The sequence below is a fragment of the Podarcis filfolensis genome (assembly GCF_964270895.1).
Source record: "Podarcis filfolensis genome assembly, chromosome: 13".
Lineage (NCBI taxonomy): Eukaryota > Metazoa > Chordata > Lepidosauria > Squamata > Lacertidae > Podarcis > Podarcis filfolensis.
Window position 1 is genome coordinate 26386759 of NC_139615.1, and position 242244 is coordinate 26629002.

The window sequence follows — 242244 nt, forward strand, 5'->3', positions numbered from 1 at the left end:
GACATCTGAAGGCAGCCTTGTATAGGGAAGTTTTTAAAAAATGTTTCATGTTTTATTATGCTTTTACATATGTTGGAAGTGGCTGGGGAACCCAGTGAAATGGGCACAAGGAAACACATCTTCACACACCACATAATTAAAACTTTGAAATTTGCTTCCTGAACACAACTTAGCTCCACAATAGGGAACAACATGGGGGAGGGGGCTATTGCCCTCATTCCCTGCTTGTAATTCTCCTGTAGGCATCTGGTTGGTCACTTTGGGAAACAGGGGTGGACTTTGCAGGCCTTTGGTCTCATGCAACAGGACTCTTTGTATGTTTTAAAAGTGGCTTTGCTCAAAGGTGGCTCTAGGGGCGCATAACTTGTTTGGTGGCACCGGGTGCGGAGCTTCTGGGGTGCCGCAACCATGAAATTGTCGGCAGTGGGGGGCGTGGCGTTGTATTTTGGTGTCGCACAGCATGCCAATGAAAGTTGAGACACCAAAATTCGCCACTGCTCTGCTCCCAATTTTCCTGCATCAGCAATAGCCCCTGCTCCTCAGTGTGATTGCCCTGGAAGTTATAGTTCTAGCTGCTTCTTTTACCTGAGTCCATGGGTTGGAGCAGCTGCGGCATTTAAGTTATGTAAACGTGGCTTTGAATCCCATGTGATTATTGCCACTGATAATTTTGTAAAATTGATGCCACGGGAGCCAAGTGGTGTGCAAACCTTTTTAATACTATGCCATTCTTTCTGCAGCTGATCTCAAAATGGCTGCCATCCTAGGTTTCTGTTCTCTCCCAGTTCCATTTCCTTTCACACACGCATTCACAGCACACTTTGGTTTCCATTTATCATAAAGGGAGAACTCTGGCATCTGGTCACACTGGAAGAGGCATGAAGAATGAAAGAGCTATTTGCTGTTGATGAAAGTAGAAGAAGAGGAGGAGTTTGGATTTGATATCCCACCTTTCACTCCCTTTAAGGAGTCTCAAAGTGCCTAACATTCTCCTTTCCCTTCCTCCCCCACAGCAAACACTCTGTGAGGTGAGTGGGGCTGAGAGACTTCAGAGAAGTGTGACTGGCCCAAGGTCACCCAGCAGCTGCATGTGGAGGAGCGGAGACGCGAACCCGGTTCCCCAGATTACGAGACTACCGCTCTTAACCACTACACCACACTGGTACAGTGGTACCTCAGGTTACATACGCTTCAGGTTACAGACTCCGCCTACCCAGAAATAGTGCTTCAGGTTAAGAACTTTGCTTCAGGATGAGAGCAGAAATCAGGCTCTGGTGGCGTGGTGGCAGCAGGAGGCCCCATTAGCTTAAGTGGTGCTTCAGGTTAAGAACAGTTTCAGGTTAAGTATGGACCTCCAGAACGAATTAAGTACTTAACCTGAGGTACCACTGTAGCTGTAGAGCAGCGTTTCCAAAACTTGTCTCTCTGTTTTTGGACTACAACTCCCATCATCCCTAGCTAGCAGGACCAGTGGTCAGGGATGATAGGAATTGTAGTTCAAAACAGATACCCAAGTTTGGGAAACACAGCTATAGAGTATAAGGGGGCAGCAGACCTTGAAATTGAGGCTGATGGGAGTCCAGTATCATCTGGTGGGCCACAAGTTCTCCACCTTGCAGTGAGTAACTGTTAAAATAACTGTAGGAGTGTTTCAGGCAAAGAGGGAAACTGAAGGCCCTAGTAGGCTGTAACATTCAGATAACGTTCAGTGATTATTTCTAAGAGTGGATGAGCCTTTAAAGTGACTTGGGTTAGGCCTACTTACCTGCCTTGTGCTCAAGTATCTTTTGCAAAGAAAAAAATAGTAGCCAGTACATTAACTGGGTAGGCTTGCTTACTCAGAAGTAGGTGCCACTGAATTTACTCCCCAAATTAAGTGTGTGTACAATTGCAGTCTGGGTTTAAATATTCATACAACCATAAAGCAGCTCACTTCATGACCTTGGGCAAGTCTCTTAGCCTAACCTATTTCAGTGTGCTGTGAGGGATATATCTTTAGTTTATTGCCTTCGAGTGCCTTAGAAGCATTGATACAAATGTTGCCTTGCTGCCTGGATTAGTCTGAAGTTCTAATTTCAGGTACAGTATTTCAGAGATGCAACAGATTGCATTTGAGGAAGGCAATATCCAGGTCCACAGCTCTACTGGACCACAAAAAAGTGCAAAATAGAAATAGCAATTAGTATATCCACCAGGAATGAAAGATATGGTCAACTTGAACAGAGCAACCCATATAAACAGCCTCAAATCCTCTTTTCCCTGCAAGTTCTTTTTAATGTTCCAAGTAATGACATGAGAACAAAGGCTTTGTTTTTGCTCTTTATTATACAAAAGGAAAAAAAAGGAGGGGAGGGAGATCCACAGTTTTAAGTCTATTTAGACTTGAGGCTGAAGTTCTTGCCATGTTGGTGCAAATAGCAAAAACTTCTAAGGAAACCAAAAGCATCCTGAGCTTGCCAAGTCCCATTTAGTAATAGAAACCGAAATCCAGTACATTTTAATATTTTTTGGCATTTTAAAGTTTTTTTAAATCTACAAAAACACTTTAAATATTAGAAAAAAAATGATTCCTTTTTCACAAGAACTTCTATCTGGAATATCACATTTTGTCAACAGTGCAAAAATGCACTCAGTCCCACCTTCTTACAGTACAATCTGTCTCCCTCCCTAACCCCTGGTAACATTTTTTTTCTTTTTTAAAAAGACATCAGTACTGTAAGAAATTTACTTTAAAGAACAAGGTTTTTTTAAGGTTTTTTTTTTTTACTTAAAAAACACATCTACTAAAATACAACAGAGCTGGTACATTCAGCAAAATCAAACCAGGTGTTTCACTTTAGAAGGATGAGAGAGAGGATAGAGAGAAAAGGGGGAAGGAAGATTGACTGACGGAATCAGAAATAGAGTTCAGGAGCATCAGAGGGGTTGATGTGTGACAAATGTGCATGACTGAGCACATCCTATCAGAATTCAGACATGGCAATGAAAAGCAAAGTTAATGTGGAGAAATCTAGCTTGATGTGGCAATGGCTGAAGTGTTTTTTTCCGGTTTCTAGTGGGTAGGATCTGTTAAGAGACTTCCTGAACCTGATGCCCTCAAGTCAGTCCCAGTTTGCCAGGCCTTTGGAGAAGGCACCAAGGTAGGGAAGGCTCCATTAGAACAACAGAAAGTGTTGCATACACTGCCTGGTTATTGTATGCTATCCTTCTCCCCCTGCCACTGATATTTTGCGTAATTTACTTCTACGTGTGGCCACATTTGCTGCATCAGAACAAATGCCTCCATTCCACAAATGATAACCAACTTCCTTGAGGTGAGAAAAGTACATCTAAATGGATGCATCCTAGATTTTCATTGGGTCATCTCATTTCTGGCAAATTTCTGACAAACATCTTATGAGGTGACAAGGTTTTCCCTACCCCAGCAGAGACAAAATTGGGAAAGGCTTGAAAATTATATAAAAAGGGAGTCCAAAAATGTTAAGGTTTTGGTTCTCGCCTACCTCCACAAAAGATGTGCGCATGTGTGAATCAGAGTACACATTATACCAGCCACAAGTTCACTAAGAAATAACTCAACAGAAGAGGTGTTAACTGATTAAAATACACTTACCAAAGGCTCACTTAAAAGGGATGGAGTTTCAGCTTCCACTGCCTTCAAGGAAGGTGAGGCAATTACATGTAAAAACTCCACATGATTTGGGGATCCGTAGCCATGATGCCCCCTTAGCATGGTTCTGTATGGGCCCTCCCTGTGCAAAAGCATTTATTGGTAGCTTCCATGCAGTTCACGTAATGAGAAAAACTTAGCACCAAACGGGCAGAGGGCAAGGAGGAGGCAACAAGGTGTTACCTGAAACATACACAACTTGCCACACTTCTTCACAAGTCTAACCCGCCCCCCCATGTCAGGATTCTCTTGCAGAATGAGGTACAATGACAACCGAAAACAACTTCTAGCTTTGAGGAACACCTATTGGTTCTAAAGGAAGACTACACCCAACCTCACAATCTGGAGACAGTACTTACCCCCGTGCCGGGCTCCCTGTAGTTTGGTGCCTTGCTTGAAAGGCTCTTAACCCATGTGATAGCCTCTTCATTTGCATGGCAGTGAGGCTTCCCTCTTGATCAAAGATTACTGGCGTGGGAATTGTGCATATCAAGGGACCAGCACATGGGTGAAGAGCCATGTAAATGAGATGTTGGGTCAAGTACACCACTACATAGTAAGCATTTTAAAATGTAATACTTATCTTTTATACACCAGTTCAAGGTCAGTGACAGGTTGCAGGCAAGGATTTATAGAATAACCCGAAGAACTTCAGGAATGAGAATGTGTTGGTGATCATACAGACTTAAAAAGCAAACGCTGAACGGATTATTTACAATTTTGCATGTTGCCACTCTTTTCTTGTACTTCTTGTAAATGGTTATTTATCATCGTCATACAGCTCCGCTGTTGTTTAGCTTTAGGAAGACATTCAAATCTGAGTTACTGCCTCGCAGGGCTTAAGAGAGCAGCAGGGCCGCCATCACATTAGCAGTCCTACCAGGCACATGGGCTGGGGTCGAAGCCGGTGGCAGGCAAAATGCTATGCCAAGCTGGACCAGCATCAGACCCAGTGCTATCCACTGATGGCAGTGTGGCCGACTTGGCCCCTCCCTTGGAATGTCCCTTTTCAGTGGCAGCACTTCCACCTACCAATCCAAACCCCTGCCCCACCCAAAAGGGGTGGATGACACCCTACATCATTTAGTGATTCTTCCTGAGTGGCATTTCTATCAACTTCAAAGGTTTTAGTTTTGATTACATGTACTTAATAATATCTTTTCAAGTCTGCAAGATCTTTGGAGGTTTTTCAAGTGTACTGAATCCACAAAAAACTAATAACCGTTTGAATACTATTCAAGGGCACAAAAATACCCATTTTCATGTGTATTGTGCATTAATTGATTTCCTATGTTCTCAGGTAAGTTTCTTTTTCCCTGAAGAGCTTTTGCTCTAAATGATCTGGTGTTATTCAGTAAATCCCTGCTTGGATGTGTTACTGGTATTTTATACCAAGCCAGAAAAGCCAAAGGGCTATTGAGATTGACCGCTTGTCCAAAGACAACATACTTCTGTTGCTTTGCCTCCAAGAGTTCAACCCAAAGCAACCCAGACCAATATGTACCTAAAACATAAACAAACAAACAAAACAGACAGAGGAAAATCTTGACTTGTCCGAACTATTCCCACAACAACTGCATGCACACAAAAACACACTCCCATACGTGATGGTGCACTTCTCTTCATAAACAAGACTGATGTGCTTTGCAATATGTCAATGCTCATGGAAGTAAGTTGTTCATCCCAATGAAAGTACAGTGGAAAACTGATTCTCACTTGCACTTCTCAAGGTATGTTATGGGAACGTTTGCATGTTATTCAGTCAAGTCATTCCCATAATGCAAAATACTCTTTCCTAAATTAATACGGCCACCAAGAGCCACTCAAGATTTCAATGGAGCCAGATTTACACAGGTTCCAGTGGTGCCTGTAATCAGGTGTATGTAAGTTTAATATCAATCCTGTGGCTAGTTTTGACAGTTTGCTACCCAAGATGACGTGGGTGTTTTTTTAAAAAAAACTAGAAATGCTAGCAAAGGGTAGGGAAAGTTCCAATGCTTGAAACCTGTAGGTCCTCCCAAGGCATTTTGCAATAGTGGGAGACTTTTGTATTTATTTGAGTTGCTGGTTCAAAATAAGATTATTTAGCAATTGGACTCTTCCCAGTGATGGAACGGATGTACAGCACACTTCCAAAGGGCAACTGTGGGGCCAAGATGCTCAAAGAGAAGGAATACATTTGGTACAGCAAGACATTGCATGAGACAGTGAACTGAGAAAAGCAGACTAAATGAGAAATACTGCCGTTAAGATTTTTTTATCCTGTAAATCGGATTTGACTAACCTGTGGCTTTCCCAATGTAGTTGGATTCCAACTCCCATCAACCCCAGCCAGCATGGCCAACGATCAGGGATGATGAGAGCTGTGGTCCAGCATCTGGAAGGGTCTTCAGTGCCCTTTGTAACTGCCTCTCTCGACTGCATTCTCAAATGGTCCAGCTACCCTCCAGGGGAGTATCTGCAGTGCTAGAAGCCAAGTCTTTCTTTAGAAGACCATGTTTCCTTCATGAGGTTTCCAGACTTACCCAAAAGAGATCGGCAAAGCACAAGCCATGTATTCAATTTCCACAAGGGGGGAGGGATAAAGAGAGTGTGTGTGTACTTTTTCTGGTGGGTATGCTTAAAAATAAAAATCCAAAGTATATTTCAAGGGGAAACAATGAATTCTGTAAACTACAATGCATTTGAAATTTGCTTTGCAAAATTCTCATTTTGCTTGTCAACAGAAGACACGGTGCTATGAAGGGCACTGAAGAACCAAGATATAGTACAGAACCAGCTTGCAGGCCAAATTGGGGCTACAAGCCACTAGTCGCAGGATCTGACCTTAAAAATGAGAAATTCCTTGTCATATTATTAGAGCAGGTAATCGTCCAAAGAATGTAAAAATAAAGGCTAGTCAGGGATGCATGCTCTCATAAACTAAATTATGTTTTGCATGTAAAATATTAAAGAAACGGAAGGACAGGAAACACAGATGGGAAGAAGCAAAAGGAGCCTTGCCTAAATACCACCTGTCCAATTAGATAGCAAGATGCAACATACCAGCTTGTTTTTCTGAGAAAATTACCAATGCCAATTTAATTTGTACTGATCTAGTTTGGACATTATGTTAAACTGTGTATCAACATTCTGCGAACAAGTCTCAGGCTCATGCATCCGCCCCCTTCCTCTTTCTTCCACTGTGAGATTAGAAACTCTCTTCTCTGTTTGCAATAAACCATGGTTTAATATTATGGCAAATCTTAACTATGGTTTAGGGAAACAAGCCAGGATCACAGACCATGATTTCCAATTGTGGCTTGTTTCCGTAAAGCAAAGTTAAACCAGTTTGTCCACATTTGGACACAAGAAGTAACCATGGTTAATTAAATAAGGAAACAAATGTTTCTGATCTCTTCACAGCAAGGGGAAAGCTTACACGTCCAAGGCTTGCTCAAGTAGAGCTAACACACATCTTAGTTTTACATCCAAACAAGGTAATACTTTCTTGCTCTTTTTTCAGGCTGGAACTAACATTACAGGAGACACATTCCCTTGGAAGCAGCAGCCATGTAGTTCTGGCCCTTCCTTTTGCCCAGTAATGTCTAGTCATACAAAGTGTTTCTTGAAATCACCAAGCTGCAAATTTCCCTGCCCCTTTAGTTACTCCTGGGAGAATGGGTAGGGGAATTTGTGGCATGGTGATGTTTTGTATGATCGGGCATCTTACAAGGGAAAAGGAGGTGTGGTTGCTGCTTTTTCTTTTTTTTACAACCACCACTACCTGACCCCCAAATAGCATGTCTACTAGCTCTGATGCCATTTACAGGGCAAACACAAAGTTGGTACTGGAGTTTCCTTTCCTTTTCTATTCCCCACAGAAGAGGCTAAGAAATATGCTTCTTGGTGGCTGGAATAATTCTCTTCTTGGCATCATTCCTCTGCCCGAAGTTGAATGAACACATGCAGCCTGAATAAAACCAAGGCATGCTAGGGGGCCAGGGGAATCTATGTGCCTCTTATATACAAACCCCATCCACTCCCAAGATCCCAGCCTCTGCATAAGGGTAAGAGACATATGACGTACTCAATCTCAAAGATGGGATAATTTAGTTGTAAAAAAGATGGTTGTCTCACTTTGTTTATAAAACATTTTTTTTGTTTTTTTGAAAAAAAAGAAGCTTAATGACACAGAGGATCCCACCCACAACCAACCTCCCGCTTCCAAAGACAGTCAAACAAAATGCCCCATTTTGGTACAATTATTGGTCACTTCATTGTAAAAAAAAATATATATATTAACAACAACAACAACCCAAAGGGGTCTGGCCACTACTGTCTTTGTTTAAATGCTGGTCAGAAAAACGACAGAAAAAGTCCACCTCCTGCAAAATAAAGTCAGAAACCTTGGAGCTCCCAAAATTCTCTTCTCCTGTGACAGCATACCAGTCAGATATTCTCTCTGCAAAAGAAATCCTTTTCTTCAGTTCCTTTTCTATTCCCTGACCCTTGCCATGCACTCACGTGAAATATACCCTCCCATCCCGTTTCCTTCAGCAGGAAACGTTTGCTGGATATCCAGTTCATCACAGGAAATAACTAAGTGCAGCTGTGGCCATTTTGTTCTCTTTCGTCAAGGTGTAAAATTTCAAGACTGTACAAGATTGTCCACTTTGAGGAGAGGTGGGTCACACTGGCAAAGTCCAGAACCTTCCATGGCTCGTGCTCTCTGGAACCCATCTCTCCCTGGCTGTTTGCTAAGGGGGTGGGGAAATCTCTCATTGCCATGTTGGTTTTTTGTTTTTTTAAAAAAAGAATTTGTACAAAGTCCAAAGCTGGTGGATAGAATTGGGGGTGGGCGAGGGGGGGGTAGATATGTGAGGGGGGAGGAAATAAAAAGGGGCCTGTATTTTGCCAGGACCCTGCCCACCTCAACAAAAAGGGGGGGAACCCCCAGAGAGATTCAGGAGGGGGGGAGGAATAAGAGAGGAGTATAGAATAAAAATTCTCTCCCCACACCACCGCCACAAAAAAAAACCCCTCCGCTGGTTGTCAGCTATTTTCTACCCCCCTGCTCCCCTCACACACAACCACACACAGTTAAATACAATGTGAGGTATGCGAGGAGAGGAAGATAATTAAACCACAGTGATTTCCTTCCTCCCTTTCCTCCCCATCCTAGCTCTCCAGCTGTAGATGTTACTTTTATCCGGAAAAACAAAACCGAATAGAGTACAGCAAGAAAGGCGGCTGGAGAAAGGGGATGGTTCAATTGGAGTCCGAATCAGAAGAATCTCCTGAGGAGGACGAGGAACTGCTGCTGCCCTCAGATTCATTGTCATCATCGTCATCGTCGTCCTCTTCATCATCCTCTTCTTCATTCTGGTGAGGGAAGAGGCAAGATATGAAGTTATGTCTAGTGTGGGTACCCAAGGTGATGCTGAGGGACTGCAGAATGTGGCAGGGGTGCAGAATTCAGTTTACGGGGAAATGCAAAATTTATTTATTTATAGAATAAAAGTGCCTTGTTCTTATGGTTTCAAAGATATATGCTTGAAGACCTGTCGCTCCCACCTACTGAAATGCAGAAGCCAAGGAGGGAAATGAGCATGTTTTCCAGTGGCTAGGTCTTTCAGTGCCTTACACACCTGCCCCCATCCTCCACAACTAGTAGAAACCAGAATGATGCAGGACAGTAGAAGCGGTCAAATAAAATTATGCGAAATGAGAGATCTGTTCAGCTTGTGTCATTTATACAGGTTACAGAATCCAGCGTTTTCTTGGTACAGAACTTAGATCGCTTTGACAGAAAATGTATATATGTATTTACAGCGCCTCCTTGACTAGCGCTTTTGTTCCTTCATATGCAAGGTGCTGGGCTTGCATTCATCTGTACCTCTCACCATCTGTCCTGGGAGCCTTGCTATCTACCTCTGTTTTGGGTGGGACCAAGGGGGGATGGATGCTAGGGTTGCACTTTAAAAGAGGAAAAGCCTTCTAGTTATATTCAGGGGCACTGCACTTTTGAACTTGTGAAAAGCCCAGCTGTTGGGGATAGCCCCCACTGCTTAATAAGCACAGTTAAGCAGTCACTGAAACACGCAGCCCCGACAATCAGTTTTGCAGAACAGGTGTGAGCAAGAGGTAGTGTATATAGAGAAGTGTACAGACACCCGCACACTCACCTCATCCCCGTCTTCGCTCTCCTCTTCACTACTTGAATCAGAGGAATCCCCTCCCTCCTCAGAGGAGTCAGCATTGTCGTCGTCCTCCTCCTCTTCCTCTTCATCGTCATCATCGTCGTCGTCATCATCATCATCCTCATCCTCAGATTCCTGCAAACCACACAGGATTTAACAGAGACATGGGAGAGGTAGACTGAAAACACCAGCAACACACCTAGAGCTCAACAGATGGCATTCACCTTTATACACCCAAGAGTCCACAGTAAGAACCCCAAGTGGCCAAACATATCCCTATTTCTCAAAATGTGCCTTCTTGCATGTGGATGAAATGTGAAGATGCTCACCAGGGTGGCACAGGCATGGTTCAGGGCCTTAAATGAAACTGAATGCACTAAAGCTGTGCCAGAAATTACAAAAGAGGGTAAAATATATGCCCCTTCTGCCCCAATATTCTGTTAAAAGAAAGCCAGCTCAACAACCCAAAGTTCTCACTATAGAAAATTAACTGCTGCACCACTGGTTTATTTTTAATGAAATGCTCAAGAGCTCCAGGATTTTTACATTTGCAACTTCAAGCATGCCCACTTAAGGAAAGTGGAGAAGACCAAAATGAAAGAAAGAAAAGAAAAGGGGTCTGAAGAGCAAACAGCTCTGCAGCTATCAGCACCTGAAGTGCACCAGAAAACCTCTCCCCACCCAAACATCATCTTCATGAGACTAATAATTTTAAAAATCCGTCCCACAAGTTGTCATGCGAATCAACTGATGCTCATGGAAGCAAAGTTACTTGCGCCCCTTAGCTACAGAGGGGAGAAAAAACTACATTCCCTATAATGGGGTTGTTGAGCTTTACTTGGCAAAGCTGTTGAGCTAAAAATGATGTTTTTGAGCTATTTTTAAAGTTAATCGGCAAAAAAAGACACTGCCAACATGGGTTGCCATACGTCCGGATTTCCCTGGAAATTTTAGCGATTTACAGCCAGACACTGCTTCTGACTGCAGTATTCTGGCTACGTCTGGGAAATTCTGGACGTATGGCAACCCTACCATATAACTAACTATAGGGAGACTGCATCTCTCCTTCCCAGTGGAAGATCAGTGGCCCCCAGCCATCAGATCCATCACCTGTATAGAATTTGGCTCCCTCCCCTGTTAGAAATAAGAAGCAAGCAAGCAAGGACTTTTACAATAATTTGCAATGCATTACCAGACCAGTTCAGAAAGAAAGCAGAGTTCCTGGGGTCAGTTATAACACTTTCAAAATGGCTTCATTAAATCAGCCAAAGGCAAACCTTGAAACAAGCTTCCCTGGAGTATTCCATTGCGGGAAACAGCAGCATGATGAAGAGGAAGAAGTGTTAAAGCACTTACTGACTTGGACTGCACCGAGGGCTTCATCTTAGGATTTGGGCCTCGCATCTTCCCCATGTTCTTGCGTTTCTGTTGAGATACAAGTGGGAGGGGGCAGTGTTAGAAAGAGGGGGGGAGGAGTCAACATTTATTTATTTCATAAAATTTATAAAATTTATTTTCATAAAATTTATATACTGCTTGACTGTAAAAAAGAAAGAACCCTCAAAGCAGTTTGCAAAAAGAATAAAACAATAAAATTATTGCTAAAAGTAATTAACAACAATTTAGAACTCTCAAAAAATTAAAATCAGCAACTAAAAACAGATTAAAACATACACCAATGTTCTTGGTATCTGGTAGGCTTGCCTAAACAAAAATGTTTTTAGCAGGTGCCAAATACAGTACAGTACAGTGAAAGTGCCTGCATGATGTCAATAAGCAGGGAGTTCCAAAGTGTCGGTGCTGCCACACTAAAAGATTTCTATAAATGTAAAATGGGTTTATTATTATGTGGCACCCAAGACAGCACCAGTGGCAAGGAAAACACTTGCATTCTTTTCAGCAAGCTAGTATCTAGCCTGCCCCTTCCCCAATCCTCCATTTCTAGCAAAAATCAAATGTGCCCCTAACAAACTATCTAGTTCTTGTGGCACTAGATTCTGAAGACTTGATGCCAAAAATGTTAAAACAAGCAGCAGGAGGAAAATACAAAGGCAACTTAAGCTTTTTCTACTCAAGAGTTCTTATAACATCCTGGAAATCTATCCTATTATTAAATCAAAATGTACCAATTCAATAACCATAAATACCCTGTTTAATTCAGAGCAGCTTTCAAACAGTAACTGGTACACTTTTATCTGATGCACGTCCTGCTGGAATAGATATCGTTTTTCAGTCAGAGGGCCACATTTCCTTCTGGGAATGCCATCGGTAGGAGCCAGAGGCAAGTGGACAGAACAATGAACGTAATGTTTACATTTGTACAGTAGGCTGGTTTCTACACTCGCATACCTATCTCCACCTTCCATACAGACAAAAATGAAGCTTTTTCCTTGGGGGGGGGGGAACAAAGGTTCCTTGTTTCTGACCTAACCAGAGTTACAGAACATGGAACCCTAGACTTCAGGCATGAAGAGATTCCCTTCCTTTCACTTCCAAGCTATACTGTATTTCAGAAGTCAAGTTGAAAAAATACCCCTGCCAGTCCCCTCCAAACACTTGCAAGACACCTACGTTGGAGGTATGTTCCTTGTACACAGCTCTCTCCTGTGGCGACAAACTCTGCAGAGAAGACAGAAAGGGGAGGAGTGAGAAGCCAAGATTAAGCATGTTATGGAGGTAATTCAAAACATGGGGAGTGGGAGAAGATGGATTGATTATAGTCCCTACATAAAGCAACCAGATTATAATTACCACAGATGAATCATTCCTTGCCAGCACTTTAATATGACACTTCTTGCAAGCCCCTGGCTGTACTTCAATGAGTTCTGCCCTATGAACAATTATTCCCATTTTACAGGCAGGGAATGGAGGGCTGATAATGCTAAAAGCCTAAGCAGATGCTGTCAGGGTAGAGGAAGTTTGATTTGGGTTGCAGAGAAAAAACAGAACAAAACCTCAGACAAGGTATACGAACATGCGAGAGCACTGTGTGGCAGGATGATCCATGAGGCCAGAGGACAGATGAGAGGTGGGGAAAGCTCGCACAGTGTCTAGGACGCTTATGTTGCTGATAGGAACTGGGGATGAGCAGAATTTCATACAGATTGAAAGTCTTTGGTTGCAGAACAAGAGTCAAATGTCAATATGGCTTGACTTGGAAGGCTTTCACACGGATGCTTCACTGCTAACACTCTGATCTTCTCAAGGAGCTGCTACCTGTTCTTGTGCCTTCCCCCAACTGACAGCTCACCTTGAGCCACATATCCAGGTGTACTTTGTACTGTTTCTGCTGCTCTTCAGCCAACTTCTTGTACTGTTCCTTTTGGCTCTGAGAGATGCGCTGCCAGCGGCTTCCAATCTCCACCATCCGCTCCTTCAGAGGAAGATGGTTAAGTTCACCATTTGAAAGCAGCTCCTGAGAAAACTTCTGATACCCGTTCCTGGTGAGGACACAAAAGAGAGAAGTTACAGGTGAATGGGCAGGAGGAAGAAAGACAGCAGGACTGATGGCAGGATCTATTTAATATACTGGAAAACTCAGTGGTATGGGTTCACATGCATTGCTAAACCATGGTTTCAGAGGCAGAAAGGAGCAGCCGGAACCTCCCCACTGCCCTGAAGGGTTTCCAAACAAACTTTGATTTGTTTGGAAACTCACCAGTTTGTTTTACATTCTTATCACCATTTCATAAGAAATGGTAAGTCAGATTTTGTGGAAAGTGGAATGCAGCTCTGCAAAATCCTCCTCCCAGTCACATGGAAGGAGGGAAAAGGTATATTTAGACAAAGGCTCCTTCTTGCTCATGAACATAACCATAGTTGAGTATGCAAACACAGGCACTCTCTTCTGGATGCCACCCTGCGCTCCACAGGGAACAGATCTTTTCCGTGGTAGCCACAGAACTCAAATGGCATCAACTGTTTTTTTCTCTTGGCTCTTGGCTCCATTCAGAAACTTCACTTATCTTTTGGAGAATTAAGCCTTTTTAGAAGTTATTCTGTTGCTGCTGTTTGGTTTTGGTGCATCAGTTTTAAATAGGATCTTGGGCTTCCAGAAATGTTAATTGTGCTTCAGTTACGTATGGCGAACTTTTTATTTTATTTTATTTACAGTATTTATAGATTGCCTTTGAAGCTGACTTAACTTCAGGAAGGCCACTGATTCCTCACCACTGTGCGTTTGTAAGCCATAACCACAACTCAGAACACAAAACATATAAGCACACACATACAACCCTGCTTTTTTTTTTTAATCCAATGGCAATACTCACATGGGGGGTTTCTTCGGCTCACCCTGGAATTTCATCTTCTTGGAGGAATTTGTTGTGCATGGTGGCGCCCTCATCTCACTCAGTTCTCGCTGCAGAACAAAATAAAGAAGAAACAGAATTACAAAGCTGAGAAGCCTGGTCCAGCTCAATGAAAAATGTCAGAAAAATTTAAAAGGCTGCCCCGCCCTCCTATTTCATGCAGATGCCTAAGCCTTCAATTAGGCAAACATTGGACATTTGCTAGCTTTCCTCAACAACCCAGAAAACTACACACAGGGTAGGCAAACCAAGAAGAAATTGAGTGCCCTGCTCCTTCTCTGAGCCCAGTATAGAACCAAGCAGGCTGCTACAAGAAGAATGGAGTTGTCTGTCTCTCTTCTGCTAGCTCCTGGCAGGCTAGTAACTTTCTTGTCTCATTTACAAGGCTGCAGAAATCTGGAGCAGAAACCAATGGATCCCACTCCTGAGCTGTAAAACAGAGGAGCTGTGCATACAAGTTGCTAGAGAAAATTAATTAAAATTTAGAACTCTGGCAATCCAGATTCTGAGCCAAGAAAAGACAAGAGAATGTATGTAATCTGTGTAATTATGCATAATCTTATTCTACCATTTCACTTGCAGGAAGCGCAAGCCACTTACATTTAAGCATATCTCCATACAGCCAGAAACTGGCTGGTTTTTTGGAAGCTGATATTCTGTGCCCAGTAAGTACCACACACAGGACTGTTTTTCTGCATTCCTGTGGAAACTGTGCACACGCACACACTCGATGCAATGCAATCGCACTGAAGTGAAAAATACTAGGTGGGGTGGGGTTTTTTTTTTAAAAAAGACTGACCAACCTCATATCGTTTCTGATCTTCTGCTGCCTTCTTGATCCACATCAGCTTCTCCTTCTTCTCCATGTTGTTCCAAGTGGCTTCCATGGCTTTTAGTGCTTTCCCTCGGTCATTCTGAAGCAGAAGGAAAGCTGCTACTATATACTGTCATGGACTCCATAAAAGTGCAGAGCTCAGACAACTCCCCAGTTTGAGCCCACTACTTCTATCCTAACTTCATGCCAACTACCACCTGAAAAAGGCAGGTTGCTTACCCGGTAACCCGCGTTCTATGCTGGTCATCTCATGAGTTCTGCAGCATGCAAATCAGGGACCAGAACTCATGCCCTTTCCCCACAAGGGAAGACTTGCACGCCTTTGGCTCATGCTATCATCCCTCAAATTACAGTTGATCAATTCAATGGCAATAATAACACCAGCCCTATTTACAGCCACAGTTCCCATTAGCACAGCTCATCTGATTTGACATTCTTCCTCCTGACACCCACCAGATGGGAGCTGCCCCTTGTTCATCTCCTTCTTGAGTCTCTGAAGTAAATTCCAAGCTGGACACCACCTCCTCAGATGGCACTCCTCTCCAAGACATGTTGTCAGCGCCCCTCTCTGCAGACTCCTGCCTCTATTTTGGAGCAAGTCAAAGCTATACGACTCTCTGCTTTGTCACTCACATGTCTTGCTACTGACACACTGCAGGTCATTCCATTATGAAACTAGGCCTCTGCTGTCCCACTTTACCTTAAAGCGAGCAAGATAATCTCCAATGACACTCTGCTGCCAGATCTCCTCAGCTGTTTTTGGTGACTCAGGAAGTTTGCCGCGATCCTCCTTGTCGGAACCATGCTTCTTTTCTGTCTGAGCTTTCATGGCAGCCTCGCGAGCTTTGTACTTGGCCTAGAAAACAACACACATGGTCAAAATCTTTGCAAAACCCATTACTGATTGGTAAGAAACACAGAAAACCAGGCTGGCTGGGGAAAAAAAGTTAAGCACTGAAACTGTGTTTTGGAGAGTGTGTGGCTTAATGATGCAGTGGTTCTCCCCCACGTCTGTGACACAGATTTTGAGGAAGAAAGCTGTTAAACCGGAGGAACAGCAGGTTTTAAACCAAAGCATAATAATCAGTTATGGGCCAATCTATTAGCTTCTGGACACAAATTAAGGTGGTTAAAAAACTCTGAACAGCCTTGTGACCTGCACTTGCAGGAGGACAGCAGGAGCTCAATTTATGTGAGTCCCACTATAAGCCTGACCCAGCACTTTCGAAAAACATATAGAACAAAACATTGTATGTGTGTCCTTTTGAAAGACACCTGTATTTTATTTTTTTGTTCTGCATGAGTTGCAGGTTTTCATTTAAGGAAGTTTCTCTGTTAGTACATTAAAAACATGGCTAGCAAGCTATCTAACTGCTTTTATGAACAGCAACCAAATTTCTGCTATTTAATTATTTGCAAGATAAAAACAAACATTGCACTTTTGTTGTACCATAAGGTCATTTATCATTTTTTCTTTCCCCCATTAAAATCAGTTAATTATTCACAGCTTTCACCCAAAAAACATATTTCTGCCTTTAAAATTATCTCTTTTTTATAATGTGGGAGATGCAGTAAAATCAGCACAGAAACTAATATTTTTAAAGTGCTAAATTCAAGGAGTCTTGTGGATGTATACCTCTTTCTGTGCACAGATGTAATCTTAAAGACAGACATTATTAGAGCTGAAGATTTGAAGCTACACTCCCTAGAGCAGGTTTGACTAAGCTGTGGCACTCCAGATGTTGCTGGAACGGAACTTCCATTGGCCCCAGCGTGCATGGTCAATGGAAGGTCTAGTCCAGAAATAGCTGGAAGGCCAAAGGTTAATGACTCTGGCTTTAGAGCTTCAGATCTCTCACTCCTGAATGTGCCTTTCCAGTACTAGAAAACAGCTGCAGTGAGGTTTGAACATGTCAAGTATGGGCCTGGTACAGATGCAGAATAATGAAAAACAAAGCAACACAGATAACCTTTATGTATCTTTATGCAGATTAACAATATGAAAATAAGGTATACCCGGTAGTTTCAATGACAAATTTTGGTGGACAGTGCCAACTAGGAACATAAGGTTGAAGCAATCACAACTGAGGTACCCAATAATACAAATGTTCACCCAGGTTTTATGCATGTTTCTAGGCCTCAAGGTTACACCAACTCTCAGCCTAACCTATCTCACAAGGTTGTTGTGAGAAAAATATGGAAAGGTGAAGAGCCATGTATGCCACCTTGAGGCTCTTGGAAGAAAGGTAGACTATAAATGCAATAAAGGAATAAAACAAAGCAAATAAACCCAAATACATGATGTAATGCTATTCATGAAGGAAGGAGAACCTCCACCCCTGCTTTTTATTGGATTTTTGATCGGCTGCAAATCTGTGGTGACATTCTTTGGCATGTGGGTGGATGCTGCTCCGGCGTCCCACATGTTATGCCCACCACAGGAAAGTACTGCTTGATATCTAGTCATCTGTCACCACCCAAAGTTAGCCTTTTAAGGCATATACACAGCAACAACAAACCCCATCTCCCAGTGGCAACTACTTTCCCTGTCCACCAATGACCCATATTAAGGTGTCCAGCTAACTCCCACAAGGATCCCAAGACCCTCTTTCTCAGGCATCTAAACCAAGCCTCAAGACCTCTCCCATTTGACTCCATGTGTATTCACAGCTGTACTGGGAGGCAAATAGTACAAAAGAACGCAAAATGGTTTTTTTTTATTGCATCCACTCTCACGCTAAGGGAACGCACTGACAGAGTCTGGCTCCTTCCCCCTTCCCAAGCTGGTGAAAAAAAAATGAGCAGAGGTAACGCAAGATGGAATGGTAGGAGCGCCCAGACTGTTAACAGAGCTGCTTGGTGGCTTCTAGAGGGAACCGAAGGCTCGGGAATGTTCAGAACCTTCTGTGGGGTTTCTAGCAGATTTTGTTTCCTCTTCTTTCTTTTTTTTTAAGGGTGAGGGAGTGGGTCAAGATCCTGGTTTCATCCAAGTCAGGGGTAGTCAATGTGGTGCCCTCCAGATGTTGTCAGACTACCACTCCCATCATCCCTAACCCTTGGACATGCTGGTTGGGGCTGATGGGAACTGGGAGTCCAGGAACATATGAAAGGCGTCATGATGGCTACCTCTGATCTAAGTCAACATGGGGGGAAAACCATCCAGCTGACTTTTTGAGATACCCAGGAGTACATGTTTCCCCACACCTTCCCCCAAAAAAGATGGTTAAGGAGAATGTGCATTATTGATTCAACAACCTTTTTTTTCTCTGAAAGATCATTCCACATCCGCGCCAGCAGCCGGGTCAGTTCGCTCTCCGACAGTTCGGGTCGCTCCTCCTGCAGCTGCTTGCGTTTCTCCTCCGAGAAGATAAACATAGCAGAAACGGGCCGTTTGGGTTTCTCAGAACCTCCCTGTTAAAGAGCACAAAGGGACTCGTGGTTGTGGAATTTTGAGTTTGTATCTTTTTTTCTTTTTAAAAAGCGTTATGGAAAAAAGCAAATAATAATAAAAAGAGCAAAAACTGGGGAAGGTGGCCTTATTTTATGGGCTGCAAAGTATTCCTAGTAGATCAGCCAGCTAACACTTTAGTTGATTAATCAATGGGGGGAGGCAATTTTTACCAGCAAGATCAATTTTTAATTGGTGGAACTGCAAGTTAAAAGCATGTTTATCTTTTGAGGCTGTTTTGGTTCAGGTGCATTATTGTAATGAACAAAGGGAATTGGAAAGAAATAAAAAACGCGAAGATGGGTGTTTATATACAACAATGAGAATGGTAACTTATTATTTTACTGTCAATTATCTAACACTTCCTTCAGTATCTGACAAATATTGGACTTTTGGTCATAAGCAAATTTATTTTAATCAGATCAATCAGTTACTTGAACATAAGGCAGATGATTAAATCAATGAAATATTCTTTAAACCTGCTGACAGTTCTACTTATTATATACATATAGGGAGATAGCCAACATTAATTGTACTCTGGAGTAGACCCATTAAAATCAATATACTTAAAAGTCATTTCAGTCAATTTGATTTCAGTGGGCCCATCCCAAGTATGACTAATGTTGGATACCACACACACATAAGGAAACCTTCAAGAGGGATTAGTTTTTGTTCTCATTTTTACTATCAAATTTCCAAAGGAATCCCAGCAGCCATTTTCCATGAAGTCTTGAGGCTGGTTTAAAAGTAGATTTGCTCCACTGCTCTAAATGTAAAAAATGTATCCATACCCACAACGCATCCTGCTTGTTGCCCTAGCCTGTATGCGTCACTCACCTTGCTGGCATCTGGTGAAGTCTTTTTAGAGGCAGGGCTGGTGGCACCTTTCTTGTTTACTCCCAGCATCTTCTCCTCTCCCAGAACCCTCTGCTGTTCTTCTTCAGGTAAGCTCTGAATTTTGGAGGAAATGGCAAAATAACTAAATAAGGAGTTATGACTATTTTTCATTCTCTCTCTGCCTTTCCCCATATATCTAGTAGATTAATGTATATATAGTTTGGAAGCATCTTCAGGTAGTGCAGAACATGGCTGCCCACTTTCACCCAAGCAGCTTAAGATTTCCAGGAAATTAAGTCAGCAGCCTAGCATGGGCATTGGCTGCTTCATTCTCCTACCCACAAAAAAAATGTACTAGGAAGCTGCCTCTGAAAACCAACTGGCAGCTTAGTTCTCACAGAATGCATTATTCATTCTAGTGCAGAGAGAGACTTACAGACTATTCTAAAACAACTGTGCTGGCTATCAATTTGAAAGTCTAAGTGACCTGGGATCACAAGCAATTGAAGTCAGTGGCTTAATTCAGACATCATAAAGAAGTACTGTTAAATTAAGTTAACAGTTTTGGGTTGATGCCTGGATTAACACACCGTAAGTAGAGAAGCAACTCTAAACCACTGTTTAGATTTTAAATTGTTGTTAATGCAAACAGTGGTTTGGGGAAATGTTGAATAGAGACCGCTTCTCCTTTTATGAACCAATCCCGCTTCCACCAATTGACCAGCAATGGGGCATCCAGTCCTCTCAATGCAAGAGGCAATATATGATATGGAATGGAGCATGGCCTTCTGGGTTGAGACCTCATCACTACGGACTGCGTGACGCTGATCTTTCAGATTTAGACAAGAAAAGTTTACACAGAGGAACCTAAGACCAGTCCAAGTCAAATATTTCAAGGTCGAATAGGAGAGAATTTAGTGGACACTGAAACCAATGAGATTTAAAAGTGCTTAACCAACTGGATTGCACCCCACTGTCTTTTTAGACAAGGCTTTTAAAACAGTTATCAAGAACTGCAGAGTACACAGAAAGGCACTGCTATATGTTCACCCAGAATATGACCCTTCTTAATGCTCCCAGTCCCAATCACTCATACCAAAGTCCATTTTCTTAGCTGGTCCAAGCTGTATGTGTGAATGGGAAGGGTAACAGAAAAGAGCTGCTAAAAAACTTAGTAACACAGCTTGGCAGAATGCTGTGGCAAACTCACCTCCAGGAAACGCAAGAGCTCAATTTCATAATCTTTCTTTCTCTATAGGGGCAAAGTAGCAAAAAAGAGTCAGTTCCTGGTACGTGCCATGAATTTTGCCTCCTTCTGCTTCCCCTCCAGAGCTGCACCCTCCTCCAAACATCTGACTCCTGCCAATGCAGGTTTCTAAACATCAATATAGATATTTGGAATCAGAACCCTAATAGCCAGCATAAGTCAATATGACTTCATGAATAACTTTGAGAAACATGCTGTACCATTGGGGCCAGCAACTGGCAACCCAGAGCCAAACTCAGCCCACTGAGTCGTCCCTATGTGCCAACCTTAGAGGCTAAAGACGACTGTAGTGTCTGGGACAACAGGACTTGACAGAAGGGAGTAAGCAGTAGAGATGAACCTTAAAAACTGGCTTTCTGGCAAAGCAAATTGCTATCCAGGGGCAATGATGCTTTATTACTGATATAGGTGTGTGTGTGTGCATGTTAAGTGAGAGACACAGGACAGTGTTTCAGGGCTGTATGTGAATTCCTTAAATGGGAATATGGGCCCAAGGGAAAAGGATTCAACAGCAGATGTAATTTGAGCAGCTGCTGGAAATGGGAGGAAAGCAAAGCATTCTGGACGCTTTAAACACCGTGATTCTCAAAGGGTGTGGAGCTCTACACTGGTGTGGCAGGAAGATTCAAGGAACTAAAAAAAATATTTAAACATTTCAGTGTACAGTAGTATAGTATAGTATAAGAATATTTATTTGCAAGATATGGATAGCTATCTTTTCAAAATGAGAGCAAGAGCATCAAGTGTGTGGGAATGATTCATGTTAGCTGCATTTTTTAAATATTATATGGATGTCCCATGATCATATTACAAAGTAGTTGTGTTCTACGTTATAAATCTGCTAGGAGTTGTTTCTTTTTGTTTCCCATGAGCAATTTTTTATTTATTTTGGCATGAGCAATTTTTTATTCTGAAAGTGTGGCTCCACCATTTGCAGCTACTTCCTGGGGGTAGGAGGTGCTTCCAATGCCATTTCAGATTCATTACAGGAGCAGGGACATTTTCAACCTGCAACAGCAATGCTATTGCAAAATGGGAGAACAAACCAATACTCTGATGAGAGGAGGCTAATTGGGGAAATTGTAAATAGGACCTGGTAAGGGAGTCGGAAGATGACATGTAACATCAATGAAAGCAAACTATTCTGGCCTCTGTACTGTGTGTATTTTAAAGTATCTTTTAGGCTATTCAGTTTGGTATTTATTGACATAAAATTGTATCAATTATCACCTGCTTCTGTTTTTATTGTACCTGCTTTTGTCTTTTTATCTGGTTCATAGATGCATCTAAAGGATGCTTTTGAGCAGCTCTTGAAATCAGGGGTGATATGGGGCAGGGGTGGTATGACAATTAATGGATCGGACAATTTATGGGGAAGGGCAAGGAGTAATAGAGAACAACAGTTTTCTTTTGCCTTAGTGTCATTTGTAATAATTTCAGCGGTCCATCAGGGTGCTGCTTTTAAAATGCTAGTTCAGTTAATGGAAAAACTACCCCCCTTTGGAGCTTCTGGATCCTGATGTTTTCTCAATGTCTCTGGGAAATTTTCCTACTGATGTTGCTGGTGGTCTGGTCAATGCTCTGGTCTTTCTCCAATTTAGTGGAGATGACCCAGGTAATTGATACGGTTGCTTCTAGATGCCCCCGCTCAAACCACATAACTAATTCAGTTCCCTGGAAAATCTACATACAATGAACATAAAGAGTTTAAAAGTCATGAAGAATATTTGGGTGTCAGAGGTGGCTACTGCTTCTCTGAAGAGTGTGAGGTGCCCATACGGCCCTAAAGCAAACAGTAGTTCATCTATTCTTAACCAAACTTGAGAAGGATCCTGGCAATTTAAATAATTGGTACCCAGATGCTTAGGCATTAAATGTGCCATTTTTAGGAGAGGTGTTAAAAAGCATGAGGTGACCTATAAACTTCATATGGTTTTGGATGAAAGTGGCTACTTGGATCCATTCCAGTCTGAGTTCTAGGCCTGGTTTTGAGACTGTAAACCACCTTGGTCACCCAGGTGGCTGGCCTCATGGGTATGAGTGCAACCTTGTTGATTCTCCATAAATTCTTGATCACCTTTGATGCTATCAACTGAAATTTTTTTTATGGGCCCCATTTATAGGACCAGGAGGCACTGCTTTACTGCAGTTCTAGTCTTGCCTGGAGAAAGGCTTGTCAAAAGGTAGTGTTGGGAAACTACTGGTCCCTCAGGGCCTTTGGCTTATGAGGTGCCACAGAGATCTCACAAGTTATCAACATTAAACCACTGAGTGAGGTCATCCATTGGCTTGGGCTGAAGTGTTCACATTATGCAGATCACCCAGTCCTTTTGTTGCCATCCTCTGATCCTAAGGAGATGTAGAATTTCTGTACCAGAGTTTGAAGACAGCCCCAATTTAGATGAGGGTTGGAAAAGCTGAACCTTAATCCAAACAAGACAGAAGTACTGGTTGGGAAGTTTGTTGATCTGGGCAGAGGCTATGTCATCTTTTGGATTGGGTTGCACTCCCACAACTTTAGATACCCTTAAGGACCAAGTACACAACCTGCAAGTGCTTCTGAGTCCAGCATTATTATCCTTGCATTGGCTGATGTTGGTAGGCGGTAGCGCTTTTCACCAGCTACAGACCTACCTGGGGAAAGTGGGCCTGGCTTCAATTATCAATGCTTTAGTCACATTCAGCCTGGATTATTGCCATGATCTCTACATGGGGCTAACCTCAAAAGAAAATTCAGAAACTACAATCGGACCATACCACACCTATCCTACAACAACTGCATTGGTTATCAATTCATTCCCAGATTCAAGTTTAAATACTGGTAATAACCTTCAAAGCCCTAAACTGCCTGGAACCCATGTTATTCTGAGGACTGCCTTCACCCACATGAACCTGCCCAGGCTTTAAGATCAGCAACAGTAGTCCTGCTCTTCAGCCCATCATGAGCAAATATCAGATTGACAAGTAGCAGGAACAGGGGCTTCTTAATGGCACAATTGTGGAATTCTCTCCCCAAAGAAATTGGACGAGCTCCTTCCCTTTTGGTCGGTGCTTCTGGAAGGAAGGAAGGAAGCTTTCATTCTTCAGTTTTTACAGTGCTTTTGCTGATTTTTAATACTGTTGTGTATTTTTACTGCTTTATCTGATTTATATTTTTACTATACTATACTATACTATATTCTTGTTTAGTATATGGGCTGCCGAAGCGAGCACTACTATATTCTTGTTTTACAATATGTTTATTTCAATGTAAAGCTGCTCTGGAATATTGTCCACAGAATGTCAAATGAAGGGATCATTCAGATTCAAATGTAGGTTAAAATTGTCCCTGGAAAGCAATGCGAAGGGGGGGGGGGGGGAGAGGACGACACAGCAAGAACTCAAGGGAAGAAATCCTAGATTTGTTCCCCTCACCTAATGAAGGAGTATTAGTTGGAGGGTCAGAAAGTAAATTATTCAGTCAGCATACCCACATGCATACGTGTAAATAACTGCTTTCTCTACAAACTAGGGAAGGTCAAACCACACCTTCTTCATGTATCGTTTCTGAGTTCAAAAGATACAAGACAGTTTCACATTGATAGGAAAGAACTGGTTATCAGTAGCCCAACTAGAGGAAATCCTTTCCAGGCACAGAAACCACCTTAAGGGGATTTCTGTTGTCATCTATGGGTCACGCCCTTGAGTAGTCTTATTCATACAAATGCTAAAAAGGTCTGAGGAATCCCCCAGATTCCTTTGATGATGGGTAGAGGATTGAAGCCCCTAGAGAAGGAGCGGAGGAAGAGAGACAATTTTTCCAAATGGCAGCCTCTCCCCCAGGGCTAAGCTTCACATATGCACAACAGGCTTCTTAACCTTTTCCAAAGATCAAGACGAAGCAACTCTGCCATTTTGAACAAGGACTGGGGGACTGGGACTCAAGAGGGAAATGGGGTCCTGCCGCCTGTGAGATATAACTACCTCAGAAAAGGCCCTAGGTTAAGCAGCCAAATAGACAGGAGAATCCGCCATTATCTCACACTGTCACTGCTGAGGAGAGCCGAGCTGCTTAAAATGGCCGCCACAGCTTCAAGTAGTAAGGAACAGGCAGCAGCAGGCCCAAAGCCTGGACTATTGATAGAACCACTGTAACTGTCATATTAAAAATTTGAGGGGATTTTTGTGTGTCAGGAGAAGAGGAAGAAGTCTCCAAGTCTGGAGGTTTTGTGCTGGTACAGCTGGATAAAGCACAGGCAATTCTCCTCAACATTTGGCCACTTGAAGCTCTGGAAAAAACCCTCTCGTCCTTGTCCTTGCATGAACACCCTCCATCACATGCCTTAGCTTTCCCCCTCTCCAGACTCAAGAGCGGGAAATCTTTTCTGCCACCTAGCAAAGCTTGTTTTCTTGCCACGGATGCATCTCGGGTTGGAGGGAATTTTAAACAAGCGCAGCTACTGATGATTTAAACAGCAACTCATCAAGGCTAAGGGGAAATTGATTCTGAGGCAATTTGCGGTTGATAAATGCATTAGATCAATCAACGCCAGAAAACAACAGAGACAATCAATTAATCCCCGATAAATGGGAAACTTATGTAAACTGCCCTGAGTTGAGCCAGACTTCAGGTCTGCACGATCAACTTTGGGTTTGTTTGTTTGTTGCTTCTTTTGTAACAACTGAAGCCAGGTGCGAAAGGCGTAGAAATTAAAAGTATTCTGCACCCAGAGATTTAAATACAAAAACTGAGGTGAGCTCAGTCTTGCCACAGAAAAACCAACTCCTGGTTGCCTCTCCCCCCCACACCCCAGCAAAAAACAACAACCCCGATCTTCATTTCAGGACTACAATTTAGGGCAGGGATGGATTGATTTTCTTCCTGCCATTGTTAAGCTAGAAATTCCTGCAGATCTACTTCAAGCAACCCAGTAGCTCAGTAGCTCTCGATCTACCTTCTGACCAGCACTGAATTAAGCAACTGGACTCCCTTTCCCTCTCCAAATATTTCAGCCTCTGAGAGGAGCCAGAGCTCTAGGAAAAAACCCTCTGCTGCTGTGGAGCAGGCAGAACTGCAACCGGGTGGGGCTTCCTCCCACAGGAAGGAGGAAAAACTGCAAGGGCCGGCATGGCCGTGCCTGAGCAAACAGGCAGGAGGAGAAAAGTCTCCTCCACCGTTGAAGGGCATTTTTACTCTCCAAATTTCAGGGGTCTTCTGCTTGTTTGCAGAATTCATGGGAGTTTTGCTTCTCCACATCCAGGAAGAATTTCACACAGGGCCTGGGCTTGAGGATGGGTGGCAGACTGCATCCCCCTGCAAGTTACTAGAAAGCACCACCATTTAAAACAAACAAACAAACAAACAAACAAAAACAGGGAAGAAAAGCAGTCTGAATAAGACTGCAATTTCAGCCAAGTTATCTGTAAGACTGCAATTTCAGCCAAGTTATCTGAGGCAAGAGGAGTGGCAGTGACCAACTGATTTGCTTTTTAAAAAAACAAAACAAAAAACAACCACCCCAACCCATCACTGTGCTTGTTTTCTTGGTTACTTCAAAGGATAACAGACTTGATTTTCATACTCTGTTCAAACACTGGGGAAGATAGCATTTTGCTCGCACCCAGCAAATCAGAGAAACCAAATCTGTGGGTGACTTAAAAAACAAAACTCCACCCCCAAACTGAGGTAAATGAAATCCATTATCAGCAGCAGGGTATGCAGTAACAGCTGGAACCTGCCTGATATACAGAACCACTAAAGTCTACCCGTAATTTGTCTCTGGGCATTATTTTTAATCCTTTCCCTTTTTCGACACACCCTTTTTCGACGCCAGGCTCACCTGATCACACTTTTTGTGGTAGGCGTCTTTTTCCTTCTGGGAAAGGAGCTTCCACTGCTGACTGCAGAGCACCATCCGTTCTGTGCTTGGGACATCTTTCATGTTTGCCATCAGTTCAGCACAGTAAAGCGAGTAACTATTCCTAAAACAGCAATTTCCTTTTATATAGCACCAACCCATTAAGTTACCACTTGGGGAAATTTATGTAAACATAAGAATAAGCCACACAAAACTGCTGCCTGAAGTGCTTCTCCCACACTCTCATAACCCACCACCACCACACATTTTTTTTTTGGGGGGGGGTGTCTTAATTTCCACCTCCAACCCTTACTATGAATGCAGTAATGTGGATTATATGAATAAATAGGGGTTCAGTGGTGTCTACTGTACAAAGGTTAAGAGTCACATCTATTATGCTATCCACTTTTGCCTCACAGGTTCCCCATCCTGATTTTGATTTCTGGGTCTTATTCATGATGTTGGATTTTGAGCTCTAAAGCCATTATTATTATTCTTATTATTGGCTTGGGATTAAGATATGTAAGGACGTAATCAACAGAGAGAAAATACCCTCCTACACTTCCCTCAGGCCCACGCCTAGGGTTACCCCCTTTTTCTTACTCTGGACCTTCTCCCCCAGCCAATTCCCAAGGCAGTCTTGGTCATAAGTACACAAAAGTTACTATCCAAATAAAATGTCACAGCCCTCTTAAACATGGGTGTTGTGAAAGGAAGTGGTTGGGTGAGGAACACACACTGCTTCCAGTTTATGAAGTTTCCTGGTTTTGCCGGACAAATAGGCCTTTCAGCTCTTTCAGAATGCTTTTTTAATTCTCTCCCCATAACTTGGCTTTCTGCTGCAGGGGTGCAGTTTGTAAAAAACTAACCATGTCTACTTGGAAGTAAGTCCTATAGAATTCAATGGGGCTTACTCCCACATTAAGTGGGATTAGGAATGCACCCCAAATCAACAGATTAAATCTGCATAAATGTCCATAAACAGGAAAACAAGGGGGGAAACCCTACTGTTTTCTTTTTTAAAATTAATTGATATGTGTCATAGCAGGCATCATCTTAGAAAAGGCACCCCTCCTATTAGAGAGAAGTCTCCCTTGAGATGGCACCTGCCACTTACTGCTTTTCTATGTACCTGCATTAAAATAATCACTTATTTTTTTAAAAGAAGCTTAATCTGCTACCCAATTAAAATCAGGGTATTTTTCGCAGTCAGCCAAAAATGTTTGAAGAATTAACCTTAAATAAAAATCACTCCATGTAAAAAACCTAAGACTTCAGAGCAGGATTCTAGCCTTGCCTTCCCTTAAGCATTTTCTAAAGATGATAATTTTCTTCCAAGGCATGGTCTGAAGGTAGATGATGCAGACACTTTGCTGAAGGAGGTGTGGGGCAGGTCATTGCCTGGATGAGAGACTAAACTGGGAATTCCTTGTACCCTCCTTTGAGTTCCATGATGGAAGGAAAGTTAGATATAAACGTACCGAGCAAAAAAAATGTGTATGGGTTTTTTAAAATAAAAATGGAAGAGCGTTCAATCAAGTAAGGAGCAGCCTGCGTAACTATGCAACTTAAGAGAAATGAGCAAATCAGCTTATACAGTTCAAGCTGCTAGATTTCTCTTGGCACAGAATTTTAGTATCTTTTTAGTACAACCCTGAACATGAGACAACTCTGTGGCCTTGATCAAGAACCCAAAGTTTCTATAGAAAAAGGTATGTCAATGGATTTATTTATTTGATATCAGGATTCATATCCCAACAATTACACACTGCTTGGTGTGGCTTCCAACTATAAAAAATGACTAGAAAATACAATAGATATTGTGTGGAACTACAACATAAATGACATCCATTTAATACTTGACACATGGCAGGAAATCAAGAGAAAACCAGCAATGCAATGATATCTGAATTGGCTTTTGCATCAGGGTTTCAGGAAGCCTCCTCTGCTCTGAGGCTGTGGAACGCAGGAAAATACTTCTAGAAGAGTGAAGCAGTGGGGTGGATTCAAGAGCAGCCCAAGTACAAAAATGGTGAGCAGTTGTGTTTTCCTAGCACAAGACTCAGGAGGAGGGGACAACCCCAGAACAACCCCCTTGCCAGCAGCAGCACCTAACACCTACTGGAAGCAAAGGCTTCCCCACGAGGCAAGGCCTACTCCCAGGTATGAAGATGGGTAGCAGATCAGGAAAAAACACACAACTCAAGAGAGCTGCATGAAGGAAGATCCTGAAGAGGAACTCCTCAGCTAATCTCACAGGAAGCCTGCAAGTGATGGTGGTCATGGAGAAGTGTGGGAACTTGTCAATCTCCTTCCAATACCCTGAGCAACCAGCTGAGGCAGGCTGAAAGGAGAGTCCTACCAGGGTGTTTTTATGTGCATATGTGAGATGAACCACTTCCATCTCAATGTCGAACGTCAGGCAGGGACTCAAGGAAGCTGCCAATAGAAAGACTCCTTCCATCAAGTGAGGAGAGCATGGACACAAGAAGTGAGTGTCCAGTCTTGAGTAACTCAATAAATTTGTATCTCGTCTTCATTTAAGGAGTCAAGATGGCATGTGTCCCACCCCCATTTTAGCCTCACAGGAGTCCTGCGAAGAAGATTTTAAGTTTGCAGTGACTGGCCCATGCACTGTGAGCTTCATGTCTGAGCAGGGCTTTGAACCTGCATCCATCCCACTCTTAAGTCTAACGCATGGGCATCTTCCCACAACAAGCAGACATTGGGTGGATGGCAGATGTCGCCCTCCCACCTGGGTATATTTTTACTGGCATACAGTTCCAGCCCAATATGAATTACATTTACCAATGTGGAAATGCCCAAGTGCCCTCACAACTCCTCCCCAACTACCAAACCCAATTCTCAAGGGCACGGCAACTTACGGAGGCGGCTTGGTGGGTCGCCCATCAAACTTGTCCTTCAGCTGCCTCTCCGCTTTAGTCAGGGTGGAGCGAGGGGGCGCACCTTCCTCGAAGTTCATCTCTGGGTGCTTCTGGATATAATCCCGCATCACTTCCTGTGGGCAGAAAACACACGGGGCATTTAGCGTGACAGAGGCAGGCTGGTAGAATACCCTCCCTAGGCTCTGGGGTTGTGGACAGGGCAGGAGGGGGCCCGGCCTGTGCTACCCTGACCAGTTTTAAACATTTGGCAGAAGAAGCAGAGGAGGAGTTGCTTTGCAACTCCCTTCCGAGGGAGCGATGCCCAGAAGTCGGCTCTCGGAGCGCGGCTGGGTTTCTACAGCTGCGACAAGGCCGGGCTGAGCACAGGGGGGAGAAGATGGAGGGGAACTGTTGAGTGTTCCCTACCTCATACTCCTTCCGCTGCTCCAGAGCCTTATGAATCCATTTCAGCCTTTTTTTGTCCGAGAGCTGAGACCATTGCTTGCCCAACGAATCCTTCAGCTCCTTCGTGGTGGCCTGAAAAACCCAGGTGAGGAAGGGGAAATAATAATAGTAATAAAAAATAGGTAAAAATGAAAAAATAGGGGAGGAAGCAAAAGGGGATGGACTGCCCACCCTAATGGTACGGCAGTGAGCTAAGCTACACTTTTGGAAAGGCAAGTTAGAAAAAAAAAGTTTTCCTCAGGCTCCTTTAAAGGGAGCGAAAAAGCCCAATACACAGGAAATATATAAACCCACAATCTGTGGGTTTGCTTACTTGCTACATAAGAATCTGATATCTAGCATCAAACAAGGCAATCTGAGAATCTAAAATGTTTATTTTAAAATACTAAGAATATTTCTAGCCCTCATGGGCCATAGGTCTCATGTCCTTTTCCTCACTCTATTCCTGTTTCTGACCCAGAGGACCAAATATCCAGATATGAATTACAGCAGCAGAGAATACAAAGCTAAACAAACCGCATGCAAACATTACACACGAACACTAAGGACTGGATCAGATTTATTTAGCCTATCTGTCTCCAATATCAGCCCTCTAGATGCCTGCAGGCAAGCTGGAAAATGAGATTTCCTGTTTGTCCTCAAGCCACTGGCATTGGTGGTGTTTTGTCTCTGGCAACCCACTCTACTGCTAATAATATTATTATCTACAGAACCGCCTACAATTCTTTCAAAGCCATTTATGTCTATCAATCATCACCAACACTCTGTGGCAGTGAGTTCCAGAGTTTATTTTCTCATGATTTAAAACTGGATCACCCTAAATTCTTACCGGATCAGTTTCCTAAGCCTCTGTTTCATTAGAAAGGGGCTCCTCCATTTTCCTGATCATTTCACTTGCTATTTCCCCCCATCACTTCTCTAGCTCTCTCTGGAACAGGTAACACCAGCTTTCCTCAAACCTGGATTCTTTGGACTACAGCTCCCATCAGCCCAAGCCACCACAGCCAAGCTGGTGGGGGCTGATGAGAGCTGTAGTCCAAAGCACCTAGAGGGCATCACCTTGGGGAACTGCATTATATACTCAGCAGAATCAAGAGGCAAAGCTTTTTCTAGATTTTCAATGGGGGGAGGGATTGCATATTTGAAAACTTCCTCCTCCATTGTTGTTGTTGTTGTTATTTTAATACCCCTTCACGTAGGAAAACAGCATTGCTTACAAGGAACATTTCCTTCTAACATGTGGGTTGTGTGAAATGAAGGTTTAAAAAATAAAATTCAAAATATGATATCCCATCGGCGGCCCAAACAGACAAGTCTTTTGCCACTTGTTTCTGCTCCAGCTGTAAAGTGGTACTAACACAGTGGAGTACCCAGAAATAAAATTAGTCTGTGTATCAGTCTAAGAGCAAAATCTGGATTTATTGGGTACAGAATGCATATCCTTCCTTACATTCCTTCATTGTCCTCCTTTTTAAGAACACAGCTGTGTGTCATCGTTCTCCCCCCCCAAAAAAAATCCCCCCCTTTTCCTCCATCTCGTGGGCTCTTCTTATCCAAGTCTCTTACACCACCTACTTACATCAGGGCGCACTTTCAGGTAGATCTTCTTCTCATGAGTGTACCAGAGCTGTTGAGGAGTCTTGGGTTTCTCTGGGATATCAGACTTCTTGGCATTTTGAATGAGGTCGGGGTGGTCTTCCCTTCACAGAGCAAAAGTAACAGGGGGTGGGGACAAAATGGTAAGGCAGTGGCAGTACCAGAACCATATGAAACACAGAAACACATTATCCACTTCCTTTAAAGCCCCATTCATCATTCCCACCTCTCAAACACTGAAAGAAGCCGCTAATTTGATTCAGGCTCTTCTCATAAGAAGGTGCCCTTTCAGATGGAAATTATTCTACCTGCCTGAAGAATATATTCATTTGTGAATTTTGCCATTTGTTGACCCAGGTTTCCAGACAGGAAAGAAAAGAGGTTCCTACATTGCAGGATATGACCTTTTTAGTCCCTTATCACCAAAACAAAGCAGCTTTTTGCGGCAATGTTAACGTAAGTAAATTTTGGTACATGTCTGCAACTGAAATCCACAGCCACGCCTGACGTGCTAAAGGTGAAGCTATTGCTTAGATAACTCTTACCTAAATCTTGCCAAATTTCGCTGAAAATCTTGTTTCTCTCGCTGGAAGTCTTGGATGTACTTCATCTAGAAGACAAACCAAAAAAAAGGGGGGGGGAGGTGTTGAATACAGGTGAGACAGGAAAAGCTGACAAGTTTCCAAGAACAGCCACAACACTAAAACACTTCTAACACATGAAGCAGGAGAGGGCAGAACTGTGCAGCTCTTTGGGCCCTCCTCCATTCCTTGAGACCACCTCCTTCCTGCTACATTTAGAAGCTTAGACCCTCAGCAAGCCAAGGAAACACAACAAAGCCCTGTGGCATCTGCTAGTCTCTGGGAGCGGCATGAGCAGGCAAGTAGTGGCATGAGGGTTAAACAGGCAGGTGAACTGCCATCTTTGGGGAAACTGTTGCATGCTCTCAAGCCCCTCAGGAGACTAGGAGGGGTGGAGAAAGCGAACACAACCATTCACACAGACAGACATGCCTCTTGCTCTCTCTCTCTGGCCTCCATAGTGGAGAAGACACCTCACATCAGGCATGGGGTGCCTTTTACAGTCCAGGGGCCACATGCAAGTGGTGGGTAGGGCCAAAAGCAAAAGCGGGTGGGTCTATGGTTGTGACTTGCCTTGCAGTCGTGCAGAAGTCAAGAGGTTTCTACATACAATGCACACACCCCTCTCTCCATCCAGGCAAGCAAAGAGGCACTATTACAGCTCAAGGCCGCAAGTCAGCCAGGCAAAAGCATGTGTGTCAGGGTGCAATAGGAGCAGGGCCAGGGAAGGATGTGGCCTGGGGAAAAAGGGGCCGCCTACAGAGTGGCCCAAGGGCTCGATAAAGAGGAGGCATGAAGCCCGCCTCAGGGCCAGATGTTCCTGCACCCCTGCCATACATCATTCAAGGCTGGGAAACTGGAAGGTGCCAACAGGTAAGATGGCACCTAGGAACCCATTTTTGCTAAAAGAAACATCAAGCAGTACATGCGTTCCCTAAGCTAAAAACAGACACTTCAACCTCCCAATTAACCCACCTTGAATATGTAAAAGCGCAAGGTGGCATTCTTCAATAGCCCCATTCAGAGCTGACCTCCTAATGGACATGACTAACTTTGGGATCATTTATTTCATGGGACCAACTCTGAATAGGGCTTAGCTTACTACAACCCATAAGAGGTCGAAGTGAGTTCTGGGAGTAGTCATCCCAGAACGATGGCATCCTATAAAATGGGCTTTCGCAGTAAAGCAAATTCCATTTTCAAGGCCCTAAACATTTCCAGCCATTGCCGAACTGCAGCTGAAGGGAAGCATCAAAATGATGGGGGGGGGGGTCGGTCGTCATACATTTTGGCTTGGTTTCTGAACACTGCAAGGTAATTGAGGGAAGGGGCTTTTCCTTGCAGAAGGCCCTTTTGCATAAGACTCCCAAGAGCACCTTGCTGATGCTGCCTTCTGCAAAAGAAACCTTCCCCAACCCAGCACATTCCAGATGCTTTGGACTACAACTCCCATCAGTCCCAAGCTGGGAAAAGCTGGCCTGCAGAGAAAGGGGAACAAGCACTAGGATGCTCCCCACAGCACAGAGAGCTGCATCCCTGCAGATGCTCATATGCAGCACTTTCCACAGCCTCCATGTTCATTTGCTCACCTTCTTCTTTTCAGGGAGCTCCTTATACTTTTTGGATAGTATCTTGGTGAGATCCAGATTGCTCATTTCCGGGTGTAGCTTAGCATACTTTGCTCGCTTCTCCATGAAGAAACGGAAATATGGAGTCAAAGGTTTCTTGGGGAAGTCAGGATGCTTCTGAATAGGGACAGGAAAGGAAGCAACAAGGAAGGTTTATTGTTTCGAGCCTGCCTGGTCAGAAGTCCACAAAATGTGTTGCTGCTTTTAAATTAACATCACATGACTCTTTCTATTCCACGCCATCTCCATTTTGTTCTGTGTGTGCACATGCTCCCCCACTGTATTTTTTTGCGGGGGACACGGAGAGTCCCATCATTTTTGCTCCCTACTAACATAGGGCTGAATTGATCACTTGCAGGCAGCCCCATGGAACTACACCAAAGGGCAGTGAGAAGCAGGTTTCTTACCCCAAATCTAGTTAGTACTTTTCAGAAGCAAATCATTCCCATGTAACCCTGTACACACAGCAGCAAGACCTTCCCCCATAGCAAATGAGAAAAAAAATATGTTTCGGGTTTTTTCTCCCGCCCACAAACTCCACCCCAATCAGAAGGTGAAAAAAAAGAATTAAATCAGAATTAAAAGATGAGAAAAGGTTAATGAATTAGATCCACCATAATTGGCTAGTCATGGGCATGAGCTTAAAGGGGCAACAGTGGTTGTGAATGGAGACAGGGATTCTCCAGAGGGCAAGAGACTGAAACAAGTTGCAGACAGCAAGTCAATCAGGTGTTGTTTTTTAATTTTTTAAAAAAGCAAAAGGATTTTAGCATCCAGAGATAGCTTTTAGTGGCCCATTTCTTTCACCACTATTTTTCTTATTTATTTTAATGTTGTAAACCACTCGGTCCCTGCTTGAGGCAGATTAAATTCATTCACAAGGCAGGTCAGTGCATGTAAACTGTATCAGTGTTATTTACACAGCGTCATCTATGTACACAGTTTACAAAGAACAGGCCCCCTACCTCAAGTGGGGGCTGTCTAATAAAATAAATACGGAAACAGCCAAAGCAAGGAAGTGGAAGAATTCGCGACTATTTCAACAACACATACTTTGGCTTATTTGCAATAAAGGGAGTGGGGGAGAAAACAATGCAAAGGCTTTGGGGGAAAAGGCAAGTTAAGATTCCGTCTGTGTTAAGATGCCATTAAGAGGCCAAATATTAAGTCCCAAGATACTGCTTCTGCTCCCATACTGTTCCAAAGGTAGAGGCTGTATCTCAGGGGGAAATGCAGAAGGCCCCAGATTCAATCCCTGGCACCTCCAGCTTAAAGTGTCCAGTAGCAGCAGGGGAAGGGAAAGATCCTGCATCTGAACAAAAGCTGATGACCCATTAAGGCCTGTTAGGCCTTTAGGGCCCACCTGCCAATTACCCAGTGTCACAAGGAGGCAGGTAAACAGGCATCTGGGCTGGGCCAAAATGCAGGAGCTTGCGAAGAATTCTGGGTGGTGCTTTGAAGTCCCAACAATTGGCTGATTGTCGGGACTTCAAAGCACCACATAGAGCCATGCCGTGGCCATGTCACCTGACCTCACTGCAACACACAGGCAGAGCATCTATACACTGGAAGGGAGGAACTCCACCACCACACATGAGGTTGTGCTGAGAGCCATCTGGTGTGGAAGCATTTCCACCCTGAGCACCAATGACAGAAGGCATGGCTGCGATATGCAGTGGATCCTACAAGTCCCCCACCCAGCCACATAGTTGTAACACATGGCTGGTAAACACTTGGTTTTAGCTGAGATTCTTGCATTGCAGGGGGTTGGACTAGATGCCCCTTGGGTCCCTTCCAACTCTAAGATTCTATGTGAACGTCCTACTTCTCATGCAGAAGGGGGCTCAAGAGCAACAACTCCTCTCAAATGTGTCTTCTGATTTCACTGAATTTTATGGCTCCTGTTTGTGAGCTGCCTTAAACTTTTCTAAGGAAAAGCAGGGTATAAACATTTTTAAGAGAGGATGCATTATATAAGTTTAGGAACCAGGCAAAAATGTTCCTCCTCAACCAGTCCTCAGGTTGATTAATATTCTACAGTTTTTTAAAGGTGTCTGTGGGATGTTATTGTTTTGCTGTTTTGTTTTACTCATTTACTTGTTTCTGTATTTTATTGTGTGAACGGCCTGAGATCTTACGATGAAGGGTGGTATATAAATCTAAGAAATAAAAAATAAAAAGTTGGTATCTCTCAGTTACAGGTTTTTCTTAAACTGGATTTATAGTTTCTTTAATGCCTGGTTGACAGGGCCACGCCTGGGAACTGCAAGAAATACAGTTGCCATGGCTAAAATGCATGCGCAGGGCACCATGCCTGGGGTTCAAGCGCCCCCCCCATTTGTGCTTCCGTCCCATTTGTTCGAAAAGCAGATCTGAGAAATTCGATTTTCATTTTGTGACCTCCTAAAACAGGAAACACCCAAAGAAGAGAAAAGCACAGGTGTTGAAAAAACAGCTCTGACTGAAAACCAACAGTTCAAGCAACTGGCAGTGCTCCAAATAGGAACGACTCAGAAAAAGGGCGCCAAGGTGGAGTTTTTGTGTGTGTGTGTGTGTGTGTGTGTGTGTGTGTAAATCTTCCAAACGGCACCTCAGGCAGTCTTCAGAGTGCATGAGCACTCACGGAAGAACAACAGATACGGGCAACACAAAAGGGTAAATCTAAAATTGATGTTAGGCCCATACCTTTATTAAAGACCAACTAAATGTCACAAAAGAGCGTGAAATTTTTCTCCAGAACCCTTCATTAGGATAGATTGCAAACAAAGGAAGGGGAGGGGGATAGGGGGAAAGTGTTTTCTTCCCAGAAGCCCTTGGCAGCATTTGGTGCAACCTGAAATCTGCAGAGCTCCTAGAGAAAGCCTCATTTGGATGCCTGTAACTTCCACATTTCATCTTAAAAGCTGACTCCACGGATTCTACATCAACTCTCCCTACACACACATAATTCACTATCCTGATGAAGTGTTCTGAGGAACTCAAAAGCTTGCAGACTAATTTTGTGACATTTAGGTTGGCCTAACGAAGCTGAAAGGGCGTTCCAATTTTGTTTTACTCTACACCGTGGAATGATATGTAGGTCTGTCAGCTTTCTAACCTCTTCTAGCTCCTAAAACCTTGTGAGTAGACACAAGTTGGTGGTAATGCTTTTTCCTATGAAAGTTTCTTGCTCATTCCTGCCACTTAAAGCTGCTGTTAGAAAGAAACAAAAGCAGACCCAACCCATTTTTTTCCTGGTCAACAGGCAACCCTTTCAATACTCTACTTCCACCAAAAGTAGCCTGTTAACTAGAGCACTGCAATAGTAATAATAATAACAGTATAGATTTAATTCCATTAACATATAATTGCTTTTTAATTATTGTTTCCTGTACGTTTTCAGCTGCTCTTGTTTTTATATATAAGCTGCCTTGAGCCCCCTCAGGGGAAAAGGTGGGGTATTCTTCTTCTTCTCATGTTTTCTATCCAGTTTGGATTCTGGCCTTTTCATGGAATGAACCTCACTTCATCCTCTTTAGAAAACACTGGTTGAAAGAGAGAATATGACTTGTGGCAGCATGGGGAAAGAGAAGAGGGTCACCAAACACAATGCTCAGATTTTGCTCACAGTCACCTGCCCTCTTTCTGTACTTCGGCGAGGAACTGTGTCTTAAGCGGGACTCCTGAATGGAAGGAGGCAAGCCCAGAGCTGTAACCCCTGCAGAAATGCAAGTGTGCAGGGGTGAATTCTGCTGAATCTCTTCATCTGAGAGAGTACTGAATGATCTGGTGGCATCCAAGGCACAGGTGTGGCAAACATACCTGCCCCTCATCAGATGCTGCCTGGCTGAAGGGAAGACCAAAGCAGTAGATCATGCAGAGACAAAAGACCTATTCCAGCATGCACAGAAAGCTACAGCATGGAGCCAAAGCAGGGCTATCTGCCCTGGTCTTGCCTCTATCACCCACATACTAGAGGGGTATGCCTGCAGCAGGGCTCCCCTCAACAGATGTGCTCCCGTCACATGTGGCCATCCCTGTTCTCCCTCCCTACATTATTGCTGTTTGTGTGATTTGCATGCCCAAATTAATTCAAAGTGTTGGTGCTGACCTTTAAAGCCCTAAACAGCCTCGGCCCAGTATACCCAGTATACCTGAAGGAGAATCTCCACCCCCACCGCTCAGCCCGGACACTCGAGGTCCTCCTCCGAGGGTCTTCTGCTGGTTCCCCCACTGCGCAAAGTGAAGTTACAGGGAACCAGGCAGAGGGCCTTCTCGGTAGTGGCACCCTCCCTGTGGAATGGCCTCCCTTCAGATGTCAAGGAAACAAACAACTATCTGACTTTTAGAAGACATCCAAGTTTTTAAGGATTGATGTTTTTATTATGTTTTTAGGTATGTTGTAAGCTACCCAGAGTGGCTGGGGAAACCCAGCCAGATGGGCGAGGTATTAACTAATAAAATAAAATAAAAATAACAGGCTGCAGTGGGCAGGTTCCTGTTAAAGATGGCTGCTTTGAAGCTTCTAGCAACTTTGACTCATTCATGTATTACTACCTGCCTGCCCCCAGAGAGCTCCTTCCTGGCACATGCTTTGGGAGTGACTCATTCTCAGTTTTTCACATTCTTTGAAGTAATCTGGTTTTAAGCACTTTAATTCAGAGGGGAGGGGCAAGAGACAATACAATTGTGCTACCCTTCTGCACTCTTAAAAAGCGCTTTGCTGATTGTTAAAGGGATACGCATATCAACAACTGCAAATTGAAATGCATGTGTGTATACGTGTATGTGTATACGTGTGTGTGTGTGTGTGTGTGTGTGTAATGAGGATTGTTTATAGGACAGGTGTGTGACACTGGAAGCTGCACTATTCCACTATTTCTCCCCTATGGCAGAACCAGCTGCCATGGTGCCATCAGATGTTTTTGGACTACACTTTCCAACCTCCCCACCCAGCATGACCAATTATCAGGAATGATGGGAGCTGTAGTCCCATTTATCTGGAGGGCATCTTGGTACCCACCCCTGCCCTGTGGGATCTTGCATGGGGGTCAGCAATGTTAAGAAACACTGGCTGCCAAGCACTGCAGCACAGGAAAAAAGCAGGAAAGTTAACAGAGCAGCCAGCCAGATTCAGAAGGAGACGTTCTCTCGTGAGTCCTTCCCTCCACTGAGTCAACGCTTACCTTCAGCTTTTTGCCCTTGTATGGGTTTTTCACGTGCTCCTCAGCATCCATAATCAGTTCTGTCAGGGTTCGGAACTTCCTCACCTGCAGGAGCAACCAGCAAATGCAACCAGACAGGGGAGAGAACAGCATTGTAAACCATTTCCAGGGCTGCAAGTCTTTACTAGCACACCATAGCAACCACAACTGAATGACTGAACTTGTGAGCGGAACTGAGAGCTAAGGGCACCTTTACACAAATCCCCAATTATGAAGCCACCACCTTGCTGCAGCTAAGCATGTCTGAATTTGATCAGTATTTGGATGGGGGAACTACCTAAGTTCTTACATATCCTTTAATTCTCAAAGAAGGCATCTTAATGGAGTCTGTGGCAAAAAGCAAATTGACTTTGTTGCATTAGCAAGCAGGTGATTCATCAATAGTTCTAACAATCCCCTATGTGCCTGGGGCATCCATGGAGTGTCAAATGGGAAGGCAATTTGTTGCTTCTACGTTTCATACAGCACCTACCACACAGCTGCCACTAAACATACATTGGCTGCATTCGCGCATTATGCTAGTAACTACCTAAAATTAACTATGTCTGGGGTGTTGATTGTGGAGTGTATTCTCTCTGGGGAAGGTACCATGTTGCCTTTATGTTTTGTGCAATATCTAGCATACAGCTGCCAGGAAACATACAACAGCTGTGTTTGCACATTATGGTAATCCATGGTTAGTTTTAATCGTGGCTTGCTTAACCAACCATGAGTTATCTCACAGACGAGCAAGCAAACCATGTCAAAACTTAAGATTGTTCTCCAGCTGTTCTAGCCTAATCTCCCACAGCTTGGTGCATAACTAGGGCAAACAAACCATAGTTAAGCACGGCCATTTGTACTGGTCATAACACCAAAGCCACAATTAAAACAAGCCATGGCTCGCAGAAGCCAACAGCAAACCATGCTTCACTTTGTGGTTTGTTGCCAGCTAACCGACTGTGGTTAGTCTTCTGGGCTCAGCTCACACATTTGAACAAACTAGGGCCTGGTTTTATGTTTCAATAAGGCCATTAATAGCAAATTCCTGAGAACAGCTGTTCTAGCAAAAATAACAGAATCCTATAGCACCTTAGAGATTTTGCATTTTTATGCTTAGAAATGTAATAAATTTTAAGGGATTAAGCAGTATGTCAATGCCTAAGTTTATATTTGCATTAGTACATAGGGTGAAAGGATTTTACAGTGAACCCAAAAACACAGAATAGCAGTGAAAAGGAAACATTTCTATGCACAACTCAAATAAATACAAGATCAAATCAGTTGCTCATCAGTAACATTAACTAGTAATTATCGGTTTTAAGTTAGCAAGACAAGAAAGATAATATATTTAACACCTTAAAGCGGAACAATAAATTTCTGCAGCAAGAAAGACGTTCCTAAATGCCATCTGTCTTGACTTCAACCCTAACAAATTTTCTAATGCTGGGGTAAGCAAACTTCAGGCTTGTGGGATCTACTTTGTGTTATTTTACTAGCACCCCAAAGTCCACCAAGTGAAACCCAGTGTAAAATAGCCATTAGAATCAAGGAAGAGAGTACTTATGAACACATGCTTAGCCCAGGAATTTGTTTTTGGAATGTGAACTGAGTGTTACAGGGGGTTGGTTTTCCTAAAAAGCTTTTATTTATTTCAGCAGTCTAATTTGCGCTTTTCGTTGCTGTTGTTTTAATTACTGGGAGCTGGAAACTCTTGCTGGTCTGCTGCCAGAGATCTTGCCCAGATCTCTCTCTACCAGTATATCCCAATCTGTCTTCTGCCAGCCATGGTTCTTCAGCTTCCTGCTGCAGCCTCCCTTCAAAACTCTTTTCTTACTGAAGCACAACGACTTAATGGTCAAAAACAGGATCTCCTCGAGGACTGCCTTTGTAGTAGCGATAGTGGTTTCATTCATACCATCAACACATTCGACAGTGCAATCCTGAGATCAATGGGGCTTGCTCTCGGGTAAGTGGATCTAGGACTGCGGCCAAAATGTGACATGGATGTGGAGAGTTAATAAGAAGGCAGCCGGCCAGCCCTTTGCCTGCCCAGGCAAAGATGAAGGAGATAGAGAGGATGTAATTAAGAGGAGTGATCGGGCAGATGGGAACTGGCAGCAAGAGGCAGGTAGTTTTGGTGGTATGTGGATGGAGAGGGACTTGAAAGAGATGTGGGCATCTGATAAAAGAAGGGAGAGCTTTACGGGCAAGGCAGAAGACACAGAAGAACCAGGGAAGGAAGCAGCACTCCTGCCTTGCTATCACACTGGCAAAGTCTTAGGACCCAGCATTCAGATCAAGGCAGCACTGCAGCAGACCAGAGAGCCCAGAACAAAGAGAAGTGCCCCATCCTCATACTAAACGACATTTCATGTCACAGACCCATATCAAGTATAAAAAAGGCTACCTCATTGGAGATTTCATTCCACTTCATCTTGCACATCTCACTGGAAAAGTCCTTGAAGGCAACTTTGTCCCAGTCCAGGTGGGATTCGGTGGTTTTGAACTTGCTGCCGTCATTGGAGGGCAGATTGTTCTTCATGCACTCCAAGAGGGTGAGCATATCTTCCTGGGTCCAACGGTCTGCGGGAGGGGAGGGGAAACATATACTCTGTATATCATACATTACATTTGGCATACACTAAGGATACTAAGGTTCATCACCAAGTTGCTTTTAGCCAATGAAATCATCTGCTCAGCCTGCAATACTACATCCACTTACCTGGGAATAAGTCCTGTTGAATTCAATGCGCCTTATTACTAAGTCAACATATTGTTTAAATATAAAATTTAATTTAAAAACGTGCTTATTGCAATGTACAGCTCAATGTACAGCTCTTTTCAAGGATCCTAAAGAAAGCAACCTTTTATCTCCCTAATTAGACTATTTACCGTTTTGTACGCAAGAATCTAATTGCTCTTTTTCAAATTTGGGTTGTGTCAAAATTCGAGGGAGTATGAGGATGCTTATATAATGATGCACAGAGAGGCTACCTCCACCTCACCAAGCCTTAGATAGACTCTTCTTAGTATCTTGCTGAGGATTTAGAAGCATATATAAAATAACAGCAAAGCAATAGCCAACAGGGTTTCATGTTCATAGCAAAATAGTACCCATGGACTACAAATCCCAACATGCAAGTCTTAGCTTTGCCCATAAAGAGTTCAACAGCAACATATGCAAACATGAACCCTAAGGGTCTGGAAATTTCATGTTTAATCAACCTTCTGTCCACGACCAGGAAAAATCTCCAATATATTCTAAATTATATAATTAAAGTGGGAGGTGGGGAGGAGGCCCTGCATAGATGGTAAACATCATATTCTCAAGAAGAGACTAGGAATGCATGAACGAGGTAATAAAGTATTCTTGTATTTAAGCACTTAGCCTGATAGCCACAGACAACCAGAAACTGCCATCAGGCAAGTAACTAGGGTGGCAGAGGAGAGATGGACAGCTTTGCACCAAGTTGGCTGAAAAAGGAAAACTCCTTCCTGCATTCCCATCTGGCTAGAAATTCAGTAAGCTAATTCATGAGACTTCTATAAAGGATTTACTTTGTCCGGCAATCAATTTCTTTTTTTAAAATATGCAAACTAGAACAAGCTGCGGCTGGAATCCTGTTCTGCAAAATTTTCTGGCGCAGCCCAGCTGACCCTCCCAGGAGTTCCCACCTTCTCACCTTGGTTTTTGGGGGCCGTCATTTCTAAGTCAGTTGGGCTATCCGCTTCTCCGTTCATCCTCCACCTCTCGGACCCTAGGGTGACACCTCCTGGGTCTGCCCCTTCCAGCTCCCTCTCGCCCCCCTTCACGATGGCGTCAATCACTTTTCACCCTGAAAGCAGGAATGAACGGGAGTTACAGCCTCTGCTTTCCCGCTACTGCCCTTCTTAACAGCACCAGCACGTCCCCTCCAAAAACAGGTGGCTTGTTTGCACACAGAATAACAACTCCTGAACTTGAACCTGCAAGTTCAAGTGAGTTTTTTTTAAAAAAAGAAAGGAGTTTTGATAAAATCAAGGTCTCAACACATTTTCCTTTCACCCTTGGGTAAGTGATTATGTGAACAGTAACAGGATTATCTTCTCTGGTGGATGGAGGGGAAGGTTTCCTGTAGGCAGAGGAAACGGCGGGTGTCCAAAGACGGCCACAGGAACATTCTGGAATTCTCTTTCCCTAGAGAAAAGTTGGGCCCTGAATCTTATCATGGCCAACGGCAAGAGATAAGAACAGTCCTCCAGCAACATCTGTCTACCCCTTGACCTAGAGGATTGTAACAGCACATCTATTCATTGGCGTCAGTGCTGGATTTATGTATAAGATATAACTTGGGGCCCCACTCTCTTGCCCCCACAAAAAAATTAAAGAAAAAAACCTATTAATTGTATTTCAGTTCAACGATTACCTTGATAAATACATAATTGGTTATGTGCAAAGGGCTTTAGATACCAATTAGGTTGATAAATTATCAAATAGCTTTTATTCAACACAAAAAAAGCAACCATTTGTTGACAAAGGACAGCTGGACATATAAAGGGCCCCATTACCTTAGTAGCTTAGGGCCTCACCAAACCTAAATCCGGCTCTGATTGGCGTATAAATCTGGATTCAGAAAGGAATCCATTTCACAAATGCGGCTAAGTGTGCTAAAAGTTGGGTGTGTGTGTGGGGAATCTGCAAAGCTGAAGTAGGTCTCAGCGGGATCCTCTAAACAGAAAAGGCCTCCAACAGCACTAGGCATGGGAGGCCCCAAAGTGGGATCTATGTCACATAAAAGGGGAATGCAAAATGTTTGATAGTGGAATAAATCACAGGAGAGGGATTTTTTAGAGGGGCGGCATTACAGCCAGGGTAGTCTTGAGTTTAGAGTGTTGACGTGGACCGAGGATGCCAAGTTTGATTATCTACTCTGCCATAAAAGTCAAGTGAGTGATCTCGGGCCAGTTAGCAATTTATTTTAAAAATATGTAAAACAGGACAAGCTACGGTTGGAATCCTGTTCTGCAAAATTTTCTAGTGCAGCTCAGTTGATCCTTCCAGGAGTTCCACTTTCTCACCTTGATTTTTTCAGGGTGTGTGTGTGGTCATTTCTAAGTCAATGGGCCAGTTAGTAACTTTCCCCCTCAGTGTAACTTTCCTCACAGAGTTGATGCAAGGATAAAAACGAGGTAGCCTACACAGACAGCTATGAGGAAGGGCAAGAGCAAAAGGCAATAGTGGTTAAAAATGGGGAACAGGAGAATGAAGAGAAGGGGGTTACTTTGTTGAGTGTACAGGAGAAGAGAATGAGGGATATGGGCATTAAGTGAGTAGAGAATCCGTATTTTGTTTTGTTTTTAAGGGCAACTGGAACGCTAGTCCTCAAGAGCAAGGACAGGAAGTGTTATATAAGGGGAGCGACAGGGGGAGGAGATAGAATCGAAAGCCGAGAGACTTGATTGGGAGGAGGCAGAGATCCCCGGGATTCTGGTTGCAGGGAAGGCAAAAGAAACGATTCGTTTGGCCGAGAAGGAAGCGGGCGGGCGGGATCGGCTTCGAATCAAGCCCCAGGATCCCTGGCCCAGCGTGGGTGGGGAAGAGAGGCGGGCCTGCGGGGCGGGGTGGAGGAAGAGAGGCAGGCCGGGCGAGGGGGTGGGATCTGCGGGTGCCTCTTCTGCGCTCCCTCCCTCCCCTTCCATCTGCTCTTCCGAGGCCGCGCTAGCAGCAGCCAATCTCCGCCGCCGCCTCCCTGCAGCAGAAGAGCCGCAGCTGCTGCTGGTTGCTGCCCCCCTCCTCTCGCTCTTTGCCTGTCTCCAGGCAGGCGGGAGAGCCGAGCCGAGCCGTCGGAGCGGCTGCTGCAGCTGCCTCGCCTCCTCCCCCCGCCTCCGTCCTCTCCACACGCCCTGCGGGCGCCACCGAAGGAAAAATCTAGCCGCCGCCGCCGCCTCGTCTGCCCGATTCCTCTCCCGCCCACCCTCGCACACGTATTTTTTTTTTTAAACCCCGGGACGGGCTCCAGCCCTCTGGCCTTGAACCTCCCTTCCTCCCGAGGGCAAGGAGGAAGGAGGGCTCCACCGAAGCCTCGGTTCTTCGGCAGATCCAGCGCTCCACCGAGTTAGGTCGACCTTCCCGGGAGGAGGGAACTTTGGATCACCGGATCACCCGCTCCCGAGATTTCTTTTCCCCTCCCCGTTCTTCGCTTTGTTGGATTTCTACGGGATTGATTCAAGATCCAGCTCTCTTTCGACACACAACCCCATACGATTTCTCCGCTTTGTTAACAGAGATCACCCTCTTTCCCCGCTGGATCTTGGTTTCATAAATCCTCGAAGTGCGACCCAGTCCTTCCCTCTAACCAAATGCCTTTACTCAAATTTCTAACTCTCCCCCCTTTGTATCCCCAAACCGCTTTCCCGCTGCCCCAGATCCCCAGAGACCAGCCACTTGAGAAGGGTGGCTCTTCCCCGCCGTCGGGCAACGTGGTCGAGCAGGCGAGGCTGGCTCTCGCGTTTCCCCCGATTAACTCGCCTTCGATCCCGAGGAAACCGTGAGCAGCCGTCCCCAATCTGAAGGGCGAGGTTGTGGTTTCCCCCCAAATCCTGTACCCGCAGCGCGAAGCAACGGATCCCGCGCCGTCAGCCTCGGAACAGGCAGCGACCCCAAGCCCGGTGCGCGCGCGGAGAAAGGGGGCCGCCAGGCGAGTTGCGCGTCTCTTTTTCTCTCCGTCGGTCTCACCTCGTCGAGGCGGTTAAGAAGGCTGAGACAAGCCCGCCTCGTTGTGGCGGCGGCAGGCGCGAGTGGGGAGGAGCAGGAGCCGGAGAGCCGCTGCTGCAGCAGCCCCATCGGAGCCGCTGGTGGAAGGGGGGCGGGGAAGGCAGGCTGGCGGGAGGGAGAAATGAATGCCCGGCTGGGGGCGTCCAGGCAGAGCCGAGGGAGGGCAGCACGTCGTGGCTGTTGCTGCCGCTGCTTCTGCCGCCGCCGCCGCCACCGCCTCCACCAGCAGCAGCGCCCAGACCCCCGGGGAGCGCCTCCCCCTGCGCGCCTAGGGCGCACGGGAACTCGGCGGAGCCAAAGCCCGCTCACCCGATTCTCCACACTCGCTCCGCAGCGGGGGGCCCCCCGAAAAAAGCGTCTCGTCGGGGGAGAGCGAGAGGAAAAGAGGAGGGAGGGACGCCGAAGACCTCGCCTGCATGGACCCACCCTCCGGATGGCGGAGGAGCGCGCTGGCTGCAGCCGGTCGGAAAAGCAGCGCCGACCGAGCTCGCCAAAGGTCCCCAGCGCGCGGGGGGAAAGCGGGGAACAATACCCTTTCCGAAATAAAATCGAGCAGCGGCTTTGGGCTCTCGATTTCGTACAATGGCAAAGGCATGGGAGCAAAACTAGCGTGCGAGGACGGTGGAAAGAAAAGGGAAAATGAGTGCGTTCCCCCCGCCGTCCATTGGCTTCTCTCCCTCTGCAGGCAGCCAGAGAAAGGCGGCGGCGGCTTGCTTGTTTCCACCGCCTCGCCTTTCTTTCTAACCCGACCAGGGCCCCCTCGGTTCCAAAATAAGCCTAAACCATGGGCGGGGGAGAAAAAATAGGGGGATCGAGTCTCTGAACCCCCGGATTGTGCCGCCTGGTTATTTCTGCCCCTGCAGAGCGAGGATCGGCGTGCGAGAATCCGCCGCCGCCTGGCTTCTCTCTCGCCCTTCCATGGCCGAACGCGGCGGCCTCTTTCGCCTAAGCGACCGCGTGGAAGGCGGAAAGGGGCTCCGATCCGCTTCCCCCCCACCGATGCCCCGCTCGATGGAAAGGGGGCGCGCCCCCAAAACACGTTTTCCAAAAAACAAAACCTGTTCGGTTCTCAAATATGAATATATTTAAAAATAACACGTCTCCTCCACCCCCAAAAAATGTGTTGAAGCGGGAGGGGAAAAACCCCGAAATAATATTTTCTTTTTTTAAAAAGATGCACCCCGAAAAATGAGCGGAAGCCCCCATTTTTTCAGCCTTACCGAGGACCCAGGAGACGCAGGCAGAGGAGAGCAGTGACGGTGGCTGCTTCCTCCGAGCAGCGGCCGCCGCCTGCTTGTCTTCCTCCGCTGCCGGAGCTCGAGGAGGGAACAAAAGCGCCTCCCTCCAGCCCCAGATGGCGGAGCGCAGCGTCGGGTTAATGGCGAGCTCCACATGCGCTCGCACTGCCGCAAAGGCAGCCCCGGCTGGAGGCAGCGTCGCCTCGGATCGTGCCTGCTTTCCCCCCCTCCCCCTGATCCGTCCTTTACCCACCACCCACCCTCCTTTGCAACGGGGGGCTCCATGCCGGAGCTGATTCGAGGGGAGATTCGGAGCCCCCTTCTACGTCTGCAACCTACCTGCAGATCGGAAGGCTTTTGGAGGAAAGCTCCCCCTTTTTTTCCTCCCCCCCTCTTCTTTCCCGGGCTCGCTTTAGCTGGGAAGCGTTGGTTGAATGCACGCCAGCTCTGCAGCGCTGGCCCCGGGCGTGGACTCGCTCCAGTCCCCGCAGAGAGCTCGCACTTCCCCCGCCTCCATCGCTCTGCTTTTTTCTTCCAATCAGCCGGTCTCTTCGGCTCCCGGATCCTTAGGCAACCTCACAGCCTTTCTTCACAAGTCCCCACTTTTCCATCTGCTCCCTAAACGGGATTGCAAAAATGGAAGCATATTTATTTTTTTCCGGGGGTGGTGGTCCGATCTCTCTCTCTCGGATCTCACCAGGTTGTGGATCTAAGTGTCTCGGGGTGTGTGGAGAGAGAGTTCAGTGTGTGTGTATGTGCGTATGTTTTTATTGCTCTCTGCTTTTGCAACACTGTAGTCAAACGAGAAGAGGGAGGAGGGGAAAGGGAAAAAAGAAAAGAGAGGAGGGGAAAACCTTGCATTTGCCACAAATCCTCTTCGCTTGGCGCTTGTAAAACGATCACAAATCACACGCACTCGATTTTAATTCCTCCTGCGACCTCCCCTTTCTTTCCTCCCCCACCTTCAAACGATTGCATCAAGAGGGCGGGGAGGGGGGGACAGGGAAGCGATCCGAAATAAATTAAAAAATAAAAACTCGGAAGGAGCAGGAAATAGCTGCAGCGAAGGCACTAGATTATTTCTGAGAGCGGACATATTTTTGGCAACAAGCGGCTCCCCCCCCCCAGTAAAGGTGCCAGTTTCCCTGCCTTGTAAACAACGGGGAAGGGAGGGGAGGAGGAGTTTGTGACTCCCTGTTGGGTATTATTGACACTAATCTCGATGTTGTTTTCTAGCCGTTGCGTGGAAATGACACTCGTCTATAGATTTTTACAGTCAAATGCCAGGCTTCATATTTTTTTGTTCTCCCTCCCTCCGTCCCTCCCTCTCTTTCTCAATAATCTAATTTTTTCCAGCTCCACCTTTGTTGTTAAGGGCGTCATCTCCGGCTGCAGCCAATCACCTGCTTTCAGAGTTGCCTGTCAAATTAACGCCGATTCCAATACGCAAAAGCGACTTTTACAGACAGACCCGAATGCAATTAGGAGTTATGGGTTGGAGAGGCGGGGAAGGGGGCAGAGGGAGCTAATCAGCGCGCCCGCCCTCGCCTCCCCCCCCCCCCCGCGCAACCCGCGTTGAAAACGGGCCACCGCGGATGAGCGGCGCTCGTCTGTTCTCCGTGATGTTTTTCCAGTTGGAACCGGGAATAATTTCTCCGCTTCCCGGGATCTCTGGGATAGGGAGGCGTGTGCGTCACGTCTGCCTGTCTTTCATACAGAACATAGAAGTATGTTCTAATGAGGGGAACACGTTAACAGGTAATTTATATTATAAGGATAAGTTTTGGAATTTAAAAGGCAAAGCAAAACCCATTTTGAATCACGAGACCCATCCATTTGGACCCTTCGCTGTCCACCCTGAATCGTACTGCGTTTTGCTTTTACTTCCTCCATTTCCCCTAGCTGTTGGAAATGAGCAAGTGTGTGGAGATTTGAACATCTGTGCAGTAGCTTTTAAATATGTACCTGCACATTTATTGCAAACTAAATCCCAGTCAGTTCAAGGTAAACTTTCTGCCAAGTAAGGGGACACAGAACTGTAGATTTGGCCGACCCTAACCCCGCTGTACCTACTGTAAAAGGATGACAATGCAGTTTGCATATGTCTACTCAAGATACATGCTCCACTGAGTTCAATGGGGCTTACTCCCAGGTAAGTGTGGTAAATAATGTAATATATATGTTGCAAACCATTGTAACGAAGTACTTTTTTGAGATAGCAACTTTTGTGCATGGATCAAGTTTTATAGAGGGCACTAATCATATTTATGATAAATTTGTATTCATGCTTTTAATGTTTTTGTTATGTTTCCTAATATATATTTGGAAAAGCCCAACGTCATGGGAATACATACGTATTGATTGTCATGAGTGTGACAGTGAAGATAATAGAAAAGTAGAATTGTGCAGTTGAAAGGGACCCTGAGCATCATCTATTCCAACCCCCTGCAATGCGGGAATCTCCAATGCGGGGCTGGAACCCATGAATTTGAGATTAAGTCTCATGCTCTGCCCACTGGGAACTGAGCTGTCCCAGTGGCATAAGATATTGCTCCCATCTCCCTCCTCTGCGGCAAATCGTTTGGTTATCGTTGCTTTGAGAATATTCTGTTATGCTGCATTTTTGCCATTTTACGGAGAGCAGCCCATTTTTGCTTCTTGCTTAATTTGCTGCTAAATGTAAATTTTGTTGGGAGTGGGCTTGCTTCTTCTACCCTTGTCGCTTTACCACGTTGCAGATATGAACACACAGGCTGCCACGTGGGCATCCCTATAGTATACTATATAATACAGCATGGGTGAGGGAATGCTAGGCCGGGGACCAAATCTAACCCTCAGGCCTCTTCTATAGGCCACACCCATCACCATCCTACTTCCTACCTTCCTTGAATGTTCTTGCTTGACTGAAATGTGTCCATAAGCTCTGATAATGCATCTTGGCGGATTGGGTGGGGAATTGAGAGGGGTGTGTGCTGCATGTTCATAGAAACTATCCTGGTGTACAAAGGTAAATTTCACATCTCTGGCTCCTCACATTTTGGCCTCTGGTCCCACCTACAGCTGCCACATGGCTCTGGGCCATTTTCTCAGACAGGAGCAGGTCCCCGAGTTTTAAAAAAGCTCTGCACCCCAACTGTAAAATAGACAGTGATGGATTTTTCAACACTTTTTATACATAGCAATGAACATTCTGCTGCACTTATGTGTGGTGAAGTTTGCTGAGTGCTATCTATCACCACCATCCCTACTTCCATTGATGAGGCACTGCTCAGGGCCAGGGCAACATGTATTTATTTATTTTATTAACCTGTTTTTACATATACAGTGGTACCTCTGGTTACGTACTTAATTCGTTCCAGATGTCCGTTCTTAACCTGAAACTGTTCTTAACCTGAAGCACCACTTTAGCTAATGGGGGACTCCCGCTGCTGCCGCGCCGCCAGAGCACGATTTCTATTCTCATTCTGAAGCAAAGTTCTTAACCCGAGGTACTATTTCTGGGTTAGCAGAGTCTGTAACCTGAAGCGTATGTAAGCTGAAGCGTATGTAACCCGAGGTACCACTGTATAAGAAAACTTTTTTTAAAAAAAGTCCACATACAGGTAAACAAATACCTGTGTGGATGCTCATAATGGGCCTCAGGTTTCCTGAATTTAGGGAAGATGGGGAAGTACTAATTAAGGAGAGCCGACAGCAACACACACTGCAAATGCGCCCCATCAAGCTTTGCCCGCTAGTGTAGATGGCAATTGAGAGTGCTCAGGTGTGGATGGAAGTGGATTCAGAAAAGTCTGGTCTGTGCAACTCGTGCACATTTAGCAAGCCGGTTTGTATGCAGCCCTTTTGATAGTTTGCTTCCTACTGGGGACTCACATGACTGAATGTTCTCCCATACATAAACGTTAACTTGCATGTGATGGACTTAAACGTCGGTGGAAAAGCAAAGTCAGAAACTACCCTGCAGAATTTCTTTTATACGATGGAGCATTCAGTTCTTTGAGCCACACATCCCTTGCAGTCTGACATGGTGTGGCAGCCTAGACCCAAGCTTACCACCTCAAAGAGAACTAGGCTGTGGGGCAGAAGTTGGAGAAGCTGTGAGCCTCCAAAGGTTGTTAGATCACAACTTCCATCATTCCCAAGTCTAAGGCTGCCATTCTAGCCAGGGCACCACACTCCTTTTTCTTCCTTCAGTCTACCTGTACCACAACCTGTTTCCTTCAATGTACCTGCCACAGTGAACTGGACTGCTTTGACTGACTTCAGCTTGCCTCTTCAACCTCAATGATTTTGGCCTAGTTTTCACACAGGTGGCCAAGCTGTGCCTAGACTGTATCCCTTCAGGCGGAAGATGAAGGTTCATATGATCAAATCTCCTCTGTTTAAAAATACATAAATCCTTGCACCTAGAAAACTAGCAATTCAGGAATAAGGACAGGTGATAACTCTTCCTCTCTTTTAATTTTATGGGTGGAGGAAATGCTTTTGTCAGTATCATCAGTCTCCAAGACACACTTCTTTAGTGAGTCAACCACAGAACCTCTGTTCACACAAGAGCTGCAGTCCTCAACCCAAATCTCTCCACGGATGGCTGTGCATTCTAGGTATGCTTATTTTGTTTTGCACGGTGAATAAAGCAAAACCGTATGTTAATTCTTTAAAAGCCCTCCTCTTTGTGTCCTAGGGTGCCTCCAGATTATCTATATTTTTCTAGATGGATATAAAAGCATAAAGGAACTCTGTTTGTGCCTTTAAAGTGGATTAAAGCACTTTGTTGCCCCAGCGCAACAAAATACACTGTAAACAAACATCTTTGTGGTTTGGAAAGGGACAGGAAAATGCATTGAAAAGTGGGGGATGAAAGAATGATTAGGGGGAAGACCTGTTAAATCACCCTGCAAGCAAATCGGGATGAATGCTCATTTACTTCTAATCACCTGTAAACCAATCAACAAATAATGAAGACCAGACAGTCTAATTGCCACATAAGCTTTGCGCAATCAAATCAGGATGGATGCTGAATAAACAGGCCGTCCATAATAAATTTCTGCATAAAAGCTGTTCACCACACTTGTTCACCACCACAAGGTTGTAGAGTATATATTTGTTCAACTTCGGGACCCCCTCACCTGGAATCTGAAGTGGTACAGCCCTAACACAGTTTTTTGTCACCACAAAGTGAAAACTAGGCCTTAATCTCATCCCTTCAATCAGAGACATTAATCTGACTAACTCCATAGTTGCTTCCAGGATTAAGCCCCCTGCCCCTCACCCCACAGCATGGGGGATCCCCAACAACCTTAGTTGCCTCTCCCCTTGGATGCCAGTCCATCTGATTTGCTGAACTCATGACCAGGCTCATCGCTTTGGGGAATTGGCTGCAGCCTTGGCTGCTGGCTTAGCACTTAGCTTCCAGCACACCACCCCATAGCCCTCTAGGCCTTGTTTGGCCATAACAGAGCCACTACCGATCATATTAGAAGAGGCCTGTCCCTACAAAGATGTAAATCCTTCACCTTGAAGAGTGCTCATATGGACTTTAATAACAATGATATTTGACCGTATCCTGCCCCCCGACTCAGTGATTACCCGAAGACTAGTTTGAGGTTGAAAATACAATGAACAAGTTGCTGTTTTTCTTAAAAAAAGAAAGAAAAAGGTTTATTGCTTTTGTTAATTGTCGTTAAAATCAAGAAAACAATTGTAATACAATTGGCTGAATCAATCATATCTAAAGTCAATCGGAGAAAAATAACATAAAGGAAATGCAGCACACAGTTGCACGCAAAGCGCAGGTGAAATCCTGCATTTTTTTTTTTTAACCTAGCAAAGCAAAAAGCTATTAAAAATGAATTTTAATAAATTACAAAAGCTCATTATCACCAACTTAAAATGTGTACAACAACTAGAGATGCCAACTTTCTTCCTGAGAGGACTCCTGTGCCTTTAACACCTAGATTAAGTGGCAAATTTTTATTTTATTTTTTAAAAAATCAGCCAGTAAAGCTTGCCGTATCACTGCAATGCCATGCTGGAAAAAATGATCCATCTGTTGAGTTTCTGCCTGTCATGCAGCTGTTAAAGGCAAAGGAAACCTGCTAGACTACCCCCCCCTCCAAATGGCAACCCTAATTATAGCAGTGTGGCTTCAGGATACAATTACATAGCCCTTAGAGTTTATGTCTTTAATTAATGTAACGTGGAAATGTCGAACTTCAGCCGACACAAGCTGGTATGGTTAATTCTGTCAAGAAAGAGGGGTCTAGTCTCAAGATCCCCCTTCACACATGCACACACAGACACAACATTAATTAATTAATCGGTCTGTTCAATTTACCATTTTGCTCAGATTAAAAGCTGGAATGTGTTTCTTGATTTGTTCCCCCTGAGGCTGCATAAATAAAAGACAGAAACTCCAACCAATGGTTCATCTAATTTTTTGCCTTCTCAACAGTAGCCAGTTGGCTGCTTCTGGGAAACTCACAAGGCATGCCACAAATTGCCCTCCCTTGTAGTTTGCCCTCATTATCTAGTGGTATGCTATTGGTATATTGCCTCCAAAGATGGAGGTTCTCCTGATTTGTCGTGTCGAACATCCACTGATTGTCCTTGAATCATCAAATCCTTTTAATAATAATAATAATAAATAAAAACAACATAACCAGAGCTAGCGTCCATCACTACAGCTTGTGGCAATTAGTTCCATAAATTGGTTATGCAATAGGAAGAAGAAATGCTACCGTTTGTTTCTCTTAATCCTATTCCTAATTGAATTCATGCTAACCAACCCTTAATTTGAGCCCAGGGTTCAGTCCTGGTTTATGCAAAATAGCAACGACGGACAGAGCACTGCTGGGCATATTGCGACAGCTTTTTGCTTGCAGTGAATCACCACAGTAGCCCACGCATGCCTGGGATTTAGAAAAGTCAGGCTGCCCATTTTTAAAAAAAATTAAAATGTGGTACCAGATTTGTCTGGTCACTTTCTTTTGAGGAAGTAACCACTAAAAACACTATTTATGCTAGAACAGCTACTGCCAGCTCTGGATTCCTGTTTGTCACAACAAGTGAAGTTTTTTAATTATCCTAAATATATTGATGGATAGCATGACATGATTCGTACATTCGAGGGGAGATGATGGGGTTGTGCATCAGACCGGTGCAAAAGGGTCTGGATCATTTCAACAGACAGGTGTAGCACTTGTTAGCCGCGTGAGGTAGAATCAGGAGGAGGAAGCTACTTGCCTGAGAGCTTATCGTTAGCTATTTGACTTGGTGGTGGTGGCAGCATGTAGGAGCCAGATGAAGGTCAGTGAGGACATATACCTTGATTTAAGGCTGCTGGCTGTTTGAAGAGAAACAGCACCTAGCACACAGCTTTTAGGAGGAGAGTGGAGGATAGGGAACCCCATAAAGCAATGCATGAGATTAGCCATAAATCATTAAGCAGAGCTGTTATTGGCACATTCGTGCACCACTCAGACAGGTGCATATGAGAGTTATTGTAGCTATATGTGTATACTGTGAAAAAAATAAAACATGTACTCTGCAATAAGAATATATTCTGCAAATTTTAAATCTTGTTTGCAGGCATCTGCTCAGCTATGCTTCCCTGATACAGATTTTCATATATTTTGGTATGTGTTACCATGCAAGGCAGGGGAGGCAAAAGAGAAAGACAGGACCTGCTGGAAGAGATTTGCAAGCATTCCCTGTATCATGAGGACTAGAATTCCTTTAAAAATTAAAAAAGTTAAAGAGTCCCGGGACACCAGCCTGCAGAGGACAACAAATTCTGCACTTTAAACACACGCCCAGCCCTGGTTATCGTTCTCCATTAAGACAAGCTTATTTTTTGTAGCTAATTCATACTAAAGAGAGCATTTCTCTTAAAGTGGCCTTAATAAGAACATAAAAAGAGCTCTGCTGCCTGATCCAACCAAAAGCCTATGTGGTCCAGCATGCTGTTCTCACAGTGGCCAGCCAAGATGCCTGTAGGAAGCCCACAGCTAGACTCTCCTGCTATGGTGACTAATATTCAGAGGCACCAGCCTCTACTCCTGGTTGCCACCATGAGCCCTTGATAGCTTTTTCTTCCATGAAGAAGTAGCATGCTCTTACTTAACGGCAATGGATGCAAGCAAGGCAGAGCGGCACTAGGCAGAGACATTTCTTCTAGATGATGCCTTCCAGACTTTTTAGCACCATAGTTTTAGTCCAAGTGGGGCAGGCTAGGGGGGAATTGCAAAAAAGAGTTAAATCTGGGGGGCAGCTTTCCCTTGAACCTGTTTTTTTTGGGGTGTGTGTGATGGACTTCCCCACTGTGCCAGGACATACGGTAACTGATTTTGTTAACCCAACAGCCTTCTCGCTCAAGGAGCAGTCATGATCCTTCTCCGCAACTGGGTGGTTTTGCCATTCCTCCATATCACGTTTCTAATCTGAGGTGATGGTTGTTGCTTCTTTCCTTTGCCAGGATGTGGACTTTCTTCGCTGTTGTTTTTGTTCTGTGCCTCATTTGTGTGCTCAGAGTTTTCTGACCTAGCATCTCCCAGGTCCAAGAAAGAACATGTCACTTCTTCCCAGCTTCATTTGTGCATCTTGGTCCATTCTGACATTAGCTGTTTGACCCGTCTTGAGGATATAAATTGGATTTTCAGCATTTCTTTCCAAAACTTCATATCAATGTCAGTGGCAGAAGTACTTCCTGCCTTGGGAAGGCCGTGGGTGGGGCTTTCTGCACACAACGGATAATGCCTTACACACATGCATACACACTTGTGTGGAAACACACACACACACACACACACAGCAGTGGGGTGACAGGTAGTATAAAAAGTGGAGTCCATGGATGCCCTTCCCATCTCCTCACAATTCTTGCATAGCTTTGATTCCCCCTCGCCCCCAAGTACCTTCTGGGGGGGAAAATATATATTTTATAAATCTTTGTTAACATTTCACTACAGAACTACAGTGGCTGGTTGAAAAATATCTAAAGCATATGCTAGCTATTTAAATCCTACAGAATCCATGTTTTGTCAAACATGTTATTTACATCTATGGGGTATTTACCAGTATGCCACTTTTGTATACTGATAAACATACATAAGGGGAAAACGTTCTCCAGATTCTGGTTTTGTTTGGGGTTTTTTGCCTGGTGTTTTGGGGGAGGGCTCTAGATTCCTTATCTGTCATAAGGATGCAGCACACTGTGTGCTCAAAGAGGCATCTGGACTTCATCATAAACATCCCGGCCTTCTGTCTCATCAAAATCCACTTCAGCATCATCAGCATCCAACTAGAAGGAAATTTGAGGAGAGAGATACTGTTAGAGGTGGTCCAGCAAACAGAGCACTATTCTTGGATCTGAGAAACATGTCTTTCGCCTGTCAAGGATGGCTAGGTGGCCTTTGACAGTCATTACACATGAAGCTGTGTTATATATCCAAACAGGCCATTGGTCCAACTAGCCTAATACTGTCTGCTCTGACTGGCAGAGACTCTCCAAGGCCCCAGACAATGACTCCCTTTCCCTGCTGTGCTATCAAGACACAAGACATCTTGTGGTAGAGGATTCCACGGTTTAACTATGAGCTGTGTAGAGAAGTACTTCCTTTTGGATCTCCTGTATCTCAAACCCTTCCATCTCCTAGCTGTGCCATGCAGAGGAAGATCAGTAGTAATGGGCAAGCTCTCAGGGAGAGGTGGCCTGCCATTAAAAGGTAAAGGTAAAGGACCCCTGACAGTTAAGTCCAGTCGTGAATGACTTTGGGGTTGCGGCGCTCATCTCGCTTTACTGGCCGAGGGAGCCGACATTTGTCCGCAGACAGTTTTTCTGGGTCATGTGGCCAGCATGACTAAGCCGCTTCTGGCAAAGCCAGAGCAGTGCACAGAAACGCCGTTTACCTTCCTGCCGGAGTGGTACCTATTTATCCCCCCCCCCCCACTTCCCTCTCCATCGCGGGGATTTGAACCGCTGACCTTCCGATCGGCAAGCCCTAGGCTCAGTGGTTTAGACCACAGCGCCACCCGCGAATCTTCAATTTGAGGAACGCCTGTAGCATGTCTAAAGCACTCCACAGTTCCTTGGGACATGGTTTGAAAACCACCTCATAGAACAGAAATGGAGAACTTCCAGGCTTCCAAGACCTTCAGCCAGCATGGCCAGTGACCGGAAATGATGGGAGTTGGAGTCTCAGCACATCTTGAAAGCCATAGGTTCCCCCTCCCTGGCATGGACAACACCCATAGCATATATGTAAAGCAGATGGCTTCTCCTAAAGGATGCTCGGAACTGTAGTTTGTTAACAGTGCTGGCAGTGGTAGCTTTGTGAGGGGTAAACTACAGTTCCCAGGATTCTTTGGGGGAACAGTGTGCTTTAAATATATGGTGTGGATGTGACCTAATAGGGGGAAATCCAGGTTCTATAAACAAACATTTCCCACAGGGACCACTCTAAAAATCCCAAGCTGTTCCCCTGCTTCTTCCTATTTAGGCCACGCAGAGACCTGAATCTAAACCTCCTGTTGCTCAGTGAGCAGGAGGAGCCAAACGATACTTACATACTTGAGTTCAACATTGCTGAAGAAACATGGCAGCAGGTAGCGTCTCACAGGCACTGTAAGGATGAGGAGGAAAGGCAAGGCGAGGGAGGCTGGGGTGCTTTTCACTACCCACAGCAAGACCAGGCACAAAATCTGCGTGAAGGTGAAGAGGTGCATCCGCAAAGGCTTTACCTTTAAAGGAAGAAGACCCAAGAAACAGTCAGAGGTGCCAGCAGCCTACCTGTCTCCCGCCTGACAACCAAGGTCTGTAGACAGATAGAAAGCATGGTTCTCAGCCGACAGCTCTGTTGGTAGAGCATGAGACCCTCGTGGGTCTGAGCCCCACATTTCTCCACTGCAGGAGGTTGAACTAAATGATCCTCATGGTCCCTTCCAACTCTATGATTCTACAATTCATGAAGCCCAGTTAAACCACTGAAAGTTCAGAAGCAATCCTCCTGTCAAAATAAAATGGCCAAGTCATACCATTCAGTATGCCTCAACTTTTCTCTGTGTGTGCATCTTCCTATGAAGCTGCCAAGCACCCATTGAGGCCATTGAAACCGCCTAGCCTGTGATGGTTCACTCTGATTGGCCATGGACCTCCAAGGCCTCAGCACTGCTACCTAAGACCTCTTTAGCTGAAGAGACTGAACCTGGAAGTTTCTGTATTTGATGAACATGCTGTACCCCTGAGCTACAGCCCCACCTGGGGCTATTTCAGTGCATTTCTCTTTGCAACGAAGTTCTAAACTGGGATGGTGGGCCTTAATATTACTTGGAGGCCATCATCTGCCTCTTCTCGCCAGGAAATCTTCCTTCCCCCTTCTCCTGTATCACTGGGCAGCCATGTTGTCAGATGCACTCTTGTGCTTCGTTATGACTCCCATGTCTTCTGGTTCGGTTTGAAGGCACAGAAAACAGACTCCAGAACTAAGCCATGGTATCGATCCAAGCCTCCAGCTGGAGTTAAGCTGAAATCAGGCCCCCTTCCAACTCTATGATTCTTAAAATTTTAGGTTCAAGATCAGAGAATAGAATGGTCGATTGGGAAGGGGTGGGGAGGAGAACTAAAGAGGCTGCAGCTTTTCTGGAAACTATATTTTCTGCCACAAAAGTACTTCACATGCTCAGAGGCATCCTGAATACTTTTCAAGTTTCAGCTGGAGCCCTGACATTAACACACAGGGCCAGGTTCTACAACTGATCACCAGGTCTACTCAAGCCTTTTAGGTATATCCATGACTATCAGGGACCCCATATGAATGTTTCAAACAGTAGGGTTCCTTCCCTGTGGGGATTTATCTGTTTCGTCTACCACAGCTCTCCCTGAACCTCCAAGCACTACTTTTTCTGATCCCCCGGGCTTACTTTTCTAGCGTAAGGCACATCCGGGTAGTATTTGGGCGGCTTCAGCATGAGAAGGATTCGGTCGTAAAGCTGGATCCCATTTAGGGATGTCACCCCCATGTACAAGAAGATGCCGAAGAGCACGGAAAGTGGAATGAGCTTCAGGATGGGCTCCATGAAGATGGAAAGGCCTGCAGACGGGTAAAAAGCAATGGCACATGTTACTTAGGATGGCACGCCTTCAGCTGGAAGGTGACACCAATGGAGATCTCCTCCCCAAATGGAAGGCACACAAACAACAATCACCACCCAGCAAGCCAACTGTCCATCTGGCTCTCTGTTCTGTCTACCAAGAGTTACAAGTTAAGATACCACAGCAGAACTTGATGGCGATAATTAATCCCCTGTTCGTTATTTCCCCAGCATCTGGTTTTCAAGATGTCACCAAGCATGGGCGTTGCACCACTTCTTATCATGGCTAGTAGACCTAGTAGCCACCTCGATGGCTTTACCCAGTTCTTCTCAAAATAAACCTATTCTAGAGACTATCAGAACACGGCAATGAGATCCACGGGTGAATTAAGGATTTGTGAGAACAGGTATTTCCTCAAGGGCATTCATAAATCTGCTACCTATCAAGTCTAGCAGATTATTCATACTAGTTTGAAACTGAACCCATAATTTCCCCTCTTTCATCCAGCCTTTCCACGCCTCTTTCATACAAAGGTGGACAGTGCCAAGCTACAAGAGGAAGGGCAGAAACTGGGGGTGCGGATGCTTTCCCAGTGTCTGCCCCATTCATATATAACCACGGGGTAAACCTGTGGCCCTCCAAATATTCTTGGACTCCAAGGCCTATCAGCTCAAGCCAATATGTCCAGTATTGGGAGATGCAGTCCATGGGAGATGCAGTCCAACAACACATGCAGGGTCACAGGGTTCCCACGCCTGATGTATAAAACGAGTGATAAAGTTTTCGGTGAAAAGCAAGAGCTGGGTTGAGAGAAAAGTGCCTAAGTGGAAGCAAAGGAGTGCAGGGCAGTAAGGTGAGGGATGTTCAGCTCTTCTCATCTCTCTGCGCTCCTTTCAATGGGAAAATTAGACACCTTGCCGCACCCTGCTTTATGAGAGAACAGGGAAGAAATGGGAGCAAACATGCCTGCCCACAGCTATACAGCAGCTTAGGGCCATATAAGGATCACTTGGCAACTGCGTTGGTAACCTTGAGACTGGATAACTGCAACGCACTCAGTGTGGAGCTGCCGTTGGGCCTGGTCCGGAAGCCTCAGGCAGAATGTAGCAGTGACACTGTTGATGGGAACAGGCACCTGAGAGCATGTGGAACTTCTGCTGCCCATAAGCTACTGTGCCGGATTCAAGGCGTTGAAATAAAAAGCCCTGAACAACTTGGCTCCAGAAAAACCTAAGGAACCCCTGAGCTCTTTACATCACTGAGATCAACCAGAGGAACACTGTTACTTATTACTTGTGTTTCAGAGACCTGACAGGTGGTCAACTAGAAATCAGGCTTTTAGTGTCACCAATCCCATGCTAATGGAACACTTTTCCATCAGAGATTTGGGAAGCATCCTCATTTTTTTACTCTCAGGCATCTTTTGAAGATCTTTTTATGCAAACAGGCCTTTGCAACTGTTTAAATTTTTGTTAGCCACTCACCTTTTTTTTTTTACGTTAAAATTATTATTTATTAAATTGATATGCCACCCTTCATCTGAAGAGCACAATACTAAAAACCCAATAGTATTACAACACTAACAGCAGCAATATATAATCGTGTATCAGAGAGGTGCCTTCAGTATTGCCTAGTTGGTGTCTGTTCTTTCAACAGACCTCATAAAATATTTATCAGTAAACCTTTTTTGTCATTTATGAATTAGTTTTTATTAAAGATATTCTTGTGTTAGCCACTCACCGTAATAATTATCTGTATTTTTTTTTTTTTTTTAGATCGTATTCTACATTTCAACATTGTACACCTCCCTGATATTTCATGAGATGGCAGTATAAAAATACTTATTTTGTAAGTAAATAGTGTCTACTTTGATCCCTAAAGGTAAAGGTAAAGGTAAAGGTACCCCTGCCCGTACGGGCCAGTCTTGCCAGACTCTAGGGTTGTGCGCTCATCTCACTCTATAGGCCGGGAGCCAGCGCTGTCCGCAGACACTTCCGGGTCACGTGGCCAGCGTGACAAGCTGCATCTGGCGAGCCAGCGCAGCACACGGAACGCCATTTACCTTCCCGCTGGTAAGCGGTCCCTATTTATCTACTTGCACCCGGGGGTGCTTTCAAACTGCTAGGTTGGCAGGCGCTGGGACCGAACGATGGGAGCGCACCCCGCCGCGGGGATTTGAACCGCCGACCATGTGATCGGCAAGTCCTAGGCGCTGAGGTTTTACCCACAGCGCCACCCGCGTCCCTGCACTTTGATCCCTAGACACCCCCAAAATTGGAATCTGTATCAGAAGAACTCACCTACAAGAATGGCCACCAGCAAGCCAGTGATCCTTTGCTCCTTGACTTCCTGGACATGGGCCTTCTCCCCTGGGACTGTAGTCTTGGACATCACCGTCAGGGCATTAGCATGTGTGACAGTCCTCACTGTGGTGGCACTGAGCCAAGGTGCGCCGAAAAGGGGTGCGATACCCCCCAAGCCAACAATTAGAAGCAGGTCTAGATGGAAACCTGAACCCTTCACCAGCTTCCTTTCAGGTTTGCTCACAATCAGCCTGAGGAAGAATAAGAAGAAGGGGGCAGGGAGGAAATGAAGAAGAAAGTGGGTTGCGGGCAGCTAAATCCTACACAGAGAGTAGAACCACGGAAATTAATAGTTTACCCATGCCCATTATTTCTAATGGGTCAACTCTGGGTATGACTAGCATTGGATACAACCTAATATTTATTTGACATGATTCTATGACAGACTGGACATCCCAGCAACCGTGATATAACTAAGCATTGCTACCAGGTGACAACTCAAAGTGGCATCTGCGTACAGGGACATTGATAGGGGCTGGCTCAAATGTCCTAAGCTTTGGGTCTTTTATGCCAGTGAGACTTGTATTTGCCCAGAGGCACATACAACAGCTGGGTGGAGAGGGGAAGGTAGTGCATGCGTGTGTGAGAGAGTGATCCTGTTTTCTTTTTAACATGCCCATAAGAAGCATTTATTGCCAAAGCAATTCAGGTGGGATGGAGGTGTCCAATTCACATATAAGTATACTGGGTGTAGAAAATCACATTGGCATGCCATAGCTCAGAGTAAGCCCTCACAGCAGGAGACAAAGCTTGATTTTCTTCTCTGAGTTACGTTTGCAGCTATGCTTATAAATTAGCATATGCAAATGTTATTCAAATCTGTATTGGTGTCTGCTCTTTCAACAAACCTGATAAAATATTTATCAATAAACCTTTTTTGTTGTTTATGAGTTCGTTTTTATTAAAGAGACAGCTTTCCAGGTCATGTGGCCAGCATGACTAAACTGCTTCTGGCACAACGGAACACCGTGATGGAAGCCAGAGCGCACAGAAACGCCGTTTATCTTCCCACTGCAGCAGTACCTATTTATCTACTTGCACTGGCGTGCTTTCGAACTGCTGGGTTGGCAGGAGCTGGGACAGAGCAACGGGAGCTCACCCTGTCGTGGGGATTCAAACCGCTGACCTGATCGGCAAGCCCAAGAGGCTCCAGTGGTTTAGAGACCACAGCACCACCCGTGTCCCAAGTACCTAGCAACACCCTCACTGCAGTAGATACAAAACTTGACCCTTGTGGCTGCTTTTCTTTCCTATACACTCTCCAAATTCCTTACGTGGTGATCTGTGACTCCAAGAAGATGAGGATGAAGACCAAGAGGGCTGGCACAACGGAAGCGAGCGCCATCCACCAGGGAAACGCCCCATCTTTTCCAAGTGGATGAACAAACCAGCTCCGTGTTGGATGGGTGGTATCAAGGCCTTTGGGGACTTTCAGTTTCTGTGAGGAAACAAGCAAAATGAATACGGATGAACTCTAGTTCTGTTGGCCCCCAGTGCAGGAAGCGCCACATTATTTTAGGTTGACAACCCCAGACAGGAAAGTGAGCCAGTGCTCATTTTTTTCTGCTTGGAAAGGATATAAAAACCTGGAATCCACTGGACTTAGACAGAAGGAAGGAGAGGGTGTTACTGATAGTGACCAGCTACTCACCTGACTATAGGTGGTTTCAATAAAGTAGTCTACCAATGCCATGAGGAAGATGGCAATAGGGACACCAAAGTCACCAATCACACGGCGGATCTGTCAAAAAATAAGAAGTAAGAAAGAACCACATTAATTCAGCAATGTAGGGCTGGAGGTGAGAGGTGAATAAGACCAGCTGAATCTTTGGAAATGAGATAGAACAGAGGTTCTCAGCTACCAGGGCAGGCATCCACACTGACTCTGGAGACAAAGGAAATATAACTAATTCAGTTTTAAAAGTTTTGATCTGATTATGAGAAATATGACCTTCCCCTTCAAACATGCAAAGTGTGGAACTTAAAAAAAAGGGTAATACTGCCAGAGACTGTTTTTGTTGGGTGATTTACAGACCTCAATGTTGATAAGGGAATGTTTAGACTCAGCTTAAAAGGGGGACAAACTCAGAAACTGCACCAGCAACCCTTTAGTCATATATTGTGACTGATACACTGGGCTGTGCATATTCTGCAGTCAAAACAATTTCATACCACAGCTGCACCAAATTCTGCAAGTCATGTTAGGCTGTTCTGTCAGCATGCTTTTTATTTTGGTGCTTTTTATGTTCTGTAATGTGTTTTGATGTTATATATGGCCCTGGGATCATTTGATAAAGGGCAGTATATAAATTGAATTCATCATCGTCATCATCATTTTGCATTTTAAGCACATTTGCTTACATTGGTAAAATTTATGCTACTTCTTTGGTAGGCTACAGCACAATGTTATGCATTTTTAACTGGAAGTTAAATCTCACTGGGTTCCGTGGGGGAATTATCCCCATGTAAGTGTGCATAGTATTGTACCCTTAGTCACTGGAATGAAAGGGCTGTGGAGGAAACCCTGTCTGTTTCCTTGAAATCCTGCTTTTTCTCCTTTTTGGCTTCTGTGAAGTTATTGCCCATACACTTTTACATGTGCTTCTGAAGCATCAGAGCTCGGTTTTTACCAAAACAGGTTTTTAAGATGTTGAATTCTATGCCTAGTATAACTCCAAGGGCCTTCTGGCGGCGAGGCAAGAAGTGAGGTTAACAGGAAACCAGGCAGAGGACCTTCTCAGCAGTGACGGCCACCCTGTCAAACGCCCTCCATCAGATGTCAAGGAGATAAGTAACTATACAACCGTTAGAAGGCATCTGAAGGCAACCCTGGTTAGGGAAGTTTTTAATGTTTTATTATGTTTTTATATATGCTGGAAGCCACCCAGAGTGGCTGGGGGCAACCCAGTCAGATGGGTGGGGTACAAATAATAAAATGGTGATGATGATTAAAGAAAACTTAGTTGATGAGGCGATTAATGGATTAAACATGCATCAACTTCCTTATGAAAAAAAAGTATATTTTGGTTTTAGATGATGCACACATCTATTGCAGCAAGTATATTAGAAGAGGCTTTCCTTCTTATCTCTAATATCAGAAGCAATGCTTCTTAAAAGATAGCACCTGCCATATCTGCTTTTTATAAGTACTTGTGATAAAAATAACAACAAAAAATGTAAAATCTGCTTTCCAATCAGTTGGCACATTATAAATTGATTAATCTAATTGATGAAACATTGCAGCTCTGTTTATTACTTTTTAATACTTCAGGTACAATGTGGTAGGAATGCTAAGGAAGCCCCATTTATTCTAAACCAATTTGCTGACCAAAATACTTCTCCCAGTGTCTTGTTGCTTCAGTTTGAAGTCTGCCCTTTGCTATTTAAATCCAGTTGTAGGTTGGCCATTATACAGAGATAGAACGAACTTGTTAGTGCAGGCACAGACTTAAGCCGTCCCCTTCCAAAATCCCCTTAAGCCGTCCCCTTCCAAAATCCCCAAACATGCCAAAGTCCTACTTCACTCGTGCAATGTAGGATTTACCTTGCCAGGAAAGAAACTGCTGTTCTTGAATTGGCGCAAGAAAAAGGCGATGAAAAACGTTCCTGCCATGAGGATAAGGGCAAGCAGGGCTGTGTTGGGTACAGGATAGTCTGGATCCCCATTTAGAACAGTGTTGTTATAGGCTGGCTGCAGAGGGAATTTCTCAAAAATCTGTAAAAGGGAAGATGTGTTAGAATGTGGAATGGACAGTGGGAAGGACTTGAGACGCCATACAACACAGCCAACTAAAATTAGCACACGTGCCCACACCACCACCCAAATCATATTGTTACATGCAACAAAATAATTCCTACCCTTTCTCCCGCAGCACACAAGTAAGTCTTAGACCTGGTCTACGTATGAAGCAGAGGGAGGTGATAGAGTTGACTGCACCATTTTAGAATACAGGCAGTGGGGTACCATTTTGAATCCCCATCGTGTAAAAGAAAGAAAGAAGTGTCCCTCCACCTTCAGTCTGAAATCATACCGCGAATTCTGCTACCTCAGATCTCTAGCCCTTCGCTCCGCTGCAAACATAGATCAGGCCTAGTTTATGTTGTGAACCGCCCTGTGATCTTTGGATGAAGGGAGGCATACAAATTTAGTCAATAAAATAAGTAACAAATATATATTGTGCAGACCACAATGCTAACAGGGACTCAAGGTTGAAACCTCTGCCCCTGTTCTTAGGCCCTTGCCCCACATTTCTGCTGCTTATCCTTCAAACATCTGTCTCCAAAAGGCTCGTCTCCTATGCACTTAGTCCACCTAGTCTAATTTCTAAACATTTGCAAGAGCTCCATTTCATTCTCCCTTCTTCCTACATGATGTTTTCAATCTCTCCTTTCTTGCTTTTGCTCTTCAGTTTCTATGGAAACCATGTCATGACAGCCTCGCTTCCTGTGGCCAAATTGTTACCAGGGAGGGGCAGAGGGAGAGGAGGGGCTATCTATAGCAATTCTAGTGGATTTCAGAAGGTGGAGACTGTAGTAGGTGTCACCGTCATCGTAATATGTAGTTATGCATGGTCAAAGATTTGGGGGCAGTGGAGGGGGGCGGGGAACGGTGTAACAAGCTGAGACAAAAGGACACATCTCAGTAGTAGAAATGCAATAATACACAGGGAACATCAATTGAGATTAACAGAGCACATATTAATGTATGTGGGAGATACACTGTTCGCTTATGGACTTAGTGGGTGGCTTTGGATAAAGTCTTGTGCCTCCCTGTCTTGGTTTTTCCATCTGTAAAATGGGAATAAATGTGGCAGGGCTGGTTGCCACAGGGAACAAACACGCAAATGACTGTATATTTGCGATAAAAAAACCCTTGCAACTTTGGTTCAAAAAAAGCTTGTGGGGATAAGATCTAAGAACCTCGAAGTCCTGTCTCTTGCTCACCTGATGACCCAAAACAATGGGATGGAGAACACTGAGAAAGATGCTTGAGGTGCAAATGACTAACATGAAACACAGCTGCCGTTCTTCACATATTGCCTCCGAGACAATGGTTAATTAAAGAAGCAGCATGACACCATCAAGCTCTGAAATGGAGTGAGGCAGGCAGAAACCGAGCAAGCTGTGAGAGTTATAATGAACAATAACTGGTTTAATATCTTGGTTTCTGTTATATAGTTTTTAGTTTGACATCCATCTTGGAACCACTCCCAAAGGCCATAGGCATGCTCGGTTCCAATTTTTTCCTCAAGAAACACTTTTGGCCACTAGATGGCAGCTTCATAAACATATCTTACATTCTTACACGCATACCATGTGTCTTTAACAAAACATTGTAAGGAAGATGCTGTGTGTTCCTTGTAGCATACAGTTTGGGCCTGAGCTTCCCTGTGCTCCTTTGGGAGGAAGTAGTTTCCTCAGTCACAGAGCTAAAACTCCAAGCTCTGGACCATACAATTTACTGTTTCCAGGATTTTTTTTTGAGGGTAGTCGTGTGCTTTAACTGTATGGTGTGGTCTGCCTGAAGATAACATGAAAAGTCTGAAGACGGGTCATTTTTCATGCTCAGAACTCAAGACCAAGAGCCCAGCCACACTTCCATTTACCCTGTGATTTCTGGTCACAGAGCTGAAATTGACTGAGCGACATTAGGCATGGCCTTTTGGAATGGATGTCGGATGGCAAAGGGCCTTTTCAGGTGTAGGTAGTTTTGGCGTCAAGACTGCGATTTTGTGGCCTCGGGTGGCGGTTTCAGGCCTTGGGCAGAATCCTTTAGTCTATCTTCCTAAATGGGGGGGCGTGAAGCAGTGACTCACCCCCCCCCATGTGGTGGTGATCCCAGGGTTCCCCGTTAAAGGGGTCGTTTTGAGGGGAGGCATTGGCCATATGCCAAGAGGTTGTCATTGCTCTCCCCTGCAATGGCGGCGAAACGGGGGGCGGGTTTTCTGCCTGAACATATATTTTCCAGAGCCAGCCCAATCCCCACACATTCTAGATAACCCTGATGTCTCCCAGATCCCCGGCTGGGGACTGGGAAGGATAAATGCCCAATGCCTGAACCAAGGTCTCCCTACATCTGAAACCTAATAAAGTTGTGGCAATTTTAATCCCATAGCGCATTTTCTTGAGTCATTATTCTGCTTGGGGGTTGCCTGGGGTTAGGGGGACTCCGCCTATCCACGTAGTAGTAGTAGTAATAATAATAATAATAATAATAATAATAATAATAATAAAGTAATAATGCCTCTTGGACAAATGATAATGTGGATGGGCCCCAAATCTCTCAGGATCCAGCATTCAAGCACAAAGGAAGCCAAGCCACACATGAGACAATGGAAAATAGGTACTATGTACAGCTCAGTGCTCAAACACGGCCATGACGGACCAACTTTCAGCCCTGCCTCACAGGTCTTGAGGAACCCTGTGGCCATGAAGCAGCCTGTTCCTTGTGCCAGCAAAGCTGCTCCCTCACAAAAGCAAAGGAAGGGAGGGAGAATGAAATATAAGCCGTTACCTTGTAGAGTTTGAAGAAAGTCTCGTAGATGAAGATGAGGGAGATGAGGAAGGAGAAGATCTCCTGGGTGTAGCGGGAGATGTAACGTACCAGGAAGCTGCCCTCAAAAGCCACCACCACCAATACCAATATTATAAGCCAGAGGCCGATCCAGACTCTCCCCGGATGGTACGCAATCTCTAAACTCTTACAAAACTGTGTAGAGAGAAACGGGTGGGGTGCAGAGAGGAAAGCAACGGAGAAGCTAGTGAGATGTTGATGGTTCTTTCCCCCTCAGCTGAACTTGCTCTGGAATTAAACAGCTATCCAGAATGTAGAGTATTGGCCCTTCTTGTGATACACTACACGGGCCATGCTGAAATCTTATAGCCCGTTCCTCCTGTGAAACCTGCATAGACATTTATAGCCAGGTCTGTGTACAGTGGTACCTTGGGTTAAGTACTTAATTCATTCTGGAGGTCCGTTCTTAACCTGAAACTGTTCTTAACCTGAAGCACCACTTTAGCTAATGGGGCCTCCTGCTGCCGCCGCGCTGCCAGAGCACAATTTCTGTTCTCATCCTGAAGCAAAGTGCTTAACCTGAAGCACTATTTCTGGGTTAGCAGACTCTGTAACCTGAAGTGTATGTAACCTGAAGCATATGTAACCCGAGGTACCACTGTATAGTGCACAGGTGCTTCTGGTCACAACAAGCAAGCAGAGTTTGGTACATGTGAGGTTCAACATCTTAAGAATCTGAGCTTTGTTCTTTTAAAAGGAAGCAAGTTTCTACCATTTATGATAGGAATGTGAATGTTTTTAGACTCCCAGTTCCCATCCATCCCTGATCATTGGTCATGTTGGCTAAGAAGTCCAACAACATCTGGAGGGCAAGATGCTCCCCACCCCGTCTTAGGGTTATGGAAATATACCTGCAAACGCTCAGGCAGAATGGTTTTACTGGATCAAAAGCTGCCTAATCTAGCGTTCTGTCTCCATCTGTGATCAGCTAGAACCACCTGGAAAGTGGTTAGGGTTCTATGCTGTTCTTGGTAATGAGAGATATACTGCCTGCAAACATGGAAGTTCCATTTCATGGAACAGCTAATGACCATGAATAATAGAACTGTCCTCCATTTCGAATTTGCCTGTTTTAAAAGCAATGTAAGCTACTGTAATGGTCCTCACTACATCTTATGGTAACCATTGAATGGACAGGTGATCTCCATTGATTGGCAGGGTGGATCTGGGGACTGCATAAGTTTAAAGAAGCTTTTCAGTGTGTTGAAACAAGTAATCATTCAACAGGGATGTTATTTATAGCAGGATACCTACCCCATAAAAGGCTTCTTCAAAGACCAGAAGGGGGCCAGAAAAGCCAATCACAAGCAAAGGTTGAGCTCCAAGCAAGCAGAAGATGACGCCCTGGACTGCCGTGGAGATCAGAAGCTCAGATACTCCCATCTGCTTCTCAGTCTTCTCACCTGGAAGCAACAGCAGATTATAGGCAAGAAAGAAGAAACCTGGGGTGTTTCCTGCTTTAAGAAACTTAAGAGATCTAACTGGCACATCAGTAAGAGGGCTGAAAATTTTTGAACTGGAGATGGACAATGCTTCTTCTTAAGAGAAGTTTAACTTCTCAAGGCGCATCCTTATTTCTTTTGTCTTGCTGTTGATAAAACAGAACAAAAGCCTGCTTGTCGAAGCTGAAAGTGACATGAGTGGAGGCACACCATGAGCAAAAATCCCCAGCCTTAATTACTGTAATGAGTTTGGGGTTGTGGGTGGCCTTGATTTTCAGGGTCCCCTCCAATCCTGTGATTTTATAGCTGTAAGACAGGATTCTGCAAAAGAAACAACAACCAGGGAGGGGGTGACTGCTAAAATGGTCAAACTATTTTCCTTGCTAAGTAAATAACCAGGTCTATTAAGTATCTGCTTTGTAATGTAAGCTAGAGATCTTTCCGGAAGGTGTGCCAGAGTATATCTTTCTTATTCTTCCCCGATCCCCTGGCTGGAGGAGATGTCACCAAGGTCTCTTAGTTTACCAGCATCCAGCCATTAAAAGAATAAAATAAATGTCAAAAAATAAATTTCACATAGTTGAAGATCAGTAGCATAGGAGTGCCTGCGACCCAACATACAGATGTTTTTGTGCTTTAAATTGCTTTTATAACTATTTACTTTACATGTAAGCTACGTTGGAGCATTGCTTATGGGAATAGTGGTATAAAACTGTTCTATAAGCAAATCAGTCAGCAGGCAAGACATGGAAGTAGCCTCTAATAGGGTTTTTCTGGCATAATTTTCTAGCTGTTGTTCATGTGGCCAAGTCCCAGTGGCGTCACAAGGGGGGTGGATGGCGCCCCCCCGGTGCCATGTCTGTAGGAGTGACAAGAAGGCACCCCATGGGGTGCTCACCCCACCACCCCTGGGCGCAGCGCCGTGAGCAGCCATCGCACCACCACAGCCGCATGTGGAGGATCCTCCGTTTGTAGCTGCAGCAGCGAGCAGAGGATCCCACCACCATCTGTAGGGCGTTTGAGCGGCACCGGCGGCAAACCGCTACGTACAACGCATGCATGGTGTTGCATGCATGCGCTGTACGTAGCGACGCCGCACATGTGCTGTACATAGCGGTTTGCTGTCGGCACCGCCTGAGCGCTGTACGGATGGCGGTGGGATCCCTCCCTCGCCGCTACAGCCAGAGGATCCCTCTGCCGCTGCTGCAGCCACGAGCAGAGGATCCTACCACTGTCCGTATGGCGCTTAGGTGGTGCCAGTGGCAAACCACTACGTACAACACATGCCCGGTGTTTTATGCATGCGTTGTACGTAGCGGCGCAATGCGTGCGCAGCCGGTGGTTTGCCGCACCCTCGGTGTTGGTCAGCCTTTGTTCGCCCCTGCCATGCTCCACCTACATATGAGAAGGATGTGAAGAAAGCAAACAAACCATCATAGCCCAACCTGCTAGGAAACTTTATGTCATTCTACTTCCCGTCCTGTTTTGTCCAGCAGAAACTCAAGAGGGGAAGTGGTGCTGAGCTGCTGGGAACTCCAGTTTGATGCAATATTTCCCTCATTTTCATAACAATACTTCCCCACTGATAATCAGTTTGTGATTCCTTGTCAGGGCGCAGCGAGCAGCCCCAGCTCCCTTACCCAGAAGGCCTCCAAAGGTAATGGCAGGAGAAAGGGCAGCAAAGTAGATAAAGATGACGGCAGCCAGAGACTGAGCATTGAGAGCGTCCGTGATGTCACTGAGGTACTTGGGGTACCGGCGTTTTATGTCCCTCACCAGCCCTCCGAAAGGCCTGCCAGTCCTTCTCAAGGGGTCGTCATCATCCTTTTCTGGGGTCTTGAAGGCTCGGTCCTGCAATTCTTGCTCTGTATGAGACAGAAGAACACAGGGAATGACAAGGCTGAATGAATGAAGGGAAAAGAGGACTGATGTTTTACTGGGGGCCTCAAAAGGGCTGTAAGCCTCGTTTTTTGCGAACATAGGTTTTGCGTTATGTGGAGCTCATGAGTTTCATCCCAAATCTTGTGGGAAGCGCTTAAGGCAGCGGTGAGGAACCCCACAACAGGTCTCCACATTTGGACTGTGAGGAGGTTTGGCAAAGCTACACACACCTGCCCTACACCTGACATTATCTATGACATTAGGTGTGGGGCAGCTGCAGGGATGGAGGAAGAATTCTCTTTGGTTCTTGTTTAAAGCTGAATCCATCAAATTCAGGTTCCAAAGCAATGTGAGAACCAAAACATAGCCATCCTCTGAAATTCTCACTTACCTGAAATTTGCGATGCAGTTCTACAACCAAGCAATGTTTACAAAAATGCATACATCAAGGGAAAGTATGCATAAAAATGAGTATATTAGTAAAAATACTATTAAAAATGCACTCTATTAGCAGTTGTTTTAATGTGTACATTAGTCAAACCTGCATGCAAAATGACTTCTGAAAATCAATAAAAATACATGTATAAAAATATGTATGTTTCAAAGTGCTGCAAATGGTGCATTTGCTCCCACATGGCTTAATTTCAAACTGTTTGGGTGATAACAGGTCGCCTGATGTCATTGTAACATCAGGTGATTGAAAGCTGGGTGGCCCTGCTCACCTATCAAGCTTGGCTGGTGGGGGAGGTAAGAACATAGAGTTGTAGCCAACTAATTCCTGCTCAGAGTAGACCCCATGAAATTAGTGATCCTAACTTAGTAACTTTACATTAACGGGTCTACTGTGAGTGAGACTAACATTGGTGACAGCCCAAAGAGGCATGTGTCACTGAGCATGTTCATAGTGTTTTTCATCAGCGCTAATCTACTTAATATTTTAAACTCTATGTGATATACAAATATACAACATCTGAGAAGTACCATAGCTCAGGGAGAGCGCATCTGCTTAGCATGCAGAAGGGTCTAGGCTCAATCTTTGGCAACTCCAGGTAAGGCTAGGAGACCTGTCTGATATCCTGGAGGGCCACTTCCACTAAGGGCTCATCCAGACCCCTTTTTGGATCGCATTTCTAGGCTTTTAAAGTTTTATGCTTTATTATGTTTTTATATATGTTGGAAGCTGCCAAGAGTGAATGGGGTAACCCAGTCAGATGGGCAGGGTAAAATTATTATTATTACTATTTTTATTATTATTATTTGCAGGTCTGCACTTTGAATCTCCGTGTCCAAGTGTTTTGTTTTGCCCCGGTGCTTTCCCTATGAAAACCCTCTCTTTACCGCAGACAACAATTCCACTGAAAACCTGAGTTGCTGTTTGTTCCAATTCCGCGTCAAAGAGCAGGTTTTCCTGGGGAAAGCAGTGGAGGTGGGGGAGCGCTTGGACATGGACCAGGAAAGCACAAACCTGTGCTTAGAAAGTGAGGGGCAAAACGTAAGTATGGATGGGCCCTTAGTGGAAGCAATATTGAGCTAGATGAGAGAATCATCTGATTCAGCCTAAGGCAGCTTCCTAGGTTCCCTAGGTATGCTTGGTAGCGATCAGGCAAAGTTCCCTGCAGATCACCCCATAGTGATTCATACATACCAAGCTGTTTAGTGGGCTCTGTCCTCTCCTCCGGCCGGTACCTTTTTCGCAGGAGCTCCTTCTGCACTGGTAACAACGACTTAAGGAGCTTTTCACTTTGGATATGAGAGGGCGGGACGACGATGCAACAGTCCAGGTATGCATCCAGGCTCTTCAGCAAGTCTTGCCTACTTCCTGCCATGTAGGAGTCAAGGCGGAACACCTAGTCAGGGAAGAAGGAAAAACATGGAGACTCAGGGAGCCAAATGTTGTGCTTGGGAGGGTTTGTAAAAGGGGCAGTTCCTGGGGTGAATTTCCACAGGATCTTCCTGTGTCCAGAATGATGACATGGCTTGTGGCACATGGCCAGGTCCACATTGTTTAATTTAACATGCTACATTTAACACTTTTAGCTCCTGTTTTTCCAGAAGAGTTAAGTTAAGCTTGCAACATAAGTATGAGGTCCACCCTTTCCAGAGTGCTTCTGTCTACCATACTCAGGTGAATGAGCAGACGCAGGGAAATTCTAGATCATAAAACAGGGATGGGAAAAGCCTGTGGCCCTGATGTTGCTGGACTACCAGCCTCAGCAAGCATGGCAAAATGGTCAGAGGTGATGGAAAACAACACCTGGAAAGCAACAAGTTCCCCATGCCTAACCTAGACAATCCTTCCTTCCATGAAAGGAAATTCCAACTACAGTGGTGCCTCAGGTTAAGAACTTAATTTGTTCTGGAGGTCCGTTCTTAACCTGAAACTGTTCTTAACCTGAGGTACCACTTTAGCTAATGGGGCCTCCCGCTGCTGCCACTGCCGCGCGATTTCTGTTCTCATCCTGAGGTAAAGTTCTTAACCCGAGGTACTATTTCTGGGTTAGTGGAGTCAGTAACCTGAAGCGCCTGTAACCCGAGGTACCACTGTACTTTCTTGGGCAAGTTGAAGCCATGGAGGGTTCCAACTTACCCTTTCGGACATCATTGTTGAGATGGCTCTCCCAATCTCATGGTAGTAGTTGGCGTGAGGGGAATCTGGGCCCAGAACCACAAAAAGGAATCGGACAGGCACAGGAACCTCCAGAACGTAGTCCAGTTCTACAGCATCCTTCAAGCGCACAAAGGCTAGAGTGGGATGGTCCACAATGCTGGCACGGCCTGAAGGGAGGATGGATGGGTATGGGGCATCATTTAGGGGGCTTAGCACAGAAACAGAAAGAAAAAGAAACACAAACCATGTGCAGGAAAGGAAGGGATCCAGGCAGAGGCAAAGGGAGGTGGAATGGAAGAGAATAGGGACACGGGAAGAAAACGAGAGACAGTAAAGTGAGCAAAGTCTGCAAATGAGTTTGGCTAAGCCAGATAGAGAAGCGAAGCAGCGTCTTTGCCAGGGAGAAACATGGCTCCCCCTGACAAAACACACAAGACAAGCAAGAACCAGAACATACTTCCTTCCTCCCAAACTTGCTAGATTAGCATACATCTTGTAAAAGGAAGAAGTTATATTTTATCCCATGTTGGCTTGAATCAGGACTGGCTCTACCATTATGTAGGGTGGAGGGGCAAATTTGTGGCAATTTTAAACTCCAGCAAGTTGTCTGTTGTTGTTGTTGTTGTTGTTGTTGTTTTAAAAATTAATATATTTGTAGTAACCGTAGGGAGCATCTTTTTTGGATTTTCCATCTCAAACCCCAAAATGTCTAAGGCTATGCTGGACAGACATTATGAATCTGGTTAATATTTTTTTTGCAATTTTAAATTTGGTTAATTTTTTTATTTTAAAAAAAAGGAAGAGAAAAGAAAGGAAGAAGGAAGGTGGAGCTGGGAGCAGAGAAATGCTTTCGCTAGTCTTTTGTGGTTAAATAGGGTAGCTCTAACACAGACTACTGAGGCCCTGAGTCCCATTCAATGTTCCTTCGTTTCTCTTCCAATATCTGGAGACCTTTGAGAAAGGAGCCCTCCAGACATCCTGTTTATTAGGTATTCTTTATTATTTGTGTTCATGATGGTATCGGAGCAGTCACACAATCCATACTGCCCAACTTTTTCAGGTCAAAAACCAGGACATGCATCTTTCAAGATGTGCTCCTGGGTGAGTTACATGACCCGCATCATGATCTTGCCTCCCTAGTGCTTTTTTGGGGTGCAATCTCAGGTGATGCCCCCAAATGTGCATTGCTCGTGGTTGCACAAGATTGCAGCCCCCCCAAAGCACTTTTGGGGAGTGAGAGCGCAGAGCGAGAGCATGGCACCCAAAATGGCCGCCACGATCTCTCGTCATTGCACATGTTAAAAGTACTTACCAACCAGGACCAGTGTCGCTTCTGCATCAGGTGGGATCTTATCTGCCAGTGGCTTCTTAATACCACCGCTTGAGCCTTCCTGCAACAAGAGAAGCAAGCAGTTAACCTCCAAGGTCATGAGGCAGGTTGACACGGCCCAAGTTCATTTCACAGTATGCGCTCTGTTGCTGCCCTCAGAATGGGGGATTCTGAGAATACGATGTTTTCATTTTTATGAATGAATTAGAATTTTCAGTCATTTATTCCTCTGGTCTCAGCACATGAATGTCAACTCCAAATCTAACATGTATATATGAAGTTCTGCTTTGTTTGGTGGGGGTCTTGGGTTATTGTTGTTTTTAAATATTGTACTAGTTTTTCTTTAAAATAAATGCAAGTATTGACCATTGGAACAGAAATCTGCTTTCAGAATGCATATATATTTGCACTCACCCTTCCCTAAAACATGGCAACTTTTCCTTTTTGGGACTTGCGAATATATAATTAGAAAAAGGCTATGGAACTTCATTTTCAATATATGATTACAGCAGTGAGACGTTTATATGCACAAAGATGGAAAGACTCATAATTACCTACAATGGAGGAACTGTTGTCAAAATTATTGGATTTAGCTGATATGGCGAAGTTGCCATGTTAATAAGAGAAAAGTCATTGCCAACAATTACTAAAGATTGGAAACTTCTTATAGCCTTTTTGTGTGGAAAAGAAAATGCACTCATGACTTTTGGGTTTGAAGATGGAAGATAATTTGGTTTATAAAAAGTAGATTTGTTGGGTGTTATCTTGAAGTGGATGTGTTGAATAATTTTTATATATAGCTGACAGATATATATTCTTTCTTTTCCTTTTCCTCTTTTCTTCATCTGTCTTTCTATCTCTTTCTCTCTTTCCCTTCCTGGTCCGTCTTTTTATTTAGATTAGCTTTTTAGCTTTGATAAAAAATATATTTGATATCAATTTTTGTATTCCTATTTCCAAATTTTAATAAATTTTATTTTATTTTATTTTTTAAAAGGACAACTTTTGCAGATTCAGGCTGCAACTCTAAGTATACTTCGCAGGGAGAAAATCCCATTGAACTCAGTGGGGCTTACTTCTGAGTAAAGGTACTCTTATTAATCTGCATGCATTCTTCGGAGGACAGAGCATCAGTATCTTATGGTGCCAAACAGGCATACGAAATGAAAGGCTTTTGATTTACAAATGAACAGTAGGTTGTAAGTGCCCTTCTATACCTGAAGAGGGCTCCAAGGACTGATCACAAATTGGTCCCAGCCTTAACCCAGTGTGACTCCATTCTGGTTCAAGTCCCAGAGTTCCTGGAGTTGAGTTCACAAGATTGGTCTTCTCCATCTCCTAAACCCACTGACTGAAAGTTCTCTTACCTGCTCTGAGTCAGCAGGGAAGGTCTTCATCTCAATCTGGTGATATTCTTGCAGAAGCGGCTGTCCTGAGTCCTGGCCATCAGTTCTGTCCAGCCGCCCAGGCAGAAGAGTCCCCACTGAAGTAGACTCATCAGGGTGACTGGACAAAGGGGGAAATAAATGAGGGGAAGGGTAGGAACCAAGAAAGAAGGGCAGGGAGGGAAGGAGAAAAGTTTGATGTCTAGGACCTCGGACAAGCAAGCATCCAGTAAATAATTAAAATTAATAAATACTTTATTACTGGTTTCGTTCACAGGCAACTGATACATGTGAAACTATCAGAGGTTGGGAGGCAATATTCAGTAGGCTCAACACCCCACACAAGATGGGGCAGATGAGGCCCAGCCCTAGCTGGGAAAGGTATTGTCTCTGTAGTGTTGAGCTTCCAAACCCTCATAAATGATTGTGAGGATATTTCCCTGCCCCTTCTTCAAGCTCAGGAGGACGTCTGGGCAATGGTGGAGCTTCATGCTCCGGCATCAGGGGGCGGAGAGCAGGCGGGGGCGTGGCTCACTGCCTGTGGGGGCATGGTGCCCAGCGTGGGGGGGGCAGCCGCGATGGCACCCTGCCGTGATTGCGCTGCCGGGGGCGGTGCGCTCCCCCCGCACTCCTCTTCCTCCGCCAGTGCGTCTGGGGTTATCCGCAACACACTGCACTCTAGAGACTCTCTAAGTGGCACAAAAACCACATATGACATGGACACACTCCTGCACTCTGGCTGAATTTGGAGCCAGCAGGGAGGGAACGGGATCACCCCCTGACTTTGTGCTGTTCTTTGGAAGTGTACCTGTGCTGAAGGAGGAGAGTCCTTAAGACTAACTCTCGGTCATCCGGCTTGATCTTCCCTTCATGGATCATTTCATCAAGCATCTGATTGGCAATCCCAGCTAGGCTCTTCTCTTGCAGGTCTAGAAGAACAGTTCCTAGAAGAGTAGAAAGAAGGAACACACTGGCTGAAACCTGACAGTTCAGAAGATATGCCTGCTAAAATTTCAAAGGTACAAAGGAAGAGGATTTGGGAATCTTTCCAGATGACTATTCAGTTCCCCCAACAAATTGTTGTCACTCTTATTTCGGAAAATTCAGATTTTTCAGCAAGGTTATGCTCATGCTGTTGAATACAACATGGTCATTTGGAATTTTTATATCTTCTCCTTTGCAAGGACAAATAACGTAGAATCAGGATTTAGGCGAGAAGGAATTGGAAGTGATGGGTGTGTTTGCCTATGTGTTGTAGGCAAGCAGAGCTGCTCCTAAAAATGATTCCCTGTGCTCAACCTGAGGGCCAATTCATACATAAATGTTGCATTTCCTCAATGCCACAGAGTGACAACAGGCACACCTCACGGCAATTTCCCTCACCTTTGCTGAAAGCCCTGCGCACCTCCAGAAGGCTCTGGAAATTCAAATAGGAGAGGTGTGGTCTTCCCCAGTGCCCCATCTCCTCAAAATCCTCTTCCAGGTTGATCCAGTGAGAAGCCTCCATCCAGCGAAGCTCGTTGTTCCTGTCCATGACCAGTTCATGAAGTTCTACAAATGCCTGGGGAGTATAGCAAAGGGCCCTGCGATTATGGTGGCCACCTTTCCCCTTCCCCTTTCAGAGCTCTTTAGGGCAGATCTACACTCATGGTTCATAAGAAATGGTTTTTATAACATAGATTGACATATGTTTTTCGCTTGTAACGTGAATGATACGTTATTAAAACGTGACACCAGAGGGCGCTGCAGAGCAACCGGCAGTAGGGAAACTGCTTTTTGACAACACACACACAAAAAGGTAAGGAACGTTTTTAACTTACTAGTATGCCCTGTGACATTTTAGAATGATATATCTAATATTGTTCTAATAACATTAAAAAGGTCAGTGTAGATCCAGCCCAGGTCTCTTTAGCAGTAGCAAAAGAGGCAGAAATTCAACAAATCGGGGCCTCCCTTAAAGAGGACACATATTTTGGTGAGACCTGGACAACTGACACGGTTCAAGGGACCTATTTATGCCCATGCATGTGACCCAGAGCTTCCTCTTTCGGCCCGTGCATTCAGAACACCCGTCCACCTCTCCCTACTTTTAGGGCTTGTTGCGCTTGACCTTGCTATGCCGTCATGTGTCGTCTGTCGTTGTGATAGGGGCATGGCAGGAATTTTCCCCACTTGGCTGATTGGCTGTTGCCATTTGGGTTTCGCCTGCTGCGAAGCAAATTGTCACAATTTGTAAGGTTGCGGATAGGCTCTGGTTCAGGTTATAGGGATGGGAGAACGCTCTCGCCATCCCTATGCGAAGGATATTCCATTAAAGGAATCTGGGGACTCGATGGTTTGGTCAACCCTTGTGAAGGGGTTGTGCCCGTGCCTGAGTCCAGGGGGACATTTGGGTGGAGGAGTTGGCCATTCCCGGCTTTTCTCTTATCCAGATGTTCACCCTTGGCTGACCTATGCTGGAACCCTGGGTCAGCACTGCCTGCATGGCAGGGAGCTAGTCGAGCCAGAGCCTATGCAACCAGTCACTTTCTGTAATCAATAAAGTTGTCGCCTAAATTCTGCCAAAAACCAAACCAAAATTTGAGTCGTGTGTGAATTTATTTTAGGGGGGAGGTTTCTGGGTCTGAACACGCAAGTACAGAGACCGATAGTTTCACCTGTTGAATTTCTCCCTGCAATGAGCACATTAAAGACACAAGGAGCACTGCCAGAAAGAAAAGCTTCCTTGTTAGGGAGACAAGGTAAAATTCAAAGCTCTCCAGTCCCTAGGAACTTACCTCACGTGTGTTTCTGCGATAGGAGGGCGGTGGGGCAGCCCCCCCACTTCCTAATGCTTCCTCGGGTGAGGAGGCACCTGTCAACAAGAAAATATGTGTGTTTATTACTTTTGAATTCCACCCCTTCCCCAAATTCCTCCAAGAAGCTCCATGCAGCATGCATGAAATTTCCCAACTATATGCCCCCAACAACCATATGAAATAAAGTTAAGCTGGCAGATATGACACCCAGTAAGCTTCATTTTCTAGATCTTCCTTGTCCAGGTCCACAGCAATGTATCTACTGTCTTGCAGGGTCTCAATAGTTAATCAAGTCTCACTTTCTTGTGTGGCCCAGGTGAACTTCAGGTGTGTGACAGAAGGGGTTTTTTGTGTGTATATCCCTCAACTGGAATCAACTTTGTCCTTAGAATCAGGGTGGCATGCTGGCTAGATTGTTAAGACTACAACTGGAGAGGCCTAGGTTCAAATCTTCACTCAGCCATGTAGTTCCCTGTGTGGTCATTCTTCTCCCTCAGCCTAACCATCCAGAGCTCCCTGGAGGCATACTACTACTACCACTACTAATAATTTATTATTTATACCCCACCCATCTGGCTGAGCTTTCCCAGCCACTCTGGGCGGTTTCTAACAAAATATTAAAATACAGTAATACATCAAACATTAAAAGCTTCCCTAAACAGGGCTGCCTTCAGATGTCTTGTAAAAGTCTGGTAGTTGTTGTTCTCTTTGACATCTGGTGGGAAGGCGTTCCGCAGGGTGGGTGCCACTACCAAGAAGGCCCTCTGCCTGGTTCCCTGTAACTTGGCTTCTCACAATGAGAGAACCGCCAGAAGGCCCTCGGCACTGGACCTCAGTGTCTAGGTAAAACAATGGGGGTGGAGACGCTCCTTCAGAATGGAATAAAATGTGTGAATCTATGGTGCTCACTAGAGACAAGAGTTTCTAGAGGCCAGGTGGAAGTGGCTGATACATCAAGAATGTCCATTCCAGTTCACAAGTACCAAAAGGTAAAATGTATCCCCAGTGGGAAAGATATAACTCTGTGGTAGAGCATCTGCTTTGCATGCAGGAAATTTCAAATTTGAGCCTCAGCATCTCCAGGTAGGCCTGAAAACCTGGAGAGCTGCTGACAGGGTCATGGGTTCGAGTCTCACATTGGGTAAAAGATTCCTGCAGTGCAGGGGGTGGGACTAGATGACCCTTTTGGTCCCTTCCAACTCTACAATTCCACGATTCCACGAAACAGACAGTACTGAGCTAAATGGCAGCTTCCAAATGTTCAATCTCTTCAAAAAGGCAAAGACAGGGACAAAGTAGGGAACAGTTTTTGTGCCCCTGACAGGTACCAGAAAATCAGGACAATTGGTGCAAACCCAGTTTCTCGGAGTTCTCTTGCAATTTTTCACAGCTCCTTCTTTTTATTTCCAGTTCCCCTAATTCAAAGATTTGTCTAGCTGTTGTAAAGCCAACAGAATAGGCAATTGAAATCCCACTGTTTTCTTTTCTTCCTCCCACAATCAGAAGTCAGGACCTTCATTTCAAATGAGCGTAAAAGATAAGAGAGGTATTGTCCTCCTGCTGTCAATTTCTGGAAGTTTGTGCTCTCTATATATTGGCTGCTGCAACTGATCTTTGAGAAAGGTTCTAGAGGGGGTTGCCAGGATGCTGGGTTTGACCTGAAACTTCAGGATTTTAGCATCATTTTCCAAGTCTCAAAAAAATTGTAAAACCACAGGGTGAGAAGCCAAAATAAAGGCAGCAGGTAATTGCATAAAAGCTGCAGTGTTTCTGTTTTAGCCCTATGTCCACCAGGCTGTGAGATATCAGGCACAGACAGGCTCTCCTGTCTGCCCCCAAACAGGCACCACTAGGACCTGCTTCTATCTCACAAGGTTCCACTTCCTGATCTTCCAGGCGCTATCCAGGCAACCCTGCATTTCAGGATTGGAGACCAAACAGCAGCCCTTGTTTCTGACAATCTCTGCCATACCTTGAGTGGGCAAAAGGAGCCATTGTTTGGGGCTTTCATGCAGAGAAGAGTGTGGGAGGCAAGGAAAAAGGTGCCCCCAATCCCATGGCAGCTCTGACTTATGTATTTTAACATTTAGCACCTTAAAATGATACTACACCAAGAACACAATGTACATCTAAATTATGCAGAACTCAAAAAAGGGCTCCAAATCAAACTTTGGTGATTTGATGTGTATAAAAGCATGGAAGAGTGTCAGCAATTTAATAATAATAAAATATTTGGCATGCATAGATAGCTTCTGAGCTGCGGAGATCCTGATTCATAGCTTACTCTCTTAGCCATTAAACAACATCACCTCTTTATTTATTCACAACTTCGGCAAGTAGCAGAATTCTGGATGGCATACTAAATGACTTTCACCACCAAAAGGCAGTGAAGACCTTATCTTAAATTGATAAGTAGGAGTAGCCAGCATTTCCTGCCATGGTCATCCCATTTAGCATAAAGAAATAGCATATATATATAATTAATATTTTGAAAATTGGCATATTAACTCCATGGATTTTGCCATTTGCTTAATGAATTGGCATTCCGATTATTAAAATATAGAATAATATTTGCATGAGCCAAAAATAATATGTTGCATGAGCCATCAGCTACTAGACATTGGAAGAAAACGACAGGAAAGGCCATCATTTCTCAATATCTTGTTAGTGAGATTCCAAAGCAGCCTTCCTCCACCTGGTGCCCTCCAGGTGTTTGGACTTCAAACTCCCATCAGCCCTCACTGGCAGAGCTAATGGCAAGAGATGAAGGGAGTTGTAGTCTAAAACATTTGGAGGGCACCCGGTTGGGGAAGTCTGCTCCAGGAGCATTTGTCCAGGCCTGTTAGACTGCTGGGTTCAGTGGATCCTTGGTCAAGGGTCAGCAAACTTTTTCAGCAAGGGGCAGGTCCACTGTCCCTCAGACCTTGTGGGGGGGGGGGTCGGACTATATTTTGGAAAAAAAAATGAACAAAATCCTATGCCCCACAAATAACCCAGAGATGCATTTTAAATAAAAGGACACATTCTACTCATGTAAAAACACGCTGATTCCCAGACCGCCCGCAGGCCGGATTTAGAAGGCAATTGGGCCGGATCCGGCCTTTGGGCCATAGTTTGCCTACCCGTGGTCTGAAGCAAAAAAGCAATTACAGTCGTACCTCAGAAGTTGAACAGAATCCGTTCCGGAAGTCCGTTCGACTTCCAAAATGTTCGGCAACCACGGCGCAGCTTCCGATTGGATGCAGGAAGCCTCGGAAGTAGAAGCGGACTTCCGAGGTACGACTGTATTGCATTCCAAAGTCTACCCCTCTACCCCTATTCATTGGACCAAGTGCAGAATGAGATGTCACAGAGCTATATCTTCAAATGTGGGGGTGATTTCAAGCAAAAAAGTGTGTTCTGTGTGTGTGTGTGTGTGTTTGTGTGTAAGAGAGCAAAACAGAGAAATGGCAAAGCCATGAAGAGTTCAACACCTCCATGCACAATTTCTTCACTTTTAATGGCTTCCACATCACTCTTTGGTAGTGACTTGTGTTTCAAGACACAGACCTGCCACCGTCACATTTAGTTCCACACAAAGTTGGGACCAGCTAGTTCCAAGCTTCCCCATAGATCCAGACTATGGTGTCTGCCACAATCACAGAGGAGTTTGCATTGTGGATGGTTCCCATGAGGCAACAACAGGAGCCTCAAACAAGCAAGCCAAGCCACTTGCAAGGGAGGGAAATCAAACAAGAAAACCCCAGTGAGCGTCACCACCAGCCACTCTGATCTCTCAAATACCATCCTGATGCCTAATACAGATACCATTCAGGCTCTGAGGTTTAAGCAAAATCAACTTCTCCGAAGGGAAAGTATATTGGAATTTAAGTGCAGCCTCCCCTCCACAGAACTCTACCTGACTAAGAGTCTGGAACTGGATTTTCATTGTTGTATGTCAACTGCAATGTACAAATAGGCTGTGAATTCCCTACAAAAACCCCCCACACTCTTCAGGATTACACTACAAATTGTCAGTACCAAATATATTCCTCGCTGTTCAAGAAAGAATGTTGCCCTCTTTGCAAATCACAGATTGTGATGGTATCTCTACAACAAATTTTCCCTGTTTTGCCCACCACAATGAAGATTCAAACAGGGGGAGACTGATAACTCTGTATGTGCAACCCTGGTCTTAGCTGATGGCAAGGTTTTGCTCCAGCTCTCCTTTCAACGCCACAGCCCATTAAATGTAGGATATAAGAATAGATTAAACGTAGGGCATGAGAATAGATCACATTGTCCCTGAGTTGGCGCAGAGTAGTGCATTTATTTCAGCATGTCCCCCTGTGGAAAGTCTCTGTGGATCAGCGGAAACAGCTTCCAGATGAGAGGTTTGGCACTTCCAACATGGGAACAATCGCCTCCACATTCAAGACCAAGAGTGATGGTGCTGGTCCCCAGTGCTAGTCCCTTCAAACAATTCTGATTCTTTTCAGAAAGCCCTCACAACCCACATCCAAAGTTTCTTGCACACGTGTTCAACTTCTTCCACACAAAAATGCATTTAAAAGGTAATCTCTGGCCATGGTACTGATACTACCGCCATGCATACTGCCCCCACCAGCTTTATCCCACATACCCTAAAAGCAGGCACAGTCCACGGTCCGGCATCCAAAAGAAAAGAGCTCCTGGAGTTTTGACTCTATAAACCCCCCTTTTGGCAAGAGAGCAGGACACCTGGGCCCCACCCTCAGATTCCTGTCACAAGTGGTTTTTGTGTTCATAGTAAATTGAAAGCCACTCTAACTTTGCTGACAGTAAATAAAGGGGGCCTTGGGCTCCTATCTAGGTGAGGGGACCAGCCTGGAGGCTTTCAAGAGGTTGAGTTGTAAGAAGTGCTTCATTACCAAGCCATGGCAAGCCCTTCAAGTTCACTGTTAAGTCAGGACACTTTATTAATCACCAGGTGAAGTTCCCTGCTGGGTAAGGTCTTGGTATATAAGAGGAACAGAGCTGCAGCAGACAGCACTAAGCAATAAGATAAAGCAAGTAATATAGTGGTACCTCGGGTTACATACGCTTCAGGTTACATACACTTTAGGTTACAGACTCCGCTAACCCAGAAATAGTGCCTCGGGTTAAGAACTTTGCTTCAGGATGAGAACAGAAATTGTGCTCCAGCAGCGCGGCGGCAGCAGGAGGCCCCATTAGCTAAAGTGGTGCTTCAGGTTAAGAACAGTTTCAGGTTAAGAACGGACCTCCAGAATGAAGTAAGTACTTAACCGGAGGTACCACTGTAGTAAGATGCAGGATAAAATAGAAAGAATAAAAGCAGGCAAATGGGTGCAGTCGAATTCAGCACAACATCTAGGGATGGGTGAATCTATTTCCCCCCATCTTAAATTCAGTTCTTCACATTCCCACATGACTTGATTTTTTAAAAAAAAGTATTCATGAAAATTCACCAGTATTTTAGTGTGCATTTCTCCTAATATACACATTTTTGCATGCAATCTTCGCTAGTATAAATCATTTTTGCATGTTGTTTTCACTGATATATTCATCTACATGTACACATTGCTGGGCTGAAGAACTGCATTGCAAAATTCAGAGAAGGGCAAGTTTTCAAGGGTGGCTGGGTTTCTGTTCACACATTGCTTTGGTAAATGCCTGTTAGGTATGTTAGCCTTTCCGTGTGAACTGAATTTATCCCCCGTCCCTTATAGGGTTCCCATCTTCTTTAATTGTTACTGTGCTGAAACTGCGTCTGTTCCAGACTTTGGAGATTGCACTGCATGAGCACAGAAATCTGCATACGGGGTGCAGAATTGAGAACCCCGAGAACCTCAGCTGTCTTTCTTGCCTTCCATCTGCAAGTCTCTGGTCCTTAAAATGACAAAGTATGGCTTGAAAGTGCCTGGATGATGTCTAGCAACTTCTCGGAAAGCTCAGTTGTGGGGAGGGAACTGAGCAGGACCTCTAGGGGGGCAGCCTTCACTCAGGTGTGTAGCAACAAATGTTGTGGCAAGGGAGCCTAAGGCTGCGTGTGTGTGTGTAAATAATTGCATAGCAGCTAGAATCAAATTATAGACAACAATTAAAATTCAATATTATTTAATCTTACAAAAGTTAGAAACAAGTGCCTGGCCAAAGTGCCAGAGGAGGCACTTTACCAGTCACTGAGTGCCTTTGGAGAAGTAGGGGAACTTGCATTGAGCAAGCTGCAATCCTTGCGTTAGTGGATGGGTACCACCTACTGCCTTAAACACATCCAACCATCCTCTTTTGCTGCCCCCTGTGTCTGGTCTGGAGCTCCTTTCCAAACCACTACCTCCCTCCCACTTCAAATCCTGCCTCAAAACTCCTTAGATCTTTGATTTATCCCCCTTAGTCTTCATCCTGAACTGGAACTTCACTTTGTGTAACTGCGTTTGGACATATCTATTACGTCCACCATCCCTCCACCACCCATATTTCCATTGTTCAAAAAGAATTTCTCAGTTTGTTGTGGCAGCCGGCTGCACTTTGGGTCATGTTCACTCTGCAAACCTCCATTTGCACACTGATGGTGCTAAAAAAATTATGATGTTGAGAATGATGGAGTCAGGCAACTGCCTACACTGAAACAGTGTTGAAAGGTTCTTCATATCACTCACATTCATCCGTTCTCTCTCACACGCATACACACCAATAAACCAAAGAGCTGCTTTTAACCAACTGTAAACAGAAACAGCTCGCACTCAATGGCTTCTGTCTTCATTTCAAACAAAATCTTTATTTATCATCAATAGCAGAAGCATTCAAGGAGAAGCTGAAAGCAAACATCCTTGTGGGTTACTGATTGCCTGATAAGGAGAAAAAACTCACAGAGCAAAATGTAAGGTGGCTGCTGTCCGGTATGGACCAGCTTCCACAGGACGAGAAGCAGAGGTCATAGTCCCAGTTATAAAGCATCTCAGGTAACCTTTAGCCCAGATTGGCTCCCAGCCCAGCCTTCTGATTGGCTGGGGAGTGGTCCTATATCACATAAGGGCAACCCGCACACCATAATGTGGCCCTTGGCTGACTTCCATGTGGCCCACAGTTCCCTTCCCCTGGTCTTTGGCACTGATCACTCATCAACACTTGATCAAAAATTGGTGTGTACACTCCTCAGCTATTCCTTGCACCAATGAGATAGCCGTTGGGGGGGGCAAGGGGTGGGATTGCTGCAACACCGCTGTTCACCTGTTCCTTTTCCTCAGGTGATTGGTGCTGGACACAGCCAAGGACTGCAGTGATTGGCTGTCTCCTCAGATGTTCCCACTGCCAATCAGCTGGACCTATTTACCTCTCCAAGGTTCAGAAAGCATCAGTGTTAAACATTTTGCCAGGGACCTTGAGAGGGCATGATTCTGAGCAGAGACGCAAGAGAACTGGGAGGAGTGTTTAGCTGCAGAGGTCTGTAATTCTTTATACAGTGGGCATACCTACACCATATTGCCCTGCTCTTCCCCTTGTGGGATTCCTGATGTTTTTCAGTTATTTCCCCCATATACATACATACATCTGTAACTGTGGGGAAAGGAAGTCAGGAGGTGGGGTGTCACCATTTGGATTGGAAAAGTGGCTAGTGGTGAAAATGTTAAATATCTTTCGCTAATGTTCCTTCACTCTCCCAATGCCACTGTTTTTTTAAAAAAATTAAAAACACCCATCACAGCTTTCTTTCACATCTTCACATGTGATGTTTAATTTCTCTCTCTATGTATGTATGTATGTATGTATGTATGTGTGTGTATATATATATATATATATATGCAAGTTTCTAGCTGTCACAACTGCAAAGATAGGTTTCAAATCATATTGGCAATGCCTACAGAAATAACAGAAGCCAGAAGGGAACTTATAAGTAATTCTGTAACATGCATAGGTCTGCACTCATTTCCATAAATTATTTGTATGGTGCACTCAGACTGCAGAATTCTTTTAAAACTTTGGTGTGGATTTTTGACTATTTTTAAAAAAGCGTTCTTTACAATTATCTGTGAGGCTGAGATGATTTCTCTGCTAATTACCCAGGAATTTTGCACTCTTCCCCCTCACAATTCATTTCTGAAGATGCCACCTTAATTGTTTTGGACAGTTATACCAAACCTTTAAAGTCTTCAAAGCACTTCCCATACAATCCTTATGCTTAATTTTAATTGATTTTATGATGTATGTTCTATCCATATTGCTCGCTGCTTAGATTGAAGCTGCAGTATTCAACTGCACAGAATGTATGAAGAAGATAAGAAGGACCTGCTGGATCAGGCTAAAGAGCCATTTAGTTCAGCATCCTGTTCTCACAGTGGCCAACCAGATGCCTGTGGGAAACTGGCATGCACGAGAGCCCTCTCCCCTCCTGTAGTTCCCAGGAACTGGTATTCAGAAGTGTTACAGTGAAGTACATTAGTACTATTACCCCCATAGTGCAGATAGGAAACTGTGACCAAGGTCATACATCTTCCCCCAAAGAATCCTGGGAACTGTAGTTTGTTAAGGGTGCTGGGATTTGAGTTCTGTGAGGGGTAATCTACAGTTCCCAGAGTTCTTTGGGGGAAGCCACGTGCTTTCTTTTTAATTTTTTAATTTTTATTAGTTTTTAACATATCATTTTCAACAGTCATTTAACAGTAATTTCATATCTTATACAATTTTTAGACTTCCATCAATCACATCTGAAAAATTTCCAGTCTTTTTCACTTAATTTACATTTCTTAATTTCACTGTTACTTTTAATTATCTTAACTAATAACTCTCTTCATAACCTTCCTTGCAATAGTTCTGTGAGGGGTGATCTACAGTTCCCAGGGCTCTTTGGGGGAAGCCACGTGCTTTCGATATATGGTACGGGTGTTACACAATGTTAGCTTGCCTGAGGTCACTTAGTATGAGTTAGTTCATGGTAGAGGCAGATTTTTTATTTTTTTTAAAGGGGAACCCTGGTTTTGCAGCTCAATCTTTTAGCCCCTACACAACATCATCACTGCACTGAAAATGCCACTGCATGGCACTCACTTGGTCCATTGTCCTCACAGCTCTGAAAGTGTCCTGCCTTCCCTGAGGGGGATACCCTTTCCATCCTCCTTCTCCTACTCAGGTGATATGCTCTCCGGCGGTGACCAGGCCAGAAGGAACGACAGAAAGAGACACACACCATAAAGAGACGCTGGCAAGCGCTGACTTGGTGATCTGAAAGTACAGAAATGGGGGGTGGAGGTGGGAGGACAACATGGGCCCCTGGTTCCTTGACTAGGGTTTGTTTTGCAAAAATTACTCCACTGTCACAGCCAGGTAACACTCTGAAATGCTTTGGCGTGAACTAAGGGGATGCAGGGGACGCGGGTGGCACTGTGGGTTAAACCATAGAGCCTAGGACTTGCTGATCAGAAGGTTGGCGGTTTGAATCCCCGCGACGGGGTGAGCCTCCCGTTGCTCAGTCCCTGCTCCTGCCAACCTAGCAGTTCGAAAGCACATCAAAGTGCAAGTAGATAAATAGGTACCGCTCCAGTGGGAAGGTAAACAGCATTTCCGTGCGCTGCTCTGGTTCTCCAGAAGTGGCTTAGTCATGCTGGCCACATGACCCAGAAGCTGTACACCGGCTCCCTCGGCCAATAAAGCGAGATGAGCGCCGCAACCCCAGAATCGGTCACGACTGGACCTAATGGTCAGGGGTCCCTTTACCTTTACGTTTAAGGGGATGCAGACCCAGCAGTGTATGGGCAAAGTGTCATTAAGTCACGTTGAAGGTGATTACGGGGTTCATAATCTGGTTGCTTTCCTACAAGACTTCTTTTAGCATCATGCCTAGGTTGGAGAGTGCCTGCTTTTGGAGCTGACCTGCCTGCCTTCTTGAGGAAGGGGTAAAGAGCTGTGCAGGGCAGCATGAACTCTTACTCTAAATTCAGAAATGTCTGAAAGGAGACAGTACACAAACTGCTCAGCTCAGTCCCCTAGAGAACACAGGCTACATCCATACCATACATTTAGCACCCTTAAGGAATCCTGGGAACTGCAGTTGGTTAAGGGCGCTAGGAATTGTAGCCCCGTGAGGGTTAAACTACAGGCCCCCAATTCTTTGGGGGAAGCCAGTTGCTTCATAGAATCATACAGTTGTAGATCATCTAGTCCAACTCCCTCCTATGCAGGAATAGGCAGCTGTCCCATACGGGGATTGAACCTGCAACCTTGGTGTTATCCGCAGCATGCTCTAACCAACTGAGCTATCCAGGCTGACAATGTGCTTGAAACGTATGATGAGGATGTGACTCTGGGAGGAGGAGAAAAGTGCTATCCTTCATTCTTTGTATCGCACACCATTCCTGTTCCAAGACAACAGGTTGAGGAATGGGAAAACAGAGGATGCCAGAACTCAAGGCCATTGCTTGGAACACACAAACAGCAACCAGAAAATTGTAAGCAAGAGACATGGTCCAGCTCACAGGCACAACAGCTATCTGTTCAACCCAGGCAGCATTGGCACTTACTACTAAAAGATTAGCATTGCGTTTTTTGTGACTCTTGTTTTGCATAGTGCTTCCCATCATTTATTGCACTTTCTTTCACAATGACTTTAAGAGAGAGAAGCTTTTGATACTGGTCATTAATATTAAAAGCCTGAGAACTGTATTTTGTTACGGGCTGTATTTTTGTTAGTTCCCAGGATTCTTTGGGGGGAGGCCATGACTGTCCAAATATTAAATTTATTGTGTGGGTGGGAACAGAGGGATCTGAATGAAAACAAGGCCCTGACCATGTTTTGAAACCTTGGTATAAACTCTGTGATAGAAGAGTTTCTCTCTCCTGCATGGTCCCCATTCTGCCCTCTCCCACTGCTAGGGAAGAGGGATGTGAATAAGAACTAGGAATTAAGAAAGTGTGAATTAAGAAAGCCGAACATGGCATGCAAAATGTGCTGGGTTTTATGTATTTTCATGTATGGTTGTTCAGAATCACTTTATGACAAGGGTACGGGTTTCCAGCGAATGCCACAACCCAAATGCCAACATTGAATGCAATGCTAAGGCGTATGAAGTTCAGGAATGCTCCAATCCTCATGGATCATAAATCCAACATAGAAGACAACGTGTGGAATTGGGAATAGTGCACAGAAAGACCCTCTATATATACCAAGTCAGATCATTGGTCCATCTAGCTGACTGCCAAAATCAAACCATTGGTCCGCTCACATTGATTGGAAGTGGCTCTCCAAGGTTTCAAGAACTGGAGATTCCCAACCCGATCTGGAGGTGTCAGGAATCGAACCTGGGACCTTCTGCATGCAACGTACATTCACTGCTACAGACCTTCCTCACTTCCCCGCCCCCCTGTGTCTGCCACCGGAGACAGCTGCCTCCCTCCGCCCAATTCTAGGGCCACCTCTGCTCATCTGACCCAGGTTCTATTTGCACTGGGAAGGAAGCTGCCGAGAATGAGTCAAGAAGGCGCATTTGGGGTGAATCTGCACTGGTTAGAGCAAGTGAAAATTAGAGGGGAGGGAAATGGCAGGGACTGAACTTTGCTCATTTCTTGGAGGTAGAGATGCGCTGCAGCAGATCTTTCAGAGTTTGGGTACAGGAACATTTAGGCAGTTAGTAACAAGAAACACAGGCGAGACGAGCCAAGAGATCCTTTGCTTATCCACTGCTTCCACCTTGGGTCATTCTTCTTACAGCAAGTTCAGAGGTCAAACAGTAATTAGCAGTTGGTTCACCTGAAGTAGCATGCCTCCTTCATCCCTTCTCACCCCCCCACCCTGCCCCTTCTCAGTGCAGCACACTCTCCCCTCGACACCCATCTTTCTTTCAATCTAATATTACACATTAGATTGCTCACATGAGTCTGCCTTTAAGAATTGCTCCTCTTACAAATAGATGGGGTCTGTGTCTTGGGGGAGGGAGGGGAGCTGCTCTGGACTGGGACCCTGGCATGGAGCACAGGGGGACTTAACTCTTTGTCCCTGCTGCAGTTTTCCAGGGAATCTTTCCCATAATGATTTGCCTGCTGAGAAACCTCCCTGAGCATCTGCCATGGAGACCTTGTGTGTCGCTGCAGAGGACACTGAAATCCAGTGCACATTCCACACTCCATTGATGTAAAGAGCAAGGAACTGGCCAGGCAATTGTACTCTAGCTCTGCCATTGTCCTGGGTGAATTAGCCATGCTCAGTTAGGGAGGGCTGAATTTGATCATTTCTCTTTCTCTAACTTTCTCCTTTTCCCAACATTAAATTCAATTTGCCACATTTCTGCATCAGTTTGCAATTCCTCATGAATATTCACCAGCACCTTCGCACACATTTCTCCTAATACACACATTTTTCTATGCACTTTGGCGTAATGTGCACATTTTTGCAAGCAGTTTTTTTAAACCTAATGCATTTGTGCACCTTATTTTCATTAATATATGTAATTTGATGCACACTTCCCTCCTCCCAATATGTGCATTTTTGCACATTGGAGAACTGCATCGCGAAATTCAGAGAAGTGTGAATTTCAAATGATGATGGTGTTTTTTTCTATTTGCACATTGTTTCATGAACAATGCATTTGGTAGGTTCACATGAAAAGATGAACCAAAGCAAATTTCTTTCCACAATTCCTAGCTAGAATTTACCCAAGACACTCCCTAGGTAACAAACTGTAAGGAAAGAGAGGTGGTGGAAGCAAGCTCCTTTCCTGGGAAATTTGTCTTGTGTTTCGCTAATGATCTCCTTATTGAGGAGCTTCAATAAGCTTACAACAAAACTCCAAACATAGTTTGAAAACCCCAATACAATCTGAATTTCCTTGAATTAATTTAGATGTGAGGACACTGTAATTCAGCCCATGTGTTCCTTCCAAGCTGGAATGCCTGTCAAAGATGTGTGTGTTCCTATTTCCAGATTCCATCTAAGTCAGGCTTACTCAGGTACATCCTGAAACACTAAATTCTAGGTTGCTGTTTGCAAGGCTCCTGCAGTGTGATTTCTCACTTCATTGCTTGGCCCGTGAACATCTTGTTTCTCTTCTTCTTCAAGGGATTTGGATTACTCACCGCTTTCGGTTGCAAGCGACATGTTGGAATGTTTCACTGCAGGGTCGTCGTATCCTTCAATATCAATTTCCCTCTGAATGTCAGCTTCATAGTCCTGGCACGGGAGGAGGGGGAAGAAAAAGGAATAATCATTTAAATACTCTATAAAGCAGCTATCAAGTGTTCCAGATCACAAACCTCTGTGTTAGCCTAACAGGGGTAACCTGACATTCTTTGCACAAAGTTCAAGGCACTAGTCCTCATGTTTAAGCTTCATTCACAAGATTCTTATAGAAGTGCAGTCTTTGTTTTTGTTTTTCCCCACCTGCGTCTGAGCTGTCATTCCCTTTGGGCTTCCGTTCCCTCTTTCCGTGTACTTCTTGTTCTCTTCCTAACGCTCAGCCTGGAGGTAACATCCCCTGGTTGGCTGGATCTGCTGGAAATCCGAAAGGAAGATGAACAAGTTAGGAAGTTTAGGATCATGAACTGATAGATGTGGCTCTTTGTCCTAGAAGAGATAACTTAAGAGCAGATTGACTGCCCTGCTTTTTTCTTGGAAGAAAACAGAAGCCACCTTTGTCTATATGGTACCTAGAGACTCCCATGGCAATCGCTACAAGTCCCTACAGCCCCTCTGCCCGACAGCGAATATAACCAGCTGAATATAACCAACAGCAAACCATTTGAATCCTCTCTCTGGTTGCTTCAGATATAGCCATTTCCTTTGGAATTACCATCCTTTGTTTTCTCACTTTTTATGGAGCTTCCAGAAAATATAGGTCTCAGCCCATTGCATCCCACTGTTGGCTTCTGGTGTTTACCTAGACCTGATCTGGGGATAATAAAATGTAATAGCCCCATAACTTGCCTAATGCAGAAAGGCAAAGCGCAGTGGCTCTGTTGCCTTTAATTAAACACTTCCTGTTTGCAGGTTTATTCTATTTAGAATCCAGCCTCTCTGCTCCTGCTCCCATCACGCCCGCAGAATGCTGTTTTGTGGGGACTTACACCTGGATCAGGCTGCTTCAGCTTAGCTGGCTGAGCCAGAATCATAGAAACATAGAGTTGGAAGGGACTCTGAGGATCATCTAGTCCAACCCCCTGCAACGCAGGAATATGTAGCTGTCCCTTATGGAGACCTGAGATGGAGGGGCAAGTTATGCCAGTGTATGGATTTTATCTGTCCTGAATCTACCACCAATCAGTTTAACTGAATAACCTCAAGCTGCTTATATTAGAATATATTTCTATTTTAATGTTTTAACATTGTTTTACTGTATATTTTTTATTATGGGAATTTATTTTAGTATTTGTGTAGCTTGTTTTGAAACCAAACAATATACCGTATTTTTTGCTCTATAAGACTCACTTTTTCCCTTCTAAAAAGTAAGGGGAAATGTGTGTGCGTCTTATGGAGCGAATGCAGGCTGCGCAGCTATCCCAGAAGCCAGAACAGCAAGAGGGATCACTGCTTTCACTGCGCAGCGATCCCTCTTGTTGTTCTGGCTTCTGAGATTCAAAATATATTTTTTTTCTTGTTTTCCCCCTCCAAAAACTAGGTGCGTCTTATGGTCTGGTGCGTCTTATGGAGCGAAAAATACGATATATATAAAAACCTTGCATGATCGGAGGAAGAGAAAAAAATATTCATATGCTTCTTATCAAGCATCATTTTATAATCTTCCATGGTGTCCCATTCAGTCATCTAAAAAGACCCAAATGTGTCAACCTTTCCCCATAGAACAGGTGTCCAGCAGGCCCTGATCATATTTGTTAGACTTTTCTGCACCTTTTTCCAGTTCTACGATATCCTTTTTTTAGATGATTTGTTCAGAACTGTATAAGGCATTTCAAGTGCAGCTGCTTTGCAGATTTATCTGAAGACATATTAATCTCAACAACGCTAGCAGGTTAATTTTCAGTCCCTTTCCTAATAATCTCTAGCATGGGATTTGCTGTACCCCCCTAATCACCGTACACTGAGTTGAAATACATTTTCTGAAGCACTAGGAGGCGCTGTTCAGCAAAAGTTGCTGAGTCAGGGGGGCTGCCGGCGCCTAGCATACTAAAGGAATTGTCTCTGCTTAGTCACCTAGCCAGAGAATGCAAAAAGCCATTGCAAGAAACCAGTCTTTTCTTGATTCTGCACCCCCTTTGTGGTCCAATTTCCAATGGGGTAAAAGCAGGGGCTTTTCAGGGCCAAACTCATCTTCAGCATCTCAGCAAAGTCACTGTCTAGGAGAGCATAGAAGCTAGCAGGTTGAGCTACGAACTAAGAAGTCTTTGGTTCGAAAATTGGGAAACCAATATTTTTCCAACTTTCAGTTCCGTTCTCTACATGAAAATTCAAGGGCATTTCCTTGAGCCCTTTGTCTAATATACATTTTCATGTATGCAATTTTTGACTAAGATATTACTATATATTAATCTTAAAAAAACCATTTCCTGCCAACCCTTCACCATCCGATCAGGTTCAAGCAGTTTAAGAATACAATATTAAAAACTGTTTAAAACAGATTAGATGTATATACCTCAACCGAGGTAAAGAGATGTGTCTGCACAATGGCAGTGCCAGAAACACTATTTTTGGTGGCGGTGGCAGCGGCAGCAGCAGGAATTCCACAACTTCTGGACTATCACAGAGATTGCTCTCTCCTGTGCTGTTAGCCCCACCATTTATGAGGGTACAGCAGAACAGCCAAGAGGGAACTATGCAGAGGTCACAAAAATATATATTTTTACAAGCAATTTCACCATAATATGATGCATTTTGTACATTATTTTAACTATATTAGTGAAATTCCGCACCTTCCTCTAATGTGCATTCTTTGTTTGGAGAACTGCATCACAACATTCAGGGTGCAAATTTCAAAATGCAAGTTTCAAAGTTGCATTTTCATTCACTATTGGTTTGGAAAGTGCAAGTTGGGTAGGTTTGCATAAAAACGTGGATGCTGATGTATTTCTCCTGATCACTATTCAAACCTCAGGGACTTCTTATGCACACCCAAGCCCTATTCACCCTGCTGTACCAGCCAATCTATGAGGAAGGCAAGATATAATTCAAAGCAGGGCTCAGCAGGGCTTAGACCCAGAACCTGGTTTCTCTTGCCAGGAGTTCAGCCCTGGAATCACATGAAGCAATTTACTGAGTGTCTCTGGGCATGTGCAAAATCCTTGGTCCCATTGAGAAACTGCAATCATATCTAAGCTTTGGCCCCACCCCTGCAAAATTGGCTTCCAGTTTAGAGGGTCCCTGTGGCTTCCACATCAACTTGAGCAACCGCAGCTCTCATTTTAAGAAAAGAAGCTCTATAAGGAATGTTGCCCTGGTGATGCAAATTATCAACTTCCTCCCTCCCCCAATAAACCCCAGATAAATGCTAATCAATATGCACAAAGTGTTCCAGTCCACAATTTGAGCTTTTATGTAACACCTAATTTGGCTCTTTAAAAAAAAGAGCTTTGAGGGACTGCATATTAAGTTTATGGAGTTCTATGGTACCACACCTTAGATAAACTTTATCTTTTTCCTCCTGCACAAGCTGGGCTGAGCTCCTTATGCACCAGCTGATGGAGCTGCAAGAGCAATGCTGCAATGGACTAAGCTTCCTTGGGATGCTGCTACTGCAGAGACCCCCTTTATTGGCAAGTGTACAAAGGAAAGACTGAACAGGTGCATGTTGGGATGCTTTATAGGCACACGGTCCCATTTAAATACAAGGCATTGAATGTGATGGCCCACAGCGTATCGCCCAGCTCTGTGAGTCAAGCAATTCTCCTGTTTTCCCTCCACTTTCTAATTCCTAGATGCTCAGACTCCCTTCCACCCCTCCTTACACTGCCAAATCCTCATACAGAAGACCACCCCACACCTCACTCTTGATCCCTGCCCAACTGCTGCATTGGCAGGCTTTGCTACTTCTACCTTCAGCTAAAGCCAGCATGAGCAAGCAACAGTTCCTTCCTTCTACAGCTCTCAAGCATGCCCATATGGAAGTTTTTCACCTCGTTACCCTCGGTCAGTGATGGCCAAACTTGGCCCTCCAGCTGTTTTGGGACTACAATTCCCATCATCCCTGACCACTGGTCCTGTTAGCTAGGGATGGTGGAAGCTGTAGTCTCAAAACAGCTGGAGAGCCAAGTTTGTCCATCACTGCTCTCAGTCATCATGTCTCCATTTCCTTCTGCAATCTGGACTAATAGATGCTAAGAGATATCGAAAGTATGAATAGCTCAGTGTTAGAGCACCTGCTTGGCATGCAGAAGGGCCTGGGATCATTTCCAAATGTCTCTAGGTAGGGCTAGGAACATTCCCATCTGAAATCCTGGAGCACCAGCGCCAGCCAGTGTAGATCCGTTGGGGAAATGTTAGGCTTGGTAGAGAGGGGAGGCAGATGCAGCCTTCTCTATTTGACCCTCTAGAGTCAACCAGCCTTTCTCAGCCTTGGGTCCTTAGACGGTGCTGGACTACAACTCCCATCATTCCTATCCAACATGGCCAAAGGTCAGAGATGAAGGGAGTTGTAGCTCAAGAATATCTGGTGACCCGAGGTTGAGAAAAGCTGCTCTAGACTCTCCCCAGTCTTTAGTCACATGACTGGGATGTGTCTTTGAACTCAGATAATGCATCTTGGTTGCCTGCATGGAGGACAGAGAGGGGTATGCAGAGAAACTTACATTTGTTGCTCGGCCCATGTTTGCCTCTGGCTCCACCCACCTCTGGCATGTGGCCCTTGGAAAGTTGCACAGAGAGGAGGGTGGCCCTCAGGCCGAAAATGGTTCCCCACTGCTGGTGTAGACAATACTGAACTACATGAACCAATGGTCCAACTCAGCGTCAGGCAGCTTCCTATGCTGGAAACCAGCTGTGATCTATGGCAGATATCTCCAAAACATTTCTCTTCTACCTTTTATTCTTTTTTTTTTTAGAGAATCCATGACTTCAATCAGAATACGCCTATTGCAAAGCCTAGTCACTGGACAACTATGTCTCTATGGAACACCTATTATACGCAACAAGAGCACCAGGCAGTTCCATTTCCATCATCTGATAAAAAGGCACTGTACAACTGGTGAAGCCAAAAAGAGAAGCACAGCTAAAAAAGATCAGGCGTTGGAGCATGTTCCATGCAAATGTAGCTTTAGACACGGGCTAAAGCTGGGTTGCTGGAGGGACTACAACTCCTATCTCAGACCACTGACTGAGGCTCATGGGAGTTGGAGTCCAGTATCTATTACCACAGGTTCTATATCCATGATTTAAAGTCAGCTAGGGACGGAGAGAAATACATGGTGGTGCAGAGAAAGTGAAGAGACAAAAATCATCCAGCACCCCCAACCCCCCTCCAAAAAAAATAGATCACTGAGTAATCCAATGGATTTGATAAGCATTGGGTCCGGGACAAACTAAAGGAAGCATTTCTTTGCACAACACCCATTTCTTTAACTTCTGCAATGAATTCCAAAAACATTTGGAGATGACGACCATTTGCTTAGACAGGTTTTGCAAAAGGGAATATGAATTCACAGGGGATAAGTGTATCAATTATGAGAGGTTTTTTTAATTACAAACTTCCCAGAGTACTTTGGCCACAATGGATATATTCTGCCTCCTTTGTTGGAAGCTGCAGCCAGAGAAGGTGCTGTTGCACTAAGGTCTTCCTTTTGGGCTTCCCATAAATATCTGATTGGTCACTGTGAGAACAGGATGCTGGACTGTATGGGTCATTGGCCTTATTCAGCAGGGCTATTTTTATGTTCTTAATCTAGCCAGTCACTGTTCAGAGAGAGGGGGTTGACTAACAGTCTGATTCTATATGTGTCTCCTCAGAAATAAGCCCTACTGAGTACAGTGGGACTTACTCTGAGGTAGGCATGAATCTTAAACAGACCTTTGGTCGGATCCAGCAAGGCAATTTCATTATCCTCATAGGAAAGGATGAATAGGAAAGAGATGCTAACTTCTTACAAACTCCTTGTTTGTCCAAAAGTGACATTCATAGCTCTTAAACATTGACAACCTTCCATAAAGTATCTCAACATTTCATTACAGAAGGGTTTGTACACTGTGACCTCCACCCCTCCTTTTGAAGACTAGAGCGTTGAAAAGGATGCTGTCGACAGCTTGCAGACCCACACCAGAAACAAGGAGCTGCACATCGCAAAGAGGAAACCAACCAACTTTTGCAAGAACACAAAGCAGGTTCCTTTCTTGGCAGGAAAAGAAAAAAGCAGTAACCTGCAGCTACTTTCCTTAGAAAGAGAGAGAAGCAAAGGTGGGACATGCCTCAGAAGTCCAAGCAAAGACCAAACAGCTGGTGGAGAAAAATTGTTGGAGGCCCCTGAAACCTCCTTGAGATTTTTTTGGGGGAGCGGTGTATTTAGATTAAATGCTCTGAAGAAGGTATGGGGAACTACAACTTCCATCAGTCACAGCAAGCATGGCCAACTGGGATTTCTTTGTTGGCACCAAGCTTCTCAAAGGGTTCCTTGGCCCCTTCCAAGAGCAGCTTCTTCTCCCTCCTCTCACATTGCTCTCCCTTCCATGTCCTGCAAACTCCACCCTCAGCCCCCTCCATCCATAGGCTCCCTTGAAGAACCAACTTATTGTATAAGGTCACCTACCTGTATGCTTGCAGAGAGAGCTCGATGGGAAGGCAGAGAAGGTTCAAGCCAGGGGTCTTTCTGCTGCTCCGTGGAACCCCTCTCTCCTTAGCGGTTCCCTACAGCCTGCAACAGGCGGTAATGAGACGAGAGAGCTCTCCAGAGGAGCTTCAAAGTCCTGACTCATGGCTGCTGCTTTAATCTTGCCGGGCCACCTGGCATCAGGGGTGTTCCTGGTGGGTCTAGATGCAACTTTTTTTCCGAAGGACCAGTAAACAACATTATCTGGAGTTACCATGAGGTGCAACCTCCCTGCTACCCATCCGTGCTCTTGAACTTTGCTGGCTCGCCCCTCCCATCTCACCAGGACTGGTCTCACCAACATTAGAAAGGTCCCGTAAGTTTCGAGCGATTCCTAGCAAGGCCACCTCTTCTTCCTCAATGAGCGCTTGGTCCTCCTGGGTCACGTTGCCTTCTCAGCTTCGCATCCTCGAGATAAACTTGTTTACAGATCTCAAGGGGAATTCCTCTGCTGGGGGTGGAGGGGTGGGGGAAGAAGGGGGAACCCTCACAAACAGAGTCACTGGTGTTTTCCTTTTGGATTGATGCGGTTTTTTTCATTTAAAAAAAGTTTCTCGCGAGGATTCCCTCTTTTGGCTGGAGGCTGATGAGCACCGTTCACAGCTTTCAGCTGAAATGGCTGCTAGAAGAGGAAAGTAAAGATGAAAGCAAGGCAGGAACTGTATCTGTCTGGACCTTATTAACTTTGAATGAGTTCTCACGGGCGCATTTTACCTACCTGTACTTGAAATAATCAGAAGCAGTGCTCTACTTAGAAGCACATAGAGGTTGCATGTATGTCTGATGTATGCAAGGCCCCAGCTGTCTGGCAAAGCTTCAATTAAATGTAGAAGCACATATCCGTAACCAAAGCACAGGGCCTGGGGAAAAAGTAAAGCTCCATATATTAGAATGGTTTAATCAAGTTCTATGTAAATGGCTACAGTTCTGAATATTTTAGTGCACTTAGGGATGCTTGACGAATTCGAGTTAACGGTGCAAACTTGATCTGCGCCTCCCAGACCAATGCAATTATCCTTCGGACATCAGAGTCTCGGGTTTGAGCTTAAAAAGAACAGAAAAAAGTTTGTTTGTTTTTTCAGTCATTTTCATTCAGTGGCTACCAAAGCATTCACAACCATCAGACAGCAGTAATGCTGTAATAAAACATTACAACGAAACACCAGCAGAAAGTGTTTGAAAACCGTAAGTTTTCAGCTGTTGAAGGTGCTGAAGTACTGCGATTGGTGGCTAGAGAATGCTTGGGTGAAAAGGGGATCCTCTGATGGGTAGTAAAAGCACTCAGCTGTTGGTGCCGGCCTAATCTCTGAAGTGAAGCTCCTCCATAGGGTAGGTGTCACCACAAAGAAGGCCCATCACCACGTAGCTAACAAGATGGACTTCTGGTGGCCGTGACACAATCAACAAGGCTTTCCCCACAGATCCCAGTTAATTAATTAAATGTATTTTGTGATGGAATATATATACTATTTGAATAGTATTTTGTGCAAAATATTATGCAGGGGGTTTTTTATGCAAAAAAAGTTTGCAGACCAATGTGAAAATGAGATGAAAGGGATTTATGTACGAAATCATAGAATTGTAAAGTCTGTAAAGCCCCATTGCTGAGATGACTATGTTCAAAACCATGTGAGAGCAGCAGCAAAGAGGGAGAAAAGTGGGGTGACCAGATAAGGGAAGGGAGCACCTCACCCAGAGTCCACTCGCACCTGGCAGCACCTCAGCTGTCATGAGCCTCCTGTGCCTTGCAAAGGATTCTGGTAAATGTTCTTGGAAGCATGGTTCATTCAAGAAGGGAGTGGTCTGTCCTGTCCTGTAGAATCTCACACTCATCACACCCCTGTGCCTGCACATGTTGTTGTTGTTGTTGTTGTCAAATCTGTTATCCATCCTTCATCAGCAGGTCCCAGAACCGGTTACAGTTTAAAATCCAGAACTATAAACAGTTAAAGCATATTAAAGTCACAGGAATCATTACCATTACCTTTATTTTATTTTAATTATTTATATGCTGCCCATCTGACTGGGTTGCCCCAGTAACTCTGGGTGGCTTCCAACAGATATAAAAACTTAATAAAACATCAAACATTTAAAACTTCCCTGTACAGGAGTGCCTTGAGATGCCTTCTAAAGTTGTATAGCTCTTTATCTCCCTGACATCTGATGGAAGAGTGTTCCACAAGGTGGGTGCCACTACCAAGAAGGCCCTCTGCCTGGCTCCCTGTAACTTTGCAATGAGAGAAACATCAGAAGGCCCTCAGTGTCTGGACTGAATGACGGGGATGGAGACTCTCCTTCAGGTATACAAGGCTGAAGCCACTTAGGTGAGCCCTGAAAATACACATCAAAGGCCAGAGTTAAGAGGTGTGTCTTCAGCATCTGCTGAGTTGTGAAGAAGCCAGAAGTGCCTCTGCGGGGAGGGAGTTCTTCAACTTAGGGGCTGCTGCAAACACCTCCCTCTCTACAAGCCTTCTGGTTCTGGAACTACCAAGAGGCCCCGTCTGCTGATCTTAGTGTCTGGAGGGGTTCTGGAGGGAAGGAAGGAAGCAACCTTTCAGATATTTATTAGAAGATGAGTGGCAGGTGTAAGCACACTGCCTTTTAAGAAATCGTAGGGCCATACTAGATGAGACATGGGATAATCTTCGGCATCCCCCCATTCCCTGAAAAAAGAAAAGGTACCAGTGCTGTTTCATCACCCCTTCACTCTGGATCCTGTCAGGCCATACAGCCAGGTGAGGGGGCCAAAAATTTGTCATGTGTTGTTTTCTCAATCTGGACTGCCTATCCTATGCTGCTGTTCACCTGGCAGTGAATAATTATATTGGTACCCATACAATACTGGCATGTTTTACCTCAGACATACAACAGTTTCGTGGCGGTGGTGGGGAGGTTTCAATAAGGAAGACAGCAAGAAAGTAAGTAAGGAATAGCCTCTCTCTCCATAGCCGGTCCTATCATTAGCTGGATTAAGGCAGCCACCTCAGGCGGCAGATGCTGGGGATGGGTTCTGCTGCTGCTGAGGTGTTGGAAAACATAGGTCTACAGGCTACATGGCCTGCCTTTTGGGCTCTGATCTAGCTTGCTGTCCTTAGGTGTGGTGCAGGATGCTTCCCCATATGCAGTGCTGAGGTAAGATTCAGCTGCCAAAAGACTTGGTTTCTCTGTGTGGGATTGTGTGCGGTGGGGGGAAGAAGGTGCCATTTTGTCCTTTGCCGGAGTCCTGCCCTGTCTCTTCCTCAGTACTGAAGCCACTGTCAAATGGAGACAGGGCTGCGACTACTGTGATCTTTAAAATCCACACACACACACTCTCCAGAAGATCCTATTCATTGATTTGTCATTTCACAGGTTGTTTGGCCTTTATTGATCTTCACTTGGAGGCAGTGCTTTTTTTTCTAGAAAAAGAGGTGCAGGAACTCCCACTTTTTTTTTTGACAGACAACCGGGGTGGGGGTGGGGGGAGGAGCCAAAGTTGTTGATCTTTTTCTAGGGCGGCTGCATTTGCAAAGTCGCCTCTGACACGCTGCTCCACAGCCTGAAGCCTCTGGCACGCAGCTCTGGGTGTCATGCTGCTATACAGCTACCGGTGGAGGAACTCAGTTCCAGTGAGGAATCCCAGAGCTCTGTGAACCACTGAATTAAATTATATGGATAGCCTGCTTTATAACTGCATGCACGCAGATTTGTTCCTGGTTACCCTTCTCCTGTCTCTCACCCCACCCCCTTGTAGGTTTTATGCTGTCAAATTTAGAATTGTAAGCTCTTTGAAGCAAAGACCTTTCTTTCTTTCTTTCTTTCTTTCTTTCTTTTTTTCTTTCTTTCTCTCTTTCTTTCTTTCTTTCTTTCTGTGTGCTAATGCCATATAGTACTGTTTCCTACTATTGACGTCACTGCATCAATCCATTGCCACAATTACTGAGGAATAATTCAGTGTAAGTAATCAGACCACTCTTAGATTTTTATCAAAATAGAACATACCATAATGCTTCAGACATGTCTCTGAACTAGGAAACATCTTGAACACCCTTAATGACCAAATAAAATACAACATCCATTTGGCTTGTCTCTGTCATATTTGATCAATATTCATTGTATGCGGATGAGAAATGGCATACAATAAGCACCGCCTGAAAGCAGGAGGTCTATTTCACAGTCCTTGCTCTCTGGCACTGCCTAACTGGAGAGGCAAGTGGATGAAATTAAGCTCTTAGTATGCTGCTTTATACTAGGTAAGGCCATTTGTCCAAGAGGAGCCACTGCTAGCGGTTCTGTAGGATATCGTGCAGATCCTAACTGGAGATACCATGGATTGAACCTGGGATTTATTTATTTTTGCATGCAGAACATTTGCTCCGTTACTGAGCTCCAGCTAAATTCAAAGCACACTCTCTGCCATGGAGTTACCGCTCCTGGTTTAATGCCACGTAATCACTTAATATTGCCAAGCTGGCATTTGTGAATTGGGGATCCAAAATGGCCATCAGGGATATTTACTAATCTAAGTGGAACTGAAGTCTGAGAGGAGGCCCGGTGAAAGGGTATATTCTTATCTCAAGTGAACAAAACTTCTGATCCCTTGCAAAATGAAATGAATGAGCATGTGCATGCTCCACATATCAACTACTGGAGTTTCATGCTGACACTATTTGCTGTATGCCACCTTTCATTTCTAACTAGAATGAAGGGTAGTGTCTATCTATCTATCATCTATCTATCTATCTATCTATCTATCTATCTATCTATCTATCATCTATCTATCTATTCAAGACTCAAATGCATCTTACAGTTACAGGAAACACTAATCAAACAACAATTATACCCACTGAATCCCCTTGGATAAGTGAGTGCATCAACTTCTAATGCAACACAGCACAGTGATATGCATTCTTTCTGGTGGCTTACTCATTGTTTAATTGGAGCCAAGTACCAGCAAGGGCGGGACACGGGTGGCGCTGTGGTCTAAACCACAGAGCCTAGGGCTTGCCGATCGGAAGGTCAGCAGTTCAAATCCCCGCAACAGGGTGAGCTCCTGTTGTTAGGTCCCAGCTCCTGCCCACCTAGCAGTTCAAAAGCACCTAAAAGTGCAAGTGATAAATGGGTACAGCTCTGGCAGGAAGGTAAACGGCGTTTCCGTGCACTGCTCTGGTTCACCAGAAGTGGCTTAGTCATGATGTCCACATGACCCGGAAGCTGTCTGCGGACAAACGCCAGCTCCCTCGGCCTATAGAGCGAGATGAGCGCGCAACCCCAGAGTCGCCCACAGCTGGACCTAACGGTCAGGGGTACCTTTACCTTTTTACCAGAAAGGGCATCTCAACCACTAGCCAGAGTTCCACTGTATCATAAAATATCAGGGCACCTACAACAATAAAACATAAAACACAATTGAAACCAGCACAAAGTAACCCTTACAGTGACTAGCTAATCGAAGAACTCATCCATTGCCATTTGCCCTGATTGAGCGCTAAATCTGTCCCAAACAATTTTGTGCATTTGTGTGCCCCTGCTTTGCTGGTGCCCTAAGCACATGCTTAGTCTGCCTGTTGGGTAATCCAGCACTGAGAAGAGACTGAGTCTTTGTACTGGTCAGTTGGCAACCATATTTGGTGGCAATAATGAGAGAAGAAAGCTCACTCAAATAGAAACCAAGGTGAACTTTAGTTGAATTCTAATACTGATTGTCGGACACGGGTGGCGCTGTGGGTAAAACCTCAGTGCCTAGGACTTGCCGATCATATGGTCAGCGGTTCGAATCCCCGCGGCGGGGTGAGCTCCCGTCGTTCAGTCCCAGCTCCTGCCCACCTAGCAGTTTGAAAGCACATCAAAGTGCAAGTAGATAAATAGGTACCGCTTTATAGCAGGAAGGTAAACGGCGTTTCCGTGCGCTGCTCTGGTGCCAGCTCGCCAGAGCAGCTTCGTCACGCTGGCCACGTGACCCGGAAGTGTCTTCGGACAGCGCTGGCTCCCAGCCTCTTAAGCGAGATGAGCACGCAACCCCAGAGTCAGTCACGACTGGCCCGTATGGGCAGGGGTACCTTTACCTTTACTAATACTGATTATGCAATTAGCCTTTGGCTAATTAAACTACCTATGGCCTCTTAAACCATGCGTTGGGGTACTTTTGTTTGTTTGTTGTTACTATGTTATGTATTTGTGTTTTTATATTGTAAACTGCCCTGTGATCCTTGGGTGAAGGGTGGCATAGAAAGTTGTCGATTTGACAGGAACTACAACTTCATACAGAGGCTGAATGAGGATTGGGAGGTAGGGAAGTGACATATTCGTGTACCAACAGGGAATGAAAGAGAGTACAGGAAGGAAAGTTAGAATGAGGCTTGAGGTCAAGAGCAGAGCAGGCAGGGAAGTGAAGCACGAGGAGTGAATAGGACTGAGAACTCTGAAGACAAGGTGATGAGGTCTGTATGATAGGAAGGAGGGAGAAAGAAGGGGTAGGTAGATTAGTCAAACCTGCAAAAAAAAACACAAGACAAAACTGGCTGCGGCGTGAAAATCAGGGACCTGAAGAAATGATGCACATTTGGAAAAAGGAAAAAAAGGGGGGGAATATGACAGGGGTTAAATTATACATAAAGCTTATGGACAGGAAAGGCTGTGTGCTTTTACTTTTTTATTTTATTGATTACATGTCTATACCAAATTTCTCCTCTAAGGTGCTCAAGGCATTGTACAGGGTTCTTCCTTCCTCATTTTCTCCTCACAACAACCCTGTAGGGGAGGTTAGATTGAGAGACAGCGACTGGCCGAAGGAGTGGAGATTTGAACCCTTGTCAATACTCTTAACCATCACAGCACACCAGCTCTTTGGGGAATGAGGAAGGTGTCAGATGTAGTGTTCCCAGGTCTAAAGCCCCATGAATCTTAATACAGTGGTACCTCTGGTTTAGAACTTAATTCGTTCTGGAGGTCCGTTCTTAACCTGAAACTGTTCTTAACCTGAGGTACCACTTTAGCTAATGGGGCCTCCCGCTGCCACAGCGCGATTTCTGTTCTCATCCTGAAGCAAAGTTCTTAACCCGAGGTACTATTTCTGGGTTAGCGGAGTCTGTAACCTGAAGCGTCTGTAACCCGAGGTACCACTGTAATGGTGTTCTGCATGTTATGGTTTGCATTCATTCATTCATTCATTCATTCATTCATTCATTCATTTTGCTGAAACTTTTAGACTACTCTTAATGATTAAAAGAACCACAGCTTCACAAAATGCTATATAAAAACAACTTTATGATAACCAATCCACCATAATAATATAAAAGGCACCACAAATGACAGCGGCACTGACAGCACCTACTAAAACTTTGCACTGCAGTTAGGTGATCTGGCAAAGCTTAAGGGTTGATGGGTGGGCAAGGAGGCTGCAGAAGTGGCAGGGGGTGGTCAGTGTGAATGTCACACAGACTAGAACTAATCAGGCAGGGTTTTGTTTTGCTTTTTTAAGGAGGGAGGGACACTAGCATACTTCTAGTCAACAGAAATGCACTTTCCAGGTCCCTTTTTTTCCTTTGAGAGAGTAAAGAAGAGGCTCTTGTCATTGGACGGGTTTGAACTATGCAGCGAGCAAATGCAGCCAATTAGATTTTGCCTGGGGTATTTAAAAATAAGCAACATATTTGAAAAGAAGCGACAGGGAGACGCGCCAAGCCTTGCGTGAGCATGGAAATGGATGGGCTTGGGCGGTGCCCGTCTCCTCCCCCTGCAGCTAGGTGCTTTATGATTAGGCCTATCTCTGAGGAATAGTCTCTTGCAGTGGCTGCTTTATCTTCCAGTAGCCAGCCAGGCCAGCAGGAGCCAGGCACCTCCCTGCTTCCCTCCCTCCCTTCTCTGCAGTCCCAAAAATTATGTGGAAATGATGAGGCACCATTAGCTCATGCTGTGCGATGATGCCAGGGCTCATTTTGCACTCAGAAGAAGGGGGCGTTGAAGCGCAGCTTGAATGGGAAACTGATCCGACTCTCTGTTTCCTTGAGTGTTGGTCAGTTATGGTCATTGCTCAGTGGCTGCAGAGAAATAACATCCAGGCATTTCTATTATGGCATGTTCCAGGTTGCAATAAGAGAAGAAGAGCTATATAGCTCAGACAGGACACAGGTGTTGCATGCAGAAGGAACCAGGTTCAACCCCTGGTAGGGTTGTGATGAAAGACCTGCCTGATTCCCTGGAGAGCTATTGCAGATAAAACTGATAGAGCAATGATATGGCTTCACGCCATTTGGTACAGTCAGTGTAAACCATACTGAGCTGTTGTTGTTGTTGTTGTTTAGTCGTTTAGTCGTGTCCGACTCTTCGTGACCCCATGGACCAGAGCACGCCAGGCACTCCTGTCTTCCACTGCCTCCCGCAGTTTGGTCAGACTCATGTTTGTAGCTTCGAGAACACTGTCCAACCATCTCGTCCTCTGTCGTCCCCTTCTCCTTGTGCTCTCCATCTTTCCCAACATCAGGGTCTTTTCCAGGGAGTCTTCTCTTCTCATGAGGTGGGCAAAGTATTGGAGCCTCAGCATCACGATCTGTCCTTCCAGTGAGCACTCAGGGCTAATTTCCTTAAAAATGGATGCGTTTGATCTCCTTGCAGTCCATGGGACTCTCAAGCGTCTCCTCCAGCACCATAATTCAAAAGCATCAATTCTTCGGCGATCAGCCTTCTTTATGGTCCAGCTCTCACTTCCATACATCACTACTGGGAAAACCATGGCTTTAACTATACGGACCTTTGTTGGCAAGGTGATGTCTCTGATACTGAGCTAGATGGAGCAATTGTATAAGGCAGCTTCCTACATAAGAAGATAAAAGCCACAGTCTGGGGCAAAGCTCCAGTGAGCCCATCCTCACTCTAAACTCTGCACCTTCCACCCTGGGAATGTGTGGGTTCCCAACTTTTGAGCCTTCCCTGGTGCCTGTGCCTTTAAAATCAGCTTGATGCGCAGACAGTAAAGTTTATCATCTTCATGCCATGAAAAGCTTAAGCTGTCGACCAAGCCTGCTGTTGCAAGCAAAGCAGCAAAGCAGGCCATTTCCCTTCCATTTGCCCCCTGCTCAACTGGCAGTCCTGGTGGCTGTGCCTATGCAGTTGGGAGGAAGCAGAAGAATTCACCCTTTTCTCCATTCAGAGGCAGAATCTTCCTTCTGGAGAGACAGTCGTTCCCCCCGCCCCCCCCACTTCCTTGGAAGAAATTCAGATTATACTGAAGTCCACCAGCAGAGAGCAGGAATGAACAAGATATACAAGCTCTCAAGTGGGTGCACAGCAAACAGCTCAGCCTACAATTACCGGGGAAATAAATAAATAAGCAAGGTCAAACAAAAACCCTCAGGGTCAGTTGAACAGACCTGGGGGGCGGTATTTTGCTGACCACAAGCATAGCAGTCAGACAATAAAGGCAGGGGTGGGGGGAATTCCCAAAGGAGGGGGGGAACCACCCAATTTTAAAGACACTTTTTGTGTGTGCTTGACAACAGTCCCTGGTGGAAGGAGAAAAACAAGCTCTTTCCTTCTCCTGTTGGTTAACTACAAAGGTAGTAGATTAACAAAGCAAAACAGAACACAAAGCTTTCTTTATAAATTGTAACCATGACTTGAAATGGATGCACACTGTTTATTTCCTCTGAGTGTGCTGAGTGTGCCCATTTTAATGAACTGCCATTGGTGACTCAGCCACAGGAAGCACTCTGCTTGTGTTCAGAGGTCCTCTTCTCCAGTCAGCCTGCATGTGAACGAGCACATGTTGTGTGTGTTTGAGAGAGAGAGAGAGAGCACCAGCATCTCTCTGCCAAACAAACAAACAAACAAACAAACAGTGTTTGAGATTGTGCTAAAGACTATTGAATCTGTAAACTGATAGGACTGCTATTTATTGGATGTCATTGTCTAGACAATTTAAACTAATATGAATCTGGCAAAAGCAAGTAATCCAGAGACCGAAGTTCAACTTAGAGAGCTATTGTGGCGAAATGGTTAGAGTGTCAGACTACAACCTAGGAGGCCAGGATTTAAATCCTGACACAACCAGGGTAGTCTTGGGCCAGTCATGATCTCTCTGCCTAATAATCTACCCCACAAAGTTGTTGTGAGGATAAAATGGGCAGGTGAGAGCCAAGTATGCTGCTTCCAGCTCCTTGGATATAAATGTATTAAATAAACAAACTCCATGCCCTTCCTCCATTTCATTAATAGCCCCTGGGCAAGAGGCCATTTTTCACTTTAGTCAGAGACACTGAGGTGAGGCAAAGTGGTTACCTCAGACAGCGGGCTTGGGTGCCAGTAAAAAGAGCAGAATGGGAGACAGGCAGATGTAACTCCTGGGAAGTTCCTCATTTTGAACTAATAATAAATACCATGTTCTTGTACCTTTCCCATTTCCAGTTGGACTTTTACGGGACAGCTTTCTGACAGGTTGTAGGGTGCATGCCCTTATGTTAATCACGGCGAGGAAAGCAATTTGTATGTATTGTGTGTGTGTGTGTGTGTGTGTGTGTGTGTGTGTATGGATAGATAGCTCAGACTGAGCTGCTCAGTTGGTAGAGCAGGAGACTCTTAATCTCAGGCTTGTGCCCCACGTTGGGCAAGAAGATTTACAGTGGTACCTCAGGTTACATACGCTTCAGGTTACAGACTCCACTAACCCAGAAATAGTACCTCAGGTTAAGAACTTTGCTTCAGAATGAGAACAGAAATTGTGCTCTGGCAGCATGGCAGCAGCAGGAGGCCCTATTAGCTAAAGTGGTGCTTCAGGTTAAGAACAGTTTCATGTTAAGAACGGACTTCCAGAACGAATTAAGTACTTAACCCGAGGTACCACTGTATATGATTCTATATGTGTGTGTGAATGTATGTGTGTACACACACATTTGCCTCAGGCATCGAAACACCGTGGGGTGGGGATCAGGGTCCTTGTGTTCCATTCTGACAGGGCCTTTTTTCTCTTTTTAAAAGCCAACCTCGCAGGGCTGTTGTAGGGAATGGGTGAGCTGCGTCTGCATAACGCACCGTGCTGGAAACAGTGAGCAGGGGAGAGAGTGGGCTGCATCTAAGGCAGACTTTCCCCTCCCTGTTCCAGGCGACATGAGGTCCTCCTCTCCTCCGACGCTGCCTTCCTTCCTTCCTTCCCGGCTGCTCCCCTTTCCCTCTCATCCGCCCATCACGTCATTGGCGAGAGGGGCTGGCTTCCCATCGGGAGGAGGAGGCGCCTGTTTTCCATCAGGACCAAGGAGAGCTCCTCCCGGCCATCCTCCCATCTTTCGCTGTTCGCTCTCGCCCTCCAAGCAGGGGGCTGGAGCTAATTTTAGGACGAGAGAGAGGCGGGCGATACTTCCGTGCTATCCGATCCTGGAGAAGGCTGACCCAACGCCTCGTCTTCTGGGGGAGGGCAGGGAGGAGAGGCAGGGGGAGGGGAGGGGGTGGGGAGGAGGGGGAGGAGGAGGAAGAGGAGGGGGCGCCACCCGGAGGACCCAGAGCGTCTCTCCCCTGGATGGACCCGAACTGCCTCCAGTCGACCATGGCGCTAGGGCTGTCTTCGAAGAAAGCCTCTTCCAGGAACATCGCCGTGGAGAGGAAAAACCTGATCACCGTCTGCAGGTAAGGAGAGCCTTGGGTTGCCAGGGAAGGCTGGCGAGGAACCCCCCCCCCCCGCCCGAGGGTGGAGGTGGAAAGACCATCCTGCGTCCCCTAAGATGGAGAGAGGATGGCAAGGAGGCTAGGCGAGGGGATGAGGTGGAACTGTTCCATGAGGGTGGATGGCTTCCCAACAACAACAGAAACGAAACCTCGTATTATTGGCATCTTATGTCTAATAGAATTGTTAGCCCGTCTGGAAATGGTGCTTAAGATGATCAGTACAGCTTCAGGCAGGCAGTGTGGCAACAGAGGACAGCAATATCCTTGGGAAGGTGGGGGGAGCTAATTAAAAAAATAAAATAAAGGGGAAAGATAATGCAAGGAAGAAAAAGAAACCAGGGGTTGTGAAATTCAAGGGTGGGTGAGAAATGAGGGGAATGAGGGAAGCTAATAGGAAGAAATGTACAGGCACACAGGCCAAAGGCAATGGAGGAATCGGCGCTAGAGGGTCTGTTGTGTTTCCAGAATCAATTTGTCAACAAGGAAAGATGAGGAGCGAACGTTGTTCTGTTTGGTAGGGTAGGCCTGGTTTTCAGAAATGTGTCCTTCATGGAGATGATGGGGGAATCTGGCCATGTAGGAGGTTCTCCCACACTAGGGGAAGAATCTTCCTCAGTCGCTAGCTATGTATCTCTATGGGACCTACACCCAGTAGGCAACTCGCTGGCTGGTGCTTGGAAGTGCTGCTCAGAGAACCAAATGAAGATGGAAAATTCTGGGAGGCAGGAGGGAGAAGAGTGAGAGGTTGCTGCCTGCAGCCCCTCTGCACGTTGTTGTCCTTCAGGGTGAGGAGAGGTGATGGTGATGGGAATGCCACAAAGAAAAAAGAAGTAGGGCAGAGAAGGCGTTGGGGCAGGGCACTCTTCCTACTTCCTCTCTTCCTGAAGGAAAAGAAAGAGCTCTGTGGTGTGCAAAGATGAATGCAGGCACCCTGGTTGGGGAGATATGAGAAGTGGGAAGTGACGTCACTGTGGAGCATCTTATGAGCAGCAGAAGTGGGGGGAGGGAGGGTGGAATACAGGAGGTGGCTGCCTTAGCAACGGCCTTTTCCCAACAAAAGGCATTGAGCCAGGTGCAGGGAAGCTTTCGCCAACCTGGTGCCTTCCAGGAGGTTTTTGTACTACAGCTGTGCTGGCCAGGAGTTGATGGGAGCTGTGGTCTAAAACATCTGGCGAGCACCAGGTTGGTGCAGAGACATCAGCCTGTTGCTGTACCAGGACTGCCGGTTTCCCACCCTGTGTCTCACACCCAGACAAGCACTGATGAAGCTAGGAGAAGGTGGCCCCATTTTTGGTGGGAGGGCAGGCTTTTTGTCAATCTAGTTTTGCCAAGATTTTTTTTTTTTAAAGTGGGGGGAAGAAAAGGAAGGGGAAGAGTTAATAGGCCTACTGTAGTAGGCTGGGATACATAACTGAGGTGAAGGCTGGGCCTCACCATGAACTTGGGGAGAGCTTTTGGCAGAGAAGTAAGAGTAAATGCGGAGTATCACTGCTTGAAAATTGGTCAGAATTTGGTTTATTGGCACTAGCATCATGTATTGTATATCCATCGAGAGGGCCAGGAACAATGGGTTACTGTGCTATTTGTATTCCTCAATGAAGGAAGTTCTGTTTCTCCGTCTTGCCCAACATCTTTTCAAGGACTGCTTGGAAATTTTAATTAAAATTGGTCCCCTAGTCTAATTGCCCTTACATACAGGAAGGAAACATACAGCAGAATTGGGAAAGGTATGGGAAAGGGAAGCTGAATTGATCAAGGAAGAAGATGGCTCATGGGGTTGGAGAGAGAGAGAGAGAGAGAGAGAGAGAGAGAGAGAATAAAACTATGGGTGCTTAATACTTGCAATATCTTGAAAGAAAAAAATATTCACACACTTTCTCAAAATGCAAGTAATTGTATAGACTTTGGCTGAACTTGGCACACAAAGCAAGCAAAAGGAAGTTATTTATTTATTTATTTATTTACATTAGCCACGGCTTGTATGGTTAATTTATAAAGCGCCTAAAGAATGAAGCAGAGAAAGAACAGAGAGGAGATGATATTGATGAAGAAGATTCAAAAACTCTCCATTTTTAATTACAGTACTATTATTCCAAAACATAACAAAGCTGTGAAAAGATGTAAAAATTGGAAAGGAAAAGGAGATTAAGATATTTAAATAGATATACTAAACACTTTTTTACATATTTGTTTGATGGTGGGTCCAGTTTTTTACATGCCTTTGCCATGTTCCCAACAGCATTTGTGGGTCCGCATTTTCCTGTGTGATGCAAACTTTACCAGCATAGGTGGGTGTTAAACAGTACAACAGAAGTAAACAGGAAGAGCTAGAGTTCAGTGACAGAGCATCTGCCCTGCGTGCAGAAGATCCCTAAACTCAGTCCCCAGCATCTCCAGATGGTGGTGGGATAAAGGCCCACCTGAAACCCTGGAGAGCAGCTGTCAGTCAATGCTGAGAGTACTGAGTTAGATGACCCAGTTGTCTGATTTGTCACAAGGCAGCTTCCTATCTTCCAGTGAAAACGACATCTACAATGCAATCCTATGCAAGCTTCCTTGCAGTAGATCCCATTGTGTTTGGTGGGGCTTACTCCCAGGTAAGTGTGCACAGGATTGCACCGTTAACTGTTTGTTTTTGTTTTGTGGGAGACCTATATTCCATTTTAAGAATGCTGTGCAGGAAAACCAGGGTCGAAAGTGCACTTCAGAGGAAAGGCACCTGGAGAACCTTGAATTTATTTAGGTTTCTCCATCAGTATTGCCTCCCATATCCTAGTGGACCAGTTTCTGGTTTGCCTTTTCCCTGAAAAAATCGCAACAATTTGTTTTAAAGGGACTTGTTCACTCCGTGCACGATGGATTCATCACCAGCAACTGCCAGAAATGTAGTCTCTGGGCACAATCCAACAAAAATTAATTTTTACTCAGTTCCTGTCTGCACTACAGTGGTACCTCCGGTTACATACACTTCAGGTTACAGACTCCACTAACCCAGAAATAGTGCTTCAGGTTAAGAACTTTGCTTCAGGATGAGAACAGCAGCAGCAGGAGGCCCCATTAGATAAAGTGGTGCTTCAGGTTAAGAGCAGTTTCAGGTTAAGTACGGACCTCCAGAACGAATTAAGTACTTAACCCGAGGTACCACTGTATATATTTAAAACAGTATCAAACCACTTTAAGCATGTCTTCACCCCCCAAAGAATCATGGGAACTGTGGCCTGTTAAAGGATGGTGAGACTTGTTAGGAGACCCCTTTTCCCCTCACAGAGCTATAGTTCCCCAAGTTCTCAAGGAAGAGGAATTGCCTGTTGGGCCACTCTTGAGAACTGTAGCTCTGTGAGGGGAAAAGGGGTCTCCTAACAAGTCTCAGCACCCTTAACAAACTACAGTTCCCAGGATTCCTTGGGGGAAGCCTTGACTGTTTAAAGTCGTATAATACTGCATTAAATGTATAGTGTGGATGGGGCCTAAGTCACATGCCATTGTTTTCAGTAAGAATGACTAACTGTTGCTGGATTTTCAGCGGAGAAATGTTGGAGGGTATGGAGTTATGCGACCCATGAGCCAAGGAGATAAGTAACTATACAACCTTTAGAAGACATATGAAGGCAGGAAGGTTTTTTGGTTTTTTTTACTGTTTAATGCTTTATTATGTTTTTATATATGTTGGAAACCACTTGGGGTGGCTGGGATAGATGGGCAGGGTATAACTAATAAAATTGTGTTGTTGAATAGGACATCCCTATTTTCATCAGAGAATTGTTGGAAGGTATGCTATTCACTGTGCGTGCTGCCACAAATCTTGCATGAAAAAGAACCTGGGAACCCAGGAGAGTAGATGGTAGGGGTAAGAATACCCTTGAGGAGGCAGATTTAGGGGAGTGCAACTGGTTGCATTGGGGATGGAACCTTGGGGGCGCCATAATTATGATGTAGAATGGAAGGCGAGAGGCAGGAGGCGCCAAACTTTGGTGTCACAAAGGGTGCCGCTGAAATTTGAGACCCCAGAGTCTGCCGCTTGCTACCCAGCCCTCTGAGCCTTATGCTGATTCACCACGTATTCCTATTGGCCTGCGATCAAGAGCACATAACAAGTCAGCATGGTATCTACATCGTTGAGGTTTTAACTGACAAGCCTTGAACAGCGTAGGATCCATCTCAGAGCTTGGATATCAGCGACTGTATCTAAAACCCCTTCTCCTTCCATCCATTTGCCTTTTGCTGACAAACCTTAGCTTCAAACAGCCCCAGGGCCAGCTGGCAGTGTGGGCGTCAAGAGTACGATCCATGCGAACCTGCCTGCAGGGGAAAAAAATCAGCACTGAGTTAGAAAGAGATAGAGCAGGAAGGATAACAAAGCAGTTGAACAGGGCTTTGGATTCATTGTTTTCCAAAATCGTCTCTATTTTTTGCAGAGAGGGCCAGTATGGCTGTGGGGGAGCAGGGGGTAAAGAGGCAGCAGAGGATGGGAGGGGGTGCTGATTTGCATAAGATTTGCATAGGCTAATTTATATGTATATGTGCAAATTTATAAATCATTCCTGCACCTTAAATAGAAATGCAATGCCTCTCACCATAGTGGGGAAGACTGTCCAGGTGATCTAAGTTTCTGCTAAGTCTGCTGTCTAGGTGGGGGTCTTTGCCGATAGGCATCCTCAAAGCCCTCATTCTGCCGCCACCTCCTCCTCCTTTAATCTGGACTTAGGCTGGGCAGCCCTTTACATAAGAGGATCTTCAAAACAGAGGACTGTTCTCTGTAAGGTAGAACACACAGCCACCCTAGGTAGACCTAGGCATATGCAGCCACCATTAGGTCGTGGATAAGGAGACCTCATTCAATGTCGCTGGGTTTAAAGCAAAACAGGACTGTTCAATGAAGGAGCAGAGGGGAAGAACATTCTGCTGCACAAGGACCTTGTGCTGACATAATGTTCATATCAGGGTGATGAAAACGGATGAATAGGGGCTACAATGAATGCAACCCAGCATGTCCCACTTTCCTCTGTGGCAGCGAGGAGAAGGGATTCTGTGGCCGATGTTCTTGAGATCCTTTAGCAGGCCAGCCGATATGTAAAGGGCTCCCTGAAGGGAGAGAGTTTAAGAACAATGACCTTGGTGCTGTGCAAATAGAAAAGAGACTATATTGTCGCTGATATGATCAGTGGTGAATTGAAGAGAGAAACAAAAGAGAGCTGGGGCTTTGACTTTCCTGAAAGCCATACCTTGTGATCAGAGAAAGCTGGCTGCTATCCCAGATGTTTGGGAGGGGCAGGCTGTGTATGTTCAATAAGGAAATGAAGGCGCTCTGCTCATGTCTGGAAGCCACTTCACATTTCCCAGAGCCGAGACCCAGCATTCTGATAGCAATTTCTGGTTTGAATGAAATCTATCAAAGGCTCTTTCTATTCTGGGGAAGAGGAAGGAAGAGGAGACCACTTCGTACTCATGCTTTGGAAAGAATGAGAGGAACCATTTGTTGGGATCTGGTCAAGAATAAACTGGGGAGAGGAAAAGCCCTTCTTAAAAGCTGGGTTCCTCTTTCTCCCCATACACTTCATGCTCAAACCTGGTTATGGTGTTTTGTTTTGCTTTCTTGGCCTCCCACTGCAGATTCTCCGTGAAAACATTGCTGGAGAAATATACCATCGAACCCATTGATGACTCATCAGAGGAGTTTGTGAACTTCGCTGCTATTCTAGAACACATCCTCAGCCATCGCTTCAAGGGGGATCATGGTAGGGTTTGCAGTGATGGGTGATCTCCCTCCCTCCCTTCCTCCCTCTCTGTCTCTGTCGTTCTCAGTTTTACTGTCCTCATTTTCAGCACTACTGCTACACAGCAGGTGTGGGGGACCTTTAGCCTTCCAAGAGAGTTGTTGCAGAACTCCAGCTCCCACCATCCCCAGCCATTGGCCATATTTGCTGAGGCTGATGGGAGTTGTAGTTCAGCAGCTTCTGGAGGCCAGAGGTCCTCCCCCCCCCAACACCTGCTATGCAATGTATATGGGGGTTGAGCAAATATTGCATCGTGTGTCGCGGTGCAGGGAGATGACAGCATTGCAGGTTTGACTGAGGGCTAAGCTGGAAGCAATACCATGCACACAATTAGCAAATTACATAAATGGCTTTCACAAAGCAAACTGCAGACGCAGTGGGCCACTCCTGATGGGGACCCTGGTATGAAGGCTGGGAGACTTTCACCCATTCCCTGCCCTCCACTGCAGCCCTGATCTGGACAATCTATGCCTATTGTTTGCCTCAGGGAGGGTAGGCAGCTCCCATTCACTCCAACTGGAACTCCTTCCCCGGTGCAAAATATGGTGCAGGGGACCTGATCAGGATCCCCACCCCCAATTCACTTTTTAGGAGCCATTCATGGGATTGTCAAATGCATGAGCAGCTCTTCATCTAATTTGGCCCGGATAAGTGCATTTCCTGGCTATCGTGCAACAAGTGCAGGGAAATCCTTTTAATTAATCCTAGTATTTTCTCCAAACCCTGGCTGGCCGAGCAAGTGCACTTGCTTCTGGCCTAGCTTTTGCAGTTCTTACCGCAACACTGTGATGTGTGCCTGTATTATTATCCCCCTGTTCCACACGGAAGGCCTGAGCCTGTGAGCCAGAGATAGTGGCTTGTCAAAGGCCAAGCAGTGACTTCAATGGCTAAGCTGAAAGTTTAGTTAGATTTCCTCCTCCCAGTTCATCACTTGTGTTCTTAACCATTGTGTTTACCGGAACCATTCCCCCAGGCAGACATCTGATACTGTAAAAGTTAGCAGTCTGGAGTTCCAAAGTGTATGGCAGAGCCTCACCAAGCATGCCTGCCTCTAGGTCTATCATTCAGAGAAGGGGTGGAAGACCTGTGCTCCTCCAGATGGTAAAGGTAAAGGGACCCCTGACCATTAGGTACAGTCATGACCGATTCTGGGCGCTCATCTCGCTTTACTGGCCTAGGGAGCTGACGTACAGCTTCCGGGTCATGTGGCCAGCAGGACTAAGCCACTTCTGGCGAACCAGAGCAGTGCATGGAAACACTGTTTACCTTCCCACCAGAGTGGTACCTATTTATCTACTTGCACTTTGACGTGCTTTCGAACTGCTAGGTTGGCAGGAGCTGGGACTGAACAACAGGAGCTCACCCCATTGTGATCAGCAAGTCCTAGGCTCTGTGGTTTAACCCACAGCACCACCCGTGTCCCCCTCCAGATGGTGGTGGACTCCAATTCCTGTCTGCCCCACCCAGCATAGGGGATGATGGGAACTGTAGTCCAGCAACATCTGAATGCCCATATATTCCTTATCCCTGAGCTGATGCAAAAGAAAGGCTTGAGAAAGAAGATTGAGCAAGGTTTTTATGCCCTTGGATTATATTATTTGGTTGTTTGGCTAGTGCTACCAGAATATTTTCCAGAGCAGGTGGGTGATAGATAGGCAGTAGTTCTATTGTTTACATCCTGTCTTCCCTGCCTCTTCCTCAGGTCCTGTCAGCTGGTTCAGCTCCGATGGGCAACGTGGCTTCTGGGATTACATCCGACTGGCCTGTAGCAAAGTCCCAAATAACTGCGTCAGTAGCATTGAGAACATGGAGAACATCAGCACCTCTAGAGCCAAGGTCAGAAGCCCTCATTGACTGAGGCAAGCCCTGTTGCTCACCCTTCCCTTGCAGCTGTGCTGCTGAATGCTCACGGGGAACCACTGAAATAATGCAGAAAGGGAATCCCTTTTCCAAAATGGTTATTGCCATGCTCCTACAAAAAACAAACAAACAAAAAAACACATTAGCAACTTATTTCCATTTCACAATTCTAGGATGACTACCTCAGGAGAGAGATACACCACTAAAAAGGAAGGGAAAATAGCTTCATAAATAATAATAATAATAATAATAATAATAATAATAATAATAATAATAATAATAATTTTCCCCAGCCAATAATAATAATTTTTCTGGGCGGCTCCCAACAGAATTAAAAGCACAATAAAACATCAGACATTAAAAAGTTCCCTAAACAGGGCTGCCTTTAGATGTCTTCTAAAAGTCTGATAGTTGTTTATTTCCTTGACGTCTGACGGGAGGGCGTTCCACAGGGTGGGCACCACCACCAAGAAGGCTTTCTGCCCGGTTCCTTGTAACCTCCCATCTCACAGTGAGGGAACCGCGAGAAGGCCCTCAAAGCTGGACCTCAGAACAATGGGGGTGGAGCACTCATTCAGGTATACTGGGCTGAGGCCATTTAGGGCTTTAAAGGTCAGCACCAACACTTTGAATTGTGCTCGGAAACGTACTTAATCAGTTTACAGATGTGTATAAATTGATAGTTATTTGATTTGCAACAGCAGTTTACAACCAGTTACACCATTCCCTTTCAAGATCCAAAACTCTTCAAAATGCTTCAGACTTGTTTACTCTGCAACTTCCTTGACAGAAAGAGCTTCCAGGACTTTTGGTTCAACACAGATATACATGTGTTGATTAGAAGCTGTCATTTCTTCATATTCTGTTTGAATCATTAATATTTTGCAAACTGTCAACGTATATTCCTTTTGATCATTGTGTTACATCCACACCTTGCCATTAAAGCAATTTTACCAATTTCCCCTAAGCAGTCCCCCCCCCCAGCTTCTCGAGAGTAAATTTATTAGGATCTACTACATTAGCAGAGTGGGGGTGTTGGACTAAGTGATTTGTGAGACGCAAATTCTATGCTTAGTAAATGCAGTTCCCTCATATTAAGCTGCTGTTGTTTTTCATGAATACCAGATTAGTTTGATATTTGATATTAAGCAGCTTACTTCAGGAGAAAAGAAAGGATAACAATTTTGTTTTATTAACATTAATCTTGTAATATGCTACCGTAAAAATTGTTCATCATTTTTTATCACATCCAGTATCGACTTATCTGGCTCAGAATTTGTTAGAACAATGTTGCCTGCATATTTACAGAGCTCAACCCTATCAAATTTAATTCATCTATTTCATGAAGAATGTGTGGAACACTGGGTCACAAACTTCTGACAGCTGAAGCACCTTTCTTTTCTAAATTAAAATTGGTAGCACACTTTTCTTACAAGCAGTGAGGCAAGAATTGCCAAACCGGAGTGGGACTCAACCATCTTTTTTATGAATCACTGATCTTGATATGACTGGAAAGCGATGCACCCAGAGCAGTGATTCAACCAGAGGTGCCTAATGGGCAGTCTCCTCTGAGAATGGACAATTTGGGAGTCTCTATGATGGGAGTGATTGAATTATCCCTTCCCAGTGATGCAGTTAGCATAGCGATCTGAGTGCAGTCAAGGCTGATTGGAAGGAAACAAGGCCAGAGCAGTTGATAAATAATGCAAGTGATGCAATGATGCACAAGCCTTGACTGTGGGTGGGTCCTTGCAGCCCACAGCAGCCTTAAATTATTTTATTTATTGCACACATAGCACACAGTTTATGATTTACTGACCTAGAGAATATGAAAGAGCAAACATTAAGGCTGGCAATGAAATATTTGGTTATGATGGATGTTATTATCGGATGGTGTGTGTTCTCATGCTTACAACTTTTGGTCTGAACCAAGCATCCTTGACCACTATGGTGCTAATGATGGAAAGTCAAAGTGAAACATTTTGGAACGCAGTTTAATCCTTTCCGTTCAGTCCATGTTTACCTAGAAGTGAGCCCCATTGATTTCAATAGGACTGAATCCGGTGCAAGGAAGCTTAGGATGGCAGTCTTAGAGAGGGAACTGTCTGAATAAGAGACAATGGCTGTGTTCACACATTAAAATGCTGCCAGATGGTGTGTGCTTTTCCTCCCCAATTTGGATCGAAACTGTTTTAGGGAGAAACTCCTCAAAGCATAGGTTGTTATTTCTTTTGTAAAAATGAATAAATGACAGGATATTGTTAGGATATATATGTAGATATGGACTGTGATTAACTCAAGGATCCAGCACTCCCCAAACCAGTAATGGAAGCACACAAAGACTCCTCACAACCCATTTATTATGAAGCAGCATTGTTTGAATTTGGTTAATGGTAACCTGACTTTCTAAGATTTCCTCCCAAAGCCATCTTGATGTCACAATGTGGATCCATGTTGAACCAACTATAGGCCCGATTCAGGTAATTTTTGTTAAGTTGGTCACAATGTGTGCCATTCAGTACTACCTCTTGGGCAGATTTAATGAACGCAACTAACTCAGGTTCATTAATTTCAATGGGTCTGAGTAGAACTTAGCTGAATACAACCTAATGTATTAGAAACAGCCGTGCAAATCAGCTGCAGTTCTGCCTATTGTAACAAACTTTCTGTTTTAGGGCCGGGCATGGATCCGAGTGGCACTGATGGAGAAGCGCATGTCCGAGTACATCACCACAGCCCTGCGGGACACCAGAACCACCAGGTGGGCATCTCTGGGGCTTGTATCAAAGTGCATTTGGGGTATAAGGCATTCCTTCTCACGTGCTCACATTATTTCCCTTTGCTGCCCTGCCAACTCCGCTTTGTAGATTTTTGAAGCCCTACAATTGCACTTTCAAGACCTTAAAACAAAGTCCAATATACTCAGCCTCCTGGGAGAGGCGATTATAATGTTATCTGTATCTATACACCCTTCTCCAACCTCCTAAAACACACACACAAATTGATAGTCCCTTTTCTAATAAAGAAGAGAGATGCAAGGCTCGTTAATTTAATTCATAAAATGAGACCTCACTTATAGATTAAGGCCTCTTTTCTGTAAACTGCTTTGGGGTGTTTTCTTTTTTCAACCAAGCAGTATATAAATGTTATGAATTAGATAAACGATCTGTATTGGAGAATTTGCCCATTTCCTCACAGCAATTGTACACAGGGTGTCCACCATGGCCCTATTCCCGAGAGTTTAGCAACGTAGAATCCCAAGTTTTCATGAAAAATGCTCACGATAGCAGAACTGAGGAAGCCACATAGCTGAAGAGAAAACAGCTCCACTCTCTTCCCCTACGCCTCCCTACCCTCCAGTATAATCAAAAGGCTGTCTCCCTTCCCCTCCCGACAGGAGATTTTATGATGACGGGGCAATCATGCTGAGAGAGGAATCAACCGTTCTCACAGGGATGCTGATAGGGCTCAGTGCCATAGACTTCAGGTATGTGCGCACCCTCTTCTTCTCCAGATCATTTGCCCTAAAGTGCTATTGCTTTAAGAGATATTTCTTGCATTGTTATGTCTATTGGGGGGGGCATATGCACTAAGGAATGCTGACTTATCTTCTGCTATGTTTCTGGCACATAGTTCCCATGGTTTCTTGTGTCACTCCCCCCCCCCCCAGCTAGGGCTTTGTCTCTTGTGGAGGGAGAATTGGTACTCTGTACATGTTCAGAAAAAAGGGATGCAGGTGGCGCTGTGGGTTAAACCACAGAGCCTAGGACCTGCCTATCAGAAGGTCGGCGGTTCGAATCCCCGCGACGGGGTGAGCTCCAGTTGCTCAGTCCCTGCTCCTGCCAACCTAGCAGTTCGAAAGCACGTCAAAGTGCAAGTAGATAAATAGGTACCGTTCCGGCGGGAAGGTAAACGGCGTTTCCATGCGCTGCTCTGAATCGTCAGAAGCAGCTTAGTCATGCTGGCCACATGACCCAGAAGCTGTACGCCATCTCCCTCAGCCAATAAAGCGAGATGAGCGCCGCAACCCCAGAGTCGGTCACGACTGGACCTAATGCTCAGGGGTCCCTTTACCTTTACCTTACATGTTCAGAAGCAATCTTCTGAACTGTAGGGCTCGATAATATTTATAATTATTCCCAAGCTCTATTGAGACCCAATCCAGTTCAGAGTCAACTTTTATTTGAGTTATTAACTGCCTGATCTGTCAGGTTTCATAATAAAGGTGAAGGCTCAGTACTCCCAACCCTTCATCTTCTCAAGATCTGGAATAAGTAAGTCTAGATCGCTTACCAGTGTTTCCCAATCATTCCTTTTTCTAGGCAAATTGGAAGAGGAAAATAAGCCTTAGGGAGGAGAGTCATAATAATTGTGGCTGTTCTGCCTAGCTAAGCGAGATTAAGTTTTTGCCAACAATCCATGTCTTTCCTACAGTCCTCGAGTAGCATCTCAACATTCTGCTTCTTCAGCCGACGTAAACCTTTCGGGATTGTTATTCCCAAATGTGTGATGTTACGAGGTTGCAGTCGCAATCCAAATTGTACCTGCAGCAGTAATTGTTCCTCTAGAGGGGTCTCCACGCATGGCACTGAGGACTCAGAGAAGTCTACTTCCAAGCCAGCTGCCTCGTTGAAGATAAGCAACGTTCCCTGAATTTCAGGAAAGGCTTCCTTTGGCTTGTTAAGCATCAGTAAAACACCATCCGTGAACATGTTAATAACATCTATTCTTCTTGCCCTCTATAAAGCCCTCTGTCTTAAGATTACTTCATATAACTTTGGCCACGGTTTCTACTACAAAAATGAAGCAAATGAGATAGAAGGCACTCCCGCCTTGTACCTCTGCTCAGATTAAACAAAAACCAAAGAACTGAGCCCAAGCCATTTGCTCTCACTTTTGCTCTTGCCTTTTAATAAGTGCGCTAAGTTACATTTATGAATCATTTGCCCAAACCCAGCTGGAAAAGCGATTGCATCATAAATCTGCTTTGCCCTCCAGTGCCTCTTTAACAGACACATAACAGCCTCTCAGATCACTGCATATATCAGTCTCTACCAGCCGGTGGCTCTTAGCTAATATTATTGCCAGTCTTCTAGTTTTAGAAGAAATGTAGGCATTGGATTACAGTATTTGCCCAGCAGTTTCTGCTTTATAACATTTCTGTGTTCTGCTTTCTCTGGTGTGTTTCCTGCAGAAATTTGACATCCGGTTTGTAAGCTTTCCAAAGAGCAGCAGCTCTTGCTCTATTGGTTGCCACATCCAATCTCTCAACATTTAGAAACAGCATTTTAATTTATTACCCAACATTAGTAGGTCATACTATGTTGAACAATCTTGTTACTCAGCCTCGTTGCTGTGCTTTCCCCCCTGGTTTACACCAAATTGGCATGCCTTGATACTTGATCATACACAGATTATGCAAAGCTAGGTGCACTTTTTCTTTTACACAACAGCAATAGCATCTCTCACTATGAGGTCTCTGGCATTCCTGCCATTTTGGGGATTCTGCAGATGAGCTCAAAGTCACCTGAGGAGAGCTTCTAATCTGTTCCGAGATCTTCAAACCACTGTAATATAAAAGTTGCTGGATCTTCCACCAATTTGGGGGTCCCTTGCACCAAATATTAGCCCAGTGCCCCAAATTTTCCTTTCCTTCCATGTCCAATTTCTTTCACATCTATGCTTATCAGCTGTTTTGGCAACCTCTTGCATTTGGGCATGAATATCTTCTAGAGTTTGATTAAACAGGGACAAGGCTTCTTTCAAATCATCCACAAAAGTATTCCTCATTCATCTGAATTGGTAAGAAAGCTTGCTGCCTTCTGACCGCCTGCTCATAAATTTCAGAGTCTTACTTCCCTCGTTCCTGCTTCCTGTCATGTCAATTTCAATTGACAGCTCAGATGTCAGACCTAGACTGGGCTAATAACTATGTTTAGAAGCTTTCCACAGTCTTCTGTTGGTATGAGGTTGCATCCCCTTGGGAGCACAATGCTTTTGAAGTCTCAGTGTGTTCAAAGGTTGCTGTTGTTTAGTAAAAAAAAGAGAGGGAAAAAGGCCTTAAAGAGTAGCTTAAAGTTATGCAGCCATTTTGAGCCACAGCCTTCTCATGAAGATTTATGTAGTCATGAAAGAAATGCAGCACTTTTCAGTCTTTAAGGTTGCCGCAAGGTTGTTAGTTTTCAAGGTTCCACTTAGCTGTATGTACATGATATGAAAATTGTTATTCAATCCTAAATCATCTGAGTGTTCTAAAGGACAGTTGTGTTGAGATAGCTTTTGATAACTTGCTCTCCTTTGCATTCCTTCCTGTCGTGATCATGTTTTGCAGTTTCTGCCTGAAAGGGGAAATCATGGATGGCAAGACGCCTGTGGTTATTGACTACACTCCATACCTGAAGTTTACCCAGAGGTAAGGGCTACTGCTTCTGCAGACAGCCTTTGAGTGTGAAGTTCAGGGTATAGGCCAAGAAAGATAACATTAGAGGGTTCCTTGAACATGTTGTTCTGAACAAAGGATTCAGCATTTGGGTAGTTTTAGCTCGTTGCCAATAAAACACAATGCAACCAATATGTTTAAAGCATCTTACAAACAGAAAAATAAGGTGGGTCATAAAAACAGACATCTCATGTGTCAAAAGTGAGGGTGATTCAGAATGATCCTGGGTTTACACGTCACAGGATAGTGTAGTGAGAATGTTGTGGTAGAATTCGGAGGTGGCAGAATTAATTCAACTGTTCTGGACAACAGGTTGGGGAACGCCGTTTTGAATGTTTCCCCAACATAAAACAAAACAAAACCTCTTCACAAATAGAAAACTAGCAGAATAAGAGAGGGAACTGTGCTAGTCCCCCCCCAGGGCGTTTTTGGTTTGTTTTTAACGTGGAGGAGCATTCAAAAATGGTATTGCCTACCTGTAGAGAGATACAACCCACTCTATCCTACTTCAAGTTTACTACAGTCATACCTCATGTTATGTCCGCTTCATGTTACGTTCTTTCAGGTTACATCCTGCGGCGATCTGGAAGTACCGGAAAGGGATACTTCCAGGTTTCGCCATTCGCACATGCGCAGAAGTGCAAAATGACATCATGCGCATGCGCAGAAGCAGCGAATTGCAACCCGTGCATGCACAGACGCACTGCTGCAGGTTGCACTCTTTTCATGTTGCGAACGGGCCTCCAGAACGGATCCCGTTCGCAACCACTGTATTTCATGCTGCTACGGCTGCAGGACTAGCCCTAACATTAGGCAGAGTGTGGCAACCACCTCAGGCAGCAGATGCTGAGCAGCAGGGAGTAGACGGAGCTGTGTTTGTCCCACAACCTGCCCTGTACCCCTAAGCCAGCTAGGTGTGGTAAAGGACACCAACCCATTGCTAGCGTTAAAGTAACATTCAACTTCCAGTCTTGTCAGCTTTCGTACATGGAATGGGGTGGGAGAGAGAGGCACCGTCATATCCTTTACCTCAGGCCGCAAAATGTTTTGGGCCAGCCCTGGGCAGTCTGGGAAAGTGTATTTTACTAGCAGTGGCAGAAAACCTCCAGCCTGCAGCCCCAATTTGGGCTGCCAGGCCTTCCTATTTGGCTTGCAACACTGCTTTGGCCACCTACCCCACACCTGGCATCATATATGACAGGATTTTTTTGGCAGGGGGATTCCCCAAACCATTCAAATAGAACAGCTCTGTCTGACCATTAAACAAGCAAATATGCTTCCTACTTCCGTTCCTTTCAATGCAACTGGCATCTTAATCTTTGTAAGCAGCTATGATTACCTAAGTGACGAGGAGGACCGGCGCAGCTTGGAGAGCAGTACAAGTGAAGACAGTTCCCCTGACCACCCCTACTTACCGCTAGTGACGGCCGAAGACAGCTGGTACAACAAATGGCGGAAGATGGAGCAGAAGTTCCGCATTGTCTATGCACAAAAGGTACTTGGACCTCAAGTACTGCACATGATTCGGAGAACCAAACCACAATGGCATTAAATGCATCTTTGCTGGCAGATTTTAAAAATGCAAATTGTATCAGCTCGGGGGGGGGGGGTTGAAAATGAGCAGGAATAGAGCAGATATGGAAAGGAAATCAAATAATCTCATCCCATCCATTGGTCCTGATGCAAATCCTTCCTCTGCATATAGTATTTGCATTGGGGTTGGGGGGCAGTCAGGGATGGCTCATTGGCACAAATTTGAACCCGGGTTTTCCCACTTCTGGTTTGATGCTCTTAACCCAGGGGTGGGGAACCTGTGGCATTCAGATATTGTTGCACAACAATTTCTGTCATCCTAGATACTTGACAGTTCAGGCTGAGGATGATGGGCCTTTATGCTGCTTTTACTGTTGTTTCAATTTGTTGTAATCCATTCTGGGAACCTTTGGTCGGAAGAATGGGCTATTAAATTCCCATTATAGTCATCTAAACATGATATTCAATCATGGATAATTGTGACCAGGCTATCTCCATCTAGCAGTACCAGCTAGATGGAAGCCAACTTGGGTCTCCAGCTGTTTTTGGACTACAATTCCCATCATCCCTGACCACTGGTCCCACTAGCTAGGGATGATGGGAGTTGTAGTCCAAAAACAGCTGCAGACCCAAGTTTGGTCTAGTACATAACCACACCTTTGCTCTTGCTTATACAGTGAACTTTTACAGGGCAGTTTTCTTCACCAGGCTAACCTTTCTCTTTCGTAAGTAATCCACTTATCTTCTGCTCCACACACTTTGTTTCTAAGGGCTATCTGGAGGAGCTGGTTCGGCTGAGAGAGTCACAGCTGAAGGACCTAGAGGCCGAGAACAAACGCCTGCAATTGAGGCTGGAGGAGGTGAAGGTGCAGAACCAGTTAGAGAAACGGGAGCTGGAGGGAGTCATCTTGGAGCTGCAGGAACAGCTGTAAGTAGATCCAACTTTTGCACTGTCCTGCCCCCACTGGGTGTGTGCACACGCTGTTCCAGTGCCCCCAGCCAGGCCCACACTGAAAGGGAATGCATCTCTGCAGCTTCCTGCCCCACTCTTCATCCCCTCCCCTTCAATTTCCCACCATAGATGGGTGGCTTGTGCCCACAGAACCTACCATTTTGCCCCATGTTGGAGGGAGGCCTGTTGGAACTCATCGTAGGGTCAGTGGATAGCTGTCATTTTAAAAGGATTCCAAACAACAAATAAGAAGTCATGATTTTTCACATTACTTTTTAGCAAATATCCCACTGTTTGAACTTATCTGCGTTCAGAGCATCTATTTTGCAACTGGATCTGGAGTTAATCTTCAGAGTCTTGCATAATTTGGAATGTTGGCTCCTGAAATGTTGAGCTGGAGTTGAGTTGGGGTAGAGATTTCACCTTTCCCCTTACTGGAAATAAATCAACATGATGGGAAAACATTTTGTCCCTTTGAGATCAGACGTTTCAATTTCATTTTCCAGTTGAATTTAAAAAATGGCAGGCTGGGGTGGGGGAACGTTTTAGATGGGGAAATATTTATCTTGCAGAAAACAGTGGCTAGACTTCCTTACTTCTTAAGTCCATATCTGAGTAACTGAAAATATTCTGGGTTTGTGATGCTGAAGATCCTAATCCCAAACAATAATGCTATCTAAAGATACATTAAGGTAAAGGGGAACCCTGACCATTAGATCCAGTCGTGAACGACCCTGAGATTGTGGCGCTCATCTCGCTTTATTGGCCGAGGGAGCCGGCATACAGCTCATTTGGCCAGCATGACTAAGCCGCTTCTGGCGAACCAAAGCAGCACACGGAAACGCCGTTTACCTTCCCGCTGGAGTGGTACCTATTTATCTACTTGCACTTTGACGTGCTTTCAAACTGCTAGGTTGGCAGGAGCTGGGAGTGAGCAACGGGAGCTCACCCCGTCACGGGGATTCGAACTGCCGACCTTCTGATCGGCAAGTTCTAGGCTCTGTGGTTTAACCCACAGTGCCACCCGTGTCCCAATTAGCCCTCTTCAATTATTCTTGAACTTTTATATGTGGACATTCACATTTACTGCATCCCGCTTTAGCTGAGCAGAAGGCTCTGAAGGGCGATGTCAGCAAGTACATTCAGTGAAACATGCTTACAATATCCTTTTAGGTCTTCCCTTTCAACGTGGGATGAGAGCTGTACAGGTGTCCCCTTAGTGGATAGAATTAAAGAACATCTGAAATGACTAGATTCACATCAAGAAATCAGAACTAGAATTTTATTTCCACTGAAGATTATGAGCTAGGACGTTTTACTGCAGGGGGAGGCAGACAGTGGTCCTGCCCATGGACATCTGCCTTATTTCTGGTGCTGGGATTCTTACAAAAATTAGTGGACAAGATCTGATTCCGCAAGACACCTCTTTATGCTTGCAAGCGCCTACTCAGGATTGCATAATGCAGCGAAGCCTTAGCTATTAAGGAATCCTGGGTATACATAATTGCTTTGTATGTACATTTAATATACACCAGCAGACCAAGGGACTTATAGAAGGTGACAATTCAGATCGCCCTTGGCCTGCACTGAATTAGGCAGGAGGACAAACGCGGCAATGCGCCCTAGTTCTTGTGCCTCGAGCTGACAGGTTGCATTCCCTCCTCCTTGACCAGATTTCCCTCCTCCCGCTCTACCCCCAGGACGGGCCTGATCCCATCGGATAACAGCCAGTTCACCCAACTGTCCAAGGAAATGGCGGCACCCTTGGTGAATCAGTGGCCCTCTTTGGGGACTCTGAATGGCAATGAGAGTCGCTCCGAAGCCAAAATGTACAGAAGGTAAGAGCGTGTGTAGGAAGAGGCCTGGAGGTGAAAGGGGCTGAAAGTTCTTAGGTCTCTTGATGTAGGTGACCCCACCCCGCTTTCTCGTTCTCTCTTCCCATCAGGCACAGCTTCATGAGCACAGACCAGCTGTCAGCAGAGATCAGCCTGAGCTCGGATTCCCAAAGGATGGGTGAAGGGAAGCATGAAGGAGAACCTTGGGGGCCACTGGGTATGCTTTTTCGCACAGGTTTGAGAAAAATCACTGCTTGATCTGGAAACAAGTGCCAGGGCTTAAGCTTGCCTGGAATTTTCCCTGCTGGTTCTTTTCCTTCCAAATTCATCATGCGGGTTCTGGCGAGGGAAGGGGCTTGTTTGCACAGGCTCGGAGGCACTCTCTTTGTGCTGCTGTTTCATATCTCCCAGGACAGAACCACCTAACCTCCAAAGAGAGGAAGTCAGTGTACACAGTTCCCTTCCTCTGAAAGAACTATGTGAGGTTGCAATAGTGACCCAGGTGAGCATCATGGGGGATCCTCACCTCTGTGCTACACCGGCTTCTTTGCGGACATGTAGTTCTTGATTCTTACAAACACACACTAAATTCTTTTGGGTGGGAAGATAATGATGTGTACCTCCTATTTCTCAAGTTGCACACCTCCCCTACCCAAAAATTGGAAACCATGAGCTGTTGAATTGCCATTTGAGAGCTGAGCTTATAGCAGCAAAAAACAATGTGTGCAGCACATTATGGGTCTAGTCTCTCACGCTGCCACCATCCACACTAATACTCACGTCTTAAGCTTGATGCTGGAAGGAGTCCCACCCCATGAAGCTCTATCTGCATAGGCGTAGAACTATGTCTGTTGAAGGCACAGATGTCAGGGAAACCTAACAATGCACAGGGCTAGCCCCTGTGATCCCTTTGCATGTTCTTCCAGCGTTTAGAGGGGTTTGTGTGAACCCCCTCTCTCACCATGCAGAGGGTTGGGGTTGAAATTGTCTTTCCTAAAGACACTACAGAAAAATGGCTGATAAAATTATTGAGCTTTGCTGAGACGGCTAAGCTAACATGTTTAATTAGAGAAAAATCATTACTAACATTTGTTAAGGGATCAGAAACTTCATATGGACTTTTTACATGAAAGAGAAAATGAGCTTGTAATATCTGGATTTGAAGACTGACAAAATACTGGTATATGGAAGATAGAATGGTTGGATCTTAAAGAATTAAGTATCATATGCAGCTGCAGACAGCAGAAAGTCCTTTTATCTTTCTTTAGTTTCTTTTTCTTTTCTTTTGCTTTCTCCCTCTTTAAATTTCTCGTTTTCTTGTATTTTCTTCCTTCCGACTTTGCTATCTTTTAGACTAAGTAGCTGTTTATCTCGGTATAGTATAAAAATATAAAGGAGTATATCTTTCTGTATATCATTGAATAAGTATCAATAAAAAAAAACACACACAAATTTTCCCGAGAAAAATTGAAGCAGCTACAGACAATGACAGCCATTTTTAAATTTGATTTAGGATGGTCTTCATTTTTCAGATGAAGCCCCACTCCAATTCCATTGCCTTAAAAAAAAATTCATGATAATTTAAGATCTTGCTATAGGAACCTCTCTCTGAAGCCTTGTTTCCTTACTTTTCTCTGCAGGAAAGGACCCGACCCCGTCAATGCTGGGCCTCTGTGGCTCTCTGGCCTCCCTGCCTAGTTCTAAGTCCTTAGCCAGCCTAAAATCCAACGAGTGCCTGGTGAGCGACAGCATTGAACCCAGCCCTGCCCACAGCCCCAGCTGAGACATCAAGATGGCTAACCCTACCAACCACAATAGATGCCTGTGGCGGGGAACGAGAATTGAGTCCCTTTGACTTGGCTATACCTTTACTGAGCCTGATGTTACAGTAGGGTAATGAGCCCACATCCTCAAATGGACACTTCTTTAAACACAAGACTTTCCCCCTTAAGCTGGAAGCAGGGAAGCGTTTAGAATCTTTTTCCCTGCCCGGGATTTAAAATGGGGAAGAAGAAAAGGCTGCACGCTTGTTGGAAGCAGGAAGGATTGCCTGCCCAAGGCACTTTTGTAAAATGATGCTGTGTATATTATGTGTAATATAGATATATATTATATATGATTGAGATTGCTGGAAGGTAGCTGTCTCCGGAGGAGAATGCTTAAAAGTCCTCTGAATTATTGCTGCTGAAGGGGTGAGGGGTGGGCAAGAGAGAGAAGACAGCTACACAGGTTGAAATTCATGGTGCATTCTTGGTACTGAAAACTTGCACAGCGTCGAGGTGATGTTGTCGAGGATCCTGTCTGTCCCCTCCCTGTTTGACAGCAGGAGGCTCTGTGGAAGTGTGTCAGAGAAGCAAGCTGTAGGGCAGGAAGATGTTGAGTTTCCCATCTTCCCTGTGATTCAACATGGAATTGCAGCAACAAACATGCTACCTTCCTGCAATGGGTGGTGGTGGACTTCAAGCTGCCTCCAGATTTCTGGGTTTCTTTTGCGATTCAGGAAGCCTCTTCCGTCTTCAGCCCTACCAGACTATTGCAGAATCTACTTCCTGTGTTTCTCCTGCATGTTGCTATCCCAATGGATGTTTGCTTTTTTTTTACTTCAGGGACGGTCTTGGAAGGTGGAAGAGGGCCGATTTACACATCAGGTCTTTTGGTGTGTGGTACTCAAGGCACGATCGGCCTCTTCCCCTACCAGAGTTTTGACAAAGCAGACTTAGGAACGCTCTGGTATGTGATGACTTCATTCGCCACGGCTGAAAAACTGTTATAGACCAGCAGCTGGGGAAGCTGTAGAATTAATGGGCAAGAATTAAAACAGATTTGAGGAGCTGGCAGCAAAATGGGACAAAGTCTGTTGAAGTCTCTTTTCCGATACACATCTTTCTTCTGCAAACATCCTTAGGTCTTTTTTTTTTTAAAAAAAGTGGCTTGGGGAAATTAATTTTTACATTCATGCCGTACGGTTCAGCTGTAAAGCGCTTCACCTATATTATTCCCTTATTCCTACAATGGCACTATACTATAAGGCAGTATTATCTCTGCATTGCAGATGGGATTAGAGAACAATGGCTTGTCTGGGGCCACTGAATAACGGTTAAGATGAGATTTAAATTGGGGACTTTCTGAGTTACAATGCGTATGTGCAACTGGAAGCATACTGAAATGAGAAATAAGCCACACCAAATTCAATTAAGCTTTGTTCCTGAGGGTGCACTGGGTTTGCAGCCTGAGTCCATGCGACGACAGTGCTAAATTCTAAGTCAGGATCTGAAGAACCAACCAACCATTTTTGTGCATCTAACACAGCAGGCCTGTAGCAAACTACAAGTGCTGAAGAAAAATATCCAAGCCTGCTTTTAATATGGAATGGGATGGATGGTGCTCTGCCGCTTGGGAGTGAGGAGACACTCATTATGCCAATGAATAAGTCATAAGGTGCACCTAAAGGAGCTCTTGATCTCATCCCCGATTTTAGCTTACCTAAAATCTTGATTGTGGCACCTAGGAATGTGAAATATATTAAAGAACCACAATAAGTTACAGAGGTGTTTAGAGTACCTCCTTCTCTACCCAGAACTCTAATCTCAAATGCAACTGCATTCACATTTTTACATCCTCATTCACGTATCCCATTCCTCAAACACCTTTTACAACAGGAGTGGGCAACCTGTGGCCCTCCAGATGCAGCATGGGCAATGGTTAGGGATGATAGGAGCTGGAGAACAGCATCACTTGGAGGACCCCAGGGTCCCGATTCCTGCTCACACCATGGTGATGATGCTTGTTCTCTTCCCAGCATCCCTTTCTTACAGTGGTTCAATCACTTGCAACCTTGGCTCCCCAAATGTTGCCAACTACCACCCCCTTCATCCCTGACTTTTAGGCTAAGGGGGCTGATGGGAGCTAGAATTTGACAACATGTGGGAAAACTGACCTACTGGACTAGTGCAAAGGGGGTTTGTTTTTTTAAGCATTCCAACGGTTCAGGAAATTCAGGGGGGGAAATCTGCAACACTTTTTAACAGCCAAGATAAAAGTGGTTAGGAAGTTCTTGTTTCTATGTACTGAACAATTGTGACAGAGGATTCAAAAACACCTGTGGGTTTCTCTTTGTATTGTGTATCTTGGCTGATTAATAAGTGGCTTGTTTCTGCTTTTAGAAAGACCTAGTCACCTGGTCAAAAGGAGGGAGGATTTAGGTTCATGGAGGAATCCAGTGAATAAGCCTTGCAGAATGAAGGTGAGGAGACAGGGACAAACCAATGCCTTACATAGGAGACAAAAGATTCCCCCCCCCAAACTCCAATTATATAAGCATCTTAGAACATACCACATGAGAAGATTCCCGGGGAGGGGGAAAAATCCTCAAGTAGGAATGGTGCATAGGGGGGACAACCAATCCCTGCAAAGTAAGGTTGACGTTGCCATCCATCAGCTGATCTGCCGAACAGGCTGTGCAACTGAGCTCTGCATGGGGAACCCAAGGGCTCAGCCAATCCCTAGAGAAAGCAGCTTGGCCAGCCCCTTTGCTCAGTGCTTCAGAAGGGTTGAGCACAGTGTTTTCAGAGAGATCTGCACACTGCTTCCCTACGCAAGGCCTTCCGATAGGTGTGAAGGACAACATACCTGCCAATAATCTGAAATTGACAGGGAGGGGTTGGGACAAATAGCTGACTGGGCCAAAACGTTCCCCACTCCTGTTCCCAAAGAAGACAAGAGAAGAGCTAGACCAGAAATTCCTAATACACAAAACATGGATGAACAAGCAATCCTCTCCTGGTGCCCTCTGCTATAATTTTTTGTTTCTTTGTTTAAAATGTGACTTTATTTAAGAAAAAAGCCTCCTGAACCTTTCCACAAGAATGTAAGCAACAGGCACATAAGTTAACAGCACAGAAAGGGGGAAGCCTAGCAGCTGCTAAAGGGTGCCACTTTCAAGTCTCTGGCATCAAAACAAACTTTTGGCCTGGCTGAGATTTCAGCCCCCCTTTTAACAGAGCAGATGCTATGGAAGACTGCAAGGGGAGAACACAACGTTTAATTCCTTTGTGCTCGCGCTACTCATTATCTAGGGCGTGAAGACTTGCTGCCCATAGAAGTGTCAAGAGAAGAGGTGGGAGAATCCTGAGTGTCCAGCCAGTGTTTTGTTTTCTGGGCCCCCCAATGTCCAGTGTTTGGATGCAGCGTGAGCCAGCATATCCATCATGCGCAGAAAGGATCGTGTGGTGGAGCAGAAGGCATGCAGGCCTACAGACACTTAAGAATTAAGGCAGGGATGGAGTTGCCTGTCTGTTTCCGTCTACAGCAGCTTGAAGCCTTTTGGAGGGCCACACGCACATGCATGCAGCAAAAAACATTTTTTTAAAAAAACAACCACCTCCTTTTGGAATGCCATGGCTAGCCTGCTTCTTCCTCTTTTTCCTTTCGTCCCTTTCTGGTTTAAAGTAAATAAAGTCACGTTCTGTTTGGGACCTAACAGGCAGCCAGTTGTAGCTAGATTCTCTCGATTCTGGGCAAGGCTAAAGAGAACGTTCTGCTCTTCAGATGAAAGGCGTAAAAAGGTCCAAACACGACAGCATCCCAACAGCAAAATGTAACAATGGCTCTAGGGTGGGGAGGCAGGGGGCAAGGAGTGCAGCAGCTAAGAGACTGAAATCACTGAACTGCTCCCCAGCAAAATGGAGAGGAGGAGGAGGAGGAGGGTAGAAGCGAGCTGGAAGGCACCTGGGATTTGTCTGACAGGAGACACGTCCTACAAGAAAAGGGAACAAAATGTTTCCTAGGTATGGTCTTCTCAACCCTTAACTGACAGTGACCACGACTGGATCCACCTTACTCAGACCACGAGTTCACAAACTTTGTTTTTCCTCTTTCACTCTTCTGAAATATGTCCCTTCTCCCTGCCACCAATGTGGCTTTGGTCCGTCTGAAAAATGGAGGATCTTTCCATGGCCTTCATACGTTGTCAAGCTGCCGTTCCTGGTTCATTTTCTGGAAGAAGGCCTTGCCAAATTCGTATGTGCTGATCATGATGGCGCAGGCGGGGGCCACCTTGATCACCCGAGGCAGGAAACCTGTGGGCCATTTTAGCAGGGGGAAGGAGAGAAGAATAAAACAAACCTGTCAGACAGGCTGGGAAGAAGGAAAGGGAGCAGGACTGCCTACGTTCAATAATTTATCCCATCTCCATGGTGCACCGTTTGCTGCCTGCTGTAATAAGGCGAGGAAAGAGTGTGCAAGTGCTTGACCAGCTTCTGAATTTGGCACACATACCACTGCCTTGACCACATGCGACTCACACACAACACATCACTGTGTGTTCAAAGTAGGGGGAATCTTTTAAAGTGCAGTGGAGCTACAGGGAAATGAGGCTGAGATGGAACAGAATGCCCAACTTTCTAGGGGGTTTTTAGTTGAGAGATTTCAACCAGTCTTATAGCTACAAATCTCAACCTCTACTTATTATTGGGACCTGTTGGTGAAGGGCAAGTAATAATAATACTATTCTATAGAGGTGCTGTCGCACAGCACAGAGAATGGCAAGCAGTAAATGGCAATGTAAGTCACCTGCAAAGAGTCCTCGGGTGCCAGATTCTGCTCGAATCTTCTGCATAAGCAGCCAGGTGGAGGAGGATCTGGGAGTAGCAACTGAGCAGGGAGAGAAAGTATATGACATTATGTAGTTCACATTTTTATTCCTTGCCTCTTTTCACTTGCAGCAGCCATAACAAAAAAAGTTAGCCAGGCTTAATGATAGCAGCCCCAGGTAGCTTCCTGCGCCTCACCTTGGAGTGTCTCCATGTCTCCCAGCTGAATTTGTCGCTGGGTCTTCACCACGTCAAAGGGCAGCGTCAGGATAGCAGCCACCTGGGGAATAGGAAGAGCCATCTATTAGCCATAACTACTAGCAAGATTCTTCCCTTGGCTTGAGGCAAAGCGCTCTCTTTTGTCTACTGGGGTGGGGAAGTTAGGGCCTCCTTTACCACTTTAGTTGCCTAAATGTTTGCAAAGAAAAGAGGTGGGAAACAGAGGGGAGGGAAAGAGCTGTTGCACTGAAACAGGGAGGAGCTCTGAAGAAAAGCACCCTGTTGGAGCAGGTAGGAATGGAATTGGCAGTGCCTCTAACACCCAAAGGGGACAAAGTTTCTGAATCTGCATAAATGCATGGCCCCCTTGGAGTGAATGGGAGAAGATAAAATCCATTTTAGGTACCCTCCTTCACTGATGAAGAATCTACTGTTCAGAATGCACACGGAGAAGGAAAAATGGTTTGCGGTAAGTAATGGTAAAGGCCCTATGTGTGCATCAGGAATAGAATTATAGAATTGTAGAGTTGGAAGGGACCCCATGGATCATCTAGTCCAACCCTCCGCAATGCAGGAATATGTACCCATATGGGGATCAAACCTGTGACCTTGGCGTTATCAGCACCATGCTCCAACCAACGGAGCTAACCAGAAAGTTCACACCCATGGCTCCACCCAGTTTTCCTCCTGGCTCCACCCGCCACTGGAATGCAGCCTTCAGAACATTATTCATGACCAGATTAAGGAATGTTCCCTACTCCAGAGGTGCATCATTAAAATCTGTCACATTAGCTACATTTTACAAATGCTGCAAATACACCATTCGCTCCCATCACTGAGCTAAGAAAGCATATGCTTAACAATAAGCAGCATGCTAACATTCACTTCTGCTGACCAACACGGAAGAAATAAAGAAAGAAGGCCACCATCTTTACAGCCTTCCTGGCTGCAGAAAGGGGACTGGCTAAGAGGCTCCCAAAGTCACAGTTAAAGAGAAGATTGCTCAGCAGGCTGCTCTGCCTCACATCTCTCTCAAGGCCACTGGAAAGAACTGTCAAGCGCTGGCACTCACCGTGCCAGAAATGGCACCAGCTGCAAAGCTGACCATGAAGGTGGCCTCGGTAAGACAGAATCGGGTGCACAACCAGTCCTTCACCAGTTCATAGTTATACCAGTACAGAGCTGTGGGGGGGAAAGAGGAAGAGACAGATTGTCAAAGGAGGGAGGGGAACTGCAGGCCGCAGAAAGCTGAATATGCTTCCTTTTTGGTAGTGGGGGGAAGGTGTGCTTGCTTGTTAGAGCTGCAGCTCTCCCCCGCTCTGTCCAGAATCCCTGTGTGTGACCCTTTGCCCAGATCTAATGGTAATATTTATTTGTTCAGTTTATTTATTCATATGCCAACCTTCATAATAGCAGGGCAGTTCCACAAAACAGGGGTGTTAAAACTCTTATCAGGGTTCTGGATTCACTCAGACATGCCAAAGGCAAAAGAGACCCACACACCATCTAGTGTGTCTATCTCCAAGTGGGAATGGACCGTATTTCTCCACCCCCTACAATAGCAGGATATCCTGAGCAAAGGACAGGTGTTTGTCCAATCCCTTTTAAAAAAAAACAAACCACATTGGTGGAGATTCTACAACTTTCATGGGTAATATAAAGTAACGATGCACTGCTGTCCTTAAGACATTGTACTCAACAATAAGTTGAAGATGAACCCTTTTGAGGGGTGAGAACAGTCTCATTTTTTTGGTATCATGAAAGCAGCCGTCTTGCATAACCTTTGCTCAGAAAACAAAACATGCCTAGCTCCTCCCAAATTTCTGTATGCAACGTCTTCCAAACCCTCTCGTTACTGCTCTCTGCTCCCTTCCCTGTGTTGCTTCCATACCTGAGAAGGGAACGTCCCGCAGAACTGTGGGCCCCCAGCCCCTCCAGAGAGAGAACCATCCGTCCTGGGCCACAGCAGACTGGATGCAGACACGCAGTTCCCGGTAGCTCAGCTGTCGGGATTGCATCTTTGTTCGGATGAGTTCCAAGGGGCTGATCACTGTCACTGCACCCACTAGGGAAGAGAGATCAGAGCGGCACATGAAATCAAGCCCCAGTTTAATCAAGGCAGTTCCCAGTTCCTCCACTGCAAAGACCAAATGGAAGACACGTGCATGCAGAAGAGCTGACTGGCAGTCATCGATTACAATGCCAGTGGCATGTAAACTGAGGAAGCCTTTAGGTGCCTGGGCGTCGGAAAATGTGGGAACTGAAGTAGTAGGTTTCACAGAAATGCCATCTAGCTCAGTATTCCAGCTTCCCCCTGGTCAGTAAGATCTGACAAGGTAGCAATAAGTAGGGTAGGAATCTGATTTTTCAACCCTGTTCCTAGTCATTCAGATCTAGGATCCAAAAGCTAGCTTATATCTGAACACAGAGTCTGCAATTCTGGCTGTCAAAAATAGGTTTTTGAGGGGGTGGGGAGAGAAAGAAGAGTTGGCGGAGATCTGCCCTGAATAATTGCTCATTTGTGGTGCTGGTGGTGAACAAAAAAGGCAAAGAATGGCTCAGGGAGGTTTCTAAGGAAGGCATAACTGTGGCATCTATCCTTGTTTTACATCCTACACACCCACTCCTGTAACCTGCCATCATATTGCCATCTCTCAACGTGGTCTATTTTTTGAGAAGGGGTGGTGGTGGAAGGATGGTGCTCACCTGAACTTCAGTTCCCCTGTCCCAGTATCCTGCAGGAACTGTCAGTCTCTCTCTCTCCATCTCGCTCCCTCCCTCCCACTTCTGAAGCTCGTTCAGCAAAATATCCTTCATACAAGCTAACAGTAATGGTTTCCCTCCTGATATATTTCCACCCATCCAGTGGTAAGGCAGCCCTTTTTCCTCTCTTGACTCAAAACAAGACACATGTCTACCCTTCCAGACCTGTGTACTTTAGATGCACAGCAGCCAGGATCTTTATGTATTTTGGGACAGCCAATGTTGTTCACTCCAGATCTTATTGAACTTCCTAACACCCTCAGCCAGAATGGCCAATGGTCAGGAATGCTGGGAGAAGTAGTCCAAAACATATGGAAGGCACCATGTCCACTTCCTGTCTTGAGCATTTATATGGCACATGTAATCCAAACCTCTAAAATGCTTCCAAACATCCATATTCTCCAGAAGACCCCTTTTCTAAACATAAAGTCTACCAAAAATGGAGATTGGCATCTACAAACACTAGGGAAATAATAAGTACAGGTGTCCACCACCCCTTATGTGTAGGTTATGTTCTGGGGCCCCACACACATTCGCGTGAGAATCCTGTAAGTGGGGAACACTCTCTAAACACCATTTAAACACCCTCTCTCTCCAATCCGAAAATAATTTATCCAAAAATATCCACAATTAGAACTGAAGCTCCGGACATGGCTGGAGGCTGGAAGGAGAAGACGCCAACGCCGCACCACCACACGCCATCTGCTGTTAGGCAGGGAGGCTGAGCAGCTTAAACAAAGCCTGGCTGTGCTTCCAGTCTCTTTGGGGCTTCCTCTGCCCTCACTGATGTCGTCTTCTGGCTTTGGAGACGGTTTCCTTGCAAGCAACGAGGACTCTCCAGCTCTCTCTCGCCATTTCCAGGTTCGAATTGAATTATTTGTTTGTTTCCTAGCAGCGTGCCTATACGGGGAGGGACAACGCCTGCATTCTGAAAAGCTAGTGGTTTACAATATGTGCATTTAATTAAAAGCAGAAAGGCAGGCTGCTCCTGCAAATATACAAACACAGGATAAGTGATACTCACATCTGGCAACAGCTCCAGCCACTAGTGGGATGTACCGTGCTTGGCTGTCCAACTTGGCACGCAATAAATCGCGTAGTTGATCGTAGCTAGTGAAGTAGATCACAGTGGCAGGGACGGCCATCACCCTGTTAAAAAGTTGTGGGTATTAAGTGCCATGGTCCCATAAAGTACAGTGTGCATGCCCGTGTAGAACCCAACTACTTCCAATGCGCTGCAAATCTGACATTGCCCATAAGCCCATCAATAATTCTGATCACGTAGATAAGAATTCACAATTCAGTGAGCAGTGCTGAAAGAAAGCAGCAAAGAAACGAGAGACTGGAGATCTCCCTTCTCGCTTCTTTACCTTGGCAGGAAGCTTCCACACCTTTCACTGGGTTATTTTATATGCTGTAAAACTGTGTTTGTTGCTTCTAAATCATGTAATTGCCCAAAGATGGCTTTCTTGGGAGTACATGCCCATGCTGCATGTTCAAGCAGACGTGTGCAGACACACACTAGCAGACCAGACAACCAAGTGTGATCACCAGGCTTCCTTCTTGAAGTTATTCCCTAATTCAATGTTTTTGGGGATGTGGAACGCTCCAAAGGCAGAACAGGATCTGCTAGGGCAGCAAACTGATGGGAATCATACATTGCAATAAAAATGATAAGATGTTAATAGTGCTTTTAAAGGAAGGGTTAGTAAACTGTGCTGCTGTTCCCAAGCACTGGGCAGACTGTGGACACTTGGGAAGTGCTACACAAGGGACTTGGACAGGTGGGGAAGGTCAGCCCATGTGTCAATCATCTGACATCATGTGAGTGGTCCCACTAAGCTGTCACAGTCAGCCTATGGGGGTAGGGACAGATGAAGATCTGGCCTGCCAGGCCGAAAAGGTTCCTCACCCGCTGTTTTAAAACGACAGTATGTGTGTTACTTCCCGAAATTGTGCACCTTGGGATTTAAATTTAATTGCATATAACTTATGTCCACACTCACAGGGTGGGTGGAAGGCCGCTCCATAAGGATCGGATGCCCTCATAGCGTATTATCTTCACAAAAGCGTCCTGGAAAAAACAAGAGGCAAAGACGGACAGTGAAGGAGAGAGCAGTTGGTTGGAATAAAACCCTGGAGCTGAGCCACACCGCTGAACTAGAAGTCATACAAAAACCCCTGTAATGAGCTCCCAAGAGGCCTGGTTCTTACAAGGAAAAAACCCAGCTTTGGCAGGGAAGCAGCTGTTGGGGCGGGTGAGGGAGCAGCACAAAGGGGTGCTTAACCCTTTCCCAACCCACCCCTTCATTGCTCCAAACTGCCCTGCATAGAAGAAGCTTCTCCTTCCTCATCTCCCACAGGGTCGCATGGGCACCTGCACATGCATATGCTCCTGGAACTACACGGGATTTGGTTTTACCCCAGAACAAAGAACAAACCTTGGCTACAGATCACAGAATCACAGTTGGAAGGGGCCCTGTGGACCATCTTGTCCGACCCCCTGCAATGCAGGAATATGTGGCTGTCACATATGGGGATTGAACCTGCAACCTTGGTGTTATCAGCACCGTGCTCTAACTAACTGAGCTATCCTGGCTGATGGGAGGGAGCAGCACACCTACGTCCCTCCAGTTGCCTACTTCACATCACCTTAGGAGGGTGTAGACAGCCACGCCTCAGGTCAACCCCAGCCATACCCTTACGAGTCCCTAAAGCAATTTATCTAGAGGCCTTTTATATATATTTAACAGGGGTGGGGGATAGCAACCTAATCTATGTCTTTGCCACATTTTCAGCCACCCACCTCCACCCAGGTTATATAGCCAACTCAAACTATAAGGCCTTCCAGTGGGAGATGGTCCAGCCCTTCATCACGCAAAACCTTACCAAAGTGCCCGTGAAGCGAGTAGGCGTCTTATACCAGGCTGTGCAGCTGTTTCCATTCTGACACACATATAGGTGGTCCATGAGGCCATTGCAGTAAAGGAAACATTTCCCTGCGGAGGACAGGGGGACAAGAAGGAACAGTGCTCAGAGGAGGGCGGGGGCTGTTGTATCACCAGAAATCAGGTGTTCTTAACTGCTCCCTCATTTCCAATTTGTCACCTGCTCCTGAACACACGTGCCTGTCAATCTCAGGCTCATGCTGAATCCTGAAGCAGTAATGCTCATTTTTTAATTTTAAAAAATAGTTACAATTATTAGAGTTTCATATTGTATTTCCAATGTTGTTGTTTTTGCTTTATGAACTGTCACACGGGGTGGCTATATAAATAGCAAATGTTTCATTTTTAAATGCAGTTTAGCGTTTCTGGATGCATTTGCATTCAGAACATAAAATAATAAATAAATAATAGTAAAGAGCAGTTTTCTTCATGTTTGGATCCTGCTGAAAATTCCTCCCGGCTTTGGGAATTTCTGTAGCAAAACCAAAGTTATCCATGTCTCATATGTTTCCCTAGTGTGAAAATCTAGCAGGATGTGATAAAAGACAACTAGACCTTGTTTGTCCCAAGATCTAATTATCAGAGGGAGTTTTCTGGTTCCAGTCTCAGCTTTTGGTCATGAAGGACAGGTCAGTGGTTTTTTAAAAAGGTATTAGTATCAATAATCACGGAATCCCTGTAGTAATGAATGTGCAAGTTAATTGGGTACTGTATAAAACATCTATTGTCCATCTAAGGCATTGAAAAGTTAGATGTTTTCAGACTTAAGTCATAGCAGATGCAATAGACCCAAGAGCAGGTTGCAGAAGATAAATAGGCTGTTTTCATGAAGACAGAACTGTGTCCTCATAAATCTGAAATATTCTGGACATGCTACATTGGGGTTGTCTACCCATGAAGCCATCACCTGCTCCGCAGAAGGCAACATCAGGGCCACCAGCCCCAACACACAGCTACTCCCTTCAACCAGACATAAATTAAAGGGGTTAAAGCAAAGAGACACAAAAGTTATGGGACACAGGAAGGAAAAGAAGGAGATGCACACAGAGGAGACAAAATGCTCGCAACAGTTAAAAATAGAAGGTGGGAACAGATTTCTACCCACCAATTCAACATGCAGTGCCAGATATATTCTGTGCTACCCAATGTTCAATTCAGCATGCAACGATGCTCAGTTTTTGCTAAAAATAAACAGGCATTCTAGCTTGCATGGCTGCAAAGAAAAATGGAAAGGACTTTTCACATCGTTTGTTAGCAACAACAAAAAAAGCACAAGAAAAGAGGTCCAAAACTGAAGATTTTGTGGAAGCAGAATGAATTGTGTAAAATTAAAACATATCTAAAGACACTATTATTATCTCTGATAAGAGAATTCGTAGCTGGGCAGAGGGGAACAATGTGCAGAATACACAAGGGCCCAATTACACGCATCTCAACTCCAGAGAGAGCTCAGAGGAGAGGGGAAGCTGCAGCCTTTCCACATGGAAGAGGTACTAAACAGGAGAATGCTGCTCTTTGATATAATGAGATGGTATCATTTTATGAGCCAGAGACGGCATTTCTGGCTGTGGCAGTCCCAAACCCAAGCAATGGTGGACCACTGGCAGTAAAAGGAGCATGTCAACATTTAATGACTGGCTGAGCTTGAAAGATGGTACTTTAGGGAGGTGGTTAGGGTAAAGCCCTTACCCCTGATGTGCTGACTTTCTATCTGTGAGGAGAAAGCACTAACTTTCTATTTGTGAGGGAACGTTCAAATATGCAGGTCTTCCCCTGCAATCTGAAGGGCCACAATGCACACTATATGTGCTGAGCTCACAAAAGTCACAACGTTGCTTTGAACTCAAGAAGCTGCAGACTTGCACCAGCATCTACGATGAGGTATTCATACAAATATCACACACTATAATGATATGAAGCAGGCCCAAGGCAGAAATACTTAGATCAGCAGCACCAAAAGGGACAAATTAGGCCATGCTCACCCATCCAATGCCTCTGAACAAGGATGGACAAATTGGTGAAACATGGGGAAGATGAAGTAACTTACTTAGTAGGACATAACAAGACAGGGAAATAAAATTGGTGAGCACCTCAAGTCATTCTCCCTGCACCCCATCTCTGCGATACCTTATTATTCTGAGGTCCTGGTTTCAACCAAGACAGTGATGGCATGCTATGAAGGGCTACCACAACTAATTTTACTTTTCTTGGCAGAGGAGATCTGTGGACATTAACGCATCAAGAGAGGAAGGGCCAGGTGAGGTGCGCATGGGGATATTTGAGAAGAAGCCGACACGGGCATCCCAGCACAATTTGAGCCCTCACACGTTCTTCTGAATGCTCTGCGCCAGGAATACAACGAAGATAGATGAACACCAGCGTCTGTGGTGAAGGAGGGATAGGATCATTCTCCCCCGAGAGCTGGAAGGCAGGGGAAGGAAGAACAAGCTCCCAGCACTCTCCTTTGGGAGCATGAACAGTATGCAAAGAGGAGCGCTGCTAGATCAGGCCAAAGGCCCATCTAGCCCCACGTGGCTCTCACAGTAGCCAACCAGATGCTCATGGAAATAGTAAAAGGGTCAGAGCTGCATCCAAAGAGAATGGCAGCTTATATGGGAAAGCATCTGATATACTCACATTTGGGCTGCTGAATGCTCCAGGGCATACACTGTACTGAAAACACTGAAAAAGACATAACATGGAAATACTTAGAGAGAGGTGAGGGAGGAAGAACAGCTGAAGGGACATGAGGACCCTTAGTTGAGGCAGCGGATAAGAAGTAGCTGTCTGGGGACTCTGGCTGCAAAAAGATTGTGCAATACAGTCTGCAATACAGATTGCCATTTCCCCCATGCACCTGGCTTTTTTTTTTTAACCCATAATTTTCTAGACCCAAATGGCTTGGGGCAACAATGGGAAATCCTGTGGCCTTTCAGATGTTGTTGGACTACAACTCCCATCATCCTTGATTGCTGGCGATGCTGGTGGAGGCTGATGAGAGTCAGAGTCCAAGAATATTTAGAAAGCCACAGGTTTTCTGGTAACCTGAGGAGGGCTTCCAACAGATATGGGGCACTGCTCCAAGGTAAGACATTGAGGATGGAAAGAGATGGATGGCTTAATGTTCATTGGGAGGGTTAAACAATTTTGTCAAGTCCCACTAACATACGGGCACAAGCCAGTTATGGGCTAAGCAAAATGACTCAAGAGGCCGTGGTTATCAAACCACTCAGCATGACACACTACAAAGCATGCTACAGTCCAGTCCAGAGCCACTCACAATTAAGCCCTAGCAGTGCACTTCCTTTAAGGGTGAATTTTCATCATACGGGAAAAACAGTAGAGTCCTCCAGGAACATAGGTGGGGAAAGTTGCAGGTTTGAATGCTGCCCCCAATCAAAAACTCCCTCATTCTGGAAAACCAGCTCAGCGGGGAAAAGGCTATTTGTGTACAAGGGATTCTTCTGGGTTGAGGGACAGCATTTAAACATGGAAGCCCCCACTCTCCGGTTGCATTCTGAAGTAGTTCCAGAAAGCTCTGCACCAAGGGCTTTTCTTGAACTTTAAGGTTGGCTCCAAGCCCACAGAGCTTTTATGTATGTCAAAGCAGTTTTGAAACTTAAGGCAGCTGTCCAAGGCCAATGGCATCCAAGAGATGGAAGGTTCCTCCCTAATGGCTTCCAGTCCAAAAAGGAAGAATTGCTTACCTTTAGAAAAAGGTGTCCTCTGAGCCTGCAATCTGATCTTCACCACATCCAAGGGTGTGACTGAAAGCACAACACAAAAGGGACTGATTATATCAAGAGTTTTTTAATGCTTAATGTTTTTAGAATGTTTTAAGATTTGATCCTGACTTCTTTTTAGGAGGTACCGGTAATTTAATTATTGTTTGATTTTATACCAATGTTATATATTATATTTGATGTTAGCTGCCCTGAGCCAAGTCTCGGCCGGAGAGGGCAGGGTACAAATAAAAGTTGTTGATGATGATGATGATTAATATGCAGAGTGGCTGGGGAATTTAATTTTTTATAATAATAATAATAATAATAATAATAATAATAATAATAATAATAATAATACAGCACATTTTACAGAACAGACATATGCCCAGTATCCCAGAGCTAGAGGATCAGAGAGAAACGGGTTTGGATAGGTGCAGAGCAGCCACTGGGAAGATCACTAAAGATGCTTTCTGAATATAACACAATGTGAGGTTAAAATTTCCTTCCTTTTGCTCCCCACTCACCTTATGAATGGGTGCATCTACTTTTGTGAGTGAGGGAAGGGGAAAGAAAGATATCAAACACTATGCTACCCCTACACCTGCAAAGTATTTTTAGAAGATGTGGCAATGCACCTGGGTGAACCTGGCGAACTGGTATGTTGCTGCACTCTTGGATTATGTTTACCTGAAGGAATGGCAATGTACTGCTTGAACTTCAAAGGAACACACTCTCAAGGGAACCGCCCTGGAGCCTGGCAAAAGAGTACAGGTGCAGCAGCTGTGCTGGAAATACAGTGGTACCTCTGGTTAAGAACTTAATTCGTTCTGGAGGTCCATTCTTAAATGTTCTTAACCTGCGGTACCACTTTAGCTAATGGGGCCTCCCGCTGCCGCCGTGCAATTTCTGTTCTCATCCTGAAGCAAAGTTCTTAACCCGAGATACTATTTCTGGGTTAGTGGAGTCTGTAACCTGAAGCGTCTGTAACCCGAGGTACCACTGTATTTCCCCCTCCCTGAGAGGAGATTCTTCCACCTCCAGGTAAAGATTTTTGGATGCAAGAGTGATGTGTGCCTTCACTTTTTATTCAGATGAAAGTGCGTTTCAACTACCAGAAGTTTGAGAAAAGCTGGACTAAGGACTGGTTCACAGGTGCACCATCTGACTTGCTAATGAACATGTACATTGCCTCTAATGGGAAGTATTGTGGCAGAGGCAAAGTGAAACGACATAACAGTCACCAGCTATTGGCACAGTACTTGAGTGATGAACATCACATGTGAACATGGCCCAAATTGTTCAATCTAAGATACTATGACTGGGCACAAGAGAAGCAGTGCTCTCCTTGGTGCATCCCAATCAAACAATTAATGGCAAAAGGCTACTTTATACCATCCCAACCACACGGCCATGGTGTTGGTTGACAGTAAACAGACCCAGTTTGCACAAGTGGCGAACCAGTTATGTAACTACTTCTCCACAGGTCCAGTTCCTTATTTTTCAATGCACATCCACATTTTCACAATGCCAGAGCATAGACAAGGTGGCCAGCAGCAATGGGGCAGCAAAACATGAGGCATACACAGGAAGGAAAATGAGCCAGGCTAGTTGAAGCAGCATACCGAAGTGCAAACCACACGCCTTCTAGTCACCGCACATTTTTGGTATGCATCCATGTCACTCAAACTGGCCCAGGAAAAAATGCAGAATAAATGCAGGGTACCTACCAAAAAGAGAGGTGAAGAGGGCCCCAGTTCCAGATGCCAGCATCTGCTGCATGGGGGTGATGCCCCCCTGCATATTCCCAGATGAATTTTCAGTCATTGTGCTGCTCACCTGTAAAACAACGATAGGGCCTGTCATAAGTCAGCTGCAACATGATTGCAGGAGCAGTGCTTTCTAAGGTAGCCATTTTAATGCTGCCGGTCTGCTCTATCTATCTACCATACTTTTCCGTGTATAAGACTAGGTTTTTTTCTTTAAAAATTATGCTAAAAAGTGGGGGGTCATCTTATACATGGAAAATTACGGTATCTATCTAATAAAATATATACATATGATTGTTAAAACCTCAAAGCAGTTTACCAAAAAACAAAAACCAGTTAAATTATCAGCAAAAACTGTTACAAACAACTATTTAAAACATTCAAAAATTAAAATCAGTAATAAACTACTGTATTTATAAACTAAACAAGCATCTTCCATTCTTGACTCAAACAGCATCTGAGTATGTATATTATTATCATAATCATCATTATTATTTTTACGGAAGTCCAGTAAAGCCTCTTAGAACATGGATAATGGTGCTCAAACCTTTTCCCTTCACCAAATTACTACAGTGCTTCACTATGCAAGAAATCACAACGATTTACAGGGAGGAAATGCAACCCCCCCCAAAAAAAATAATGTTAATGGAAAGGCAGCTCAATAAGCTGTTTCTCCTAGCCTGAAAAATGTTTAAGCATCCTACCTTCAAAAGAGTATCTGATTCAAAAGGAATCTGAATTTGAATCAACAAACGGCATAATCACAAAAAATTACAGCTGTTATATTTACAGGCAGCTTACAAGTTGAAGTGCTCAACTACAGCAGTACAATGAATTAGTGCCCATTGTTCAGTCTGCGGTCATTATTTTATGAAGGCTTACGGCACAATCTTATATAGGATTATTCAGCCCTTGAGTTGCATGGGGTTTAGTTACAAACATGAAATTGGCTTCAAGCTTTCAGATGCCACAGGCAACTGCCTATATTATGCATGGGTCACAAGTGGGATCTAGTGTACTGGCACATTTCTTGTGCCCAATCTCCTTGATTGCTGTCCAGACTTGCAAGAAACCCCACCCAACATGAGCTTTCACATCCAGTCCTAGTTGACAGCTATTATCTGCACAGCTACAGAAAGGGGTGAGGCTTCTCGACTGCACATGCTGCTTACACAATCAGCTTTTCAGAAGGGGGCAGGATGATGCTAGCTGGCAGCTGATAAGCAAGAGCCTCCGAGCTACTTGCAAAAGGGGTGGGATAAAACTCTTAACACCACCATCACCCTGCTTCATTTTGAACAGAGCCGTTCAGTGTGCAGGCTTGAGGGGGGAAAGTAGTGCGGTATTCGATTATTTACAAAACTCAGAGTTTTGATTCTGGATAGAGCAACTGGATTACAGAAGCAGAGTTGTCCATCAAATAACAATGGGAATAATATACTTGTTTTTTCTATTGTTTTTTAATATAAATTTTAAAAATGCTGGTGCTATAGCACAGGCACGGCCAATACCCATCCATATGGTTGTTAAAACCTCTACAAGCCAAGAAGCAGGTCAACACAGTGCAGGGAATAGTGTATGGTTTTGGAAAAGGAGATCCTCAAACTCGGTTAGTAAATTGCATTTAGGCCTGTCTCCTATTCGTTTCTGATGAAAAAGATTTTGAAACATCATCACTTCTATAGCACTTCTACATAGGGGGAACGTGCATTAGAATTCTTATCTCAGGTTATCTTCAGAATGACTCAGCAAATTGGACAGGGCAAAAAGTATGCAGTATGCAGTAATTTTGTGGTCGTCATGCCCTACTGTCCCTCTCACAATCTGAAGCTCACCAACAACATCTCTGTGCTATTGCAAACTGTTGGAATCATTCTGCATGCCTCCATTCTTCTGTCTCTAGCCCACTACTTTAGCAGGGGTTCTTCCTCCCGTGTCTACACATGCACACAAACACGGTATGAGGAAGTGGAACAGACAGCACTGTTTCTTCTCTCTCCCCTAGGGCAAACAGCATGGCAGCCACAAGAGTTCCTCTCTGCGTTCTTATCTCCGAGAGTGCAGAAAACAAAGACCTTCAATCACAAAGCCGATTAACCCCATGCACATTGCAATTTAATACTGTCTTTCAGCACTGCTGAGGATGAAGGTGGCTACAATTGGATGGATTACCCAGGTGCAACTGCTACTTGCCTAGGTGAGCAGCCAAGTGGCAAAGCTGCTCCAGCTCAACCCTCTGTGTGACGCCAGCCCCCAATAATTCAGTGAAAAGAAATCCCTTAAGCTCTTTATTGAGCTGGGATGTACATCGCAGAAAACCCTCCATTTCATACCTTACCATGCTTTAACACAGACTCAAGGCATTTTGCATGCAAGCACAGCAGCCCAGAATTAACTGAAAGAAGCTTCAAAGGCACATTCTGCCCTGGCAGGATCAGCTGGACAGGGGGGAAATGTAGGCCACACCCAGTCCAGGGATGTCAGTATGCATCACAAATGCCCACAGAAGCAAAAGGAACTTGCACAAATACTGAACACTTTGTGGGGAGCTAGTACAGCCTAGGATTTGTGTGAGTTGGTGGACAAAATGGAGAGCTGGGCATCTTGCAGTTTTTAAGAACAGCATCATACTCTGGGCTGCACAACTTCAGTGTGCAGCTGTGGAAATAACTGAGTGCCTCTCTCTCTGCATAAACAAAGGTTATAGCCTCCTCGATATCCAGTGTTCCTACATGAAGACAATTCCATATGGAGGAACATTCAGTCAAGTAATTCCTCCTCCTGCAGCAGTGGCACAACACATACTGAGGTTTACTACTCCTTTGATAAGGCAGAGGGGGGATCACCGAATCACCTAATCCCCACCTCTAACTGTACAGCCAGTGTGGTGTAGTGGTTAGAGGATTGGACTACGACTGGGAGACCACAGTTCTGCTGGAGCAACTGCGCATAAGAAGAGGTTACTATACGTCAGGAGCGTAAATCACCCCATGGATCACATAACCATAGAACTACAGAGTTGGAAGGGACTCAGAGGATCGTCTAGTCCAACCCCATGCATTGCAGGTACATGCAGCAGCCCCATATGGGATCGAACCTGCAACCTTGGCATTAATTATCAGCATCATGCTCTAATCGCTATGGTAATGGCCCAGTGCCCCAACAATATCTGTGATTAATGCATATCAGCTCAGTGGTGTCTGTCTGTAAGTGGGTAAGCCAGTCAGTTGTCCAGTATTATGTCCTGAATTGCTGGACTTATTTAGAGCAACAGAGATACTTTGTACTTGCATGGATCCATATGTATTTGTATCTGCAAAAGCCTACAAGCTGTGTATATCTACGCCCATAACTGTTTTATGGAGCCTTATTTTCTGCAACAGTAAAGCATCTGAACCTTTCTCTACTTCTGTGTGGGGACTGGTACTGGAAGCAACTTCCACTGTGTGGGTATCTCACCTGAGATTCCCAGCAAAATCCCCGCTTGGCCATGAAGCTCACAGGGTGACATGGGACCAGTCACAGTCTCTCAGCTTAACTTACCTCCCAGGATTGTGAAACAAAACAGGGGGGAAGAGAACCATATACTATGTCACCTTGAGCTCCTTGGAGGAAAAGGTAGGCTATAACTGCAATCAATCAACTCAGAGATGGGATAGGCTATATTTTTAAAAATCGTAACACATGCTCACCCATTTTTTCCTTGAAAACCAACTAGATATGGAAACACATGCAACACACTTCTGAAATGAGCCGGGAGCCAGTTGCACTTTGCGGCTGGCAACGGGCCTTTTGCGACTGGATGGAGATGTCTGGGTGCCACCTTTGACACCTAACATCTCCACCTGCCTGGCTGCAGTCAGCTGGTCTGCTGGGTACCATGGCAGCAAAAGATGTGTGTCTTTTGCTGCCATGCTACCCCGCAGAACACCTGATTTGCCGGCGATTTTTAAAAAAATTCTGCTGCTACACTGCTGGGCAAATCAGATGGTCTGTGAGATAGCGTGGCAGGAAACAAAATGGCACCTAAACAAGTCGCTTTGGCGTCCACAACCCAAGTCCCAGGAGCCACTTGGCACCTAGTTTTCCTATGCCAGTTTCTAACACTGGTCCAGGCTCCTACCTGACCCTCTAACTCTCCCTAGCCAAACCCCCTCTCAAGGCTATTGCTTCCTAGAGTGTTTGCTGGGCTGGAATGTGTCTGTGACCTCTGACAATGCTTTTTGATTTTCTGAATGGAGGATAGAAAAGGGTGTGTGCATGGGTAGAGAAACTAGCCTACCATATCAAGGTAGGTTAGTAGGTTGAGATTCATTATTCTGGCCACTTTTGCCTCTGGCTCCACCTACCACTAGGACAGTGTTTCTCAAACTTGTGTCCTCAGCTGTTGTTGGACTACAACACGCATCACCCCTGACCACTGGTCCTGCTAACTAGGGATGATGGGAATTGTAGTCCAACAACAGCTGGGGGCACAAGTGTGAGAAACACTGCACTAGAGTATCGCCCCCGCAAAGGCTGCCCAGAAAGGAATGTGGTGCTTGGGCTGAAAAAAGTTCCCTAAGACCTCACTTCTCTATCGTCACTGGGTAGTAGTTGTGCAAGGGGTGCTAGAGATCTCTAGCAGACAATTCTCAGCATCCTGATAATGCTACAATTCCTGGATTCTCTGGGGGAATCTTTAATAACAGTTTGTAGATAATCTCCAAGTCAAAAATTAGTTTAACATACTTAGGATCTGGTGTTTAAATCCCCAAGCTGGTTTCCACTGGTTGTTCAAACTGAGGAAGTTGGAACGGTGCTGGTACAGTGGTACCTCTAGTTGCGAACTTAATTCGTTCTGGAGGTCCGTTCTTAACCTGAAACTGTTCTTAACTAGAAGCGTGCTTTCGCTAATGGGGCCTCTTGCTGCCGCAGTGCCGCCGGCACACGATTTCCATTCTCATCCTGGGGCAAAGTTCTCAAATCAAGGTAACTCTTCCAGGTTAGCGGAGTTTGTTACCTGAAGCATTTATAACCTGAGGCGTTTGTAACTCTAGGTACCACTGTATATTTAAAATAAGCCTTCTCTCTCCATCTCATATTTGAGTCACAAATTATATTCAGATTCTTATTTATTATGTCAGCAAAATTATTTGTCCTGCCAGAAGATCATGCTCCAAAAGAGCAATAATCAGGATTAGATGACAAGCTTAGAGGTTTTTAAAAGCACAAATTCACTAACTATGGAGATCTGAAAAAGCAATTAGATTTTGCAATTCATGCAGGCTTTCTAGACAATGTACCCCAGCTTGTCCCACCTATAAATAAATAACTTTTCCCACACAGTTTCCAAAGGCTTCTAGACACTTCTGCAATCTTTAATAACAGCAATAGAAACAGTAATTAATTGAATTGCAAAGTTCATCTTTCTACACGATAAAAGACAAAGTTGTGCTACCAAGCATATTAAACATTTACTCCACAGTCAAGGGTCAAGGAACAATTATGCAGTGACTCTGACTAACCCACTCCATCCCCCGCCTTCCCATACTGGCTCAGATCCCAGCAAAAGCATGCTTCTCTAGTTCTGACCTCCAAATGTCTCAACTGTACTATAACTTAAAGCTTATTGACTATTTGGAGGCCACACAAAGACTGATCTCAACTATAAAGCCTCTCCTAAACCACAGGCCACTTAAAAATTACAGAAGCATGCAACCAGCCAGATATATCTGCTTTTCTCCCTCCAATTCTAGGCATAAATCAAAAATTATAATTCAGAAACAACTGAAATGTTTAAATGATTTTTTCAAATTATTTCAAACTTTCAAATATGAAAGTTTGGTTGTGTCTAGACTAACCTTGTGAAGAATACAGAGAACATAAAGATTTGATTGATTATGAAAGAATCCAAGGAAGAGAAATGACCGAAGAACAGATATAAATGTGAGGAAGATAACTAAGAGATGTGCGGTGAATGCAGTGGAAGTCTATTAAAATATTGTAACTAAGATTTACATACTGCAGTGTTTGCAGCAAGAATTTGGTATATATTTCTGGTTATGAAAAGTTTTTTTTTTCTTTTGTCTGTTTTCTTATATATCTTCTAATTTTTCTTTTTTCTTATTAGTTTTCATTTTGGAAATATGTATATAAGGGTGTTTACAGTGCTATGTATCATTTTTTGTTGTTGTCTTTTTATTGGAAAAATCAATAAAAATGTGATTAAAAAAAGTTGCCACATAACTTAATATTTCCTTCTTCCTCTCTCTCACACACAGTGCCTCATTTCTCAGTATCTAAAGCAGGTGTGAGAACTGTAATCTATTGGTGGACTACAGGTCAGTTTTTGATAACCTATAGCTTGCAGTTTGCTGGGATTTTTGCAAGGGATGTTGAGCTACGTAGATCTAGATCTGATCTAATAACCTGCTTATGTTTTTAAGAAAGAGTGCATCCTTAGCATCACATTAGATAGATTACTTACTGCCTTAACTGTTAAAAGATCTGGAGAATGCACTTAACACATCATTGGAATACAGAGAGGCTAGGAAGATGAAAAGGTAGACCACACAAAACTACATTCCATCTACCACTTATCTAGCTGCACATGAACACCTTCATTCCAGAGGCAGATTAACAGTTCTCGAACCATGGATTCCAAGAACATTTTTTTTTGGGGGGGTGCATTTCCCAGAACACATGTCTAGACCAGGCATAGGCAAACTTGGCCCTCCAGATGTTTTTTCAGACTACAACTCCCATCATCCCTGACCGCTGGTCCTGTTAGCTAGGGATGATGGGGGTTGTAGTCCCAAAACATCTGGAGGGCTGAGTTTGCCTATACCTGGTCTAGACACACTGCTTGCCTAAGAAATTATGTATCAGTACTGTAAAAATGAAAGACTTTGTTATTTGATAGCACTAAAAAAAGCACCACCCAACCACAACCCCATTTTTACCAGCTACCAAAAGAAATCTAACATCCCATTCCCCATCCCCACCATATGTCATTAAATAAAGGAAGCCTGAGTGGTTTTTTTTTAGTTTTTAGGATACAAACAACAGTGCCTACTATACCACCATCCTTGCCTCACTACTCCAGGCATAAACCTCTTCACCAATCCTCACTTTTCAAGACACATTCCTTCCCACCCATCTTTTTACCAAAGGGGTTTCCATCTTTCGCTGCACAATTTGCCTTACCAAAGAGGCTTAAACAGGTTGACGAACTCCAAGCTGAGTCCCCACTCACAGGTCTCCATGTTGTTTGGGGCTCAGTATGGAGCAGCTGCAGCTGACTGCACTACCTCTGTGATCACCACAGATCGAGCTTCTTCTTCTAGCTGCCACACACCTCAAGCAGGCATAGGAAGTAGAACAGATCTTGTTCCTCCCTCTTATGGGACCTAGCCTGAGTTATATCACCAGTGAAGATGGCAATCTGGACTCAGGCTGCAAGCTTCCAATTCTGCACTTCTACACACTGGGATAGAGAAGAATTGGATGCTTTGCACAACACCTCTCTTTCCAATTTTGTGTCAAGGCTTGGGCCCTGTCAAACATGCTACTCCTTCATGAAAAGCCTGGAAATGAGAAATAGTAAACCTCGGCAAATTAATGGCTTACTTGGACTTCATAATTCCACTTTTTGAAGGGTTGACTACCAGGTTTTATTTACAGGTTCTGATTAATCCTGTTTTATTTTTCATTACATTTGTCGTATGGAGGGGGAACAAAATTTACGCTGTGATGACTTATAACTTCTCTTTTATTTCATATTGTGATAACATACAGTATAAAGCAATACATTTCAATGGATGGAAAAGGCATGGGGAGGGAAGGCAAAATGCCCCTTACACTTTTTTTAAGCAAATTATACAGAATATACAAGAATTGTTCAATGACATCAATACTGCACTTAAATACTACAATGATATAAATACTAGAATAATCTCAAATGTTGCAACACACATTCCATGTACCAACAAGTAAATAGAAGTCTAGCCAATATCACTACTTTACATTCACTCTCTCTCTCTCTCTATATATATATATTTTCCTGGAATCATGTTTACACCATTGGCATTGTTTAATTTCTTTTTAAAGTCGTCACCCTTCTACAGTAAATTTACTTTAAAAAAAACACTACATGAATCAAGTGTTGTTCTTCTCTTTTAATTGATCTGATAAATTCGTGCTGGGCATGCCCAAGAAGGGCTCCTGATTCATAAGGGCTCGATCAAACCTCCATGTTCAGGCGCAGTATACCCGGAGTACTAGGAGCATGAGAAAGAGTCCGTCACCTTCCCGCCTTGCCTGCGGTTTTTTTAGGAGACATCTGGACGGCCGCCGCTACAAGCTGGATCCTGGACTCGATGAGCCCTTCACCTGATCCAGGTGGGCTCCTTCTCCTCCTCCAGGTCGGCTCCTTCTTCTTTCTTCTTCTTCCTCGTCCTCCTCCGCTGCTCAACCCTCACCGCCACCCACTCTCACCGGGGCACAAAGGCAGCCCCCAACACAGACCGACACGCAGACACGGACGACCTACCCCCCCCCGCCATCTCTCCCCTCCCCACAGGCCCACCACGGGGCCCCCACTCACCTACTCATCCCAGCCACGTGCTGCTCGTCTCCCAGCTCCGTCCAGGAACAACGGGCGCCCTCGGGAAGGCCCAGCGCGAACCCAAAACAACGGCGCCTTTCAGGAAGCCCATTTGCCGCCTTCTCGGGCCTTTTTAATTTTTTTTAAAAAAGAAAGAAACGGATCGCGGCGGCTTTTGAAACCGAGGCACCAGAAGGAAACCCTCTCAGGACCGAGGACTCAGAGGACGGGACTCCCGTCGTCCCGTCACTCCATCCGCCCCGGAAGTTGCTACAGCAGTACTTCCTGTACAATACGATGGCGGGGTGGGCGGGGGAGGGAGATCTCGCGCGGGTCTGTCTTATCCCGCCCGCGCGCCCGCAGGTCTGTGATGCAATCGGCTGTGCCTCGTGCCGAAAAAGGGGCGGGGCTTTAACACGCCACCCTCTGAGGTGGGGTTTTGTGAGGGGTTTTTTTGAAAGCGCCCAACGGTTTATCTGGCTCGAGCCTCGCTCGCCGTTCTTTTCTCGCTGTCAGCGTAGTTCGCGCTCAGTTAGGCAGGCAAAGGCAGCCAGGCGTAGTCGAGGCCTAAGGCCCAGCACTTGGTGGTTTCTCCTCAGCCTTGCACGGCTCATAGTTCTCACTTAGCCCTCCCTCTCTCGAAATGCTTTCTCCTCAGCACTTCTTCCATATTTTTATGCAGGCTCTAGAACACTTTTATGCCCCCCTATTTCACTTGGAGGGGAACCATAACTCCTCGCCAGCACACACTCCTCAGTTGAAGGCAGCTTCTGTATTACATTTTCATTCTGCCTTCGCCTTCTCCAGAGCTTGGGATGGTCTATGCAGCCTCACCTTTTTATTCCCAAAGCAATCCTGTGAGGTAGGGTCAGACTTGGACTTTAGGTTTTTTAAAAAATCTCCAGAACTGGACATTGCACCCACCAGACTGCTTTTGACTTTGCTTTTTTATACCCGCACCACTTTCTCCTCTGGTAAATAGGTTTTGCTGAGGTGGGGATTTTTGGAACTCACTGGACCATCACGCGTGTGTGGACAAAATGTGTATAGAATCAGGGAACCAACCAACAAGGCCTGCCCAAGGCATTTTGGCACCTGAGGCCAAATAACAAAATGGTGCCCCCAACCTGCCAGGGAGGAAGGGGTGAGTGAAGACCTACATCAGAAACAAAGGGGCAGGGAATGCAGATCTACACTGATAACAAGGCAGGAGTGAAGATCCACAGCGGAAACGGGCAGGGGATGTCAAATCAACCTTACCTGATGGTTGAAGTGGGTGGGTGCAGAGCTCAGGAGACCCCAGAGGGCAGCCATCGCTATTTCCTCCCTAGGGGTGGGAGGAGATCAGCAGTGCCTCCTATTCCTCAAGAGGCTGCTGCAGAGGCAGCATGGGGAGGGGGGCTGCCAAGGAGGTTGCCGATCCAGACTCCAAAGAGTGTGCTGCATTCACTGCTGTCACTTGTGGCTGGAGGCGATGCATTCCTTGGAGGCTGGATACTGCTGCCTGAGGTGGTCAGCTCACCTGGCCTAATGGGTGGGCTGGCCACGGGAACCAATGCCTCTGTTAAAACACTTTTCACCTCTCAAAAGCTCATCTTCCTAGCCTCATGAAATACTAGGGCTCATATTCCAAAACACTCATTTAGGTTCATGGAACTCTTACTGTGAAGTTCACTTCTACACAGCTTCAAATTCACATTGCACTTGTTGAGGCACCCTTTTTCCTTACACCTGCTTACCCATTTGCCACTCTTTGACCTCGCTACAGTATATTCCTTTGCAGTGACACTCAGACTCACCATTCATGCTGCTTCAATTTCAGCTCATACAGTTGGGGGTCATGCTCATTTGTATGAAATATGTTTGCTCCTATGCTGAGATTATCTTCACTTCCCTCACTAGAGAACATCTGTTTATATTCTGGCACACTACAAAGAGCCTCATCTCTCTCACCCTGTAAGACACAGCCTTACAGAGCTAAGGTAAAGGTACCCCTGACCATTAGGTCCAGTCATTGACCGACTCTGGGGTTGCGGCGCTCATCTCGCTCTATGGGCTGAGGGAGCTGGCGTTTGTCCGCAGACAGCTTCCGGGTTATGTGGCCAGCATGACTAAGCTGCTTCTGGTGAACCAGAGCAGCACACGGAAACGCCGTTTACCTTCCCGCCGGAGCGGTTCCTATTGATCTACTTGCACTTTGATGTGCTTTCAAACTGCAAGGTTGGCAGGAGCAGAGACCAAGCCACGGGAGCTCACCCCGTCGCGGGGATTCGAACTGCCGACCTTCTGATCAGCTTACAGAGCTAGTTGTCGCTATATTTTATTTTTCTATTTAAAGTAATTTATATCCTCTCTGCCCTCAAGAGATCAGAGTGGCACACATTAAAATCAGTAAAAACAATATGAACACAACAACAAAACTCACAGCAGCCCAGATATCTAGGATGGCTCAAAAACCTGATAAAAAAGAAAATAAAAGTTTTGACTGCCGTAATTGCAAGTAGTGAAGGAATCATAGAGAACTCCTTCTGTTAAATACTTGCTGTCTCCACACCAATCACCTCACACTCCTATGGCTTTCATAATTTATTTACACTCTTCCTTTACAGAAAGTGAGCTCACTCTTAAACTGTGTGATGAAAAGATGTTTCAGCTAAGGCTGGTAAGTCAAAGTTATTCTCATGTGCAACATTTGTGTACCCTTCTACGGTTCACAGTTTTCTGCACTTGAGCCAACAACCTTCAGATAACTGATATTCCAATGCTCTGCAGATAAGGCTGTTGTTTCAGTTATTTTAACCTTTTCCCAAGTGCCTTTGGCCCATATATGAAACTGGGAGTGAGGTTAGGACGTAGTTCACCGGAAGTCCTATGTAAACTGTTGGGAAGTATCTCTACTTATTAGTTTGTCACAACACATTGTTCTAGGTTATGTAACAAAGCAGATGCTTAACAGACCTAAGTTATTTCCTTAATAAAGAAACTTAGAATCATAGAATCATAGAGTTGGAAGAGACCACAAGGGCCATCGAGTCCAACCCCCTGCCAAGCAGGAAACACCATCAGAGCACTCCTGACATATGGTTGTCAATTGTTTGACCTTTTTAGCAGTCTCTTTTTCTACAGAATCCCATCTTATAGCTATATTGCCATAGAATTGGAGGGAATGCCAAAACCCCATTTAGTCTAATCTCAAACTCACTAAAGGTAAAGGTACCCCTAACCATTAGGTCCAGTCACGGATGAGTCTGGGGTTGTGCGCTCATCTCGTTCTATTGGCCGAGGGAGCCGGCGTTTGTCCACAGACAGCTTCCGGGTCATGTGGCCAGCATAACTAAGCCATTTCTGGCAAACCAGAGCAGCGCACAGAAACTCACTACTGTACAGAAAATTCAGCAAGCGTCACAAGTTAGGATAATGATTTCAGACCTGTGTGTACTACTCTTTTTATTTGAAAGACTGTAATGTTACACTTACAAATTAAGAGTACATAGTCAACATCTTATTCATAAAATTTATTAATCCCTTTTTCAAAAAAAACTCTTCAAGCAGTGCACAAATAAAATTGTAGATAGAGCACAATTAAAACCAACAATCCAACTAAAAAGAAATATACATAAAACAATCACTTTAAAATAAATATAAAATCAATAAGTATTTTAAAACCCAGTGTCATAGCTTGCACTGGACAAAGTACTTGGACAAAGATTTTGTTTTTTAATTAAAAAAAAACATTGTTCAAATCAGTATGGTACATAAGCAAAGCATGGGTCACCAGCACAGCAGGTGCACGGCAAGGTTAGCAAGCTGAAACGTTGATCCAACAGCTGACATGCCCCCTGGGCTCCTATTATAAAAGCATAGGGCAAGCACAGCTTCTGCCTAGTGAGTGGAATGTGCCTTTAGATTGAGCAAGCAAGCAAGCAGGCACTCTTTCTGGTGGGCTGAACATGAGCTGTCTGTTCACACTGGTGCTGGAATCTTTGTGTCCTATGTGACAGGATCCTGACAGTACTGCCTCAGATCCAGAATGGGAATCAAATGCTGCCTTGGTGGGCAGAGAGGCAGAGGCTGTGGGAGGCAAAGGGTCCAGTGGTACAGGAGGCATGGCAGGCAGGGGCTGCCTTGGAGTCAAAAGTGTGTGTGTGACTGAAATGGGGCATTGGGATGACAACCCACTGGGACCCCAGGATCAGATTCCTCGTCTGCATTTTAGCTCCCAGAGCTCTTAGATTATTGTTGCAGCCCCATGCAGCTTTCCCAATCCAGCATCATCAATAGGCTTCTCCTACCCCTTGCCCTGATCTAAGCAGCCCCTCCAAGGTGTCTCCCCGGGACTGATTACATCAAATCTAGGTACATAAATTATATGTCTGAGTAAGTTTGATGAAACTATTTTGCCACATTACCATTGAAAAACTAATCTGTCCACTAAGTATTTACTTTTAACAGGCAAGGCTTACTATTTCAAGTTATCCCCAGAACACTTCCACATAAGTTGTTAAATTCAACATCAGATGACGATAAGGATCCACGTAGTGCATCATTATTTGCAAGTATCTCAGCAACCAGCAATTTGCAAGTCAGTACAGTGGTACCTTGGGTTAAGTACTTAATTCATTCCGGAGGTCTGTTCTTAACCTGAAACTGTTCTTAACCTGAAGCACCACTTTAGCTAATGGGGCCTCCTGCTGCCGCCGTGCCACCAGAGCACGATTTCTGTTCTCATCCTGAAGCAAAGTTCTTAACCCGAGGTAATATTTCTGGGTTAGTGGAGTCTGTAACCTGAAGCGTATGTAACCCGAGGTACCACTGTAGCCCATTCACGGATGGTGGTCTGACTTCTGACAACAAAAGTACTGGTAGCTTGATTCTATCTGCTATACTTCAGGAGCTGCTATGTTTCTGATAGACAGCTGTAACCGGGGGGGGGCAGTTTAATTGCTATATACTGATACTGGATAGAACATAGTATCACAATAATATACTTTAGTGATGGGTGGCCATCTGGTTAATAACTGAAGGCCTTACTGTAAATATATAATGAACCATAGTGTATGTGGTTAACAAAAATGCATATCACTGACATAATTTGCATATTGGATAACCGTATGCTACACTAGATTAAATTTGGTTGTAGGAGATCCATGTTCCAATATCTGCTGATCCCTAAAGTTCATAGAGGAGCCTTGGAATAGCCTGTCTCATAAGGTTGTTAAGAGGCTAAAGGGAATAACAATGGGGTTATTGTATCATTTCTTGAAGCACTATGGAACTTGAATGTTTGGAGCCAAAGAAAATTGTTAAGATTTGAAATATTAAACCCTTCAATAATGAATTCCTAGCAGCTATGAATTCAATTAAACTATATTCCCACTGCTGCTTTTTGTATCAGGAGTGGCAGGGCTGGTTCTAAAGTAACCTGGTCTTGGTTCTGTTCCTACGTGTGGGGGTGGAAGGGCAACACACTGTCTCATGTTTCAAATGGTAGCATTCAACTTCGAATTCACATCTACTCATATTTGGGAAACAAATTTTCTCACTAGCATCCTTGCTACAATGTGTTGTCAGTTTCTCTGTCTCCTCCTGCTTTTCATTCTGGTCCATCACCCAGTCAGTGAACTAATAAATACATGTTGGGTTTCTAACTTGTGTAACTTGAAATAATATATATTCTAATATAAGGGAAATATTTGGCAAGGATACTACTTCTTTTTCTAAGTTCCCATTATTTAAAATTAATTGAAATGCATTAGAGGGGGAGGACTCAAGCTGCCTAAATACATAAATTGCTGGGATCTGAGACAAGACTAGACATAGGCTACTTACTCCCTCAAATCATCTGTGTGAGACAAGTTTTTAAATTTTTTGCAGGTTCTGGACTTACACAGACTTTACAATTTTCTGTTATAAAAAATGAGGGATAATACCCCAAAAGGGGATTGTAAATACACCAATTGTGAGGTTAGCTGGCTAGCTGGCTGCTATGGTGACAGAGATCATACGGATACCTTAGGCAGACAGTTCTGTCACAGACTCATTGTGGAACCTTAGGGGAGTCATTTAACCCTTTGTTTGTCCATCTGTACAATGGGGAAAGTGTTCCTTTCTGGTAATCAAGTGGGGGCTGTATGTTATATTCAGCAGGTGTTCCTGCTACACTGAGTGCCATAGGGATGTATGCTTTTTATAAATAATAGCAATCAAGTGCTGCATAGCTACTGAGCAGGGTCCATATTGTCTGCAGGTTGACAGATACCTGGAAGCACTTTGGGAGAGTTTTCTGCACACCGAACAAGAAAAACGTGATCTACAGAACTGGAATTTGCCTTTGAAGAGTACAAAATCTGGGAAGAGTTTAAATGGTGAATCCCAGGAAAAAGTATTCAAAGGAATCTTTTATAAGGTAATTAGAATAAATATTGGTATGCATGTTTATGTTGTTTAGCCTTGCAGATAATTGCAAAAAAGGGGGGAGAATAATACCAATCCACATAGAGATACAGTATGTGTGTTGCAAGATCACTCATGTGATACATCTAGCAGCTCTGACTTAGAATAAATCATTACTTATCTGAGAGAGTGGTTAAATGCAAGACAAATGTAGGCTTTTTTATATTAATGTAGTGGATTTCATTCAAGTTTAGAGGTTAGCGTTAACCTGTTGCTAACCACATAATGGGTCCAAATGAACCCAAATATCTGTAGGATTTCCAGAACAGTATAGAAAGTATAATTGCAGAAAGAAAGAGAAGCATCAGATTATGCAGCCAGAAACATTATTTTAAAGATCTGACTAACGGAGACATTAAGAGCAAGAGGGAGCTTGTAAAATGCATGTCTGGAAATACTTTATTTAATGTTCTGTGGTATTGGGTTTAACTATGGTCAGGTCAGCAACATTTAGTTATGAGCCAAAAGTGCCCACTGAAGTCGTTTCATAGAATCCAACATATCATTGAGAAAAATTTTACTGGTTAAATCTCTGTGGGTTAGACGGCTGTTGAAGGCACAGAATCAGGGCTTAGAGAAAAGGATAGCAACCTTTATTTTAGTTTGTTTTATATGTGTCTTAAAGTACAAAAGATAGTTTTCTGTCTTTTAAGAGAAGTAATCACTCTTGTTGTATGCCCAAACATATATCAGACTAAAAATTGCCAGTGGTTGTGTCTTCTTCACAGGCATGGGGACCCCTACCTTTGTCTACTTCAGGATGAGTATGAATAAGCACACCTTTATATCATTAAGACACCTAAGCACACCAAGTTGATCTCCTGAGAGTAATTCAAACTATTTACATATATTGCTGCAGGAACCAAATAGGTAGCTCCCCGCCCCTCCCCCCCAAGTAACAAAAATGTGGCACAAAATATTATAGCTTTGGAGTGCAAAGGTTAAGTCTAAGGGGAAAATAAGCTTAATATTTTGAACCAATGAACCTTTTTAAAGTCATGGAGGGACCCTAAATCAGACAAATCCTATGACTGTGGCAGAGAGTTGCTTGTAAGCAATATCTCCTCTTTTGAGTAGTAGTACCCTTCCAGTGAAATGTCTTTAATAACTCTGTATTGATAATCTTGTGTCATACTTTATAAGTTAGTGCTTCAAAACTTACCTATGAGTATGAATGTTAATTCTACCATGTGGCTGAAATACTTGGAAAATGCTTCTCCCAATTCAGTTTCCAGGGTATGAGCATATATTTTATCCAATGTTTTAATGCTTCAAGTAGGATCCCCAAGTGCTGCTGATTAGGCAATTAAATATTTAGATGAAAGAATAAGTGCTTTTCTGAATCTATTTCAAGTGATTAATGCTAATTGGATTTATAAGAAAAGTGTGTATATTCTAGGGAAGTAGTGCACAAGTATACTTGCCCTGTCTTGAATGCATTTCACAGGATACATTTTATATCCCTAAGGGTAGCTTGACTTCCGCAATATTTTTATTTGGATTTGTACCTAGCTTCTGCCAACCTAGCAGTTCGAAAGCACGTCAAAGTGGAAGTAGATTAATAGGTACTGCTCCGGTGGGAAGGTAAACAGCATTTCCATGCGCTGCTCTGGTTTTGCCAGAAGTGGCTTAGTCATGCTGGACACATGACCCGGAAAAACTGTCTGCGGACAAACACCAGCTCCCTCGGCCTGTAAAGCGAGATGAGCGCCGCAACCCCAGAGTCGTTCGCGACTGGACTTAACTGTCAGGGGTCCTTTACATTTACCTTTAAATCTCACAGACTCCAAGTAATTTCAAAGTAAATTTAAATATATACAACACACAATAATAAGCCACACCATTCTGTCTTCCACCTTGGCTCTTCTTTTCTCACCCACGGCAGAGCCCTTTCCCTGGTCTCAGTTACATCGTCACTAGCAGCCATTGATAGCCCTACCCTGCATCCACATGCTTGCTGACAGTCAAAAAACTCTATTAGTGAGACATTTATTTCCTCCCCCAGTCAAGCCTCTATTCTTGCATGAGGTAGACACTGTGATGTCTCCATTAATATTTTACTTAGTATTTTAAATGTCATGGTTTCAGAACAATATCAAAGCCCTTCCAGAAATTCCCACTGATGCCTGCTCTTTTGCCTTTTTACACTGAAGAATTCATGCCCTTTCTCTCATTGAAAAGAGGGGTAGGCCCCAACAAATTGATACTTTGTTCCTTATAATCCCAACCCCAATACCTTTTTGAATTCCATTAACTGAAAAAAATTATAACATCTCACTCACTAGTCCCTTCTCATCAAACAGAACTTCAACTATAACTGCCAAACTGCCTTTGGCAGTCACCCTCAGACTGTGGAATAACCAGCCTCATATAAGCAATATGCTTAAGTCTAATTAATATACTACAGGGTTAAGACCATAGAATTCTCCTTTAGTACCTATATTTTTGCTTGTATTCATTCAACTTGTTTTTATTATTGCTTGTTAGCTGCCCTGAGCCTGGCCTTGGCTGGGGAGGGCAGGGTATAAATAAAAATTATTATTATTATTATTATCACCAACAGAAAACAAATATGTCTAGCCTCAGGGAGTGATGGGGGATAGGCAGGACATCTTGAGATGGTTGAAGGTTTTATGGGGATCCAATGGTGTAAGCCCCCTAGTATGGACTATTATTCATTAGAACACACAGGTTTGAAGGGCAAACTTCTATGCACACTTACAAGGAAATAAGTCTTGTACAGTCGTACCTTGGAAGTCAAACAGAATCTGTTCCAGAAGTCCACTCAACTTCCAAAACATTCGGAAACTAAAATGTGGCTTCTGATTGGCTGCAGAAAGCTCCAATCGGAAGCTGCAGAAGCCCCGTCAAACGTTCAGCTTCCAAAAATAGTTTGCAAACCGGAACAGTCACTTCTGGGTTTGTGGCGTTCGGGAGCCAAAACGTTTGAGAACTAAGCTGTTCGAAAACCAAGGTACGACTGTATATAGTGGGACTTATGTCCAAGCAAGTGTGCATAGAATTTGACTAGGGATGTAAAAAGTTATTGATTTTCAGTCCATGTTGCTGTTCCTGTTCTGCTGCAGTTTGGCTTGCAACAAAAACGACATTATTAATGTCACTGTTCACTGCAGCAGAATTTTATGTAATTAATTAATTAATTATTGTAATGCTATTACACTAGGGTTGCCATATTTAAAAAACCATGACACCTCAAATGTTGTTGAGTGCCCGAAATTGTTGAGCGCCTGAAGTTGTTGAGCTTTTTTAAGGAAAAGCTCTACAGTTAATATTTTGGAACTTTAAAGGTTTTTTATGCATTTTCAACATGATTTGACCCCTGTTGCCGGTATGGCGGCCCTATTGCACAACGTATCTCTGCAAAGGAAATTTAATGCAAATAGGGGAAAACATAAATTACGTAATGTTTGGACTGAAGACAAGAACAGCAATGAATAGGAATTGTTTTTTCTGAATTGATTTGTTTTTTTGGACATGGGACAAATAAGCAGACATCAGTGATTGCAATTTCTGTTTCTATCAGTGTTCTCTGATATCCCTAGGTGTGGCTGCACATAACCTTTCTCTGGGAAAATTGGTGAACGGCTGCTCTAGAATGCTGTTGGTTTGCTTCCTCAGCAACTGAGGGCAGAAGTGTGAGCACCTTAGCATGGACTTCTTCTCCACTGTGTTTCCCTCAGCTTCCCTCACCCCACCCCCACAATTTTCTTTACGCCAGCATTTTTTATCATTCTTATTTTTTTATGCACATAGTTTGTGTTTTGTAGGTTGTTGTCTCTTGTGCTTGCTTCTAATTACTTTGATTCCCCCTAACCTAAGTAATTTTCCCCCTTGTAATGTTATGCTATGGCACTTTTCACATTCAGTGTAAGATTCTGCTACCTTCTAATGTGTAGATTCTCTAGTTCCTGATTATCTTTAATGTTGAAGCTGGCTGAAAGTAAAATAGGTTAGATGAGTACATTTGCAGAAGAGCACCAGTTGGTGTAGAAGTAGTTAAGCAGTCCTCGTTCCCTCATGTTGATTCTCCCCTGTGAGTGCCCCTACCCTAATATGCTTTGTTACATCAGTAAACATCGTGCTGGGAACAAATATTTACTAGTATAAAGTGTTATTTGGGCTTGAAACATCAACATGGAAACTGGCACACATGCTCAGATAACAGCCTGCATTTAAATGATGAATCCGAACTTGATCCCTGCCCCCATGTTTCAGGGGAACAGGAAGTATGCAAAAGAGAGTACAATATAGTATCTGCCATGAGGACTGATATATTGGCATGGAAGTTTATATGCTTGCTCAAGATAACATTTTATAATTTTATTGCAGCTTAAAAACTGATAAATTTTTTATGGTATAAGTATCTGTGGTCTAGAGTCCACTTCATCAAATACATGTATTGTCATATTTAGTTGGTAGGTACATACATGTGGGTGTAGAGTGAGAAAATAGTAAACAGTACGGTCAGATGATTAAATGCAGAAAGTAAAAATTGTGACAATTCAATTAACTGACCATTCACAGCGGTAGTAATTAAGGGCAGGAATGGTGTGCAATACAATACTGTACCTCTTTACAGACTGAGAGGTCATAGAGAAACAAGGTATATAATTTACAACATGATTCTCTGTTTGAAGTTCAAATATTCAGAGACTGATACCATTGTTAATGATATATAGGTTCTGGACAAGTTTGTCAAGCTGAGTTTGATTTCCATATGCAAGACCTCTCAACACTGTGCTTTATTAGTGATAATAATGATGTATCTAAAAAAGGCAACAAATAAATTCCTCCTTAAGTTTCTAGTGCTTAGTCGTTCAGATAATGCTCCTTAGGTTTAGCTACTTACTGCAGCTTCTTCAAAAGAATTATTACCATCCTATTCCATGGTTACTTATCCCCTGTAATTGGATTTAGGGATGGGAAAACTGCAGGAGGTTTCCCTAGTAAGACAACCCTAAGTATTTAATTGTGTTTCCTCCCATTTTGATTAATCATTAAATAAAAAATAAAGAATGATTTGGGAACAGAACAAGAATCACAGAGACATATTGAGAAAAGTCAAATAATATTCTTTATAACAATGCAATTTTTAAAAATTTGTACCAACATTAACTACATGTCTCTAATTTTGCATGAGAATATGTAAAATCAGGTAGCACACTAAAACACATATGTAAAATCAGGTAGCACATTAAAAACACACTATTGCTGCTAAGAAACACTTTACAAGGGACTACACTGCATGTGTGTCTTCTAAATCTGAGTAAGTGCAGTAAAGCAGCAACTTCTGGCCTGGAAGGTCTGGTAATATGGAGTGACGCCTCGAAGAGAGGTGCCTCCAAACCCTTTTGTTCCCCTGAGCTTGAGAAGGAGATCAATGCCAGACAGCATGACACAAACTGAGATTTCACTATTCTACTTCAAGTATCCATAAGTTAAATATGAATTTGAGGCAGATGCCTATGGCTTTAGTGCTTATCCTGCAAATGCACATGCAGGAACAGAGGCTGGCAACTATTATGTACATGCTTACCTGTGCGTAAGGCCCATTGCACTTACTTTTGACTATAGGATTGAGCTGCATGGCAATAATCTGGTGTGCATTCTGCCATTTCATATGCTGTAGATGGGGTGGTCAATCTACAGGTTTACAGGTGCTGTAAACACCTTTTTAAAAAACTTTTAAATAGCGTGGCTAGATTCAAGCTTTTTGGGTTGTTTAAAAACCAAAGCACTGCTTCCCTTCTCCATAAGCTCCGATAAACAACTATCCAACCAAGTAGTCTCCAACAACTAAGTATATCTTCACTACTTGTGATAGGTTAATGAAATATTAATAATTTGGATCCAAGGAAAGGAGGCTCCTTGAGAAATTGCACCAGTACTTCAACAACTTTCACCCATCATCAAATGGAGACCAGACCAGTCCACACAGTAGGCTGACTTTCTGGACACCACTGTCACTTAGTGCAGCACAAGCCAAACAGAAGAAGTAAGACATCCTTTAGGGCAAAGATAGGGAATCTCAGGCTGTTGGCCAAAAGTGGTTCTCTGGGCCTCTCTGTGTGGCCCTTGGGACTCTCCCCAAGTTACAGCTCTCACTGGCCCCGCTTTACACCCTCCTTGAGTGTTGTTACTCATAGTTGGCCCACCCATGAGGCAGAGGGCCACCTCAGGCAGTAGAAGTGCAAGAGGCAACATCCCACCTGCCTGCCGCACCACTTCTACTTCCAGAACTCCCCCCACTTGGCAGGTTTCAGCAAGGGGGGGAAGGTGATCCAGTGGCAGGGGTTGGCACATTCATGTTTCTCCTCAGGTGGTGAGATGGGATGGGCCTTCCTTGTTGTTACCTGACTAGAATGTGTCCTTGAACTGTGATGTTGCCTCTTGGTTGCCTGGATGAAGGAGAGAGGAGGTGGGGGGGTGGGGGTGTTTGTGTAGAAACTAGTCTACCCTACAAAGGTAAAATTCACATTAGTTGTTCTGTGCACCCTTGCTTCTGACCATGTTTGTATCCCCTTTGGCCTGGTCCACAGTATAGGAAGCAAAGCAAAGCCTCCGTCAACAAGTAACAGCATAAAGGAGGAGGGGTGCTCAGGTAGCAATCCTTGATGCAAGAATAGTACATGTGTTCCTATTTTAATTTGTGTAATGTTGAAAGGTATGATAGATACTAAATTCTGAACGATTAATAAAAAGTAATGTCTGTGACATTGGCATTCCCAGGAATTCTTGCCCTCGCTGCTTTGTTCCCTCTAGTCCTTAATTTTGCTGCCAATCCCCGCTCCAAAATGCATTTCCCTTTAAAAAAGCAACAGCCCCAATACACCAGGATAATAACATTGGACTACCATTCAGGGTTGTTGTATACTTTCTCCTCTCTCAGCAACTTTCTCCTCTCCCAGCAAGAGGCATGTAACAACAGTTGCAGTTGGTTACTTTGCAGAACTGGCGTAACTCACTCTCCCAGCCACAGCCCTGCCCTCTGCAGTATGGGCATAATAATGATGAATTGTCTCTATGTATGTATTGACAGAGTGTTTTTTAAAAGATTACAAACTGGGGAGGGGGGAAATCTAATTAAGATCCACATTAGAAATATATTGTCTTTGCTATTACCTTTTGTTTTGGGTTGGCACACTACTTCCCAGTCACAGTGATACTAAAATTCTGGATAAATGAGTTGTTTTTTATGGGGAAATCACTTCTCCACAGGGAAGAACAGTAGAAAATGCTTAAAAGCAAACGAAGATTTTTTTTCTCTAGAGTCTTCTAGGCAGTTGGTCTTCTAGCCTGCTCTTTGTTTAGCTGGCAAGATTTGCTTTCCCAAATGTCAGTCATTACTATGACCTCATTTATTGGCTAAAAATGCAGACAGATGGGAGAGGCTAGTTCCTCACAAAACAAAAATGCTTCATATTCCTGATTCTACAAGTGCTGGGATCTTTCATTTTTAAAAAGTAAGATTGGGAATCTGGGGATTATGGCTAATGAGGGAGCAATGCGCCCCCTTGCGGACCCCCATGGTATATACCTAACTGTAAACATGCGTGTTCTGGGAGCAGGGATGTTAAAAAACGCTTTCCAGTATGACTTCAGCGTGGGTCACCACACTCTTAATTATAGCACTATAACAAACCCTAACCCTGCTTTGTCTTTAATCCTGCTGCGCTGACCTTGTGTCCCATGCGCTATAAAGAACGGTAACTATTATTATTTGATAAATAGCGCTCACGCCGGCGCGGCTCCAAAAGGAGGATTTTTTGTGTGTTTTTTGTTTAAACCCGGCTTTTCCAAAGAAGACAAAGAACACATTGGGAGTCGGTGTAAAGCCTCCACGCATGCGCTTACGGTCGTAGGGAGGTGTCTGAAAGATGAGACGGGCGGGCATTGTGCGCGTGCGTGGGAGAGCCATCTCGGGCAGCCTTTCATTGTGGGAGCAACCTTATTTCTCGAGGAGCTGGGAGGGCCCTTGCGAGCGCGCATATACGAGTTCTTCTTGGGAAGGTTCCGGAGCCTGTGCGCGCTCCCGTCGCTAGATAGGCGCGTTCTCTTTCTGTCTGTCTCTCCCTCTTTCCTGTCACTCCCCCTCCTCCCGGCTTTGGTGAGCGAGACTTTCCAGAGATCTCTCCCTGCAGCAGCATTAGCAGCCGCAGCGCCAGGTAGGGTTTCCCAGCACGGTGCGATCTGCTCTTAGGAGAGCAGCTGCACCGAGGGCCTTCAGACTTTACAAACCTTTGGGTGGTGGGGATGGACGGGCGGGGGTGCGTTAGGCGTACAGGTGCGTGCGGTTACGCAGTCAATGCGCTTGCAGTGGCTGGAGGGAGAGGCGCCGCGCCATGCAATATAGCTTTGGATCCGATGGCTTCAGTACGCGGCGTAATTCCGTTTGCATATGATGTCGGTAGATCTCTTAATGCTCTCTTCACAGTTATACAACTCTCCTAATTTTCAGCAATCTGAACAGCATTCATCTCTTCTCCTTTAACCACACCCCTGCCTCTGAAAAGAGGAGCCCTATTGCAAAGAAATACGCACTCGCCACCTGCCAGCGCGTGTGGCAGTACAAATATGTTATTTTCCTCCCTGGTCTATTAGGGCTCCTTTCTATCATCATTCAGTGGAGAGGCTTGTAATCGTAATGCAAAATGGGGCAGTAGGGGTGTGTCTCTTAGGATCTCAAGGGTAGGCTTGATTGTATGTATCTCTTTATAAATATTTTGCAACAACGACATCTACTTTTATTCTTTTTTTAAAAAAAATAACATTGTATAGTAATAAGTTGCTTGGAATGCAGTTTTTGCTTGTTTTTGGCAATTTGAGGCACACTTTCTTTTTTCTTTTTAAAAAACACCCATATGTAACATTTTATTTTATCATTTAACAAATGATCTGCTAACTTCATTTGGAATTATAGGTGAATTTTAAGGAACCCCTTTTTTGACCCTGTTAACTGTCATTTCCCCCCATCTCTTGTCTCTGATAGGTTTGGTTTCCTGCTTGGGAGACTGGTTTTGATTGTGAGGGTGATGGCGAATGATAGGCTGTTGGTGCTGCAGTAGGTGTGGATCTTGGAGAGAGAAAAAGGGTGGGCTCTCCTTCATATCAGTGGTGCCATGTTTTGCAGTCCATGTCATATTTCTAGTATTGCTTAGATAATTATGATGTTGGGGAAAATAGTCTAAGAAAGGAAAATGTATTCTGTGTTAGCATTTTTTTTTCATTGTGGAAATCTGAGATAGGGTAAATGACCTGCACAGTACTCTTTTCTAAGAGCTGAGTTGCTTTGTTCCTCTATATGGGTCAGTATTATGGGATTTATATTTAGGATTCTTAATTCTTGGGTGTAACAGTAGCACAAGTCTGGTGAGTTGAAAGAGAATGAAAATGACTCTCCCCCTTCTCCATGCTTATTATGTTAATAGTTACTGTTCTGAGCAGAAATCTAACAGGGAGATAGATGATTCCTGATCAAGATGTGGTGGAGAGCTGGGAGGGTGGGGGCGCACACAGCTTTCTAGAGAATCATAGTCACCCAAAGATTCCAGCTTGATTATTCTGTGCATTCATTGTTTTTCTCTCTGTCTCAGATGGTTTTCTCTGAGAGAAAAATGGATCTGAGTGTAATAGCAGCAGCTGGTCACGCCCCTGCTAGGCTAGAATACATGGATGCAAAGTGCAGTTCTCATTGGGTAAAGACTGTGGTATGCTCCTGTAGTTTTGGGTGGGGATAGAGAGGAAAAACCCTTTTGTCTACCAGCAGAATTGGCATTAAAATAGATGCCTTGCTAGAATGAATATAGAAACACATTTTTATTATGGATTTTTCCCGCAATTGATGCTGCATCTTCCATTTTTTTTAGTGGGGATAATTGGTCATTGTAATGTGCAAATAAACTACTATATTGGTAAGTAATGCCACTGATTTGTCAGCAAGGGCTGCATGGTTAGGCTGGTGAGATCATATAATTCTAGGGTAAAAAAGATTCCTGGGATTGTCCATATATTTATTCAGCCTTTTAAATAGTCAGGGTATGTGCTATAACTTCCCTAATCCATGGTTGCTAATTTATAGTTCTTTAGACTTTTTAAATCATTTGCATATGATGTCATTAATTCTTAAAACAATCCTGTATGGTAGGTTAGTTTATTGTCCCTATGCTACAGGTGGGAATTGGGGATGAGGGACTGACTGGTCTCTGAGTTCATAGCTGAGGTGAGATTTGAAGAAGGAACTTCTTGGCCACTACACCAGCTCTCTAATACATTATTTATTAAGACTTCTTTCTATTCTACTTCAGTCATGAATGAAAGCATAGCATTTGAACATATTTGGTGGTAATCCCTTTAGATGCATTGCAAAGCTTTAATTTTATGGTTATAAGAAAAGAGCTCTGTCTCTAGGATCTGGTACTGGAGTTAGCCAGATTTTGGTCTTGCATCATCCTTGCATTTCACTTAATGTTTTAGAAGAAATTTAGGGAAATTCCTGCCACCAGCTAATACAGGTATTTTAGCTGGAGAAACTCTTATTTCTTGGGTTGTTTGGAACCAAGGAAAAAGCTGATGTGGCCATCAGGTTTCCCCCTAGTTCCTTCTAACTGGTGTGTGTCTGAGCATTCCAGTAGATGTATTTGTGGTTGCAGTGCCAACAGGCAGAGACAACCTCACCAGTGCATAGCAGAGCAATACTATCATGTTTATTTGGAAGGAAGTTCCACTGTGTTCAGTGAGGTACTATTACTGCTAAGTGTGTTTAGGGTTCCAACCTAATTTGCACAAGAAACTCAACTGAAGTTACCACTATACTTATGAAACATTACTTTCAAGCGTCATACCTAAATACATCAAATTCAAAGACAACATGGGTTTTCCACACTTGCACCAAGTTGTTTGCATGATTTCAATGTATTATAAGTAGAAACCCATTTCCCTGTATCGCCCCCCGCAAAAGCCAACAACAAGAAGGTAGGTATATTGTATCTTGACTGAGAGTTCCATTCCCTGTAAAGAAGAGTTCTCATAGCTCATACTTTCGAAGTAAGGTAGAGGTATATGCATGCACATAACGCCCTCCTCCATATGTCAACATCAAATTGTTTTAAACTAATTTTATCATTAAAATATATTTAAAATGCATACCTTGTGGTATGCCATTTTTATTTTGCTGATCTGCATATATTGTATCTTGTGCAGCCTACCAAATTTAAGGCCCAATATTTCTCCAGGAAAAAAACACATTTGTTTGATAGTCTCTTTGTGCTGGGGTGTGTGTGCAGATTTCATGCAGAACAGCAGCACACGAGGAAATAAACCGCAAAAGTTGCTGCAGAAAATTATATAATTCACAAACTTACTCTACTTTTTTATTATGCCTGATGCATTTTTGAGTGTGAACATACTCTTGATCAGAAGCAGCTATTAAAAAACAAAACAAACTTCATATTTCAGAAAATACTTCATAAACTTAGCAGCCTCCTCATACCATTTATTTTTTTTTTGTAAAAGAGTGATCATTGCATGCTAATGTAAATGTATGCCTTGAATAATGTTCTTCTTTAAAAAAAAGTGTTATGTCCAGGATCTTAAAGTTGAATGGAACAGAGGGTTAAAGTATTCCATTCAGCTCTGTCAATCGAAAGTTGCATGTATATGCAGTGTTTCGTTAGATTTAAAATTGAGAGTGATACAACAAAAAATCATGTTTCCATATGTTGGACATCACAGTGCTCTTATAGGAAGAGATTTGTTAGTTAGATGTTGGCAGTGTAATGCTGAAAATTCCTCTTTATGATGTGGGCATGTCCTGTAATGGTTTCTTTCTTGTCAGAAGTTACTGCTCATATCAACTTTGTTTTGAGAAAATCATTAATATTTGCACTCATAAATTATATTGAACTAACCGAATGACAACAAAAGTGAGTTCTATGAGTCCTTTTGGTGTCTAAGAGACTTATACTGCAAGGTTGGAAGGACAAACATCTACCATCTATCACCCAATGGATTGAAGATCTCACTGCCCTTTCTGTATTTGAACACGTGGATTGTAATAATTAGTTTAGATACCTATTTGGACTGTCTTTATTAATAATGTACATATAAGTACTGTACATATAAACCAGGATTGGTGGAATATACTTACTGTTATTATCAGCTGGCACTGGGGTTTTTTAATTATTAGGTTTTATTTGCTTTTCTTCTCTCTGCTATATTTGTAAATATAGGAATGTCTTTTAAAAAAACCTAACCTGCATCCTTAAATCAGCATTGACAGTTTCATTAATTCTGTAGTGGGTGTGCCAACTCAGTGGGTTGTAGCCAGCTATGTTCTACTCAGAGTAGACCCAATGAAATTACTAGACCAAAGTTAATAATGACCATTAATTTAAATAGTTCTATTCTATGTTGGATACAACCTGATATAAGCCATTGTTTCTGTTATCAAGACATGACTTCAGAGACTCCTACTTATTCTTAAAAAGAGACGAGAACCATTTAGTTATCTGTAAATATTATTGTGATGGGAAGGAACCTTAGGTGGTAGAGTCCATGTTGGGATGTAGAAAGTCCTAGGTCCAGTCCCTAGTATCTCCAGCTAAAATATCTGGTAGGAGGTCATGTGGAAGATCTATCTGCTTAAGACCTGGACAGTTGCTGGATGAACAAATCTGAGTTGACAGGTAGCTTCCCTGTGGTTTTAATGCAATGGTTTTAAGCAACAGCAGAGACCTTGAACTTGTAGATCTTCAGTGTGTCTTCTGAACGAGGAGCTTTTTATCTTTTAGAAAGAAGCTTCTAAGAAAGTCATTACAAGAACCTTTTATGCAATCTCCTTCGGGAGTTTGCTCCAAGCTTGCATTTTATCCTAAGATCCAAAAAGCCACAACTGGTCTTAAACTGTAGAGTAAACTCTAAAACTCATGCAAGGAGGTTGAAAAGGAAAAATGGGCCTAGAATTACTTGTTTTAGAAGAACTTACTGTATAAATTTCTTCCTATCACTCTCAAAACTAATTCATTCTATAGAAGAAACATGGTTCTGAACTAAAGAATAGGAATACCAGACTCTTAATTCAGCACTTTAAGGGTGAACTGTATAGTTTTAGAAGGCACTATGGATCCAAAGACAAAACTGGTGGTTATGAAATGATAGTTAGAAAATGCTCAGTCATTGATTCAAGTGAACAAATTTGGCAGTCCTAGACTTGTATATGGATCAGAATGCAGCTATTAAACTGCACACTTCTTCAAAATTTGCCTTGCAGTTTTAGTTAAAAATGCATAGAAGGTGTGTCTTTTCTTGGGAAATGCATTGAGAAGTATAAAAAATGCATGTGTACATTTTATACATTTTTTTAAAAAACAGAACAGGAAAGACTTATTGAATGTATTGAGTGGATGTGAAACTGATACAGAATGGAAGTATTTGCCCATTCCTACTTGTGCACCCTGATTCATTTTAAAAAATTCTTATAGCTTATGACAAGGATGCTAAATAGCATAAAACACTGGAGCTACTACATGTTATAAAACAAATGAGAACACGTGTTCTGTGGTCTACAAGGTTATAGGAAAATGTTTGTCTAACTATGTTTACCGTATATATAGTTTCCTCAAGGAAAAAAGTTCTTGTGGTGAATACATTCCTGGCAATAATTCTGATCTTTTTAAATTTAACACTTTTAATGCTGTGCATCAACTTTTGACATATAGATATGTCCAGTTGTATTCCAGTTGCATGCTGGCTGATCTGATGTTCAGCCCACACCATTACCAAGACCACAAAGGAAAAATCTTATTTAAATTTTGAGGTATTTCTACCCCACACTTTAATAAAATTGGCTTACAAAATGTAAAAACACAACAAAACATTTTAAAAGCATATGGAGCTGTATTAAAACCAGTAAATCACTAGAAGCAGCATAAAAACAACAAATCCAGTTAACGGGTCAAATTGAATTGCAAAGCCTGAAAAGATAAATATCTATCTTATTTGGTGCTGAAATGAGTTTTCAGTGGTGGTGCCCTGATTTTATAATGCTCTTCCTGGGAAGGCCCTTTCTCTGGTAGCCATCTGCACCTCAAGTGGTGGAAGAACTTAAAGAGCCTTGCCTAGTGTACGTCCAGGAACATGTTAATACAATCCTTTGGGTATCCTAGTGCCAAGCCATGAAGGATAAAAACTAGCACTTGAGAACTGAACCTGGAAATGAATTGAGAGTCTGTGCAGTTGATGGAGCACTAGTATAATTTTATAATGCCTGGTCTTTGTTATTTAGCAGCTATTGTCTAAACTAACTTGTGATTCTGAACTGTCTTCAGAGGCAACCCAATGTATACTAGATAACAGTAGTTTAACCTGGCCATCACCGGAGCATGAGACCTGAGACCTGGCTTTCTTAGTTCAGATAGGTATGCAGCTGACAAAGCAGCTTAAGCTTCTAGAAGGTGCTTTCTGCCAATATGGAAATGTGATTGAGATGGTTTAAGAAGCACTCTGAGACTGCAGGCCAATTCCTTTGGAGACACTACAACTCTGTCCAAAACAGGATGAACATCATTTACCTGAGCAGATTTGCACCTATGTATTCTTTGTCTTCATCCTGCCAGTTTCTATTCTCAACCATCAGTTATGCTGGGTGTGATCTGCATATTGATGGTACCTAACTCCAAATCTTCTTGTGTTCTCTTTGCTGATACTGTCCAAGTCCAGTAAATAATTTCCTACACTCCACTGCCAGAAATACCGGTATATCTTTAGAAAGGCTTTGGAACAAAGTCTTACTTGCTTAACCTGAGAAAATGAACCTTGGACCATGCAGCTCTTAATGGTCCAAGACATAGAAAGAGCAACATCTTTTCCAGCCTGAGGTGACATCAAAGGACAAAACCAAATCTGTGTGTTGGCATAAAAGTTGAGCATTTGGGAGCTCACATAATTCCTTTCTGTGGCTTCATTCCCAGAGACTACAGCAGTGGAGTATTAAGAAGCAGAGTGATAAATTATTACGCAGCATTACAGGAGGGCTACTGTTGCTTGTTTATGGAGAGCATAAAATCAAGGGACAATGTAGAGGAACTCGCTCTTTCAATTAATGGAACTGTACCAGACTCTGGAAAATCACCCACATGTGATATTAACCCTCTCTTCACTTCTGCAGCCAGATACTATTTTTCCAAATTTGACAACTTATAGAGCACTATTGAAATTTTCTGAATATTTATAGATTTCATGAGGAATCGGTGCTGGACTATAACTTCATCATCCCTGACCATTGGGCTTGATGGCCGTTGGTAACCCCAAAACATCTGAAGACCTAGGTTAGCCCCCCCCCATGAATGGTGCTAGTCCATGGGGCATTTCCTGGACATGGCTAGCTCCAGATTTTGTGGCTCTTGGGCAAAAGATCTGCAGTGAACCCCTGTCCTCATAGCTTGCCTGTCCCCGATTCCAATGATTGTAGTGGCAGTAGGCTTACTGGCTCTATTAGGAGGCAAGATTTAATTGTTTTGCAGCTGTTGTACCAACCCTTCTTCAGCCCCAGTCTCCATCACTTCTGAAAACCCGTACTAGTGTTCAAAACACACCAGCTTTTCTTCTGGTACTTCCATTCTGCTGCTGCTGCTGTTTGTGCTTGCACTCATGTGAGAGCTGGATTGAGGTGCTGCAAGGAGGAGCAACCATCACTGTTCTGTGGAGGTAGTGCATGGCAGCAGCGTTTGCTGTTCTACAACCTGCCCAGTTCTGCCTGGCTTTGTGTCTTTGAGAACATATACAAGGCGAGTAGAGGAGCTGGTAGGCTAGCTGCAGGTAAGTGTGTATGTTTCTTTACAACTACTTTGTTCCACTTCTGCTCAAGGTGGCCTGTTGAGCAGGAGCAGTGGTTTCCCCACTGTTTACGGGGCTAGAGTCTTGATGTCAGCAGTTGATGTTGAGCTATCGTAGGTACCTCACAAAGCAGCCTGCTACTGATCCTGATCTTGATAGAATTCTGCTTTGCCCCAGTGCCCAGACTCGGATAATGGTAACCGAGAGAAGCTTTTCTCTCCTGTTGCAAGTTGGAAAGTATTTACTTCTTGCATTCAAGTGTCCACCTTCCTGCTGTATAGAGAGAATTGCCAGCTGGGTAAGTGTGTGGCTGACATGGAGTCCTGATATTGAAATTGGGTCTTTCATTTTTCCTCCAATTAAGGGAGCATGGAAGGAGGGCATGTGACTGTCCAGGAAGAATATACTGAAGATAAAATATATTTTGTGGCAGCTATGACATAGAGGAGGAATTTCAGTGTTGTTGCATGGATTTGGTCTGAGGAACTGATCCAGCTGTAGACGTTAGGTTCCTTAGCTTGTGACTGCAATAATTTGCTACAACCCACACATAATTCTGTGGCTAAGGGAAATAAAATCCTTTAAAAAACAAACAAACCAAAACAGCAGATGTGTATTGTGCTCTGTAGCGAGGAAAGTACTTAAGGTGTAGCATTTAAATAACTTCAGCATTTCAGGCATTATGTCCTGCAGCCTTTGATAGAGACTCCATTAAGAGGATGGAAAGCAGAGAGGCCTTCATTTCAAAGGCTATTCAGCTAAGTGCAGGCTGTTTGTGTGTGGTTTTTTCTTCTTTTTGAAAGCCTGCATTCATTGACAACAAGCATACAAGAAGCAAACTGTCCGTTGACTTTTCACAGAAAAATGCAAGTATTACTGGTGGAGTATATTATAAGTACATTTAAGTTTGGGACTCACTTTTAACGATACTGCTGCTATAACGAACTATTTTAAAATATATAGCAAGCGGTTTCTCTTTCTTCACTTGGAATATGGGCAGTGGTTTGAAAATTACTTGTTTTTATGATGAAACTGTTATGTAGGACTTGGGGTTCACCACACAACCACAGGGGCATTGTTCAGATTTGGGTGTCCTAAGAATCTTCATTCTATTTATTTAAGTTCCTATAATGGCACCCAAAAATGTCTGATTCAGAACTTAATAAAGTTGAGTAGAATTTCAGCATTTTGGTGCTGAGGAAAGAAAGAACAAAGAGAGAGTCAGTGCCAAAAAAGAAGAAGCAAAGCTTCAAAATGAGTTTTGAAATGGAAGAAGCTGTGGTTGTTTCAATGAGGTTTCACTGAAGAAAGCCAGTCTTCAAGACAATGAATTATGTCTTTGTGGGAAAGGTGTGGTAGGAGATATCACTTTACATCTCCTGAGGTGTAAAGTGAGCTTCAACTGCTCACTGACTGATGAGCCCCTTTGCATGGTGGCTTGGTAGGCATGCTTACCTTCAAACATACACCTAAAGTGAGACAGGAAGAGTTCTTTTTTTGAGGGGAGAAATACACATAAACTGGGCCCCTGCATGGAGCATCTATGTTCACACATCTTGGATATGTGTTCAGATGAAGTTGTGTGTGTACATTGCAGAAGACTGTCAACTGGTTAAGTGTGTGAACTAGAACTGAGGACTGATATTGAAAACAGAATCCTGTACTTATCCTTGGATTGGATTTAAGCATTTGGTGATATGCTTAAACTCTCTCTATTTCAGGGAACACAGAAGGAGGGCATGTGACTGATGTGAGGGTGGGATTTCAAGGTTTAATTCCAAAGGTTCTAGGCTGAAGACATCACATATATATTGCAGTTATGCAAGTGGAAGAAAGTGTTCTGCCTTGAGTATAGCCAGTACCTTAGATGCTGTGAGAAGTGGGGCAGGGAACTGCCATGGGAAAATGGAAGGGGAATTAACTTGGGCATGTGAGTCTGGTGAAATAAGATGACAGATTGCCTAAAGCAAAAGTGGAAATACTCTGGCTGTGTTCACATATTTAGAGGTGTGGTGGTCTGGGGTTGCGGGAGGTCACAGAGCCTGCAGCAGAGTCCCTGTCATCAATGACCATCCAATCAGCACTAAAAGGTTGCTTTTTAGCCACAGAGACGTATTTTCACCCTTTGTGCTGATGGGAGCCAGTCAGAGTAGAAGGAGGTGAGTCAGTGACAGGATTGGCTCCTAGCTAGGGTCACTCTGAGGAAGGCACACAGGAAGAATACAGAGGAGTTGTTCTGTATGCTCCAAAGCTAAATATTTAGGAACACTGAGAACACAAGGTGCTTCAGTTTCAAAATAATCGTTTGCAAGTTCTGTTACATACGTTGGAACCTGAAGGAAAAGACAGTTGATGTCACTCCAAAAAAAGATATTTCAGCACTCCAAATTATTTGCACAGAAAATAGCAGCTCTATCTGAAAGGCAACACATGGAGATCTGTATTGATCATTGTAATACATCCCTAATTATTATTGTATAATTAAAACTCTTGTATAATCTTTTTTAAAAAATCTGTGTATTGATTTTGTATGATATTGAACAAACCTAAGTGCATAATAATCTCCCTCCCACCTTTTAATTATTGTATTATTAGAAGGGTGTGTGGCTGGGGGGGGGAGGTGCAGTTGTGACTCATGAAGGGACCCTTAATTTCTGAACTTGCCACAACACTACTGCACATAACCAACTGTACGATGTAGTCTGAAACATGTTATAGATTACCAGTAATGCAGTAATGTGCCCACCCTACTCCTCTCTGCTGAGTGGGGAGGAAATAAGCCACAGTTTAGCGTTATATGTGAATCAACACTTGCAGTTTGTTTCTCTCCATGTGCTGATTTGCACATGATGTTACGCCATTGCTGTAGTTTGCTTATTTCCAGCTTGACAAAGGGAGGAGCAAGGTGGGAGCAGTTTGAACAGTTCCTCCTTGTTGATGTCATTGGATAAAAAGTGCTGTATAAGGGCAAAGGATTTCATTATCTCAAAACTGTTGAAATTCTCAATCTGTAGGTTCAACAGGATGAATGAAAGGGACTAAGGCTACCCTAGACTCCCCGCCTTCTATGTATATATTTCATGGATGTCACAGCACAGGTTGTTAGTTTACGATGCAAGGGAGAGAAGGGGAGATGACCAAAACAATGAATGTCACCCTTTGTTTGCCCTTCCCATTATGTGGTCTTCTGTGCTGCCACCAAGTAGATAGTTGCCCCCCCCCAACTGCCTTAATTGAAAGAGCACTTTATATTAGGGGAGGGAACCTGTGGCCCAATAGATGTTGCTAGACTACATCTTCCATCATCCCAGACGCTGTATGGAAATAGATATATGAGAGTTGAAGTCCAACAATATCTGGAGGGCCCTCGGGCCCCCAAACGTGTGTTATAACTTTGGTGTTTCTTGTAGACTTTTTGCTGACCCAGCTGGACTGGATAGAGTGCAGCTTGGATGTGAGTTAAAAATCAAGGAATCGGGCCAAGGCTAAATCTCCATTAAATTTAGTTTTTACTAAAGGCGTTGAAAAGCAGTAGTTATTATAATGGTGCTTCTAGGGGAAAAAAAAGGTTTTAAAGCTGCGTTAGCAGTTAAGCAACTAGGATATGAAAGTAACATGGTAAAACACATCCATTTAAATCTTGTCTACAATGTTTTCCTACTTAAGCAAAGTTTACTTCAGCTCATCCTACTTCTGTGGCAGGGCAGTTTCCAGACTTCTTGTTTAGATCAGCTTCTTTTATCACTGTAATCTGGGTCTTATGCAACTCTCAGCATCCTGGCTTTTTCCAGTTTTAATCTTTTTGAATGGACTTCCTACCTTGTCAGTTTTACTTATAAGCAATATTCCATTCAATCAGTAGTGCCATAGAGTATTACTAAATTTCTAATTTGTATAAGGTTTCTCTTTGTAGTTTACCTTCCATGATCTTTTTGACACACACCCCACCTGGAACAGCTTCTAAATTCCAAATGACCCAATACCTAAACAGAAGGCAACCATTTTATAACTAAACACAAAATGGCTGAAGTTTAGTTTTCTTCACACACATTTGGAATCAAAGGAAACAGGGTTGTATTCAACCAAATCCTACTCAGAATAGACCCATAGAAACCAATGAACCTAAGTTAGTAATGTCCTTTATTTTCAGTGGTTCTACTCTCAGTACACCTCACATAAATTGTGTCAGTTTAAAAATTAATTATAACAAAATAAATTGCCAGATAATCTTAGTAAAGCGCTTATCTGAGCTGTTTGTACCAACTCTGCCATGAAGCTCTATTTTTATATTAAACTATATTATAAAAATAGTTCCTTTGACAATGATCTATGCCTATGGCAGAGTTAAGTAATGTGCAGCCACTCAGTCTGAATGTAGGACATGAAATCATGGTGCAGCTGTCATATAGAGGGAAAACGGCAATTTTCTAAACTTTATAGTTGCACAGCTAAATATAATAGGCCAAAATGATAAAAGAAGGAAATTAAAAATCCTTGAGGCTAATTCTGCCCTGAAGGACAGGATAGAAATTTAATAAATAAATATTTTTTATTTTGCTGATCCTTGCATAATCTGCTTTAAAAATGCTGCCAATTTCTAGAGAGATCTTGACCTTGTTTTAAAGTACAAACTTAGAAGTCCTTTTTATAATTAAACTTGCTTTTCTACTCTAAGATGCCTGACAAAAACTGATTTCGTGAGTGTAGTGATTTGATGCAAGTAAGTGAATTCCCTTTTCCTCTGCCCCATTCTCATAGAAGAACCAGTCGATTCCAGCTACCATTTTATTGACATTGAGTGAGTCATATGATCCTATGTGCAACCATGAATGAATCTTCAGTAACATGAGATTTCAGAGAAACATTATTTTGGGCTGGCTCTAAAGTAGGTTGTGCGTTCATGCTTACAGCATGTGTATCTATAAATGGTTTTTCCATTCTAATTATAAAGCTTATTTCATAACATTTTTGAGAAGTTGAATTATACACCAAAAGTCTAGTAGCCCCCTCTGCTGAGTGAATATCACACTTGATGGGACCAGTGATATGATGTGCCTGACCTGGTGAATAGCAGCAACCAAATACAAATCATTGGCCTATTTAAGGGACTACCTTTCATGCAGGGTAGGTAGAGATTAGGGTGGCAATGAGCAGAGCCACACCATACATTTGAAGCACATTCAGTGCATATACCCTTCCCCTAAAGAATTCTGGGAACTGTAGTTTCAAACTCAGAGCTGTAATGTCCTGGGGGGGGGGGTAGGCGGGGAGGAAAGAGAAGGGGGAGGGAATAAAAGGGGAGGGACATCAAGGAAAAAACACTTTAGCAATCATGCACCCCCCCACACCATTGCACCCAATTGTGTTTTGACTCTACTTGATTTTGACTTTATGCCCTATGTATAGAATGTAACCCCCATGTAAGCTGTGGGTCTAGTGTATTTTATTTTTGTTCAGTTGCATTAGAATCATAGAATCATAGAGTTGGAAGAGACCACAAGGGCCATCGAGTCCAACCCCCTGCCAAGCCGGAAACACCATCAGAGCACTCCTGACATATGGTTGTCAAGCCTCTGCTTAAAGACCACCAAAGAAGGAGACTCCACCACACTCCTTAGCAGCAAATTCCACTGTCGAACAGCTCTTACTGTCAGGAAGTTCTTCCTAATGTTTAGGTGGAATCTTCTTTCTTGTAGTTTGGATCCATTGCTCCGTGTCCGCTTCTCTGGAGCAGCAGAAAACAACCTTTCTCCCTCCTCTATGTGACATCCTTTTATATATTTGAACATGGCTATCATATCACCCCTTAACCTCCTCTTCTCCAGGCTAAACATGCCCAGCTCCCTTAGCCGTTCCTCATAAGGCATCGTTTCCAGGCCTTTGACCATTTTGGTTGCCCTCCTCTGGACACGTTCCAGTTTGTCAGTGTCCTCCTTGAACTGTGGTGCCCAGAACTGGACACAGTACTCCAGGTGAGGTCTGACCAGAGCAGAATACAGTGGCACTATTCCCTTGATCTAGATGCTATACTCCTATTGAGGCAGCCCAGAATTGCATTGGCTTTTTTAGCTGCCGCATCACACTGTTGGCTCATGTCAAGTTTGTGGTCAATCAAGACTCCTAGATCCTTTTCACATGTACTGCTCTCAAGCCAGGTGTCACCCATCTTGTATTTGTGCCTCTCATTTTTTTTGCCCAAGTGCAATACTTTACATTTCTCCCTGTTAAAATTCATCTTGTTTGTTTTTGCCCAGTTCTCTAATCTGTCAAGGTCGTTTTGAAGTGTGATCCTGTCCTCTGGGGTGTTAGCCACCCCTCCCAGTTTGGTGTCATCTGCAAATTTGATCAGGATGCCCTTGAGTCCATCATCCAAGTCGTTGATAAAGATGTTGAATAAGACCGAGCCCAAGACAGAACCCTGTGGCACCCCACTAGTCACTCTTCTCCAGGATGAAGAGGAACCATTGATGAGCACCCTTTGGGTTCGGTCAGTCAGCCAGTTACAAATCCACTGAGTGGTAGCATAGTCAAGACCACATTTTACCAGCTTCTTTACAAGAATATCATGGGGCACCTTGTCAAATGCCTTGCTGAAATCAAGGTAGGCTACATCCACTGCGTTCCCTTCATCTACCAGGCTTGTAATTCTGTCAAAAAACGAGATCAGGTTAGTCTGACATGACTTCTTTCAGAAATCCATGCTGACTATTGGTGATCACAGCATTCCTTTCTAGGTGCTCACAGACTGTTTGCTTAATGATCTGCTCCAGAATCTTCCCTGGTATTGATGTCAGACTGACTGGGCGGTAATTATTTGGGTCCTCTCTTTTCCCCTTTTTGAAAATAGGGACAACATTTGCCCTCCTCCAGTCTGCTGGGACTTCGCCTGTTCTCCAGGAATTCTCAAAGATGACTGCCAGTGGTTCTGAGATCACATCTGCCAGTTCTTTTAATACTCTTGGATGCAGTTCATCTGGTCCTGGAGACTTGAATACATCTAAACTAGCCAAGTATTCTTGTACTGTCTCCTTAGTTATTCTGGGCTGTGTTTCCTCTGCTGAATCATTTGCTCCAAATTCTTCAGGTCGGGCATTGTTTTCTTTATCGGAGAAGATTGAGGCAAAGAAGGCATTGAGGAGTTCAGCCCTTTCTGTGTCCCCTGTTTGCATCTCACCATCTTCTCCTCTGAGTGACCCCACTGTTTCTTTGTTCTTCCTTTTGCTACGAACATACCCATAAAAGCCTTTTTTGTTGCTTTTAACCTCTCTAGCAAGCCTGAGTTCATTCTGTGCTTTAGCTTTTCTGACTTTGTGTCTACATGTGCTGGCTATTTGTTTGAATTCCTCTTTGGTGGTTTCCCCCCTTTTCCATTTTTTGTACACATCCTTTTTTAATCTTAACTCAGTTAAAAGTTCTTTAGATAGCCACCCTGGCTTCTTTAGGCACCTTCCATGCTTCCGTCTCATTGGTATTGCCTGAAGTTGTGCTTTTACTATCTCCCTCTTAACAAACTCCCAGCCATCATGAACTCCCTTTCCTTTTAGTATTACTGTCCATGGGATCTCACCCAGCACTTCCCTAAGTTTTATGAAGTCGGCTTTCTTAAAGTCAAGAAATTGAGTCCTAGTATGCTTGGCTGCTCCTTTCCGCTGTATAGTAAACTTCAGAAGAGCATGATCACTCGCGCCTAATGATCCTTCCACTTCTACCCCACTAACCAGGTCCTCAACACTGGTTAGGATCAGATCTAAAATGGCTGTTCCTCTTGTTGCTTCTCCCACTTTCTGGACAATGAAGTTGTCTGCAAGGCCAGTGAGGAATCTGTTTGACCTTATGCTCTTGGCTGAGTTTGACATCCAACAAATTGGATAATTGAAGTCCCCCATTACTACTATCTCCCTTCCTTTTGCATGCTTGGCCATCTGTTCCAGGAAGGCATCATCTATGTCCTCTGTTTGGCTTGGGGATCTATAGTAAACTCCCACAATGAGGTCACTGTTATTCTTCTCTCCCTTAATTTTGACCCAAATGCTCTCACTTTGGCTTTGAGGTTCTAAATCTTGGATCTCTTCACAGGTGTACACATCCCTGACATATAACGCCACTCCTCCTCCTTTCTTGTCTGGTCTGTTTCTCTGAAATAGATTGTATCCCTCCATTATTACATTCCAATCGTGGGACTTATCCCACCAGGTTTCAGTGGTGCCTATTATGTCATATTTAGTTTGCTGTACCAAGAGCTCAAGCTCATCTTGTTTATTTCCCATGCTTTGCGCATTAGTGTACAGACATTGAAGTCCATTAATCATTCCCCCGTGTCTCTTATTTAAGGATTTTTTCCTCCCACCACTAGGTCTGCGTGCTGTTTGCTCCATTTGGTCTATGACATTTGGATGATCATCTTCATCAATTGATAGACTCCTACCTTCATTAATTATGTCTCAATTTGTTTCTGTACCTATAGATTAGCATCTGCAAATTTTATGTAAATATGCCTTTCTGTCCATTTTTAATGATACAGTTTCCACTCTTTGTGGCTGGGTGAGTGGGTGGGTGGTTTGCTAGTAACTATCCTAGTAGAAGTGGGTGGAGATTGACATTATGTGACATTTTTGCCACAATCTTTGGTGATGTTCTAAAGTTCATCACAACTGGGGCTGAGACTGTAACTGAGCTACCACTGCATAGAACAAGTTTTTATTTTAGGGGCAGACATTCTGTTAGCAATAATGTTACTTTTGTGGCAAATTTGTTGGCTCTCCAAAGCAGGGGTCGGCAAGGTTTACCTCGCATGGTCCAGTTCACTCCAGCAGAGATACTTTTGTGTGCCGGATTGCACGTGCGTGTGAATGCGCGCACCCGCGATTTCCGGCGTCTGTGCAGACATGATGATCAGCGCTGTGGAAGCGAGTCCCCGCTCCATGCTGTGCCAGTTTAGCGCAGTGGGCGGGGACTCGCCGGGCAGGCGACTCGGTTCAGGGGCGGCTTATGGGCTGGTTAAACAACCCCCGTGGGCCGCTTGTGGTCCATGGGCCTTAGGTTGCCTAACCCTGCCCCAAAGCCTTTGAGATAAAATTATGTCTTATTTGGTGATTCCTTATCCTGCAGTCTCCAGCCCTTTCACTTAGTAGTACATTGGTACCTTGGGTTAAGTACTTAATTTGTTCCGGAGGTCTGTTCTTAACCTGAAACTGTTCTTAACCTGAAGCACCACTTTAGCTAATAGGGCCTCCTGCTGCCACCGTGCCACCGGAGCACGATTTCTGTTCTCATCCTGAAGCAAAGTTCTTAATCTGAGGTAATATTTCTGGGTTAGCGGAGTCTATAACCTGAAGCATATGTAACCTGAAGCGTATGTAACCTGAAGCGTATGTAACCCGAGGTACCACTGTAAAGTACATATCCAATTCCACAGCAGGAATAGGAAATGGAATGTCACAGGGATAGGCTAGAAAAAGGGATTCTTTAAAAAAGAAGCTTTTTATTTTTTCTTTCCTCCAAAGAGCTCAGGGCAGCATGCATGGTATTTCCGTCCTCATTTTATTCTTACAATCGTGTGTTGAAGTCAGTCCAAGAGATTGGCCCAATAAACTTATGGCTGGGCAGAGATTTGAACAGAGGCCACTCTGGTCCCTACTCTTCCATTACTAGTAAGGAGTTGTAGGATAGAGCAGAACTAGAACTAATACCGGACTAAATTAGTGCTGATTAATCCCAAGAGACATGTATTGACCCATCTTTAATGGGAAACAAAGAACAGCTTTTAGAATGTTCATTCCCATGCCAGGCCACTTCATCAGTTATCTATGCCTCATTGTAGTCTTCACAGATCACTTCAACTGTAGAAAGTTAAATGTGTAAAGACAATATAATGTGGTTACTTTTAGTAAAAAAATGGATACTCTCAATAATTCTGTCTAACAAACAAAGCAAGAACAATCTGTTTCTTAGATTGTTTTTTTGTTTCTTTAGGCAAAATTATCCCTTTTCCAAAGAGCAGTTTCTTCCTCCTGCCAGAACTAATGTGCAAATGAAGGGGAAAAGCAATAGGCTTTTGGAGCAGAACATTGCAATATCATCTGGAATGGCTCAAGTCATACGCTGCCATAAGCATTATGGGAAGCATGGCTGTGACTCTGCTCCAACTAAAGTCTAGATTGGCATTCTAGTATTTATTTAGTGGGTTTCTATCCTGCTTTTTTTAACTGAGTTCTCAAAGTGGCTTACAATGTAACAAAATGCAGGTAATACATTAAAAGCTCCACACCTTTGGGGGTGGGGAGAACAAGTCTGGCTGATATCTTCACCCCCTTTCTATCCATATGTTGATTTTTAAGTTGTTTGTAATAAAATGGACAACGCTCCTAATCAAAGAAGACCCAGGGAACCAGAAGCAATGCACTTTAAATCAGTGTGTCAAGTTGATAGCTTAAATGAACAATTATTGCCTTATTCTGCCATTTAAAAAAATGCAATTCTGGAAAATAGATGTAGGTTAGGGGTAAGGCAGTTCACATGATGTTTGCAGAAGCCTCACAAGCTATATATCAAACTAAGAATTAGATCTTTTTAATGTTCAAGAAAGAAAACTCAGAATCTCAAGAAGTCATTTCATGCTAGAATGCCAATTCACACAAAGTGTAATGAGCATCTCTAATTCTTCCAACTGCCTGTAATAAAATTACAGCATGCAAGTGCATGTGTAGTTTGGTTTTTTAAAAATTAATTGGGAGCACTAAATTAGTTCAGTGCTGATTATTTCTCAGTGCTATTGAGTACCAGCATTTTGCATCCACTTTTGGCCTGTCATATGCACAGAATTGTCCCATGAAAATTATAGCCTACCATATTATGTTTATTATAATGCCACATGAGCTAGGAATAACGGTTAACTATGAGAAGGTGCTCAGATCCGGCTAAAGTTGGTTATGATTGACTAAGGCTGCAGATTGTTCTCAAAGGCTTCGTACACAGAGCTACAATTCCCAGTGTGTTTAACCTATAGTTCCCAAGATTCTTCGGAGGAAGTCATGTGCTTTAAATATATAGTACATGGTGAACATGTGAAATAGGCCCAGTCTGAAAACAACTGTTTTCTGGAGGCATTGCACTTGAAAGTTGAGATGGACAAATCTGACAGTTTCTGATCTGTCAGGTTTTGTGGGGGTTTTTGCATGTTTTTACCCATAATTTCATGCTACTTCTGCATTAATCCTCTCAAAATGCATATTTATGTTTATGTGTGTTCTCAAAGTATATATTTAAATATATATTCTGAGATAATTTTTAAATTGCTGAGGTGCATTGCAATGTTTGGAGAAGTGTAAAATCCAATAGATTGCTGAATTCTGATCCGCACAGTAGTCTGAGATACTATATTTCATATAATAATTTATGAAAACTGAATTCTTCTAGCATTCATGTCTCAGAGGGGGAGCATGTCCTCACTTCATTGTAACAAAAATGTTTTGTGAGCATCTAATTCTTGCTGACTGGTCGTCATGACTGGTTGCTTGCATTATGTAGGCTTCCCCCCCTCGCTAAGTGTTTTTGTGTTTTGTTCTATAAATTTCCAGTAATACAACTGTCTTGAGTGATTAATTATAATAAAGGGTGATCTGGAAGATTGACAGATGATCAGCTAGACAATTAAGTTATTCATTTGTATGTGCAGAGCACACAGTGGTGGGAGGCAGTAGTTGATGTATAGGAGCATATTTCAGAGCTGTATGCATTCCCACACATATAACTGCTATCTTGTAATTCAGATTTGGCCTTAAAGTACAACAATCAGTGTGCTTCCCTTGTTCGTGCATAAAATAACCACACACTCCAGTCTGCTCTATTTGAAGCCTAATTTCAGTGAGGGGAGAGGATCCAGTGGTACCAGGAAAGGCCCATACGGGCATAACTGCACTCACAGGTCCTAGAATGGAAATTGCACTCTGTGAGTATAACTTTCACTATCTGAGGGCCAAACTATTTGTTGTTATTGTTTAGTCGTTTAGTTGTGTCCGACTCTTCGTGACCGCATGGACCAGAGCACGGCAGGCACTCCTGTCTTCTGCTGCCTCCCGCAGCTTGGTCAAACTCATGTTCGTAGCTTCGAGAACACTGTCCAACTATCTCGTCCTCTGCCGTCCCCTTCTCCTTGTGCCCTCAATCTTTCCCAACATCAGGGTCTTTTCCAGGGAGTCTTCTCTTCTCATGAGATAGCCAAAGTATTGGAGCCTCAGCTTCAGGATCTGTCCTTCCAGTGAGCACTCAGGGATGATTTCCTTAAGAATGGATAGGTTTGATCTTCTTGCAGTCCATGGGACTCTCAAGAGTCTCCTCCAGCACCAGAATTCAAAAGCATCAATTCTTCGGCGATCAGCCTTCTTTATGGTCCAGCTATCACTTCCATACATCACTACTGGGAAAACCATAGCTTTAACTATACGGACCTTTGTTGGCAAGGTGAGGTCTCTGCTTTTTAAGATGCTGTCTAGGTTTGTCATCGCTTTTCTCCAAAGAAGCGGGCGTCTTTTAATTTCGTGACTGCTGTCACCATCTGCAGTGATCATGGAGCCCAAGAAAGTAAAATCTCTCACTGCCTCCATTTCTTTCCCTTCTGTTTGCCAGGAGGAGATGGGACCAGTGGCCATGATCTTAGTTTTTTTTATGCTAAACTACATGTGATGCTAAATGTGTAGAAATGTATTAAGTACTAGGTGCTGTGCCTTTGCTTGCCAACTCTACCTTACCCCCAATCCTCCTCAAAGCCATTTACCCTTCTCCATACTTCTTGCCAAACCTACCACCTTCCTTTGCCCCTTGCAAAGATAACCCAGCAAGTCCAAGCTTACTGTGACAGCCACCTGATTTTCTCCACACTCATACCCTTGCATTTCTAACCTCTGCTGTGGTGATTTCCCTAACACCAGCATCCAGGAATATAGCTAGGACTGGCTAGAGGCAGCAGGCAGCAGGAGAACATGACAGTGGAATGTCTTTGGGAGCAGGTGTGTGTATGTGTGTGGAAAGGAGATTGTTGCTGTGGCCCCAGTGCCTGCTATTTGCACTAGAAAAACCTATACGGTGAATAGGGTCTCTCTTACACCATGAAATAGCAGGTGTGGGACTGAAATTGGCCCCTTGCATCTGCAATCTTGCTTTAAAAATCCATTCAAGTAATTGCTGATTTCATGCTTTTGTCTCAACTACTTTGGCTCTTGTACTGAGTGATAGTGCTTTATCACTGAAAACTAGGATAACAGTTATCCCTGAAATTAGTGTACTGAAGCTGTGGTTAGGTAGGTGAGGGTTGGCCAACTGAACTTGAACCCAAGTTTTGGAGGGGTAGGTTTATCTATGACTGATGGGATTGTAACTTTCCCACTGGAAGAGGGTTGTAGTCTGGGAGCTATTTTTGATCCAGGTTGCTGCAGTGGCCAAGGAAGAAAGAGGGAGCCTGGCCCCCCGGGTGAAGGAGGAGGCAGCGGCAACATCAAGCAGCCCTTTTCCACAAGGTGTGGATGAGGTGACTTGCACCCCACACCTTGTGGGAGCAGTGCTGAGGCTGCCTGGTGCTGGGAGTGGAGGGAGAGTACTGTTGTGCTCATTTCCTGCTTGTGGGCTTCCCATAGGTCAGGCACGTCCAACAGGTAGATCGTGATCTACCAGTAGATCACTCTGGACGTCTGTGGTAGATCACTGGCTCCCCCCAAAGAAGCTCAACAACTTTGGCTCCCTTAAAAAAGCTCAACATTTTAGCCCTACACCCCCCCTAAAATGGTGCTCTCCTCTTCCCTAAAAAGCTCAACAACTTTGACCTGAACCCCCCAAAGCGGGTAGATCACTGCCAGTTTTTAACTCTGTGAGTAGATCGCAGCCTCTTGGAAGTTGGCCACCCCTGCCATAGGCCATCTGGTTGGCCAGTGTGAAAAAGGATGTAGAACTACATGGTCCTTCGGTCTGATCTAGCAGGGTTCTTCATATATTCAAACTGCTGTTCTGTAATTTCATAAATCTCTGGTCTGTATTAGGCAGCATTTTTTTACTTCTCTTGAAGAATCAGATACTCAGTTTGGGTGTGTTCCTGGCTCATTACTCAAATTTTCAAATGGTAGTAGTGGCCTGGAGCACTTTCCAGCAGCTTTGGCTTGTGTACATTGATAAAATGGATCTGCCCACAGTCATTCATCTGCTTGTTACATTCAGATTTGATTATCGTAATGTGGTTATGTTTCCTGCCACTAAGTGAACATCTTTACTCTTCATGGCTTCCTCTACTGAAACAGCACTTTATCCTCTGTAACTCTGTATTTTCAATTTTACTTAATAATGACAATTTGTTTTACATATATAACATCCTTAGTCACTTTGATTGACTCTCCCCGCCCCCCCCCCCAGTTTCCAAATTTCCCCTTTTTATTTTCATTGCATCTAATTATTTATCCACTTAATTTTTACTTTAAATTTCTCATCATGCTTCTCACTTTAGTTCATAAATGCTACAACAATCCTGCTAATGTCTCAACGTTCTTGCAATGTTCTTTGAAATAAACTATAAAGTTTTTCCAATCTTGACTAAATTTTCCTTCATCTTGGTGCCTGATCTTCATGGTTAATTTTGCCCTTTCGGCATAGTACATCATCTTTATCCTCCATCCTTCTTTCGTTGGTAGACACTCATCGTTCCACTTCTGGGCAAGCAGCATTCTGGCAGCTGTGGTCGCATACATGAACAGTCGCTTTTGCTTCTTTGATACTTCCTCTCCTAAAATTCCTCTGGTTTTCTAACAAAAAACCTCTGGTTTTCTAACAAAAGTTTACAAATTTTTTTTCATTTCATTGTATATCATTTCCCAGAAGCTTTTTACCTTTTTACATGTCCACCATGTACCTTCTTATTCTTTAAATTTCCAACAGATATTAAATGAATTTTTGTACATCTTAGTAAGCTTTACCAGAGTTAAATACCATCTATACATCATTTTCATATAGTTTTCTTTTAGTGAACTAAATTCCGTAAATTTCTTTCCACAGCTTTCCCCATGATTCAAGTGGTATGTTATATCCTATATCATGTGCCCAGTGTATTATTACTGCCTTTACCTCTTTGTCTTTCATCTCCCATTCCAACAGGAGCTTGTACATTTTTTATAACAATTTCTAATTATTATCCAGTAATTCCTTTTTGAACTTTGAGAATTCCTTCCCAAAGCCCATCTCTTTATCACTTCTAAATATGTGAATTGGTTAGAAATATTGTAACCAATGTGTTAACATAGATTTTATATCATTATATTCCTTCATCTTTAATTTATAATCTGATTCTGTTAACAGCTAATTTATATGTTGGCCAATTGCCTTTCATATATTCTCTGTAACTTTCATGTCTCCTGTGCACTTTCTTACTTACCCAGCTAACTAACATACAGTGAGAAAGCATGGTGTTGCAGTCAAGGCATTAGACCAAGGTTAAATGGAACAATTAATTTAAAGAGAATTTATTTTATTCTCAGATTTTAAAATGAAAACTTAAAACCTTTTTCAAATTTCAGCCTTCAAATTTAACCACTTCCCCTCTTGCATAGCTGTGAAATGCATGGTTGTTTTTAATTTGTTTGCTTCTCCTATCATTAGTGTCCAATGCCATTCCATTTAAGAACGGCAAGAAGAGTGCCAACATGATCATATGATATATATCATTACAGTGGTTTATTTTAAGCAGGCAATTCCTACCCCTCACCCCCATCTAATTTGAATGTCTTGTGAAATTAAGTGCACATTTAGTTTTATTCTTCTGTATCAAACTGATACAAACTTTTGTAATATTTGTTGGAGGGAGTCCAGAAAGTATACCCTCTGACTTCCAAACATTTTTGTATCTGATTTAGGACATATTTTTAATTGCATAATAAACAACACTGCAGGAGACAGCATACAAAGTAGCAAAAAACTAGGGCTTGAGGATGCTGTTAATTAGAAGGTGTAATTCTGTATCTGTTGCTGGACTTTCACTTATGTTTGCAAACAGTGGATTGATACTCTGCTTACACATCTGAAAAACTAATGCATAGAAAACATGTTGGGGGTAAGCTAGAACTTGTGTGAAACACAATGCCATGTCATGTAAAATTGGTGGTATTTTTATTTATTGTGAAGACATGCACGCTTCATTCCCAAAGCTACCAGGGAAGCTTAGAGTTAGAATTTTCTGTTTCTGCAAAATAATATGTTGTTGCTGATCACTTAAGTCATAATTATTAGCTACTTTAAAAATATGATGTTTTTCTTCTTCCCACTACCTGAGGTTTCAAATTGCAAAATTGCTTGCTATCATAGTCATAAGCTAAATAATGTCTCACTTTGGATTTACTTGAAATAGGGAATCCCCTATCACCTCTAGCATAGCTTATAGAATCTATGCTGTAGATGGATAACTGGTAGATCTTGGGCCTCGTTGAGTCATCTTGGGATTGGGAGAATGTGGTACTGCTTCTTAGCTCCCATGTGTTATGAATAAGACTGACCCAAAGGCTTCTGTAGCATCACAGCTGTTGATGGAATTATCTCTCATTTCTGAATGAGCCAGCTGCGTTCTTCACCATGGGAGGATGAATACTATGTAGAAAAAACTACTGGGGGTAGTGGTGGGGAAATGCTAAGACCTTATGGCTGGAGGAGCTTCTGCTCTAGAACACTAAAGAAAGCCTGATCCCACCATCTACTAAACTAAAGAACCTGGCCTTTGATACTCTTTGGGGTGGGTGTGTGGGTGGGTGTACAGCCTATTATGTCAGGTGGGAGGCAGGTGAGTATGGTTTGGGGGAAACTACTTCATGGGCTAAATGGGGAGAGCTGGTGGGCCAAATTTGGTCCACAGACCAGAAGTTTCCTTAAGGGTGCCAGTAGCAACAAAGGGTGATAATGATATTTGCAGAGATCTGGTTGTTTGGTATGGATTTAGGTAGTCACAGTTTTGGAGTAAGATGGATGATGAGCATGTATTGCAAAGGAGGCAGGAGCTACAGAAGAAGGCTTGCTTTTTAAACTTTACTGACATTCTGCAATAATCTACTCTTCCTTTTCAAATCACACCAAAACTTTATTGCTATGGTCAATAACCAGTACTACTATTCATTTTCTAGATAACCTTTGTGACAAGATGGCTGACCAGCACCAGGATTTCAATATGACAGATGACCATTTGGTGAGCCAAGCTAGATGGAACCAGACAGGTGAGCCCGATCGGGTGGGAGACAGGAAGGAGCTTCTTCCACAGGATGGAATCCAGGATGTTGGTTCACAGTTTGGAGAAAGGCTGTATGTGGGGATGGAGCCTGGAAGTATAAATGGGTTAAGGAAAGGTTAGTCATGAATCCTAGTCAAAACTACTATTGTGCATGTTATTGCCACTTGCTGCCACCTTTACTGCTTAAATGTCAGTTTCCTAACAAGGAACTTAAATAATTGCTGTTTAAGATGGTTTTATTTATTTATTTATTAAATATCCATACCACCCTTCATCCAAGGATTACAGGTTTATAATACGAAAGCAAAAGAATACATAAAATAGTAACAACAAAAAACAAAAAAACAATAACCACCCCACAGTGTTTAAAACACCATATAATGTTTAATTAGTAAAAGGCCTGAGAGAAGAGGAATGTTTTTGTCCGGCACCTAAAGGTATGTAACGAAGACGCCAGGTGAGCCTTCCTGGGGAGACCATTCCACAAATGGGGAGTCACCGCAGGAAAGGCCCACTCTCATGTTGCCACCCTCAAGACCTCTTGTGGAGAAGGTACATGAAGAAGGGCCTCAGATGATGATTGCAGGGTCTGGGTTGGTTCATATGAGGAGAGGCAGTCCTTGAAGTATTGTGGTCCAGAACCAAAGTGGTGCCACCCACCCCTAACTCAGACAGCTGCTCCAGAAGGATACCATGGTATTGAAATCCACTGAGAGGTTGAGGAAAATTAACAAGGACACATTTCCCCCATCTCTCTCCAACATAGATAATCACACAGGGTGATCAAAGCATTTTCTGTGCCACAACCGGGCCTAAACCTGGTTAGTGAACTGAGTTAAACTACAGTTGTCTGTTTTGGGTGTAACAGGGAACTGTAGAGTAAGCTGAACTTAAACAAACCCAATGCAGATTATTTGTTGGTTGAAAAGGGAGACAATAACGTATTTGTTATTATTTGATTGCAGTGTTCCCATTTTCAAAGCTTCTACAAAGTGGTTGTGTTGTCTTTACAGTAAGAGGCAAATCTTAAATTAAGAAATAGATTCACAGAGTATTTATGAAATGTTACAGTAAAGGAAAGATATTTACAAATTAACAGCTTTTTCTCCAAGCATCCTTGTCCCTTGAATATTATGTTAAACTCTGGTCTGGGCTATGTGTGACATGTCTCTGTGTAACGTAATGTATATCTCTGTGCATGTATGTATTTGTGTGTATTTCAGAATTTGGAAAACTGTTTCTCATAGATTTCACTTACTATGTGAAGAGATATATTCTACAGTTACAAAACACCATATTTTCTCTGTGGACTTTTAAAAAAACCAATGTAGTTGTCATTTTTCTGAAACCTTGAAGAATAGTTCTAGCATCCCCTCCCTAGATATCAGGGGTTACCTCTTCTTAGTGTGCATTCATGTGTTGCATTGTTTTCTTCAGTGTTATCTGTAATACTGGTTGTTGAAAGTTTCAAGGAGTATCAGTGTCAGTACTCATCACTGAACAAAGTTGATCAAGCCACTGTCCCATAGCACATAAAAAGTGGTATTGTGCATGCTTGGAAGTAAGCTTAACTCAGATTAGTGGGAGCATCCAAGTACATTTCATACTGGATGGATAACAGAGTACAATCTTAAACCAACCAGTTTGTGTACCCAGAAGCAAGGAGCAAATTGGCATCAAGTGCCAGAGATATCTATAAACATAGTAGTATAAGAATTGAGGTTCAGTATTCTGTCAGTTGCCAGCCACATGCTCCAAGGAATTCCAAAAGCAAAACTTTAAGGTAGTATTTATTTAATAGGTATAATGTAATCTGCTTGTGGAAATCATTTCCCCATAACCACCTTTTTTCAGTACCATTTCACTGTAGCATTGTCTATGGCACATGTGCAACTGCCGTACACTGACAGGCCACTGGTTTAACTAGCCCAGCATTGTCTACTGCAGCTCTCTGTTGTCCCAGTGGACCATTTGCATACACAGCATATGCTGCACCACACTAAACTATGAGTCCTCCCATTAACCCAGGACCCACGCATACAAGTGAGATCTGCTGGGATGAAGCTGTCCGGAATGGCTAATTCCTTTTAATTGCTGTGGAAGTTCCAGAGCAGGGTTGGGTTTCCCCATTTGGGCTGCCAGGCTGTTTTCCCCAAACTATGTCCACCTGCCCCACACCTGATGTAATATGTGATGTCAAGTGTGCAGGAGGCAAAGATGTGGCCACAGAAATCAGGATTGAACTACGTGTGCATCTTGCTTGATTTGTGTGCGCCAGCTTGGGATCCACCTCAGTGGTTTATTTTTCAGCTTTGCTTTTAGATGTTGCCAGGCTTCAATCATTTCCCCAGGAGATGATTAGTTATTATCAATAGTATTTCTTAGAGTGGTGAATGGCACTATTTAGTGGGAAGAAACTCCAATGAAAATCCTCATTATTACATATTTTTACATGGCTGTTTTTTTGTTTATATTTTAAAATTTTATATATGGATGTTTTATGATGGCCTATATTTGTAATGCCTAATAAAGGCTTGGTGAAGTAAGTAGATTAGTTATTAATTCCCTATCCTTGTGATCATTTGGAGATAATTTCTTGGAGTATCATCTGTGCAACAAGTTGAAACATCAAGAGTGTTCATGGAGGCATTCTGAGTTGCAGATACCAGATTATAGAATTACTTATTCCTATTTGAGCTTGATCCCTTCTGCCTTCTATAGTGCTTATCTCCTCAAGCAAGCCATGTTAATGCAAAGAGAGTCTGAAAAGTCCATCCCCCCTTTCTCACTAATTCTCGCACCCACACATACTCTCCCTCTCTCACACACAATCCCTCCCAGTGTTAACTCTGGTGAAGAACATGGGATAATTGCAGACTCTTAATCTTGGACAAAAACCTGTAACTTATCAAACTGCATCTCCCCCCTCTCAGCTGAGTTTGTGACAGTAACAATTAACTATGGATTGCTAGACCTCTGAGGGCAGCCCCCATTTGCCTCAGATGGCCTCAACTCTTTGTAATAAGACAGTGCTCTAGTGTCTGGAGCTTAGCTCACACAGTCAGTCCAGAGACCTATGGTTCTCATAACAGTGCAAAACTTAAGAAGCAATGTTCTTTGTATAATGGAAAGTCCTTGAAACATTGTGGTGATAGCTAAGGAGTGAGTTTGCCACTCGGGATGAGGCAGACCTAATGACACGATCCAGGATATGAGGAGGAACAAGGCATAAGGAGTATTGTAGTGGATTTCCTGGTAAAAACACAAAGAGAAATGGTTGGACACAGTATTAAACATATTTTGGCTCAGCCTTGATTTTTATACTCATGGCAGGATCTTTCCAGACTGATTTGTTATGGGACATGGCAGCAAAAGTCTGGTGACTATTCTGTCCTTTACCCCTTATGAAATCAGTAATAATACCACAGGAAAGTTTTTATCTGTGAGAGTTGGTTACAGCACCTGCTAGAAAATGTTTACCGTGGGGTACTGTGGGATTATTTGCTGCTGAAGACTTTATCTCTGACTAGTGTGAGGAGCAGCAGAAGAGAGTTGTAGAAATTAGTTTATAGCTAGCTCAAGCCAGTTTTAGAGTTGCTTAAATGAGCCTCTTCAAAAACAGTGTGCACTGTTGTATACTCAGTGCCAAGCTTTTTCGTAAAAAAAAAAAAAAAAAAACACCACCCAGCAGAGAAATACAGCTGAGATCCCAATTGTGGGGGATGTTCCTGTTGATGCCTAGGAAGAATAACAACCTGCCTTGTCTCTACTTACAACAGAAATAATAAGATGCAATAAAAACAGCAAAGATACCTAGCCAGCAAATAAAACTTTTAACAGCAGTAGCAGTAAAATATATAACATGAGCAGAAGGATTACATACCAATTATGGCAAGACCAAGCTATACAGTACCCCCTCAAAATCCATAAAGCCTTCCTAAGCATTAATTCTTAATTCCGTGGTGGAAGGCCAGCAAGCAGGAAACAAAAATCACTTTCTTGAGCCGGGGTGTTCCAAAGTCTGGGCCCGACACAAGAAAAAGCCCACTGACTCCTTCAAACCAAATGTCTGTTTGAAAGCAATGAAAGGTCTCTGTAGAGGACCTTTGTGTGTAGTCAGGCTCATACAGAAGGAAGTTACCCTTCACATATCCACTGTGCCCTTATGTAGTTACCTTTTTAATCTCCGAAAGAGCAGTAGATAGATATGACAGATATGTCATAATTAGTACATTTATCTGTCCTCTTCAATAGAACTCAAGATGGTGTTGCCAGGGAGGCTCCTACACAGGCACTGACTAGACATAAGAGTCGATCAGTTGCTGCATGAGGTGCCTTCAGGCCCTCATGTCTCCATAGCATCAGGACTATTAACCTCACAGTTAATCAGAGCTCAGGCTGCATTTTGGCTTAACTTCAGAACTACCTTGTTGTTTTCAATCCACTTCACTTTGAAATATCAAATCCTTGACCTTTTCACTTGGAGAAATATGCAGTATGTGGGGGCTTTCCTTCTGTTCCATACAGAAACTTCTTAATGATCTCCCTTAATGGAACTATTTAGTTGTTAGTGCAAATAGGAGGAGAAAGTGAGGGTATTCTTGCAGTCCTTTCTCCTTCCACCATTTGCACATATAAATAAAGTACCCATTGACTTCCTCTTCAGCTGACTTTGCCTCCATGTATAGGCTCTTGGCATTACCTCCCAAACCACATGCACCACTACAAATATTTCCATGCTGTTGTGATTTGTATGCACGTCACCAATTTATTGTGATTGTCCAGAGCCACTTGGAAAGCACTTAGCTGCAGGTAAGCAACTTCCATTTTTCTCTCTGTGCAGTTTTGGTTCTCTTGGACTTAGAATTATGGGGTGGGGGCTAGAGTAACTTTTCGTTGTAACCACAGCCTGCCTTTGTCTACTTCCTGGCTCATGATTCTTGTCCATTTACAACATTCAGTCATTAGGGCTGCCTCCTGATACAGGGGAGAAAATCAAGTCATCTTTATATCGTACAGGTATAAAGGAATTGATAAAAGTTCTGAAAAGTCTGTTATGTCAGCAGAGAGACTAAAAAAATGAGGTCCACAGTAACACTTTCTCAAATTATTCTCAGTAGACACTCTGCATGTTGCCCAAGCCCACATATCTAAGAACACCCCACATTCTTCCCCTCTTCAGACAGTAACATCTTTTGGGAGACTAAAGAGGCTCAGATCCTGAAGAAAATAGAGAATTATGTCCCCAAACGCTGCCACAATTCAAGCTCATTTTTGTCACTAAGTCCTTTATGCATAAATTGTAAGAGGTTGTGGATTCCTGCTCTTCTGGACGCCCTGTTACAAAAAGTAGATATCTACCTCTTGATTCTAAAAGTGGGAATTGGCAAATTCCTGACAACAGTGACCAACTGTGGTGATGAATGACTTATTTACCTTTACAGAATAAATTGCTCTGAACATTTTTTGTTTGCTTTCTTATGTAAAGAACCCCTTATTACTGTCATGCTCTAGTATTTGGAAGTGCACTTTCATGCAAAGCAAGGCATGGCCCACAAAATTCTTAAAATGGTAGTAGTAATGATCTGAACCTAGTAGTAAAAGGGGAAAAAATCTGTCATCTTTGGACTTCTTGATTTTTTGCTTTCGTTTTTGTTGTCAGTTGATGCACCTCACTGATCAGTTGCTTTTAACAGTTTCACCTTAGTTGCTTTGATGCTGCCACTGAAACTTGAATTTGGCGTTTTCTAGTCCTGCCTTTTCTTGCTAATGCCTGATATTTCTGCTAGCTGACGGTCACATATGCATGCACACTCTTTGCATTATGAAGATGAATTCAAACACATTTTGCACCAAGGACAGGCCATACTCCAAAACTGATCTCCTTTTGCTGAGTGCTGAATGTGTGTATTTCCAGGCTCTCCCCTCCAGATACCAGTTGATGATGGATCTGATGAACCAGAGTCTGAGGCTTCTGATGCTAAGAGTACCCCAACTGTGGAAGGTGGGAACTCTTTGTCTCGTTACTTTGAAATTCACAGCAGTCAGCACTTTATTTTTTAGAAGTGCACAAATATGTTTCCCTCCCAAATAAGCAGAGACTTTCTTTCATTGTTGCTTCCAATTTTAAATTATCTGTATTTAGTTTTGACAGTTGCTGACACAAGAATCACAATACACATCTACACTCAGCCAAATAATATATTCAAGGACCTTGATAGGGTGTTAGATTTTGACATTCTTTTAACAGTTATTATCCAGTAAGAAATTAAACAGAAAAACTTTGTCAGCAGGAAGGCCCTTTCCAGCCCACTGAAGAAAATTCAGACTGTAGCCACTTTCTCTTAAGGCTCTATCTATACTACTGGTTTACTTGATTTCACGAACTCTGGTCTTCCTACAGCATCTACACTGTAAATTTCTAAGCATAATAGGGATTTGTATTGTATGCAAGCTTAACTAGACTGATGTCTTACATACTGCAAACAAACTGATGATGTGCTAGTCATTTATGAGCAGAAAGAAATATTGTTCATTAATACATTATAATCTAGAAATCATTCTTGCGCACCACAGGTGAGTGGATGGGTAGTTTAAAACCTACTTGCATGGTTAAGAGTAGAATATACTGTTTGAAGTGGGATAAATTTCCACACTATAATTTAAAAGTTAGTCATGTGGCAGAATTCCAATTTCTCTCTCTCTGATTGTGCCACATTTGCCTGTTAAGCCCTTTAGCTTATCGAAATACATGCAAAATTGCACCCTTGAGTGAAGTTATTGTTCTCTCTTCTGTTCCTCGTCTAAACTGAGCACATTTGTAGCATAAGATTGACCTGAATCCAGTGCAATGGGAAAGTCTTAGGTGAGGATGGCCGAGTTACTCAACCTGATTTGGGAGTAGGCAAAATGTAGGTGACAAAAGTTGATAGGGGGGAAAGCCACGAAAATAATGCGAGTCAACTCTTGGCCAGAATGACTCAAGGTAACCTGTAGTGTATGCATGTCCTTATTGGTATATTTAAAGCTACATCTCAAAAATATTGAAATGAAACTTGGTGGCGTTTTTTGTGGGAGAGAGGGAGAATTAAATTATTTTTCTCTTTTGGGCTGGAAATGCTCTTGAGGATTCAGATATCAAAAGTGTTCTACACTTATAACTACTTGTTCCATTAGATATTATTTTTTGGTAACACTAATCTGTGAAACCTGGCAACTAGAATCTTATAGATTGGGCATCTTGAAGAATCATTAAATCCATAAGGTAAGCAATTTTCTAAATGTTCTTTCGGTGACAACCAAATGCACACAATTTTGGCAACAAATATCAAAAGATTGAACAATACACAAAACTGAAGCAAATTTATTTGTAACCATATCCTTAGAACATCATCAAACAGAAATATTTTGAAGGATATCAGACATTTTGGCATCAGTAGCGTTACGGAAATCAACAAAAAAGGGGAAAGATCTTGTAAAAATTATTCACTCTTTAGCTGAAGAAGGACAATGGATCTATGTGCCAGTTCTTTGAAAAGGGCCAAAATAGCTAACATAATAATAGTTTATCACTTGTTTCTCTGGGCTCCTTTGGGAGCAAGGGCAGAATATAAATTTAATAAGTAAGCCAGTCAAGTCAACTTTGCTGTCCCTAGATCTCTTCTCTCAGAAAAAAAATGGAGGTGAAAGTAAAAAAAAAAAATCTCCCATTGTACTCCCATTGTCTGTCTCATTGTTTGTCCTGTCTATGTTCTGTCTCTTGTTTTGCTTGAGTGAAAAACGTGGGTTAAGGAGTTGGTAGTGGAGCATTAATTGTATACTCTGTAACTTGCCATGAGTGGTAAGTTAAGGCCTTTAACACCACTGACCTACCCAAGAAAACAGACACTGCACATGCTTGGGAAGTTTCTGGTGTCATGTTTCTGACACCAGGCTTAGTGGTGAACCCTCTGTTCTTTGTATGGCCACTTTCCTATTCTGATCACCCATAAACACAAACCTATGCCACATGTGCCAGGGCTCAGTTTAGGTATCCCCTTTATCTGGAAGAAGCAAAAATGAGTCCATGAAAGTCTGCCACCTACAAACCTCTGGATGACTCCATGAGCTGACAAGTAAACATGGGGGTGAGGAGAACTACACATTTTAACTTCAAGGAGGTGGAATGAATTGAACAAGGGTTTTGGATGTGAGCTTCAGGTTCAAATTCCTTTTCAAGCTTGCAGTTTGTGTGGCTTTGAGCAATAATTAGTATGCAGGTTTATATCCCAAACCTTTTAGGTTTAATTGGCTCTTGTTTCTGGATGCAAACCCCATCCTCATCTCATCTGAAGAAAACATGGTACATGACTGCCTTTGAGTTGCCATCTTTTACAGCAGGCTATTACTTCATTTTCTTCAAGTAGCTAATATCTGAAGAATTTTGTTTTTCAGTGCTTTTAATGTGACAGTTGCTTCATTTTGCCTTTTTGTTTCAGATGCTACTGCTCCATTAGTGGAGGAGAGAGTGCATGAGAATCGAAATGCAACTCGCCAGCATGCAGAGATACCTGAAGGAAATACAGGTGAGGCCTCTTAGGAAGAAAATGGTATGAAGAAAAGATTGAAATAGGGCCTCTTCACACAGGACCAAATTCCTTCCTAGTATGTTTAGTATATATGTGCTTTGCATTAGTTATTAATAACACACACCCCTACAAATTAAACTATTAAAGATCCATGTGAGAAGACATCTTTTGCTGTGTTTTAAGGGGAGATCTCAATATTTATACATGTGTGCACCATTTATAACTGATGCAAAATTTATGTATTCTGTTTGTGTATATGTATGTATCATAGTTACATCCCCCTCTTACTTTATAAAGCTCTGAGTCAGTTTACATGAGGCTCCAAATGATCAGGTGCACACTTGCTTAATTTGAGCACCATTGCTACAGCAGCGTCCTCCATACCATTTACTGTTATGCATTCCCTGCTTCCCTGAGTGAGAAAAAGTACAGGGCAGGACTACAGAGTTTCATTTCTGAAACAAGAGAACACAGTATACTTACAATGTGTCTGTAATGTTTGTTCTTCTTTGCAGTCACACAAGTGGGTTGTGTACCTGTAGGGAGCAACATCTCAAAAAATAAAATAAAATAGTGCTTCAGAAAGCAGGAGCTGGCCCTTGCTCTCTTTTCTTAAATGAGTGGATCTTAAGCTATGAATGACTCTCAGGAGACAGGCAAGTTCCTGTCCAGTTGTTGTTGTTTTTTGGTTGTTGCCTGAACAGCATCATAGAACATATTATCCTTTTGAGATTTTGGGAGGGTTTTTTCCTTACTTTTCTCTCAGAATTAATCCAGACAGTAGTTCAGTTTTGTGGTTACATTCAGTGTCAGAGTAGACCCATAGAAACTAATGGACATGACTGACTTAGTTGAATGCAGCCCATTGAAATTAATAAACCTAAGTCCTACTCAAAATAGACCCATTGAAATGAGTGAATCAACTCTGAGTAGGACTAACATTGAGTACTACCCAGTGGGCCATCTAAGAGTAAAATTTAGCTGGATACAACCACTTCTTTGTACACATTATCATTCCTTTCCTTTGTTCAGTGACTGCTAAGTTCCAGGTTTTCTCCTGATTCACCCTACCCTAGGGCTGGCATTAACTAGGTGAGATACGCAAAGTAGTTTTGTGCTCTCTTGGTTTTATGCACACTAGGTAAGCATGCAGGAAAGGAGCCTCTCATCTAAATGCCTCATCTGACAGTGTGCTTTTATAGGCCTTTGATATCAACAAGTGGTCTAAAGATGATCATGAAGCTGCTTTTTGTTCCACCCTCCTATATCTATATCTGGAAAAAATACTTTGGCTTTCTGTTTGGATTTTCATATGCTAACAAAGTCTTTGAAAGGACATGCCTATTTTTTCTCAATATATTTATTTTTGGCCAACATACACTGTTGAATTGACTTGCCAGTTTAGGAGACGTGGTTTTTTATCTCTCTTTCATTCTGACACCTTAGCCCGTTTGCACTCCCCTATTGAAGGGACAAGTCACAATTCAGCAGCACTTTCATAGGCTACACCTTTGCCAGAGCTCTGCCAATCAGCTACCTGATCTACTTCATCAACTTTTATCACAGACCATGCTAGCTATATCAGGGCCAGGGCAAATACAACCCTTAGGAGAGTCAGCCTACATAACTGGTTCAATTGAGCTGCCTCCATCCACCTTCGGGTAGGTCATCTTGGTAATCTCCATATATGTGACTGTGTGGAGCCCACGAATAAAAAGTCAAATTACTTCATGAGTGGGATAGCACTTGCTTGTCCCTTGAGGCATAAGCATCATGCAGGGTCTGCCCACTCAAGGGAGAAAGCCAGTGTGAGCTCCTGAATTTCTAAAACTCTAGACATTTTTGAGATGTTGCTTTGTGCAGATGCAGAATCCGTATGTTCTGATTGCACAGAAGACCACTTAAACATTAGTTACAAGCAAACAACTTGTCTTTCCATTTACAAATATAGAAGTGGCCTGGAAGCAGTTGACTGCTACAACAGGAAAAGCAGTGATCATCAGTTTTCTAAAAAGAACAACTACTTATGCCCCTATAAATCCCTTTAATTTCTCCCCATTTGATGATTTAAATTTAACTAAATTTGCAGCATTCTCTCTAAATTCAGACCCAGTATAAACAGTTTCTCTGCTCTTCCTGCTAGCTCTGATTTGTGTCATATTCCACAGGCTGGTTTGGAGGAGAGAGATTTTCAGACCATTAAGGAAAATATCCCCAGTGACTAGGGAAGATTAATGTTCATTTGACAAATCCCTAACCCCATCAAGTGACACTGTAGGCAGCAGCAATAATGATAGACTCAATAAAAATAATCAAGGCAGTTCAAGCTCATAACAATATTGTAAAAAACAGCCCCTGGAGACAGTCCTCAAGTTATGAAACAAATAACTTAGCCTTGTAAAATATGTTCCATTAAAAACCAAGATAAATGGGCAGATCAATCTTAATCATACCTTATGGAGGAAGCAGGGACTTGGGACTTGAAGAGCCCCCCCAAGGGAATTTGGGGGTGGGGGGATTGACCAATTCTATAGGTGTGCTACACTTTGCTCTATGACTTTGTGAAGGCATGCACTAAATCTGAGGTTGAAGGAAAAAAATCAAAAAGCTGCTTGTACCTCCTAGATATGCTTGCTCCCATTGTTCTAAATGAGTATAGCCAAACCTAGGTCTGCATAGTATCAGGCTGTTAACCATTTTGTAGGGAAGGATACTCTCACTTTTGAGAAACTTCAAAATAAATTCATTGCAATATATATGGTCAGATTTATTTTATTTTATTTATTTGTTTATTTTTTAGTAAGATTCTATTTTATAAAAGCTGTCAATTTTACTACATCCTTCTCCAAGCTCTGGACATAATTCACTGCTGAATATGGCTCAAGAGTAGATCAGTGCTGATTTGTTCGAGAGGGGATGTTTCTATCCATTTCATCCCATTTTCATTTAAATGTGCTGCCATTCAGGTTCAATATATTTTATTCCTCTGATATTAAACAAAATTAAGTAAAACTGGTAAGAAGGTTAGAGGCATTTGTACCATTTTTAATGTTGAAACCATTTTCCCATCCTTGACTTGAAAAATGTAGCTGAGGAAGCAGACTTAGGCTCTACTTCTAGCCTTGAAGACCATGCTGCGGGGGATGCTCAAGGTAAGTACAGTATTGTTGCTCTGCAGAACTTAAAATGCTAAGCTCTGGACTGCTGGGTCGGGATGGAAGTTACAATCAGATAGAAATAATATTTGGTGTGTTGCGTCCTTTTTTATAGCCCACAAATATTAGCAATCCTGCTTTTATTTTTATGGTTGAATCCCCTATTTTCATTTTTGCTGGGTTCTGCAATTGCTGTTACCATGAAGGAAAGTATCTTGGAATCCTTATACTTCCATCATCTTTTGTGCTGCACTGTTTTATTAAGGAAATTAATGGAACTTAGTACAGTACAGACAATACTGCAATACCCCTTATTAAATCAGTGATTGGTCTTGTTTGGGAATTACCATAAACCATTGTATTTCATTAGTGAAATGAACCACAGCAAGTCTTGGGTTTTCACACTCCTCTGGCATGGTTAGGAAGAGTTTAAAAAAAAATTCTGTCCATTTGAACTGACTGCAGTTAAGCAATACGGTGGTACCTTGGGTTACATATGCTTCAGGTTACAGACTCCGCTAACCCAGAAATAGTACCTCGAGTTAAGAACTTTGCTTCAGGATGAGAACAGAAATCGTGCAGTGGTGCCGTGGCAGCAGCATCGGGAGGCCCCATTAGCTAAAGTGGTGCTTCAGGTTAAGAACAGTTTCAGGTTAAGAACGGACCTCCAGAACGAATTAAGTACGTAACCAGAGGTACCACTGTATGTTCAAATCAAGACAAATTGTGGTTTGTTAATTCTGTTCAGTTGAAACCAGCATACTTCAAACAATAGTCTGTGATGCTGGCTTTTTTCAACTAATTAAAGTTAAGATAAAATACAGTTAAGGTTTGGGATGCAGTGTTCAACTGTGGTTAATTGAAATCAAAAGTCAAAGCTCCCTGTCTCCTCCTTACAGCCAAACTGGAGGGGAAGGGGGAGTCATTAGCTTGAGGCTAATGCATAGAACAAATCATTGTTAAACCATTGTTTATTGTGGAGGCCATTTACCTTCCCTACTGTTTTAGAATTTTAGCAACATGCCTCAAAAAAGATAGTAGAGAACTAGTAAAAAGTACAGGAAAGGGAGGTGGATGGTGGTGATTGAGTGTGGTGGAACGCTGCCATTGTGGCCCTAAAGCTGTGAACTTTTTTTTTTTTTTAGCATGCCTTTTATAACCCAAAATAACAGAAATACATTTAGTACTATAGTGATAAAGGCCATGAGTGAATAAGATTACAGAATAATGATAGATGTTATGAAAATGAAAGTTTTCAGGTAATTAACCTACAGATCTAATTTTTGAATTACTTCAACAAACTGGTTGAAGTAACTCTTGAAAATGGGAAGAAATATGTGTATGTCTTGTAGAACTGTTTTGATAATAGAGGTGTATTTTTTTATACATCCAGTATCAGCCTCTATTATTTTGCAATATTTGATAGATTTTATAAGTTAAATGCTTGTGTTTGTGTTTCATTATCGTAACTCACATTTGAGAAGTACAATATTGTGATCTCAAACAGATTAGGAGTTCTGAGGACTACTTTTAGGCTAACCAAAGTAGAGTTGACTATAGCAAATGGTGCTGTGGTATTCAGTTTTGCTCTTTTAATGATATTCTCTCAAATATTTATAATTAATTTAGTAGTGTTCCAAAAATGGCTTTGTATTGATATAAACATGCTAACTTCTTACTGTGCTTAATGCCCTTCTTGTATACCTTAATAGAACTGCATACCTCAGTATTGCTGAGGAGAGTGGAACCAAGAATTTAGGAACACATTGCAAATGGGTTAAGAATGAAATCACTCAAAATCCAAATTAGCTTGTTTATCTGAGCACCTATGAAATCATCCAAGGCATATTATAGCTACCCTCACATTTCCTAGAATTTACTCCCTTTGTGGGAGATCATGGGCTAGAGATTTGGGGGGGGGGGGAGAATCTCTGCATCACTAGGCAATGAAATTGAATCTGCACAGACAGATAAAGCCCAACAAGCAGATTGTGTGGAACCCTTTTATGTAGCCACTTTGCTAAAGATGCCAGATGGATACATGGAGTTCCACACAGCTGAAAGAAGCCAGGAGAAGGCTGTCTTCAGAATTCATAATCAGTTGCAGGATCTTATTGAGAAAGTGGTTATTGGTGTGCCTACAACATCAGTACCTAAAAAAGTTGGTGCAGGATTGGGACCAGCCAGCCTAAAAATGATGGAAGGGATGGGACTTTTGAGAGATTCCCTGCTGATTTCGATAAGCAAGCCGGTGGGAATTGCTCACACGGCATATTTCCCAACAGCTGATGGATCACTCTACTCCAGAGGTGATTTGAAAGAAGTTGCATTTGGACAGATAAAGGTTGAAGACAGAGACACTGATGAAACAACTCAGCAGGATAGTCTGGATGAGAGAAGGCCATTCGTATCAGAAGATGAAAGGTGTGCCATGGTTGCAGAATTGGACCCCTCTGAGCATATTTACCAAGTTGAGGTTGAAGCTAATGTCCCGAAGGAGAGCAAAACTTTGGAATGTGTACTAGAAGTAGGCAAGCTTTCAGGGGAGAGCATCTCCCTGGAAGGGGAGACATTGGAAACTGTGCAGGCCTCAGAACTGCAAAAGGCTTCTGGAAAAAAAGCTGCCTATTGTACACCAGAGAAACAAAGCAGTCGATTGCCACTTCTGAAAGGTGTGTGCATGTGCGTGTGTTGCTCAGTTGTCCTGCTTAAAGAAAGCAAGGCTGCTAAAACCACAAATGATTTTGCACATGTCTCCCTGAATCCTGCTGCTTCAGCAGTTTCCCTGATAAGTTGACAGGAAACAAAAATGTTTGTGTGGCACTGCTCTACATCCATGGCTGTCTGCTTCATTTGGACTTGGGGTGTGAGTACAATCCATTAATACAATGGCTGCATGCTTATCCTGCATGGATGCTGCTGCTTCTTCTCACCAATTGCCACCCCAATTTATATTTTGTGGAATTTTAGCTCTTTTCTGAGATCCTCCACTGGCAGGTCTTTTAACCAATTAGGTCAGACAGTGATGGCCAAACTTGACCCTCCAGCTGTTTTGGGACTACAATGCCCATCATCCCTGACCACTGGTCCTGTTAGCTAGGGATGATGGGAGTTGTAGTCCCAAAACAGCTGAAGACCCAAGTTTTGCCAACACTGAGATAAGATACAGGTAAAGCAAGAATGGAGCTAACTGATCTTGGCCTTGATCAGAAACTTGTTATATAAGCTGTGTCTCATCATTCTTTCAAGTCTCTGATTCTCATCATGCTTTCCCATTCTAGCTTATCTAATAGCTGTCAGAGATCACTGTGGTGTGTATTAAACAAAGAATGTTTCACTTATGCTGGCATTGGCTTAAATCTGTTTAATGCTAATGTGAAACATACACTGGCTATACTTTTCTCTCCCTTTCCATTCTGTATTCTACCCATCCATTAACTACACTTACACATGGCACAAATGCTGCACAGTGCACATGTAAACGTACAATCAAGCCTCATGTGTAAAAACTTCCAAAGGGTGTAAGGGTTTTTGTTTTATTATTTTTTGCTCACCTGTATCCAAAAGAAATAAAGTAGGGTAGGGGTAGCCAATGTGGTGTCCTCAAGATGTTGTGGACTACAACTCTCAGCATCCCTGACTATTGATCACACTGGCTGAGACTAATGGGCATTGTTATCCACAACGGCTGAGGGTCATCATGTTGGCTACCCTTTGTATGGGGTGTCAGCTAAAGGTGATAGATGGTGTGACCTATAGGCAGGAGAAAATGCTTAACAGTGGTCCTTCCATAATAAAGGTGGGCTACTTCCTTTACATTTGCAATAACTTTAAAAAAAAATCAATTTGCTGTATGAAATTTTGCATGATTTTAGGCATCTCAAGCTATTCCTTTTTTTGAGGAACTATGTGAATAGAAAATACATGTATGTATCTTCTTTAAGAACATCCCTTTCTACATTGTCTCTTCATAGTTTCATATGGGGGGGTTGGGGGGGAACCAAAGAGTTTCCTAAATAACAGATATTGATATCACAGTTGGGACCTTTTGGAACTTCTGCAATAAGGAGGCATGAGTCTTCCTCCTCTGCTTGAAAGACTTAATATTTTTGCATCTTGCACAGCAGGCAAGCAGGTGAAACAATTAGCACTGGTATTTCTTTTCTTACCTCCAGCTTTTCAGAATTTGTAGCAGAGTAAATTGGAATGTTGAGATCCCTTCTGGAAGGGTAACCTGATCTTCATGGGTTGGGGAAACCTAGCCAGATAGGTGGAGTATAAATAATAAATTATTATCATATTATTATATGGGTTCCAGTGAACACTGCTAGTCATAAATGGCTCATGGGGGTTGTTAATGCACCATCTTTGGAAGAAAGATCCTATTGTCAGTTGAGCATGACCATTGTCTAATATTCCCTAGAGCGGGGCATGCTGTTGAATCCTGCCAGAACTGCCCAAATTGTGCAAAGAGATCTTGGATAGACTTTGTAAATCAGCTCAAAGCACTCATATGGGAGAAAGCCTGTGCTACATCCACTAACAGTTTGCTGGGCTGTCGTTTAGTTTCTCTGAAGGAATCTTAACTCAAAGAACTTAACTGTGAGCTTCCTTGGCATTGAAACATCTGGCTGTGTTAGAGGAGGTGGCCTTTCTGTCAGCTGTCAGAGCATTAGAACTGAAAGGGGAGAAAATCAGTAGAACCAAAGCTCAAGAAGAAGAGACCCAAGGCCCAGAACAATCCAAATGATACTTAAATATTCTGACCAAACCTGAACAGTTGATGAATGTGTGAAAGTGCTTTGCATAGGCTGATCAGATGACAAGGTTCATAACTCCAGAAGCTTCAGTTTGTAGTAAAGAGAGAGGTGCTGGCTACAATTAACTGTCAGAGTCTGCTAGAATGAAGAATTTGCTAAGCCATTGAAAAGGAAGCCTCTGGAAAAGAAAAAGATATGTAGGTATAAAGTTAGGTGAAGGATCCTTGGATGGTTAAGTCCAGTCGAATTTGACTATGGCGTGTGGTGCTTATCTCTGCTTTCAGGCCAAGGCATCCGGCGTTTGTCTGGGTCATGTGGCCAGCATGGCTAAACTGCTTCTGGTGCAACAGGACACCATGATGGAAACCAGAGCACACAGAAACGCCGTTTATCTTCCTGCCTCAGCAGTACCTATTTATTTACTCGTGCTGGTATGCTTTTGAACTGCTAGATTAGCAGGAGCTGGGACAAAGCAATGGGAGGTCACTCCGTCTGGACTAAGCATTGGTGATTCTAACGTCAAGTCATTCTATGACAAGCTGCTCTTTGAAAGAAACTCAGTGACTCATGGCCTTATGGAATTCTTCTGCATCGAGCTTATCACTTCAGCTTGGGGTAGCTGAGAAGTGGGCCCTCATACTCACCCTGCAATTTATTGTGTTCTGGCAGCTATGGACAATTGTCTACAAAATTCTATCAAGAACCAGGGAGGATGGATAGCATGATTACAGGCTATACCTAGAATCTTTCGTTATAAGGCTTCGTTTGTTCAGAAAAGTGTCATGCAGATGTCCATGCAAATATGGGAAATGTAATCATCAGTGAGCATATTTATTTATTTATTTATTTGTTTGTTTGTTTGCTTTGTATTGCCCAAGGCAACCCAGAGTGACATAGATACACAACAAAAGATATCAATTTTCTCATAACAGAACAAAAACAATGTGTGCACTTCAGCAGCAGAGTATGGTACCAGTCTTTATGTGTCCATGATATACTAGTCAAGGATTATAATCTTTGCATTCCCTCAGTTTCCTGTAGGGCAGGGGTGAACAGAATGTTGGTTGCAATCAGTCCATCTTTCTCAGGCTGATTTGCAGGCAAACATTTCAGCCTCTCTTCTCCTTTAGCCGATTCTGTTGGCTGAATGTGGGTGTAGCAGCCCCATTTTCGATATATGTATTCAGATTTTGCTATTTAAAAACAAAAAAAAAGTTTGTGTGTGAAACTACTTCCTGCCAGCAGCCTCTTTGTTGCCTTGCTTCTGCAACTTTTCCCTCAGTGAATAATATGAGGTTGACAATTATCATATTGGACCAGATTTCTGCTGCTCAGCTTTATTGGATGGCCCTAGATTATTGTATGAATAAGCCTCAAATGCAGCAGGAGTTGTTCTGGTCCCATGATAATTTTGGTAGCCCTTTTCTAAAGGGCTTTTCATTGCCAATTACTAATCCACAAGAGAGTCTCTCCTCTTATTCCATAACCACTACCTTTAATAAGGAGTCTTTGATGAGTTACTTTATCAAAGTCTTTTTGAAATTCTAAGTACACAGTGTCCACACACTACATCTTATGGACAAGTTAGATTTTTAAAAAAGAAGATTCCTTGCACAAGGGGGTGAGCTTGTTTCCTGAGGGTCAGGAGCTCACTGCACTGAGTAAACACCCATGACTTCTATCTAGGCAGCCATTAGTTGTTTATGTGGCATTCTGTACAGCGTTCTAAATAGACCCTACACCCCTGCTGGCTTCCTACCTGAATGCTTTGTGTTGTTTGAATTTTAAATCAAAGAAGAGGTGGAGCATAGTGAGGCTTGACCCCCTTGCTCTGTTTGAAACTTGCACAAATGCCTAACTTGCATGTTACCTTGACACTTTGTCACTGGGACTGAGAATCTTCACCAGATGGGGCTCCTTTTGTGCTTCTAAAACAGATTCTTTCTCTCTGGGTTGCCTGAAGCTTATTGTCCTGTCTAGCTTCCCCCAACTTCTGCAGCAGCCAATTAGATCAGGAAGTCATTGTTAGAAAAACACAAGGAGGCAGGCCCCTGCAAGGGGTGGGGAGGGGGTGCGGGCAGTCGGGTACACTAGCCCCAGGCCTTGCTGGGCTAAGGCGACTAACGGGCCCCACCAGGGACTGGCTGCTTTTTTGTTTGAGCTTATAACTTTATTCTAACAAGACTCCCTCCCCAGGCCTCAGACAAGTTCTGCATGAGCCTGCAAGGAGGTAAGACTCCTTGGGTTGCAATAAATTCCAATGACTAAAAATCTGAAAGGGAAATTTATGTCAGTTTAGCACCCTGGGTAGTGATATTGAGGGATATGTGATGTGGGCAGTTGAAATTCCTCCGGAAATGAAAGTGCTTTAAATCTGAATGATTTTAACTGATTTTGAAACTGAACAAAAAACCTGAGCTTTCAACTTGCCCTAAGGTCAACCCTTACCCCTTAGTTTACATGCTATGCTTAATAAGCACAAACCAGGCCTTTACTGAGCTTGAATTGGGGTTTTTAAAATACCCTAATGTTTTAAGTTTTAACTTAAAATCTATTTAGCATTCAAAATTAGAGTGTAAGTGTTATAAAAACTGAATTTAAAGCTAAAAGCCTAGGGTCCCATCCCCCCCCCCCCGTTGAACTATTTTAAACTGAACTGAAAGCTGAAACTAGCTTTTAACTTGGACTGAACTTAACCCTTTCACTAAATTTACATGTTGCCCTTTATGGCCTATAACTGAACCCTATACTTAGAGTGAGCTGAAAGCAAGGCTTACACTTTTCGTTTTAAGCTGATTTTCCCATTAGCTAGGTTGTATTGTTTGGAACTAATTAGTAGCTTCTTTATCCCCTATCAAAATGATAAACATTGATTTAGCGTTTTGTATGACTTGATCCAAAGCAGGCAAAGCAACATTTTGTTAGAAAGGAGCATGAATACTTTTGACACAGAATCATACTTTTTGTCCCAAGTAAGTGTTTTGTTAAACTTGGGTGTTCCATTATAGGGAGTGTGGAAACTACCGGAACCAACTAAATGGTTCAGCTTTAACTAGTTTGCTGCTTTTTTCAGATAGTTTAATGCAGACAGGCAGAAGTTATTGGACTACTTGTATTTAGAAGTCTATGGGGTTATTAAAAGTGATCTGGTACTTCAGTGGTTAAAGGCCACAGTGCTGTTGCCAGTTCCTGACATCACACTGCAAACAGAGCTTCACACAAAACACTTGGAAGAGCTTCCAAAAGTGGTACCAATCAGTTGGGAACTCTTATTATTTTTTCATTCCCAATACAGCTGGCAATACTTATTTATTTTATTTTGCTTTCCCAGATGGTGTGAGGCACAACACGCTTGCTTGTTGCATTAAAGCTTAGCCTGAAAGAGTGAGAGCAAATTTATAAATCAGAAATATGGTTCTCTAAGGAATGGAGCTTTCCTCACTGTTTATGCAAGGGCAGAGGAGAGTTGCATGCTACAGTTACAATTTGAGTGGCTTACCTTCTCCAGAAGCTACAGTGGTACCTCGGGTTACATACGCTTCAGGTTACACACGCTTCAGGTTACAGACTCCGCTAACCCAGAAATAGTACCTTGGGTTAAGAACTTTGCTTCAGGATGAGAACAGAAATCGTGCTCCGGCAGCGCGGCAGCAGCGGGAGGCCCCATTAGCTAAAGTGGTGCTTCAGGTTAAGAACAGTTTCAGGTTAAAAACGGACCTCCAGAATGAATTAAGTACGTAACCAGAGGTACCACTGTATTTTAGAACTGTCACCCCTCCACGCAGCAAAATGTAACAGTAATTCTCCTTTCTCATCAGCTCGAATGGACAACAAAGATAAAAATGAGACTGGGACTGAAGAGCCTAAACCAAAGGTAAGCTGACAAGCATATATGAACATGGATGCAGTTCATCCTCTCTGCATTCTTGGTTCTTCCTTAAAACATTTTTCTTTATCTTTGATGGAGTAAATATTTTGCTTTCTGCTAGAAACCTTTAAATGCAGTTTGTTGTCTCCCCAATCACCACAACTTTATTTTTTTTTTCAAAGGCCCAGTGTGCATTCTAAGTTAGAATCCCTTTAAAATATGTATTTTAAGCTTGAGAAGCCACTTTCTTCTCTGTAACTAAACTAGGTGTGACAGGAAGTTGCAGCTGTAAAACTTGACATCTCCTTTTGCGTAGAGTTTCATTCAAGCCCGAGTATCTCTGAGAAGCATTTCTGTGTGGTAATCAGTGTTAAGCTTGTTTGTGGAACTTCTGCTTCAGGGACAGCCTCTCTTCCTCCCTGTGGTGCTGGCTTTGGAGAATCCTACCCACTAGTTTAAACACGTTTTAATGTGAGCTTGATTTTATTGTGTATTTCTATGTGTATTTTTTAAAGTGTAACCTACTTAGGGTTAATGGTGAGAGGGATAGAAATATAAACAAACAAACAAACATAAAATAAAGTGAATGAAAGCCCCCTTTTGCTGTACAAAAGCAGCAGCTGTCATACCTTGCCCTATAACTCGAGCTTTGAAAGGATCGTTTGCCTCATTAATCAGAACCACAAAAAGAAAAGACTGAATTGCCTAAAGAGCAAATAAGGCAAGCCACAAAATGGATCAGAGCACGCACAGGAAGCTTGAAAATAAGGATTGCTTTGACAGGCCCACAGACTTGCCTGGAAAAAGCATGTGACTGGAAGGACCACAGTTTTATTCTGCTGGTTTTTTAAAGGCTTGTTTTCCCAAGCCTCTGTTTCTGGGTTAAGTTTTGGAACTTAACTGCTCTCTCCCCTTCCTAGCTCTCAAACAGATTGCCTGGAAAATGTCTGCTGGCCATGTAGATAGCAATACATCCACAGAGTCTGGCTTGTTTGTTGATCGTTGTAATTCAGAAACCTTTCTTCCTCATTCAGTAGTAATAATGAAGTGGCTTACTAGTGAAGAGGCTGAAGCAAACTTCTTTATTTAATGGAAACCTTTTCAGACACTAATCAGCTATTCCCATGGAAGTAAAACAATAAATGGCAAAACCTGTGGTTTTTCTAGGTTATGTTGCAAGCTCAAAGGGATTGATGGAGCCAGTAGTGGCTGGCAGATTGGCTCAGGTGGGGCTGCACTGCTGTCCCCTCTTTCAAACATAGTGTGTTGCTGCTGCTTACTGGGAGGGGGAGAGGGCAAGGCAACTGAGAGCTCAGCAGGTACTGGTGTGGCAGCAGAGCCAGTTGAACACTCCTCCTACACCAAGTTCTCGTTGCCATCCTACTCCCCCTCTCAATAAGCATCAACATCATGTCATGTTTGGAAGGCAAGAAAGTAAGGCAGCCAGATCTGTGCTGCCCTGCCAGCAACTCCTGGATGTAGCTGTCACCATCTCTCCCAGAATTCTTCTTTATGATGATGTCATGGTGGAAACCAATGCCACGGAACTGATAAATGCAATATGTGGGAGCATATTTACTTTCAGATGCTCCTTTGATGATGTACTCTTCAAAAACCTGTGATTTTGGTACCCTATCCTTCTAAGGGTGAGATAGATGATGTGATGCTTTGAAATTCTTCTTAATGCCAGCGCAGTGCAGGAGATAGAGAGCCAGTTTCAGTTAGGTTTTGATTTTCTTTTAACATGCTTAAGGCCATTGGTCATTCTGACTTTACTTTAACCACCACACTTTTTCAGTTTATTTTTATTATTTTTTTACTTTTTTGTCATGCTGATCTTTGGTTTTATTTTATTTTGTTCACATGTTTTTAAGACATCCATACCTTCCTCTGTCAAAATCTTGGAAGGTAGATCCTCCATTATTCCCAAACGAAACTCCTCTGTTAGTTCTATCCCTTTGAAAAAACCCTCCAACCCTGCTGAGTCCTCAGTACCAACTTCCATCCCTAAATGCATCTCTTCTATCGCATCCCGACCAACCAGTACAGGAACAAAAGAGAAAAGGGGCAAGGTAAGAAATGGTGTAAAAAGAAGTTGGTGGAGTGAGGGGCTGGGGGTAAATCTATTTCTTTCCCACTTGCTTAGATTCTTGCATTGGGTTGGGCATGCATTTACAGCAAATTGCATGCAAGTGGTTGTTGTGTTTTGCAATTTGTACTTACCTGACTTTTTCTTAATGACCAAGATATGAATATACTTTACTTGGTTATGGCTAGCTACTACCACTCCAATGTATTGCCTTTTTCTCCCATTTTAAGAGATTGTGCTAGGATTGACCAGTGATTATAGCCAAGTTGAAGAATACTTCTTTCGAATAGTTGAACAAGCAGCCTCACAATGCACTTAATATTGTGTTTAATTTGCACATAAATGAAGTCAAATAAATCGCCACTTGATACATTAATGTGCTCAGATGGAGTGTTATTTATTTAGTCTACAAACTGCCCCACATCTGCAGATCTCTGGGTAGGTAACAATAAAACTTGGCAATTTAGAGAAGAAATGAAAAGTGCAAATATATAAATTCCCTTTAGCCAACTTTGTTTATTCTGCTTAAATTCTTCTTAGTTTTTTATATTCATGGTTTTTTCCCTGGACATTGCCAGCGTTTTACTGAGCTTTATTTAGTTAATGGATATGTAAGACATTTGATGTTGCTTGTTGCTCAGGTTTTCCAGATGGCACAGTATTTGCATGTTATCACACCTGCTCCTGCAAGCTGTGGTGACGTAACAGTGAAAGATTTATTCAACAGTCACACATGTTTTCATGTGGATATCACATTTTATATGCAACAGAAAGGACTCATGAAATAAGTGCATTCAATTAATGTGGGTGAAAAAGGGATTATGTAATACTGTTATTACTGTGGATATCTATTCTAAAAGCTGTATGTTTAGGAGCTAAGTAGGGACAAGGCATCATCAACTTTGCATTTGGACAAGCCATTAGTTTTACTTTACATAAGTTGTTCATTATTTATGTTCTGAAATCAAATGAGAAAATGGTAGAATTGAATAGAATAGCATTTTGTATGCCAAGCCTCATAAAAATACATATAATAAGCACATGGTAAAGTCTTGAAACTTGTATTGGCATTGTGAGTCCATTTCTCAGGTTTAGGTTGAAAATGTGTAAATAAAGAGGAAATCCCCCTAATCCACACCAATTTACTCTGCTTTTTTAGTCTATGAGCAGTCAATAAATGCTGCCCTTTCTCAATTTCTGTCACCAGGGTCCAGATATGAAAACAAAGATAGCCACTCCACGTCCTGGTATGGGACAGAATCAGAAGAGTCCAGCCAATGCTTCTCGGATCCCTGCCAAAACTCCCACCATTCCCAAGACACCACCCAGCCTTGGTAAGAGAAGAAGGGCTTTTTGTGTGTTGCATAGCAGTTTGGTTTTTTTGCTTTCTGGAAATTGCTCCAAACAAACTTGAGCTCCCTCACATTCAAATACAAAGGTGTTGGGTTTTATTTGTGGTGTATCAAGAGAAAGTACAAGTCCTTCCTCAGTATATTCTTCTTGGCAGTAGATGTGACCAAGATCTGTGCCTATGCAGACAAACCTTTTAAAAGAACCCAAAAGGCCTCTGAAGAAAGTGGCATGAAGTTGATGTGGCCTAGCACCGCAAAAGTTCATTTGACACAGGCCTCAAGCCAGGAATTTTAATGAAAGTAGCATGAGAAGTAGCCTTTTCTCAAAATCATAAGGTGAGCTTTTATAAAGGGCAGGGAGCACCAGCCAACCTGTCCATTTCTGCCTCTGACTGCCACCATAATCCTGCTTAAGAATCAAATCTCACTCAGCACTGGATGATTGGATAGCAGGTGGCTGCCATCTTGTATCACCCTCAATGCAATGCTTGACATGATGACAAAGGGACCTAAGATGGTGGTTTCTTGCTACCAGTTTGTATTCTTTTTAAAGAGTCACCAAGTTACAGGGAATCAGCCAAGTTACAGGAAACTAGGCAGAGGGCCTTCTTGGTAGTGGCACCCACCCTGTGGAACACCCTCTCACCAGATGTCAAAGAGAAAAACAACTACCAGACTTTTAGAAGACATCTGAAGGCAGCCCTGTTTAGGGAAGCTTATAATGTTTGAAAGACTATTGTATTTTAAGATTTTGTTGGAAGCCGCCCAGAGTGGCTGGGGTGACCCAGCCAGATGGGCGGGGTATAAATAATAAATTATTAATATTATTATTAAGGATCACCTCATTGCAACAAGATGCTGAAAGCCTTGAGCCTAGGTCTTGGTCTGGTGCTCTTCTACCACCCCCAGATACATGTGTTCTCCCATAGTCACCCAATGAGTGGTTTACCCAGTCTTGGAGGTAGGGTTAAAATAGGGCTTAAGCTCCTGCTCCTCTGCTCCCTGTCCCCTTAGTGCACTTTCCCTGTTTCCCTTTTATTTTCTAATAGTCATTGGAATCTCTGTAGTCTGCCCTTCCTTTCCCCCCTAGCAACCAGGATGCAAGATTATCATTGTTTTTCACGGAGCGGTTGTTTTTGTTCTTTCAGCTGCCAAAAAGGAGCAAAGAAGGCCCCCTAACACAGCAGCAAAATCTGAGAGAGGTAAAAAAAAGTTTACTATTTCCTCTTCATTCCTAACAAATCCTGTCCGCTGGCATTGACCATAAATTCTGTAAAACCTTGATAATTAAATTACCTTTTTGGGGGGTAGGTAAAAGGTTGTTTTATTCATATTTTAAAATATCTTTCCATTGGAAAGAAAGTTGCAACAGTACTAAATGCAACATAGCATTTTTTTTAATTTAAAACATTTTTATATCACTCTTCATTAAAATTCTAGGGTGGTCTGCAATAGATGCCGATATAATAAAACGGCATATTAAAATACAATAAAAACAGTAAAAACGGCAACAACTGTAGTAGCTGAACAGTTTTCTGTGGCAAAGACCTGGATGAACAAGTGTATTTTCAGAAGGTGCTAAAAACTCACCAAAGTTGGTTCCTGCCTTATTTTAGTGGGGAGATGATTCCATAAGCTAGGTGCTCTAACAGAAAAACGTCCTCCCCCTGCTTGCTAATTTCCTTCGTGCATATTGAACAGTGTGGAAGGTTCTTTTGAATCAACAGCTAAACGATTACTTAACATATTGTACTTTCATTTCAAATTGCAGGTGAACCGGTAAAGTCTGGAGATAGGAGTGGCTACAGCAGCCCTGGATCTCCAGGAACTCCTGGCAGTCGCTCCCGCACACCCTCCCTGCCAACTCCACCAAACCGGGAGCCCAAGAAGGTGGCAGTGGTTCGCACCCCGCCAAAATCCCCTTCTTCTGTCAAGAGCCGCTTGCAGACAGCCCCTGTCCCCATGCCAGACCTGAAGAACATAAAGTCCAAGATTGGTTCCACTGAAAATTTGAAGCATCAGCCAGGGGGTGGAAAGGTAAATCCAATGCACCTTGTCTTTATGTGTGGGCAAATGAAATACAAGTTTGGAGTTAGATGGGAAGTTACCTACCTTCCGTTCGTCCCCTTCTCAACTTATATTGCATTCTGACCCTTGCAGCGGCAGCCATCTCTTCAATATGTGAGTCCCCTGAATCTTTACACACAGATGTCTCTGTGTAGCCCACAACTTTGTATAAAGATATTTTGATTGGGGCACAAACCCAGCAGTAGCATTACAAGAAAACTGAAACAGCATCTCAAACTTCCTCCTGAAACTAGCCAACTGGGGAAGGAGGCAGGATGGAGAGCAGCTCCTGTGGCCAGGCACTCTGAAAATGCCCCGGCTGCCACTTTGAGACTTTCATGGGCAGCACTGTAATTTCTGTTGCTTCAAAACTAAATTTCTCCTGCTGGGAATAAAAGGCCTATGGCAGAGCCTACTGTGTTATCTTCTCCCTCTCTAGAACTCTGTCTTCTGTCCCAGATATCTTGCGCTTCCCTGGAGGGCCTTTTCTATAGTTTGAGAACCACTGTACTACAAAGTAGTGAATGGGCTCAATCTTCTCCATGCCATGTTACATTACTTGCAAAAGTTCTGTTTTCTGGTTCCAACCTCACTCTATCTCTGTTCAAAAAGAAGAAGTTTCATCTTTCAGATCACCCTGTGCTCAAAGAGCATTTGTACAAACTAAGGGTTAGAAAGCACATGGAATCTGAGCAGATAGAGTAAATGGAGTATGTATGGAACACTCTTACCAGGATTAGAGCTGGGGTGACACGTATTTAAAAGCCGTGTCATAGAATCACTGACTCACAGTGCTGAGGAAAAGTGCTATGTGCATGGTTAGATAGAGCTGTGCTGTACCCAACCAACATGTGAAAGGAGAATAGACATGGTATACACATGTCACTTGGCAAATCCTTAAGCTAGGTTTATCTATGTAGACAACTTTCACTGCTAGAACACCTGTTGTGTTTGGAAGAGGCTTGTGCAGGGGGCTGAGAGATAATCTTCCTTCAGCAAAGGGGTGAAGAACCTTTTTTAGCTTGAGGATCACATTCCTTTCTGGGCCACAAATCAGTGATAATCAGGGCCAGAGGCAAAAGTGAGCAGAGCAATTAATGCATTTAAACGTTACCTTTGTGCAGGAGACTAGTTTTTATACACACTATTCTCCATCTAGGTAAGAAAGAGGCATTATCAATGGCCTTGGTGCCATGCATGCCTTCCATCAGCTTTGGCGGGTGGCTCAGCTACTTATCTGGACAAGGATAGCCTAACTTCTGGGGTTCCTGCAATGTGGGTTTGCATTTGGAAGGTGCAGCTGATTCAGCTGGATTGCTGATTGGAGGAAGATGGACTTAGCTCATTACACCAATTCAGACATGACTTCATTGGCCACCAGTAAATTTCCCTGCTCTATTCAAAGTGCTAATCTTGGCTGCTTCACTCCTCTCCCCAAGCACTGGGGAGAAAGAGACCGCAATCCTTGCCTTAGGAACTGGCACCATTAGGCCCGTACCTGGAGATTTCTGAGTTTGAACTGGGGACCTTGTGCATGCAAAGCAGATGATCTGTCACTGATCTGTGGCCCTTCTCCTACATGAAGGCATGTTGGGGGCTAATGGGGGGAAGATAGTTGTATTATTCTCCCTTCCTCTAAAGGACAAATATCTTTCAGCAGAACTGTAAGGCTTCTTTATCAATAGCCAGACTCACTAGTTCCATTCTCTCGCATAGAGAGTTTAGAAGAGAGGAAGGAAGAAAGTAAAGTGACATGGAAATAGGCCCACAGAAGGGCACAGAATCTGAAGCCATGTCTTCAGTTTGCTGCAGTACTGTGTTGCTGATAAGTAATTTCTATCTAGTTGTGGGCTCCTTCTAGTGCTACTACAATATATAGTCATTCTATGAAGGGTCGCTCTAAACTAAAGGGTTGGATTATTATGATGCTGCTGCAGCCCAGGGTAATTTAGGGATCTATGGTTTGTCCCATTCCCTGCACTGATGCAACAATTGCCACAATTCTGTATCTGCAAAACAATATGAGTAGTCTGTAGCTAAGGGACGTTTTTAGCTTACTGGCCATAGCTTGCTTGTCTTTATGACCTGCCTTGAAATTGTTAATTAATGTATGACTGTTAGGAGTTGGTGGTTTTATTTGGCTTTATCTTAATGTTGTTGTAACCTACCCTGGGGCTTTATGGTGAAGGGTGAATAAGAAATACAGTAAGTAGATTGAGTGGTAACCATTATTGCAAATATAAACACCAACCACAAATTACCCAGATTACTTGACTGGGTGCTCAGCATCAGGTTTTTAGAGTGTGCTTTTTTCACTTACTTTTTACAGTGGAACAACATAATGTCATCAAATCTTGTAACTCTTGTGTTTCCACCCTCTTTCCTCAGACTATAGAAAATCCAGCAAGTGTAAATCACCTTAGCATTATTCTTGTCATATTTTTTTTTAAGGTATGGTTTTGATGTTTGCAATGTTGTATTAGGCAGGCAGGCCTGTCTGTCCGCATCTGTACTTTGGTACACTTCATTATTACCTTTTTGATAGGTGTCATTGAAGGGTGGGGATCTCTTTTTAAATTAGCACTGTTTCTCCTTTATCTATTTTTAAAAAAACATTAGTATAATAGTGCTTCAACTTAAAATGGGTTTTAATGCAACTTAAAAAAAATGTTTTAAAAAACATGCATATTATTTGAATATTTGTATTGAGTGCCATTTTATCACTATTTGTCACTCCCCCCATGCTCACTTTAAAATATTTTGTTCTAGTTTTAAGCATTATTTTTTTACAGTAATTATGTAATACTGTTGAAATTTTAAAAGCACTGAAGCACTGTTTTTAAAAAATGGTATTAGAATTGATTTAAAATGGCTTGTTGTGTTAAATATTTGCTTCTCCAGCCACATGTCTATGCCATGCCCACTAGTGTAGACAGGACATAATGGGAGATAAACACACAGAAAGTACTAAATTCCCTGATGTGTGGAAACTCCGTTGCAGTTCTGAATGGGGCTTTCAGGGAGAGAGAGAGAGAGAGAGAGAGAGAGAGAGAGAGAGATCAACAGTTGAGTTCAGGTGCTTTCAGATTGACAACTCTTTTTAAAGTCTGGTGAAAGTTTGACGTGCTTCCAAATATAATGGTTATTCTGTGGTGCTAGCAATGACTAGGAGGTGAATATGATTATCCTAGCAGCATTTACCATGCCAATGGACATAGTAGAACAGAGAGCCATTAACTGCATTTATTATATACCACCCTTAACAGTAATTTCCCCCTGGCTCTCCAACCAATAAGCAAACACAGTTGCTTTTGTTTTACTTTATATTGTTCATATACACACTTCGTTGCAGTCCTGTGCTGGGACAACTATCTCTGTGTTAGAAATGGGGCGGCCTATGTCATGATTTTGTTTTGTTTTTGTTTGTTCTTTTAAGCACTGTACTAATTTCAGGCCTGACCGTAGGACGTTCGCCACTGCGTAAGCTGAAATTTGAAGCTTCATCTTCAAAGCAAGGAACTGGCATTTGTCCCAAGGGGAAAGTCCCTTGCTTCTTTCTTTGTCTTAGATGACTGCTACAAAATGCAAAAGATATCTCTACTCGAAAGAATAATTGTGGATGGCAGCGGTTGTCACTCATATTCTTTTTCTGGCTATCAAAGGTGCAGGTGGTTAATAAGAAGCTGAACTTTAGCCATGTCCAATCCAGGTGTGGATCAAAGGATAATATCAAACATACCCCAGGAGGAGGCAGTGTGAGTACCTTCACACCATTCAATGCACTATAATAATCTAACTTATTATAAGTGGCATGACTTTTGCATTAACCCTGAAACACCAATGCTGTCTGCACAATCAGATAGCTATTGATGATGTGTAGTGAATTAACCTGTTACCAGTGAAAATATGGCTTGATTAAAGCTCCAGCAGAGTTAGCTGTATGGGGATGTGCACTGAGCTAATTGGGTATTGAATTGGAGGCAATATTATTTAAGTGGCTGCCTTCTCAATACATAGTGTTCAAATTACCCCAGAAATTATCCTTTCTGACTCAGATAGTTGATGGAAAATGAAGGTGCAGAGTGTATTGCAAATGGAAAGCTGATTAAAAGTGCAGTGTGTTCATGGACACATATAATCAGCATTTAAAAAAAAAAATCCAAATTCTTCATCAAGGAAGCACATGTTCCTTGTTCCCTCAAAATAAAATATGCAAATTAGATAAAATAATGAATCATTTCCCTTAGGCTTACTTTGCAGAATTTATTTTGCTTCCATGATATGAGTTTTCAGGGAAATTTTATTATTTTTAGTGAGGATTTTGGGAGCAGAGGGAAAGGCAGAAAAGGAAAGTGTTTAGTGTTCTGTATATAGTAGAACTGAGGGGGTAGGGGAGAACTGGTATATATAGGATACAGGAGGGTCTTGCAACAAAATGTTGCAGGATATTATTACCTAATAGGAATTCTCTTGTCCAGATTTCCAGCCATGATGCTTTCCTCCAAAACAGTATAAGCTGTTAGGGGCTCAAGCAAGCCAATTCACTCTTCCCCTGCACTTTGTGATTTTTTGTTTTTACAACTGATATGCAATGTTCAGTAGGTTCTGGTGACCACTAAACATACTTGGTGCTTACTGTGCCAATTGGGTGGGGTGCTATCCCTCTTGGTTAGAAAAATGGTTTTCTTTTGTACTTCTATGAACTTCAGGATTCTCTTAAGCAGACTGGTACCTCTTTGTTGTTTCTCAGTGGCCCTCTTCTTCTGGCTCCATTTCTAAGTTTGCTATTAGGAGGAGGAAAAATTGAGAGTAAGCACATGACACACAAGCTCTGTCTGCTGATCACTGGCACACCAGCCCAGCCCAACTCTGGTTTCTAAGCATTCCTCTGCAAACAAGAAAAAAAGTGCCTTTCTAAAGGCTGAGTTTTGAAGGTGCTGGAATTTGAGCTTCCAGGTCAAACATTTAGGAGCATGTAATACAGTCATGTGCTTAACACAGACACATCAAAGAATACATCATGCAGTCATAGAGCTGAGACCCTGAGAGTCATCTAGTCCAATGCAATAATTTCATCTAAAGCATCCATGACAGATGGCCATCCAGCCTCTGCTTTAAAACCTCCAAGGAGGGTCCACCACCTTCCCAGGGAGTCTGTTCCCCTGTCGAACAGCCCTAACCATAATAAAGTTCTTCCTGATGTCTAGTTAGAATCTCCTTTCTTGTAACTTGAAGCCATTGGTTCAGGTCCTACCCTCTGAAGCAGGAGAATAGAAGCTTGCTCCATCTTCCATATGACAGCCCTTTATATATTTGAAGATGACTATCATCTCTCCTCTCCGTCTCCTCTTTTCCAGGCTAATCTTTAAATCCTTTTGATATGTACTATGAAGCCAGGTGTCTCCCATTTTATATCTGTGCAGATGTTTCTTCCTGCCTAAGTGTAGAGCCTTACATTTGTCCCTATTGAAATTCATTTTGTTAGTCTGGGCCCAGTTCTCCAATCTGTTAAGGTCATCTTGAATCCCAATTGTCTTCTGTAGCATTAGCTACACATCACAGTTTTGTGTCATCTGTAAATCAGATGAGCATCCTCTCAATTAATGTCACCCGGTATGTTTTTCAAAACAATAAGGAATATGTACAAGGCTTATAGCCTGTATTCAGAACAAGTTCCACATACTTTCACAAGTGTACATAACGTGCTTAAATTAGTTTGGTGTATTGGTTTGCCTTGTTTAAACAATTTGACTCTTTTGACTTGGTGTTGGTATGACTGTATCCTACCACATCCCTTATGTTGATGTTTCCATGTTGTTTTGTCAGCCAAGATAATTGTGGGACATATCAGAACAGCAGGGTTTATTTTATGCACTAGTCTGCAGTAGATAAATTTCATCTTGAGCTAGCTTTTATAAACAAATTTATATTTTAATAAGAAAACCTGAAATGCTTTCAAGGGCTACAGCTCCATTCAAGATTAGTAAGGAACACTATGCGTTGCACTTAGGCCAGCTTGCTGTTGTACTGTTTAATGTACCTATCTATAGGTGCCCTATAAGTTAGGAAGGCTTTTTAGCAAAGTTGGCCATCTCCAAATAAGTTTGCACATCAGAATTGTTTGTACGGTTTGTGGATATAGCAAAGAGTAGCTGGGGAAGAAAAGGAGTGCACAGAGGGCTTAGATGAAGGCAGATGTTGCATGGGCACTTGTACTTGGAGACTGGATTTCCACATTGGATAAGGAACCTGCAAAAGTATATTATGCTTTTAAAGTTAGCATTCCCAATTTTCCCTGACATTTCTTTTATAAATCACGCATAGAGGAAGCCATGATGTATTTTCATTGCGGATTAAAAAATCCTTTTTGCCTTTTTCAAATTTGGAGGAAGATCTTTCAGTAACTAGCATTTGGAAGAGGAAAGAAAATTGCAACAGCACTGCTATTTGTATAGTCAATTCTAGCTTAGTCGTGTTCATTAATTTCAGTGGATCTACTCTGAGTAGAGCTTAGTTGAATAACACCCCTAATGTTCAGGCACAGGAACTAGTGCTTAGTGCTTTTATTCTAAGCCATCTGTTCAGTGCTCTGTGGGCATTTGCTGTGCTGCGTGAAGCTGATGAGAGCTATAGTCCGAGGCTGCCACACCCTGCACAATAAAGTGTATTTATTATTTTACTTATCTTAATTTTTGTAAACCTCATTGTAATTTAAAATGAATGTATATAAACTCACCTAGTGATGGAGGTTTATGTGAGCTTCGGCTAAATTTGCAATATCCCAAAGCAAAACCCAAAAGTGTTCTTAAGTAGGGGAAAGTTTTCTTCAGTGTCAATCTGAAAAAAAAGACACCTGACATATGAGATAGTAAACACCAAAATAGTACTGCAATACACCATCCTGGGGGTTGGTGTCAAAGGCAATGGAATGGCGTTCTTGTTTTATTTTTAGAGTCAGAGAGCAAAGACTTATTTGTTTACAAACCATGGACAAATTGGATCACCCCAGGAAAAGCCTAGGCTGCTCCCCTTTTATTGAAAATGCTTCTTTGGGATTTATGTGAGAAGTCCATGTGATTTATTTGGAGCAATTCAGACATTACAAAGACACTTGGATCTTGAAAAGTTTTAGATCTGATTCACAGTGATTAATAGGTTTATAGGTATCATTACTTCCCTGTGCTATGATACTGGGTGTGGATTCTGTGCAAAACAATTACTGCATTTCTATCTAGCACACATTAAGTCTAACCTATTGACCTTGGCAGGCAAGATGGAAATGTGCTCTCAGATGAAGACAGTTTGCCTAGCAAAATACAGAGTTGAGCTGACTTCTATACCAAATATAAGCAGATTTTTACTGATCTATGCTTAAGATGTGCTGAACTAGGAAGACAGGCTGCACGTTTTGTGACAAGGTTGAGTTGAAGAGCCTCCTGAGATGCATATGCAAGAAGGGTCTATTATAGAACAAAGGCAGATAAAACAGGTGCCTGTTTGTGTGGTCTCTCCTGATACTTTTTCCTATCTATTTCCCCACCCTGTACCTTATATATGTGTTCATTCTAGCACTAAGCTACACGACACAAATTCCTGATTTCCCACTGGGTGCTTTTCATCCTGTGCTCAACAATGCATACCAAAATGTCTCTTCTTCTGTCACAGCTATCACCAGACGCAAACAGATTAAAAAATACGATAAGAGAAAGATGTTTACAGAGGAATCTTTCAGATGTTCAGGACAGTTTAGACTCATCTTTAAAAAGATTGGTGGGATCCCAGATCTCAGGATGGTTGGAAGACCTATCAGGACGGCCTGCTCCAGGAAACTGATGGATGCTAAATGATTTTTTGATGGCTTTTGGGAAGAGTTTCCTTTCACCCAAACTGGGCAATCCTGCTGAAGGCCTTATGAGGCTAGGGGCTTGATTCACCCCAAGTGCCCTTCCTCGATTTGGGGAGCTGAGCTAGCCTCTTCAATTGTGAAGTTGGAAGGAGTGAACCAATGGGGTGACTAGTAAAGTGGTAGTAATAGTAGACTTGCATTTAATCTGATCAACAGATTAGATACTGTACTATAGACTATTAGTGTGCCTAGTACAGTCTACTCTGGGGCTACACTATTCCATCACTATTTTGCCAACTGTTCTGGCACTTTATCGCAGTCAAAGGGCTGTTAAATCTTGATTCTTCTACAGATAGGAGGCAACTTGGTAGCTGACTGTGACCAATATTCTGAACCCTTTGTGGGCAGAAATGTTTTTACCCATTCTGACTTAGATCCTACAGTTAAGGCAGAGTCAACAGAGGAATTTTGGTATCTGCTTGTTTTGAATACTTTCCCATTTGTACAGCCTTTGGATGTGGACATGATTATTTTTTTTAATCTCCTCTTTGTTTTATGTTGGTTTTAATGTATGTGTCATATATTGTTGTAAGTTGTTTTGAGTTACTTTTGTTAAAAAAGGGGGAAAAAAGCCATTAATAAGATACATAGAATTGGAGAACTGAGGCCAAGCCCTTGTATGCTTCATCTTTGGCCTTCTTCACTAACAAGAGGTTCTAGAGGGGAACTTTTGAATTGCATGATGGGAGTGGTAGAAGCCTCCTGCAGGTAGGTGTGGTCCCAGAAAACTTAAAAAGAGGTGTTGGCTGGGAGGAAGAAAGCACCTCTGGAAACCTTACCTTTAATCCCCAGTTTACTGGAGATTTCCCATTTGAACTCCAGTGCTCTTTTTGGAACAAGATGGCTTCTTAGTTCCAGGATATTCTGGATGTAGGTGAGAATCCAGAAACGATTATAACGGTTCTGAGTAGTCTTTCCAAGCACAACATAGAAAGGGCCACTGAGAATTGAGACCTCTAAAATACTGGTTTGGATGACTGGAAGCAGGATGAAAATGCCTAGTGAACAGCTGTAAGTTCAAGTTCAGGGGCCTGGAAGAGGTACCACCATCAGATAAAACAGTGCTTGTTGTCTGAGAGGCTTACCCTGCAACCTGTTCAGCCATTGCAGGTTGCAGTTCTAAATGCTGAACATTCATTTGCCTGGTGGCTGAGAGGATGACAGGCACTTTGACATCGAGTCTGATTTTCAGCAAACTGCACAAGGATAAACTAGGAAGATACTGCCCCACCTACAGCCCACAAGAAACCCTGAATACCATTTGCCTCTAGTCAGATTGTATTCCTTCCCACAATGTCATTAATGCTTGTAACCCAATAACCACTAATTCAATTTTATCTGTACCTTTTGTGCATGTTGTACACTTGCTAGCTTGTGTATGCCATTCAAAGGTTCAGAAATGCTTTGTTTAAATACCTTAGTATTCCTCTCCCTGTACTGCATAGATCACTATTTAAGCGAAATGGTTCAATGTGTCACAATTGTGCTGTGATTGTAATTATTTTTTAATAGAACATTCAAAGCAAGGAATATTACACATCCAAATTCTGTGATGGTATTCATCATATCCAAATGAAGCTCTGAAAATTCAGTGCATATTTTTGAGGGCTGGGTAGACATAAGCGAATTTGATGAAATTTCATCAGAAGTTTCACTCTTGCTGTGAATGCATGCTTTAAGAAAATATTTCTGGAAAAAGTGAATCTTTTCCACAGTATGGTTTCAGTCTCCATGTTGTTTCAGATACCTTTGTTCTGTTGCAACATTTTGAAAAGATCCTTTTAGAAAAAAAATCAACCCTTTCAATGCACATTGACTATTTCTGTTGTTTCAGTTTTTGTGGACATAAACCTTAAGTTTTACATCAGAAAAAGGTATTTAATTCTGTTTCTGGTTTTATATATTTTCTCTGTAGCATATCTTATTTGATTATACCTCTGTCTGCTCACCCCTTTCTCCCTGTCTCACTTAAGCATCTTCCGTTCCCATTGCTTTCCCGCCTCCTTCCTCTGGAGGTGTGATAAAGAGTTTGTGCATGCTGTGGAAATGCAATAAGGATAATGTTGACTATAGCCACATGTGGTGATCTTGCCGGACATTTTAAATCTTTTTAGATAAAAATGCTTGCAAGCATAAAAGAAATGTCTTTTTCATTACCTTTTGAACAACTGATTATATTCTTAAAATATTCGAACAGAAAGGTTAAATATAAATATATAGAACAGATTTATTATGAATAACTACAGCAATTGGAATCTCATCTAACTCAAAATGAAAATGAATTCCTAAAGTTGAGACTGTGGAATATACGTATACTTAAAATAACAACTATGTTAGAAACAAGGGAAGAGAGAGGTATATTTTTTCTAAAGCTTTTGGAAACTCAGGTTACAAAAATATGTCATCCAATCTACTTTTCCTGTTATATGATGATCCTTGTTACTTTTCTTTGAATTTCATAAAATCAATCAAAGAAAAAGTATGCATGCCTTTGGCGGGAGATTTTGCTACAACGCGTGCTTTGACTTCACAGTTTCTGGTGGAAAACTTTCCTTCTGCCTGTGCTTGAATGATTAATCTTTTAGACAGCTTTTCAAACTGCATTTCTTCTCCAGTTGGGTTCCAGTGTGTCGTCTGTCTCACTTTTTCTGCATATCTTGGGGAGACATTCTTTTTCAAGTTGAAATAAATTCCAGCCCCAAACACTCTGTGCACTTCTTTAATTTTGTCCTCACAGGTACAAATTGTTTACAAGCCAGTGGATCTCAGCCACATAACGTCCAAATGTGGTTCCTTGGACAACATTCATCATAAACCAGGTGATGGTGACTATATATGTTTTTTAAAAAACAACAGTTTATTACTGGACTTCTAAAGGGGGTGGGACCCAATAGCTTTTTTATTCTGCTTTTTTTGCAGGCATTGACAAAGGAAAGGGGAAAGGAGGGAAAGAAGGACAATGATAGGTAGAAGAGGAAGTAATTACAACTGCGAAATGAAAAAAAGATAGTCTGCATCCCATGTAATGCTTGCCTCTACAGTGGTACCTCTAGTTACGTTCACCTCCAGTTACATATCCTTTGGGATACATGCGCAGCAAACCCAGAAGTATTTTTCTGGGTTTCGTCGTGCGCATGCGCAGAAGCGGCTCCGGAACGGATCCCGTGCGCAACCGGAGGTACCACTGTACTAAGTTCTGTCTGAGAGAGAGAAATGTTTGCGAAATATTGGAATTGATCATCTACGTGATTTTGTCAACTATTGGTTCACAGGGTTATACTAGAAAAGCCTAGATGCATGACCAAGATAACATAGTTGCATAACTTTTTAGGTTATTATAAACTTAATATATTAATGATTAATGGGTTAGTACTTAATAATAGGGATGTGGGTGGCGCTGTGGGTTAAACCACAGAGCCTAGGACTTGCTGATCAGAAGGCCCGCAGTTCGAATCCCCTCGACGGGGTGAGCTCCCATTGCTTGGTCCCTGCTCCTGCCAACCTAGCAGTTTGAAAGCACGCCAGTGCAAGTAGATAAATAGGTACCGCTCCGACAGGAAGGTAAATGGCGTTTCCGTGCGCTGCTCTGGTTCACCAGAAGCGGCTTAGTCATGCTGGCCACATGACCCGGAATCCGTACGCCGGCTCCCTCGACCAATAAAGTGAGATGAGCACCACAACCCTAGAGTTGGTCACGACTGGACCTAATGGTCAGGGGTCCCTTTACCTTTACCTTACTTAATAATTTCATGTGCATGCCTCCAAAAGCCCTCCTACAGAGGCAAACATGTTGGATCAGATCTTTGATCTCTGGAAGCCCTTCCTAGGCATGGTTCATGGACTTGAGTCCTCTGCCTGTATACATTCTGCTGTAAATTTGCTTTGGGGAAAAACATTGAAGAAATCTGGATGCCACAGCAGATGCATACAGGCCTATTGGGGGCAACCATCTAACACACACATGTTAGTACATACATTTGTGCTCTCTGAGCTATTTTGTCCAACCGGCTGGTACAGAAGCCAGTTGGCACCAGGCACCGTCTACCTGCAAATGTAATTGATAAGGCCTTTTGTTGCTTCCTTTGTTCCTATGGATGGAGGCCATGAAAGAGAAAGGGAGGGAGGGAGGGAGGGAGGGAGAGAAAAGGGGACTCTTTTTAAAGTGGGTCTCATCAGACTGTTGATGGTATTTATCACCTTGGTATATTAGGTACATATAAGCTTGCTAGCATCTAATTTAAAGTACACCCTATAGTGGCATGTTCAACTGTTGCCATTTTTACTTTCTATACAACTGAGTTGCATAGTCAACTGAGCAAGCCACATACTGGTGACAGGTGGCAAACAAAACACCTACTTGACAATATTCCTTCTCTATAGCAGTAGCTTACACACTGAACATCCACCAAGTTGATCCAAGATAATTTTTTCTCAAGCTCATCCAACCCAACATCCTCTTCTTTTCTTTTAGCTCTTGCCTGCTAGTATTTAATTATTTTTTCACTATTTTGAAATTCATTCAGCTGGCATTATTCTGGACCAACTGCTTCCACTTCTAATGCTGAAAGGGAGCATGGACATGTAGTAAAACTTGATCAGTTTTATAAGATCAAAGTATATTTGCAAATTGTGTGGAACTTGCCTTCTGCTATGTGAACTTGCTGGGTTTTGTTTTTTTGCTTTCTAGACTGTAGAATTTATTATTTACTTGCGCTAAACTCTGAGGATAACAGGCCAAATCCATGACATTATTTTCTCCAAATCTTGTACACACACTTTTTTTTGATATTTGTTAACCCTGCCTTTATTTGTCCTATAGGTGGTGGGCAGGTGGAGGTGAAATCTGAGAAACTGGACTTCAAAGATAAGGTGCAATCAAAAATTGGGTCATTAGACAACATCACCCATATGCCTGGAGGAGGAAATAAAAAGGTAAGCATTCTTCCTCTTGCTGTTTTCTGTGCATGAGGGGGAAATCTCACCAAGGTAATAACAGGTAGCAGCATCTTTCTCAAGCCCTGCTCCCCATCAGTCTCTGATGTTGCTGCTTTGAACCTTGTTTTTTAAGTCCCCTGTTTTCCCCATGCATTTTCTGTATGCTTCTCTAATGCCTACTAAATACCTATTACATTTGCCAGACTAACAGCAAAGGGTAATTGCTTAGCATCATTCTCCACTTTGTTCCAAAAAAGGGAGCTGCCTCAGAGACTAAACTCTGTGTTACATGCAAAATCACTTATTGGAGCTGTGATGCTGATCTTCCCCTCTCCAAGCTGAGGTGATTGAGAGCAGAAAAATAGTGTGGGAAGGAGTGTTCAACCCTTTTCCCCACACTGAACACTCCCCTCCCCCCAGAGGTTTAAAGCATGTTTGTACATAACATGTGGTTAGTTCCTTAGCAGCTGCCCACAATGATGGCTGAAGTGGGCTAGGACTTGCCCTTCAGAAGAATTCTGTCCTTCCATACTCTCCAAGAGGCACCTGGGGGTGCGTACAGACATACCTAAAAACAAAGCTTGTGGGCTCTGAAAGCATTGCCATCATGTTATTGCCAGACAAACCTGTTGCTGAGTTTGGAGAAAAGAGAGCTGAAGCAAAAACTGACTGCAGTGTCTTGTGCCGAGCCCTGCTGAATCTAGTCCTGCATTGCATTCCCATAGTGGCCAACCAGGTGCCTGTGGGAAGCTGCAAGCAGGCCCTGAATGCAACCATTCTCCCAAATTGCGGTTCCTGGCTAAACTAAATGAGAAAGGGAAGTTGGGTGTTCCCGCTTGTTAATTGGTAGGTTGGTGAGCAGACTTACTGGTGTGGCGGTCAGGCAAGCACAGTGTGGGGGGTGGGGAGGTGATGCGTGCATGGGGCGGCAGCATGTTACATCAGAGACCTCCTTCCCTTTTCTCATTCCTAGTTCCTTTTGTCATGCTTTGGTGTTTCCAGCTTTTCCTCAAGTGAGCATGCCTGTTGCTAGACTGTTTCTTTAATGAGTGCATTTAATGAGCCTGCCTGTTGGTAGACTGTTTCTTTAATGAGTGCATTTGCTATCTGCCAAGATCTTGGAAGGAAATTCCTCTCCAACTAGGGATATAAGTTAGGTTGGCCTTGCCTTTGGAGATACAGGAGAAGTTAGTCTTTCTAGCCAGCGATCCTACTGATTAAACAGAGGGAGCTTCACGGTAAGTTCAGTTTCCCCTTTAATCACACAGCTATATATCATTGGTGCTTTACATAATTTTTTTAAAAAATCAGAAAGTCTAAAGCATGAGGAAGGGGCAGCAAGGAATGCGGTGTTTACAATGGAGGTAAGTATGCCTGTTGATTTGCAGCATAAAGGAGGGGAAAACCAGGCTCACATCACTGGAGAAATTAACATGTCGGCTGCCATTTTTAGGTACGTCTGTATGCGCCCAGAGGGAGGCAAAGGTTTCAAATGGAGCAAGGAGGAGGAGGGGTCTTTGCTTGCTTGGCTATGTTTGCTACTACAGTCAAGACTGATGTCTGATGCTGTGGTCTAGATATCATTTTCATAAGGTACACTTGAGGCCTTTTTAAAATTTCACAAAGCCCCTGCTTTGCTCTAAGAAGGCCTTTCTCAACTTTTTTTGCTTAAAAAGAAAGGACCCATTGACCATTACCTGCTCACATATTGCTGGTATCCAGATTGCTGAGTTATTTAATGTGGCAGAGCAGCCTATTCTGCTGGTCCCTCCATAGGATGCAAATACTGCCAACTGGAGTGGTTCTCCCAGAAAGACTGATAAAATGATGAATCAGCACAGTAATTCTGTTAAGGCGGACCTTCCCCATTGAGGTCATATAATATACTTAGAAGTTAATTGCACAATTAGCTGTTTTCCTTGGACCAGGCTTGCCTGCTTACTGTGCATCTGGGAATATCAAGTCCCTAAATCATTCACTTCAGAATAGGATTGCCAGCTTTTCAGCTGGCCCCCTATATGTGTGCCTTTAATAGCAGCTTAATGTACAAACATTAACAGGTGGTGATATTCATTTCCATGCTATGAAAAGGTTTGCCCGCTGCTCTCTGTGTATCAAGCTGCTGTTAAAAGCACCAGAGCAGTCCAGACTGGGTTATTTTTCCTCATAAATTGGCAACCCAGTTCAGGCAGCTTATGCACAAAGAGCCCTTGAGCTATCAGCAGGGATGCATCATAGGTTTTGAAACCCCATTTGGAGAGTGATTCACGTATACCAGTTAATTCTGTTTGTTTGTTTGTATTTGCCTCATCTGTTGTGCCTGTCTTGGGGAGGGAGGCTCTACTCACATGCATTTCAGCCCCTTCCTCTCAGACGCATCTCATTTTAGTAGCCTTAGAAACCTTTCTAGCTCTCATTGGCTCCTTCCAGTGAATGTGCTGGCTTCTGATGGAGGAACTTCTCCGCTTCCTTATCCTTCTCTCAGTGTCATTCACACATCTGAGCATCCACCTCTTTTCACTCCCCCTCTCCCCCTCTCCCCTGTTTTTCTGCATTTCCTGGACCACAGTTGGGCTTTTGTAGGTATCAGAGAAGGAAAGCCTTGCAGGCACTGTGAGCATAAGTATGACTTTTGACCCACTTGGATGGCCCTATGCTCCAGGCACAGGAAGAGGAGTCCATGAATGGCAAGCAGCATGATAAACATAGTTAAAGGGGGCAGAGAATTCATGAGAGTGAGAAGGTTTAATGTCAGGGATAGCATTGTTCTCTCCCCCACTGATTCCCCTCCCCAAGAGACAAGTTTAAACTTTGGAATAGTTCCATTATTATATTAGCTATCTGCTCAGGCTTGGTGACCATTCTGTAGTTGTGCCCTGAGACAGCCAGGGCATCTAGAAGGAATCCTTTCCTGTGATAACGAATTCTGCTAATGAAGTGTGAGCATCTGTTTTTCTTGGGAACAGTAAAGAATATGGAAAACACTACAGAGGTCCTCTGTTTTAGTAGCATCCCTGCACCAGCCATCACCAAGCTATATAACTTCATCTCACAATAAGTTGTTGCTTTAAGCAAAAAACCCTGCTGTCACCACCTGATAAGAAAGGGGAGGGGGATGTAGACTCTAGATACCCAGGCCTCTAAAGACTTCTGCTTCTACAACTGTGGAATGGGGGTCTGCATAAGACCCCAGCTACCCCTGATCATTTGCTGGTGTTCCTGGGATTGCTTAGGGGTCTGGGAAGACTCCTGGTTATCTCTAATGTAGTGGCCCAAAGGCTGTAAACGGAGCTCTTTTTCCTCCGCAGAGCCCTTAGTACTTAAGCAGGGAGTTGCGTAGGAGGGCCCAGGTACAGGCTCCAGCCCACCTCCTCAGCACTTCTGGCTAATGAGAGAGGAGATCCAGAGGATAAAGGTTGTATCAAAGTTAAGGCCTTCTGAGAAGATCTAATTTTTTTATTTAAGAAGGCACCTATGGCGACAACAGTAACATACAAAGGCAAGAATTAAACCTGCTTTTTTGTGAGGGCAGAGTTAAGATTGGAAATTGGACAAAGCTTTCTTCCCTACTAGAATTATTTTTTTGGTAAAAATCATTTGACCCTGCTTTCCAGAAGAGGAGTTAACCCATGCCTGTATGTTCCACTCTCTGCTGACTGACAATGGCAAAATTCATCAGCCATCTGCTGAGTGGTATGAGACATATCTGAGTGCACACCATCTTTATTCGCTAGCACTTGCATTCTCCATCTCTGGTTCCTGTACCTTCTTCTGCACACTGCAGTTATATTCCTGATGCTCTGTCCTCCTCCAATTCTATATGTCCCTCCCTCCCCATTGAAGATTTTTGGTTTCATGTCATCTTATTTGACGATGCTATTTTGCATCCCACTGACCTTCTCCACCCACATGCAGAGAGAGAAGGGCAAGGAAGACACGAACGGTGCTCAAAACTGCCCCAATAAGACTGGGCCTCCTTCCCCCATCACGGAGCCCTCCATCCCTGAGGAGAGCCCACTCCCCGACTTGCACCCATGTGATGCCAGTAAGTAGTTACCTGTTCTCATGAGCTTTGTGAGAGCCAGATGGGAATCAGATACCCAGAGCTTGGAGGGTGTGGGGTGGGAAGGCATCATACTAGTTTTCTCTGATTTTGTTAGATTGAAAACCTGATGTTCTGTACTAACCCTAGCAGCTTAATGTGAAAAAAACCCCTATACGATAAAAATATTTTGGACTATCAGACCTCTATCACCATCTCACCTATCTGCAAGATTGGCTGCTGGGATCTTTCATCTGGCATGGTTTCAAGATAAGGGATGCCCAGTTTGATAGGAGACTCGACTTCTTTGCCTGAAAACATTCATAAATGTATTTGGATAGGTCACCTTTTCATAACATGGTAGTACAATTCTGGGAGAAGCTGCTTTTGAAAGCAGTTGACATTTTCGTATGTTCCATTTCATAGGCTTATAGCACACAGTTTGCATACAACTTCTGTCTATAGGTTGTATGAAGCAATGTAGGATTCCTAGATCAAGGAAACATGGATATCATTATTTTTTTTAATTAAAAAAAATGTCAGCCAAGCAAATGAGTGGGACTGCCCTTATAACAACACACTAAAAACTGAGAGCCTGGATTTTCCTAATTCTGAGCATACATCAGTGTTTTGCCAAAGCAGCGGCGATGGGGAGAAGAGGAGCTGCGGCTGAACGAACCACTTTGGCATACCAGTCAAACGCTAGTGAAGGTATAGCTGAAGTGGGTGGTGGGGAAACAGCATCAACCCCCTCCACTTTTCCCTGTCCTGCTCTCTTGTCCTGACCTGCCGATGTCTCTCATTCCAGATTGAGAGCCACAAGCTGACCTTTCGTGAGAACGCCAAAGCCAAGACTGACCATGGAGCTGAAATTGTCTACAAATCACCCACTGTATCTGGAGATGCCTCCCCACGGCGCCTTAGCAACGTCTCCTCCACTGGAAGCATCAACATGGTGGACTCCCCACAGCTGGCCACATTGGCCGATGAAGTGTCTGCTTCCCTGGCCAAGCAGGGCTTGTGATTGTGTTAAAGTGGGTGGAGAGAATAAGAAGAGAAGAATCCACTCTGGCCTTTCTTCCTCTGTTCCGTTTTACATCTTCATTCCCCACCATTCCTTAATTTATTTCGTTTTTTATATTAATGGGCTAACTCTTTTAACCTGGTTCCCTGTCCCCCTTGCCATTTATTCATCTGTGGTCTCAGGATTTCAAAATTAGTAACAGTATGAAAACAAAGATTTCTTACTATATCTCAGTCTAGAGAAAGACATCATTTCACCACTTGCTCCTAAACAAAAGGAAATGTAATTGTTAGGAAAATTTGTGCTGCATAGGATATAAGCTTGAGAAAGAGGGTTGGTATCTGCCTCTGTCGATGAGCAGCAGCTAACCAAGTTTGTCCCCATGAACAGAGAAAAGAGCCTATATTGCTGTGGGATTGTTTAGTAACCTTCTTCAAGAACACCTGCTGTTTTGCATTTTGTTACAGGTATGTGTGATAGTGTAAGTCTAAAGCAGATATCAACTGCATACACAGGATTTGCAGTGTGAAATATCCCCTACTTCAGTCCTCAGGGAATTAGTCTTCAGAATCTCATCTCTGCAGGGGGACATGTTTCTATGCTGGGAAGGGGGCAAATGCCCAATTTGCCACAGGCATATGCCTTTTATTTTAAGTTTTCTTGAATGGGGTTTGACTAGAGCCATACCACTGCATGCGAGGGCCAATGCATTGGCCTGATACCTTTGAATTACAAGAGCAAACAGCATTGAAATCCTGCCAGCTCCCTCAACTATGGTTCAAATGATGCATACTGAGGAGCAAGGTGACGCTTGCCTCATGCGATTCTCTTTTGGGGACACTGTTTTTGCAAATGTAGGGACATTAAAAGCAATTTTTCATACTATTTGACCATTACTACCACTTTTCTCCCCTCTTCCACTTGCCTGCCTTCTTTCTCATCTTTCCAGCCTAAAAAATGCCACAAGTTCCATGCCCGTCTCTTTGCTCTTGCCGTAACATTTGCAGGTTGGCTCAAAGGACTTGGTAGGCGTTCTTGGGGGAGGGGAGCAAGGAGGTTTGTGGGTTTCAGATTTGCTCCTTGTGTTCAGTCAATAAGCATGGCTGTTTCTCTTGGTTTTCATGACAAAATTGTGGTTGTATGTAGAAATTTGTGAGGTAGAGGTGTGGTTCTAGGGTTTTTTGTTAAATGAGATAGGTGCACTTAAGTGCAAGTGCATGGGGGAAGAAGGGTAACTTCCTGGAAGGGCGTGCATGTGGGAATAGGTGCACCTTTTAGAATCAAGTGTCTTTCATAATAGTTGCATATATCTGATGCTCTCTTCATCGCATGCATGTTTGTTCCTCAGTACGTGCATCTGTGGAAGAAGCATCACAAATCATAGACAACAAAAGGTTTCGTTATCACCTCCAGTACAATACTTTTCCATGAAGATTGTTCACCCTTTCAGTTATGAGTACTCAAGCATTGCTCATGTAGTATGAACAAGTCCCCAAACTTGGGTGTGCATGCTCCAAGGGAAACCTACAGCACAATGCAACCAGCAGGAATCTATTTCCCATATTTTCTGAAAAGGTGCCAGAGAATTCAAGTATTCACAGGTGAGGGGGGGGGGGGAGGGGAGTCCAAAACTAGCACACTGTGCAGAAGTGTCTGAATAATGACTGTTTCTGAACATAACCTGCATATGTGTACTGGCTCAAGAAGCTATCATACTAGCATAAAGAGCTCTTTCCCTCACCTGTCAAAGTTGAAAGACTAATTGCATTTGTAGTACAGATTCCAGGGTCGTCCTTACAAACCCTTCCCCCCCTTGCTGTTTAAAAAACATTTACGGTACGAGTTGTAGCTGTGCATCTACCTAAGCTAAGTGAAAATACTTTAATTTCAGAGAGTACTTTGCCTTTTGTGAATGGCTATTCCTCCCTGCCACTGCCTTTATCATCTGATAGAATCTTTCTCTCTCCCCTGCCCTCTCAAATTTCCATCCTTCAGATGTAAGTTCCCAAGCAGCACAGGCTTTGCAAAACATAGCCTAGTTTATTAGAGTACTACCTGAAACACCGAACAGCAACAGAGCTCCTATTAGAATTATGACACAATCTATTGCATGAACGGTTGTAAATAACACAGATTTTATAAGGCAGTCCCACCACCACTCATACATTACACAGTTGGAATTGTCTGGATGTGTTTGGAAATTTCCAAGTGAGAGGATAAGATGGTTTAAGTAAAACAAAACACACAAACCCAAGAAGCGGGAGGGAGGGTGGAATCTCAAATTGGTGATAGCACACATGGCTTTTTAACAGTAAGTTCACAAATATGGCAACAGAGGCCTGATCCTCAGAGCTAGGTCCAATAAGGAACTGTCGTGTAGGTTTACAGCATAGTACAGTGGTACCTCGCAAGACGAAATTAATTTGTTCTGCGAGTTTTTTCGTCTTGCGAATTTTTCGTCTTGCGAAGCACAGAACTGCACCTCTTCAAGCAATGCACCCGGTTTTAAGAAAAAGGAAACAAACTCGCAAGACGTTTTTGTCTTGCGAAGCAAGCCCATAGGGAAATTCGTCTTGCGAAGCAACTCAAAAAACGTAAAACTCTTTCGTCTTGCGAGTTTTTCGTCTTACGAGGCATTCGTCTTGCGAGGTACCACTGTATTTAAAGCTTGGCAAGGCGTATATTATCTGAGCTTGCCAAACTGATGGTGGTTGTTGGTGACTGGGTGGCAGCCTCTAAGTGAACCAGGTGTCTTGTCATGGGTGCAGAAGATTCTGCAACAGATAAGGATCATAGCATGCAGAATTAGAATCACAGAACTGTAGAGTTGGGAGGACAGTGCTCAGAGTGGTTAGGAATTTCCTCTTCCTGTTCTCTCCATTTCCTCAAATAGTCTTGCTACCCAACACGTGCATCTGTCTTTGTACTGAGGTGGGGAATCTGTGGCACTGGAGGTTCTGCTAGTCCACAGCTCCCATCATCCCTGATCATTGACCATGTTGTTGGGGACTGATAGGGAGTCAAATTTACCTTCTTCTGAAAAGCTACTGGCTCCGCACCTCCATATGATGGTGGACTCAACTCCCCATCTGCCCAAGCCAGCAGAGTAAATGGTCAAGAATAATGGAAGCTATAGACCACCAGCAGCTGGAAGGCCACAGCCCCACTGCTGCCACATAATTATTCCAAAACCCCACACCATTGTGAAACAAATCTTCTGTACCCTAGCCAGAGCAGCCTTTGTACAATGCCACAGACCTAGGCATTCAAGGATATTGGAGGAATGTTTGTGGAAACTGCAGCTGCTCAAAAAAAACCCCCAAAGTGGTAGAGAATATTTTTTTTTGGGGGGGGGGGGGGACTTGCAAAGCAGGCTTCTATTTCTAAGTGGTGGTGAGAAGAAAAATCTTTAAAA

General features: G+C 43.5%; 5 protein-coding genes and 1 long non-coding RNA gene across 51 annotated transcripts; 3 read left to right on the top strand and 3 right to left on the bottom strand.

Annotated features, from left to right (window-relative positions):
• Positions 1-2306: 2306 nt before the first annotated feature.
• On the bottom strand, positions 2307-47611 carry UBTF (upstream binding transcription factor). 17 transcript variants are annotated; one of them, XM_083582279.1, is made up of 21 exons: positions 47059-47493; positions 42411-42563; positions 41135-41310; positions 38707-38790; positions 33503-33658; positions 31878-31942; positions 31316-31436; positions 29698-29808; positions 29272-29405; positions 26369-26510; positions 20493-20534; positions 19283-19396; positions 18253-18408; positions 15698-15853; positions 14966-15076; positions 14124-14212; positions 13103-13292; positions 12424-12471; positions 11209-11277; positions 9838-9987; positions 2307-9034 (listed from the first exon to the last, which is right to left on the bottom strand). In XM_083582279.1, exons 2-21 carry the CDS (start codon positions 42466-42468, stop codon positions 8921-8923), a joined length of 2286 nt encoding a protein of 761 aa, XP_083438405.1. In that variant the 5' UTR covers positions 42469-42563; positions 47059-47493; the 3' UTR covers positions 2307-8920. The 17 variants fall into 17 exon arrangements, with proteins under 17 accessions (XP_083438405.1, XP_083438415.1, XP_083438414.1 ...); XM_083582289.1 differs by lacking the exon at positions 47059-47493 and adding an exon at positions 46702-46926; XM_083582288.1 differs by lacking the exon at positions 47059-47493 and adding an exon at positions 45236-45892.
• An 88-nt stretch (positions 47612-47699) lies between these two features.
• Positions 47700-61194, top strand: LOC310747652. 3 transcript variants are annotated; one of them, XR_014540975.1, is made up of 3 exons: positions 47700-48477; positions 50914-51323; positions 61070-61194. It is a non-coding gene; the product is annotated as an uncharacterized lncRNA (long non-coding RNA). The 3 variants fall into 3 exon arrangements; XR_014540976.1 differs by lacking the exon at positions 61070-61194 and adding an exon at positions 60583-60685; XR_014540977.1 differs by lacking the exon at positions 61070-61194 and having other exon boundaries at positions 50914-51372.
• On the bottom strand, positions 52353-99546 carry SLC4A1 (solute carrier family 4 member 1 (Diego blood group)). 3 transcript variants are annotated; one of them, XM_083582276.1, is made up of 21 exons: positions 98836-99013; positions 92534-92641; positions 92230-92323; positions 88213-88386; positions 79168-79244; positions 77774-77951; positions 77199-77334; positions 76373-76511; positions 74988-75066; positions 73655-73842; positions 72713-72914; positions 70827-71051; positions 68999-69147; positions 67685-67879; positions 64715-64885; positions 62822-62911; positions 62445-62608; positions 61108-61361; positions 58636-58805; positions 57283-57456; positions 52353-56017 (listed from the first exon to the last, which is right to left on the bottom strand). In XM_083582276.1, the coding sequence occupies exons 2-21, from the start codon at positions 92549-92551 to the stop codon at positions 55937-55939; spliced, it is 2958 nt and encodes a 985-aa protein (XP_083438402.1). In that variant the 5' UTR covers positions 92552-92641; positions 98836-99013; the 3' UTR covers positions 52353-55936. The 3 variants fall into 3 exon arrangements, with proteins under 3 accessions (XP_083438402.1, XP_083438403.1, XP_083438404.1); XM_083582277.1 differs by lacking the exon at positions 88213-88386 and having other exon boundaries at positions 98836-99546; XM_083582278.1 differs by lacking the exons at positions 52353-56017; positions 57283-57456; positions 58636-58805; positions 88213-88386 and adding an exon at positions 60491-60673 and having other exon boundaries at positions 61058-61361; positions 98836-99014.
• Positions 99547-110325: 10779 nt separating this feature from the next.
• On the top strand, positions 110326-131762 carry RUNDC3A (RUN domain containing 3A). 2 transcript variants are annotated; one of them, XM_083583247.1, is made up of 11 exons: positions 110326-110487; positions 116137-116261; positions 118003-118136; positions 120836-120921; positions 121558-121647; positions 124492-124572; positions 125929-126094; positions 126903-127060; positions 128758-128922; positions 129030-129136; positions 130560-131762. In XM_083583247.1, the coding sequence occupies exons 1-11, from the start codon at positions 110381-110383 to the stop codon at positions 130700-130702; spliced, it is 1362 nt and encodes a 453-aa protein (XP_083439373.1). In that variant the 5' UTR covers positions 110326-110380; the 3' UTR covers positions 130703-131762. The 2 variants fall into 2 exon arrangements, with proteins under 2 accessions (XP_083439373.1, XP_083439374.1); XM_083583248.1 differs by having other exon boundaries at positions 128785-128922.
• Positions 131763-133717: 1955 nt separating this feature from the next.
• SLC25A39 (solute carrier family 25 member 39) lies at positions 133718-155963 on the bottom strand. 2 transcript variants are annotated; one of them, XM_083583431.1, is made up of 12 exons: positions 155518-155963; positions 146892-147000; positions 145147-145206; positions 144077-144121; positions 141381-141490; positions 140498-140565; positions 139516-139640; positions 137620-137793; positions 136801-136910; positions 135708-135789; positions 135490-135570; positions 133718-134996 (listed from the first exon to the last, which is right to left on the bottom strand). In XM_083583431.1, the coding sequence occupies exons 2-12, from the start codon at positions 146986-146988 to the stop codon at positions 134878-134880; spliced, it is 1071 nt and encodes a 356-aa protein (XP_083439557.1). In that variant the 5' UTR covers positions 146989-147000; positions 155518-155963; the 3' UTR covers positions 133718-134877. The 2 variants fall into 2 exon arrangements, with proteins under 2 accessions (XP_083439557.1, XP_083439558.1); XM_083583432.1 differs by lacking the exon at positions 144077-144121 and having other exon boundaries at positions 155518-155822.
• MAPT (microtubule associated protein tau) lies at positions 155964-238871 on the top strand. Of its 24 annotated transcripts, XM_083582998.1 has the most exons (16): positions 155964-156661; positions 158127-158179; positions 161765-161923; positions 194961-195050; positions 200982-201068; positions 203542-203628; positions 206721-206783; positions 215365-215420; positions 217289-217486; positions 218711-218837; positions 220004-220057; positions 220627-220892; positions 224585-224677; positions 231566-231647; positions 233648-233760; positions 238614-238871. In XM_083582998.1, the coding sequence occupies exons 4-16, from the start codon at positions 194978-194980 to the stop codon at positions 238827-238829; spliced, it is 1515 nt and encodes a 504-aa protein (XP_083439124.1). In that variant the 5' UTR covers positions 155964-156661; positions 158127-158179; positions 161765-161923; positions 194961-194977; the 3' UTR covers positions 238830-238871. The 24 variants fall into 24 exon arrangements, with proteins under 24 accessions (XP_083439124.1, XP_083439130.1, XP_083439126.1 ...); XM_083583004.1 differs by lacking the exon at positions 200982-201068; XM_083583000.1 differs by lacking the exons at positions 155964-156661; positions 158127-158179; positions 161765-161923 and adding an exon at positions 169846-170037.
• The last annotated feature ends 3373 nt before the right edge of the window (positions 238872-242244 follow it).

Bases quoted from the DNA above. Each gene is read 5' to 3' on its own strand.
- UBTF (XM_083582279.1), bottom strand. From the start codon at position 42,468: ATGAACGGAGAAGCGGATAGCCCAACTGACTTAGAAATGACGGCCCCC. The intron at 33,659-38,706 runs GTAAGCGTTGAC...GTCCCTATTCAG, and splicing joins ACAAGGGCAAAAAGCTGAAG to AAGCATCCTGACTTCCCCAA. The intron at 20,535-26,368 runs GTGAGCCTGGCG...TTGCCCCTATAG, and splicing joins ACCACAAAAAGTGTGATCAG to AGAAAGAAAGATTATGAAAT.
- SLC4A1 (XM_083582276.1), bottom strand. The intron at 75,067-76,372 runs GTAAGAGAACTT...CTCTTGTTGCAG, and splicing joins TCCCTGCTGACTCAGAGCAG to GAAGGCTCAAGCGGTGGTAT. The intron at 73,843-74,987 runs GTAAGTACTTTT...TCCTCCCTTCAG, and splicing joins AGCGACACTGGTCCTGGTTG to GCCGTGCCAGCATTGTGGAC.
- RUNDC3A (XM_083583247.1), top strand. From the start codon at position 110,381: ATGGACCCGAACTGCCTCCAGTCGACCATGGCGCTAGGGCTGTCTTCG. The intron at 118,137-120,835 runs GTCAGAAGCCCT...TTTCTGTTTTAG, and splicing joins TCAGCACCTCTAGAGCCAAG to GGCCGGGCATGGATCCGAGT. The intron at 121,648-124,491 runs GTATGTGCGCAC...CATGTTTTGCAG, and splicing joins CTCAGTGCCATAGACTTCAG to TTTCTGCCTGAAAGGGGAAA.
- SLC25A39 (XM_083583431.1), bottom strand. From the start codon at position 146,988: ATGACTGAAAATTCATCTGGGAATATGCAGGGGGGCATCACCCCCATG. The intron at 145,207-146,891 runs GTAGGTACCCTG...TTGTGCTTTCAG, and splicing joins CCTCTTCACCTCTCTTTTTG to TCACACCCTTGGATGTGGTG. The intron at 144,122-145,146 runs GTAAGCAATTCT...TGTCTTTTTCAG, and splicing joins GAGGACACCTTTTTCTAAAG to TGTTTTCAGTACAGTGTATG.
- MAPT (XM_083582996.1), top strand. From the start codon at position 208,813: ATGCCAGATGGATACATGGAGTTCCACACAGCTGAAAGAAGCCAGGAG. The intron at 209,459-215,364 runs GTGTGTGCATGT...CTTTCTCATCAG, and splicing joins TCGATTGCCACTTCTGAAAG to CTCGAATGGACAACAAAGAT. The intron at 217,487-218,710 runs GTAAGAAATGGT...TTCTGTCACCAG, and splicing joins CAAAAGAGAAAAGGGGCAAG to GGTCCAGATATGAAAACAAA.